Raw genomic sequence first — 233,423 nt, 5'->3', positions numbered from 1 at the left:
GGTGATGTGTGGCTTGGCTGCAGCTGCTCGGCCATGGAAACCCATTCCATGAAGCTCTCTGCGTACTGTACTTGGGCTAATCTGAAGGTCACATGAAGTTTGTAGCTCTGTAGCAATTGACTGTGCAGAAAGTCGGCGACCTCTTTGCACTATGCGCTTCAGCATCCGCTGACCCCTCTCCGTCACTTTACGTGGCCTACCACTTCGTGGCTGAGTTGCTGTTTTTCCCAAACGCTTCCATTTTGTTATAATAGAGCTGACAGTTGACTGTGGAATATTTAGGAGCGAGGAAATTTCACGACTGGATTTGTTGCACAAGTGGCATCCTATGACAGTTCCACGCTGGAATTCACTGAGCTCCTGAGAGCGGCCCATTCTTTCACAAATGTCTTGTTTCACAGTCTGCATGCCTGAGTGCTTGAATTTATACACCTGGGGCCAGGCCAAGTGATTAGAACACCTGATTCTGATCATTTGAATGGGTGAGCGAATACTTTTGGTAATATAGTGTATGTCAAGCAAAAGCAAAACACAGGCAATTCTTTTACCTGCAACACATCTGCAGGAAGCTAAGACCGCCACAGTCCACCCCTACGGCTTCCTTCCGTTTATTTAGATTTCATACTGCAAGCGCTGACATCGAAATGAAGACACTGTGTCTGATTTTGCTTTTTCACGGTGAGTAAACTCTGACTTCTATTAATAATCCTTTTGGTTAATATAGACGTTTGACAAACTCCTTATTTTTAGGACATTAAAATAATGGCATGTCCATTTTTTCTTATATCATTTTCGGTCTATATGTCAATAATGACTGGGAAAAATGGTTACAACTTTTTGGATGTATTTACTGTAGAACAGCATATCCTTATCTGGCATGACATTTTTTTATACACAAATTACCAAACGTTTTTACATTCTAATATACCTGATCTGCAAATGTTTCTACATAATGTTACTACTGACATGGCTGTTTCTCAAGTTGTACATATAATTTGCATGTAGCCCCAGCTCAGAAGCACTTGACACTGGGTTGTTTGCATGACTCCTGTTGCTTGTTTGTTCATCTATTTATTAAACTATGACTTGAAATCTCTTGTTGAAAGTTGAATATACAATGATCTAGCCAGAACTAAGAGCATTCTTTATAATTAAACTTGGCCTGTCTTTCAGCAAGTCTTCAGCTTCAGTGTGATAAAACAAGGATCACTTCACATATTGGAGGTGAATTCACTCTTGTGTGCAAGTATGACACAGACCGCTATATGTTCAGTAATAAGTACTGGTGCCGAGGAGACTCTAGAAACACTTGTGAGGTGCTGGTGGATACAGATGGAGTTGCTAAAACTAAATACGGACACAGATCTTTCATAGTAGATGAAAAAACACAGGGTCTGACTGTGAAAGTCACCCATCTCCAGTCTGATGACGCTGGAGTGTACTGGGTGGGAATTGACAAAATCTACACTGACATCATGACATCAGTCCGTGTGGTTATCACTGAAGGTAAGAATAAGACTTTTAGTGATTAGCTTGGATAAAATATCACCCTTTATGAGCATTTGAAGATTCTATCCATGCCATCAAGCTTAGTAGATTCAACTATATAACCTGCTTATTTTGGGCCAGTTCCAGTATCTAAACCCACACCTTGGCCCTTGAGCTCTCTGGAGGACAGGCTGACATGCTGGGGAGAGCCAGTGACTGTGCGCTGCAGCTGTGCAAAGGGCACCGCCATTCACTACGCCTGGTATCAGCGCACCCACCATGAACACTTACTGCTTCACCGCTCCTCCGACTTGTTCCTGCAGTGTGGGACAGTGGGAGAAGGCAGCGAATACTACTGCACCGCCAGTAACGACATAAGCAGCGAGGAGAGTGGAATCGTCTCTGTTCAGGTTCTGGTGCCTGCAAACAGCAGCTGTATCTATGCTGTCCGTATTCAGGGTAAGGACGGATGTGACATTGTGTTGTTTGAACGGCACTGCAAAAAGTCATAAAGTACGGTGGCCAGGAGAGCTTCGAGCGCCGCAACCAAAAAAAGAAAAAGATAATGCAAACGCACAAAACACAAGCAGAGCAAGCAAACGTCCTGATCAGTACTCACAAATAGCAGCTGCAGAAATGCTCTGCAAGAAAGGCAAACAAGAACAGAAAGGTTTGCAGGGGATCCCAAAAAGTGATCAACTGGCTATTCAAATCTTTATGACTTTTGCAGTTGTTGCTACTTGTCAGTGGTGTTGGAAACATCTTTGCTTGTATATTTGTTTTTGATTGCATCCTGATTGCATGATTCCTTATTTGCTTTTTATTAACCTGTCAGTGAAAAAAAAAAAAAAAAGGATTTTTTTTCATCACTTTTTAGGGTGCCCTGGATAGATTTCTGATATTGTTTGTGCTACTTGCAGCATGATTTTGATTTATAAGTATCTGCAACGGACATGTTGTCAGACTGATGAAGATGTTTTCTAGATTTGCTTGTGTTTTGTGTTCTTGCCTATGTTTTATTTAGTTGCAGCGTATTAATGCTTTCTATGAGGCGTGTGTTTGTAATGCTTTACTAATACGTCTCCATAACTCTTCATAATACGTGCACAATGAATTACAAAAATGCTACAATACAAAGCGACATGATGTGGTAACGATACAGTACATTTTCACAGATGAGGAATATTCATAAAAACACAACACGTCAAGTCAGCACAGACAGAGACATTTCCAGAAACAGAAATCAGTGTGTATACACTGATCAGGCATAACATAATGACTACCTTCTGTACAATAGCGTACAATAGCGTGTAGGTCTCCCTTGTGCAGTTATGACTCATCGGAGAATGGACATGGGCAGACAGAGAGGTTACAGAATTACTCAATTACTTTGAGCTTCTATTTTTCCATTATGCATCATGAGTTCATAAAGATGGAGGTACTTTCTACCAGAATAGGTGTGAATGTGGTCATGGCAGTACATCATGCCTATGCGATAGCTCACACACTGTGGTTTTCAGCTGAAGTCAAGCTGTAATGGTGCAAAGATTTTCCATGCAGGTGCTTTCGTACAGTAGGTGTAGTGTGTTTTAATCTTTTATGAAGTCTGTGCCACTGTGAACGGTTGTTTTCCCAACGGAGAACGTGTTACAGTAAGTTTTAAGGTACAGTATGTGTAGATGACAGGAGTAAACAGGAAGGGAAACCACAAGACGTTTTGTAACTGGGTAGTACTTATTTATGGGTCTTTTCATGCGTGAGTGCTGCAGTGACTGATATTTCCCAGCCAGATTTATTCTTTTAGCATGGGTGTTGTTTGGGTGCCAACGCACTTCTTTTTTTTTTTTTGTCACTAACTTGTCTAGTGTAAGACTCCACATACTGTGTCCCTGCATTTTATAGTAATCTCACTCCATCTATTAGCAGCAGAAAAAGACCTCATAAACCTTCTGTGCAAATTGTGATGTTATAAAAGAATGATAATGATACTCATTATAGTTTTATTAATATTGTTATAATTGTTGTTTACAGTATATTGCTTATAATGATCGAAGTCCTTGCATGTAAGTTTTGACTTTGGGGACTCCTTGTGGTCGTTTTAAAAAAGGCACTAAATACTCGCCCTTTAAAATCATCTACAAACACAAAGCGTCATTTTTCAGTTTCAGGTATAAAAGTAATAAATTCAAAATGTTGCCAAAAAGAGGTTTGAAATACAAATATAAAACGATATGTTATAAATGTGGGCTTCTGTGTACTGTAAGGATGGATTTCGGTTTATTTTTTTTCGTCTTTTGCGAAATCTTTGTGTCCCCTGTACAAGTTCATACAAGACTGCTATTGTAAAAGTCTTCCTGTTTATTCATTAGGCCAACCCAGTTATGACTGTGCGGACAGAATCAGCACAACCACACCCCCACCAGTGACTTCCTGCCAAGTTACCACGGAAGTCCACTCTGCCACAAGAAACCAATCTTTGCAGATCAGTCAAACTGATCAAGATGGGTTTTTCAACAGGTTAGACTTTACGCTGCTTTTCACTATCAAATGCTAAAATTAGATCAAAGGAGGAGACTGAAGATGATTACATACATTTTGCTTTAAAAAAGGGGCTTGAAAACTCGTCTTGTTTGTTTTTCAGGGCCTGGACTGGAGTGCCTTTCTGGTATACACTGCTGCGTTGGGGCTCTTTTGCATCCTTACTGATAATTCTTTGCGTAATTCAACAATGTACAAAGTCACGGCTCAAAAGATATGCTAAGAGGAGGAAGAAGGCTCCTTTCAGACCAGTTCCCCATTGTGCTCAGTGACCTGTATTTTCCTGTGGTTGTTCTTTGGAAGTTGCCGGCCTCTGTGATGCTCGTTTTGTGGTTTGACATTCACCTGTTCGTTGATTATGTGGTACCATATGAAATGTGCTTCCTGAAATGTATTGTGTAATTGTTACGTAATCTATTGAAATAAACGCAACAAAAATGTGCATCCATCATACACACCATTAGCCTCAGTGTTTCTTTTCATGCCATAAACACATCATACATTCTTTATAAAACTGGAAGTGTGTTTTAGGATCCAGCCTCCAGCAGTAGAAAGCCAAACCCACAACACGACCCTCATATTCAGGCCAATCATTTTTGCATTATTAAACCGAATACAGGTACAAGTCTGGAAAGTTTATGGTGAGTGATTCAGAATATTATGGCAGAGTATAAAGAAATGCAAATGCCTCACCCACATATTTGGAAACTAATCTGCTGTACAAACAGTGACTCAATAGTGTGGTGTTTTATGACAAAAATGCTGTTACGTTTGTTTGATTCAAATGTCAAGGGTTGGCAGGAGAAGCGCCAGCTCCGAGATAAGCCATTGGCAGCGAAAAAGCAGGAATGTTAATTCTGAATATAAAAGTGACGAAATGGTCTTGGGCCTCAACCCAAGCAAGTTGTACGTTCAGATTCAATCAGATTGTGTGTCTAAAAACCAGACATTGCAAGTCACACCCTGCGTTTTCTACACTGCTGTGACCTACATGACGTACAAACTTAGAAGTTGGGTAGAACAGTGAAAGAGTTAACCCTAACCCATAACCTAATGTTTCTCATTGGTTTAGTTTGGCATATTTGTCTATTTCTGTCTGATTCCTGTTATTCATGTGCCTATGATTTAATGTTTAGCTGGAAATCATGATTTAGAATCATTCATCAGAATTGAAAATACAAAAAAAAAAAAAAGGAAGATTCTGGTTCATCCTGTCGATATTAAAGTTTTGTGGTCGGAGCTTGTGTGCTGTGACTTGGGGACTTTCAGCTGTTTGGACAAGATGCGTCACCAGTTGGCATCACCTTTTTTTCCAGACTAGAAGTCCACGTACATCAGAGAGCAGCCCACTGTGCTTCTGTGTGAGTAAAACTATCCAGTGCTTTGACTAATTGCACATCCAAAACTAACACACGAGACTTAAACCGTGTATGGGCTCACTTTGGTGTGGGAATGTTAGTCAGGTCTGATCCGTTTTCTTGAATGACTTGCCTAATTTATTTCTTATCAGCAAGTGCGAGCACTAATTTGTTTATACGCACCACGCCCTGAGGAGATGTTTTCCAGTGAACTATATAAAATTTAAACTATATTACCGCAATGCGTCACTGACTGCAGAGCGTTCCTGTGAAATAGAGCAGCAATAACGCACTTTGGACTGTTGACCCCAGGTGCTATTAACGGTGTTGGGCTTGTTTGTCTCAACTCGTGATGTCTGGGTCTAAGTCCATCATGAAGTGATAACTGCAACCGTGGCTTAGTCTGTAGTTCATGACCTCTGTAGCAATGATCTCTGCAGGGAGGGGAAAATGTGATTCACTGGTGGAACTTAATTCATTATTAATGTGTCATCAGGTCTTTGTCAGTGAGGACAATAGTCCTGTACATAACATCACTCTTGGTGTAATGAGATACTAAAATCTGAACAACAGTGAAAATGTGGCAGAGAACAGAGCAGATCACTGTTACACCAATCACGATGCATCACAGATAAATACCTAGGCACAACAATGATTTCCTTATCGCAGTGCCTGCTGTATTAAGACATACTCTCTACGTGCCACATTACACTGAAGCTTTCTGATTCACCTGCATTTAATGACTCACTCACCACAGATCTGGGCCCGTATTCCTAAAGATTCTAAGAATCCTCTAAGAGAGCTCCTAACTTAGCCTAAAAATTCCTAGCTAGGAGTCTTAGCTTAGGAGTGATTCCAGAAAATTCTCAGAGAACTCTTAGCAAGGAATGGACAGAAACTCTTATCTTAGTGAGGAGGTGTGGTTGACCCCGTTGCTAGGTATGAGTCATCATTTCAAGAGGTGTGATTGGTTGATCCTAAAACTAGATAAAAATACAGTTTTGGTGATAATTGGCCTAGAATGGACTGTCAAATTAATAGACTTAATAACAGAATCTAATCTCTATGAAGACTGTGGAATTATAAATAATACTTTACATAAAAATAAATAAATAGTAAGCTATACTTTAAAAATTATCCTATAAAATGTGTGATTAAACTCAGGCCCACTTGCACAGTATTCACATGCTGATAGTTCTATTTATTTGCTTTCATTCATTTACCACGCTGGTAACATTTTGCACTTCATCCATTTGGTATTAACAAGGGTAAAATGGCTCAGCTTTCATCAATTTCTGTGATTGCTAACCGGCCTAGAAGAAGCAGTGTTGGTTGGTTCAAATCTTCCAAAAACCAAACAGCAATGGAGAAGAAATGAAGTAGGAAACCCAACTGGACAGAGGAACAGTGTTTGCTTCTGGATCAACTGGTCAATGAGAATAAAAGTGTTTAGAGAGGTAGATTTGCCCCCAAGTCATCACTGCTGCATTGTTGCATTTTTGCATTTTTCCTGTTGCTAAATACCTCAGTGTTGTGATGACTTTCATTTCCGGTGATATTGCGATTGTAACAAGCTTGATTGTCATTCAGTGTTTGGAGAATATCTCTCCTGACTCTTCTTTCAGCCATTTTCTCCTCTGCTTAAGAAATTCCTAAGGCTCCTAAAAGTCCTCCTCCCTGCTCTTAACAGATCTCACCTTAGGAGCACTCTTAAGAGCTAAGATTCTTTAGGAATACCTTTTATCTTTATTGGGAGCTTCTCCTAACTTTGAGAGGAAATTCTTTGAAAACGTCATGATTCTAAGAATTTTCTTAGAATTTGGCCACTAGAAGCAACTCTTAGCGCTAAGAATCTTTAGGAATACGGGCCCAGATCTTCTGACCCTGTGACTACTTAAAGTGTTTGAATCTAGTTTAGGACACAACTGCATTTTAGCTCCTGGAAACTTCCAATTCTAAACTACATCTAAACCTGTCAGATGCTAAGTACTTTTTAATGCTACACTGTTATCCTTGCATATACAGCCTATACACTGATCAGGCATAGCATTATGACCACTTTCCTAATATTGTGTAGGTCTCCCTTGTACCTCCAAAAGACGTCTGACTCATCAGAGAATGGACATGGGCCTTCTGAGGGTTTCCTGTGGTGTCTGGCAACTGAAAGTTGTCAGTGGGGGCCTTTGGGTCCTATGGGTTGAGGGGAGGGGTCTCTGTGGATCATCCCACAGATACTTGATCAGTTTAGGATCTTGTGAAGTTGAAGGCCAGGTCAACACCTTGTGCTGTTCTTCATGCACTTTTAAGTTGTTCATAAACTGTTTTTGTGTGTGCGCCTGTGTCAGGCTGCATCCTACTGGGGATGGCTGATGCCATCAAGAAGTGTCATTGCTATGGGGTGAGGGTGCCTGGTCTGGTCTGGTCTAGGTGGGTGCTACATGTCAAAGTAACATCCACATGAATGCCAGATCCACATGTTTCCCAGCAGAACATTTTATTGTCACAAGATGGACATTGTTATTTACTTCTTCTGTCAGCATGTTTTAATGATGTGGCTGATCAGTGTATTTTCCCATATAGACCTCTGCTTACATTTGAGATTAAATATTCAATGTAACTGCATTAATCTAAATGAGTGTGTTCTGCAGAGACAACCCTGGTCTAATGGATATCATATCAACCCTGTGATCTGAGTTAATATTCATTGTATTTGTCTCTGGTTGCCTTGCTTTTGTTTGCTTTTGTATTACTAGAAAGGGCTCACTGGCGTATAGGTCCCACTGACAAGTTTCAGTCATGGGTATCATTGTCTTCCTTCTGCTGAGCAGTACTGGCCTCGCCATTACAGTCCAAGGTGAGTGCAGGATGGATATGCTTGTGACATACAGTATGTGTCATTATAAGCAGTTTTTTTTGTCAGAGTTAGAACTCCTATAGATGGATGGATGGATGGATGGATGGATGGGTGTTTTGTCTTTGGTTAGTCTGCCCTCTCTCAACCATGCACCCTCTACTCAGTCACTACTACTCATCTTTCTCTCTTTTTTTTTTATTTTTCATTAAGGTCAAGACTGTTCCAGACCTGTTGGAGGACCAAACATGGGTTTGAAGGGCAATGACATTCTTTTACAAACCTTCCCTGATGGGACCCGAGTTTCCTTTGCTTGTGATGTTGGCTATACACGTGCAGGAGGGTCCCCAGACATTACTTGTACTGCTGGCAGTTGGAGTCCTGTGAAGCTCATCTGCGAGAGTGAATATTATCTCTTGATTGTACATTCAAATTCATAATAGTAGCAGTTGTATTCTCAAATTTAGACCCTTTTAGTTAATAATGTATATAAAATGAGATAATCCTTCAATTTATCTCACAGTGGGGAATATATAAACTTGAAGATGTTAATATAGATAGATGACTAATTATCAGGTGACTAGTGTCTTGACTAATTTGCACATAATATTAGTTAATTAGTTAATTTGTGTATAAAGTACTTAGTCTTCAGTGTTGTTTTATTTTATTTCAGGGAAGAGCTGTGGCACTGCTGGAGAAGTGCCAAATGGAGTTGTTGACTATCCTGAAGGGAATCAGTTTGGTGATAAAGCTGTGATCACTTGTAACGAGGGGTTAGTAATAAAGTCATTGTGTGTGAAATCAGTGATTGTTAATGGTTATCAATTTACACATTTTCTTTAAGCATCATCACCTAAAAATGAAAATTATTTCCAATGTAAGTGGGTGATCTATTGTTGTCATGTGATATTCATGTTAATTTATGTTTTTACCTCCCCACTTAGTCTCACATTGGTTGGCAGAAAAGAAATCACTTGTGGAGATCAAGGGTGGGACGGCAGGTTGCCTACATGTGAAGGTCGGTTCACTCACCTCCCATATCTGATTTTGAACTTGGTGTCTGTTTTCCTTCTAATAAATTACATTTTTATTTTGCAGAGATGGCTTGTGATCCACCACCTGTGGTTACAAATGCTACGTTCAGTCCAAACAAAAAAATCTCTGGCTATTGTGAAGTTGTAGATTACAGTTGTAAAAGGGGTTATACACTCAATGAGACAAAACGATCATTTTGTTCAGATGGTGGAAGATTCACACCTGATCCTCCTACATGTGTTAATAAATGTTTGAAGTTATTTTGTACTATGTTTCACAGACTTTTCCAGGTTTGGACAACTGTGTTAATTATGATTTTCCAATTCCTTTGATTGCAGAGGTTCAGTGTTACGAACCCAATATTGCTAATGCTAACTGGGTGCATGGTTCCCGACCTCCATATGGGTACTTGTCTACTGTGACGTTCCAGTGCAGAGCTGGATACGAGATGAACGGAGAGTCTACCCTGACATGTGGAACAAATAGTCAGTGGTCACCAAAAATTCCAACATGTGTTAGTAAGTGTTTCAAGTTATTTTGTACTATGTTTCACAGAATTTTCCAAGGTTTGGGCAACTGTGTTAATTATTATTTTCTAATTAATTTGCTGCAGAGGTTCAATGTGATGAACCCAATATTGCTAATGCTGAATGGGTGCATGGTTCCCGACCGCCATATGGGTACTTGTCTACTTTGACATTCCAGTGAAGAGCTGGATACAAGATGAACCGACAGTCTATCCATTAACGGCTTCTAATAAATTACATTTTTATTTTGCAGAGGTGACTTGTGATCCACCACCTGTGGTTACAGATGCTACATTCAGTCCAGACAAAGAAATCTATGACTATCGTGAAGTTGTAGATTACAGTTGTAAAAGTGGTTATACGCTCAATGGGACAAAACGATCATTTTGTTCATATGGTGGAATTTTTGCACCTGATCCTCCTACATGTGTTAGTAAGTGTTTGAAGTTATTTTGACTGTGTTTCACAGAATTTTCCAAGGTTCGGTTCGGACAACTGTGTTAATTACTATTTTCCAATTCCTTTGCCTGCAGAGGTTCAATGTGATGAACCCAATATTGCTAATGCTAACTGGGTGCGTGGTTCCCGACCTCCATATGGGTACTTGTCTGCTGTGACGTACCAGTGCAAAACTGGATACAAGATGAACGGAGAGTCTACCCTGACATGTGGAATAAATAGTCAGTGGTTGCCAAAACTTCCAACATGTGTTAGTAAGTGTTTGAAGTTATTTTGTACTATGTTTCACAGGATTTTCCAAGGTTTGGACAACTGTGTTAATTATGATTTTTTTTTCCCAATTCATTTGCCTGCAGAGGTTCAATGTTACGAACCCGATATTGCTAATGCTGAACGGGTGGGTGGTTCCCGACCTCCATATTGGTACTCGTCTACTTTGACGTACCAGTGCAAAACTGGATACAAGATGAACGGAGGGTCTACCCTGACATGTGGAATAGATGGTCAGTGGTCACCAAAACTTCCAACATGCGAAAGTAAGTCATAAAGTAACTGCTTATTTGTTGATATGTATGATATAAGTATCTGTGGTGAAGATTCCCTTTAAGTAGAACAAATCATTAATAAAAAGTTTAGTTAGAATTAGTCAGGGAACTATCAGTGGTTGCTGCTGCGCACACACACACAAAAAAACGACTACTTATTTTTCATTAAGGTCAAGACTGTTCCAGACCTGTCGGAGGACCAAACATGGGTTTAATTATCCCTCATTGCTTATTGTATGTTTTTGCAGAAATTGAAGCCCCACCTGAATTTACCGCCATCGTCACTGCCACCACTACCAGCCCTGTCTAGACCTTTTTATCTACCTTGTGTGTGTGTGTGTGGGGGGGGGGGGGGGGGGGGGGGGGCCTCAGTAGGTAGTGGGGGCCTCCACGAACCAGAGAGTTAGCGGTTCGATCCCTGGAAATTGCCAATTGATCAAGACACTGAACCTCCAGTTGCTCCAAATGCAGGGGCACTAGTGTGTGAATGTGTGTGTGCTTGTGGGAGCGAATGGGTAGATGTGTCTGTGACTGTAAATGCACATAAAGCACATTTACATAATTCAACTGTATCATCATTCTGTTGCTGTTATGCTGTACTGAATTAAACACAGGAGTGCTTCTGTTATTTAGGCTTGCCCGCTCACTAAAAGGATGTTGCCAAAATAACAGAAACATGTGCTGGCACAACATAGTTCAATGGTACTATAAACTACAGCCTCCAAAATAAAAACACAGCGGAAGCATTGAACAGCTCTCTTTGTTACTTTAGACCAAAGCTGAACTGAGAATTAGGGCAGGGCTGTTATATTAGGATGCATTCGTTTTCACTAGTGCATCTAATGACCTAGAAAGTGAGTGTCCAGGGGCACACACACGCACAAATATCCTTTTACAAAAGGAAGCATGAATCTTTTCTCTGTACAACAAATATATGTTTCTCTCATAAAAAAAAAAAAGTAAAATGTAATTATTTTGTGTGTGTTTGACAAATTCAAAGGAGGACACTTGCATTTGGGATATGCACGTTATGGATGCCTTATGGATGGTTGGATTCAATTTCAGTTGGTAATAGTTAAATAAATGAGACCAATAGCTTTAAACAACAGAGTAATAAAAATTTTCATTGCAGACATTCCAAAACCATTTCTACATTTTTACGTAAAAGTGAAATAAAAAGGGAAAAGAAATTTGGGCATTTTTGAATTACGGCAAAACTGGCTGATGAACTTATTCTATCATGAGGGCAGGTTAGAAAAACAGTGAAACGGTAACAATCCTTACAAAGGCAATGACTGTTGCTCAGCAGGAACTTCCATTTCCTCGTATTGACCAAGCCTGGGTTGGGCGTATTACAACATTCTCTATGAATGCACTGTGGGAAATTGTGAACCATCATAGAACTGGATGTTTTAGAGAAGAGGGCAAAGTTCAAATGAATTTTTTTTTTTTTTTTTTTTTAAATAGCCATGTTCACCATAAGGATGTCACAGTAGTGACATTCATTAAAATGTCTTAGTCAAGTTTTGGATAGTATGTGTACTTCTAGGGAATGCAGAATATGTAGAGGAGGCCTATGGGAACGGAGGGTGACCACTTACCCTATACTACTTTACAATGGTATAATACAGAATGGCTTTATACAGCAGATGGGTTGAAATGAAATTATTTAGTTTTGACTAATAATTACATTTTTTATAATTTATAGAATTATTATTTTTTTTTTTTTTAAGAACCTTATTTGTTTGTTTGTGTATATAAACGTTTCATGGTTAGGGCTTGTCTAGTGTCAACACAGAGTTTGCGGCATGTGACTTTCGGCTGAGGACAACACATACGTCACACGGCCACGCCTACTTCCGAGAAGCCAAAGCCGTCAACCATAAACATTAACTCAACATTCAGATAGGACTGCCACCATCGTGACATTTCGCATTTGCGCGATACGTTTGGGTAAGTTAAAGTCTATCCTTTATTTCTTTTACAAACCGCGCTACTGAACTTAGTCGGAAATCGGAGCGGCCATGTCGCAACCAACATGACTTAACGTATTATTAACGCCCGTTGGTGTTACGTTAGCTAACCACCAGCTAGCTAACCCAGCCTTGACGCGATTTTTTTTTTCTGAATTTATAGTTCACCGGTGAATTTGGACGCTCGCATGAAGATGCCAAAACGTATCCACCCGCCTCCAATATCTAGCAACTTCGGCATATATCGTCTCTGTACAATAAAGACTTGCTGCCCACATTTTTATTTTTTTTTTTGATACAGGAAGAAAGCGATCGACATGCGTGGCCTACTAGCTTTAAGTACATGACTTGCTGTGTTTGTATCTTTAGAAGTCTGTGTTTTAAGTGGTTTAATGTGTTTTAATTAAAGCTTTCAATTTTATGAAGGAGCTCGGAAAGATTAGCAAGCTAAGTAATGTCTCGTTAGTTTACGAATACAGCCAGATTTGAAATGGGGCTTGGCATGCTATTTACCGAGAATACGAGGAAAGACTACAACAACGCCAAGCTCGTTTCCTCATAACAATTAGGCAATACCGAGACGTTTTTTTCTGATTATTTTGGTTGTGTGGTGTCTTAATCGAAACCAAATTTGGTTAACATTGTGTTTTCAGTTGAGAAACTTAACTGATGTCGACTCAGTTTAATCAGGAGCTACATGTGTTGTGTTCCGCAGTGACTGTCCTGTTTGAATGGAGTCGTCGCTACTACCACCCATGTTACCCACGTTAAATCTAAGATTGTCTTGCCTTACCTTTGCTTTTGTCTTGACCAGAAAGCGTTTATTGGCTTCAGCCAGACGGGCCACATTCAATCATGGGCGCCGCTGCTCTCTTTTTAGTAGGCAGTCTTTGTCTTGCCATTACTGTCCAAGGTGAGTGCAGTGCTGATAAGCTTGTCACATAATCACAGCTGGTGTTTTGGCTTAGGTGAACTTGTCCTCACTTTACCATGCACTCTCTTCTCCTTAAAGCCCAAGACTGTTCCAGACCTGTTGGAGGACCAAACATGGGTTTGAAGGGCAATGACATTCTTTTACAAACCTTCCCTGATGGGACCCGAGTTTCCTTTGCTTGTGATGTTGGCTATACACGTGCAGGAGGGTCCCCAGCCGTTACTTGTACTGCTGGCAGTTGGAGTCGTGTGACGCTCATCTGCGAGAGTGAATATTATCTCTTGATTGTACATTCAAATTCATAATAGTAGCAGTTGTATTCTCAAATTTAGACCCTTTTAGTTAATAATGTATATAAGATGAGATAATCCTTCAAATTATCTCACAGTGGGGAATATATAAACTTGAAGATGTTAATATAGATAGGTGACTAATTATCAGGTGACTAGTGTCTTGACTAATTTGCACATAATATTAGTTAGTTAATTTGTGTGTAAAGTACTTAGTCTTCAGAGTTGTTTTATTTTATTTCAGGGAAGAACTGTGGCTCTGCTGGAGAAGTGCCACATGGAGTTGTTGACTATCCTCAAGGGACTGAGTTTGGTGATAAAGCTGTGATCAATTGTAACGATGGGTTAGTAATAAAGTCATTGTGTGTGAAATCACTGATTGTTAATGGTAATCAGTTTTCACAGTTTTCAAATTTTCTTTAAGCGTCATCACCTAAAAATGAAAATTATTTCCAATGTAAGTGGGTGATCTAGTGTTGTTATGTGATATTCATGTTTTTACCTCTCCACTTAGTTACGCTTTGGTTGGCAGAAAAGAAATCACTTGTTTAGATCAAGGGTGGGACAGCAGGTTGCCTACATGTGAAGGTCGGTTCACTCACCTCCCATATCTGATTTTGAACTTGGTGTCTGTTTTCCTTCTAATAAATGTCGTTTTTATTTTGCAGAGATGACTTGTGATCCACCACCTGTGGTTACAAATGCTACGTTCAGTCCAGACAAAGATTCGTATGGCTATCGTGAAGTTGTACAGTACAGTTGTAAAAGTGGTTATACGCTCAATGGGACAAAACAATTATCGTGTTCAGATGGTGGAAAATTCACACCTGATCCTCCTACATGTGTTAGTAAGTGTTTGAAGTTATTTTGTTTCACAGAATTTTCCAAGGTTTGGACAACTGTGTTAATTATGATTTTTTTCCCCCAATTCATTTGCCTGCAGAGGTTCAATGTTACGAACCCGATATTGCTAATGGTGAATGGGTGCGTGGTTCCCGACCTCCATATGGGTACTTGTCTGTTGTGACGTTCCAGTGCAAAACTGGATACAAGATGAACGGAGAGTCTACCCTGACATGTGGAATAAATAGTCAGTGGTTGCCAAAACTTCCAACATGTGTTAGTAAGTGTTTGAAGTTATTTTGTACTATGTTTCACAGGATTTTCCAAGGTTTGGACAACTGTGTTAATTATGATTTTTTTTTTTTTTTCCCCAATTCATTTGCCTGCAGAGGTTCAATGTTACGAACCCGATATTGCTAATGCTGAACAGGTGGGTGGTTCCCGACCTCCATATTGGTACTCGTCTACTGTGACGTACCAGTGCAAAACTGGATACAAGATGAACGGAGAGTCTACCCTGACATGTGGAATAGATGGTCAGTGGTCACCAAAACTTCCAACATGCGAAAGTAAGTCATAAAGTAACTGCTTATTTGTTGATATGTATGATATAAGTATCTGTGGTGAAGATTCCCTTTAAGTAGAACAAATCATTAATAAAAAGTTTAGTTAGAATTAGTCAGGGAACTATCAGTGGTTGCTGCTGCGCACACACACAAAAAAATATTTTTTAATACTTTGCCATTCATACATCCATTCATATCTTGAAAGGCCACCATTTAAAATAAATAAATAAATAAATAAATAATGCATATTGCAAGGTGCATCTATAAACTAAATGTAAACATTGCAAGTTACTGAAAAGATGTAATCAGGACAGGGAATCAGTTTTATTTTGAAGTGCAATTCATTTTTAAATATAAAGTTAAGTGAAAAACTTTATGAATAGACTGTGCCTGTTGGTACATAACACATCCCTGATTGCTTATTTTATATTACTGCAGAAATTGAAGTCCCCAAAACTACTACCACCACCACCACTACTACTACCACTCCTGTCACCCCAAAGAAACCAACAGGTACAGTCCATGTTAGCGTTTAAGAACAACCCAAAGCTGTACAGTGTGTTTTCCAGATAATAATACAAAAGCCTATCCCATTTTACTGTGGCAAGCTAATGTTTTGGATCAAACAGCTTTCACATGTGTGTTCAGTTCAGTTTCTTTAAAGTGCGGGCTGTCGTTGCGTTACTGACGCTGGTTTTCACGACCTCACTTTGGAAAAGCAGAGGCGCCAAGCAATGAGCTGCTGTGAATGTGTATTTTGACCACCTATAACAAGGCACACACAAAGTAAGGTATCATTTTAGGTATACGCCATGTCTGGAGTGTTGCCTGTCTGACAGGGAACTGAAGCTGTTGTATACGGTATACATACCTACCCATATACATGAGTTAATGGAAGACGGTGATATATTAGCTTCAGTCTTCGGTCGGAAAAGGCTCTTTAGCAGCAAGGTACAGCCGTGATAATATTCTAAATATAGTGTACGCTTAAACTGAGTCGAAACTGAACAATCTCTTTAAGCCTGTGATGTGACATTGTTACACAAAAGCCTTTTACAGTTTTATGTTCTGCTCATATTAAGGCAACATCGACTTAGTCAATAAGACAGCTTACAACCACCAACAATAGTTTAACGATGTGTGTGTCACATTACCTTCATCATCATTATTTTTTTTATAGACTTTTTGTGATATGGTGTTAAGTTTTAACAGATTTAACACTGAGCCCAGTCAGTTCTAAGCATTTTACCACATCACACTGTTTGCCTCACAACTTTGCTCAGCTATTGTTGATATGTCTATAGAAGATACAGTCTAGATGGATTTGATTGTTAATGTTTTTGCTGTACTGCTGCAGGTACTACTAACCCAACACCTCCAGATATCACTAACTCAACTGTTCCAGATATCACTAACCCAACACCTCCAGATATCACTAACTCAACTGATCCAGATATCACTAACTCAACTGATCCAGATATCACTAACCCAACCGATCCAGATATCACTAACCCAACCCATCCAGATATTACCAAGCCTACTGTTCCAGATATTTCTTACTCAACTGATCCAGATATTTCTAACCCAACTCCTCTAGATATTGACGACCCAACGACTCCACATGGTAACTTCTAAAAATTGTTTTTGCTTCATGATTTCCACTCCTCTTTTTTGTTCTTCTTTATTTATGTATTTACTTATTTTATTTGCAGGCAAAGGAAATACCCTTGTTGTGTTGGGGATTGTTATTCCTTTAGGTAAGTGTCAATTTAATCTTTGAACAAGAAATCAAGCATTTCATGTGAAAATGTTGTACTAAATAGCTTCATGACAACCTCAGAGGAACAGAAGGCTCATACTGCAGGGCCTATGGAGTATGGGAAAGCTGTCATGTTTTTATATGTATTAACAAAGAAGAGCAAAGGGACACATTGCATTCACACATTCCAATATACCAGTGAAGTAATGGTTGGATGTGACACTTTGCCACATCAGTCTTTTGTCTTTTTTTGCTGTGAAATGTACATGGTAGTTTCTGAATAGAAAAAAACCATTACGTGTTTTAAATGACAGGATGGTGTCAGGATTTACCTTTGGTGATCTCAGCTTTTTTTTCCCACCATTATCATCTCCAAACACCTCAATTATGTTTTTCATCAAAGTAATCATAGGTTTACTCATCGCCGCTTACGTGGTCTGGAAAAAAAAAGGGTAACATGTTTTATTAATCTATGCAGACTAACCCTTACGGCTTTATCCGTTTTGTTGCTCCTTTGTTTGTTGTTTGCCTATCAGAGCAGACATTAACAGTGTTGGACCCATGTCATTTATTTTCTGACTTTGTGTTTTTCTTCAGCATTATCAGTCTGTCTGAGCTTTCTCTCTATTAAGTGTTGCATGTTAAAAGTCCGTGCTTTTCTAAAGCTTCCTGGCTTGTGTCTGTTTCCGCCACAGTGTCAACGACTCTATAAGCACTGAAAGCACTCTCCTACACAGAGCTGTAAAATGTAATATTGCGCTAACAAGGAAAAAACAAAACTATACTGTTTTATGTAATTGTAACTTACAACCTCCCCACCACCGCATTACCGTATTATAATAATAACTCATAAGAATTAAACATAAATGTACAAACCCTCCCTGCAAACTAATAAATTTAACTAATGTCAGTATAAACAGTAAAGCACATATTGGGTATTAATAATTAAGTATGCAGTGCTAAGATGACCGTCAAGTGTGCCTGGGAAATTTGTGTCATGGCCTCTGGTTCGACACGTTTCCGTCTGTTCCTGTTGGGTCAGAGCTGTTATTTTGTAACAGCGCTGTATAGGAGGGTGTCTTCTGTGTTTTTCTTTTAATACTTGCTGTCGCACACACTCCTACAAAGTTGTGAAATTAAAACATTTTAAGTTTAATTAATTAAAATGTACAGCTGCTAACGGCTGATAAGGTGATTAATGAAAAATGATAAATATGTGACAACAGAGCAATCGGTGGTGTGACAGACACATACAGTATTTCTTCCTGCAGAAGACTCTCCAAATTATTATCGGAAATAAAATATGCCATGGGTATAACAAGACTTGTTTGGAGTGTAACAAAATCCTGATGCAACAAAAAAATCTTTGATGTTGCAGTGACCTGTTCATTTCTGCTACCAAGGATGAACAGGTAGTATTTTTATATCGGCCTCCACTACCACACAAATTTGGATTCTTAGGCTGTAAGAGAAGGATAGACGGCTGCAGGCAGGGCTAGTGTGTGTGTGTGTGTGTGTGTGTGGTGAGGTGAGGTGTTTCCTGATCGAGGTAGATGTGTTTGTGTGTGGTGGGGGCTTCGCTGGACTTCCTTTAAATCGTCCAATGTTTTTTCCTGACAAAACAAATTACCAAGTAATATTTACCGGTCATTACTGGATTACAGCTCTCGGAGAGACAAAACTATCAAAGTACCTACAAATGATGGGGAGGATGTAGCACTCTCGGTAAGGAGACAGATTCTCAAGCACTCTCATTTACGTCAAATGATGAGAGGCAGACACCTTTTATTGTTAATGCTCTGCTTGCCTTTTCTTCTCTCTTCCATGTTATTTTCAGCTTCCAAAGAAGGACTGTTGCCTGCGTTAAATTAATTAATATTTTCTCCCTTTACAGGAAGGTGCATTTACACTTTCTTAAATTAATTTGCTTTCTTTGCCTCCTTTTTTTTTTTATATATAGTAAGCATCACGCTCCTGTTCGCCCAACATTACTGAATGTAAAACCATCGCCTAAAGAAGAGGATATCGGGATCGATCTTTGAATGTAAATGCATTTCATTTTGCATTTGGATGGCAGGAACCAAGGAACTAAGGAACGTGTGTTTCTGAATGCCAGCCTGACACTCCAAAACATCAGAAAACTTGGCTCATATCATTAGTCTATGCTTTGAATGGCTTGTTTGAATAGTTGAAGTTACATCTTTGATGGGCCACACGTAACTACTTCCTGCTCACCACATTTGGATTTATTTTTGGGGGATTTTTTTGAGCTTTTCCATTTTGGACATTGTGAAGGAACGAGATTTCATCTTTATCAGAAAATCTTAAACTCTGCATTGATTTTCAACTTTTGCACTGTAGCTCAGCCTTGCCATTGTTGCTTACTTAAACAGGTGATTTAAAGAACGCAAAATTAGTATAGTAGTGCAGTATTTGGAACCAAGTTTAAACAGTTTGTGCCATTCTTAACACCACAGTTGATACCCTAATGCTATTGAATTATTTCAGAAGTTTCCCAATGGGTGTAGCTTTAATGGCAAAGCCAGAATTTAAAAACTGGTTTAAACGTAACATTTTCATTTTCCCTGACCCAGGAAAAAAAAGAATGAACTGATCCTTGTATATATTATGTGTTGTATAGATTGGTTTTGACTACTGTGAGTGAATGTCCTCTCAGAGGTTCTTAGTCACTCAAACATCTGCACTGCTACACTGACAAGGAACTGGAAAGAAAACCACATGAGCTGGTTCACCAGCTTCCTCAGATGGTGTCCAGAACTGAGTGTTGTATCCATGTCAACGACCCAGAATGGCAGTAACCAAGAGTCCCTAACCTTTCTGGGGATTCATACATTGAAAATGGTTGTTGCCCCGGAGACATTTTGTATGTATTGAGGACAGGCTCCTAGCCGACAAACCAGTCCTGTAAAACCACTATAAAATAGCACCCAGTGGTAGTGCCTGAGCGTAAGGCATATTTCACGTGCCTTTAAGCAAAAAGCCAATTGTTTTGGCTTGTTGTGTGTTAATTGTATGTTTGTCTGTGTATCACATGTTGACCAACTTGCTGGGCTCAGTTAAAGGATTCAGTAGTAAGCCTACTTTAGCTCAAGGTTTATGCTAAAGTATTACACATTCTTAAAGTGTCTGCCTACTACTCATTTCATGTACTACTACTACTACAATCTAAACCATAGCCACTTGAAATCATGTGTTGTTCTCCAGTCACTGGCCAAGCGGAATACTTTGAGATTTTGTAGGTGGTTAATTAAAGATGTATATAGGATGTGATCTCTGTAAAAAAATTTTGCACTCGCTTGGCTTTATTTATTAAAATAAAAATGGAACAATCACCACAATAAGTCTTCGCATGGTTTTGAGGACATTATAAATCTGTTGATATTGGCACTGCCTTTTCTAATCAATGAAATAAAAGAAAAACAAGACTGCAGTGAATTTAAAATGTGCTCTTAATGGGCATGTATGCACATGAACACACACATGCACAAAAACTTGTTTGACCCAGGTGTTGAAATTTACTAAGAAGAAATTAAACAATGAAATACAAGTAGTACTCAATGTAATAAGCAGGTTCTAGCACAGTGAGAGGGCAAGTGATAAATGGAGACACAACATAAAAACACTTAGTACGGCACTTATGAGAAAAACATTTAATGTTTGCCAAGATAATTTGGTATACAGTGTTTAGATGTGATGGCATGTAAATAAAACACAAAGCAGTAATTCAAGCCCACTTCTGTACATTTAAATTGATGAATATGCACATGACTTACCAGAGTTCAGAGCAAAATAGAAATAAAACATATTTAAACAATCATTGAAAGTAATTATGGGTCGTGACACATCCAAATATAATACCTCAAATATAATGGTCTATATTACAGTGCCACCTTGTGGATGCAACACTGACGATATTTTTCAGATCATACCTTGATCAGGTTGGCAGACAAAAATACAGAAGGACATGTACAGTACCTAAACACAGTCTTAAGGAGTTTGGATTGACATGATCATTTAAAACTTGAAATAAGAAATATTGAACTTTTTTGTTGAGTTCAACTTTTGCACTTTCATGTAAAGGAAGTCGTAGAGCGCGGCTTAGCTGCAACATACTCAAGGGGAGACGAGATCTGTCCTTCATTGTAACCGATTTCAAATGGTGCTAGAAACAGAAGCAGACTCTGAACACCAAAAGAAATCGGTCAACCTTGGAAAGAGGACGAAGAGCTTGAGCTGTCAAAACATCGGTTGTGTGGTGCTTCGGGGAAATGACATTTCTTTTTTTCCTCCCCCCACATTTATCCCTGGGGACCTCACAGCTGCACAGCGCTGGCTGGTGAAACACACTTCCCGCCCCAAGAACACTGATTTCAAATGGTGCTAGATGGATGACAGTACTCTAAGCCACCATCTGAAACCAGCTTCCAAGGGGGGCATGTCTGAGAAGAAGGTATTCTTCTGCACTGTAAAGCGGGACCTAGAAAATGCTGGGAAATAAATATTAGCAGAAGAATATATGTAGAATTAGAATTAGCTTATAAAAAGAAATGAGCAGGAAGTCTGCAATGACTCAGATCAATAGGTTATATGTGTTCCAGACAAGGTGGGATGCTCCAACCAAACTCGCATCCATTCTCCAAAGTAGGAAAGGCTCTTACGTGTTCACGCTGAACAAAATACTACACGTCAGAAAGTTATTTCTCGTTTGCTTTTACCACTGATCACCTAAAATCGGGTGAGAACAGGAGCAGTAGTCAGACTCTTTACTTGTGGAACAGTTAGTCATTGTACAACAATGTACAAACCTCCCATTGCATGCTGTGCTTGCAGATATGAATTATGCATTGACCACCCACAATAATGTGACATAAACATGCATGGCATTTAATCACAATGCAGATTTGCACTGGTTGGTTAAGTGGGGAAAGTTGACCGCGGTTAGATGTGCAGAGAGAATTAAGGGCATTGTCGTATTCAATCTCGGTTCATCTGGTGGCTTTAGCTTGTGCAAACAGTTCATTTTTTTTAACAATGCGTCACCTTCCTCCATTACACTAATCTGTGCCAGTAACTTAGTACGAGGATCAGTAGGCTTGAAATTGCGTTATAAGGTTTTTAAAAGGGCCTAGATGAGGGTACAAGGCAGCCTGACAGAGGTCCGGAGTGCATTCTGAGTTGATTTAGACTCAGGTTTGTGCCAACAAAGGAAGTTTGATTCAGTGGCCTGGTTCAGAAAGCAGATGAAGGCAGAGCAAGAGAGGGAGAGAGAGAGATGAAATGGAAAACCACTGCGAAATCGCCAGAACACCTCTACGTCTCAGTCTATTTGTCTCTAGCACGCCCACACGACTAAACCGATACTTGATCCAAGCGTTGTGGATGTGTGAAGGGCCGAGCGAGAACAGATACGCACAAAAGGCTGCCACTGTACTGCGCGTCTTTAACATACCGGCTCACCTGCAGCGCTGCGTAGACACACCAAGGTTGAGTCGCCTTCTTTCTGTTGCCCGGTAGAATAGAGAGGATGATGGTGCGCTTATCTCCAGCCACTACGAGGGAAAAGAAGGGAAGTGGCAGTCAATAGCTGGCAATGAGAGCCATGACGCAGAAACGCAGCTACAATGCACTGAGAGGGTGGGGCAAGGACAGGTAGTGGCCAGTTCACTGACTTGTTGCCAAGTGCTTCAAGAAAGTACAAAACTACCCAACCATTTCTAATACCCTTGTTTTTCCTCGCTCCCTGCTTTTGCTCTAGATTGCAGGTGAACGGGCCGCTGACAATTCATTGTCCTGCTCCAAAACCTTGGAGAGCACACCCACACACCGTCTGCCTTTATTAATTCATGTTTACAGTGACAACTCCCACAAATAACACTGTAATAAAACTGATTACAGCCAAATCAGGGAAGCCTAGCCCCAGCCTGAAAACATCAGATATGATTTACTTTGATTTTCACAATAAGAGGAAGAGCAAAACCCCCACGGCATTTACCATCAGGCTTCAGATGGACCATTTGAAGCCACTTTTGATTATTTTTATTTATTTTTTTTTATGGCCGTGGTTGTGTGTGAGGGAGTCTCAGGCTACGTGTGCGCGTGTGTTTGCATGGCAGCCACGGTGACGGCTCTGATCGGAGGCCCTGTCTGTCCGTAGGTGTCTGGTTCCTTAGCCTGGCTGGCTCAACCCAGCCCTGTCAGTTTTCTTTTTCGGGTTGTTTGTTGCTTGTGTGCCACTGGACCTGTTGTGTAATGCTTATAAAAGATTTAAAGGGACAGGCAGCCTTCAGAGAGTGGTCAACAACAGATTCGCAACGGGACTGCGAAGCACCCCGGGGAAAACCCTAGGCATGTGGGTCAGGGTTATCGGTCCTTATTTATGGAGAAATAGGAATAAAGCACCTACAGGAAACTGCTGACAGTAAACCACAGTGAAATATGCATGAAAGGCTATTTGACAGCATGGAGTTGTAGTTTTCAGCGGGATGACAAAATACTACCAAGTTAAAATTGAGCTTACTGTCAAAAAATTAAATAAATCAGTTGTCTGCATGCACCTAAAATAGTTCACCTTTGTGTCATTTCACGCCTCGTGTTGATGCGTAGCCTGCACTCGCATAGAAGCGTTAACCCCGCCCCCCCCATGGTTACGAGGTGACTGACGGTGTGCAAGCTGCAGTGTGTACACGCTGCGATCATCTTTACGATAATCTTTGAAGAGGGAAAAATAAAATAAAAAAGGCAAGGTATAAAGTATGTTATACCGTCAGCACATTTAGCAGAGAGAGAGAGAGAGAGAGAGAGAGAGAGAGAGAGGCAGAGAGGTGCTGACTGTAGAAGCAGGAGCTGCATTGCAGACCACAGGAAGCCACACATGGTCTTGCATCATCTCACAAATGTAGCATCTTTTAGCCAGAAGAACGAGAAAACTTGTCTCCTTTAGGGATGCGAATCAGTATCAGGCAGGGACGCCACGCAGGCGATGCTGCGATTCCTTTGGTTCAAAGTGAACAGGAAGGCCCAGAGTTTATTTTATGGACCTCAGAGTTTCCTGTGATTTTCTTAAAAGGAACTGATATGTCACTCTATTTTCGAAGGAAGATTCCAGGAAGTGGCTACGTAATTTGGTATAAATAACTAGAAAAACTGACTCATAGTTCTACTGAAGCACAAGTTCATTAATACAGATTGAACGCTCTTCTGGCCTGTGCACAGCAGGTCAGACGCAAAGCATGGTATTACAGGCAAGCATTTACTACTATGGATCTCTCAGTCATCAAGACTTTAGCATGTCTTTCACTGGAATCCCCCTGAACGTCTTAAAAACGCACGTGCGTGAACAGCTCGTACAACTAATCGAAATTCACAGCTCCTTTAAAACACTGCGTCATCAAGCACTGAGATCAGTCCACTGCGTCATAAGAGGCAGGGTTAGTCAGAAACTGGCTCGACAGCGACTGTGATGATTACGTCTCAGAATAACAACAGATGTCTTTTCCTCTAAAACATACCTGAAAATTCACATTCACTTCGCAGCTTTCTGGAGAACTCACTCAGAAAACGCACTTCTATTTATACAAAAAGAAAAAAGAAAAATCCACATTTAACTTAAGAACGGTAAACAAGTCGACCCGTGTAAACATACATGTATCCGCGGATGTGTTTCTGCGACCTTAGTATAAGAGAACGGTGCTTCCCGGCCAATCAGATGATGAACTGCAGCTGCTCGCTTGCTTGCTTTCAGCCAATGAAGTGCCGCTGTGCAGCTTGTGGAGCTGGGGAGGCTCCTCCCATCCAATGAGAATCCAGTTTTGGCACGATGGCCTGTGATGCAGCAGCTTTAGGAAGTCCAGTTCATGTGAACTGGAGAGAAGCCAAGGCAGAGTCACCAAGAGAACAAGGTAAACAACTTCCCTCTCTCTCTGTCCATCCCTCTTTCTTCTGTCTCAGGTTCGCTGTCCTCTCTTTCTCGCTCTCTCTCTCTCTGATCCTGAGCCATGACATTTAGCCCCTTCGGCCTGTCCCTTCTGCAGGGGAGGGAGAGATAGACAGATAAACAGAACGAGAGAGAGAGAGAGAGAGAGAAAGAGAAAGATACAAGCTGTGTACTGGTTGAAGAGAAGTCCAGCCCAGAAATGACTGCGTCACCATCTCTGTCTCTCCTAACTACGCAGAAACAAATGTGTCTTGGGAAAGGTTTTGCCAAATCCCAGTGGCCCTGGAGGGTGAAAACAAATCACATGACAAAAGTGCCACTAGCCACAGACATCTGATGGCAAAATACAGCTGGATCCCAAGTAGTCTCTACCTTCATACATGCCTGCGTTTCCCCCTAGATGCTCACTCTTTACTCCAACAGGAGCCAACCCAAAAAAAGTAGGCCATTCAACAGTTTGAACACAGATACATGTACACACATATGCCGTGACACAACAATTGTCTGAATCGAATAACAAACTTACTCTGCGATTTCATTTGATTTGCTGCACTGTCCACCTGACACACACGCTCCCATATAATGGTGCTTTAAACGTACGAATCTGTTTCAGAATACGCCTCGCGGCACCGCGCATGGTCGTATACGCCTGTGTGCGCAAATGCAATCGTCTGTATTCCTTGAGATGCTGGTGGCAAAAAAAAAAAAAAGAAGCGATGTGCGAATACCTCGGTAATTCTTGGCCACACATTCCGGACTGAGCTTCGCTGTGATATTAAGAGCCCTCCAGAATATTCTTTTGTTAACCCCTTTGTCGCACCTCTGCCCACTCAACACACGCCTTTACCATGCTATCAAAACAAGACCTAGTGGAACTGTGTCACATCTTCAGCATCCATGTTGAAACTCGGGCAGCAGCTCACAGGAACTGAACAGCACACGCACACATATAGCAGCGACAGGCACAGCACATCAAAACTACCAAAGAGGAAGAGGAAGAGGAGGAGGAGGAAGCCGAGCTTGTCCGAAACCAGTGTGTCCACTCCAGGTGGAGGACGACTGACGATGACTCTGGGCTTCTGTTATCTCAGCTTCTGTTTCTCCCGACATGAAAAAGTGACGTAGCAACTAATCCAAAACCTCTCTCTCTCTCTCTCTGTCTCACACACTCTCTGACTTGCTCTCCCTCCCTTTCTGTATCTCCCTTTCTCTTCCTTTCTGCTTGACTCTCAAACACGCGCACTCTTTATTCCCATCTTGTTGCAACAGCAGAACTGCTATTAGATTGCTACTTCCAACTGACACATACACACAGATCAGACCCCACACCGGTGCACGTGGACGTGCGCGTTCCCGCACACTACACGCACAGCTGTGCACGGGCGCGCATGATCACGCTATTCCCCTTCCTGAGTGTGACGCAGCACTTAATTCTCTGTGCTTTTATGCCACTGTTGTGGCTACACAACGCAGCTCCTTGATCAAGCTGAGGCAGAAACACACTTGCTAGCTGCCACAGAAGGCAAGTGAGCATGAGCAGACTGCAGTTAAAGGGACCCTACCACCACGGCAGCATGTCCCCAACTTTGTGACGTTGCTGTGTCCCCATTTTCCCCTATGTCCCCTTATAATTGGGTCTCTCCCTCTCCACTGCCCTCCTCTCTGGCGCTCTCCTCTCTGCTCTCGGCTAGAGGCACACTCCGGCTCCTCTGTTTGTGAGGCTGAGCTGACTGAGACTCCTCGATCACCTGACAACCCACTGGTTTTAAAGGCACATCACCAGCGTGCGTATCAGTTGCATAAGCCCTCCTATGGCGTTTTAATGCCGCCTAATGAGGAAATCTACTTATTTCTGAATCTGAACCAAGTGGATTATGTACACGGTACAATGTTTTGCGCCGGTGTTTGATTCTTTTGTAATACGCTCACACTGATACAGTGATTTATGACGCAGAAATCACGCTGCTCCAGATTCAGCACCACTGCATTTTACCTCCAGAGTGGAGCAAGATAAAAATGGATATACTGTGAGGTTATTAACCATCGCAGCCCCTCTCTTGAATATCATGTACAGGCCTACCTCATGTACTTCCCTTTTTTAATTTGGCCTGCCACATCTCTGCCCTAAAGGAAACGCAGAACACTGCCTTATCCAGCGTTTCTATTCAAATTCATATTTCTGCCTAGTTAAGATAATGAACGCTACTGTGAAAAGAAAGAAACACTGTGAAAATAATGCAGCATGATTTAACGCCTATGCAAAGCTGCTGTGTTCGATGCAAACCAGGAGCGTAGCTGTATCTTTAAAAGGGCCGTCTTATAAATAGTCTGTTTTGATTCAGTCAAACATTAGCGGAGTTTATTTTAAGAATCCGGGTTACTGTTTATCTGATTATTCACATACCTTGATCAGGTGTTTCTTCAATTCTAATGGAAATGAGGCGCTGCGGGAAGATAAGAGGACAAAAAGAGTCATTAAAAAGATACGACCTAGCTTCGGATTGAAAGCAAATGGTAGACGCTGCAGCTGAGCCCTTAAATAATAGTAGAAACTTATACCCCATGGGCTGTGGCAAGACAACAGAATTTCTCAGAATCGATGTGTGTAATTACTCTGGGGAAAGGTTTGTCTAATAAAAAACAGTGTCCAACAGGGCCACAAGCAGAACAAGCTCGGTTCTGTCTCTTTGATGAGCTCGTCTGTTCTCAACAAAGCTGTCCCTATTAGGTCTGTCTACACGTCCGAAGCATAAAGTCTTCTTTATGTGCTACGCTCAAACCAAAGCTTTGTCTCAGTCGACAAAAGGTAAACAAGGTTTCTGTCTGTGTCAGTCCACCACCACACCTATTTATTAGAAAGATATACGGCAATGTTCTCATACTCCAACGGACTTTATGAATAATTAATCATTTCTATTAATTGGTAGAATACTTCCACAAGGGACAGGCTTTAATCCTAATATCCTGCAGTCGGGTTTGAGAACATTCTCTGTGTTGCAGTGTGGTCTCGCTTATCGCCTCATAAAACTCATAATTTCACAGTGTTTTTTTTTAACGCCTGGTAACGTCCCTTGTTTTGACATCTTGAAATTTCCATTATCCCCCAGTTAAAAGGCTAGGATTTCATCCCATATTTCATGTGGCTGTGAATCTTTCTCCCCTAAAGCACTTGTAGCTCGTGATGTCCTAATTCCCCAGCGGAGCCCGAGAACATGAAGCCCACAGCTTCACCTTACGTGACTGAGAAAGGAGAGCGTTGTGAGAAGAATCCGCCTTCAGCCTCGAGCTGTATGGGAAATGTAAAGGGATCTGAGGGATCAGAGCATGTTTGCTCTGCGCAGACTGCTAGATGACGAGGGTATTGATCTGAGGATTCGAGGTCTATCTGCTCCTCTCGGATAAAGACGTCCTCAGTCTATCGGTGCAGCCTATGCGCGATAACTTAAGGAATATGAACGCGAGCTGAGCTCTTGGCTGTATTCAGTGCTGCACTTTCTGCTAAGGAGATCTGATAATAATATTTTAAGATTAATTTGACGTGTCCGGTTTGGTAATTGGTTCCATTTTTGGTCCAAATATCTGAATTTGTTAAGCTCACAAACTCCTAAATCGCTCCCCTTTGCTGTGGTGTTCAAAGAATGCAGATAAAAATTATATTTTAAGTGATTACAGATCCAAACACAGTCGTTAAGCTAATGAAATAAATAAGGGATTCCAAAGGATTTGTATTTTGATTTGATAACAGATCTGGAGTCGACAAAATGCTATCGAGCTACAACCCTAGTCTTTCACGTTAAATGCTTTGACAGTCTGTGCTGATTTTATTAACTACGTATCCAGTCATTTCAAATACTCCAGCGTTGTTGATAACTGGGGAATTCCCAATGGCTCCCTACGGACTGCAACCTGTAGCCTTTGAGATTATGTAGTTTTACTGTGACCGTGGTTTGTGTTTGTGGTGACAGAGACATGCTGCAGCTTTAAAGATACATCCTTCCTGTCTTCTATTTATGCCCCTCATCCAGTGGGCAGTGTGTTAATTTTAGCCATGTCATCTATCAGCCATGCCTGTTCCACTTCCTAAACCTTAATCTCTCCTTTGGAAAGGCGCCCAGTCAGCTCCATTGATATTGTTTTTGGCTGTAATGGGAACAATGGGTGGAGATCCTTAATGCCCCCAAGCATACACTTTGTTCTTATGCAGCAAATGTCTTCACAGTGTTCTATTAACAATAAGCAGTGTAATGTTTTTCAGTTGTTACCTGGTTTGCGGTTACCACTCACACGCATTATTCAAGCATCACGCACTGTGTGGTGAAGGAGAAGTCCGGCAGAGCTTTACCTGCGGAAGGTCCTGAGGAAATCACAAATCATTTCTCGACGAGCACACCGCAGTGAATTCAAACGAAGCATCTTTTGGCAAAACAGTGTTGAAGAAGTCAGAGGAAAATTAAGTGTGCTGAAAAAAAACATGGCATTCTGATACAGTGAAACTACGGGCTTTCAGAATTATTTGATTACGACTGCCAAACACTGGCATGCCCTGCATTTAAACACTGCCAACTGTTACTCAGCTATGTATTTTTTACAACAACTGCTAGAAACAATGCGCCGCTGCACCTTGGTACCGTTTGTTCCACAGCAGATACTGCTGACTGTTTGTGTGTTATGGTTCTTACCTTTCATGGGAACTTGAAATCGATGCCTACTGTAATTTCCCTCTGTTGAAAGAAGAATAGCAATATTCATTTCAAAGGCAAGTGATTTTTATTTCTAAAGTTAGCTCTGCTGTCTTCTTGAATCCTCTTACACATCTTCTTCCGAGGCCATTCTATCCAAACACTGGATATTTTTCCTCTAACTATTGCCCTGTATGAGTCATGAAATTAAATGGCAACCCGACTGCAGGACATGTTGTTCTTGCACGCACCGGTTTTTCTGTCAATAAAAGGACTGAGCGCACAAAACGCACATTCACCTGCTCTTGTTTATACAAGTAGGCCGATGTTTCACCCTCTCTCTCACACAAACTCCACATCAAGACAATAAGTCTCCAACTTCCTCGGTCGTGCTCAAGCTCTTGTGTGAGCCTGCACAAACGCGCCATCCTGTGTTAAAGGAGAGTATTGCTTGCTGAGGGTTTGTTTACATCAGGAATAAAAAGTGCGTATGACATAGAAACCTCTGGATGGATGGAGCTGAGTCAAGGTGCTGGCACAACAGGCACGCACTCTAGATATACACAAAGAAAAATCATTAATATTAAATAATAATAATTAACTGACTGAAAGACCCATTTTTGTAAATCAACAATTGACTTAGACGGTTTCAACTTTAAGCAAAGAAATATAAAAAGACTAATTTTACGTTTTTTCCCCCAGAAACAGTTCCAGTTTAAATACAATCTGTTCAGCTGGAAATTGAACAATACACACATAATGACACACTCTGACAGGTGCAATAGTAACAAAATCCAAAGTGAGTAAAATACCACATTCAGTTTTTGAAAAAGTAGCAACTATATAGCTTTCCTTTTATGGTTTAAACATTATGACAGTATACTAGTTTTGCAAATGAATTAACTTTATTTTAAACTTGCAACTAAATCACGCACTTGACACTACAAACCAGATTAACCAGATTAAATCCTGTGCATCTAATCACAAAGTAAAAAAACGTATGTTGCCACAGACAATAACAACATCTAAGCCATAAGTGAAATGACTACGCAGTACCGCATGGATGCACACTCACTCCTGGGGTAAATTGAAGTGCGCAACATCCTCCTGCAGCAAGCATCCAGCGCACCTCTCCATCCCACCCAGCTCCTCTGCCCTCTCGCTGCCACAATTGCGCACAGACATGTTTTATAAGGAAACAGCTGTGCGCAGAGGCTGTGCTTATTTCCGGGTAACGTTGGGAAGCAACGTTGGAAACTGCGCACTGCATTAATAAAATCGCCGTCATGCGTAATTTTAAAGGGCTTTAATAACAGGCATGTGAACTGTTTATTACATTATTTTTTTTCATTTATTAAACATTATATAAAGATCCTACAGAGGGAAAAAAATACAAATGGAGGACGTTACTTAACATCACTAAAACAGCGTACCGCCCACCATAGACGCACTATAACCTATATCCTTACGTGATGATCCTAGATTAAGTCAGTGGATGTAAATAAGCTGTTTCTCTTGGACGATGAGCTTCCTTACCAACAGCGGCTCCTTCGCAACACCTCCAGACCTTCACTCTTACTTCTCCGTCACCGCTGCTGCACTCTCCCATCACCCTCCTGGTTGTTATTGAATCCAGAGTGGTCCCCTGCCCTAATGAAAACCCGTGCCCCGCGACATTTTCGCAGCAACACAGTTGGGCCACGCCCACTAGCACACACCCCCGTTTCCTGATTGGACGGCGATACGAAGTGCGTCGACGGGATCACGTGCTTTTGACGCATGTTTACAAACAGGCACAGAGCGGGAGAGAGAGAGAGTCCAGGCCAAGCGGGAGGAGTCACGTCGGATCGAAACTTCCAGGTTGAGTATAAATATAAAGTTGAGTGTATTGTCTTTTGTCGCTGCAGACCCGCAGAAATGGGGAAATCACACGAAATCAAAAACGATAGGCAATTTATTTTTAGTGTTTTAAAGTTTTTTGGGGGGTGAATTTGTCTAACAGCGCTCATAGGGTAAGACTCGCCTGCGTTCTAGAAAATTCTAACTTCACGATCAGTTATTAATTTGTTAGGCGGTCGGTTGGAAGATCAATAACAACACAGTTGCTGTTGATTTTGTGATCCACGGACGTTTCCATACATACACAGTTCTAATCAAAGTTATTCAACCCCCACTGCAAATTAGGTTTATTTATTCATCTGAATAGTATTCCTCATAAGAGCACACTTTTGCAAATCAGGTGTGGTCTCCACTCAAAAGCACACCCAATCAGGAGCTTTATTCATTATTTGCATCATGTGTGCTTGAGAGAGAACACCTCAAATGCCTGAACTGTTGACAGTGACATTTGATTGCATGTAAGAAATTTGGCTAAGTGAAGAGAATTGTCCAGAAAGCTCAGAGAAGAGATTATTTCCTTGCACAAACAAGGAAAAGGACACAAAATGCTAGCAAGGGCACTAGGTGATCCTAGAGATAGAGTCGGAAGCATATAGTTCGCAAGTTTAAAGTTAAAGGAACAGTGGCTACACTACCTGGGTGCGGCAGAAAGAGGAAGCTATCAACGGGTTCTGAGGAGGCAGGTGGCCAAAAACCCTCGACTGTCAGGAAAAGACCTGCAGCAAGACTTGGTGACAGCAGGCACTGAGGTTTCACTTTCCACGGTAAGGCACATACCTAATGCTGAAGGGCTTCATGCCCGAACTCCACGACGTATGCCACTAATGACCAAAAGCACAAGAAAAGTCAGCTCTAATTTTCTCAGAACTATATAAATAACCCAAACAGGTTTTGGGATTCTGTTTAATGGAGCGATTAAACAAAACTGGAACTTTTCGGGCATATGGATCAGCAGTATGTCTGGACGAGGAAGAATGAAACATACATTGAAAGGCCTTGATTGAATCCATCTTTCCCTCCAGCGTGTGGAGGGCAAGATGGATTCAATCAAGTATCAGGAAATCCTGGGAGAAAATGTCATGCCGTCTTTAAAGAAGCTGAAACTTGGGCAACAGGACCGTGATCCCAAGCATACCTCAAAGTCCACCAATGCTTGGTTTCAGAAGAAGCCCTGGGAGATATTAGAGTGGCTATCACAGTTGCCTGACTCGAAAATCTCTAGTGGGATTTGAAAAAGGTGGTTGCAGCATCCAAAACCAAGAATATTAGTGAACTGGAGGCCTTTGCCAATGAGGAATGGGCTAAGATTTGTCCCCAGGAATGCTGCCAGAAGCTGTTGTCTGGCTACGTATCACGCAACAGCAAAAGGGTACTTTACTAAGTACTAAAGATGACTGTCATGATTCATTTTGAGGCTGCAGTAGTGTTTAGAGTTGGCATTTTATGTTGAATTTGGTGAATCCTCTTATAATGTTAGTTGTGTTGAGCTGTTTAAATAGTTTGAGATGTTTTTTGCAACCAGCTACTAGTTTGTACATTTTGGGGGTTGAATAATTTTGACTGCAATTGCATATATACTAATATGTCATTGTAATATGTGGTATTTATTATTTAAAAGCAATAATCCAAATCATTACTGTCTGTAGGACCAGTGACATGTGGACAGTCTGTAATTTGAACAAAATATCTGTTAAAGGGGAACTATCATTTTTTATAACCTGAACCTGGATCTTATTTCTGGCATATGGTGTCCTTTGGAGTCGTTCGGACGATATTTAGCTCCAGCAGAGCGCCGCGTATATCCATATAGTGGGAGTAATCGGGGCACCAAAACGCAGCCTCTAAATAATGGCTGAATATTTTTTTCCGATTCTGAGGTTGTGGACGACGACTTTGTTTATGATGGACGTCCTTAACATTTTGAGCCAGAGTATACGGATGAGGAGCTTGTTGAAAGGAGGATGCGGAGGCAGAGAGAGGAACAGCTGGTCAAAGAACAACAAACCGCTGCACGTCCCCAAATAGATAACAGGTAACTCCAGACTGAACGGGGAATAGCACTAGCGTATCATAACAAAATATTGGTGAAATGAACGAGTTTCGTGGCAAATAATGTGTTATATAGAGACTGCCTTTCGGTGCCCCAATCACTGGAGCTAAATATCTTCCGAAGGACTCCAAATAACACCAAAGTTATAAAGGTGAGTAAACAATCGTATTATATGCCAGAAATAAGGTCCAGGTTGTAAAAAACGGTAGTTCCCCTTTAATGGAAATGTGTCATTATAAGCATTATAGCACCACGCCTAATAGTCTTAAAATAAGTATTTACTTATTAAGTACAAGTCTCCTAATTGATGATTATTTCTTTGAAGTAACTATTTACACCGATCAGCCACAACATTGTGACCACTGACAGGAGAAGTAAATAACACTGACCATCTTGTAGACATTTACCAGACCAGGCACCCCCACCCAATAGCAATGACACTCCCTGATGACGGCAGCCATCCCCAGCAGGATGCAGCCTGACACACAAACACACACACAAAAATGATTTAGGAACAACTCAAAAAACCTGAAAAACAGATCTATGAAGACTAATTTTAACGTTATCCTGCCTCTTTTTTTTGAAGTGCAATTTTATTACTGCCTATTTTGTTTAGCAAAAATAACTCAGGGTCATTTGGTTCAAGTAGCTGGGCCGCATCGACACAGAACATTTCTGCCAGCACACAAGGCTTGGCACATGGTGTCCTCTACGAATGAACAGAGCATACATTTTTGTAAATCTTGCTCATCAGGTTGCAAGTATTTTCATGCTCAGTGCTGAAAAAACATTTTAACAGATGCAAACAACCTTGATGACTTGCAGCAACAGAATTTAGCGACTTTAGTAGTGTTGGTCAGACTATTTCACATAATGTTTATGAGAAACGTGGAATACATTAGAATTTTTGTTGGAACATGAAAATGAGAACTTACTTCTAAAATTGTACTATATTATGTGCTTTGCTCTTTGTTTCATTTCAGTTTGACTTTGCCCCTAAGGCCACAGCAGGGGGCATCCTAACCCTACAATATCACACTCACCTCACTCTCTTCTGCTTCACTCCATCCGTAGTATACATTGAGGACCAATAAATCTCCTGTAAAGTGTTTTGCATTTGCTTATTTGAAATTGGTTACATTTTAGTTGCAAATAATTTGAAAACTACTCTCAGACATTTTAACTAGCTTGGTAACTTAGACCAATGATGGAGTGTTATTGTGCAGTTTGTCTGAGAGCTGATGTCAGATCTGGTAAATAGCAATTAGACTACAATCAGCTGTGTGCATGTTTACAACATTGCATTGAAGGGTGTGATGTGCCTTCTGTGATGCATCACTGGAAACAAGTGGAGTCGATGCTTTCCAGATTATTTCCTACAGCAGATGTTGGTAATAGGCAGCAACGGCACGGAGAAATGTGCAGGAAACAGACGGCATATCGATCCAAGTTTCCATTGTTAGTTGTTGTCCGAGTATCTATGGAGACACAATGTGAGTTTTTGCCGTTTTAATTATTCATACGTAAGTGTTGCCATTACTTTTATAATGCGGCACAGTCCCTCAGTTAACTCAATAGTAATATAATATAATTTAAACCCGCATTTTAGGAATAGTATTGTCATGAACGAACTGATTAAATGCTGATTGGCCTTTGACATGGCCATCTGGTTGGATAATACCAATCAGTGAGTGAGTCTGGTCATTGATTCTCTGATATGTGCACATTAGCTAGCTAGCAGAACCCAATGTTTGTCTTGCAAAGGACACCTCCCTTAATATGGATCCCAGCTTTAAAACTGCATGCTGTATTTCTAATGATGCACATTTTTTTGTTTTTATTAAACAAAAAAAGTATATTAGATTTCCCTCCTGTTGCCATGCATCATCCATCCTACAGAGGTGCATACTGTTGCATTCATGCAGAAGTTCCCAGTGAGAGAAAAACTCTACTGCTGCTGCTTTGACTTCACAAACATATTTCATTTTAACAAGTTCTAAAATTTCGGAAACTTTGTCTTTTCACATTTAGGCACCCATTCATACCGTCCACAGGAGAATTTGCTCATTAACAGATGCAACAGCTTATATAGCCCTGTTGATTTGATTTACGGTCCGTATATTATCCATTTTGATCACACATCGTGTAAGGGATCTGTTTTGGCTGTTTGCATGGATTCCGATTCCTGTCCAAGTCAAATGTAGCTGTGCAGTGTGTGACTCAGCCGGTGTAAAAATCAAGGTAAGGTATGCAAGGCCATCTACTTTGTTGATTTCGCCGAACTCTTTTAGTCAGATTAAACTGTCCAATGCATTTAGTTGTGAAAAGATGTTTGTTTGCACTCATCCATAGTTACAGGAAATTTATAGCTTTGTGTACTCAAAATTCCTTTCCATGTCCAGATCTGTAAATGCAGTCAGTTCAGCACAGAACCTTTATATAATTTATCAGCACACATGTTTTTACTCTGAGTTTAAGTTGACATAACCACCTGTAAGTTTATTACCTTTTCCCGTGAGTATACGATCTCTTCTTCTTTTTTTGAAATGTCCCTAAATTACAGCCGTCCTTTTACAAACATTTATGTAGACGTGGCTACAATAACTATATTATATAATAAATATTATGTGAAAGTGTTTCCCTGTGAGGAACACCAGCAGAGTTTTAGTGTCTTTTAGAACAGTGTTTCGGCTTTTATCAGTCTAACCTTATGCTCACTCTTACTGCTCTCATCAGTTTGGGCAACTTTATCCAAATCTCTGCTAAACCTGCACCTAATAGCAGACAGGCAAAGTATTAGCATTTAGTTTTTGTTTAAGATAAAGGCTGCCTCTGTGCTCCAGGAAATACAAAAAGGCTATTTTCCCTGGTTAATATTTCCATCAGCGGCGGCACAGTGGCATGGTGGTTAGCACCGATGCCTCACAGCAAGAAGGTTCCGGGAATGGTTGTCTGTCTCTCTGTGTTAGCCCTGCGAATGACTGGCGACCTGTCCAGGGTGTACCCCGCCTCTCGCCCGATGACAGCTGGGATAGACGATCCAGCGCCTCCGCGACCCTTCACAGGACAAGCGGTTACAGAAGATGAATGAATGAATGAATATTTCCATCAGGAGTTAGTGGAGACCAAAAATAGAGGCAAAAGAGTTGTCAATGTTCAACTTACGTTCCCCTAATGGCTGTTAACACGAGTGAAGACTAATTGTCCATATGAAGACATGTTACGGCTCAAGAATTTGCCAAATCTAAGGAAAATAAGAGAAGTTTGCAGGTAGTGCTGTGTTTACAGCCTGTTTCTGCTGCCTCCAAGTGGCCACAAATCTTTAAAGGTCTCTCTGAAGGTCTTTAGTGATGAGTGTCATGATAATGTCATGAACTTGCAGCAGGTGGGATGATGTTTACCTTATATGTAAGATTTCACTGCACATAATGATCACTTGACTGAATCATTTTTTTACAGCAGGAAGATAAGAGTTTATGTTGCTGTTGCTAAAACATTGCACAGATGGTTGAAGTCGCTGTCATGTCGTAATGTGAATTCTCCTAATGAAGGAAACTTTAGAAGGAGAAAATTGTGTTGCGACTGAACATTGTGAAGGAGTAGCACAAAAAAAAAAGATTCGAAGGTTTATATGTTGTTTATATGGGAGAGTTCCACATAACATTTTGCCCTAATCTTTCAAAACATATTTTAAGTGCTAATGAACTCTAATAGCTCTCTGGTATTTTTGTAACCTCTTCATGAACCTGAGCGTCTATCAGTCTTTAATTTTCATTATGTGCTCAATATGCAGACCACACCTTTTGACCTCCGGATTTCGCTCGGTCCCTTGTGAGCTCTCCCACTCTCCCATTCCACCCAATATTATCTCACCATCAATGAGTTTAGAAGGGGTGGGCTTTGGCACGGAGAGGGAAAGCATGACGTATCTGGCAGCTGTAGCTACGCTGAGGGGGGAGCCTCCCCACTATAAAAACAACCAGCTGAGTTTTGTTCACAATCCCAGATTCCACTGCTCGTACACTGCTCTTGGCTGGATGGAGGAGTAGAAGGGTGGAGGAACAAAGGTCTGGATGGGATGAAGGATGGGAGGGGAGTGGGATGGAGTTAGTGGACTCATGTGGCACTGAAGAAAAGCTGCGGAAGAGGTGTTGTATTGCAGGGCTTCAGGGGCCGATGGGTGGAAAATTTACAGTGTCGGTTAAGCCAAATGATAAAGTGAATATTTGTATTCACTTAGACTAATTGCATATGATCATTCGGGCAGCATTGGTTTTATTTTTTTTTCCAGAATTTGAGATAACGCCCTTTAAAAAAACGGTGTCTGTTGTTATATCTTTCATATACAAAAGTTCAAATGAAAAGTGTTCAAAACACAATCGAGACCTTGCTGTGAACAGAGAAAGATATATAACCTGTTGATTTCTTTTTGCAAAGAACACAGATTAAGTACATATTCATAATACGTGGTCAATGGCGGCAGAAAAAATAGATCTACTACATCTCATAACCTGGACAAATATTATCTGCATGCTTACATACTGTTATGGGCTTTATGAATATGCCATATGATTGAACCAAAGTGTTTGACAGAAGGAATGGCCAGAGGAATGGGTAAGTGAGAAGCTGACAAAAGAGAATTTAACTTGATATTATCACATGGGTGGAGTCTGTTACTCTCTTTAAACTAAATACTGTATAAAATGCAATGATCTCAGCAAGTCAAACAAGGTGCACATGACAGGGATGCATGTCTGTACATACATACATAAAGCAATCTTTTCGTCCTCTGAGATTTACACCTTCTAAATCTGCACTGAGCAGCAGTTGGCCAGTCTCAGGTTGTACGTGACCACATTTGACCCAGTGTATTTATGTGCCCGGTTTGTGCTTCTTGCACTGGCTTTAAGTTGTGACTTTACTGCGACAACAGCGCTGCTAAACGGCCTTGAGGAAATATTTCCCATGTCGGGCGTGGAGGGTAAGAATTCACTCGGGACCTGATCTTGTGATGAGAGAAGGGCGTGAATGGATGGGAAACAAACAGGTCACACAGTCGCATATGGTGGAGAGGGACAGCATAGGAATTAAAGACGTATATATGAACACGATGATGGATAGTGGGTTGACGCCAGGCCGGCTTTTGACTTCATGAACACGTCCTAAGCCATTTACGAAAGACAGCTGGGGGATGTTTTCACTGCCCCACCCAAGCTGCAAAGACAAAACAGTGTGAAGTGATGTCATTACTACTGCTTATGTAAACCAGCTGTGTGACCTTATGGGCTGTATGGGATTTAAATTCCGTGTGTTAGAGCACACATGTATGGACTGTGTGAGCACGCATGTTTCTGTGGTTAAAAAACCACAATTTCCTCTCCCCATCACAATGTTTTGTTGAATAAAATGAGGCTGAATGCAAGTTATTTCATTTTGACTTTTTATTTTTTTTTCATGTTAAATCCAATTTAAACTACAGGATCATAGTAAAATGAAAATGTCACATTGGAATGTTAGCAATGAAAGGATACAAAATGGATCAAAAGAAATCAATGTGAGACATCCCATTTGTATACCAGAACAGTTTTTTTTTTTGTCCTTTTAATGATCTAAAAACTGTTGCACTTTCCATATGTGTTAAATCCATGTCAGTACAAACAAATGCCATCCGTATTTACAGAACAAAAAAAAAAGAAAGAAAAGCCCAATAGATGCTCGTTTCCCAGTCATAGCCCTTAAATATATATCTTATTGCTATATGGCCAAGATCGAATATTGTGAGTGTGCCACAAAGTATAAACTGTAGTACAACATGAGCTATGACATGAAAATCTTTAGCAAATACAATGAACATAGCAAGTGTGGATACAGAGAATAAAAGCGAGACAAGCATATACAGTATATCGCAATGAGAGTAACGGATGACAATGGACGGCCGGAGCCGACGGGAAGAGGCTCTGCGTGCAAAGACTTCATGAATTTGCTGCTCGAGCAGTCAGTGAAAAGGCTTTGTGATAGATCACAACAGAATATGTTGCGGCAGATGTCTCTTCTGGAAAAAGCGCAATTAGAACTTCAGTTCTTCTTCCTCCACCCCAACACGGGGACTGACTTCAACTCGGTGAGCCATCGTTTTGAACAACTGTACACTTTTACATGGCTAATGTCACATGCACATTCATTCACTCACATCTAGCGCACATACAGTACATACCATACAGTAAGCAAGGGGAGCTCAGTTGCACACACACACACACCGACACACATATATATACATACCATGCACAATACAGATGCAAGTATATGTTAACACACACAGGATTTGCACATGCAGAATTTACACACACACACAGAATTTGACGTACAAGATGAGAGCCCAATGTATTTTCTCTCTGAGAAGATTGTAAACAGATCTCAAGGCAGTGTGGTTTATTTCTTCTTTGTCTGCTATGGCTTTACATTAAAATGAGGAACACTTTCATTCATGTGCTTATTTACTAGTGGAGGGTTTGGTGGGAGCTTTAAACCAGATGACGTGCTGGGTTTGACAGCACATTACTCTGACTCCAGAGGCTGCAGTCATCATGGGAGCCAGTGCTGATTAATGCTAAAATACACTCTCTCTTCACACCCAAAAAGGCCCGTCCCTCCAGCCTAGCTGCCGTCAACAATCCAGGGACTGAGCCTTCGTCATCACCAACGTCATTCCTTTCTGCCACTACTGAGATCATCAGACTAGTTTTCCTGATGTTTGTTGAGGCGCACAGCCAAGGGAGGAGGCAGGAAGATTGGAATATGTAGGAGATCGTTCGAGTCCCTGATGTCCACTTTGCTGTGGCCTCTGTGTGGTTATGGCAGGGGTGGATTCAGAAGAGGAGGTGCGTTTGCATAGATGTGTGTGAATTTGTGTGTGTGTGTATGGTAGGCAGCGTTTGTGGGGGGTAGTTCCTGGGATGCAATTATTTTTGGACTATTTCACAGCTCGGTGTCTGCCGTCTTGGTGGTGGAGTGACCGTTGGTGGGAGGGGGAGCAGGCTCGGTCTTGGGCGCCTCAGGGGACTCTCCGTTTACACTGGGTTTCTCCTCGGTTTCAGGAGGGGGGTTGAGAGGTGCCACAGATACGAGAGTGTTGCCCTGATTCTCCTGATCTACCGGATAGGCTTCCTCTGCCTGCAAACACAGCACGAATGAACAGCTTATTATGAAAAGGCAAAAGGGGATATTTCTGCCAGGTATCAGGATGCTTGTTACAATTTTTACTCGAACTTGTATTTTTCTCTGTCTCGATCTGCCGCTGTTGACACTTTGTGTTCAAATTTCTCAATGAGACATAGCAGTGCACAGAAAGACACACAGACACATCCTTACTCTCACGTCTTCCCACCATTACTTACAAACACACCCTGCCATGTGGTTTCGATTATGTGATGTTGCTAGTGGTACAGACAGACAGACACCTTTCCAGCTTCTAAACACACACACACAAACACGCCCTCTTATGTGGTCCCTGTCATGTGATATCGTGAGTGCTACAGTGATACAGCTGTGTCTGGCCAGTAGACGAAACAGTGTGCGCTCTGCAGACGAGCGAGGCAACATAGAGCAGGGCGTGGGTCTCTGGATGAGATGCACTCTTTCTTTCTCTGAGTATTCTCTCTGATGGCTGGCCAGCAGCATTCCCTAATTAAAACACTGGCAGGCATCGATTCCAAAGGAAAGAGTGCTGTTTTGATGTCAGATGTTGCACATAGTGAACCTTAAATCCGTTCATAATGTCAGTGAACCCATAATGAGGACTGCGGTTGCAAACACTGACCAACACACGTTGGAAAAATTTTGTTGTGTATTATATTTATGATAATACTCAACTGCAAAATTACTTGCTATGATAAAAAAAAATTCATTTTACATGAACAAATTACCGCAATGATTTTTGATCATTGTTTAGAGAGAGTGTGAAACCTACCAGCCTTGCTCCTTTGGTTTCAGTCTTACGCTGGCACTTGAAGTAACCCACGGTGATTGCAAGAGCGCATAGCAGACCAGTGACCAGTATCCCCACGAACACAGAGGAACTGGATGATGATGGGGTCTCGGTCTTTGTCACACCCAGCTACAAAGAAGTACAAGAGATGAGTTTGTGGTCAAAAGAAGTGTGTTTGAATTTGAGAGAAGACAAAATCTAGATACGTGTAAAGCCATCCTTCCACACCATCAAATCACTTACCTTGTCTTTCAAGTGTTCACTCTGGAGGGCTGAAGCCAAAGTGCTGTGCGAAGCTGCAGGGAAAAATACATTTTAGACAAACTGTCAATGTTTCCACAAAAGAATATATGATAAGCTTAGGGGTCACACATAAATAAAACTGTAGATGTTATTATATATCATCAGTACTCACCATCACTGCTAGCTAGTGACACTGTGTTATCCTCTTGGAAGATTTTTAGATTACAGTTTTCCTTTTCGCACCAGGGTGCAGCATTGTCCATAATAATGCGCTTAGTTGCCTCCTATAAGAAAGGAGTCGTATGTAAAGGAGAATTGCACAGTACATATTTGAAGAGCAGTTATGTGAAGTATGTATGTAACATGAACTAAACGTGCAAAGGTCTCATCAGTTTCCACATCCTCTGTGTACGGTTTACATACACAGAATTATCAAATCAAGTTTTTAAATTTTCCACACAGACTTTTGCCTCGAAGGCAAAAAGCAGCTGAATGGAAAACTTGCTGACCACACCCTGTTTTTTTCCCCCTCTTAACCCTTAATAATGATATCACCTCCTTGCACAACCCCAGGGTTTGTAACTTGGGAGCGCTCTTCGTTCTCTCATAATGTGATCCAGACAGCTCTCAGTAATCTCAGAGGACCCCTATGAGCAAACCCCGAATCCTCAGTTCGTTGGGAGTGGGCCCACAGCTGGACGGGGCTGTAACGCTCAAGATCTTTGAGGCAAGAAGCAAGAGACTCAAACAGCTAAATCACTCCCAGGGAGTTCATTCTGTTCTCCATCTGCTACTCGTGAGCAGTCGCATCCTGCATTGTCCCACAGCCGGCCTCATTTCACCTTGCATGGCCTCCTACACCCATGACTGAGGCTCAGATGAGCTAGCAGTAGATTTGCATATAATGCATTTTAACAACACAAAAGATTAATTTGATACCACAGTGGTGCATGAAGAAAGAGAACACCATATGTGATGGATTTACTGAGGTATGAAACTCTTATTTCCCCACTACTTCTGAGCATTTTTGTGATCTTAAAATTGCACCATTCATACTGACTTCTATTGGTTTATCAAGGTCTTTCCTAGCATTCATTTATTCCCTGAACAGTACACGCAGTTTGAGATAATCAGTTTGAGATGGCCATGGCTTTTGGCAGTGTATTACATGTTTAGCTTCAGGTTGGGTTTTACAGATTACTTCTGCAGATGGTCCTGGCTCTACAGATGTTACATTACAGACCCAGACCCAGATAACTAATACATAGGACTGGGATCAGACCTGCTGCTTCGTCTCTTTACACCTTGGCTGACATGCTGTGCAGTGGAACTATGAGTAGGATAGCTGTTTGTCAGACACACAGTACAGTACATATGTATTAATGTCTATCTGAAATATGAAAAACCTAGGTAATGAAGCCACACCCATTGGTCTAGAGGACCCCAGAGCAAGAGAGGAAACATCAGCCCTCCACTCCATTTGTCTCCCGCCAGGGACACAGTCTCAAGATTTACAACTGTTGAGGAATGTCTCAGAAAAGATCTGCCTTTATCAGGGCCATATTTCCAACTGTAGCTGTTAAAACACATATTCATCTACTTCCTCCACCCGAGAAGCTGCTTCCTCTGGGTGCAAGGTGTAGGGGGTCAGATAAGGGTCTTCGCAAAAGGCATGTGTCACTCAAAGGTAACTGGGATCTCTCTCCTCTCATTTCACTGCAGTCTCAAATGTTACATGACAAAAATTGCAGCTATTGGTAGATGCATACCAGTAGTTACCAACAACTATTGGTAGTTGCATAAAAAAAGCATGGGTGGGCTATTATAACATCACAATTATACAAAGATGGATGTAGAATTGCTGGTGGATGGATCTCTTGCACTACTATTGTAAAGTACAAACTTGTACTCACACAGTCTGTTGTATGTACTACAGCCTTGACAGCATCACTTTCTGGCAAGTCCTCCTTTCCAACACACACCACGTCAGGCTGTGGAGACATTATGGCAGACGAGACAAATGAGGGTCAGGAGAGAATACTGCTGCTTTGCACATATTGCTTGTCTCCTTCAGTATAAACACATATCGCTTCAAAACAAAGTTGGCGTCTTTCACAAAAATATCTGTCAAAATGCCACACAGCATACCATGCTTTATTTGTGTCGTGTGACGTTATTATCACCAGACACCAGACACTTACCACAACAACTTTAACAGTGTTGGACACATCTGGGATGCCACTGATTTCAGATCCTTTATTGTCACCGCCAACAACAGGGGGACCAGTTGGCACCAAGATGTCTACTCTGGTCTCAAGGATGGTGCCATCTCCAGGAGCAGCAGAAGCAGCAGCACCAGCAGCAGCAGCACCAGCGGCAGCAGCAGTGGCGGCAGCAGCAGCAGCAGCAGCATCAGGAACATCAACAGCAGCGTGAGTGACCACATCCAGGGCAGAAGTGACGACGGAAGTGACAGTCGAGACCGCAGCGCCTGTCCCACCATCAGTGGTGGCTGCAACTGTTGCAGTTATCGTTGTGCCATCTTGACACATCACCTCACCTACAATGGAGATAGACGAAGAGAAACAGAGACAAAGGGAGAGAAAAATCAGCGTATAAACTCTTTGATCCCTGCATAGATAACGGCATCTGCTCCACATGCGTTGTCACAATTTGAGCAGTCCGACAAACTTCAGACAGCCGTGCCACCCACAATGTGAAGGCTCTGTCTTTATGCAGGTGAGAAGTATAATGATTCCATCGGTGAAGCTGGTTAGCTTCCTGTTACAAATTGAGTCACGGATTGAGCCTACATTTGTTTAGATGTGCTTCAAACTTGAGACTTGTGAACTATAATGATACTTATGCATGGAAACATTTTCTGAAAGTTTCTGCAGATTTATTTGACATTTGATTGATTTGTTATCATCAGTAAACATACGTCAACCTGGTGAGTATAGCTTACAAGCGAGCAAAAGAGCTAAACCCCGTAGAATAACATTTGAACACTCTGGAATAAGTGGTCTTTTTTTCACTCTGTCAACGTTGGATAAATTCATCCTGCAGGGCTGAGTGTAGGAGCATTTCGCAGCCTGAACAACTTCTGTTATAGTATGCACACTTGCTGTGATCTGGATTCTGAATTATCAGTTAATCCCATTTCTTCCATTGTTCTTATGTGAAAATGTATGGTTTCTTGGGAGGAAACGTAAAGTCAGTGCTCAGTGATGAATATTTGTGGGAATAGGGTCAGGGCAGCGAGCTCGTTGGAACAGCTTGTCCTCGTGATTCAAACCTCATGCCCAGCCTGAAGATGCCAAATCAATTTGGCACGAGTTCTCAAGGGCACTTACTAATTAGTAATCACATATGGGCAGATTTGCACTGTCTGCAATCTATGCAAATGAACCACTCAGTCAAAAGTTCATGACCTCCTGACCACACATCTTCCGGGAGAGATCCTGTTGCGGTAATAATCTTAGGATTAAGTTCAGTGGAGCAAATACTTTTCATACAAATGAAGGTTTTAAAAAAATAAACTTCACGTGAGGTAAATGGAAGGATGAATGACTAGCCTTGGTTTAATCACCTTTTGAGGATGAGATCCAAATGATGACAGAACCATTAATACATTGATTTATACGTACAGATAACTGCAAACTTGAACTCAGTTATCTAACCAAGAGGATAATGTTATTAAACTTTCCTTTTCAGTTAGAGGGCCCCTTGTTTTACTACAGCCACACACAGACATGCAGACATCTTATCAGTTTAAAGCTAGCACCCACCTGGCCTTGGCCATGAAGTAAAACTGAAGCAACAACCCTATCAGAGATCACCCTGCTTATAAAAACACTGTAGTCCAGTTCATCCTGCGCCGTCATTTCTAAACACTCCCCATCCACATGGAAGATGTAGTGTGTAAACAGTTTAACATCTAACCAAAACTATGTTGCAATCAGAGGAACATGTGTTCGGTGCACCACGAGCACTATTTAGTAAATCACCACATACATTTTGAAGTGGATTCAGTTTTAGTGTGTGTTTGCAGTGCTATAAACATATTTGACTTTAACACACTGCGGACTAACCGCCAAGCTCGTTTTGGCATGTTATCAGCCCAAACAAAAGGTAGAGTTACATCATTTTCTGCCCAGCTGGCACAAGGCCACCTTGCTGTATCCAGGGCTGTAGAGCAAGCTTTGCAACATATGGTTGCCACCCGCTGTGTGTTATATCTTGACGATGGCGTCAACTGGCTGAACATCGTCCAAAGCCAGTCACACGGTGTGTGTGTGTGTTGCACTTTAACTGGGAGAGGTGGGTACGAGAGCCTTCAGCTAATTGCATGTTGAGCTGCTATGTCTAATAGTGCAATAATGTGGGATGAAAATACACCGCCTGGCCAAAAAAACCCTATTGGATAATTACTGCATGGGTGATTATCTTTCAGCTGTCAACAAGTTATTTAACCCCAACTGATGCAATGAGTAGCTTCTCATTTCTTAAACAACCATGTCGAAAGATACATCCTGTGGTTGAGGAAAAGATGTTATTCTTTTTGAGAAGGGTCAAATCATTGGCATGCATCAAGCAGAGAAAACATCTAAGGAGATTGAAGAAACTACTAAAATTGGGTTAAGAACAGTCTCAGGCATTACTAAATACTGGAAGGATAGTGGGGAACCAACATCTTTGAGGAAGAAATGTGGTTGGAAAAAAATCCTGATTGATCATGATCAGTGATCACTTACACGTTTGGTGAAATCAAATCAAAGAAAAACAACAGTAAAACTCAGGGCTATGTTTAATAGTGAAAGTAGGAGCATTTCCAGACATACAATGAGAAGGGAACTCAAGGGATTGGGACTGAACAGCTGAGTAGCCTAAAGAAAACCACTAATCAGTGAGGCTCACTGGAAAAAAGGCTTCAACTTGGTAGGGAGCATGAAAATTGGATTCTGGAGCAATGGAAGAAGGTCATGTGGTCTGATGAGTCCAGATCTACCCTGTTCCAGAGTGATGGGGGCATCTGGGTAAGAAGAGAGGCAGATGAAACAATGCACCCATCATGCCTAGTGTCTACTGTACAAGCCTGTGGGGGCAGTGCTATGATCTGGGGTTGCTGCAGTTGCTCAGATCTAGGTTCAGCAACATCATGTGCCCAAAGAATGAGGTCAGCTGACTACCTGAATATACTGAATGACCAGGTTATTCCATCAATGGATTTTTTCTTCCCTGATGGCACAGGCATATTCCAAGATGACAATGCCAGGATTCATGGGGCTCAAATTGTGAAAGAGTGGTTCAGGAGTATGAAGCATAATTTTCACACATGGATTGGCCACCACAGAGTCCAGACCTTAACCCCATTGAGAATCTTTGGGATGTGCTGGAGAAGGCTTTGTGCAGTGGTCAGACTCTCCCATCATCAATACAAGATCTTGGTGAAAAATTAATGCAACACTGGATGAAACAATGCCACAGCGAATGCATGCTGTAATCAAAGCTAAAGGCGATCCAACGAAGTGTGTGACCTTTTTTTTCAATGGCAACTTATTTGAGGCGTTGAGCTTTGACCCAACGACCAGTAGGTGCGATTGACGGAGTTGACTGGGATGACGGTGCAAGCACAGAGTTACTCAAATAATTTAGTGAGAGGAAACACTGTCCATGGAGAGAGGTGACGGAAAGAACATTTTTAGGAAATTAGCGATGGACGAAGAGCGAATCATTTTACATGTGGACGGGGGACCGATGTATTATTTATGATTTTTGGATTATGATTAAAAAACAGTCACCACATTCATGTAAAACGTCATGCAGTGTGTCGTACCTTTATACGTAACGACACTCCGCCACTGTGGACACAGACTCCACAGACAGCCGTGTGAAAAATCTCACTGTATTTCCAGCCAGGCCCCCCAGCATCAACATGAAGCCTTAGAACCTCCAGTCTCAACACAAACACGGATAAACATAAATAACAGTTCCACTCCGTAAACACAGATCTCTCTAGAGAGTTTCAGATGGGTTCACAGAGCAGAAGGCCAGGGCTGCACATTTTGTACCCTATGGGTTCAAGTAAATCTTGCTCTTCACTACACATTTCACCACTGGGCTGCCACAAGTGAACTTCCTGCCCTGGATGTCCTCCTTAAAGCTCTTCAGCCTGGGTGTTCCAGCATTTGAAGAGGTGTGCAGCCATGCCGGAAGAACAAAATCATAGGTTAAAGAGTAAGGGCCCGGGATGGTGAGCGACATTTCAAAGACTGCATTTTTCCCCCCTGTGGTCGGACAAATCAACTGCAATTATAAGACACGACAAAGGCACAAACTTAACCGGGAAATGACAAACGCAGTTTGGCAGACGCTTCAGGCACCTTCCAGCTCCATGCCCGCCTACATATTTAAAGCTACTGAAAAGCGCTTTGTTCTGTTTAGAAAGATTTACAAGACCCCAGCAGTCATTGTTTACATGCTACTGCTGGTGTGTGTTACAGCTACCGAGCTGGTGGTATCTAAGATGACCCAACTGCTGCTACTTCACTGCCAGCATTTTAGATGTCAGGTCCAAAAATACAGCAGCCACAATCCATTGGCAATGAATTGAATTTCACAACTGACTGCAGTGAATTATAGGGACAAACAATTAGCCTTAAGAGTGGACGTTAGTGCAAACTGACAACCATGTATTGAACATCCTCTTCACTTATTTTGGATTGCCTCTATCTCAGGCGGTGAATGACTTATTTCCATATTTCTACAGAGGCTACAGAGGACTCAAGGGTGAGAAGGGAGGTGAGATGATGAAGTGGAAGGAGGAGGCCCTGTATTACCATCCATTTACACACTCAAATTGTTATGAACACAATCCTGTGTTTTTGGTTGTTTCCTTCCAGACAACCTCTTTCCAAACCTCCTCCTCACCAGGTGAAAAAAAACTTCCCCAACTCAGATACAACAACATAATTCCTTGAGCACGGTCCTGCAACTACACATCTAGAGAACTCATAGCTTTGTCTACAGGGAATACAGTCATCAGTCTAAAAGGCTGCAATTACTAGGGTAAGACAAAGAGGAACACACACAAATTCTACCAGTTATTTCAACGGACGTTAGTTGGTTTTAAATGTTTGTTTCATGTCCTTATTAGCTGGTGCACACGTGTTGACTCCAGCAATATTTGAATTTAGTATTAACTAATAGAACTAATGCTCGGAAAAACAGCGAAACCTGTATCCTTTCCGTGTTAATCATCTGGATATGCAGGTTTTGAGCAGGTCTTTTAAACTGTGCTATCTGGTCTCATTCTCAGAAACGTATCATGTCCCGTATCCTCACAGCTCTTCCTATTCTCGTCCTAAAACATCTCTGCTATTCCTGCTTCTCAATTTAGGGTGGGACAGAATGAGGAAATTACAGCGAAAACAAACACTGTCACACCTGATTAAGTGGCCGCAGTCAGAGAGCATGAGCAGGGGACAGCAGTCCTTTACTTATGGTATTTGAGGATGAGGCCTGCTTCCTCCCCGGAGACATTGGGGAGGAGGCCTGAAGGGGGGGGAGTGGTGCAGCTGCAGTACGTCTCCTTAGGGAGATCCTACCCTCCCTGCATATGCACTGCACTGTGAAATCGGTATCATCATGCAAAATAGCCTCAGCCCTAAATCTTGGGACTTGGGTTTGACCTCCACCCAGACTGCAGGGACAACACCTTGGATGTAATAATGAGCCACACCCACCTTCTATTACTTATCCAGATGTCCACAAAAGACCCCAAAGTCTCCCCTCACTCTACTTTCTACCCCTCCTAGAAACATACGACTTCAGCATAGTCCCATATTTCTTTGGAGTGAATTTGGGAGCTCAATCGCAGGGACTCGAACATCAAATGGTGAATTCTTACATTTATGTTTTAAACTTATTTTCTGTGATTTAGTTCAATAGTTGGACTTGTTGGCTGGTTGTACACAGAGCAGTAGCAGGACTTCCTGCAATCAAATTATCCTCTCATTAACAGTGTGGTTGCATGGCGTAACGTAAATGTTACATTCTCTGGCTTCTGGGGTTACGTAAATAAAAATAAATACAATGCCGTTCTTGTGTATAGCACCAAATGAAGCCATAAAACCACTCACTTTTCTACTATTAACCGTCTCGAAAAAAAAAAAAAAAAAGAAATCCCTGGAGTACACCAGCCACAACCCTGAACGTGAGAACTATTTTTGTTTCTGCACAGGCGGGTGGCAAAAGTTGACTTTTCCCTCCCTACCTACGCCCCTGGTGTTTTTAAACAAAACACGCAATAGTTTTGAGGTGAAAAAAGAAAAGAAAAAAAATTAACAACAGGTTTGGAATGTAATCCATGCACATCCTATGGCAGGATGTGGCTGTCACAGCACACGGCACGCGGTGAGCTCTCCGGACTACAGAGGCAAACATGCTGGGGACTGCAGATAGCACACACCACCAAGCGCAAGTGCAACAACTGCCTGGGTATTTAGCACAGGCGCTGTAGTGTGTTGGTGAAAGTATTAAAATTAGTTTTCTGTATCCTTATGCCTACTACAAGGCTTGGGCAGGCCTTGAGGAAGAAAGAAGAGAATGACACCCCCCACCCACCCACCCACCACCATTATGATTGATAGTAGCCAGTGTTTTTATATGACTTCTAATTTACTCATTAAAATAGCTTCAGCAGGGCAATGAAACTCAAAACCTGTGTTTCCAAAACGGTCTGTCCATTTTCTTACTGGATAAGAAACGAGAGACGCCAGCTGCATCGAGAGGCTGCTAGCGGCTCTCGTCTCCGTGTCAGAATCAGCGTCAGCAGATGTGCACCATGGACTGATTCCAGCTGCTGTTTGAAGAAACTGTGAAGCGAAAGAGGCTGTAAAAGGACATCGAAGTCTATGGTCCTGAACAATCTGGCTTCGACAGGACTGAGGCTAAGGAGACGAAGTGGGAGAGGAAGATGGAGAAATCATAGCGAGATAAAGTCTGCAGTTTCTCTGATCAAATAAAAACTTGCACGGCTACATCCCAAACTGATCTAGGGATCAGTTTGGGATCCCTAGATCAGTTTGGGATGTAGGGAATTTGGAGGCCAGGTCAACACCTTGTGCTGTTTTTCATGTTTTTTGAGTTAAACTGTTTTTGTGTGTGTGTCCCTGTGTCAGGCTGCATCCTGCTGGGGATGGCTGCTGCCATCAAGGAGTGTCATTGCTATGGGGTGGGGGTGCCTGGTCTGGTCTCGGTGGGTGGTACATGTCTAAGTAACATCCACATGAATGTCAGGTCCAGAGGTTTCCCAGCACAACACTGTATTGCAAAATGGTCAATGCTATTCACTTCTCCCGTCAGTGGAGAAGTGAATAGCATAAGAACTTAAGAGCTTCAAAAACAGCAAAAAGGGCACAGTCTTGTGTTTTCAATTAGGATGTTTAAAGTATGCCTTCAACAACATGCCATTTACTGAACATTAATTACCAGGAGCCATTATTTTGGCAGTCATAAAGCCCCGGTGAAGGCTCATTAAGAGCTTTTATTCCCCCTGGTTAAACAGTACACCCCTTCTTAAGGACAGCCCAGCCTGGTTATCCAGCATAGATTATGTGCTTTATGCGCATATGGGTTTCTGCTGGTGATTGACCTGACATCATAACCGTAGTGTGAAAGCGATCACAAAGCTGTTTTTCAAGTTTCAGTTTTAGCTTGACACAAGACGAGGATGGTGTTTCCAAGTTCATGTTTTGGACTTCACACTAATCTCTGGGCTGTTCATTAGCCGAACATGAGGGCGATTTTGATCTGAGTTTTTCTGCCTCAGTGCAGAGCTTGTAGCGCCAAATATTCAGAGCTGAAAATGAAGGAGAAACAGAAGGAGAGCCCCCCCCCCCCCCTTCTTTATGCTGGTAAAACCCAACAGCTGTAAAATTGCAGCAGGGTGCCAGGGGAACAAGGAACAATACGCTCACCAGAACAGCAGTAATTGGAAAAGGAAGATTTTCAATGCTAGCACAGCTCCTGCTTTTCATTAAGACTGTTTCACTACGTAAATATTGTTGCTAGACGATCTGTTTCTCCAAGTCAGCCTCCTTTCCTGGATGATCATTTAGTTTGTGGCGACGGTGGTTCTGTTTTCTTATCATTAATATGTTTTCTTTGGAACAGAGTTGACTAAAAAAGGAAAAAAAAAAAAATCAGAGAAAAGAAACGCATTTTAAAACGCACCCCACTTGTTATGGGGTTGGCGCTGATGAGGGCGAGCGGACGAGGAGGAGCGGAACAGACACTGATGACAGGCGGTGTTTGTTTGAATCTTTTAATGATTTCAGCTGTAGCCCGACTTGGCTTCCGCACGCAGAGATCACTGAAGCAGACTGGCAGTTTGACAGAACCCAGGCTCCAGGTTTAATTACTCCGCGAGCTCACGTGGCTCCTCCGCCGTGACTTCGGGCCCAAGTGGACGCACACCCTAGCCTGACATAAGGCCGCTATCTGCCAAGGTTTATATAAACGACCCACACCCTCCAGCAGATGACGTGACTCAAACTTCACCATCACAACTTGAGACCGAAAGAATGCTGGTCAATAACTGAGGGCCATGAGAAACAGAGTGGCAATATTCCGCCGATGTTTGCGTTGGCAGGGCAAAGCTTGCTGTCTGAGAAACAAAGCTTTGAGAATTTGTGTGCATGGGCACATCAATAAAGACTTTTACGCTCTCTCGCCCATTTTCCTCAGAATAAAGAAATCTCTGAGTTTTTTTTTTTTTTTATCTTCTTCTGTCTTGAATCACCCGTTACAATCGATGTCATTTTGAATTAGTATTAGTGAGGGCCATAAGCGTGTGATATAAAGGATATCGTCTGAACTTTGATGGTTTTGCACCTGTGCACACAAGCATATGCCGATCAAATCTCCCAGCTAAGAGTGAAGATCCTGGTTTAATGCTTGGTATTCTCTAACAGCAATTGTCACGCCGTGTCCTTCCCTGCCTGAGGCCCTGACTTAGCAACAGAAAGAGTCATTGTAGATGACAAGCTGAAATAAGCAAGACAAGATGTTTTTCCCTTCCTCCTCCTACTCCTCCAGAGCAGATTTAAAGCTTGGGTTTTCCCCTGAAATCTTGAGAGAGAGAGAGAGAGAGAAACAGAGAGAGAGGGAGAGCTTATAACATACTCCAAGAGGCGTGGAATGACATCATTGAACATTGCAGTCCATGGCCATTTCAGCACTACATATTTGCACGCCTGCATAACTACTGAATGACAACCATGGGAAGTGTAAGTAGAGACTAAAAGTGCCAGAGAGTTGGAATGACTGGATTGTTTATATGTGACAACCATGTTTCTAATTACCATATTCACTAATCAATGAATCGACAGAATTTGACGATCGACATTATTCATTTATTGCAGCCAGTGTCATGAGGCTACATGGATGCTCACTTATGCCCAGTGCAGAACATTTTTCCGCCACCATAAGCAACACTGCATAGTACCTGGCTTCATAAATGTGCCTGTTTGGGTGGTAAGTCCAAGGTCTTTGGAAAATGAGTTTCCATGGTTTCCACATCAGAGAGAAAAGAAGAGTTTAATGGTCCGCTTCTTCTCTTGTCATGTTTTTAAGAAAAGCTTGAGATCAGCGGCCTCTCTCATTTGCCTTTGATAAATCAGATGCAGCATTGATTAAACCTCCCGAATCCACAACAATTTCATACTGAGAACCAGACATGTGCAGTGGAGCACAATCTGCACGTTCATCTGGATAGAGTGGATGGAAAAAAGGATTCTTAAATATCAACACGACTGGAATGAAGCATGAAACATTAAATCTGTCTTTGAAGGAGTACTGACGTCAGAGCCAGACTTCTGACCCGCATACCACTTCAGCTGTATAGGCCTTTATAGTGAAACGAAGTCAATGAAACCACAGATTGTGTCTTGTGACTTGGCTGGTGATGGTGGTGGTTGTTGGGCTGTGAAGGGGCATTAAGGGGGTGGAACTGCAAATGATATCAAAACAAAAACAGGAAGAATCACAAAAGTACACAAATGAACAACACACAATATTCCTATTGGAAAGATGCTTTGAAAATTCAGTAATTCATTGTATTCATTTAAATGAGTTAAAGCATGTCCCTTTTTTTTTTCCTGAGCAATATGCAACCATGCCTCTGGAGATTCACACCACAGTGCCAGTTGGACATGAGTGGCAATGTATCAGGTCTGTGTGAGGGCAGGGCTGCTGTTGCATGTGGTAAAGAACTGAAGAGGGGTCAGAGGACTTGAAACAACACCCTTGTGATATTTAAAGTGGCAACAAGAAGCTTTCAACTAAAAACCTAAAATCAAAAAGTTTGCACTCATTGTCACTGATTATGGTAATCACTGTATTGTTTGTACACATTTAAAACAGGAGATCTCTATGGAACTTAGACATCAAAGTTAAACAGTGCCTGGTAGGCAAATGGCAAGATGGTCATAGCTGTTGTCACACTTAGTTGAGGCTAAAACCAATTATTGGAATGAGTCCTAAATACAAATATAACAAGATGAGTTGTTTTTTTTCCACAAAACTAATAAACTAGGACTATCTGGTTGATTATTAGTTCTCAGTCATTACATTTTGAGAGTATTAGGGGGTACATAGAGATGCATGCTGAATGAAAAACAAAGCACCTTGAGGCCAGTTTGTGATTAGTAATACTGGGCTATGTAAACAAAAAAGTGTCTTGACTTCATTTGACGGGGAGTGCCCAGAGTAATTAGATTTTCATGTAAATCTAATTACCATCTGTTAAGCTGCTGACGCAGTCAGTATGTGGTAGAGTTTGCCGTTTTATTGCACAAACTGCGAACATGCTCAGCCATCTCATGATCTTTTCCCTTTTAAAGTAATCCCTTAGTTATTTCCATCAGTCTGGAATCCTCCTCCTAGTCTTCTCAAGGTCACACCAAAACGTTTACCGCTGCTGTGCCCATAGATGGGCCCTAAGGGCTCTGCAGAAGTCGTTACATTGGGCTGAACTAGAACTAGTCCTGCTTTACAACCGGCGAGGCAGCAGCACCATCCAAGCCATACATCACCCTGCAATTAGCATCAGGCCTCAGACTGATTTTGGAGTGGACTGCCCAGAGAGTCCACACACGTCCACGGAATTGCACGCACGCACAGCCACACACACGTACTGCAAATCTGTAGGGAGCGCTGCTGAGGGGACTATTTTTACTCTGTGTTGGATTCACATGTGTTATGTGGTCACTTTACTCACATGTAGCCCACATGCAGCTCACATACACTCATTTGTTTTCAAGCTAACTGGAAATACTTTTGAAAAGCAACAAGCACAAGTGATGTTATATTTTACTGTGATGTGTGTGATTCTAATCACCTTATATACATTCAAACACATATTAGCTCCACCCAAATGTGCTGCAGAGTATAAGCCATAATGATTCTCAACCGCAACTTTCCGCTCCTGAGCAGACCCTTTGTGTCTGCAGCTACCCCACTGTTAACGTGCCTCTTTGCATATATGTGCAACCTCATGGTAGAACAGATTACACCAAATCCAAACTACTACTATGTTGGTACAATGTTTGAGACAAAAGAAATAGTAAAAACCATTCCTCTCCATACACAGCATTAAATCTTGAGTGGAGTGAATAAAAGTTGCAAAAGAAGACACTATTATTAATAATGAAAAGAGTACTCACTGCTAATCAACAGAGTGCAGAGAACCAGAATTCCCGCCATCCTCCTGCAGATCCCATTCATTCTCCACACGGATGTCGCCATCCTCTCTGGTCAGACTCAGCGAAGTTGGCGGGACTGTGTGCGAAGGTAAAAAGTGTGGGAAGTGAAGGTGAGTGTGAGGGGAGTTGGAGGTTTCCTGTGAGGTCTGAGTGAGCAGGACAGACAAGAAGGATAAAGCCTGGTTTGTGTTCTGTTTCTCTTTATATGGCTCCACTCCTCTGGCCCCTCTCTCTCTCTCTCTCTCTCTCTCTCTCTGCGCTTTCCACTCCCCTTTTCTAACTGCCCACTTCCCCCAAAGCAACAGCCCCCGTTTCCTCCCCGGTCTGCGTGTGTGTGCACATGTACACCATGCACCAGAATGAGATAATGAGATGTCAGTTAAAGCTGGCAGCAGGTTAACTTTGCAATGGTTTTGGTTCCTTCAAAAACTCGTGCAGCTCGTGCACTAGTGGCACCATTTCTGCAGTGTGGTTGAGGAAGGTTTCAGGTGATGCGGTTGTTGAGTACAAACACAACAAGGGATTTCGGCCCTGTTTACGCAAGTCAGATGCATTTTTGCATACGAATACCGTGTCTCACTTAGAAGTAAGGTTTTAGAGGACCTGAGTGTCTCGTTTTCTGAAGATGCACCTGGCTGAGAGGAAGCACTCCTCCTTCGCCCAACATGTTGAGCACGTATGTAGCTGAGAGGCCTGTAAAAGCACATGGCGTCACACACAGCGCCTGGCGGCAGTTTTTGTGCGTCCCTGGACACTTGACTAGCAGCCAGCAGTGAGTCACCCACCGAACTGCACATGCTTGCATGTTCTCTTCATGGCGTCTGTCAAATGCCGTAACGCACTGACGTGATAGCCGCAACACACGTTATTTCGTAATCACATCACATCAGCAGGAAAAATGACAAACTGTTGCAAACTGTGATGTGTGGTGTGTTGCGGGAGTGTGGCGAGGGGTGTTCACCGTTCATGTTCACACAGACATGTGTTGTTCCAGAGATCCAGGCGGGCCACATCTGGAAGCACTGCAGTCCCTCTGCTGGGTTTTTGAGGACTGCCTGGAGACTTTCTTGTCAAACAATGCAACCATGTGAGGATGAATGCAGCCAAGATCAGGCTAATGTTCGGGAAAGAGGCGCCCCCGCTGGTCGCTTTCGGACCACATGCTTTCTATAGCGCCACTTGGAGTCACGTGTTCAATTAATAAAACTAAAGTTATTGTTTAAAAAGTTCATCATGAGACTGTTTAAATTGTGATAGAAAAAAAAGATTTTAGTTTACCTCCTTTTACTCAATGTTCACACAGTAAAAGATGTGTCATTGTGAGATACTTCCTTCCTGCAGTTGTCAGATTTATGTGCTGGGATGACAGCTCAAAAAGCTCAACAGCATAGATTAATTTGCTAGGATAAAATATTTCACTCATTTGCCAGTAATATGTGGGGGTCATAGAGTTTGGACAGTCATATATATTATAGATTTAAATGATTGAAACACAAATGATGAATTTTAGTGTGCTTTAAAGGTTACTTTGGATTATGATAAAGAAATATCTGTATATTCTTTCTCAACAAATGTTACAATGACAGCTGATGTAATAGTATTCAAACCATCTGCCTTGTGTGAATCAGGTCCAAAGAATCTCTTCATTTTTATAACATTATTCAAAAATCAGTATGAACAGTCGTAACAGTGGGATAAAACTTAAATATAAATATATATTATTTAGTCAGATGATATGTTCTTTCTTGGTCTGGTCGTATGTATTCCTGTGCAGTTAAGTTAAGAGCATTGAATGTAAAGCTCTTTACAGCTGAAAATCTTGATATCTCTGTGGGATTTGTCTCCTATCTTCATCCTTCCGCCTCCCCTTCTCCCTGTCTTACCCTTTGACTTATTTTGGTTCAAGTGCACAAAGAATCTCTGTGTACTGAGGGGGGCAATGCCAGAATATCACGAGGATCAGCACATGGTAGCAGAGAATTTGGCCCTCAGGGATCTGTTTGGATTTCTCCTAATGAGGTTTTTGGTGTTGTTTGTTTTAGAGCCACTGTCATAAGGACCTAACTGACATGAGTTGTCAGACCATAGCTATATATATATATACACACACACACACACACTGCCTGGCCATAAAAAAGGTCACACACTCACATTTTGTTGGACCACCTTTACCTTTGATTACAGCACGCATTCTCTGTGACATTGTTTCAGTAATCTGCAATGTCACAAGATTTATTTCCATCCAGTGTTGCATTCATTTTCCACCAAGATCTTGTATTGATGATGGGAGAGTCTGACCACTGAGCAAAGCCTTCTCCAGCACATCCCAAAGATTCAGGTCTGTGGTGGCCAATCTATGTGTGAATTTTCTTCTTTTCCATTCTTTGGACACATAATGTTGCTGAACCTAGACCTGACCAACTGCAGCAACCCCAGATCATATCACTGCCCCCACAGGCTTGTACAGTAGGCGCTCGACATGATGGGTGCATCACTTAAGGCTACACAGTTGTTCAGTCCCAGTCCCTTGAGTTCCCTTCTCATTGTATGTGTGGAAATGCTCCTACTTTCAGTATTAAACATAGCCCTGAGTTCTACTGTTGTTTTTCTTCGATTTGATTTCACCAAACGTTTAAGTGATCACCGATCACGATCAATCAGGATTTTTTTCCGACTACAATGCTTCCTCGAAGACGCTGGTTCCCCACTATCCTTCCAGTATTTAATAATGCTTTGGACAGTTCTTAACCCAATTTTAGTAGTTTCTGCAATCTCCTTAGAAGTTTTCTCTGCTTGATGCATGCCAATGATTTGACCCTTCTCAAACAGACTAACATCTTTTCCATGACCATGGGATGTGTCTTTCGACATGGTTGTTTAAGAAATGAGAAGCTACTTATTGCATCAGTTGGGGTTAAGTGGGCAAAGTTATTTCTGTTCCCAATGACAGTCTTGGTGGTGGCCTTATTCTCCCTCTTCTTTCTTCTAATTTATTCAACTTTCTTCTGTGTCATATCATGACACCATATATGCTGAGTACAGGGAGGATGTTTTTCACATGGACCGAAGTACAATTTCTGCAAACACTGTCTTTATTGATTTGTTTTCATTTTGCTTTAAACCTGTTTGCAACCAAAATATTCACAGTTTTGTTAATGTCTTCTGATTTTCAAAGTAGGGTCAATAATTTATTTTACACCACTAATTAGAAAGTTTGTTCAGTTTGTTTTGCTAGTTTTCTTTCCTCATTATTTTTTTATTTAAGGCATTTTATCAATGTTTTCCCCACCTGTAATTTCAAAGGTCAGTTGTAATGGTGGTGTTACTGTTTTTTGTTTTTTTGTTTGGGTTAAATTAAGAAATCGGTGAGAACATAATCACATCAGCAGAACTTAAGCTGAGGTCAAACTGAGGTACAGCGTAGGATGGGTCTTTCCGATACAAATAAAGCTGTCAGCAAACATTCCTTGGAGATGAGAGGTTTTCCTGCTTTCCTTTTCGTTCATGAGGCCAGGGTGGGATTTAGGAATCTGAGTCACTCTGCTGGAGAGGTTTTCCCTGCAAGGACATCCGTGATGGTCTCACTAACAGAGTTGAGGAAACAAAGACTAGTCTTCCATCTCTGTGTGATGACACTTTCGATGCTTTTCTGTTCAGTCCATCTGTCACCACTAATTCATGCGTCTTCTGTTTCCTGCCATTATCCCTGCACATGGCGTGTCCCAACATCCAGGCATCCAACCTGCCGTGTGTGTCCAGAAGAGCGCTGACAGACCCAGTGATGACCAAATACCCATGAAAGAGCAAAAATAGAGAAGTAATTATATTTATCCTTAACCCTGTGGCTCATGCTACCTTGATGCCCTGAATTCCATGTCCGTTGTACAAGGCCGTGAGAAACGCTACAGACCTGGCCAAGTGTTTCCACAGTGTGATGGCAATGTACCGCTGGAATCCAGTTTCTCACTGAGGGAGCTGTGCAAAACGACAAACACAGGAAGTCATCATGAAGCCAGCAGTATATGTAATACAACAGCTGGCACTCTGAGGACCTGATAAATATGCAGCCCATATCCCACATTCTCAGCAACATTGTAGAAATACCAGAGTCACTAAACCATCAAATGAAACAAATATTTACTTCACATGATGTGGTATATACTTCCCTCATTACATACTACATGAAAATCTTATAATGTATATACACCGATCAGGCATAACATTATGGCCACCTTCCTAATATTGTGTTGGTCTCCTTTGTGCTTCCAAAATAGTTGTGACTCATCAGAGAATGGACATGGGTCTTCTGAGGGTGTCCTGTGGTGTCTGGCAACAGAATGTTGTTAGTGAGGGCCTTTGGGTCCTATGGGTTGAAGGGAGGGGCCTCTGTGGATCATCCCACAGATACTTGATCAGTTTGGGATCTAGTGAATTTGGAGGCCAGGTCAACACCTTGTACTATTCTTCATGTTTTATTAGTTGTTCCTAAAGCATTTTTGTGTGTGCCTGTGTCAGGCTGCGTCCTGCTGGGGATGGCTGCTGCCATCAAGGAGTGTCATTGCTATGGGGTGGGGGTGCCTGGTCTGGTCTGGGTGGGTGGTACATGTCTAAGTAACATCCACATGAATGCCAGGTCCAAAAGTTTCCCAGCAGAACATTGTGTTGTCACAAGATGGTCAATGTTATTTACTTCTCCTGATGGGGCTGATTGGTATATATAAGAATAAAAAAAACAAACAAAAAAAACCTGCTTTGTGGACATGATGGAAGGGTCAGGGTTATCTTGACACCAGTGCAGTGACATATCCTATCGAGGAAAACAGAATGGAGACAGAGATACAAACAGGAAATAAATCACTGCCCCCCTTTGTTATTACATAATGATCTGATAGGGACAAAAATGTTTCTTTGTAAACACAATTTTAACATGAATACACACAGCAGGAAAAATAAAGTAAATATCCGATACACAGTCTTGATAATGTTGTGTGTGTGACGTGAATTTATTGACTGCGAGGTCTGCGTTGTTGTCGTGCATTGAAAAACACAGTTCTGACTGCGAAGCCAAAATCCTCCTTTTCTTTCTCCTCCCACCTTTAACTTTCCTTCATTCTCTCCATTGCCTTGATCCCATGCAGATGTTCTTTTTTAGCACTCCCCTCTGAAAGAAACCTCCTCCCATTGTTCATAAAAACCAGTCCCATGGCCCCTGCCGACCCAACCCAATGCACATAGCATGCATCATGTTCCGTGTGCAAATGTTTCACGAGCTGACAGCCTTGCACACTCAGTTTTGGGTGCATATAGTGAGAAAATCAACGCCGCAACTATTGCAATGCTCTGAGATGAGAGTGGCGAGCTCTTTCTGCCTAATTTTCCTTCTCTCTGAAACCTCTATTTTGAGTATGCTCTTTGTCCTCAGCTTTCTCATGTCTTTTCCCTCTCTCTCACTTTTTTTTGGTTTTTTTTTTTGAAAAGGGCAAACTCTACAGGCCTGTAACTAGCCCTAATTGGCTCTGATTGGGTGGCGCGGCAGACATCTTGAAGTGATTTACGCTCAAGGTTGAGAGGGTCGTGAAGGTTGCAAGTGCTTTGGGTCTCTGAGATTCTGCATCACAACCCCAAGAGTTTTAAACCTCTGATCCAGATTTTCTTTGACAACATCTATGCATACTGATGCATACAAAAGCACTTAGAGAAAGGACACTAAAGCCTTTAATACTTCAAAAGAAAGATTTCACAACTCATATTTTTTCTATTTGTGATTCCAGTTTGTGTTGTCATATTGAGCAATGGTTTATTAGTCCAAGTTATATAACTATACTGGAGCTGTATTAGTCACAATAGCAAAAAAAGAAGATCAGTGTCAAGAAATGCAAAAAATAAGACTGGAGACAACGGACCAGCACACCACTGTATTACTGGCATCCCTTAAGGACATAATAAACTGTGTGTGTTCTGGCAGCACATGGTCAGATAGGGCCTGTGGTATTAATTCGTTAGAGAACTGGCAGCTCAGATGGCTCTCATTACATGTATCTCTTTGATTTATTCACATAAATCAAATTGTCAGCAGTAACAGTGGTCGCTCAGTATAAAGCTAAATAATTCAAGCCGGCCGTAGTGTTTTTGCCAAAGTTTGACGCTGGCTGATATTACGGTCCTGAAAAATTTACATAAAGTTCAAATACAACTTGAAACAGATGCTCGGTATTTAATTAAAAATCTTCATTTCCACAAGAATAAAATCATAATAAGATAAATGTGTCTCTTAATGAACTGCTGAATGAGGGCATGCTCTTACGGTGCTTTAGTCACAGCTTCGGCTTAGACTGCTGACTGTTGACTGGCGTGCTTCATTTTACAAGAGAAACACCATTTCACGCAGCAAACCATGAGATGGCACTATAAGACCAAGCTTTTAAAAACATCTCCCGCCTGCCACAAGGAGAAAGGACACTTCCGACACAAGTCTGCACTCTTGTGGCAACAGGAAAAACTAAAGATCTCGTGTCCGGCCATTAAAAAATAAAGCAAACAGCTGGAGTTGCCATACCATTAACAGGCCAACATATCACACATACAGGTATTTATCTGTGCAATGGATGCCAAAAAGAAAATTGTGTTTTGAAGAAAACCTTAAAGCCTTAAAAACAAACGGGAAAAATTGCAAATAAAATAAGTCTCAGACAACATCCAAGTTCAGATGGGATCGCCTCCGGACTTAACGATGCAGACCTTTTCATTCAATAACCCACCATAAAACGTCTGGTGTATTTCCTAGGTATGGTAATGAGTGGACGAGGTGGTGTGTGTGTGAGTGTGTGCGTGGATGCCTGCTTGCACGTGTGTGTTTTGAAGCGGGGAGCTATACACCTCACCCCAGTCGTTCTCTGAAGTGTTGCTCTGGGCTCGTCGGGAGACGCTCAGGTCCTCCACATCAAATATTCATTTCACAGAAACTCCTAAGCCTTAAATAATTCTCAAAGAAGTGTGCCGAAAGCAAGGCCTTGCTATCCGAGGCACGTTTCTATCCGGACAATGGATTCAAGGGAGCAAGGGGAGGGAGACAGACAGAAAAGAGGGGGGTGGCAGAGACAGAGAGAGAGAGAGAGAGAGACAGAGAGAGAGCAAGAGACACACTGAGTGGGAATTGGATCTATTGTATGGCCCGTAACAGATGGCTTGATTTAAGAGGCATCAACTGGATATACAGTGGAACAACAACAGGTTTAAAGACAACAGATTATGGCTAAAGAAGATTAAGAGTAGAGTAAAAAATCTAAACATGTTGCCTTTGCCTTTTTAACACAAACACAGATGATGAAAGTCTGTGTTACATGTGCTGATTCGTCACCTTTAACTATCACGAAGGGCTCAGAATAAACCAATCAAAAACATCTGACGGATACGATCTATTGATTTAGTGGACTGAGTCTTATTTTCAAGGTTTCTGAAATCCTGCTTTCGTCCTAACTGCACAGGCCGGGATCATCCCTGTCAGTCTATGTGATAACAACCATCAAAGGATCTCATCTGATCTGACCCTGCTCTCATCCAGGCTTTTATTCCAGCCACAATTACACCATACCGGATGGATGATCTCGCACTCATACCCAACCATATCTGAGACCCTGACTGAACAAATCTGTCCCCTCTGGTGAGCGTGTGGCAGGTGGTTCATCGACTTGGCCCCCCGCCCCGATCCTCGGCCTTGGCGTGCAGATAAGAGCTCGGCGTGGAGAATCAGACAGCGGCGCTCTGGCCTTTCAGAAGCGAGTAGGAGAAAATGAGCCATGAAGGAAATCGGAGGTGATTATCTTTATTATCAGCCAGGGGAGTAACCGTGGAAACAGCGACCTGTGGGGGGAGAGAGAGATGCACAAGCTGTTCCAGCAAGCCTACCGATTGGCCCGTACAAGCTCCAGTGGTAATTAACATCTGCATATGCAAACGAGTGGTCCAGCTAGGGAAATTTGGCAAGCGTTTCTCACCTGCACCCTGTGCCTGAAATCAGCAAGGTAGCTGAGCTAGTGTCACTGTGTGTATGTATGTGTGCGCGTAGGTGTGTGTGTGGTTACACAGGGTGCACAGACACAAGCATACAAAATCAAATTATGTATGTTCCACGACTTTATATTCAAAACACAGCCCTGCTTCTAGGTGCACTTGTGTATTTTAATGTCCCCGTGTATTTGCATAGCTGAAAAATACTTACGCCGGCACTTTTTGGAAGCACAGTCGGTACGGGTGGACCGGGGGCATTGGGTCGAATGGACGCCACCCACCCACCTCTTTGTTTTTGCTGTGCAGTGCTAAAAGAGATGAGGCCACACAACAGGAGGCTGTCAGCGGGCCTGCTGGGAGAGCCTCATTATCATCTCAGGGAGCAGGGACGAGTCGCGTCCAGAGGAACACACTGATCGCAAGCCTCGCCTGCTAAAAGGGACAGTCGCAGAACTCAGAAAAGAGGAGGAAATTGCTGTCAGCGAATGTCATTGGGAAAGTTTCGATCCGCCCATGCATGAGTGAAACACTGAATTAATAGTTGTGCCGTTTTCCTCTTTATGTGAACATAACTCTCGGGTCTCTTCCCGCTGATTGTGCACCTGCTTTCAAGGCATACATACAGTAAATAGTATGCCACACGCTGCTGAATGAGCCTCTGACCTGTGAATCACGCAGAGCGCCCACATGCGTGTGTTTTGCTGTGGAGTTCTAATGAGAGAGAGACAAAGGCTAGCAAGTGGCAGGTGAGATGGGCTGCAGAGCACACTGAAAATGACAGCTCCAGCAGCGGGAAGCCAGACTATTAATAGAGGCTGTGCTGAGTACTTATGACACCTGGATTCACATTCGTTCACAATTTCCCTCCAATCCACTTCCACCACTTCTCTTCTTTCTGTTATGTTCAGCCTCTGCTGCTTCTTCTCTCTCTCTCTGTTTGTGTCTCACTTTACTCTCCCCTGGTCAGGTGGGTATGTCTCTTCTGATCAGTCTCTTCTCTGTCTTCCTCCTATTTCTAGTAACTCATTTTATCCAAAGCTTCAGTCAGTGCAATTAATAAACTACCATATTTTTTTTATGAATTAGGTTTGCATGATATTTTTAACTGCATTGATCATCACAATCAGCACTCCAGCATTATAACAGCAGTGATGTAAGTCAACAATATTGTATCTTTCTAAGTAGGAAGTGCTCCTACACAGCTGCTGATGTGGTCATTTCCTACTACATATTACTTATTGTTATATTTGGGTGTAGTTTGCAATTTTCATCCACAGTGTTGTGTGACATGTTTCTTCACCATGCAAACTGTAATGTATTTTGAGTCAATCCTACTTATTACTGTTCGCATGCTAGAAATACAGTGACAAGATGTTTTAGGAAACTACTGAGGCTAGTTTAAATATTAAACTACATATCTCTTTTTCTAAGCTTCAGCTAACTTGGACTGAGTGCCATATACAAGCTAGGAAGATAGAAACTATTGAGAGACAGGCTAATACATCACTCTGTTAGTCTTTTAACAGGATCTGTTGGAAATAAATAAATAAATCTAAACTGTCGCCACCCTAATCTAAAATGACCGCCTCAGAGTATTGCCTCCGCCAACCAGTCAGGATAGTAGATTTCTCAGTAAAGCTGATTCTGATAGAACATAAAGTCGTAGCCATGACAACACTTAAAACATGGGCGTTGCTGCTAAAAGATTTTATAAATTCTTTAATATGGACATCTTCAACATAGCAGCACAGAAGATCTATACCATAGACTGTATAAATATGGACAAAGCGTATCCTTGCATTGGCCAAACAGACGCTATTTTCTCTGGGATACGGGCGACGCCATCTTGCGACTTTGGAGCCGCAGATTCTGGCCCCAGTGGAGCCACACTTCCTTCAGACTCACTGCGCTACCTCCACCAGTTACAAAGAAATGTTGGATTATACACTGTACTTACTTGCTATTATTATTTATTTTTTTCTAACTCTCACGGTCCTATGGGCCGCTTCACGGCGCAGTTGGCATGGCAACTTGTAGTGACCATGATGTCACATCCTTTTTGTACAGTGCCAAAATAACTAAAACGAAAAATTAAAACATTATGTTAACTACCTAAAATGACAGAAATCATCCTTGGAAAAAATAAAAATAAATATATATATATATATTTATACCATGGTCTGGGTGAATACTCGATTCTGATTGGCTGGAGGGTGTGGGTTAAAAAGTGATAATGTACACCTAGGAAAGACGTTCCGTCAAATTGCCTGATGACAGTTCTAAATTATTGCGCTGGCTCAAACGCTAGATGGTAACCATGGCAACGGAGACTCAACGTTATTTCACAGTTTATTCATCGCAAAACAGACAAAACATGAGTGATTTTATCATTTCTTTTTACTTATTTGGTGAGTTTGACAACTTTGAAGACTGGAATGCAGCAGAAGGAAAAGACAGAAGAGAATATGAAAAGAAAAAGGGGAAGCGACACAAGGAGGTGACACCGGAGGAATTGAACGAATTAGAGGATGACAAGGACGAGATAAACACAAAGAAAACGATTTAGGAAACTATCTGTGAACTTTGATTCTTTGAAACAAAATTTCGCATCATTCTCTGGACACACACAAGTAGCACTGGCCTTCTGAAATGATACTTCGTATCACATAACGTAAGGTTAAGCCATCATCTCACTTCCCATCACTGATCAACTGCTGCGGTCGGGTCGCTATGGCCAACGCCTGCATACGGGAGATATTAAATAGTGCGCTCGACTTGTAAAAATAAAAAAACGCTCACGATTTTAACTCTAAAACACGTTAAAGTATTATCAATTGATTAAATATTTATTTCTTTCGTAAGTGACCATGGTATAAGCGGGATAATGCCCTTCGAGGTGTCCATTAACAGAAATTAATGGACTTCGCGGAAGCAACCGTCCTCCGCTTCGCGTCGGACGGTTCACGCCTCCGCGTCGTCCATTAATTTCTGTTAATGGACACCTCGTCGGGCATTATCCCTTACATATTTGACATGTACTTTCATGTTTTATATTGGCCCAAGTCCCATACCACTCAAATGGAGGGGGTGGAGCGTATGACTTCTACTGCAGCCAGTCACTAGGGGGAGCTCTACTTGCTTTGGTTTCTCTTTTGAGTAGCTGCTCCATGTCTTTATACTGCCTATGATCTAAACAATCACAGTAGTTTGAAGTGGGCGTCACCAGTAAATTAGTGTTACCAAATGCAAACTATGACCACAAACTCCCTATCAGTTCCTGAGTTATGTGCTTTATTTGACAAAGAAATTTTTTTTCAGTAAAGTGAAGCTTTTGGATCTTTTGGATGTAAAATGTCATCACTTCATCATCATTTGTAATAGTGAGTGTGGATTCTCAAGTTACAGCCAGAATCTATTTTATGACTTCACACTGACTTTGCTCTTTAAAACTTCAAACTCTAATCAGTCCATCCTTGAGTTCAGGTGAAAGGCAAATTACAGAACATCACCTTCATAATAACAGGAAGGACATACTGACAAGATGAAAAACCCACTGTCTACAGCCGAAGGCATAAAAGATGGTCTCAGCTGTCTTGAACATATGACCTTGGACTTACAGTACAAGCATACTGTATATCTAAATGATAAAGTGAATGCAGATATACAATATGTGCAATAAATGATGACTCAGTAGAATGGATTGATAAATAGTACTGATGAAGTAGTTTGGTTCACCTTGCCTTGACAAGGAGGCAAACACAAAACAAAGAAATCTGACAACCATCAGGATGCCAATGGGGAGCATGGAGGTCCAACAAAATGCCAGAGATTGTCTCATTGTGCAATTAATACCCAGCCATTCTTTAAAAAAAAGGGTCCGAAATCAACCCTGGCATTCACTCTTTTGCCAACCAACATTAATTATTTCAGAATTTGCCTTGTAATCCAGGCTGAGAATCCTACCCAGAACGAATGGGATGTCAGCTCTATGCAACTACTTGTAAAGGCATTACAGGGCGTTAAGTCCCGCATGGATTTGAATTGGTCTCAGCAGTACAGGATTAGAAGCTGCAGGGATTAGACCTTCCCTAGAGAAAAAAAAAAACAGGGTGGCTAAAGGATTGAAGATATAGAATACATATTTCTCGATACACTAAGTGCACCAGGAAGTTGAGCATCATAGTTTACCACTCCAGCACATCAGATTCCAACTGTGCCTTAGTATCATCCAGAATCAACCTTTTTTACAGAAGACATTTTGACTTGTCACAGTAGGGGATGCACAGGTGTCTTGGGTGGATTCAACATAGTTAGGACTATTGTGCATTCTACTTCACTGTCATGGCCACTGTACTGAGCAACAGTGCCTGTCCACAGTCTCAGGTATGACACTTTTGGGCATTTTCGTGGTACAAAATGTTAAAAAAAAATTCAAGAATTTCATGCTCTGGGAGAAGTTGAAAAGAGTCAAAAATCACAATGAAAATCTAATATTGTTTCAAAATAAGCTCTTCAGTGACTGGCAACAATGGACACAGCCGACAAACATTTCTCTCCGGATCCTCTCACCTGCGTCTTTCAACAGTTTACCCTCTGTCTAATAAAAGACAAGTGCATCGAAAGAGCGGACGGATATAAAAAGTTATGAGCCGATGCTTCAGTGGTCATTCACGGCCGTCCTCTGCGGAATCACTGACCTCGGGGCCGTTTCGTTCCGGCTAAACACACTGACCCACACCTCCATTAGCAACCTAATGCGATTGCAGCCCCCGTGGAGGTGCAGAGTGTCGGAGCCCAGTCTAAGCAAACAGACTTGCACGAAGACAAATGGCCGCAATTCAGCATGTTATAGCTGTTGGTTATTCTGTTAGCCTGCCAGGCGGCAAGGGAGTGGGAAAAGCAGACTATTAGGATGAACCCAGATGGCCTGTGTCTGCCTGTGGAGTGGTGGAGACAGTGGTCAGAATTGGCATCACCTTATGGGAGTGGTAATACCTTTCAGAAAGATTTGAAGAGGAGATGCAGAGGAAGAGAGACAGGAGGCAAATACAGACACAACACTAAAACCATTGCCGACGCAATGTTCTGCTGGGAAACTTTTGCCCCTGGCATTCATGTGGTTTCACCAGGCACCCGCACCCCATAGCAATGACACTCCTTGATGGCAGCAGCCATCCCCAGCAGGATGCAGCCTGACACAGACACACACACAAAAACGGTTTAGGAACAACTCAAAAAACATGAAGAACAGCACAAGGTGTTGACCTGGCCTCCAAATTCACTAGATCCCAAACTGATCAAGTATCTGTGGGATGATCCACAGAGGCCCCTACCCTCTACCTATAGGACCCAAAGGCCCCCACTAAGAACATTCAGTTGCCAGACACCACAGGACACCCTCAGAGGGCCCATGTCCATTCTCTGATGGGTCACAACTGTTTTGGAGACCTACACAATATTAGGAAGGTGGTCATAATGTTTCGCCTGTTTGGTGTATATTCACCAAGAGGTGCAAGGGTTAGTCACAGTCATGTAAATGACTGAAATTACACTTCCTGTTTACATCCTGCAAAGCAGTATGGGAGCTGTAGTTCTGGGGGGAGAGGAAGGTGGTGCTAACCCTTGTCTTGCTCGTTTGAGCATGTGCAAGTCTTTTCTCTCTTTCTTTTTCATTTGCCCAGAAAACAAAAAAGACCAAGAAGAGGAAGAGACATGAACGCAGATTTTGGTTCTATGCAATTTTTTAACCAGCAAAGTTTATTTATATATAACAACAGTACAAAGTGAGTCCTTGGCTTGCAAAATAGGTGTGCTTCATATTTACAATAGGTACACAATAATATATTATCATAACAAAATCAAAGCAAATAAAAAAAACAAGAGAACAACCTTTTTTTTAAATACTTTAAGTTTCTTACAATTTTCACAACACTTTTATAAAACAAGAAGAACAGACAGCCATTATTATTATTGTCATCGTCATCATTGCCAGTAATTACTATATTACAGAACTCCAGTGTCTACAAAGGGCTTTGTTTACAATGTGTTTAAAATGGAAGGATATTCATTTTATACTTGGTGATATTCTGACTTTGAGAGTAATACATTGATCTGGATTTCAGTTCCTCTGCCCGATTCCGTAGAGCAAACAAATGAAAAAAACAAACAAACTAATGAAATGCTTAGTTTGGATAAGGAATGACGAACGACATGTGCCAGTCAGAACCACAACACCACCACCTCTTCGGCAGCATCGTTTCACCGAGAATGAAAAAAGAAAAAAAAAAGTGCACAAAGCATCTTCAATTAGTAATCGGCTTCATCTGAAATGAGGCTGTGTTCGTGAGCGTCTCTCCATATCTCGACACAACTGGCAGTCAAATGGGATTCTGCGCTGCAGAAAGAGTAAACAAACTTTCCTCTTCTAGGTTTAAACTGAATTAAAAAAAAAAAGATTCCTAGAAATGAGTGTACAGCATGGAAGCAAGGTATCGATTAGTAACAAAAAAAAATCTCTTTCACAAAAAAAAAGGTGCATTCAGCTGTGATTAAGACATTTACGGATGGAAGAACTGCCATAAGACTAACAATGGCGCGGATCGATATGGAATACCAGGCAGAACTAAACCCTGTATTAAAATGCATGCAAAACTCTCTCAAAACAACAGAAAAAACAAAACAACATCCTGATATAAATGATCTCTGAGAGAAAAATCAAAGCCATTCTTAACCAATTTGTGTGCCTGATTTTCGTTCGTCACGAGTGGAGCTCATCTAAGAGTTGGAAGGACTCTAATAAACATACATTTTTCTTTTTTTTTTTTATCCCTCGGAGAAGGAAAAGGCATTTAGGTCCTGTTAAAATGATAAAAAGCATTACTCCATACAAGCAATGTGAGGTATGAGGAGGATACAATTCTATTTGCTGAAATTGGGAAGACACCTTAATTAAAAGGAGGAAGCTTTATGTTTTGTGTGTGTGCACTGTGTTTGAGCGCCATTGTGTACCTTTAGATGTCCATTAGAAGATTAAGGAGCAAGGAGAAGTTCAGAAGCACGGTGCATTCACGAAAGACAAAAAAAAAAAAAAAAAAAAGGGGTCATATCTCATAGTCGTGACCTCAGTAGCCTGTCACAAATTTATAGCACTATTATATTATTACAGGAACAAGATCCAGATATTATAATGACAAGAAAAGTCATGATCAAGAGAAGATCTCATGTCTACAAGATCCAAAGTTTGACAAATCTCATATTTAGGAGATCTGGATCTTCTATTGTGTCTAATGGTAATGTAATTATGACTAAACTATGTCGGGATTTTAACATAATAATAATAATAATACATAATAATTAGGAGATATGTGGCCTCTTTTTATTCTTTTGTGTTTGCAATGCGCGTTTGTGCGAAGGTGCTTTGGTCAGATGAGGGAATTCATTTACAAAATCCTCTTTCTCACTTCTGCCCCCACTGGCCGGACACAGTAACAGCATGTCAATCATCACCTCATCCTACATTTCTCCTTGCCTGTTAGTTTGATGTTTTTTTTTTTTCTCTTTCCATCTCCTGATCACACTGTGCACACAACTGGCTCAGATCAAAGAGCAGCTTCAAAGCCGGAGCAGGAAACTAGAGCTAAAGGGGTTCTCTCTCTTTCTACCTCTCCATCGCTCCTCATTTCTCGACACTTCTCTTCAAACAGTTCAGGCGAGCCGAGTGCTGCGGGAGGCAATGTCTGCCTGATCCGGGCCGTACCCTCTTCACCTTTTCCTTTTTCTTCATTTCGCTAAGACAGTTCTCAGCTGAGTGCCAGGTATCACTGGAAAAAAAAAAACACTGAAGCACTGAGAGGACTGTGCCCTAGTCCTAATAAGATCAGGAACACTAAGCAGGTGGGTATCTAAGGCCACGGAGAAAAGAAGCACCTTTCACCCACCTGTATCATGCTCTCAACACACACAGTTGCAGTATACTGTACAAACCTACCTATTTTCAAGTACTTGATGTAAACAACAAGCAAACATACACTATATCTTGGAAGAAAACTAAATCACCTATCCAGAGGACGGAATCTACAGTTTGCTGTAATCCAGCTAAAGTCTGGAAGGTTACATCAGCTTTTTAGCTTGGGACTGTTTGGTTTAGGCCAGGAGACGCATCCACATAACATAAAGCGTGTTGTTTTTTTTTTTGTTTTTTTATGTCTGTTTCTATGTTTCCCTCTCAACCTGACGTCTCTTTTCTCCAGCTCATGTTTCGTACCTTTCATGAGTTTCAAAACTCACCGTTCCAGTTACACGAGCTTCGGCGTTTACCGGCTCCACACTCGACAGCGAGAGCTTCGCTTCCTCTGTAAAGCATAAACCGACTTTGACACATTAGTGAGCGATTTGAAACACCAGAATTATTTTTTTTTTTTTGGCACTTAGTCAAACTAGGCCCACGCAGACTCCTTATCATCCGTGCAAAAACATGGGCGGTGGTCGGGTAAGATCTGCCATTGACCAACATCTCAACTGGCCAACTAAAGCGGGCATGGCTCATTGGCACTTGATAAAAATCAAAGGTGGACTCCCGATGTTTGTTACCGTGCATGTAAAGTACACATAAGGTTCCTTAAATGGTACAAGTGGTGGACATGTAACGGGAGTTTCAGCGTACTGCAACCAACTGCTTTCACCTGTCTGCCACGGCGGCTGTCCACACTGCGTACTTTATAGGCTGGCTAGCTACATGAGTGACAGCCACAGTGCAGAAACACACTTTCCTCTAGCAGAAAAGCAATAAAGTGATTTTAAATAAATAATGTTGGGGAAACGGTCGGATGGACTCAGGCCACGGTGGACGAAGAGGGAGTTCTTCACATGACAAGCTACTGCGAACATCTACGGAGCTCAGTTCAACTGAGACGACTTCTGCTGCACAACTCAAATAGACAAACAAAAAAAAAGAAAAGAAAAAAAGAGAAAAAGAAAAAAACATTTGTACATTCACATACACTGATTGGCAAATATCAACCGGTACATACGCAGATGACCAAACTGCTGAAGAAAGCCTTTTTGACACCAGAGTGATGCTGATCACATCCTAAATACGTATGCTATAGACGCCACCGCCGTCGTCCTCAGTCCAGGTGCAAGCATGCCGGATGTCCTGTGACCGCCGCTAGCGGAGTTCCATTGACTCCCAGATGATGAGCACAAGTTTTAATGATGTCCTGTACACGTCCGATTAAATAAGGAGCAGAGGTTTCGTCCGTGTTGCGCGAAGCATCCGTCCGATGAGGGGAAGAGTGAGAGAAGACACGGACCATGGCCTGTTTTACATCGCCCACGCTACTCTGATGCAGTGTTACGATCTTTATATCTTTATACAACAACAACACTTCTGGGACCCTCGGTAGATATTTTTGACTGCAACGGATAATATTCAAATGTACAAAGTACAAAAATAAAATCTGAGAAATCTGAACGCAATCTCAGCTGTCCAACGTGAGAGCTGCTCCTCCGTCTTCTCGCCTCTCTTCTCTCCACTTCACACTCAGACGCGAGTTCTGAGTTAGCAAGGGGATAAATCTGTTTTCTCCACTTGCTCTCACAGGCTTGCAGGAGTCTTCCTCAACGTGACACAAACACACACTCATGCACACACCCGCACTACACACAGTTTCCTGCCAAACGGAGAAAATGTCCTTTGAGAGAAAGGAAAATAAATAAATACAAGCCATGTCGTTTTTTTTCTTCTTTGCTGATACTGGTGCCATTATCAGCTCCAGGTGCAAGGCCTGTGTCTGAGCCTGCGGGCCCTTTAGGTGGCACCATCATGGAAGGAGGTGGGAGGATTACAAACTAAAGCAGCTGTATGTTTGTCCGGCTGTAGATACAGAGGTCCCAGGTCTGGTTCGCGGGTGCGGCTCCCGCGATGAGAGGTAAGTAATGCGAGACCTTTTCACGAGGTCCTGCGGAGACTGTGGTCCTCACTCTCTCTCTCTCTCTCTTTCAGTAGGGGTCACTCTCAGCTCTCAAAGGACATGGCAGCGATGAGCTGGTCCACCTTGTAGGACAACCTCTGCTTTCTTGCCTGTTCATCCTGCTCCAGGGCCGCTGTGATCTGTAAAGAACAAAAGGAAAAGCAGTCAAATATAAGCCACAAGGATACACGCTGTGATTGCATGCTTGCTGGTTATAGAATGAGACCTGATAACGTTTAATAGAGAATAATAGGTATCTGGAGTAGAGCATGTACTTATAGGTTTCTATATGGACATCACATGAAAGGAAAAGAAAAGAATTACATCACTGCCTTTTGTCTTTGACAGCACAGAGAAATATTTGTGCATTAGCCTTTCCCGTTTTATCTTCTGAGCCCCATCTTTTAAATTTGGCATTTGTCAAGTCAGGTTCAAAAGGCATTCAGACAGGCTCTCCTCTTCGTTCTCTCATCTGGCGTCTGCCTTGTCAGGGCGGATCAGCGTCAGAGCGACACAAACATGCACAGCAAGGGCCTTTCATAGGAATAGAAAACCGCAACATGACTACAATATAGGAAATGTCTTCATTACCTTTGATATGCATCCCCATATTCAAATGCTTCAGCCCATTTTATTCCATTTTCTGGTTTGTCTCTGTGTGTCTGTTTGCTGCGACACTAGGATGCAGCGGTTTACTCAATAATTGATATTTCAAACAAAATAATTCATCGGCCCAACTTATGCAATATGTAATTTCAAATATTCTGCAGTAGCAGATAAATAAAACATGAATATGAGAAAAAAACGTGTCAACCACAATGTAGCATTTAGCCACGCTGAGTATGATTTGAGATGAAAAACACTCCCTTAACTTGTCTTCGGCAATTTACTCATATTCAGACTCGCTCTGAGACAATTTCTGCAGAATATGTTGTACATTTCAGAAATATTAAATATAAGATATTCTCTCCCGCACGAAACAGGGTGCTTATTATCACCATATTAGAAGACTTTTCACGTGTCAAGCGATGACAGTGCCAAGCCGTTCCATTCTCCAAACAAAGCAAACCGAACATTAACGTTTAATGTTAAAAGACGCGGTCGCAAAACTTTACAAAATCTGGTGTCCGTGGCGACGTGGTATTCCTAAACGCCCAGAGACAGAATATTCAACAGCAGCAAAAACTTAGAAAGTGCCAAAAAGAAATTTCCACCACACTCAGACGCACTGAGAGGCCAATTTACGGTCAACGAAAGAAAGTGGTTGCGAGGACAAGCGCGGGTTCCCCTTGGTACGTCATGAGCTTACGTCAGCTGTGTTTGTGTAATTAATCTCACCGCAAGAGGGGGGCGATAAAGGTTCCACACTGCAAGTTAGTTTATGATTAAAAGATTCGACTGTGTTTGCACATAGGTGTGGCCCGAGTGCTGAGTAAGGACCACTCATGGATTGGAATGTCAGCGGCTGGTGTAACCCCACTTCAAGATCATCTCTAGTTAAGATAGAGCTACCACCCTGTATGCTGGAAGAGCTGCTTCTCTGTAAAACATGTCAGGAAGATTCTTTTTTTACGTAACATGGCATGACGTTTATTTGCTGCCTGCCCTGATGAGGAGAACAGTATCTCTCTGCCCACCTACCATCTTCCTCTCATCTGTCTGAGTGCTCTAAAAGGCTGGCAGCGACAGGCACAGCGTTTCCTCCTCCTCATTGGGCCCGATAGCAATCTATTATTAATCTGTAGCCCTGTATGCAGGTGCCCTTCCATCTCCCAAATCCATTTAAGTAGTCTGCAGATCTGGCCTGGCTAGCCCGACACACAGCCTGAGCCGAGTAAGAATGAACAACCTTTGATGGCGCTAGATGAGGTTCTGCTCATTGCACCCCGCTGGATAGTGCGGTAGCGAGGGCACACGCGTCTAGTGTATTTGCATACGTCTCTGTGCGTGTGCGCATCAGACAACTGCAGAGGCAGCAGAAGTGAGTGTATGAGATTCATGGTGGAGCAAAGGTGGAGCTGACTGGATAATGGGTGAAAACGGAGGGAATGTACAGGAAGGAAGAAGACAGACAGTATGAGATAGAAAGAGAAAAAGAGGGAGAGATACTGTGGTCCAACATAAAGGTCAGGCTAAAGCTTCCCAAAGGAGGAGCTGACATTAGAAGCAGAATGTCTCCATAAATGCTCTCTCTTTCTTCCCTATCGTCCTCCCTCCTTTCTTATGCTTCCTGTGATCTGAGAGCATGTGTGCGCGCGTGTGTGTGTGTTGCCTACGATTTCGCTCACGAGAGCCCCACGTAGCAGATAGCCCACTCTAACTGAGCATAGGAGAAAGGACAAGCGCAGCATGCTGGGAGCTTGTAGACATTCACTTTCTTCTCTCCAGATCAGACACACTGCCTTGTTAAGCTCAGGTCTCACTAGACCTCTGGGCTTCGGGGGAGTCTACTGAACACTCTGAGCTGACCTCACTAACCTTTTGCCCGTCGTGAACAATCTCCGGGAACTCCAAGGGCAACGTGCACGTGTGTAAAAAAAGTACAAGGGGAAAATTTGAGGCACGCCTTTCGCTCAAATTACGCTCGCAATCTGCCTGTAATTAGCAGCTGATTTACTCAGGCTCGTTACGCAATCAGCGCCTGGGAACGCCCTCCACGTGAAATCTGAAAGTGAAGGAGCTCGATATGTAGCTCAGAGTACAGATTTGTCTGAGGTCACCAAGCTTATAAAAAAAATAAAATAAATAATGCTGCATAGAGATTGGAAATATAATAATATGATAGGTCATGCACCTATTTGTAGGAATTCACACAATTAATGCAGTGTAAACTTGAATAAAAACGGGAGAGAGGGGGAGAAATAGAGAGAAGCAGATAAAACTGCAGAAGCTCGGTGCAGTGCAGGTTGAGGATGAAGATGAAGATGCTGTAATTGAATCACCAAACCCCTCAATTTCTCATCCTGTCTTTTGTCAGTGTTACAAAATAATCATGATTAGTATTAATTTATAATTACAGCTCTTATTTTCTTTCTTTCTATCGGTTCTATTGGTTCGTTGCAGCTACTAAGACGATCACTTAATTTCAACGAACCGGTGCTGCTTGTGCGTGCTCAGGATTGTTATTATTATTTCTTTTACAAACCTTGTCTACATAATATGCAATCAACCACACTAATCTCAACAGCGCGCGCGTGAAATCAACGCTCACCTCCTCGCTGTATTTGCTGACGTAAGAGTAGATCTCATTGAGCGCGCTGAGCATGTTGAACTCCGTGGAGTGGAGTCTGGCCTGTTCTGCCAAATAGGCATTCATGTCCTGGTCGCTAATGGCTGGCAGCCGGTTGATGTCAGCGTAGTACCTGGGGATGCAGACAAGGGGGCAACACTTGGCATCACCTTTAGAGACTCTCTGATTCAGTGAAATAGTACAAATGAGGTCTAAAATCGAGTCAAATTTCAAAGGCATAATAGCACATTCCCAAACAATGGATGCCTGCTAACAGAAAAATGCTTTTACAGAATCTGCTCGGAGAAATGCATGCAAGACGAAAGGGAATTATGAATCAATTTTCCCGAAGATCCAAGTTTTTAGTGTGATGGAGGGGGATCTGGATGGAATATAAAGTGGCTGCATCGGCTCCTACCTCTCTACCCAGCTCTTGTAATTGGGGATATCTTTAGCGTAGAGCAGCTTATTCGATGGGGAGTCTTTGCCCAGACGGTGCTCTGAAGTGGAGCAAGAATCCATAAATGTCTGAGCTACTACAGACAGACAAGCGTCCGTGATGCTGCTCTTATGGATGTCAAACACAAACTGCGGGTTCTTGATCACGTTTACCCAGAAACGCAATGGAAGGCTGGAAGATGGAGACAAGAAGGATAAGCGAGAGATTATTTTATAAACAGGTATACCATGTTTCATCTGAGAACATATGTCACGATGCAGAGACCTATCAATCGCAATAATACGTGTGCGTCTTTTAAAGGAAGACTCTCACCAGTTGCTTTTCCATGTGTGACGTACGTCCGTGTCATGAATGCCGTGCTTGTCCGCCTGCTCATCCAGGAAGTCAAACATGTACTTGATGGCCAGGGGAAGAGTACTCCCTCGGTGGACTGTGCTGAACAACGTCTCGAATAGATCATCGACAAATTTTTGTAGCGTACCCTAGAAGGAGCCGAGGAATGCGCACAGATTAGGAACGCACGGGCAACAAGAGACAACGATCGACCAGGAAAAATCAGCTTGGATGCAGCAACGTCGTGAAAAACTGATAAGGGAGCATGTGTAATAATAAGTATATTGATGTACCTTGGTGGCTAGCAGCCTGGTCAGATAAATCTCCGAGACCATCTTGCTACCGCGATCGCCTTCTTTCTGGTCCCCGTGCTCGTGGTTTTTCACTAGGTGCCACACTTTCACGCCACTTTCTAGATCGGGGGTGATCATGGGAGCACGGGAGCGGAGGCTGTCTGGACTTCCCGTGTAGCGGAATGAAGAGTCTGTCCAGGAGAAAAAAATAAAACAGAGAATTATCAGTAAAACTAAACTAAATGAATGTGACTGGATAAGCAGCGCTGTGTAAATTTAGCAAACACTCTGTACAGCTACTGTACACAGCACACAAATTTAGAGCACACACACGCGGCCCCTTTCTCATTTTCATCCCTCCTTTGTAAGTCATTACAAAGCCAGATCCTCCGTGCTCCTCCTGCTCTGAGCCACGCTGTAAAGGAAATTGCAGTGATGGATAATTTCTTAGTACAGCAAAGTAATGAAAGGGAGGGGAAGTTGTGGTCCCTGGCAATGCGTTGATTAATAGTAGCCATCTTGAATCCCAGATGACACTGAAGACGGCTGGAAATGGGACTTTAACAGAATCACGTGTGCAGGCACAGAATAGATGCTCCACATGTTTTCCTTTATTTATTTGCTGCCTTAACTCTTCTCTCTCTGCCATGAACTGTTTGATCATTATTTGACTTTAATATCTCATGTCATCGCTGATTCCCTCTTCCTTATCTTACCCCTGCCTCCCAGACAGAGGCACGGTTGCGCCTGGCTCCACTTAAAAGCACTCATAATTGGCTCTTCCCTGCCACTTTGTGCCAGCGTCATGTAGAAAACATCCCTGTCACACTCTAATCAACGCATCAAAAGAGCCCTAATTTGTTAAGCACTGTAGCCACCGTCGTTCATCCATACATCCCCCCTCGTCTTCGCACTTGTGTTCCTGCCTCCTTGCAAGTGAAGCGGGGCTTCAGGTTCCCTAATTAGTCGCCATCTACTCATGACGGCTGTCTCTCCAGAGATTCAGAATCCCAATGAGGATCTCTCTCTCACCTGGCTTCAAAGGCCGAGCTGAACAACAAAGCATTTGCCGCCACATACACCTTTCAAGCAGGACCAAATTGTGCCTCTGGAGTGGCCACGAGGGACGCTGGGGGTTGAATATATGTGCCTGTGCGCGGGGTGGATTGAGATCCCAAATCCCATCTTAATCCAGTCACCGGTTTGTTCTGCACTACAATTCCGTCATGCCCTCCACCTCTCTGCACCCCCAACCTCATCCTAACTCCCCTAACAGTGGGTAGCCACCCGGACTCCCTCCCTCTTCTGCTGCAGTCCCCAGCCTCTGGACACAGCGAGCCAGTAGGGGTGTGTTTGGGCTGATTTTAAAGCGAGAGCGGGGTGCCGGTGGTGCAAATTGAGTCAAGATGCTAAGCGTTGAACGTGAAATTGTTATGAATCCATCAGCAGGTGTCGAGGAGCAGCTGTGCCTACTGTGCCAGCCCGTGATTGATGAGGGCCGGAGCCCATGCCAGCAGGGCCTCGGCTTTCTGTGCCACGCACATACCATCCCAGTGGCCGGGCAGCCGCGGCAGTAAGAGAATACAGCATCCCCACAGTTCCACATGAGCACTATCAATATCTCAAATTAACCTTTTGATGTGAAACTGAGCACACAACACGGCAAATGCTTCTTTCCTTTTGTTACACTGGTAAAAATGCTCGTTCACATTGCTTTGGTCATCCATTATCTTGCACCAACCTCTCTGGTGTTTTGTGTAAAAGAAAGTAATGACTGAGTGCTCCGCAATCTTCTAAAGGTCGCAATAGATAATCTTGATCAGTTCTGTTGAAAATGTCACTCCACTTTATTTTACGGCACATATACTGAGGATAAAAGTCTTTTTTTTTTGACAGCATATCCACAGTCACACACTGTTTCCAACATTTTTAAATAGGTATAATTGCTTGGAGGAATAAGGATGCTATTAGCTCTTTTTTTGTGCGAGGCAGTTTAAAGGCAGTGTTCACCTCCTATTCCCGATCCTGATAATTGGCCACGCTCACTTATCTTTTTCTGTTTGTGTGAAGTATCATTCACACAGAATAATTAGCAATCACAAGCCGCCTAGTGCTGCTGCGCGTGTCTGGCAAAGGACCAAGTTTGGCAGCAAACTATAAGCAAATCCGAAGTGTGTGTTTGCTTAGCATGCGTGGGCGCAAGTGTGCACGCAACTAGAAACCCGAAAGTGTCACGCGCAGAATGTATGTTTATCGTGAAAATATATGCTCTCAAAGCGAACGGAGGCTTTCTCGTTCTCATTGTCTCGTCGCCACCTCTTTCCCTATTCTTTCCGCTCTTGAAGCATGCAGAGCTTGCGCCTGAAATGTAAGCCATACTGCAGCACGTACAGTTGCAGCACAAAACAGAGCAGGCCATTGCTTTGGGGAGGGTGGATTTGGCTTTGTTCATATCTGAAATGACTGACATGAAAAACATTTTTATGTGTCCGTGAGCCAGCACGAGCGATAAGTGCTGAATAAGTCTGCTAATGCATTTATAATTGCATAATACACCAATCAGCCACAACATTAAAACCATTCACAGGAGAAGTAAATAACATTGACCATCTTGTGACAAAACAATGTTCTGTTGGAAAACTTTTGGACCTGGCATTCATATGGGTGTTACTTAGACATGTAGCACCCACCTAGACCAGACCAGGCACCCCCACCCCATAGCAATGACACTCCTTGATGGCCCATAGGACCCAAAGATTCCCACTAACAACATCGTGTTGCCAGACACCACAGGACACCCTCAGAAGGCCCACGTCCATTCTCTGATGAGTCAGAACTGTTTTGGAGGAACAAGGGAGACCTACACAATATTAGGAAGGTGGTCATAATGTTATGGCTGATGTGCATATATTTCAATATTGAAGTCAGTGTAATAAATGCCAAAGCCACAACAAGGGTATATAATGAGCTATCTGGTCTGTCGACTCACCATATCTGCTGATGGAGGTGCGTGATATGCTGGCTGAGGAAGGGATGTTGTACGATGAGGTCTGCTTGGGCACCAAGGCCACCACACAGCGGTCCGACACCTGTGTGAAGAGAAACATGTTAAACAAAAGTACGTATCATCATGAGTTGGTCGATTCCACATTTTAATTAGGAAAGAAGCCTTTAATGTATCTCTGCGTGAAGTATTTCAGCATCCCCTGCTTAAAATCACTTCTAAGGAAAGTTCATCACATGCCATCACGAGCCGCCTGATGTATTTATGTATAAGACGCTTTTACAAATAGTTTACACCAAAGAGAAGACTACAAGAGGGAGTTTAAGGCCCCGAAATGATAATCCCATGAGCGAAACACATCCCAAGCCCCTACATCCCTTCCTGTCATATCTGTGCTCCCTGCTGTTCAGTACCACAGCCCCGTGGCTTTTTTTTTTTGCAGCAGAGTGCTATGGCTTCATGATGGCTCTACCCAACATGACTGTCACTGTCATCCCCTTCACAGACCTCAGAGATATGATGTAAGCTTTGGAACTGGGATAAGATACTAAAAGAGTGAAAGAGAGAGGGGGAGAGAGAGAGAGAGAGAGGAATAAGAGACTGTCAGAAGGAGAGAGACAGAGACTAGAATGCAGAATGTGTCTCATCTCGTGCACTTCACACCTTTAAAAAAAAGAGGGGGGTACGCAGGTATAATAATAGCAATAGAGCAGCACTGAGTCAAAGAGAAAGACAAAAACAAGTGGCTGTGTAAAAGATGTTGTGTCATGAATAAGACACAGACACTGAGGTTTATCCTTTCCCCCCCTCTGCGGTTTATATTTACAAAAGGCTCTTGGACCTGTGTGTTCTGCTCCAGACATTACAGAGAGAAAAAAACTGCTGCTACCCAAATAAGAAACGATGTGCTTAAGCTACATCTGACAAGGTGCTTTTTCGTCAGTGCAGCAGTGCAATTAATGAATTATGAAATGAAAGTTTAATTCCGATTAATCTTTTAAAATGCTACTGCTGTTAGTACACTAAAACATCCCGCACTGGAAAAATACAGAACACAGCAAACAAAACTTGTGCTTCTTTTGTGAAAACCAAAACAACAAACAGCTTGTTGGCTGGCATTTACAGCTCACCCCGAGGAGGGATTTCTGCTTCAGACCCAGCAAAGAAAAACTGATGAGACTCCAGTGGAGAAATAAACAAAAGGCAAATGCCAGGCTCCAAAAGGAATACCTCAAAGAATCTATGGAAAAACAGAAAATTCTTCTTTTCATTTCCTTTTGCAGGACTGGGCTCGTTTCCATCCCTTGTTGAGAAATAAGCCACTGGATGTTGGGATGGGCATTTACAGAGTCTGTGCTTTCTCTCGAGAGCCAGCCCCCTCTCATCTTCCCCCTATTCTTGTCCTCAAACCTTTCTCAGACTCTTCACAAACTAATCTCGGCCGTGCTATTAGTTGGAGTTGCCATCTGGCCTCTACTGGCCGTGCTGGAGAGACACTTGAAACTGGGGATGAAATCTGGAGGAATCCTCTAAAAGGCGCGGCTCGGGGCCGGAGCCTCTTGGAGGGAAATGAAAAACGGTCTTCCTAACCCCCAGCCACGACTAACATCTTTGACCTACGTCTCCTCACCTTTTTCTCATTTGCCTCTGCTTCCCTAAACCTATTTTCTGCGGCCTCTCCATCCCATAGCCTCCTCTCGGCTGACGATGCATGGTCCAACTCAAACACACCTACAGCGCGGACTTCCGTGAAGCTTCCGCCGCTATTCCTGTGATACATTTTCTCTTGAGAGCATGAAATAGCTTCTCTGCCCCCCTCCTCCCATTGCGTCTCCCTCCATCTCTCTCTTTCTCTCTGCTTTTTATGGCTGACAGAGAGGCTAAAGCAGAGATGGGTCCTTGTGATAGTCGTAAATGATTGAAGGTGCGCTGATTCGCCCTTCAGGGATAATCCAGTGTGGGGCTGATAGTGGGCAGGTGTGATAAGGGCTGTGGGCTCCGCCTGTGATAAGACCTTCCATTAGACAGTGCAGAGGCGACCAGACGGGAGAGTGTGGTCACCCTCTATCTTTCTTTTTTCAGCCAATCCCCACACAACCCACTGCTCTGGTCCTGGCCTGTTTCCCCGCGGTATCCCATCTCTCCTGCACTCATGCCCTTAGATCGCGATGCTTATCATACCGTCTGACTATTCCCAGCAGCCTGGAAACACACACTCTGTGTATATATACAATATAAACAGAACTGTCAAAATGTAAAATAAAATAAAACAATTCATAACATGTGAATATGATTTTCAGGGTTATGAAGAGTTTAAAGCCAACGTGCATGGATTTATAATCAAATTTAAGGTGAGTTTGAACAATCATTGCAGAGACACAGACACAGTCTCTTCCTAATAGACCTTCTTATTCTAACCTGCACCGAGTTCAGAATTACCATGGAGCCCAGCGAGCCAAGACAGGCGCAGCATTAGATTAATGAACACACGGCAACAAAGTAGTATCCGTTGTGTCTGGGGCTGTTGAAAATAGCCCAAAATGCCTCAAGTGATGTCTGCGAGGTGGGTAACAGGATCTAGCTGGCAGGCTCTCCTGGTGTGGTCATCAGTGTCTGCTCTCCCTGTTCCATCACCGCAGAGGAGAGGACACACAGAGGTCACTAGGCAGGGAATGAAAGTTTCCAAACTTACTTTGCTTCCCCTTCTCTCGGACAAAGTGGGCAGCCCTTTCATTGCTTGAATGCAGCACGTTAAGAACTATATTCCAGAAAAATGACTGATGGATGTGGCATACAAATAATAACAATAGAAAAACCACGCTTAATGAATAACACGATTAGAGTAATTGCTGTGCAAATGTGCGTATAGGTGTGCTTATAATGCAAGCCATGATAAAAACTAAAACGGGCTAACTTCAGTTTATTTACTACAATGGTGCCCTCGAGTGACTCAAGTCTGCAGGATGTCTGATTCATGTAGCTGTGGGACTCCTTCCTTTCCCGGTTTACAATCCAGCAGCAGCAATGTTAATACAAACATGTCTCAAGACAAAAGAGGCAAGGGAGGTTGAGATGAAAAGCTTCACTTTGACAGGGAGGAAGATTCGTCAACAAAGAAAGATCAAAATCAGCAATCAGCCAAAAACTCACCCAATCTCCAAAAATCTTTGATCGCAGCTCTTGTGTTTATCCGAGTACAAGCATATAAAACGGGGCTATATGCATGTGCGTGCGTGCACATGCTTTGTGTGTACATTCGAGCGTGCTTCTGCGCGTTTTTATCTTAATCTGAGCAAGGAAATAAAAAGTATAAAAATAGAGAGAAAGCAATGGGGGTTCAGTCCCCTGACTGTGAATGCAAAGATGATAAATCAAGATTCTGAAGTCATTTTCAAGGTCTGCATTTATGTTTTTAATTTTAGTAGCAGGGAGCTGGGAAAAATGTGCATTTCCATATCCAGGTTGTGTAAACCATTATTTCCCATGTGGCAGGGTAAATAGCCAATGGGATTTCTTGGGTTTCTGTGAGCCCTATGAATTTTAATGCCTCTGTCTAGTCCCCGTGTCTGTGATATGGGAGAATTAGTAAATACTCAAGGTGATGCTCAGTCTCACTCTGCATATTTCACGTCCCCTTTTCACAATTTCCTCTTTACCTCTTCCCATTTTTATTTTTTATTTCGCCTCACTCTGGGGCCTAATGAGCTGTGCTTGCTTGTTGTGATGTACAGCCAGATGTGCTGTCGCAGCTGCCAATGCGGTGCCACGGTGTGTGACACAAAGACACATAAACTCACGCATAGGGGCTGGTGCCAGCTCATCAAAACAGTAATGATGCAAAAAGTGTCTACGTTGTTGGATACGGCATATAGCTCTGATCCCTCCCACCACCGACTGCCCTATTCCACCGCGCTCTTTCTCCCTCTCTTCCTCTTCCTCCTCTTTCCCCCACATTGCCCTGAAGCCTGCCGCTATCGTCTCTGAAGTTGCACAGTGTTGGACCTTACGTTCTGAGCAGGGGCCTTCACATCCATGATCAATAGCGGTTCCCGGGCCTGCCATTGTGCGAGTGGAAAGGTAAAGTGGCCGCGCACATGTTGCCGTTTGTCGTGTGGCATCTCCCTGGCTAACGATGACAGACAGAGTGTGACGCAAAGAATTGTGAAAAAAAACAACAGAGGGCTCCTTTCAAGTGTGGAAGCAAACATGCTGAAGCGCTTCATCGAGGATAAAAGGACTGCAGGGACCACGAAGAGGTGGTCAGAGCATAAGAAGAAGAAAGGGAGAAGGGAAAAAAAGAGGGGACGTGGACAAGAGAAAACGAAAATATAAACCAGGCAAAAATGTGAAAGGGAAAACGTGAGAAAGTGATGAAAGAAAGCTGACAAAGGAGAAAGAAGCCGCAAGGTGCCAGGTTATGTGGCCCTTCTTCTATTGACTCCTACATCTGTTAATTCACTCTGTTTGTCCGTCTGGGGCAAAAGTTCTGACTAGCCACCTCATCCCCATTTTCTGCTTCTAGATGGCGCTGCATCTCGTGGTCCCATGGTCCCACTATTCAGCACCAACTAAACCTGCAGCCCCAGCATCTGCTCTGAACCAGGTAGCCCTCAATCAAATCGCACAGTCTTTAAGGAGACGGTCCCCCTCGGCTGACTAATGAGAGCTGGGCTAGGCGCTCACTGCGAAAGATTCACGACCTGCAGAGACGACTGCCTTCTCATTCTGCCTCGCCTGTGTCTTTCGTTGTTCCTTTTATTCCACTTTTTTATTTCTCTCTGCCTTCCATGAACCCCCTCTTGGCCTTCTTGTCTTCATTTACAACCTCAACAGCCATAAATTCGAATGGAAAATGCAGAACTCCTCTTGTTCTCCGTTTTCCTCCTCTTCAGCTGTAAAACGGGGGGTTTTACAGCTGAAGAGGCTGGTGCAGGAAGTTACAGCGGGGACTAATTGTCACCGTTGCAGAAGAAGTCAGCGGGCCAGGGAGGAAGAGGGAGAAGGAGAAAGAGGCCTTCCCCCTGACTGGAGCAGCCTCATCTCTCCAGGGAGGAGGGCGAAGTGTCGGCTTGCGATGTCGAGAGTTCATCTCTCCTGCCACCTGTACCGTAATTGCCCTCTATTCTGTAAGTCACTCGGATTACACCACACATGCAAATGAGGAGCTGAAAATTGGCCACGTAAAAGTCAAGAGCAGGAAACATCAAAGTTCGCCGTGCTGTGTGGTGCAATTTCCGCACTGAAAGCAGCGGGAACCTGATCCGAAATGAGACTTTTCATGATTTCAAAAAAGGAAAAAATGGAGAAGTTCGAGAGCTAATTAGGGGAAACTTTATGTGTATTTACCTGGTAGTGCATGAGAGTGTTGAGTCTCTTCCAGTCATTTTCGATCTTAGTCGTGATGTCTTCATCCTGCAGCACCACACGAGCCATTCGCCCCTGGCGCCACTCTGAAGACACAAACGCACACACAGAATTGTAAACAAGCGCCTATAGCGAGAATAACATTTCTACTGGTTTCACTGGAGAGGTTCGGTGCCGTTACTATTAAACCCATACCTATTAAATCCTTGTGGCTCACAAAGACAACTCTCCGCGCGCACAAATGAACAGATATCGGCAGCCAGCATTCGCCTGCAGCTCGCCATGTGTCCTCCTCTCGCAGACTTGGATTGACATGCATCTTAATTAAACATTACACGCGAACAATTGCAAGACGTATATGCGGGCAGACTGCACGCTTTAATTGGTACTTGTGTCACATTCGCAGCAGTTGGCCCATCAGGGTCAGAAAGAAGAGAAAAGCGGAGCAGACAAGTGGATGAAAAAGCGAGCTATGAGAAAATCACATCCTTTCAAAAAAGCAGGAGGCACATGTAACAGGTAGAGGATATAAGCAGCGCCGGCTGAGGGCAGCGAGCTGACAGGTCGTTGTGAGGTAATGAAATGATAATAAGAGCGCTAACAGGGAAGTTGATAGCCATTGTGGACCTCATGCTGGGAGTGATCATTGATTTTCTCCTTGTTGACTGGGTTTTATTACTTTGTGCCTCTGCCAGGTGACCACACGATACCCATGCCTGGCACAACATCCTCTCAAAACCGACTAACCTTGACTCAAAGGATGCATGGAGGAAAAAAAAAAAAAAAAAAAAGAGGCGAAAAACACAAACACAATCACATGTGCGCGCACACACGTAGGCAGGAAGACACTCTCGCTCAGACGCAATTATTTTCAAGAGAGAGACAGTAGATGGAGAGGGCGACATATTGCGGAGCGATGGATGGTGCGCTGATTTGCAGGAAGCGGAGGGGAGCTTTTGTACTCTTCCCGTATGTGAAGTGAGAGGGGATGAGAGGGACAGGGCAACGAGAGGCAAGGTACGGACGGGCGAGGATGGAAGCGGCAGACTGCGTGGGAGTGGGAGCCTGGCGAGAGGCTGGAGAGCCAGTCTGTCAGGTTTAACCCGGGTCAGCCACGTCACAGACCCAGAAACACACACATACGCAGGCACGCACACATAAAGGCAAACCCACTCCTCTATCTTAATCTCCTGTGTCTTATTGGTACCACCAGGCAGTGAAAACAGCCAGATGGAGGGATGCGCCACACACTGTCAGTCAGTTTGATAGAAGGCCTGGCAGCAGCATGCTGAGGCTGGTTGGACTGGCTGTGCTACTTGAACACAGCTTTTATCACATTAATGCACTGATAATCTCTACACATGGCTACGCTTTCTCCACTGCTACATTAATCTATGGGTGTGAAGGACTTCACACCTGCCAGCTGTATCCGTGAGTGTCTGGAACGTGTGTGCATAGGTGCGTGTTCGTGCCATACCTAGGTCCATGTCGACAGCACGCGGCCGCTGAGAATAGGGCATGTTCTTGTAAACAGCGTCCAGGATCTTCTCCTTCACTTGGGTGATAGTGTCACAGTTCAGCACCTTCACTGGAATCTCTGGGCTGTTTTCATTGTCTGGATTCACACAGTTTAGGATCTGGATTGGAAAGATTGAAAGTACAGGAGGGAGAAAAATCAGAGAGGGGAAATGAGGGATATCTTGAGGAGCCCTGTTACCGCCTGGACTTGTGTCCAGCTTCAGGCTTCGCCCTCATTAGAGTCTCCTTGGAGCATGGCAGGAGCTTTAAGAAACCATTTCCGCTCTTGCTGGCATCCAGAAATCTAATTTCACACCTTCGGCGGGACACCAATTTCCAGCTCTGCCGGGGTATTAGCACGTAATGAGCCAAATTCCCAGTCAGAGCAATCAGAGCATTGTCATGTCACACGCTGGCAGTGTGACTACTATACGCGTGTGTGTGTGTGTGCGCGGAGAGGGTACTGTTTGGTGTGCTCCCATCTCCACAGCCACCTACCCTGATGTTGGACCAACACTGGGGCCTGTGGGATCATTAGTTGATTTTCTTCCAACAGTGGAAGGAAAAAAGCCAACACAGCAAACACAGTTATGTCATCTTAAAATGGTTTGAGGTTAAATGACAAAGGGAAGTTTAAAAATTCCACGTGAGTTTGTCATAACTTTGTCTGGTCTAGTATTTAAATTTGTGTATCTCAGCTTGCCGCAGTTTAAGTGAAAGCAAGCAAAATCAAAACCCGTGTTTGTGAATGTCTGTGAGCCCATGTGCAGACTTCACGCGCGCCCGGCGGAGTGTGACGTACCAGGGTTTTGTACTCGATCTGCTGGCGGATGAGCTTGTCTTCACTCAGGGAGTAACGGGCCTCCCCGGTGATGGCGTCGATGGGCCCCTTTTCCATCTGCTGCTTGATGGCGCAGTACAGCATGAACAGAGGCTCCCCTGCACACTCCTGTGGACACACACAAAGGCGGGCGAACACACAGATTCGCACATGAGGGAACATCACAGCATCGACACAAAAATCCACTAGACGGAAAAGAACTCCAAGTCCACGTACAGTGCGATCGCACTTTTAATTTCAAACAACAGATTTATTAATCACACACTATATGTGCTGACTGGTGCACTAACCTTGAGGAATTTGTGAAGGAGGAAGGCAAACCAGTTGGTAAGCATCTTCTCTGCAACCGACTCTGTTCTGAAATTACATTAAAAAAACAGGAGAAGAAATAAAAGTTGATTCTTTTGCTTGATGCTCCAAAACTTTTAGACGATGAAAGTGTTCCAAAATTCATGAGGCTTTCGGGGAAGAACTCAGGGAGGTTATCTTGACATTTTATCTTGACATCCTGGGTTGTCGTGTTTTGCCTTCGGTTTTGCTCGTCTGCAACATTGTGGTCACAGTGAGTGAACAGAGCGGGGAGAGGGCATCTGTGTGTGCACGCCCCGTGTGTGTGCTCGGATGCGAGTGTGAGCCGATGCGCGCGCCTGGTTGATTATTCACGTGTGGTTCAACACAGCGGGGCATCAGCAGCTGTGACAAGCCTCAGCTGTTGAGAGAGACGAGTGCTGTCACAGCCAGGTAACGCGTGATCACAGCCAAAACGATCTCCTCTCCTCTCATTTCCTCTCTCCTTCCTCCCCCACCTCCCCCCTTCCCTTCGCAGTCAATCACACATGGAGGTACAGCTCGCTGCTGGGCTTGATTGGGCATGAAAAAACACAAGTGTGCAATGACCTCTCCACTATTTCTACCACAGAGCACACGGGAGGACCGAGTCTTTCATGATTTCTGCTCATATCTTTCTCGGAATTCCAGAGAAAAACATCATTCCTATGCCTCATTAGCACCATCATGGAACACCAGAGAAACAGAAGTTAGACTATAAAAAAAAAAAGAGAGAATACCAAACAACCAGGTGGGAATGGTTAATGAGCATAGAAGCGTAGATGAAAGGGTTAGTTCTGTGCGGACAAGCACCTGACTTGAATAGCAACAACAAGCTCCAACCTCATGTTGGAGAAACGCTACTGCCTCGCTTTTTTGTCTCCATTTGATTACTGCACAAGCTCATGTGCCTCCCGACGAACACTAATACCAAGCTACTTTTGATAAAAAAATGATTTTTCTACCAGAAAGCTTTTGGTGCATAGTATTATCCATGTCATTACACCTGCTGGCTTTAACGTAGCTGCTACACGGCACTAATCACAAGTTAACACGCCATGCTAAAGTGCCCCGTAGTCTGAGCTGCTGTTTGCAAGCCCGTGACAGCTCGTGATTGTCACCTGGCCGCGAATGATCTCAGTCGGCTTGTGTATGAGCGTTGCCAGTTTAAATGGCAATGCATTGAAAAAAAAAAATGACCCCCTTAATGTAGCAGGAAATGACTGTGATTACCCTGGTGGATATGATGCAGGGGCCTTACAGCGCACTGTGCTGAACCGGGGGATTAGCCGGAATCTAAGCAGCCAGGTATTCAAGACGAGCGAGAAGGCTTCCGTCTCCTTAATAGTGCCGGGATGATTATACCTATTCAGGCTCTGAATGGACCTGAAGGGAGATTATGACTATTATGGAGATAATTGCGTTAAGTCGTGTTTGAGGGCTATAAGCAAGAGTGTGCGACCGAATCAGAGTCCCAGAAGGATTGTCTGAGCGAGGGAGGTTACATTTAAGTCACTGAGTCAAGAAAAGGTGTCAGTCATTCTTTCCATCTCACTCATGTGAGATAGAATGAGGCTTCTCTCTTTTTTTTTTTCTTCCCCCGCTTGCAAACACAGAACTCTTCCTCCGCAGCAGGACAGTGGAGCAGAGGTTGTATTTTGCTTTGGATGATGTGTGGTTTAGTTGTGATGCTGTCTCCCACGCCTGGAGGCTATTCCCCTGCGAACGAGACTGCTGGCCAGCCTATTGGCAGCTCGTTGAGAGGATGGAGAGCTGGGTGACAGCCTATTTGAAGTGTGATGTGCCAGCGGGGGGTGAGGGGGTGGGGGGGATGTAGATTAGTTCACCCAGTTTCAGATTCAAGATGAGAGCGTAAACATTGCCGAAAAGCAGCAAGCAGCGGCGCACACACACACTAGCCCTGCGCTCCTCTCCTCTCTGTCTACATATGAATAGACAGGTTGAGGGTATACATACACAAAAAAACGCAGTGTTCACGAGCTCCATGTTGCAGTGCTGCACAATAAAAAAGAAAAAAAGAAAAACTGTCTTCATTTGGAAGCATAATACGGAGACATGAGAGCCTGAAGCTGCATTTTCACGCTGAATAAACCTAAATATATTGTGGATTTTTTGGACAATACCCCAAATCCCTCTGTAATTGCCCTCCTTCCTACAAGAATCCACCCCCTCCTCGTGCTTACCGTGTTCCCCTCCCTGCTTGCAAGAGACTTGAGTGTGTTAGAAGTTAATGGAACCTATTAAGCATTTTAATAAGCTCAGCAAGTCCCGAAGAAGGAAGTCAAATAAAGCCTTTTGTGCGGGGGCTGTGCTGAGTCCCCCTTAATATCTCTCCTCTCGAACGTCAAGGGGGGGAGAAGCACTTTGTTCTCCTCCTTCTCCTTTCCTTCTTGTCCTCCTCCTCATCTGCCTCCACTTCCTCCTTTCTATTAATTGAGTTTCATTAATGAACATCAGGATTTCATTATCCCACATAGTGTTTAAGAGGAGCCCCATCTCTGGTCTCCTAATGGCAGCTGTGGTGGAGGGAGGGGGGGGGGGGGCAGTGGAATGTCTTTCAATGAAACTAATGCCAAACACAATGCTCGCTCTCTTAATAATGCTGTACTCCATTGCTCTGCATGGGCGGAAATCTCATTACAAAAACGCTGAGGAGAAAAATAATACAAGATTGAATAGTCTCAAGGTGATAGAAGCAATGTTCTGTGATTCCATTAAAAGAACATTATGAGGAGGAGAAAGCGTGTGGGAGCTAGTGGCTTCGGCAAAACTTAAGGAGAAGATGGAGAGAATGGAGAATAGAATTTAATGCGGAAAAAGAAGTGTCTATTATAGGATGCTTTAGCGGGGGCCATCCAACCATAAAGGGAGTCCAGCGACAACAAACACAAGTAGAGAGTGAATAAAGGAGAGTTCAAGAACACGTTTCACTAATGTTTCTAAACACAACCCAGACATTATGGGGTGCTGCATCAGTTCCACTTAGCGTACAGACGAGCAGGGAAATCAAACACAAAGCTCAGATATTGCTTTCAAAAAGCTTTTAGGAGAATGAAAGTGTCTGTGAGCTTAAAATCTTTCCCTATCAAGACAAAGACACCAGAAGGCATCTGAAATCCTTAAATACCAAAGAGAGCTTCTCTCTAAAAAAAAAAAACATGCCTCAGAGGAGCACGAGTGCACCGTTCAAACATGATTCCAGGAACTTAACTGACTGGGGAGATTCTATCTCTGCTACATAAATGTAAGATACAGTTCATGCTACGATTTGTTTTCACTGGTCTTTTATGGCAGATGGTAAAATGGGACATAGCACTTAGCTGAGGATGATGAAAGAAAGAGTATGAAGCACATAACCACTTCAGTGTGCTGCATAGCATAGTATAACATTTACAAACTGCCCTCTGGCATTCAGACACAATCAACCCTCCATCGTGTTTAGCCAGTGACGTGAGCCATGTTGTGTTCTCTGTAAACGGTTGTGCACTACATCAAGTAAATAGCAATAATTTGTTAATTTCCAGACTGCAGAGGGGCAGCGGAGCTCATTCTCCAGCAGACTCATCCAGCTCCACTCCACAGTGAACTCTGTGGGACTTCATTCACACTGTTCTCAATCAGCTATGCAACAACTAACCTTTCTGTAGCAGATAACTCCATTTTATTCATGTTAATGCTCCTCCATCCATACTATTGCACATTCCTATGTGTTTAGAATGTGCAACTGAGCCACTGTGACCAAGCAGTTTCCCTTGTGGATCAATACAGCCTATCTAAATCTAAGTCTAAAGTCTAAGTCTAAGTTTCCATCCCACTGTCTCACATGCAGTAATTTCAGTACTACTTCAGCCAATTGTACTTCTGCTATAAAGTCCAATATATCTTGCCAGTAAATCTACCTACTGGATCTCAGTAGGCACTTAACATGACTGAAGAAGAGGGATGCTGACTTAACAGCTATTCTATTTAACCCAACGTACTCTACTGAGAGCCACATTCCTCTTTGGTCTTGATCAAAAATCAAATCATAAACGATCTTCGTCACATCCGCAGTCAGGACTTTGTGTTGGGAACGGATGCAGAGCTGCAAACCGACTGGCGTAATATTATCGTTCGCCAGAAAGAGCAGATAGTACATCAGCAATTAAACACTCAATTTTGGAAAATAAATAAATAAACGCTATCTGGAGTTAATCTTCACAGGCGAGAGCCATACAATGAAAACAAAGATCCGTTGGAGGCAGAGCTGGTGAGAAGCAAGAAGAGATGCGGCGTTAATGTTAATCAGCGGATGAGCCTTGAACATGCGGCCCACGTACTGTATCTCCGAAAATTTATCCATGGGAAGCATTTAGAAAATCTGTTTAATCTGCTCAATTAATATGTTTATTAGTTGTAATTCCATTGTTGAATCCCACTCATCCCCATCCTTCCTCTCATCTTCCCCATAGGCCTCCCCTTCTTTCGCTTATTATTCTGTGCCAGTGACGGCGTGGCACTCCATCTTCTCACTGAAACTCACCACAGAGAAAGGGCCTCAATAATTAATGGTGCCTTGCTTTGCCGGAGAAGTGACATTAAACCACTCTGCTGTGTCATAGCTTCCCCATGCGACATGTCCGCATACTTTACTTACACTGCCGTACATGCTGCTCATACTCTGCATACATCACACTGTACTGTGCGTCTCTAAACAGTGAGTACAATCTGTAAATAAATGCGGTATATTTGTTGTCTTTTTTCTAACACCTCAGTCCCAGAGAGAGAGGAGCAAAAACTGACAAAAACATCAGAATCCATTCAAATCTTGATATTGCCTTTTCCAATAAAGCCACACAAATTAGCACCGCTGTTGTGCCAGGTGGCATGTTGCGTCATTGTGATGGGCACAACAGAATGGACCCAGTGTCCTGTGGCTAAAATAGTCCTTTTAGACAGTTCACTCACACAAGAATTAGTTGGTGACCTATTTTCTATTTAAAGAGGCACATCTTCAGTATTTTTTGGGGTTGAGTGCCACAAGCTGCATGGAAAGGACTGAGAAATGGGCTTTGTTGGTTTTGGTCTTCTCACAGCATTTGATGGGAGAAATATGCAAATACGCTGCTGTTCACACAGAGTTCATCCCCCAGTAATTTTACATATCTAAACCTTTTCACAATAGTATTCACGGTTACAGACTGGCGACACAAATAACACAAACAAAAAGATATTAATAGATCCGGCAAAGTTAGCTAATAGTTTCTCTCAAAATATTCCAAAAAGTAGCACTAGCAACCTTTAAACAATTTGTGGATTTATCATGAAATCCTATCAGAAGCCACTTTTTCAAGGGAAAGCACTCTTGTCGCATCACCTGCATGTGACACAGGCAAAGAATGAGCGCGGAGAAAGCACATACTGTATATACTGAAAATAACAGCTGACGCAATATCACCACTACGCGCGTTGATCTTATCTGATGCAATCCGTAAGAAATATTTCCATAAATCCAGGGAATTTGGATGACAATTAAATTTTTAGGAGGTGACGTAACTCCTTTGAACGCCAGTGTAGAATGCGGGACACCGAATCGTCCAATAAACAACAACGTGCATGCATTGTGTTGATTAAACTTTGATTACTGTTGCCGATGTGCAGGAGCGTGAAGATAACCCGCCGCAGCACATGACAGATGGAGCTATTTTTGCATCTTTGTGTGATTATGGCTTCCTTTTAAAAGGTCGAACGCGCTTGCTTGTGGACACGTTCGCCTCTAGAGAACAGATGACAGCTGAGCGAAGAGAGGAGCTCTTTGCTACGATCACACGTGTCTTGGGATGCACTTTCAACCCACTGTAATATAAATGAGAAAAGGAAGTGGGTTGGTTTGACCCGGGGTCCTTCCCGAATGTTGGAGCCGTGTAAACTTTACCCAGGAAATGTGAGTTCACCAATATTTTATGTGGTGCAACATTCAGAGTGACCACCACTGCTATATATGTACTAAGGTCACGGGATTCCATTATAGTCGACACTGCTTTATTTGTTGCTCCAACATGTTGGTGTAACATGCGCCAGAACCACATGACATGCACATAAACACAAAAGGTACCCAGACGGACACGTTTGACCGTTACGACTATAAAACAGATGGGAGTCTTAGCTGGAATAATGGAGAGTATTTCACTATTCTATAACTCTATATGTGGAGGAGACCTGACAGAAAAGACAACTGAATGGGAAAATGGCAACAAAGCAGAGCCCAGCAGCCTCGCTCTACGCCTTGCACAAACACAATTACCTCTTGGAGACATGTTCAATTTGACTATCATCACAGATGTGTGCGCTTGTGTTTGTACGCGCACGTGTGAGTCGGCTGGCTGCCTCGACTGTCGGCTTTTCTCGAAATGAGCGATGAGGAAGACAACAACAGCAAAGAGCCATATCAAATCGATAATCCTTTAAATTCTTTGCAAAAAAAAAAAAAAAAAAAAAGAAATGGGAGTGAAATGTAAAAACTGTAGGACATTTAGCCCTCCAGGCTGCAACCGCAGGACCTGAGGATTATGCACCACTGTGTTCATAATAAGAGAGGATAATGAAAACTTAGAGGTGACGTGGGGCCCTGCTGTCATGTGCAGTAACAGCTTAATCCAGCTCCATTTGATGCTGTGCTGCTTTAGTCCACTCCTCTGTGTATATGCACGGCCTTTTCTCTGTGGAAGCTATTTACTCTGACTATTAATGTGGGGTTTTCAAATAGGGACACAAAAGGAACATTAACATCAGAATGAAGGTGTTTTTTTTTTTGATAGTCTAGCAGCTGCCTGCTCTCACTACCTCGGCTTATTAGCCATGTAGACATAATCAAAATCATGCACGTAGCGGTCAGGCTCGCAGGAAGAGCCGGGCTTTTCATACCTTTTGAGCTAACTATTGTTTGTCAGTCCTTTGACCAGTTTCTAAACCTGCAGAGCAAAAAGCTGCTGAGGACACTCGGGCCAGGACTTGGTACTGTAGGTGTTTAAAGTTTTAACACATTCTCCCAGCTCCCCAGGAAAACAATGTACACTGGATACACAGAGAGGAAAAAAAAGTTAAGCTGAACCGCCTCTGAATGTTTTATAAGGAGCCTGAGCCTGGAGGATAAGTGAGACTGACATCGGCATTAAGAGAGAGCAGTGGGAGAGGCAGAGCGCCAGAGAGAATGTGGAATTGAGCAGAGAATTCATATGTTGTGAATAGTGCATGCCGTCTATTTCGGCTTTCTGGGGTTGTTCTATGGCACTCATTACAAGACTTAAAGCGCCTATGTGGAACACGGGAAAATCAGAACGCCTGCTCACGCGTGAGAAAAACAAATCAATTCTCATCCATCTGTCTACGGACGTCAGCATCCTCCTACAGCCCTGCACTTGTTGGCTGTTTAATTAGAATAAACATCAGAAATAGTTATGTAAAGCAAACAATATTACTAAGGATTAAAGCCTTTTTTTTTTCCTCTTCGCGACCACGTATTATATTAGAGGCTTTTGTTTGTTTATAATACTTCATCTTGATTCATTTCTTTTTTGTCTTTTAAAAGTTTAAACAAAACCATAAAATAAGTTTTTCTTTGTTGACTTTGCTGGATGCCTTTGAGGATGTTATTTACTGTAAATCTGGTCTAATTAATGAATTACTTTCAGACTCAGTTGAACACAACCGAAGCAAGGCCTTGTATGACTAGCAAGCATCGTCGCCACGTTACCTGCGCAGCAGCAGTTTGGGGTGGTTCTTGCTCTCCAGGTTGCGGTCGATCAGGTCTGACAGCAGGTGTTTGAGGACATCAGTGGCGTACTCCAGTCGCCCCTGCAGGGCGGTCATGATAAGTGAGGCCACGTTGCCGCGGTCCCTCATGGAGAAAGAGCGCTGCATTTCCAGAGTTCGGATGAAGGTGAGCAGGAACACTTTGTTGTTGATGAGCTGGCCAAACAGCTTCAGGGCCTTCTCCACGTACTGCTGGCCATTGCCTGACACCTGAACAGAAAAGGGAAGTGTGTTAAGGCTAATGAGTATCCAGCGTTAATTTGTCCAGTAATAATTTAAATGGTAATGAGCTGGACTGAAAGATTTTTTTTTTTTTTTGCTCCTCAGCTTTCATGGTGACCTTGTCTCACACGCGGAAAACAAGATTTCTCCAAAGGCACCGAAACCCTCGCTCACATTTCACTCCAGGCAGATAGGAGCTCCCACTTATGATGAGTAACTGAGAAGATCTTAATCAATTATTGACCAGAGTTCTGATAAGGAGCATTGTTCTCCGAGTTAGCCGCCATTTCACTTTCAAGCAAAATGTCAAATAACTTTCCAGGGTAAGACAATCCAAGTAACAAACCTCGCTATTTTTTTTTTTTTTTCTGAACTGAATTGGGGCTTTCGGCAGAAAAGCCTGTCACATGCAATACCAAGGTTACGCAGTGATATGCCTTTGACCTCTGGCATACATGGCTAACCCTATCTGTTTAACCGACCCCATTCCAGCTCACACAGCCACATGCACACTCGCGCAAGCCACACATGAGAAGGTGTACCTCTATCACAACGCATCTCTCTATCCCTGATAGTTTCATCCTCCGGACACCACGCTATGAGTTCCACATAAAATAAACTCATTTCCCAGCACTGCCCTGGCCCCGTGAAGACGAGCAAAAAGTGTTAACCAGCCAGTTTTCCCCCCGTCGGAGGAACCCACAGTCCTGCCTGAGGATTGGGAATTACTCACTTCATTACCTCTCATACTGCAGCCACTGGTGGATGAAATAGCCATGTGCTGGGACCCTGTTTTCCATGAGAGAGCTTACATGTGAGGTGCATGTATGTGTGCTTATGCTTCCCAGTGTGATTGACTATGCATGTGTATGAGAAAAGGATAAGTGGCACGATGGTATCCTTTTCCCCACGAGCAATTTCCCACTACACGGGGAGTGGTAAGATCAGATACATACTTTGACTTTCTGCCCATCTTTTTCTCTATCTGTCTTCAGTCTGACTTTTCCTTGCCCTTTCCTGATGTATTTGCTGCTTATTTGCCCTGGTCATCTTCTTTCCAATTTCTCTTTCTTTGCCTTTCCTTCTTGTACTCTGTATCTAGTTACCTCCAATTCTCTGAGGACAGGATGATCCTCGATGCCGGGGAAGAGGACCCTCATGGCGTAGGTCCTGTAGTCCAGATGCGGGATACCAGCTCTGTCGAGGTCGCTGGTCAACTCATTGATGTCTGTCTGCAACTCGGCAAAGGCTGGGAGAGAAGGGGAGACAGGGAAGAGTCAGAGGAAATATTTGAGAAATGCATCATGAAAGTAAAACCCTTCTTTAATCCCCCAAGGACCAAGTCTGTGAATCCTTCTTATCGTCATGGTGTTTACTGCCGTTATGATGAAGATGACAGAAAGCTCAAGATAGTGTTCATGTCAGAGGAACTCAATATTTCACATCTCTCACTTAAAAGAATACTGAGCTCACTCTCTCTCCCTTAGAAGGACACACACACACACACACACATATGCCTTCTTTTCTCACTCATTTTATCTACCAAGCAGTAAATTGGCTGTAGCAAAGGCCCCAAAGAGTGTGTCATCTCAGTGTGAGGCTGCAGGTGAGCACTAGTTAATTGGCTCCATCCTGACTGGCTCTCGTTGAGGCCCACGGCTCCCTTGCTCTGCTTTGTCACCCTTGGGGAGGCTCCCTGTCTGCGGCCTATCACAGGAGCAGCAGCAGTCCCCTAACACCCTCCTCAAAACTCAGCCGACTCCAACCAGACTTAGCGCTCACCTACTGGCCCAACAGCCCCGTGCAACTCTAGGGTATACGCCCCAGCACATGAACTCACGGTGTAAAAGGAGGAGCCCGGGTACCTAGCCAAATCCAGCCCGCAGGGTAGTGCTCTCCTGGCCACAGCTAATGGTTAAAACATTCATTTTATCCTTTCCCAAGGCTGCCTGTGTGATTCCCCCTGTTTGCCTACTCCATTTGCCCATCTGTCTGTATGTCTGACTATTCTTTGCGGCATTCGGATGTATTTTTACTGCATAATAACAGCAGGAGAGCTGATAAGGAGGTGGCTGGAGGCGATACGTAATAAAGTCTCTCTGGCTAATGAAATCGCCTAGCACTGTCAACTTCTGCCATCTTGGTGATTGGCTATAACGACCCCGATGATGACATTAGGGGAGAATCAGCAGAGCTTATTTGAAAGCACTGACGTGGAGCCGGATGTTGCAAGACAGAGCGCTCTTCTGATCTGCCGTTAAACGTGGTAGCTGAATGTTGAATGATGGGTAGAAGTTCAAAGGTCAGACTAGATATAAAGCCCTCTCTGAGCCACAACAAAGGAAGGAGCATGTCTTATACAATCTGTGTGTCTCATAAGAATAACGCCTGAACAACTTGGAGACACTTGAGAGCAGTCATTCCTGCATTTAAGAGAATGTAAAGTAAAGTGCCTCATATATTATGTGTCTCGCTCTGGGTAAGATTACTCCGTGTCCATGATATATCTGAAAACAAAGCTAAAACAAAAGCAACTGGACGTGCTTGAGTTTTCTTAAAGGCTTTTTACCACTCATCCAAATGGCTTCTCAAATTCTACATTGAAGAAACTCATGCAAGTCCGGCTGCCTCTGTCTTTGGTATACCATGACCTGGATGACTGAGAATCTCCACAGGCTCTGTATTCATAAATCAGTTTGTGTGCAAGCCTGTATCCAGCCTACAAACTAGAAAGCAGAAAGAACTGTAAGTTGTTATTTCTTTTAACGTGACGTTAAGGGTCACACGCAGGGCTATTTTGCTGAATCTGTTGTAATAAATAACCAGGATGACTCACTGACCCAGATTTGGAGAAATCTTCTCTGCATTATTTAACACACACAGACCACCAGCAGTTTACTTACTCACTGTACTATATGCACTACTACATATTTATGCTTCTTGTGTGATTACAGTCTGCTCAAGTGAAATGCATTCAGTGACATGAGTGATAGAACAGCCTCTAAAATGACTGGCTGTAAACGGATACTCCAAGCGAAGTGCACCCACAATCACTCGTTCGGCAATTCAACATTTGGGCTGCATGCACACTCGACAGCTCTGATGCTAACCTTCCTTGCACTCTAGGGCAACTCTCGACTCCAGGTTGTCCATTTGCATCTGCAAGCGCTTAAGAGTGAGGTCGTTTTCCCGCGACTTCCTCTTGTAGGCGATGAGCACGAGGATGACGATGATGAGCAGGAGGCCTCCACCTGCTGCGATGCTAACAATGGCCGGAAGGGTCAGCAGGCTGTCGGACATGATGTGCACCACACCCGGAGAGACGTGGAGACCACCAACTTGAACCTGCCAAGAGATGATAACACACAAATTAAGATGTATTTTCTGAATCTAAACCGTATAAAGAGAAGCATCCTCCCCCTTAGGAAACTCAGCGTAGCGTAAGGTTCTCTCTTTTGAAATCTGTATCTCTTGATAATTGATACACGGCAATGCTTCAGCCACATCTCACGAATTCTATATAAATATTGTCAGCAGAAATTGATACCGAGTGTAAACACATGGCCACCTTCTACACGCTGACGTTGAGAGGGATATAGTCTTGCACTTGCACTCAATAAGCGAGCAACTAAAAATAATTGCAGTGGAATCTGGCAGAACCTTTTGACGGCAAGAGCACACTCATGCTGCTCTCCGTTTGACCCCTTTCCCTCAGCTGAATGAACAATGATGAGAAAAGAAATAATTGAGTTTAGAGGCCACAGAGGAAATCACAAATACAGGGATGGGTGGGAAGTGAGAGGGAAGGAGAGTCAGAAACACACAAAGGGAGGCAGACCGACACTGACCATGACTTTGTATTGTCCGGTGAGGTTGGGTGGCTCACACAGCAGCTGGTTCTCGGACACAGTGACGGAGCAGGGAGTCTCTCCTATCAGTACCGTGTAGTTAAGCTTCACCCCTCCTGCTGCTGGGGGAACCAGGTTTCTGCCCTGTGGGCATGTAGCCACAGACAGCAGGGTGTGAAATTAGCAGTTAAACTCAGACACACAAACACACGGTTCAATGAAAATCTGATATTTTTAAAAATGCACAAAGCCAACATGTCGCCTAAATAGATTCTAAATTAAATCCCTATGTTTGGGCACAGCTGCCACTGAATATAATTCCATACTGAGATCAAACAAGATGGTATACTGTATTTCATAGTGGTGGTAATTGGGACCAGCTGGTTATCAGAAGAAAAGAATATAATATATCCCTCAGTATATTCCCATTCTCACTGTTTCTTATCGCCAAATAATGACAGAAAAACATCACATACGGTAAATTAGTTATTAGATATTACAATCCAAAGAGAAATAATATGGATTGAAATCTGCCCACCATCAAATGCATGCTACTATACCTTAAGAATGATGGGTGAGCCTGGTTTTTGCTCCAGGACACCAGAGGTGCTGAGGGGTTCAAAGTAAGGGTTTGGATAGTAGAGGAGGTTGGTGTTGTTGAAGACCAGCAGCGCCTGGACATTGTTGAAGATGAACCCGAACTCATCTGCATGCTTGACTGTGTCCAAACCCGGATGGTACTCTGCCATCAGGGAGGGAGCAAAGCAGCTCATACTGGTGGTGTTCAACACTTTACACACCTGAGGGGGAATAAACAGACAAAGACAAATGTTACAGAGAAAATGCACTTTTTGTGATGCTGCCGGGGATGTGTTGCACCGAAACAGCCATCACGCTATGATAGCCTGAGCAACTTGAAATGAACTGTGATTCCAGCACGGCTGAGACTTTTCTTTATTTTTCTGGCTGCAAAAATAAAACCGCAAGTTCCAAACTGTTCCATTGTAAACGTCTCTGTTTGTTATAAACCAAACTGCGATCTTAACATGTACCCTGCAGGCAGCTCACCGGCCTAATAATTGACATATAAAATCCCAATTCTATTCGGAGAAAAGGATTTATTTTCCGTCATTAAATCCATCCTCACTGTCGGGGAAACCTCCATAAAATCGACAATAAATTGCTGCTACTACCTAGCTGAAAAACACTGGAGGACAACAACCACAAAGGATGGAGGCATTGCTGCTCTTTCTCCTCGGGTAGAGCCTGAGCTATGGCTCTTTTATTACTTCTCTCCAGTTTGCCCAGATGAGAAACCTGTCTTCCATCCATTCTCCCCGGCTCAGCTCTAGAGGGAAGGAGAGGGAGGATTGATCGCTGCACAGCACTCTGCTTAGAGAGGTTTTTATCTCCTCTCACTGCCTCCCAGCTCCCTCTCTCTCTAGGGAAGAAACTTAATTAGAGGTAAATATCATCAAAGGTGGTGAACGCTAGTGACTACCACGCCTCCTACCTGTTGTCTGCTGCTGCTGCTGCTGCAGAGAAAGCCAGGGAGATCGATGCAAACTCACTCTGTGTAAGGTACACAATTGGATTTAGCCAGCGTGGCACAAGGTGAGCTGCAGGAGTGCAAATGCAGAGGTGGAAGGCAGGACTGGCATCTTTATTTACTTTGCTCTTGGATATAAACCACACAATGTTTCAGTGTTGTCATCGTGTAGCGCTCCAGATCTTTACCATATGTTGTGTAGCGTGCTGCTTAAATCAGAAAACACTATAAATGCCTGTTACAACTCCTTTAATCCAATGACCAGTAGTTAAAACCAAAGATATAGAGGAGATTATCAAAACCTTTTGTAGTTTATACAGGAAATATTTTTAATATTAGGTTATTTTCTTCAAAAAATGACAATAAATGATCATTATTTCTCTGTCAGTCAAGTAAATTATTAAATGAGTAAACTCTCCAGCTGCCTTGAAGTCAGCCCCTTTATGCATTCTGGCTTATAGCTAAATAAAAGCCATGAGTGACAGCTCTGAATGCTCGGGAGCACCATTTTCTGGTCTTGACAATTTCTTTCTTTTTTAGAGTTCCTTCTTTACGAGCTACAGCCGCGGCGCGTGATGAGAGCGAGAAGATAAGCCTTTATAAAAATAGATAACACAGCCAGATAGGACTCCTGACATACTTTCACCAAGTCTGGTGCCTGTGAAATCACATTAACGACGAAAAAGTTATAAGAGGGGATGGGAGTTACAAAGGCTGCATCGTGCCTGGATGCCACTTCGCAGCGAACCAGAAGTAACTAACAACGTCTGAGTAGCCTCGTTCCAAAGCCACAAATAAAAGCCACGCTCGAAACAGGATAACTGGAAGAACAATGTGTGATAACAGTGCGTTTTTAAAATCTAACACAGACTCACTGCTTTGCAGAATACGATTGTGAAATACTATAAATTACTTACTTATGTTTTACTGACATAATTTAACTAAATAGAGCATCTGAATTATTTTTATCCACTCGCTGGGATAATTTGACATCCTGGTTGCTGTTGCTGTCTAATGTCTGAGCCCATATGGTCTGGGCACTACACGGTGCAGGACACGCAGAAAGGACCACTAAGCCAATCAAACAGTATGTGCTTTTCATCAGTATGTGGACATTATAGGTTTAATGGATAAAAGAGTTCAAGCTAAGTTTGATATGCACAGCTTTCTTACAGTTGGCATGGTGACATGTTATACAGACAGGCCCAGATGCTCCGGCAGCATGCTCGTGACTGTCACATTGGAACAGCAAGGCATTTGCAAGTCAACTAGCGCTCTGACTACCATCTGCTCTGCCGGAGATGGATACTGTTGGGGTTTTTTTTTTCTGCACTGTCCTCAGTTTTTTTTTTTTTTCTTTTTTTTTTTCTTCAAATACATCTTCTCTTTTGCTGAATCCTGTCAGGACGGAAAACTGCTCCTATCATGTTGTTGGAGTGTGTAAATCCAAAGCAGTGAGTGAGTAAATAGTGACGGCTAAATGGAGCATTGTGCGATTTGATAAAGGAAATGGGACATTTGGGTTCCTCTCTGGGTGGAGCAGTAAACGGCTGCAAGCACCATGACACCTTTGCACGACTTCTGCCTTTCAACAGGTGGATATTAAGTGTGTTTTATTACTGTCTGCATCCTGTTTACACCACAGAAGGATTTACAAGGATTATTGCATTTCCAAATGCTCTACTGAATTACAAGATTATTTTCTGCCAATCCATCTCAGCGGAGTGCCACACTGTGTAGTCATAACATTACACCGTACAGCCTCCAAACAACATTTATTCCCTCACTCTGTCTCCAGCACATCACACTTTTTTAAAAAAATAAATACGTATATTGTCAAATTTAGAGTATGCACTGGTGCATCTATTCCTTTAGGCCATGTGACGAAAGGAGCTACACCTTATACAGCATTGATAAAGTGAATTGAGGTCAGCGGAAAAAGAAAATAATTGGAACGTCGGCCTCATCCGTCTTCTTTCTCTACTGTTGGATAGAGCCAGGGTGTTTTAAGGCAGTAACACTCCAACCCTTCTGGCTGAATGCATTACCATGATCTACTGTGAGGCTGCAGCCCACTCAATCATTCAAAGGTCTCTGGCCAGGGTGGCGGTGAGAGAGAGAGAGACTAAGGGAGACAGTGAGGGGAGATAAGATGGGCCGGCTGTGAAGATGCGTGTAGGAAAAATGTGAGGGGTTCACCGTGTCAAAGGTCACCTGGAAGCTAATATGTGATAGCTAGTCACTGGCTCTTCTGCTTCTGCTGTTATACTTGGTTACTCCTACACTAAGTCTATTTTTCTGCCTGCCCGCTGTTCCGGCCAACTGCTAACAGTGCCATTAAGTCCGACTTCAGCAGTGGTCCATCCGGTCAAGCTCTGAGTGGTATTTAAACCACAGCAGAGTAGAGTTTAATTATTAATTGTAATTAATTCTAATTGGGATTGCTTTACTTTTATCATTAGTGACAAATGTTCCATGTTCAATTGTTCTAAAACTATTATTAAAATGTTGTAAATGCAATTCATATATTTCGAAAGCAAACTGGAGACAACGTTATTTCTTGAGATGAGGGTGTGACTCATATCGAATCTGTAAGCACTGTTTCGTGCATTAACAAGTATCTTTTCCTTATCTCAGAAAAGATGTCACAGAGGAAACAGTGCTCGCCATCCAGACTATGATCAATCAAGACGCCACGATGAACCACTTGATACTGATGATAGGTTCAGATGAGATGTACAGTATGATATTATAAGACACATTTATTCGGCTTCCAAAATCCTAATAAACATGCCCACAGGACCATTATCATTACTTATGGCATTGACCGGCACCCTCCTCGCGTGACAAGACAGCCTGATTGGCCTAGAAGTGATAGGTACACCCATGCTGAGCACTTTCTATCATCATCAGCAGCTGTAAATGCACCTCATGTGCCAAGCCTGACACCCAGTCCGGGCATCTTAACTGTGGCAAATGCGGTGGATCAAATCTTTCTGGGACAGGGAAATGTTCTGGAGCTGGAAAATAACCCTTTTAGCTTTAATCAAGATCATGATAAATGTTTCAATTGTGAATCCGGTGACAGATACAGAGCATTTCACAAAGAAAATTGTCTTTTTCTCTCTCTCCCGGTTTCTTTGTAAATCTGTGCAGGTGACACAAGGGAGGGAGAGAAGAGAAGCAATTTAGTGGGAGACAGGTGATCATTTGAAGGCTGGCTGACAGACAGCAGCTCTTATTGCTATAGGCTGCTCTGCTGTTTGCCTTCCTCCAGTGACAAAAGGGGAAAGGGGGGAAAGGGGGGAAAGGGGGTTGGGGGGGGTGGGATGAAGGATAGGTAATTGTAACCTTAGCATTTAATAGAAATTCATTCTCCGTGGCTGTGGGGGCAATCAAGACAGTGACACAGTCTTCTTTTTGCGACGTGCTAGGTGGGGAGTCGGATGAGACGAGGCAGGGCGGAGATGAACAACTCTCTTTCAAAGCTTCGGGAAACTGACAAATCAGACAGCACGGCACCCACACATGAGTCACATCGCATTTTGCCAGGTCTCTCTCTCGCTCTCTCGTTCATCTAGTGTTTTTTTCTCTCCTCTGAAAACATAAAACAGATCTACCTTAGACTTCTAATTACTACTTTTATAACTCAAAGGTCTTTTAAGGATATTGCGCCCTTACATGGGGAAACAGTGTAGCAGAGAAATCCTTGGGCTTAGTTATTTATCAAAGAAACGCTCACCAAGAAAGACTACTAACGCCAACAATAGGGAGCTGGAAATGCAGACAGACCTGATATGGCAGAGCTGTGACGATGTTCTTGTGTATGTTTGTATGTGGCGTACAGACGCGTGAGATTGGCTTTACGCTAATGTGTGCCAGCCTGTGTGTTTCTCAATTTTCTATGCTACAGCAAACATGTTTGCATAGCATGTGAAAGAGTGTGTATATTCTGGCTGTCTCGTGTATTGTCGTAAAAGTAGAGCTCATATTATATATTAAAGCAGTTGTTCCCAGTTGGAAATATTGGTCCAAAGATTATAAGTCTGTGTTGTGTTACTGGACACAGAGCACTGTTTGTACCTGATTCTTTTTCCCTTTATTCCCCGTACTCCCCTTCCGACTTCTTGCCTGCCCTCTCTTCCTCACCTCAGACCACAAAGAGGAAATCCCATCCTCTTAATTAAACAAGGACCCCCAGGACAGGGGCTCAAATGTAATTTGTAACGATTTCCTGCAGCCAACTCTTTGATTATACAAGGGCTCTTTATGCTGACCAAAGGCTTCTGACTGCAGTTAATCTTCCGTTGAAAGCCATTAGGAGTCTCCTTGCCCCCGATCATGCACACCTCCAATATTCTCCCCACTGACACGCCTACATCCTTCTGCAAAAATCTACTGTCCCCAAGCTGGCTCCACTACTGCAGAGCGTGTATATAGCTTGAATATATCATCTTTCCTCAAACAACGTCTAAACTGTTAGTCAGAAGTCAGGAGGCTAGTGTAACTAAAAATACAGACATGAATAGTAAAACTTAGCGTAAACTCTTCATCAAACACAGCATGCAGATCACTCCCGCTGCCAGCTCTATTATTCGCATGCTTTTTGGTTGAGAAGGCAAGCGGAAGTCAGAGAAGCACAGAGAGCTAGAAGGGCTATTAACATGTTTTACTCAGGCTTCATTTAGCTGGCTTGTAAAGCAGCATTTAGCGTTCCAAGCTGACATACTTAGCATATATCATCCCACACAGGCTACTGTATGTGTGTACAGTCGCCGCGCTCAGCGTTTTCTGATCCACTAGCTCAACGCTATTGTGGCTCTTACATCGACAGACTCCCGGCCGGCGTATTTCACTCGGATCCTGGGCTCCTGAACCACATCCAGATTGGTTCCCGTCACCATCAGAGGGGTGTGGCCGCTGAAAAAAAAAAAAAGACAAGCAGAAAAAAAATGACTTCAAAACAGAACGAGAAGAAAAAGACGGAAAAAGAGAGAGCAGAAAAACACGTGAAAGCAGTCCAAGGCAACTAAACTTTCTAACCCTGACGTACCTTCTGAAAATATGCACCTTCACTTGAAAATAAATGCATCAAATCGAACCTCATCCTCATTTTCTTTTGGGAGGTAATAGCCTCTGGAGCGGAGGACGATTAGACATGAATTTTAACCACGAATCCACTAGCTGAAATCAACTGGTGCGCGTTTGTGTTTGAAATACAGAGACAGCTCGGGCGTATTAAGATGCGGCGGTGGTCCTGAGCCTCGAGACACAGCGGCACAAACAAAGCAGTTGTTGCGCCTGTCAGTGTAGCATGCTCAATAAAGATTCAGGAGTTGCTGCAATGAGAAACATCAGATGGGTCTATGCACTTAAGCCACGTTTACTGTACAGCACTGTGGGAGGTGAGTTACTGTAGACGGACCTTGTGCTGTCAATAGGCTCAATAAAATATAAACTCGGCTACTGCCGAGACTTGTGCACCAACTGCTCTGTGCCATCTATTTATTTTAGATGGTACGGGTCAGTGAGCATTATTGCTGTCGGGTGAAAGTGAATTAGTTGGGAATTCAATTTATTCTCTCCTCCTACATACAAAAAAATAAAAAAATACATGAAAGAAAGCCAAGTAAGATGATATGATGTCCTTCCCTGCCTGTGTTTCCCCTCTTTTTTCCCCTCTATTCCCTGTGTAGCCTGCACTCCTTCTCCAAGCCCACGCCATCTGCTGTGGACTCACACCTCCGATAGCACATTGTTCCAGTAAGCCGTTATTTCATCGTCATCCCTCCTCCTTTTAATTAGTAGTGTACAGTGCATGTGTATCTGGTATCTGCCAAAGACGTTCAACAGATGGATCAACACGGCATTCGATAGGAGGATCTCAGTCTCAGCAGTGCCCATCGTCTCCAATCTGTGAGCTGTGGCTCTTCTATCAGATCCAGACTAATTGGAAGGGAACCCAACAGTAATTGAAAGTGCAATATTGACTTGTGTCTGCTCACTGCTGCTGGCTTGGATTGACTGGCTCTAAGGCTCTGGATGGTGGCAAATCTTTGTCTGGTTGTTAGAACCTCAGGATTTATTGTGAGTGTTACACATTCAGGGTCTAAGTAGTACAGTGTACGGCGTATATAGTTACCTTGCGATGCTCCAGTCTGGTTCAATGCGCTGGACAGTTGGGTCCTCTATGTAGTCGAAGGTTAGGCTCTCCCTGATTTGAGCGTGATCCACGCTCACACTGATCTGAACTGGGCCCACCCCAGACAGAGATGGGGCGGAGTAGCACACTATCTCCGTCATAGTCCGTCTACATGTGAAGAAAAATTGGAATTATCATTACCAGTATTATGGAGTAAACAGGTTTGACAATCTACATGAGCGCAGAAAATAGAGGCGTATTCTGAAAACTCAATCTAACCTCAAAGTATAGAATTATGCACAACATATTTTCTCAATTTACACGAGCAGCAAACACCACCTATAAGAACAGAACAGATTATGCAATTTGTACTTTCCCCTCCCTCTACGAGACTCCGTAATCTACCTGCACACCCTCTGTATTTGTCCCAATTCATTAGAAGAGGAGAGCATGTAGTAGAACAGCCCCCCATAGTCCTCTTCCTCCCATGCCAGGAATACAGTAGAGAGACACAAACCAGTAATTAGCCCCATATCTCATTAAAGCTGGCTTGACTCCTCAACCTTACAACATTTCAGTCAGTCAGACTACTTTGGTAGGGCTTAAAATAGGTGCCTTCAGGAGCGTAAAGCAGAGAGAAGACGTGCGGGAGAAGCTGAGACACAAAAGGAGGGATGAGAGGAAAGAGATGGAAGCAAACTGTGAGAATGAGATAATAATAATGGGGGGTGAGATAAACAGATAAACAGAATGATGGAAGGAGAATGGGAAGGATGGAACTGGATGATGAAGGAGAAGAAAGGTTTTTCTTGGAGCTATTATTACGAGGTTCCACGCAGTAGGTCATCAAATCCTTATTAAGATTTACACAAGTTTCACACAGAGTGGGGGGAGATAGGCTTTTCCTCTGGGGGATTCTCAGTAATATCAAGGGAAAAAATACAAGAAAGCTGGGAAATATAGGAGCTTATGTAATGGGAATAATCCACATCATCTTGAGAACGAGAGCGGCTTTTTTTTTTTTTTGCTCAAGGCGTGCCACATATCCAACATTTTCTGACAGTGACGCATGTAGCAAGGCCGGAAACTTAAAGAAAGTCTGAGTTACCGTGAACCATTGTTATACAATCAGTATATATTGAAGGCATAAATATAGGAGCTGCAAAATAACAATGCAAAAACAAGTGCACATTAACAGAACAAGCCTGACAGATGACAAATGGGCTATAAAATGTTGCTGTCACTTTTTGTTTTTAAACCCACTATGATGCTGTCACCACTCACGGTGAGAGGACTAGTTTAACTTCTCAGTGTTAACTGTTTGCACTCCATTGAATAGGACCATTCCCCATTTCTCACCACTCTGTGCAACTAAAATAAAAACGACAAATCTGCGTTAAACAGAAGCATGATCATCGCAGTCAAATTAAAACGTTTGTGCCTCCAACGGCGCGTTTACAGAATAAACGGGTGCAAGGGGAAAGTCTCACCCGAAGAACTCGCACGTCTGGTTTCCAAACTGAACGTTGACACTGCTGCCGGCGCCGAGGTTCTCTCCCATTATGGTTACTTTAGTGCCTCCAGACTCTGGACCTCTGCTAGGGGACAGGCCTGTGACTGTTGGAGTCTACGAAAATGAACAGATGCAGAGAGACGAGTTTAAGTTTAAGACAGACTGTGAGATCAATTGAAAATGGACAGGAATAAAAGGACAATGCAAGAGACCCAAAGGAAGAAAGATGGATTGTGTCTACAGTAAACGGAGTCTGTAGCAACGCTCGAATGTTATCACAGATCCCCGGCAAATTACAGTTATTCATATTGCCAGGCTGATGGCAGCAGAGTGCATTGCTGGTGCGAGGAAAGAGGATAAAACCAGGAGCTCTTTGAGTCCCTGAGAGATCCTACTACTGCATGTTGCGCATTGCTGGGTTGTGTCTGAGTGAAGCTTTTTAAAGTCTCAAAATAGCTAGCGTTTAGAGCGGCAGGCAGACAGATGGAGAAATATCCAAGCAGACAAGCCGTCATATGGAGAAACACACATGCAGTCGGGCACGCATACACAGGAGCACACAAACATAAATCAAGCACTTAAGAACAACAAAAGGCAAACTCTGTCATTCACACTGCCCCTTTGCCTACGTGGCCACACCGGGGGTGCGTTTCGTCAGGAAAACTGAAGGTGGTGTATTCTTTTTTTAGCTGGCCTGCAATACAGGGGAATCGCAAGTGGTGCCAAATTTAGGATCTGTGAAGCAATCTCAGAGGAGTTCCGCTGCTACCATGTGTTTCATCACAGGTGAGGAAAAGTGGCCAAAGATACACTACGAACCCAAGAGCATCGCACCGACTAAACTCTGTCAGAGCTGTCGGAAACGCGTGACTTGCAGGACGCAGGGAAAAGCAGGTAGTCTGAAAACAGTAGTAATTACTGACTGCTGTTAATTGTTCAGGGAGTTCTAATTGCGAAGGTGTGAGAGAGCGCAAACGGGAAGGCTGATTATGTGTCAGCTGCAGGTTGGTAGGCAGTTGACGACAGAGACGAGGAAATGTGTGTGTGAATGTGCAAGCATGGGGAGAGGATCGTGTTTTCCTTCATTTTAGCATGTTCACTAGTCTCCCTGTCGGTTCCTCCCACTCAGCCATCCGACCGCATTACACTCACGTTGATATACTCTATCCGTTTATTTCACTTTTCGAATTTTAATGGTAACAAAATACTGCAGTCGGTCTCGGTAATACAAAAACAAACACTTCCGAGAAATTTTAGATTGTAGCTTTGCCAGTGAGTTATATATAAAACGTGTGATTTGCAGCACCGGAGAACACGGAAAACACAAGCGAAATTAGTATATGAGGCGAGACAAACTTGTAATCATGAACTTATCATAGCGAAAGACAAACAGCATCTGCACCGAGACCTGCAGAAATAATTAATGAGCACCCCTTGAAAACCTTGTGCTGTCAATGGAAGAATGCTATTTTCAAAAATACGTATGCGCGTGTGAGTTTTTTAATTACAGCACATTGTTTGTAGGCATGGCAACTCGAGCATAATTATTTGCCTGAAGCCCATAAACAATTAATTTCAAAGAACAAGTCACTATATAGAGCGTACTTTGTTTTATGTGCGGCTCTTGTGTTTGGCTCAGTCGACTACAGCACACTTCATAAGTGATATACAGTGTTGTATCAAAATACAAAACAGTGTGACGGTGTAACTGCGGCCGTACCACAAATGAGTAGAGCTGCGAGGAGCGAGCCCTGAGTTCTGGTCTGCACTCTCCGACACACAGCTGGACTTGGCCCGGTCTACTGTCTGCAGGAGCCGCGTCCATCTCACACACGATCCTATGAAGGGAGGAAATTAGTTAAAATCACTTCATGTGCAAAACAAAGATTAAAATGAATGCTGAAATAAAATATAAATACTCAGAATTTTCCTTAAAAATGATTTCAAACTCAGAAGTTGTCTTTATTTTTGAGTGCTGGAGTGAAGTTTTGACAAAGTAAGCAAAACTCTTGCAGTCTTCTTCTTCAGTTGTGTGTCTCATTTCATTACGGGACATATCTAGACCCCCCCCCACCCCCTAGTTGGCCGTCTTTAAATGAGACCAACGCTTCTCCTCCCTTGGTGCTCCAACACACCAGACCTGGGTGCAGTAAATACCCTGCCAACAACCAGGCCCCCGACAGCGCTGTTGCTGAGCCGGCATGGTGAGTCTAATGTAAATCGTGCAGCAGGATCAATACAGCCCTATGTGTACCATGTGATCAGGTGTCACCCAGCGCTGCAGGTGACTAGATCAAATGACATAATAAAATGAGGACACCCATTGATCGGAGTCAGGGCGTAATAGAGTACAAGAAGCAATCACAGTGTGGAAAGTGAGACAGAATATGTGGTGAGGCAGATGGCAGGGGCAGGTAGGAGTGGAGCTGATGAAGCAGAGCAGATGTATTGTTTCTCCAGCAATGATCGTCTGAATTACAACAAATGACTCTGGGAGCTTTGTTGGATGAACTGTGTGGAAGAGAGAGGCTAAGGGAGGATTTAGTCGCTGACAGAACGGATTTGATCCTCTCACTAGTACTTAGAGGAACAGAGACTCACTCTCCTCCCCACCTGTAGGCCTACTGTACAGCTCCTTCGTAAAGCTGCAGATTTATGGAAATATGTTTCGAGAGTGAACATTCATCTCTGCAGATCTTCGTAAAAGGGAAGTCTGCTTCTCTAGTAAAACCTGAGGTTTACCTTTAAACTGAATTCTCAGTAATGAGGACTCAATTTGGCCACTACGCACAAAATCTGCAGAATAGCATGAGCCCTCAGAAAAAAATATACTTTCTGGCTGCTGAAAAACACAAAAGTTGAGACTTTTTCCTTCAAAGCAGGAGTGGCTTTCACACACACTCCTCTGAAGTGGCAACATAAAAGACACATAAATATGGATGTCTTTTTTTTTTTTGTCTGGTCCAGTCCATCACAGGAGGCCTGGTGGCTGAATTAAGTCTTAAAGCACACACCAACGGTCACATAAGGACATGAATATAATGAACCTGGAACCAATATGACCCCCAGGGACTGGATAAAAGTCCAGCTCGGAACATCATCAGGAAGACTCCTTCCAACTTAGACTAGAGGTCAGAGGTTAGTTTTTTAATTTTGCTCCTTTAGTTTTTTTTTTTCATGTGCTGCATAAATGAATTTCCTTAGCTTGTTCCCAAGTGGATTAAAGTGCTGTCAGATCAGTGTGCGACTGACAAATTGTCCCCTACAAGCCAAGTGGCACACGGTGAATTCTAATTACATGTGCCCAGTACAGCGCTAATAGTCTTATACACTAGACATGATCAGAAACTTACCACTATTAAAATAACCAGCAAGGTAGCTGCAAATGCGCAAGAACATGTGTGTCAGTGTGACATTTTAACAGCACTATAAGACGCGAGTCGGAGCAGCGGTGCAGCGCTTAGATGTTCTCTTTCGGAGGGCAGAAGTAGGCCAAGGAAAGAATTAGGGTTAAAGGCTCCTCTGAGAGGCATGGCTGTGATAGCCTGCGTGTGTGTGTTCGCGTGGTGCACTGTATGTGTGTCATCTCCCCCTCTCACTAGACCGCTATACATCGAAAAACTTTACACTATTTTCTAACTCATTAAAAATCAGCACAGAGAGGATTTCACTGAATGAACAAGAGGCCGTTTATTTCAGAACATTATGAAAGTATTCCCGTAATATTTCCAGGGAGATGTGATGTCTGTGGTTCCCAGTAATGAGTTTACAATGGCCGTGTTGTACTTCGTTTTTAATATGTTTTTTTTTTGTTCATATTATATTGATTTTCCATGTTATAATTATTTAATCTATAATAGTTGGATAATGAGTATTTTTCTGCCTTCCGGAAAGCATCCATCACAAATTATAATAGGATTAGTTTTTTTATTCAGAACTGCATTTCCTCCACCAACAAAGCTCAATACCCGAAGGCAATCCAGGGCAAATCCTAATCCAAATATGTTAATATATATTTAGGGTAAATTAATGCAGTGTCTGTGTGTACATCCTTGTCTATCTCACGTGAGGCTGGCGTCACCTGAGGAGTCTAAACAACCACAAGGCACTGTGTTTCTAAGTCTACACGTGTCTGCGTTTCTAGCCGAGGGGGAGATGGGAAGGTTGCGAAGCCCCGGCCACGTTTCATTAGTTCAGGGTGAACGGGATGGGCTTTAACGTGATGTACACACAGCATGGGACAATTAAGGAGGTAAACACAAGTAAATACACACAGCTGTTGTGGGATCGTTGCTGGACTAGATGAGCGACTTAGAGAGAGAGAGAGGGAGAGGGAGAAGAGGGCTGCAGGGGGAGAGCAGTGACGTCAGGACCAGACTGTCTGGACCTTCTCCAGTCTACATTAGAGCAGAGGTGGAGGGGGGAGCAGATTTTTGTCGCAACGCATATTTGTTGATTAGGGTTTGTCAGCTGTTACACCCCATAAATAATGTATCAAAACCCCGGGCTAGATGCACACTTTTATGAGTGTTAATAGCTGGTTTAACGCATGCTTATTACTTTATAGCTCCGTATTATGGGATCCCACAATGTTCAACATTAAATAAATAAAAAAGCATATGAAAGAAATTATCGTTTGTATAAACAAGCCATTGAGAATCATTTATTTATTACAATTTTTTGAGCTCTCCTATCAGGACAGCTGGTTAGAAAATTGTGTTGTTTACAAACTGGATAATTAGCTGATTAAAGAAATGATCATGTTACACTGTGAGCAATATATTGCAAACCTTTTTTCCCAGCTGCTTTCATATGTTAAGTATCCCATCAGTAGCAATAATTGAATTTTGTGCAGTTTACAATCCACAAATGACAAAAAAAAAGTTGAATAATAATGCAATAACGTGTTTGCGCGACTTACTGCTCGGCAATGATGTAGCCATCCTCTACGGGGGTACACCTCACTCCTGCCACCTCGACGTTGCCCACCATGTCAGAGAAAGCCAGACCCAGGTTTGTGCCGTAGATGGTCACCCGCGTGCCTCCCTCTGGCGGTCCCGCGACCGGGGTCACCTGCAGGAATCAACAAATCGGAGTGAGCGAGAAAACTGGCATCAAATGGTGTTTTTGTCTTCAGCAACGCGCCTGTCCTACGGAGGCATATAAATGAGCGCAGGTTTCTGTATATGCTCAAGGGTAAATAAGCTCTTTCGTTCCAGGTGGCTGTAAAAGCAATTAAGAGCGCTCCAAACTCTGACACCCACAGAATGTCAGACCATGCTATGAGTCATTTTGCCCAGAGCGTGTTCTAATCACAATGGTAGCTAATGGCAATTGTTTTGTAGCTCTTTCTGTCTAATTAAAGCATTGCATCGATACACACATGAATGAAGAACGCAGTTTTAAACTCCTACAATCCCTCCCCATAGGCTGTGCAACAGTAAATTGAATAAAATAACTTAACAATCAAAACAAAATATGGTGGATTATTAACACTCTGGACAGAGGCCTGCTCAGAGTCTTCTGCTGCCAAAATGGATGGTAAACCTAACAAGGGGCGTTATTAATGTTTAGTGCGGACCACCTACTCATAAAATGCAATATGGCTGCCCAGCATGACCTTGGCACAGGGTGGCACAGTGCCTTCTGTGCTGCAGAGCCCTGTTGAGGCTCCAAGCTGGCCATCATCCAGCTCTTTAAACAAGAGAGGTGAAGACGAGGAGGTAGAAACAGGAGTCAGAGCAGTGAGGGAGATAGAGAGAGAGAGAAGAGAAAGAAAGAAAGAAAAAATGAAGACAGACCAAGAGAGTAGATGTTTGGTGGAAGTAAACGGACATAGAGAAGACTAAGAAAGAGGAGGGCAGCAGGGAGGAGATGACTGTCACTTTGCTGTGTGGAGCTGCTAGTGCTATGTAAACAATCAATATGCTATTACTGGGCATGCAAGCAGAAGGGAAGAAACCCACAGTCAGTTGTACCTGCTCACTGAGCTGCAAAGCACAATGTGATGGCGACCCTTTAAGAGGTGCCGTGCACCTCCCCTCCGCACCCCCAACACCCACTAGGGCATTGCGCCTACCCTGTGGGATGCCGGCATTGTAATCTAGATTCAGTGGACATTAATTGCTCTGGATGTAAAGTAAGTGTGTCACTGCACCGCCTGAGGGGTCTGAATACATGAATCTTTTAGCACTGCTTGGGCATGCAGGGTATAGAGGGGGGGAAAACATAATGGCTAAATATATCCATGTCAGGCGATGGCAGCAGCTATTCGAGTAGACTTAGTGATGGTTACATAAGCAATGGAAGGGCCTGAGAGAACAAGAGAGAGAAAGGGGAGAGAGAGAATAGGGGACTATAAGAGAGAGAAATGAGAGAGCGCAGAAACGACAAAAGGGGCTGGAAGAAAGAAGGGCGCGGGGGAAATGGGATGAGCAGAAGGGCGAAAGTGGATGCCACTCTGTTTAGCCCTAACAGCCACCGTGGGTGACAGGTGAGGCAGGGACAGTGACAGGACAGCGGTGCAGTTTCACAGATGGACATGCTAAAAGCTTGGGAGACCTCCTCCTTCTACCCTTGAGGCTGAAATGGAGTCCCTGCCATGGTGGACCAAGCGCAGGAAGACACTCTAATCCATGCATGAAACCCATTTGACTGAGCTCCCTATTGGCAGATAGAGGCTTGATTCATCAGGATCATAGAAAAACCACCACTTCAAAGAGGCACGCCACCAATGTCTCCGGGCTGAGGGGAGCGAGAACAGTGCTGCTCTTTGTGTCTGTCTGCATTTCTTATACAAACAAAAGGAATAAATCTATAATGGATCCTCTTTGTACATGGGGCTGTGGTGTGACTGCCTTTAAATTCGATTCCATTGACCTTTACAGAAACGTGTGAATGTAGTCGTGCAGAGCTATAGCCTCCTGTAGATATTCTTCAGAAAGGCGGCGCAACATCCTCTATTTCGCATCTTTTTTTCCCTTTCTGTCTTTCATCATCTCGTCTCCCTCGGGCTAGGTGACACATCTTCCTCCTCTAAGCACCAGCCTGCTTGTTTGTCTTATCATTCAGAGTTTCAGGGGAGGAAGAGGAAGAGGAAGAGGAAGAGGAAGAGGAAGAGGAAGCCTCATTGGACATGCATGCACAGTCTGCTGCCCTTACTCCCCCTTCCCCACCCAGTGCCGCCATGCCACGCTCCCTGTGTAATCCTTTTAGCAGCAGTGCTGTTGCCCGTCTGGCATTGTCACACTGTCAATAGAGGGTAATTCCCAGCAAACAGCCAGTCACTCTCCGTTCTCCAACTCATCCACTTTCTCTGGCATAATCCATCTCTCTCCAGCTCAAGAGCATTGGCTATTCACCAGTTGTTCCTAAGACATTTCCTTGGATTTAGCTAAAAAAACAAAGACTAAAAAGCAATGAGAGGAGCTAAATTGAAAAGAGAGACATTTTAATCCACAAGAAAGAAGCTTCCAGAAAAGTCTTTCGAGTGAAAACCCAAACTACGGAGACCGGGAGCAACGGCCTTCAGTGCGAATAACCTCAGGTTGTCTGTCAGTGCGGTGTTGACATATTCAGCTGAGGTAATGGTGGGGAAAGATGTGCTGATGCAGCCACGGCTGAACTCAATACACGCAGCAGAAAGCAATACACCAAGCCAGCTGCCTCCAGGCAATGCAAGCCTAGCATGCCACTGTAACTACAGCAGTTGACCGAGCCTAATGGAATTCTCCAAGACAATTCAGCAATAATAATATTTAATCACTCTATCGGCCAATAAAATGTACGACGTCAGCAATTTCGCTATTCCTCGCCATTATCTTTCAACGCCGCCTAGACATGTATTAAAACAGTATTTCATCTCCTTGAAGCTCTAAGGCAAATCTCACACACTACCCAGCAGTCGATGCATGTCCGTTCCTGCCATAGCTGTATATTGTGATTTGAAATGAAGTAGCCCTTCATAGAATTTAGAAGCTTGCAGCTAATCTCTTTGTCTTTGGACTCGGCTCAGGCTAATTTGAACATGTCACATTTAATTGTGAGCCGCATTTTAATGGGCTTGATAAAAACCGCCATGATCACTTGTTCCCGAACAAACTACATCCTAAATACTTTATGTGGTCTTAAATGTCTCGCAGCGAAGAGCGAAGAGCTATGGACTGTGATGAACAGGGGCACTGAGTATGCAAAGAGGAGAAAACAAGAGACAAAACGACCACACGAGGGGAGTGTTCGCGGACGAGTATACTGATACCATGTGATTCTTTATGGGTGTGTGGGGTATGAGGGACGGAGACTCATTTTACTGTGCAATAACTCCAATTGTCGGGTTTAATGGAGGTGCGCACCCATATAATACAAAGGCATTTTCAGGGTTTACAGCAGCTTTAGTTGGAGTTTGATACTGACTGACAGGCCCACTATTTCTGGAGTGTCCAAAATATCAACAATAAGCTTGCATACACAGTGTGAGAGGAAGACAGAATCCTACATTTTCACTCTCCCAAGGCCACAGATATTTATACATACTGTCACTCTGAGACAGGGGAGCCTCCCCACTATACAGCAAACTTGTACAAAAGCCGCGGCCAAAGCCTGTTGAGGGGATTCCTTTCATATGCCCATCTAAGTCCCAGCTTCATTTGATGTTGTTCCCTCTGCTGTTAGCAGGGGCTTACATCTCTTCAATATTAATGGCCCATGGTGGGAGGCACCATGGCACTTAATAGAAACATTAATTATTCAAAAGCTCTATCTTGTGGTAGGCACATCTACTAATGTGCGAGTATGTATACAAATCAGCTCATGATGGGGGCTTTGGTGCATACAATCAAAACCAAATTTATTAATAAATTCAGCCCACCAGGGGGATGTCGGCTTCTTAAAGAAACTGTAATCACTGAGAGACGAGGGGGGTAGGGTGAAGCACAAACGAACGCCGCCTTCACTGCCAATAAAGAGGAGAAAATAGGTGTCTGTGTGTATCCGACGCACACGCTCACGCAGGGTTGGTTTTCGACACCTACAGCTGTAAACAGATCTGAGTTCAGATAGCCCAAAGGTATCCCCCCCACACCCAACACACAAACACACACTTTTGCTGTTCCACCCTTTCAAGGTTCAGTTTCTCTGTCTTTTGTTCTCTAGGTTGACTCACTACAGCTCATTCAAACTCATATACTGACGATTTTAACATCCCCAGAACTTAAAGGGAAGACAAAACCCTGAGACAGTATCTTTACATTTCTTCAGCTTGATTGAAATCATTCTGATCTTGGCATGGACACTGAATTATCTGATAAGATGATATATACCCCCAAAATATCAGTTTCGATCACTCTGAAGCATCGAAACTACCAGCTGTAAAACAGATGAAGACATTTTTTTGTAATCTAACACTTGTCTGAACAACTCTCTCTTTTGCTGCCACAGTGTTTCTATAGAGACGGGTCTCTAGGAGGGATCTCGACTCTTTATCTCTGATATTATAGTTGATTTTGGAATGATTGTTGAGTGTGTCTGGGAGCCCTTGCTATGATTTTCACCAACTGTCACATACACTGGATGTTCTTTCTGCATATTTGAGATCACGCAATGAGAAAATGTGTATTGCTATTGTATATTGGTACATTGGTCAACAGATGGAACACCAAAAACTGCTTCACGCCTATGCAAACATTTCTTTTCATAGTGTGTTTAATACTTCTGCGTTGCCTCACAGTATGTGATTGGGCCAAAACCCCTGCCTCATAGATGAACTATGAGCATTTTGCTAACTGTAAGAAGTATTAACATAGAATATTTCCCTCTCAAAAGAAAGTGCAAATCGCCCAAAACATCTACAGTTTCTCACTTAATGCTTGATGACAGATGAAGATATGGGCTGGAGGTGTTTGAATTCAAAGACCACCAACTGTGATCATATTACTAAGATAAACAGGGGATGTAATGTGTCCCACTGGGCGCCTATGGAATGAAAAACCACCGGGATGAGTCAGAGCTCGTGCTGCACAGAAACACACAAGGAGAAGAAGAGTAGAGTCAACGGAAGGCAGAAAAAGGAAGCGACAGAAACAGATAGTCAGAGAAATAATGAAGAAACCGGATTAAAAAGAAGCAGGGATCGGCTTCTTCTTCTTCAGCTTGTCCCTTTTTTTCCCCTGAATTATCAGAGTATAGCGAATCAATTAACCAAGTTGTTAACTTCACTTTTTAATTGGCTGGAGTTGGATGGGTATGTGGTGGAGGAATGAAAAGCCAAATGAATCAATGTGGAGGCAGAGAGGTCTAGTGGGTTAACCACAATGCACTGGTGTGTTACCAAGCCTAATTAAATAGCATGTCCCTCCTGGTCTGACTCCTCTGTGACAGCAAACCCACCAGGGGGGATGACGACGTGGCCTGAGCAAGCAATGTCCCACTTATGGAAAACAAATAAGCACTTCCAGGGCATGACCCAGTGTTGTTGAGATGGAGGGTGTCCAGCGAAAGGGTGTTTTTTTTTTGCAATGTCTGGGAAGGCTCAGCAAGTTAGCAGGAAAACTAAAGAGGTGCCATACGTACACTTGCCTGCTTATCTGTATGAGATGCATTATATTAAAAAGAATTATAATTTCTGTCTAGCAACAACAAAAACAGATAGTTATGCAGAGTTTTGTTTGTGGCGTTCCCTTTTTTGCATTTCTTGGTGTCAAAGTTACTTTCAAAGAGCGGGAATAACCTTGTGTGCAGACAAAAGACATCTAAAATCTAGGAGCAGGCATCTGTGCACACTGCAGAAAGAGAAGGCAGATGTCAAAAAGACAGCCCTTTAAAACTGTATATCTCAGGCGCTGTGTGTGCGTGTGGGTGTGTGTGTGGGTGTGTGTGTGAGAGAGCCCCCGCCCTTGGATAAGTCCTGAAGGTGAAATGAACTCTCAAATGAATATGCAAGCACAACACATATTGCCACACAAGTACATAAATGATCATACACGTAATAATTTTTTGCCCTTAAGCAAATCAACATTTTCTAACCTAATTAGAAAACGAATTACGGAAAGAAAAAGACAAGATAAAAGACTGTGTGGGGCAAGCACTTTAGGGAGGCTGTTTGTTTTTGTTCTTTCAGGGTCCAGACTAAAACAGAGTAGAGCAGAAGAGCTGCCTCTCAATACAAATCAGCCATTTTACTGAAAAGAGTGTTACATGTATCTTAATAACTACAATCAGTTAAAGTTTTGCATAAATGTTTCAAACAACAGAACAGAATCTGAGGTAAATTTACTTTAGTGACCATGTTGTGAGAGAGAGCACAGTCTTTAACTATGTAATAGCATTGTCATTGTCGCAAATGGCAGCATGTTATCAAGCTGCCACAAGCTGTGGCCTCGCGGTCTTATATGAAAAACTGTGACAAGGCACCACATACTCCTTTCCGTTGTGGCTGATTATCACATATTGACTGGAGCTTGGCAGGTGTGGGCCGGCAGGAAGGACAAACAGATGATTACGCGAACTGACCTCAGTGATGCGTGGGTTGGTGCACTTCACGTTCTTGCTGGAGAGGTTGAGCCAGCGGGTGGTGTAAGGGTTGATAGGGGGGCAGTGGTGCCGCAGTGTGCACTTTCCCTCTCCGCTGCACCAGCCGCACTGGAACTTCCTCTCTGCCTTCAGACACATGCCGCAGCTGTCACGCTGGGCTGCACACTTGTACAAGTGCACTGTTGGGATGCAAGAAGCGGCACAATGAACACACAGGAAGCTTTTTATTTATATAAGCAAAGTGACAGCAAGGCTGCCGCGAGTGAAACATCTCTTTCTTTAATGTGACGCATTTGTTACGATATTGTAACTCAGATTTACGTAATGAAAAACAATACACAAATGTTGTCTTGAGTTTTTGTTTAGAACAGATAGCCCAGTGTTACATTTCTCCATCTTCATTCTGTGTGCCAGCACATATTTTGGTCTTACCTTGAATATTCTCTGGATTATCAATAATGAAGTTGCCGTTCCACACCACTGAGAAATCCACCGGCAGCTCACTGATTTTCATCCCCTCGTATATATACTAGGGGCCAAGGACGACGAGGAAGAGGGAGGATGAGAAGGGAGACAAAAAAAAAAAAAGAGGAGGATTTCAATTGGAGGTTTGGGAATCTGAGTTCCCATGAGACTTCACAGATGCAGCACTGTGTCATTCCAGTGTTACCACAAACTTACATCACTTCAACATCTGAGACCTGACTAAGCGAGGCCGAAGCTTGAGATTCTCTTCTGGCCTTTATAGATGATGTCCTTAACTGCCTTCTGTGCCGTAAATTCTAGCCTGGCTTCTATCGTGCGAATGTGTGTGTGTGTTTGAGAGAGGCAAATCAAAAGAATAGGGTAAAATGTCTGTGTTTCCTCTGGGAATATACTGCAGTATGCGCTCGAATGGCAGAGTCATGCTGAAGGCTCGTCTAGAGTAATTACCTAGGTTCCACTGACTCTATCTCCACCGACTAAATGATATACACACACTAACATCTACAAACAAACTACATTGCAGGCTGGTTTCACACTCATTTTCTAATATAACCGCTTCCTGTTTCTGTTTATTCTGTTTGCAACGTGTGCCCAAAGTCTGGCCAAGCGTCTCCCAACCTACCGAGCTGTTCTGACACTGCACACTGGAGCTGTTGAAGCGGAGGGCGGTGACTCGATGGCTGACCCCCTGGATGTGGAGGACACACTCATAGCCTCGCTGGCCAGACTGGGGCTGTGGCAGGTTCTTGGCCTTCAGGGTAATAGGCTTCACCTCCCCTGCGGGGATCAGAATCTCCTCGGAGCGCACCAGCTGGGGACAGTCCTGGAGGGAACAAAGCACAAGGGCAGAGAAGACAGCAGTGTCAACAAAACAGAAAAATACAATTTTGGTGCTTAGCTCACTAACAGGATGACAGAAATCAACAAAGGGTGATGAAAGATAATAAGTAGCAGCAAATACAAAGTGCATTCGAGTTAGAATTTAAAAGTGACTCCTTTGTCTCTGGCACAAAGAAAACTGGCGTTGCAGCTTTACAGGCTGAAGCTTAAATTCGGTTCATAAACATGAGATCATATGGTGCTTGTATCTACTCTTTAAAAGTTTTATATTGTGGGATCGTCTTATCAGAAAACAACTGCCATTGTTGCAAGACAAAAAAAAGGGATTTATTCCTAATGCTGACTGATCTAATTAATGAATTAAACAACATGTGATTCACAGAGGAACTGAAACCCTGTAAGAGGGGTACAGAGTACATCCATATGAGCAGTTACTAAACCAGTTCTTCATCCTTTAGCCCGAGTAAATGAGTTTAGAGAAACAAACCCACACAAACAAATCTCCAAGTAGTGTGTGCGTGTGTGCGCACAGCCATGGAAAATTTCAAGCACTTTGTTTCTACTTCACATGACTGACGTGGTCAGAGTGATCTGGTATCATTGTTAAGACATGCTGAGCTCAATAACTCCAGGGATAATAGACTGTTAATTGCTACTGCAGAGAACAAGAGCCCCGAACGAGCAGCGCCATTTCAGAAATAGAAGAGCTTAGATGGCTGTCTTTCTGAAGACATGCCCCGAGGCTGACACAGAGCTGCAACACGGAGCAAGATGCAGGCAGAAAGGAAAACTCAGAGACATGAGAAGGAGGAAGGCATGAGGAGATATATGCTGGCTTATACGCACGTGTGTTTGTGCATGCGTGTGTTCCACTAACCTCAGAAGCGTTGACTCGTCCCTCCTGGAAGGAACAGCTGGAGGGGTCATGGGTGCATAAGTTGCGGTACTTGCACCAGTGGCAGCGGAAGGCGCTGTTCACACATGACAGACACCTGCGCGAAGACACAAACACACACATGTCATTTGGGTGGAAAAAAAGCAGTGGAGTCAAGGAGGGGCAGCGAGTTTGCCAAAAGTGGGGGAAGTGCCATATAGGAAATGAGTTCAGATCCCAAGTGGGCACCTGCTGTTGTTGTGCCCTTGCGGCTGGCACAGTACCTAATAGCTGCTGGGCCAAGTTCACCCTGCATATATCTTCTACTGCCATACATTAATACTGCGTGTCATATGTGAACAGGAGGCTGAATATTAGCCCTCAAAACCACAATCAGATGGAGGAAGAGAGAGAGAGAGAGTGTGGCGGTACGTTGAGTAATGAGGACAAATAAGACATTGGAACAGCTTGATCCTGCAATTACCATTAGCCCTGCATTGTTGGAGTGGCGATGTAATTACTAGCTGTTAGGTGTGTGTTTGCATGTGAGCATTTTTGCATGTACAATACGTAAGTATGTGCGTCTGTGTCGCTACAGGGATGCGAACTGTACCGCCGGCGGCAATTCTTTGGTTTGGAAGTGTGGATAGAGTGCTGATGAGGGGACGGAGAGATGAGCGAATACAAGAATGGACAAGGAAACAGGAACATGATACTCTCTGGATGTTGCCATAGCAAAGACACGACTCACTTTTAATTGATTGTGATGGCATTTACTACACTATGTATTCATGAACAGTTGTTCAGAGAGTGCATTTCAGTCTCAGTTGGCTCGCCTTCTCCCTTTCTCTCTCTGATACAAGCTTGCTGTACACTTGCTTATTGTGAAATATTCATCGGTGCAAAAGCATGGGAGGTATCTCTGGCAAGCGCACTAAATCAGATGAATAACGCTGATACACCTTCAGGCAAATACGGTGTACAGTATGCGTGGAGGTGGGAAGGGAAGAGAGATCAGGAGCTGGCGTCAGAGCATACAAGGAAGGGTGTCTGCCCTTTTCAAGTGTATGCATCTTTCTTTGTGCATTTGAGTGCGTGCGTGGCTGCGAGCAGAAGAATGTCTGTCGTCGCCGATTAACTGAGCTGATGTGAGAGCTGGTAATTTCATTCTGTGCAACTCAGACAGCAGACAGCCATACGAAGCGGGAGGCGAAGAGGGAGAAATGCAGAGCAACGCTGCCTTTATCTGGTAAATGAGACCACGGCTAAAACATTTTGTTTTAATGTCAGGGGTACAGTCAAAGGATAACACGGCATGCCACGATTCCTGCGTCCCTGCTCGTGCCACTTGCTGTGACACCCTCGCACTGCTGCACTCCATTCAGTAATGCTCCCAAGTCAGGCCTTTGGATCTCGCACAAACAGAATCTGCCACACCGGAATGAAGCGAGCAATTGCAAAGGCAGCGCAGACGCTGAGATCTCCAATCCAGGGATTCATTTCAACATCACTCAATCAGGGACAGACATGGCATGAAAATGGGTATGAAATCCCCACTGAAGACCTGTTAGTCAGAAAGCAGAGTGTTTTGTAGTGCGGGGTGTGCAGCAAGGAGGCTCCGTTAGCGCAGACACTTCCTGTTAGGGGGCACAGGGAGCGGCCAGCGATCAGATTACATTAGTTTTTACATGGGATATTTTTAGGGGACTGGGGCAGACTAAGGTTGAGGACAAATTGTAACTAATTCCCAGAGCATTGATTCACTGGTTTCGGGCAGTCGGTTTTGGCCACTGTTTTTGTAAATGAATAGAGAAATAATGGATCCAGATACTGATACTCACAGTTGGTGGACGCTGCAGTTGTAAAACTTGACCTCTGTGCTAATAAGCATCTGACCCGTCTCCTTAGAATTGAGCCTCAGCTCAACGCCTGACCAGTCTGAAAGAGAGGAGACAGGAAATCAACATTTACTGAAATTTAATGCGACTTAATTCAATCTTGGTTAGGTTCCTAGTTTCACTGGCAAAGAATACACACACAAAAAAATAAAACCAAACGAAAATCAGCATTTCTTTTGTGGGATTATATGTGCAAGATAAAGGAACATTGCTTGTGAAACGATACAAAGTATGTAAATGAGGTGCAAATCTCTATTTTATACAGAACCATTTAATTTGTTTACCTGCATTTTGCTGAACAGAGTTCTGGCTCTGTAAAAACAACCCCCCCACCCCCATGAGAATACAGGCTCCATAAATATGTGCGTGTGTTTGTATATGCGTACAGCAGCCTGAATTTCAGATGACATTCAGCGTGTAGGAGGCTCGACTGACCCCCGGGTGCTCTGTTCTCTCACGCAGCACCTGTTGGGAATCAGGGTTTGTTTCACACGAGTCTTTGCGGCGGGCTCGTAGCAGACATGTGCGGCTGCACATTTGTCTCGCAGGATCTGACAAAGAGGTGCAGGAGTCCCGTCTAGTCTACACAAACCTCCTCTGCGACCCTTTTCCTTAGTGCGAAACAGTGCCAGCTATTTTCTTTAACAAGTCCGCTGTCGTCACGGTTGAATCCTCACACGCCGTCAGATTTTGTTATTTTAATTTCTCCTCCATCCTGCATTTCCTATGTTTCTCATTCTTCTGATCTCATTTCCTGTTCTCTCCTCCTCTCTTATTTTCTATCCCCCTTTCTCCCCTGGTCATCACCACTGCACAAACACTACTGATGTGCAACAGATAGGAATACTTGCTACGGGGACAGGAGATGGAGGATGATAGCGGGGAGGTCGGGAGGGGTGGCCTCGGGGGAATGAACGCGGCGCAGAAATGGAGGTATAAACAGCTGGACGGACGGCTAGATGGATGGATGGATGGATAGATGGATGGATGGATGTATGGAGGGCTTACAGGGAGGATAGGCTGACATTTACCTGGGGGAGAACATTCATATTAGTGCCTGATGCACCACTCCCCATGGGATCTCTGGGCAAACAGGGCTGTCATTTACTCACAGGGAGGAGGATTACCAAACCCCCAAAACACACAGCACCTGATATATTATTCAAGGTGTTTAGTTTTCTCACCCCGCAGCCATCTTGGCTTGCAAACAAGAGGCGTTATAACAGCAGATGTTAATATTCATAATGATATATATATATATGTGTGTGTGTGTGTGTGTGTCTAAAAATAAATGGAGACCAGAGATCCTGTTGTTGTTTACCATGCCGGAGGAATGCCAGAAAGGTCATGAGATTTGTGAGTATACTGTAATCGAGGTGATTAGCATGTCTTTATGCTTGGACCTAAAAGCTGTCTCTGTGTTCGTGGCTTCATGTTATGTCCTTGATTTTTTTGAGATGAGGAAAAAAGGGCTGATTTGATCTGTTGGTCTCTGCTGAAAAACAATCTCTAACTATACATAAATGGATTTATTATTTATTATATGAATGTCACTTGCATATTTACCAGGTGCCACTCTCAGAAGTAAACAGCAGACCAGCTGCCGGTGCCTCAGCTATGCAAAGACAGTAATCTATCTTGTGATTCCCTCTAATCGTCCCCTGACTGAGTGGAGCTGCCTGTTAGACCGTCTCCTATTAGTCAAATCTGAGGGCGGTAATTTGGTGTTCTGCAGTTCGACCACAGACCAGGGGCGCTCAGTCTGTTCCTCCGTCAGATCTAATGTGGGCAGGTCTCATATGCAGCACACTTCACAACAAGACAACCTATCCCGAACCAGTGGGTGTCTGTTACATAGGCAGCCCCCGGTGTTGGATCGCTACAGATGTTACAGTGTCTGATGTGTCTGCAGATGAGCAATTAGCTCAGCATAAATGAGCATAAATTGACATCCTACAAAGGCGGCGTTTACACGGGTCTCATCTAGTCAGCATGACCGGACAACTGCGGCGTTGGCTACACAGGAAAGTGGAAGCAGACTGCTCATCGGCTTGCGGTAAATGCACGGGAGTGTCTAAGTGTCCGTTCGCTATATCTACCTTGGTCGGTGGGGATGAGTGGGACATCCTTGGCGGCAGGAGACACGCAGAGTATCTGGTTGCCGTTGACCTGCCCCTCCACCTCTGTCAGGTTTCCAAAGGAGCAGGTGATGCCTGCAGAAAGGTCTGGAACGTCGCTCACCTTCACCAGCAGCTGCACATGGGGCAACATGACAATGTTTTTGGTGAAAAAGCAGGTTTTAGACAGTCAAACTTTCATACACCGGCAACGAGATGAAAACAAGCTGATGTGTGATGCATCTTATTAGCAAAAAACAAAACAAAAAAAAAAAAACACACAAAGATCCTTTTGCACGACACTAACACTAACAGTTGCATTTCTGGAAGAGACATGACAATCTGGGAAGAAATTGTGGCTTGAATGCAGCAGCATAATAAGCTCCAAGCAAGAACACACTGCTGTTGGCAAAGCTGTCCATCCACTTTGCCAAGAATTGTTTCACTGCCTTAGCATTATAAGGGAAATAAGGCTGTATTTAAATCTGAAATTACAGTTTGACAGTGGAAGGTATCATTTCAGAGCAGCATGAAGGAATGTGGAAAAATAGCCACTTGGCAAATTACATTTGGGCCTCCGTCTTTCTCCAGAATATACAGGGAGCGACAGATGCGGGAAAAACCTGAACCCATGCTGTGGACGCGTACAACTGGACGTACACATGCAATATACGACGCACGCGCAGATGCACATAAAGGCGTTTGAAGTCATTCTCTGGAGAGCAGTGACACTGGGGCTGGAACATTCAGCTGCTCTCCCTATAAATAAACGTATTCTGCACAGGGTGTGTGATCTGGCTCTCCAGCCAAGAGAGGCAGTCTGGATAATTATCACCATGGCATTTCACAGCCTTGTTCCATTAGCTGTTATTTTTGGGCCATATCGTTTGAAGTTTCTCTTTGTTTTATCTGCCTCTCACTAAACACCACAGGGCTACTGGGACAGGCAAGGCAGCTGAGCAGCTTAACTGTAGGTCTTTCAAGAGATGCTGACTGTCTCAGTAGCTGACTACACTTCCTCCCTCGTTAACCGGCTCACTCTGGCACTCATTGAGAGGACGGATGATTTCTTTGCTTTCTTTTTTTTTTTTTCTGAGGACCTCTTGTCTTCCTCCGTTTTACTTTCACTGTGTTTGTGTTGCTTCACTCAGAGGTGTCAGAGATCCTTGATTACAGCAATCAAAGCAATCAATGTCTTTTGTTCAACGCAGAATTCCCAGAGTAACCTCTCACATTAATTAGCTCTCATCGTTCTCAGACACATATATACAGATAAACAAGAATTTGCTCACGCACACATCCTCGCGAAAAAAAAAAACAAAAAAAAAACAGCAAAGAAGCTTGTCTCTGAGTGTTAAGCTTTTGCTCTTTTTGTTTTCCTGCCTTCTGTGATGATGGTGGAGGTGGGTGTTTTTGCAACTTGGCAGCAACCAACCCTAATTGGTGGCAGATTTTTAGTAAAGGTAATTTGATTGTTTTCTCCGTCTCGGTGCCCACGTGAAGAGGCAGGGTTGTCATGGAGATAGCTGTATGCCCCTGAGGAATGTGTAAACTGTGTGAATTTGTGAATGGTCGTGTGAATGACCCTGTTGCCAATTTGGCTGACGTGGGAAAAGAAATATATATATATATAAATATATATATATATACACAACTGCAAACCTGTAATAAAATTGTGTTTTAGAGTGGACAAGAGGGCAGAGGGTGAGCTTGGGAGTGACGTATCATGACGTGCAGGGTGAGTCACTGCCAGAACAACTGGCACACTGATCTGAATTTGTTATTCTGAACCAAAATTTGCAAAAAAAAACTGACGTCCTTTTTATTAATCCAGGTTGTTGCTGTGAAATTTGAGGCGGTCTACTGCAGAGATGTTTCTATGGAGCCTGGTTGTGATGAAAGGGGAAAGAAACCACTCTTGGGAGAAAGCTTTACATTTTAATCCACGTAATTTGCAGTGAGCAGCGCAAAAGTATGCTGCATTTCTTTATACATCTATGGGTCTGTAACTCTTACACCATCTCAAACCTAAGCAGATTCATTTGGATGGTTTGAAAAAAAATAAAAATAAAAATTTGGATGAAATGACCCTTTAGAAGTCTGGGTATTTAAAGCCCAAGTGTCAGTGAGTGTAGATGCACAGCATCCACCAGAACCTGGACTGTCAGTGCCAAGTTCACTTATGATCTCTGCCTGTTTTCACTCAGTCCATGTGGAAAAGCAGTACTGTGCTCAGCTGCACTCGGACAACTTTAACACCTACACACCCACCCACACAAACATGTCTTGGCACACATATTGACTGCTCTGTAACAAGTGAGCATATGCACGCTGTAACGCCCACGCGGAGCTCTTACGAACCTTCCCATCTAATGTTTATGCATCAGCCACAATCAAGACGAGGCGAACAGCTATGCGGGACCGTTTAAAACGCTCTGCCTCTGTTACGTGGGCAGGAAATATGTAGATGGGAGCAGATTTTTCATTGTCGAGTATGCAAGCAGCGGGCCGAGATTGCGGGTATTTTGTGTACCGTGTGTAGGTGTGCGCTGTGTGTGAACTTACAGGTACGCTAGGCTCTGACACAGCAATGCTGTCTGGGTACACGGTGGCCTTCACACACTGGTTGAGAGACGCGGCGAAACGGTATGGCTCGTCCGCGCGCTCGCACCGGTTCCTCTGAGAGCACCTGAATAGAAAAGAGGAGAGGTGACACAGAGGGAAAGGAGTTACTGATATTTGCTTTTCAACGGCGCCAGTGACATTATAGCATCGAGAAAAAGGAAATGAAACGTGGTAGTTACAATAGGAAGTAAAACACAAGCTCCCATATGAATGAATACATTACAGGAAAAAAGAGGCGCTGCCAAAGTTGTAATAAAACGCAGCGGCAACAACAACAGTGACAGAAATGAATTCTGATGTTGAAATAAATGCTTCAATGAAAACACTAAGCGGCAATTTCAGGCGGGGGTGAAGAAGACTAATTGTGGCAGGAATTAGAAACCTATCCAAAAACAGAACGAAGGGGAGGAAGAGAAGAGGATTAAATGTCAAAAACACTAACAGTAAACACTGTCCAAGAAATGGAATACTAAAGAACGATGTAGTGCTGTGGGGAGGAAATAACGCTGTCACTGCCTCCTCAACATGATGTTAATGGTTCACTTTTGTGACAGGAAACGAGTACCCATGTCTGAATGTCGTCTTTTACAAGACACTGTATTGGCAGTTGTATTTGCAGCCGGTCTGCGACAGGCTCCATCAACAACACCCAGGGCCCTGCAGACTCTTTTCCTGCTCCGTCAACACGACACGTCACATTGACATAAAGTCTCCGACACATTCTCTGGACTACTAGCCTTGTACGTTTTCTTCGACTCCATGCCGTAAACATTGCACGCTCGCAATTTACACATCCACGCGCAAACTGAACAACATCTCAAATAGAAATCTTGCTTGTGCGCTGTCATTGGTATGCACTAAACAAACCGAGACAAAGTATGTTTTCTTAGCAATACAGTCGGATTTACACAAATGTATGTATCTCATGCCATTTTCTCTTGGAGCATCTGAACTGGTAAATTGCAGCATCACATAGATGTACAGCAGATGCTTAAAGCTCGTGTGCCCGCTTTGTCTTGTTTCGTGCTGTCTGTGTTAGTCGTGTTTTTCTAAATGCTCTAGAGCCTGAATGCAAGTTAATTTGTTGTTACCGGGCTGTTTTATTCTTCTCTTAATTTGCAAAGCAGGTGGTACGTTAAAATGTAATTTGCCGTTTTTCTGAATTGGTTTAAAATGTCTGTTAGAAAATACCGTCATAAAGATGTGCATTTAAAGAGACTCGGACCGCCAATGACAACTGGCTATCTCTGATGGCTTAGCATCTTTGGACGGTCTTTCAGGGATTCCAGCGTAGCCAGCAGACGGCGGAAAACCGAGCCAAGACTGCCTGTTCCCTGTGCGCGTCTTTGTTTTTTTATTGGCCGACTAGCGACTTGAGATATGAAAGTAGAGTTACAAGAGGAGAGTTTTTCAGTCACTTAACAAACGCAGAGTTGGCTTGCTCGCCGACAAGGTGAGACGGGGTGGAACTACTCGGACTACAAATGGAAATCAGAAAACGTCCAGTGTTAAAATCTTGACTGCGGATTCTGCATATTCATACACAGAGATCTGTAGGCGGCACAGCAGTGGATCCACCTTATTAACTAACTATAGCGCCACAGTACAATGGACTACACACAGAGATTATATCCTTCAATCAAGCTTTGCTTTGGACACGTAACTAGTGCAAATTACAAGGGGCTTACTCATAAGAGATCTTAATGGTCAGACAGTGTTTCAAGTACCACACGGCACTGCCACATCCCTCATTAAAACTCTGCCGCCTCCAACTTCTTATTAAAACTATGTGTTCCCTCCACCCTATTACACGAAAGGCTCTCTATTCTCACCTAAAACGGCAGTCTTATGTCTGGCTAACTGGCTGACTGGTCACAGCAGCTCTAATTGGACTCTGATGGGCCAGCCGCTGTCCATGGTGCTGACGTGCCACTACAAGCTCTGCCTATTCCCCACTAGCTGTGTGTGTGTGTGTGTGTGTGTGTGTGTGTAGCAGTGTGTGTTAGGGTCTATATCATGCTTCTTAAGCACATACTCTCACATATACTGACTCTTGCTACATCTTCATCCACAGCCTCTGTGTGTAATTATGTTGTCAGAAGTTCAAGCCATACCAGCAGACTCACATGAACAAGCGCAAGCGCGCCGACGCTCTCGCACACGCATACAAACACTCATATTCAAAGTACCCCCTGGGGGTTTTAGAGAGCAGAAAAGTGCAGAATTAGTGTAGTAGTGTGAGTCTCCCACCGGGAAAGGGGGGCCATTGCAGTGGGATTTATTTTTTATCCTTAAAATTATTACCTGGCTTCTACCTTCACTGCTTTGGTAACTTTATTTCTCAGTTTTAAATGTGACATTTTTATTCTCCTGCCGCTTCATTTTACAAATTCTACTCCACCAGTGTTACATTTGCCACATTTCTCCCTCTCTTTCTCTCTCCAATATCTGCCCAGGTCTCTCCCTTTTTGTCTCACTCTTTCACGAGTTGAAGTTAGTACTCCTTTCTTGGGCAAGGTGTTACTGTCTGCAATTTGGCGCTTTTTTTTTACATTCACAATGGCAGCAGAAAATGATACTTAATGTGCTTTCAGGTGTGGGCTGCGCCAGAATGTTTTATGCATGTCTCCAACCTGTATGGGTAGAGATGCAAAAACCTAGACGGTCATTAACTGACAAAAAGCTCTGCATTGATTTTCCTCAGTGCGATTTAAAAAAAAATAAAAAAAAATAAAATAATCCTCTTGGTGGGGTGAAGGAAGATGAGAGCGCAACAAGGGGGTGAGGCTGCGGGGGTGGAAGGCATGCAGGATGGCTGCTGTTGCCATGGTTTCAGGAGATGGCCATTATCGCTGTGTAGTTAGAAGCTGACCCCTTGCCTCTCTCATTAGCTGAAGTGCATGCCACTGAGTGTTGACTAGAATCCTGCCTTCCTCATATTGGCCCTGACCCTCTCCCTGTAGATCTTCCTGTCTGGCCACGGCCTGTCACTCAGCAGCTTCACTGATGCTCGGCGTTTCATCACATATGTGTGTGCCCAAACACACGTCTCCGTGTACGCACAGATGGAAGTTCAAGCATGCAAGCATGCATGCGGTTATTTTCAGTCCATCCCCTGTAACAAGGAGCTCGTAACAGTTTCCCCTCCAGCACAATCTACAGGCAGTCGACCTGGGCGTTATGCTGTCTAAGCCTTGTCCATGGTGCTGAAGTTGCAGCTCGCACTTCCATCATTACTCCTATCTGGCGTCTGCAACTCCACCGCAGCATACGAAGGCGGCTGTGGGTAGGAGCCACATTCCATGCAGAAATGTAAGGTGAGTCACCAAAAAATAAAAATAAATAAAATAAAACAAAACAGTGAATATTGTTTACTCCTGTGGCAGTCTGTGCGAGCTCCACTGATTATTGGAGTTGGAGCCCTAGGGTCCAAATGAAGCTTATGCACCGTGGGTGTAAACAAGTAAACTTTATCTAAGTTTAATTGTACTGTCCGTCTGCAGAAGTAGATTGTACGGTAGGAAGGGTGAAGCTAGCTGAGGCTGGACCTTGGGGTCCACTCGACTACTGCCTGTCCCTTATTCTATTTCCCTAGACAGGAAATTACACTGTTGTCTCTTCTGCAAGCTTAGATAGACACACAGACATATGAAACACAAACACAGCCACTCACACATCCAAACTAAAACCTCAAGACGCATTCAAACTGGACAATGGAGAAATAAAAAAAAAAAAACAAAAAAAAAACCAATGTGCACATTCGTGTATTCTGACATTCACGTGTGCACTTGTACTTCCCACATTTACACACACACACACACACACACACACACACACACACACACACACACCCTGGCCTTGAGAGCGGAGCCAGAGTGGCAGGCAACGGGGACAGATTTCTGTTCATCTCTCCCTCCTCCCCTTCCTTTACGACATCTAAGGACTTGAGCGAAAGTGTGAAGGCCTGTCTGATTGCAGCTCTCGCTGTGAGCACCATGTTTAAAAACAGGAGGAGAGAACAGAGGGGGAGCCATTTTAAAAATCCCCTTCCTTCCCTCGCAGGAGCCTGACCACGGAACGCCACGGGGAGAGGAAAATAGGGGAACAACAGAATGGCATTGTTGGCGGGGTAAGAGGGCCGGTGGGAGACGTACAGTGGGAAGATGCGGCGGATGAACAGAAAGGATGAACGAGATGTATTTTACATTGAATATTTGATGGGCTTAACAGAGCTTTACTAGTTTAAAGTGGTAGCCTGTTATGTTTGAAAATCACTGGCATGATTTGATTTGGTTGAATGGGGGAGTAGGCTTCCTCAGGAACACGTTAATGTAAACATGTATGAAGTTTGACTGAGCTTTTGGCTCCCCGACATGAATCATTAGATTGCTCATTAGATGAGCAGTGATGTGAAGGGCTGTCCTGCAACGGGCTGCTTATCCACACAGACAGACTCACACACAGATCATTTATCCTTCAGTGTTTTATCCTCGTTCTTAGTGATTCAGGTCATTTGTTTCTCACTGCCGCATCCCTAAAATGTGAGAATAACCATTTGGATGCAGAGGAGCGCAGTGAAGAAAGAATAAAACAGAGGAAAAAGCAGGGTTTTCAGTTTCAAACCACCACAGAGATGCTAAGCTCCTCAAGTTGCGCTGCGGGCTCCGGCTGACACAAGAAGGGGTGCGGTTTGAAACCCAACGTTCGAGTCGGGGGTCAAACACAAGCGCTGCAGCTCGCGCTCTGCCTCCCGCGGCGACCGATAATGTCACGGCAGGACAGCGCCCACAGGACACCGAACACAGCAAGACCGCGGCACATCCACTTCATGTTAAAGATCCTGAAACGAGTGCTGTGTAAACTGAGTTAGATTAAACACAAACATAACCAAGTGCACACACATATCAGGTTTATGAAAAGCCGTCAATCTCTGTCAGACATACTGGGCGAAGGAGAGACAAATGATTTAAAAAGAGACCGTTGCTCGGTACTCTGCACCAGGCTGTGGTTTTACCCGTGTGGGCCGAGCAGAGAGAAAAAGTCAAAGGAAGCAGAGCAGCCGTGGAAGCCTCTCAGCATGCAAGCAGGGCGTAAGGACACACTTGGGCTTTAGCATCATTAACTGCAATATATGTTGCCTGCCCACACGTACTGTACACACTGGTGCAGTATTTCAGCACGAAGCCAACCTGTACAACCTCCACGTGCCTATATTGATAGACCTGCGTGTTTGTGATCGATATCTCATTAGGCGCAATTGGGAAGATGGATGCGGCTTCCCTCTGACTGCTAACTGAGGCTGTGCTTGATGGGCTGGCCATTAGACACGCAGTCCGACATCCACAATGGACTTAAGCAGCCATTTCCATCGCTAGCCTAATTGTTGTTGCCAGTGGTAAATGAGAGGGTATTTTATGGTCGTTGTTTGACATCATTTGCAACACAGGGATGGACGTGATGCAACAGGCAAAAACTAGTTCCTGCCTTAAAGCGGGTTCCTAGATAGGTGCATGTGTATAAGACTACCCAGGAAGAGAACTGTCCAAAACACTGACTCTTCCCGCGGACAGCTACTGTATATATTGTTCTCCAACTAGGATGCAGAACCAGTCATTTGGCACCTTTTAAGCTCATAGTGCCAACTTGTAAAAATTGGACAGCTACGCCAATCAGCCCGCTGTGTGGGTTGCTGCCGAAACCGATCTGAGCGGTTTAGCCACATACGATCTGACAGTATAATACAATACAGTATTAGAGTGTAGTAGTTGAGATGTTGTTCTGCTCTGAGCAGCCCTCAGATGCTGACTCACTCTCTGCTGGGGCTGGCTACACCAATAGCCCTAAGCTGTCATTCTAACAACAAACTACCGCTGATTTTGACACGCACAGCGCAGAATGTGTTATGGACATAACAGGTAGCAGCGACAGATCTTCGCAATGTTGGTTTAAAAAAAAAAAACAGTTATAAAAAGCAGTATAAACTAAACTGGTCACTGTCGCTGCTGATGTTGGCCCGAGATCACTCTTGGACAGAAGTCAGACTTGCGACTAATCCTGACAAATCTCAACAAAATCACTCGTCCTCTCCTGGAATGTGGGAGCGAGTTTTAGAGGATGGCGAGGGAACAGAGCGATGCGGGGCATTTTGAGATGGAAAAGCCTCTTTTGGGCATGATTAGAGAGCTAATCTAACAGCGACAAGATGCAGGCTAAGGGGGAGAGAGGGAGAGGGAAAGCAGCACCATAACGCCATGTTTTTGGATTGTGGTCATTCGAAGGCTGAACTACCCATTCACGGGACTGCGACTGAAGAGCGCTCGAGATGATGAGCTCCCTTTGAGCCGCAATCAAAATGCTGCTCGGTTTTGTGGGCCGATGAGTGTGCAGCATCAAACACTCTCTCCCTCTCTCATTCTTTCCCCGTCGTTCTTATCCTCACCCTTTTTTCCTTCTCATTCTTCATGCATTCAGTGGGTGCCTAGCAGCTGCTGGTAATTAAAGGACTTTAGAGTCTCACTCCACACTGAATCAGAGGAAGAAGAAAGCAAGTGGAGAGACAGGGAAGACAGAGACGCCACTCCTGGTCAGCTCAGCGCCTCACTCTCCTGCAACATTCTCTCTTCCTCATCACTGCAAACCAAACTAATGTCCTTCCATGTTCCTAATTAGCCACCTTAGAATGCCGCACTTCAATGAGCGCGCACCCGCAAACATAAAGCGAAGAGAAGAGGGACACAGGGTTTGGGGGAGAAGAAACGAAGATGGATATTGTGGATGGCAGCTGCAGGGGGAAGGAGGAGGGTGATCAAAGCGAGAGGTGTTTATGTGTGGCGAGCCAGCCATCTCTGTGTGGAGTGTGGAAGAGCTGATTCCAGAGGGGAGAGTGTCTAAATGGGAGACGGCGCAGTAGTGAGCCGCGCAGAGCTGGGAGGGGATGAGATGAGTGGCGTGGTTTAGATGCTAGCTTTGCTGTGAGGGGGAGCGAGGGAGGTGCAAACACGGGGAAGGGGGAAAGATAATTTTATAAAATCAACAATGGCTTGGGGATGGATGATGGAAAATTGGGGAAATGGATGGGAAAGGGGGCTGGAGGAAGCGGCAGTGATCACAGCTGTGGATGGCACAACGGCTGGCAAGAAATGTGATTTTGGGTGTGTGGGATGAGGGGAGCTCTTCACCCGAAGGATGCAGCTGCTGTTTCTGCAGCAGTATTTGACAGATACTTCCTTCTATTCTATTGGTTATAGTGTAAATTCTTGCGGTCCTGATGCTAAAGAAAGCAACGTTGGAGATGTTTCTATAGAACTGTAATCGAAATATAAGTGAGGCTTGTGTGATTACTTACGTTACTTACAAAATCCTGCACAGATGTCTGAACTTCCAGGTAATACAGTGATGTGTTTCCATCAGCTGCTTTAGGAGGACTTGATAAGACTGCATTACCAGCTGAGACCTCAAGCAACTCATATATTCAATGCAGCTTCCAATACATGTTGGTGTAAGGGTGATTTTTCTATATATTTTTTTTTTTAAATGAATGAATTCTTCCTTTTCTGATTTTCCGATGAGGTGTTTTTCTATCAGGATATGGCAGCTTGACATCATGAATGCTTTTTTGAAATGTGAAAGAGGCTGAGTCAGTCACGGCTCTGTCAAGATGTATTCAGATAATCTCCTTTCGTCACTGTTTGCCGCATCTGTTCTTTTTGATATGTCAACTTTTCCACCTTTTGTCAAATGCAGAAACTTGTCTTTGACAGTGTTTCAGTTACTTTTTCTGGCGTTTAAACTCTGTTTATTATGCTCAAACAAGAAATGCACATCGAAACCGTTGCTGAAATCGTAGGGTTACGGTGCCTGGTCTGGTCTGGGTGGGTGGTACGTGTCTAAGTAGCATCCACACGAGTGCCAGGTCCAAACGTTTCCTAGCAGAACATTGTGTTGAGCCAGGGTGGTTAATGTTATTTACTTCTGCTGTCGGTGGTCATAATGTTGTAGCTGACCAGCCTGAGCGTCTGAATCCATATGTAGGCCCAAGAAGAGATAACTATTCTTCCAGTAACTTCTTTTGTTCTCTGCACTAACTCAGCGAGAGCTGACAGGGGTCCTGCCACGCTCATTGTGGGTTCAGGATACAGAAAGGGGTATTAGGGCCAGAGACAGGTGGCACAAGGGTTCACAGTGTTGAGAGAACAGATGGCTGGTCTAATGTAATTCAGGGTGCTGACCTTTTCTCCCCACAGTACAGTGGTCCACACAAGCCTCGGTGCACGTACACAAAAATGGGACGCACGCGTACCCACACGTGCATTCACACATTCAGCCCCAAAGCCTCACACACTCACTCGAGAAGGTATTTACACACCTAACAGCTGTTTGCTCGTCACAGCTGCTTTTACCATAACACCACCAAAACCCATTCCCCTTTTAACATGCTGTGGATTTGAGTTCCTACCAACCTGAATTATTCCATTCCCCGCCACACCTACACAAAAGCATATGATTAACAGCCTAGCACGGGAGGCTTACGTTGTGGCAAATGATCCCTGTGTGAAGGCACGCAGACTGCAGAGAATACAGCGGTTTAGTCAGCCCCTCCTGTTCCTTTGCAAGCACATGCTGAATTACCTTGTCGCTAGGCAATTATTTGTCCTGTCCCAGCTTTGGAGTGATGTAAATTACTTTAAGTGCACTTTGCAGGGGCCGCCATCACGATAATGATGATTGCTGCGGCGCTCTGACACACACAAATATTCAGCCATACCTTTAAAAAGAAGGTTTGCATTTAGGAGGGGCCATAAGTGGGGTATTCAAAAAGTAGATACTAAGAAAAAGCTCAGACTGATGACAGCATGTGTATACTTAAGAAACACAGAGGGAGACGGACACAGGGCAAAATGTATTTCAGCTTTTAGTTTTGCGCTGTGCTCATCCTTTGCAGCCAATACACTCCCGCCATCATGGCATCCAGTACAGCCATGCCAGTTCAATTTACAGATGAATAATGCAAGGAATGAGTTTTTAAATGCACATGTTTTTTCAAGCGTGTGCCATTATTTTGTATACGTTCCTCCCTCCTGTCTGGTTTTTCTACAAGTTAGTTCTGTTGCAGTAATTATTCAGCTCCAGCAGGTGTCACTCATGGCTTCTACGCTCATTCTGAGGGTTGGAGACAAAACTCCCCGAACTTCCTCATAGCTCAGCCTCACCAAGTTTAGGCCACGTTTATTAAATATACTAAGTCAGAAAAATGCATATATGATCATGCTATGGAGAACAAATTGTTTTAAATTCCAACAGGTCACGCACAGTCTGAACGTTTCTGTAAATATCAAGTCACCTCTGAAACAAGAAGCAATCAATATGACTACAACAAGAAGCTCTAAACCAGATCTGCACTTCTAAGACACAACTAGCCTACACCGACTCCTCTTCTGTAACTCTGTTTCATCTGAGATAACACATTGGGAAAATGTGTGTATGGACGTAACCAAAGACTATTTAGGGAGACGCCGAGCATAATCTGCGTGAAAAGGGTCCTACAAGTCAACATGATGGTGAATGAGGGATACTCACATATTATGCAGGACACACCAGCCACAGTGTGGGTCCCCAGAGCTCAGACACTCTCCACAGGTCCCGTACTGATCGCATGACTCGATGGGAACTTGGGTGACCTGCAAACACATTAAAAAGGGTCTCGTCACAGCGCAGCCTGACCAACATCACAAGATGCACAGCAAGCCTCTGAGTATGTAATGCATATGTTTGTGTGTGAGAGCCTTAGCCACATGCCCGTTCAGTCACACACAGACAGATGATTTACTTTTCAGAATATCAAGAAAACTACAGACAATAAAACTCATATTTCACTGGCAACACTTTGATATGATTCATCTACTTTGATATGTGATAATGTGTTAAGTGTCATCTTTCCTACTCCTTCAAAATCAAAACAAAGTTAATGTTTTTTTTTCTTTTAAATTGACCTGTTGCACAGATTGATGTGTCTCAAAACATTTAGGGGAATTAGGCCCCTGTATGTGTGAGACATCAGCTGCACAGGCAACTGTTGCCTTCATCTTAAGCCATGAAAAACAGCTGTGAGCAGCTGGGATCAGTTGGCCAGAGAAAGCTGTTTCTCTGCCATCAATGGGCTTTTGTGTGCAACAGGGCATCTGTCCGTGTAGGTAGAGCCTGTACAAACACACCTACACATGGAGGAGAAGTGACAGACGTTTTTTTTTTTTTTTCCTGCAGGAGAAAGTCCAGCCTGATTACAAAGAATTGTCAAATGTCTGAGGAGCATGCATCAGGTAGATGACTGCAGCATAATTGTGAAAATGGAAAGCAATTATTACTCTTGTTGTTGAAAAAAAAAAAATGAATGAGCAGAGAATGAAATCTGTATTTCAATCTTGAAAATGTCAACAGCAATACATTTGAATAAGCACTTTCAGCAAAACAAATACAAAACTCCACAAGCCCCTTTCACATTAATCCACATGGGTCCGTTGGACAACAACAATCACATGAATAAAGAACAAACAGCCTCATGCCAACTGTTTAAACTGGTGACTGGCATTCGACTTACACAAACACAGGGCTGAGAATGTACATGTACTGCATGTGAACACAGCGCAACAGAGACGCACAAGACTCAAACGTGCTTATCCTCAGCCTGCCTAAAACTGAGAGTGTGAGTCAGCTGAGTTGTTGCCTTTTTTAGCCGCTACATAACATGCGCTCATCTGTAGGCTGCTTTCTATACGGACATACAGTATATGAATCTCACTGTGTGTGTCTCTCTCTGCGAGATACGGTTCGCCTCACTCTCAAGGGCCTCGGTCTGTGTGTTCAGTCTGTGGATCCAGAGGTCAGAGCATGCGTGTGTGTGTTTGTCTGACTTCCCGGCGTCCCATGGGGCTGCCCTACTCGCGCCTCTGCATCTCAGCGTGTCGGCAGGTAAAGGTACGCGCACTGACACACAAAGCAACAGAAACACCAGCCGATGAACAGAGACACGAGAAAAAAAAATAAAAAATGAAAAAGTGAATTTGCGAGTCCGCGTGTCTTCCAATTTCCTGACAATTGCCTCGTTGGGTAATGACAACAGACACTGACAGTGTGTGCCCTGTTCAGCTCCAAGCCTCGGGCTCAGATCAATGTCTAATAAGTGGCTCCTCTGTAAAATGTGTGGGAGTGAATGAAGGGTGCAAGTAACACCTTTTAAGTGTTTTTCTGACCCTGTGCATATCGCACACAATTGGGTGATATTAATTGCTGTAAGCACCGTAGAAGGAAATTAACTGCCAGCTAGGAAGAAGCAACAGCTGGATGTCCATCTAACGTTTTTCTATACATCTGTGGTATATAAAAAAAAAAAAAACTGATCATGTATCCGCTACTGCACGGCCTCTGAAACATCACAGCTGGCAAAGCTGTCAGCTGCTGTGAGCAGCTAGCTATATACTGTATACTGTTGCAGCCTATATATCTTTTTTTTTTTCTCTCTCTTTGCTCTTCAAAAGCTCAATAACCATCCACCTGTCTGCCTGATCCTCAACCCTGCGGCAACAGAGAGAAGGGCCCTGAGGACAAAGAAAGCCATTGACACGGCGCAGTTGACAGTCTGTGTGGCAGTTCCACCATGGACACTCCTGTTAGATTAACCCCCTGTCACCTCAACAAACCCTGTTTGTGTGCGCGTCTTGCCTAGCTTCGGGACAAACAGGTGGCATGCTGTAATGAGCTGCAGACGGGGTCACATCAGCAGCAGAAGCTGAAACTGATGACAAACAAGCCCACCAGGAGTGGGACTTGGCTCTGGAAACAGCAACTCAGTCTGCGTGTGTGTGTGTGTGTGTGTGCTTTTAAGTCTCTGAATCTTTCTTAACCTAAAAACAAAGTCTTCAGATCCTTTGCAAAGCACGCATGAAGCTGGTGAAACTTTATAGTATAACTTTCACAGAGGCCCAGCTCCATGAAAGGGTTAGAGTGTGGAGACAGCTGTCAGTGGGGAAAGTCGGGAGAGTAAAGGGGGGAGCTCAGGGTGTCCCTCATGGAGCAGACACAGTACGCTGTCAGCTGATACAGTACAGACCGAAACACAAAAGAAAGGTAAGGAGGGTAATACTGAAGCAGGAGAGCATCAGGAACAAAAACTGAGAAGTGAAATAGCTCAGAATAAAGTGGGAAGTGTGCTTGTGTGCTGTACATTGTGTGTCTATGTCTCTGTGAGTGTATTGATGTTCAGGCCAGCATGGGCCAGTAGTGGAGGTGCAGAGGGGGGGGCGGGGTGAGGGAGGGTAGAGGGGGGGGATCACAGCAGCTGTTGCCCAGCACACGCTACAGTCACTCAACACAGCAGGGCTGCACAATGAAGCCCCTTCTCCCACTGCGTATGCGCGCGCCCGTGTGTGTGTGTGTGTGTGTGCGCGTTTGTACACACACATGCACAGCGCCACAACGGATGTGCAGATTGTTGTTCCTGGGTTTTCAAAGAAGACAAAAAAAAAAAAAGCCCCACGTGTGATCTGATAATTCCTCCGACTTTCTCCGTCTCCCCAGAACACATTCACACCCACAGCTGACCCGAGGTAGGACGAGCACTGTCAGTAAGGAGCACTGTGCTCTGCTTAAATGAATGCTAATAAAATTCCAGCTCAGGATGACCTTAGCGGGGGGTTATTCAACCAGAGAGGCTACAGTGGAGTCGCATACAGGAGCAACCTGGGTGACTGACTGACAGCCGGGGGTTAAAACAGCTTCCTCTCTTTCAGTCTCAAGCTGAATAGGCCGAAGCTTTCATTATTATAGCCGAGGCTTCACTAATGCAAGGGTATTCTTCCTTTTATTGAAATGTATAGCTAGGGATTTGGGCAGCGGTATTAATGTTCAGCCTTCACACATCAGTAAGCAAGAGATTTATGCATGGCGTAATTCTTACCTAAATCACTAAATTAAACAACAGCCGCAGTCTGAAAAGAGTATTCTTTTTTTAATGTCACATTTTTGTATAATTAATTACTCTAACCTTCACCTAGTGCCTGTAGCTGCCATTCAGGGAAACAAACGTTGAGAACTTTCAATGCACGATGATAAATGATGAAGTAGACAGTTTTGTTGCAGTTGAATCTCAGGGAAACACGAAAACACTGAGTTGATAGCATTGTCACAGAGAGATCCCATAATACATGTGTTGCTTCCTTTCTCGTGTCTGCCCCCCCCCCGCCCCCATTTTTAATTTCTTTGGGAGCGAAGAGGAGGCACGGCAGAAGATAGAGGTGTTTGGCTGTGGCACCCAAGAGAGACTGACAATGTATGTGCATTAGAGATCAGCAGGAACACTTTCATCTGTTCCACTGTCTCCGCGGCTGAGAATGAATGGTGGCTCCATTTCAGCTCTCCTCTGCCCCGCTGCCCAGAGACCCAGCCATGCTCACTGCACCTCTGTGATGGATGAGGGCACAGGGGCAGAATTGGAAGAGAAGACAGAAAAAGAGAGAATGGAAAAAAAAGGGGATAAAAGAGGACCAAAGAGTGGAAACGGACCATTGCCCTGTGTTCTGATAGGACTGGATAGTCTGTGTGTAGCCAGATGTGTCTCGGTGGGCTGTGCAAAGAGGCAACGACAGAAAGAGAAAAATCCCACCGTTACCAGTAATGGAGAGGAAGCTATTTGGTAAGCTGTTGCCAAGGCAACAGCCCTGACTCTGACCTCAGGAACACCCCTCCATCCACCACCGCCACCACCACTCTGTCCAACCTTCGAAACCTTGAGCAGTGCACGGTAAACAGCTGGCACCTCTGGGACTTCCTGCCACCTACACCTCCTTTTAAACATGTATAGAGACACACACACACACATGCGCGCACACACACGCGCACATGCTGGCGGCTCCTCTACACCCTATCCATTTTTAATGAGAGTTAGCCAGGCTACCACGTCACTGGAATGAGGCACATCGATCATGAACACAATACCCATTCCAGCAGAGAGAAAGAGGGAGAGCATGGGAGGGGTGTATCTGACTGTGTGTGTGTGTGTTTGAGCGGGCCTAATGACAAAGGCACAAAAGCAGAGCAAATACTTGCGGCTGAATGAATGAAAACCAATGAAATCTACAGGCCCATGAGTCTCTTACTCCCACAGTGACCCTGCAGCCAGTGTTTCTTGCATTAAGGCTACCTACACAAGGGCGCCTGAGCCACTTCCCTGACAGGCCACCCTTTAATCTGCTCAAGTAATCCAAGCGAGGCTACATCTCCTGTGTCTCTTTTCTCCCTCTCTCCTCCTCCTACTGGTCCTCTTATCCTCAACTCACAAAAAATCCATCCACTATACTCTTTAAGACCCGAACAAATCCGCTCTGTAGTGTTGTGGCAGAGCCATCTCCTTGTTGACTCCAGCTTGTTGACATCCACCCACAAGGAATGGCATTCTCTCATGGTAATATAAACAACAAAAAACACAAAGTCCTCATCTAAAGCACAATCCTTTCCTGTCTGAATCTGTTTAATTTGTGTTTGTTTTTAAGGCTGAAAATGAGAATACTCTTTCCTATGTGTGTTTGCCGTCTCAGACTACAATCAGTAAGTTGTTCAGCCCGATCATCAATATCCATCCTCGCCCTGAAGAGAAGAGAAAGTGAGATGTTCTGCTGAAGTCTTGTGGCTAGTCAAAGAATAATCAGGCCCCAAGACACCAATCAACACCCAGCCTGATTAAGGACAGGGCATGGACGTGACTGTCTGGGGTGTGTGGGTGGTGACCCTTTGCAGTGCCTTGAGTTGAATGTGCAAAGATACCACAACAGCTGGGAGCTCTGATGACGGCTTACAGCCCACGTTCAAGAGCAAATGCGTTTAAGTAATTGCGGCATAATGGCAACACATAAAAATCCTCCTCATCGTGCACATATAAAATAAACCTACAACCTTTATCCCCTGGAGACACGCCGTTGCTATCTGCTGCTCTGTTCCGTGGTGAAAGGAACTGCTCGTAGACCGCTTGTTTTTGTCGCTTTTCTTGTTACAGATGTCAGAGGGCTCGCTGACGAGTCATTTGAAAGAGACAAGTTTTGTGTGGAAATGCCCAATATTGATTTTCTGCTCCCGTATTACCATTTATTAAAGCACGGTGTACAACGCTAATGCACAATAGGTTGTGGATCCACTGAAGTAAGGAGAATTCAATGGGAGTTATGGGAGTAACATTGTGTATTAGCACTATTTCCGAAGGCCAGACCCTTTCATGCTGGGTGGTTTTCAGACTAACTGATTTCGAAGTAGAAGAGATAGCATTCAGAGTAGATATTACTCATTGATTTTAAGAGGCTAAACACGAGAGAGAAAAGGCAGATGTAAAATTAAACAATACAGCTTGCCTCGTCTACAAACGGCCATCTCCCATACAGCAGAAATGATCAGGTGTGAAAATGGGAGCTTTTATCCTTTATTATCACAGCCAGGTCTCTTAGTGCGTCTGTTTCCTTATTTCTTTCTATACACCCGCTCAAAGACAAAACACTTGCACACAAACACATGCGTGCGCACATTTTGTTTATTGGATTTGGCCTGAGCTCCCAGATTTGGGTCAATTGAAAACATCAAGACACTGGAGCACCATAAGGCCGGGTTTAAAGACAGAATGAAAGGGTGAGAAAAGCTGGGAGCTAGTTGGAGGGAGGGATTGTAAAGCACGCACGACAACCAAGGCGGGCCCACCAACTCGCTCTCAATTGATACTAGGCTAAGGTGGATATAAAAGGAAAAACGGTACGGTTTTTCCCCCAATCCCCCATATGAAGCAGCACTGAATGCACCCAAACACGCCCGCCTCCACCCCGTATTAGGGCTTTAACCCCCTCCACACCTCTCGGTCCTAGCCAGGACTGGTCCCTGGCAGCTCATCAGAAGTAACAGACTGGCAGGAGACAAACTGCCATGCAGGGAAAAAGGGGAGGAACAGGTCAAGCATGAGCTTTCTGACCGCAGTTTGAACTCTGAAGCTGTGGCCGTTAAGTGTTAATGTTAACGCAGGAACAATAACTACTTATTCCAAGTGGTAAAAATACAGTTCAGTGCTTTCTTCAGGACATCTCTGACAAAGACTAGTAAATGTTGTGGAGGAATGCATGTGGCCCAGAGTGTGGCTTCTTTGTGTAAGTCCAGTGGCACAAAGTATATAAAACCAAGCTATTTATCAATGTAAAAATGGAATGGACTTGGAATACAATAGATGACTACTGTGTGACAATTAGTGGAAACAAGGATACCATTTCTAGATGGATGTTTGTAAGTCAAAGACTCAAACATTCATTTTGGGAAATAACACAAAAATTATACATGGTTCCTCTAACTGGTCATCACATTTTAGCAGCGATTCCTGTTACAGAGAACTCAAAAAGCATTTTATTAGTCTTCTCTGGCCTGGGTAGGTGGTACACCCTCCCTCTCATACAGTGCCTGTGCACAAAAAGAAAAAAGGGAAGTCCCTTTTCATACAAACAATGCACACAATTCAATTGCAGCACATGTCCCCTGCACTAATAGCCAACCGCACGAATTAAAGACGAAAAATTACAGCGGGCAATAACAAAGCAATAATCTTTGTTTGTGTGTGTCTGTGCACTGCAGACTAGACGACTTGAGGGAGGAGTCACGGGGGCGCGTGAGTCAGTGGAGGGAGTGCAAGCGTAGAAATAATGGACTGAGGGCATCGACCAGTGAGGAGGATGAAAAATCCAGCCAGTCAATACAGAAAGGAGTGTATTAATTATGTATGACTTCAATCCTCTTTTTGGGCAAGGAGAGAAGGGGAATAGGTCAGGCCGAAAAGTGTGTGCGTTTTGATCGTGCCTCACCTCCGCGTTTTCTATACGTTGCAGATCACTGAAGCCCTCGGTGCCAGGAGCTTTAAAGGTCCCACGACACTCAAGTTCAATAACTTTAATCAAAAATGATGTTCAGATAATAAACAAAGGAGTAACATGGAGTAACATCAGGTTTTCAACCGCAGCTCGACATTTTGTCTGTCCATTGCAGCTTTTTTCGCTGCAAATAAAGCGCTGTGCCAAGTAACAACCATAGAAAAACACTTGCAAAGAAAAAAAAAACATTAATTTACTCATGCATGACTTAACAGCTTCACTTAAAAGCACAATGTCAAGTCCTGTTAATGATACCTCCACAGCCTTTAGTTACGTGCGCCTTCTTATACAAGATTTTAAGATGGATACGGTTGATATGATCTAAAAGTCCCCGGCTCCTTTTCCCGAGCCTTTCTCGCCTTTCTTTTCCACTTATCTCCCCATCTCTTCTCCTACTCTTTTCCCCCTCCTGAACCCACTCTTCTGCGCTACCGGGTTCGCTCTCCTTCACAGCTCCCAGTCGAGGTGGCCTCTTTGCGCAGTAATTCAGTCAGGAGGCTAAAAGGAGGAAATTACATCCACGCTGTCTGACCACTTTGAACTCTCAGCCCCCCCCCTTCCCCCCGCCCTCTCTACCACACTTGCTCACTGGCAACTGGTTTAAAGGCCCACACTGACATTTAAGAGACAGGGACAGGGGGCTGTGAAAGTGCCCAAGAGTGTTCGTGAACGTGTGTGTGTGAGCGTGTGCAGTCGTGTAGACATAAGAAGTGACGCACTGACACACGACAGTGACACATGCTGGATTTACTTAAATTGGATTCAAATCAGATGGAACCTTAATTTAGTAACTCTTTCGGAACATAAGAAATGTCTTTTTATTCGCAAGCGAAAGCAATGCATCTCATCACTCTGCATATGTACATCACATGGGCTCGAGGAGTTCTGCAGCAGACTGCAAATGAAGCCTGTGAATTAGGGGTTTTGTTTGCCTAATGAAAGTCTACTTTTCTGCCATGCTGATTTCATAAAAGGCAAGATTCCTCCACTTAGCCACCGTCAGACATCATGATAAACTGGGCATGAATGCTAATGGGACAGGGTGTCTGGAAAGAGCCGCCACTTCATCTCTTAATATGATATGAAATTAGCAGTGGATTGGAAAACCGTCTGGTTGAAAAGTTGAAGTTGAGGAAAAATGGAGCGTCAAGTGTGCTTAACCTGCGGTAGAAGGAAATGAATGTACGGCAGATATAGTCAGCGAATTTGTTTCTATGAGTGATGCTTAATGTCTACATTAACAACTTGTTACTTTTCATTTAACGCCAGCCTTCTCCTGCAACCCCCTCTCTCTGTATATCTCATGGTCAGTCCATATGTATGACAGTGAAAGTCAAAAATGTCTGTCAATATATCTGCCTCCCTCATTATTATGTTTATTTATGTCCCTTTCCTTTCTGCCTGCGTTCAGCTGAGCCTTTTTGACTGATTTTCTTGTCCGTCAAAATACCTGCCTTAACCTATTTTTACCCACCCGTCTGGACAGCTCGTCTCCGTGACATTCTGCATGTCTGTCGCGTCACTGTACCTCTTTCGATCCATCTCTGGCCTGTCTGTCTTGGTCCGACTAGTCTGGGTGTCTCTCAGTGGGATCCCAGACTGTCAATGCAGCCAGTAATGAGGTGTATGCTTCAGTCAGCATGTGAGGAGTTAATAAGGAAGCAGCAGAGGCCATCACACATCAACAGGCATGGGTGTGTGTGTGTGACTGTGTGTGTGTCTGTATGGGGAGAGCACTAAGGCTAGGGAGCCTCCCTGGCACACTTACGGCTGTCTGTCGACCAACGGGGGTATTGATTTGGAAGGGAAAAGCAGACAGAAATGAATTCTGATCCACAGAGGGACTCCACAGTGCATGTCTGAGTGTGTTAATTTTTATTTTTTTTTTTTTATTTTTTGTGCACACATACATGCTGCCTTATGTGCACGTGAGCATGTTTGTTCTCTTTGTCTCAGCATCTCTCCTTGTGCACATGATGTACATACAAATGAAGGGTTTGGTTACACCCCACTGCTCTCAGGGCTGTTGCTTGTGCATAAGTGCAAGCTTGTGTGTTTGTGCCAAGATGAATGTTAGTCTGTGATGAATGAGAAGAGGGGACAGATAGGAGGGGAGGCATTGATAACTAGGCTCAGGTGGTAAGGGACACTTCATCTAAACTGCGGCTGTCTGTGTGCGTGCATATGTGTGTCTGCATCTGGTTACACGTGGTCGGCAGGTCTGCAAAGATGCACGCATGCACATACAGTATGTGTGTATGCTTGCAATTGAAAAATGCACATAATACTCCTCAGCTGGTGTTCAGAACGGAAATGTTAATGAGAGTCTCAAGTATTACTGAGGCTAGAAACCCTTCTCAGACCCTATAATAGAGCCTATGATTGAATCCATAATTTGATTCCCTAAGAAAAATATAGAAACAAAGGCTATGGGAAAAACACGCTTATTCAGAGGAGAGGACATTATTAGATTTGCCTATAAAGAAGCTCAGTGGGGCGAGAAGGAGAAGGAAAGCAGTGAGTGATCTTCACTGGTGTGTCTAAAAGTGCCTGGGTGTCTTTGTTTGGCAGTGGAGGAAAAAAAATCAACATAATGAGCCCAAACTGCCTTTGTGTCTCACTCTCTTCGTCTCTCTCCTCTCTCCACCCTCCGTCTCTTTCTCCCTCTCATCCCACAATTCTCAGACAGCTGCTTCGGTGCAGCCAAATTAACTACTCCCCGGTTGCTTTTGGAAAGTGTGAAATAAATAAACGTTTTGCCTCTGAGGTGTATTGCTTTTTTTTTGTTTTTTTGTTGGTTCCCCGTGTGAACTTTGAACAGCTCTGGATGCTGCATCCATTGTGAGTGGTCCCTCAAAAATCTCTAGTGTAGGATTTCCATCCCAAATCCACCACCACCCCCATCCGCCGCTCTGTGGCCCTATCCGTTACCACCATGTGATCCTTGTGGCTCCAAATATCCGATTTACAAGTTGGCAAGAAGGGTAATATTTCAACAGGCTGTCAGCAGACACGCTGTTTAAATCACAGCCCTTATCTAGCCGGTGCTCTTTCTAATATTTTTCCTCAAATATTGAACTGGAGATATGTTATCCATCCGTGCACATTCATCTTCCGGCCTTAGCAGAATGTGTGTGCCTGCATATGTACAAGTAGGCATAAATAAATGTTTGTCTGCGACGGTGTCAGTCTGTGTGTGTTCCAACACTTTCGATATTTGATATTTGACACACACAATATAGAGGCATACGTCATGTTATCACCTCCTTAGCACTGACCATAGTCAGTGTTCAGATGCAGAAATGTAAATACAGAGCATGATCTGCGGCACATTCACTAGTAAAAGGTAGATGCACTAATTCACTTCCATGCACACAGAAATAATCCATGTGCCCAGTAAGAATCTAAAATATAGTATTAAACCTATTTTAACATCACGAGACACACATTTGCAGTAACTCATAAACACATACACAGATGTAGACCCACACTTATGCACAGTGTACAATACTACATCCATCATCAGGGCTCAGCCTGACAGTTTTGTCAAAGTGAGCCGCAGGGGATAGGAGAATGGCATTGTGGGATTGAGTCTTCCCGTCGGACGCTTCTCTGACAGGAGAGAATAAAGGGGGAAAAGAGAAGGGAACGGGGGGAAAGAAGTGTTGAAAATCGGGGTATGTGTATTGCACAACCCCAGCAAATGGAGGGAAAGGAAGAAGAAAGGGCTGAGCTGTCACGGGTAGCCCATCAAAATACAGAAGCTCTCCTGCTGTAGCCTGTTTACCAAGGCTGGCCGTGTGAAGGACGGACAAAGAGCATATTGCAGCCCTGGCAGCATGACCACATCACAGAGAGAAAAACTCACACACTCACACACACAAACACAAAAGATCTCCAGAGTATCTGCCAAACTGTGGCAAATGAACCTAGGAGCCGGTGCACTCAAATTCACTCAATGACAAACGCATGTAAGATGCATGTGTGCACACACCTTCATCCCCCCTTTAGAAGGCAGCTGGCGGTGCAGGAAAATCAGCTGCCAGTCCCTCTCAACTGTCTTCACAGTCAACCATAGACCTGTAAATAAACACCTTTACCACCAGAAGTCTGCTGCTGCTCCAGTCACGTGTGGGCCCAGCTTCAAAACCATATACACTGCACTGCACTTGGTGATTGGAGTCCCATCTCAACACCAGGGAAGAAGGAAACCAACAGATGCAAAAAGAGACAGCAAGTGTGAGAGAGGCAGAGAGACTTGCAGACGTGGCCTCCCCCAATTATAGACAAAACACTGCCACCACATTCACTTTACTCTTTGCCTAGCTCCTGACAAACCCTGTCGCGATTCTTTCAACTGGCACTCGTGTTTCTCCCTGACACTCTCTAGGCTCTAATTAGGCTTGTAAATAATTATTGCAATTAAAGCCTACAATTAGGAGGACTGAAGCACTGCCATTAGTTTCACAATAAATGTCATGAACATTCTGCATAGGCTCAGGGAGGAAACAGTGAAATGCTGTGCCATTATAGAGGCAGACAGACAGAGTGAAAGAAACAGAAAGGGGTGGGGGGGGTGGTATGAAGGCAGTTGACATACTCACAGCTCTTAATTATAGAGCTGATTATTCTGGCAGGATGGCCCCTGGACTGTTCCTTTGGCTCACATTCACAAAGTGACAAAGTCTGCATGCACATATGCATACATACACTACACACGACAATATACACACCGGTTCACGCACATACTGTATATAGACACATAAGACAGATAAGATTTAAGTAATTCTGAATTTCAGAAAAAAACAAAAAATAATAATAATACTAACGTGACTGAAACTGGAGACTAACCAGAGATGAATAACATGTTTCCACAACTTTAAACAATTTCAAATACAAGTTTACCACTCAGGTTGCTTTTAGCTTGTGTCTAAACTGGCCCCGCCATCTATTGAGTTTTTATTTTTAAATATTTGCAACAAAATCCTTCTGTAAATCACAGCTTCGAGTCCCTACTTAAACATGCATTTGTCTTGTGGAGAATTTTGGAGAAATTGTGCATGGTAGATAAAATGCACATACATACATAAATTTTTTAGAGGCGTTAAATCAGCAACTGTCATCTCGCTAATAGTAAAAGACTAGAGAGGCGTCAGAGTCACTAAAGATCAAGTATCCTTATTATCTCATATTATGTCAAGGGGCCAGCATACAGTAAGACACCAGCAGAAGAGCTGTGGAGGGAGAAAGCCGTGATGTTTAAGCTGGTATTGAGAGACGTGTCGACGTGCAAGATGATAACCTGAGACATAAATCTGCCATTTCTCTCATGTGGCTTCAGAAATTAATTCATTTGGAGGCCATTTTACCTGAAAGCAAACCACCACGTGTAATAACAGCTGTGTGGTTTCCTAATACAGTCCCATGGTCTGGTCGCTAACTCACAGCTTGTACACTGAGTTACTTTGTATTGACCTGGGTCTTGGTTTCGAGTCAGGGAGGGGAGAAATGAGGGATGAGGGGCAAATGGGAGGTAAGAAGGGGTCCGGGCTGGGACTCTAGTGTGCACAGGCTTCTATTAATTAACAGCTTGATGGGGGCTGACAGGACGTGTGCTGCTATCAAATAATGAGGTTAGGATTGGCCAATGGTTCCAGGGCACAAAACCTGATTAACACTAATCCTGGCTTAAGTCAATTAACAATGCCTGTTCAGGGACTCATGCAAATGAGGTGCCTTTGTTAGGTGGGCTAGCGCAGAGGGGGCAAACAGAGCTCAACATTCAGACATGTAAAACATCGCTAGAACACGGCTGGAAGGTGGAAGGACACATATCGGTCATCATGAGAACGAAATGGCTGAGTAGCAGCGGCCCAGCAGATGGATGATGTAAAAACATATAGTTCAGAGAAGGGGCATCTTTGACTGACCCGCTGAGTGACCCCTTCAGTTTGATGAACACTCTCAGTGAACCCTTGAACTTCACATAACCCCTGACCTCACAATGGTGAGAGACAGCACTGTGTAAACACTGATGCATATAAACCTTCTAACATTTCTGAATCAGTCAGGAAATGAGGCACATGTGTGGTTGGTGGGATTTCTGAGAAGGAAAAAAAAGTAGTCTGCGCCACACATCTTTCCATTCAACACATGTAGTGTCACATGATACACAGTCCTATGACTGAAAACCCCCTAATCGACCGACATTGAGATTATTGTTGAGAGAAATGGGACTAGAGACAGAGTGAGTATTTATGTGGTCAAAGCAAAAAATCGCTACATTGGTTTTAGAAGCTTGCCAAGAGGCCAGCACCTCAACATGAGCTATCCGGCTAACAGCGGCGCATTTTCAGTTGATTAATGAACACTTTTCCTATAAATAAAGAAAATGTTGAATGAAAATTTAATCAGGAAGGCAGTCAAGCAGAGTTCAAGACATGAGCGGCAGCAAGGAACAGAGACAAATATAAAGAACGAATATAAGAATGGCACACATTAAAATAAATATGCTTTAAACGTTCAAGATGCTATAAAATGCTGAAATACATGCAAAGCACACAACTTAAAGTCAATTACCACTAAGCTAGGACTACTTGTCAGACAAGTTTATTTACTTCAAACACATAATTGCACGTTTACACGCGCAGACACACACACACAAAGCTCCCGATTAAGGGAGCCTAACAAGCGGGACAGCGTTGAAAGCGGTTTCTTCAGAATGAAAAGCTAAATGGCATCATCAATAACATTGGATGTGGGTATTGACAGGGGAATTTATCCTAATTTGTCCCGGTGTCAATATCAAGTGAAGCCGTCAGAGAAGCAGCGAAGAATCTAAGCCCAAGGTTCCAAGCTGCACCCCAGGCCCCTCTTCCAACTGCAGAACACCTGGGTAAGGAGAAAGCCGTGCAATTGATTTGCTGGCCCTCGACCCTACAGCTCCCAGGCTGACCCCCCCCCCCTGCACAGCGCTTACATCCCAGATAAAACGTGATGGCCGATCTATCAAGGCCGGCACCTGCTCTCTGACAGACAGGAGGCTCTCGCGGAGATGTTTGTCTGTTGTCAAGGTTTATCAAAGAAAACTGAAAAACAGGCCGAGGTTCCCCACTTGTAATCAGCTCAGTTGAAAATCAGATGCGGATGCGTGGTCCACATGTTGGCACAAGTCTTTTCATGCATGTCGGAAAACATTTGCTCAGGTCACTTCTCTCATATAAACAGGGTGGCGGGCTTTATAGTTACCAGGCATATATGGCACCTCGGGTGTGCAATCTAAAGCGAACCTCATTTGACCTCAGTTGAAGGTCTACGTTGTACAATACGTCCTTTCAAATCCATATTCATGGGACTAAAAAGGCAACCACGGATACAGCTGGGGAATCAGGCAACATTCAGGAACGTATGAGAAGATAGAAGATATTCTTACACCCGGTGGGATGCATTTCACATTCAGAAGTAGCAGAGGAGAATATTTAGCATTCTGATGTTCAAACTTGAATTGTGTTAAAAATGGGACTGAAGAAAAAGACTTGAGAGGGAGAGAGACAGACTGGGGGACTTGACAGAGTCGCTAACTAAATTCAGTACATTCGACTGATTGCTCTTCCTCATGAAAGCTGCCTCCTGATTGTCCTTTGTGCTGTAATGGTGGGTAGTCAGGATATTGGGACTCTTTGTCTGAATGTCACAGATAGACAGACTGGTGAGAAACGCAGAGATTGGGGTCAATGGTCAAACTACTAGTTCAGTCCCTGGCAGCTGCGGGCTAACCAGACTGCCCCGGGGGCCAGCACAGGGTCAAGGGACGGCAGGAAAACACTTGTTGGGGTAGTTGCCAGAAACCCCTTTGTATCTGAGTCCTGACAGTAAACACACAAACAGTTTAAAGGACGATCTGAGAAGAGGACGAAACTGAACGTGGCATTTGACGAACTTCTTCTGTTCGCGTCAGATTATTGTTTCTCATCAGGAGATACAGAAGAATCCTCTACCAGGAAGGTTTTTAATAAAGGGTAGAAATAAGAGTTGAGCTTTTAGAAAATAACACAAAAGAGTATACACAAATACATATAATGATTAGGGTTTATTTCAACCTGGTGTATTTCTCATTAGCGTTGCTACTGCCGGTCTATGAGTCATGCTAACATTGATCTCCCCACCTCCGTGGTAGAGACTCTGTGAAACAAGGAGTTGTGTATAACGTGGGGTGGGGTGGGGGTGGGTGGAAAAAAAGCTTTCTGAGATATAATAGTTTATACATTAATCATTTTGAAGATTTTAGGTCCAAGGTCCTTCATTTTAATGAGCTGGTAGCATGTCAGCTAATCTAAGCCTGGACGAGGTGTGAATGAATCCTATTTCCTCCGCGTTGATAACCACCGAGCCCATTTCCTCGCAATCTAACTACACCAGCCAAACAAAGGTTCTGGAGGATACGGAGAAGAAAACTCTGCTGGAGGAGAGTGGGGGCGATTGGAGGGAGGGCAGGTTGAGAGGACACTCTCACACACAAAAAAAAAAAAAAAGAGAGAGAGAAAGAATTCATGCATGGATTTCAAATTTCACAGCTGAGCACCTGGAAGAAATTGCCAGGCCAGGTCTTTTCTTTTTGATAATCTGTGAGCTGTAATGTTGCTGTTCCATACATGAAGCTGGCTAAGGGAGGCAGGATGGCATACAAGGATTGGAAGCCGAGGGGGTTTAATGTTTGCTAAAGAGCCATGGGTGTACTGGAGAGTGACAGTGGCACATGGCTGAACGCCTCTATAGGGGGAGGACTGTGTGTCTGTCCATGAAAGACGAGTCTGTTTTACAAGCCAGCTCAGTATCCCTCAGTTGGTCATGCTAGCAGGAATTTCACACTTATCCGTATAAAGCGCTGGCAATTAGAGGGCCACTATTTCACTGAGAACACTATTAAGTCTGTTAAGGTCCATTATGTACTCTTGTGTGGCACAACTATAAAACATTACAAAAACCATTGAGCTCCATTACTAAGTCAACACCTGCCTGTTTTCTTGGGAATTAATTACGACATGATAAAACGTAATCGCCTTCATGTTATTTGTGCGTTTACATTTTCTTTCTTTACGTCGAGGTGTTTTCAAAAAACCCTTTCAGGCGGCGACTAAGGCCGCGCCACAGGTATCACTTCAGAACCCTTTCAGATGTTAAGTCTTGATTGTTCCCCATGAATAATACATTACGGCCTGGTCTCTGTGTACTGGCCGCTGACCAAAGCAGCTGAAATAATGCAGTTACTGCTTCTCGACTGTGCGCGTGTGATGAGTGCTCGCCCCGCTGCTGAGTGCCAACGGCCATAACAGAACAATTCACCGCGAAGGGGATGAAAAGCCCCTATAAGACCTCAAATGACACTGTAGAAGTTGTCACTGTTTATCCCAGCATGCTGCATTGTGTTGATAGACTAGCAACTAAAAGACTGAATGCTGCTTTGGTTGTTCTCTGGGTCAAAGAGTCAGGCATGCTTGAATCACTTTGGCTTGAACTCCCATAATGCCGTACAGTGCATGCAAACAAATGCAAATACAGACCTGGTCACTATGTTAAAACAGCTAAGGGGATATGGGGAAAAAGACAAAAGAGGAGAGGTGAGTAATGATTGAAAGGAAGACAGAGGAAGAGACAGACAGGCTGTAGCCGGTGGGGATGAGGCCAGACCAAACACTCATGCAAATTCAGTACATTGCATCTGCATGAGCTGGAAAAAAGCACCAGTGGATTAGCTGTGCTCCAGCTGCCATTCATCCATGAATACTCTTTCTACCTGTTTGATTAAAGCATCTGCTGGAATTGTTATCGCACCGGAGGATTACTGTAGACACGGTGTATCTGACTGTATGTAAAGTAGGGACCACTAGATAAATCCCCCTGCGCGTTACCACGTGAAACTTGCAGATGTTTCTGTATGTAGTACATACCCGGGTGGGCTTTGTTACATCAGCGGAAGATGTGGTATCCAGTTTGAAATCCAGAGCTTTTGATGTAATATTAACTGCAGCGAGGTGCTTCTGGAATTTAAGTTATTTCATGGGGCATTTTCTATGACGCAGGCCGAGGAAAAAGACAGAAATAGAGAAGTAGGAAGGAGACGAGGATGTGTCTAGAAGGCAGCGCAGCTCCTAAATCAGCTCTGACCTTTTCATCTTCATCACTCCGTTTGCCGGTGGCACTGCTACACAGCCAAGAACCAAAATCGCTGGATTATCGGTCTAAATATAGAAGCAGTCGCACACATTTGCTCAGGCAGCATGACTCAAACATGGGATCTGGCAGAGATCCACATGAAGGATCTGCACAATCACAGGATGCACGAGGACAGTCGGTGAGTCCTGTGAAAACCCAGAGATGATGCAAGCAGCAAGGACTTTTTCTCAACAGAGGCACCGTCGTGGATACACATAGATCCCTGAAGATAAATCTCGAGATGAAAACCTGCTGTTATGTATTTCAAGACTGTCAGTAATGATACAGCACCCTACAGGAAGGCACACGCGCGCGCACGCAAACACTCACGCTGCTCACGGAGAAGAGAAAGTCAGCGAGCCAGGTCTTTTCATCAGTTCCACTGCGCTGCTTCGCATTGGGCCAATCTCACCACATCATTAATATGGTGAACGCTATTGTCATTACATCTACAAAACAGAAGCACAGTTTAACACGGCAGCGCCATGGATCAAATATGAAACGGAAATCTATGAAATGCATTTGAAAGGAGAGTGAATGATGGTGCCTCGAGTGTGTGAAATAAGGAAGGGAGAGCAAGGCATAGAAGTACGCTCACTGAAATGTAACTTGGTGGAGGTTATGAATGTGTCAGGCTGAAGAAGATATATACATATGCAGTAGGTGCAATTTATATATATACGCGACTAAAAAAAGGCGAGATGGAAAGCCTTATGGGAGCCATATTAGAATACTGAATGGGGGACGGGTGCTTGAATGTGTCTGTAATTATAGTTTTGTTGTGCACGTGTGATTGCAAGACCAGCGCATTATGTCGGTGCCTATGCAAATGAATACTGGGGAAGCATGTGCATTGTGTGTTTGTGCGTCCCCGCGGGCGCCAGCCTGCATCTTTGTGTTTACAAAAGCCTGCACATCACACAATTCTCAGCCCCAACCACGGGCAGACAGGTGTGAGGACCGGCGAGAGTGAGAGGCCAGATTCGGGAGCATGGCCCTCGCTGAGCAAATATTGCTCTCCCTCCCAATATCTGTCTGCCTCCCTCTCTAATTCAACGTCTGTCTCTCTCCTGCATTCTCTGTTCTCTCTCTTTCCCACTGTGCCAAACACAGAGGACTTCTTTGTTATTCAGAGTAGGAAATGCAACTGGAGCCAAATCTGCCTTGGTTTTTCTGTTTGATATTATCCCTCCTTTGTTCTTGCCGTCTCCCATCGCCATGTGCTTGGCCTCAGACGGCATCGCTAACACACACGGGAACAAGCAGAGCTCAGACAAGATTTATCCCGTGATGTCCGGGATGTGTGACTTCAAGTATAGCTCGGGGTGACATTTAAGCTTATGACGAGATAAAGGTCAAATGGATGTTTTCACACACATGCTAGTGTGAAAGGGCTTATTCAAAAGCGGCTTCTGTGTATTATACAAGGACAACAGCGCTCATGGATTCCTTGAAAAATGGATTCAGATCCTTAACACATCCCTCTGAGCAGAAAGGCGTTAATTTAGACAAAACACACGCGCATACAGGTTTTGAAAGAGCGCAGATTGCGTAAAACCTTTTAAATCATTCATATGAAACAATTAAATGCTGATTTTATTTTCTTCTAAATGAATGGGCATTGGAACAAGAATGAGCAGCTACAGTGAGCTGTTAGATGAGGAGCTGCATGCGACAGGCTGCACACCTGCGACCTCTCAGTGAAGGAACCGACTCCTTTCTCTGCGGCCAGCTGTTTGTACGCCGTGTGTAGCATGAAATCAGATAACAGCTGGTTACAAAATAATGGAAAATGCCCAGTCATTGCGTGATTTCTTTTTTTAAAAGTCTTGTTTGTTTTCCTGCACACAGAATTCTGTGAGCAACATTTGTAACTACAAGTGTAGGGCTACAAAGTTACAGAGTGCACCTGAACTAGCCAGAATCACTCCACACACACACACACAGTCCAGTTACTCCGTCAGGTGTGACTATCGAGTGGCATCCTTGAACATGTAGGGCAACGTCCCCAAAGTAGTGTACGTGTCGGTACGCGTGCGTGCGCGTCTGTCTGCTTCGATCCTCCCCACACCCCGGAGAGAAAGACAGAAGAGTCTACAAGCCGAATGCTAATAGTATTCACCAGCGTCCCTTCTCATTCAGATGACTAACAGTTATGAGCGCAACATCAAAAGCTCGTTTCATCTGAGGAATAAGTGGAAATAAAGGATTTGGTAAATATAGGAAAGATACTTTGGATTCAGTACGAACTCTTTCTGACGTGTGGAATCTGTGTCTGTGCTAGAGAGACATAAGTTGAATGTCAAATACATATACCCACATATTGGGTTTGTGCAGGAAAAGTAACTTATTCCTACTGTAGATAGGTAGAAACACACAGGAAAAACACAATAAAATACTCTTGTGCGTGTACTGTATAAATTCTAATAGGAGAGATTTGACATTTGAAATAAAAATAATTTGGCCTTCACTGCTGTAAGCCTTACCACCGATCTCAGGAGTATTAGTGGTCTAAATACAGCGCTATTACTGTTTTTATTATATTGTTTTCTTTTCACAGCAAGTGAAGTGTCTGGCAAAAACTGAGCAATCAATTTTTCAATCCCCCTTTTTGTTTTATACGTTAGCGTGGAATCAGACAAACCCTACACACAGCACGGGGACGTGTCAGTCACGTGCCGAAGAAAACAACGTGGCGCGCAGTAAAATGTGCGCCGCCTCTATTTTCCACGCTCTCCCCGCAATGGACTCCATTGTCTAAATTACTCCTTCACACCACATCCGCCCACCATGTATCCTGACTCGTAAGCTCCGGCTAGCCGGTTGTTGAGTGTGTTAAAAGAAGAGATAAGGAGCGAGCATGGCAATCTATCACCTCGCACTGACAGCCTCGCACGTTGTCTGTCTCCAGGGCTGCTGCGCTGCCACGCTCCCCTGCAGCTGCTCCTCTTCCCCCGTCTCCTGTCACTTCTCCTCCTCTTGTCATCTCTTTTTTTTTTTTTTTTTTTTTTCCTATTCGACCATGTTTTCCTCTCCTTCCACCTCCTTGTCTCGGCTCTGTCCTTGCGTCCCCTTCTACCCTCGTCCGCCCTTCACCTCTTCTACCTGCTTAGTATGTCAGCTGCATTGATGGCTATCGGCTCCTTCCCACCCGCCCCGCAGTGCTGTGTCACTTCATTAGGGGTGTGAAAGGATGACCTTGCACTCTGTCTCTCTCTCTTTTTTTTTTTTTTTTTAAACTTACTCTAAGTCATGCACTCCTCCAGCTGTCCCTCTTTCCCTCATCACTCTTTCTCTCATCCTCTCTCCTCAACCAACCAGCCGGCAAGTGCCCTTCATCTCTCTTTCTATTTTTCTCTCTCGTTCTGCCTTATCTTCTCCTTGTCTCTCTATTTCTTGCTTTGTCCCTGCCCTCATTGTTCTCCTTCATTATCAAACGCTGTCACAGTGCTCCCCGCTGTGCCTCCCAGGTTATTTATAGCTAACAGTAGGTGGTGGATTTGGTAATGTTGAGAGGTGAGCCATCTTGGGCCCTACTGGAGCATTCACACACTTTTCCTGACATTTTAACATATGCACACACACCAAGACGCATTAAAAGCCACCCACTCTCCTGCACGGGCACTCGTATTATTAGAAACCATAGGTTTTCGACGGTCCGTCTTTCCAACACCTACCTGTCTCTCAGACATGACGTAGAGGTAGCTGCGGTCGTGAGAGAAGGCCATGTCTCTGAGGATGGGGCTGCCGTCCTTGATCACAGATATTGTTTCGTACTGGACACCGCCGTGAGGAGGTCCATCAACGCGAATCTGAGAAAAACAGAACACAAAACAGGTCAGGGGCTGCTATTTATATCAGAACGACAGCGGAAATGGGAAAACAGGCAAAGAGTGATTGACAGGAATGACAGGCGTGGGTCACACTGCATTTGAAAAACAAGGTTATTATTTAGCTACATGGAAATACTGTTAGATGGAGATTATACACGAGGACTGGTTGGATAGTAAAATACTTAAGAATTAAAAGAAAAGAAAGAAAGAAAAGTGATTAATTGAATTTTCAAGTGTTTTTAAATTTGCCAAGAATCTATGGCAATCAGTAATTTCGTGGTATGAGGTAAATCTCCTAGGCTTCTCACAGGATGGGGTTACAAAAACTGTGAAGAATTATATGCTGATATTATTAGACCTTTGTGAAACCTTAGCTCTGTTTTCCTTTCCTCTCTCTCTTGATGAATGATGTATTCCCTCAGTAAGGCTTTGAACTTGAAGCCAAGACCACCTAACTGCAAAAACAGGGGAACAGAATTCAAATGAGCTCGACGAGCCACCTAACCCCCCCACCGCCCCGACCTAAATGGGCCTGTGAGATCCCCGTTTTTTTCTCTGTCTTCACCCGATCCTGTTGGCCAAATATATCAACAAGACGGCAAATCTAGAGGGGCAGTATGATTCTTTTTTGGGATGTCTCTGTGATGTCACATGCCACTAGGCCCTCCTCCAACCATGAAAGCTGACGGCTCTATCATCCGTCCACCCCCGCCTGCCTCCCTCCACCCAAACATGCATCTATCTATTCAGATTGTGACAGCACCAAAGAGCAGCCGTAAAACATCACAGAAGGGAAAGTCAAGGTCATATGTCTGTCAAAAAGGGGATCTGCTGGGAAAGAGGGAGGGTAAATGAGCAAATGTGCGCACACAAAAGTCGTCGTGCATGTATGTACGAGTATGTGAATGTGTGTCAAACTGTCAGACGGTCAAATAGGAGAAATGTGATCCCCCCCCCGTGCTTTCTCTTCAAAGCTTGAGGGTGAGTTGGGTACTCAACAGCAGGCACCACAGTCAAGGAGCAGAGCTCAAAGTGGTTGAGCTTTCACGGCTGACCTACATCTGACCTTGGCAGACTAATCCAAACACCGAAAACAGCGCATATGTGGAAACCATATGTAGGAGGAGAAAAAGCAGGATGTGGGGGCCGTGCCAGTCTTCATCTGGTTACTGACACTGCAGTGTGTGGAGGGAGACCTCAGCAAATATGCTCATCCATAAAGTGAGTCGGCGCGCGGCCAGACCGGCGCTGTTCTCTTCACCGCCGTTTCAGTGTGGGCGCCGGGCACGGGCACGTTTCGTGTGTGTGCGCCCGTAGGAGCAGTCTGTCATGCTGTGATATGTGTCCTAGCAGGCTGCCACTAGGGATCACAAGATAACCCGACCTTCCCGCTGCACGCCTGCAGTTCATCTGAATCAGATCGCTATCGCACAGTCTCTCGCCGCCGTCCAGGGGCCGCTAAATTCACATTTGGCCAGAAACACACTCGCACACGTGCAGTTGTCTTTGAGTGTGTCATGAACAAAACCTCTTCTCTCTATAACATTTTGTTATAAAAAACGCTAACATACCAGGACTTGCAATTAGCAGACACTCAACTAAATAATAAATGTCCTTCCCCTTACCCTGTCACCATTATTGTCTCCTTTGCCCATTTTTTGCTTTTTGGGTATACAAATTTCCCCCCCATCAGCTAAGGCTTATGTCTCCCACACCAAAATAAACTGGAACCAACACTCAAACACTCTCACCATCCCACTGTGTACGCATAAACACACCCACATCCAGACTGTATTCACATTAAAGAGCAGCTTTTCTATAGAGGCTGTAAATCTTCTAAAAAGTGTTACATTCACACATATGTAGACACAAACACACACCCACGACATTGTAAGAACGTGAAGAAATGTGTGCATGTGTGCGAAGTGGGTTAGTTAGACGTGACTTTGCAGGGCAGGCTCACCTCTGGGTGGGCGAATGAGGAAGAAAAAAAAAAGGGCAAAGAAAATCCTGGGCAAGTAAACGAAGAAACCCAGTGCTTAGTGGACCAAAAATAATTCTGTCAAAAACACCATCTCTTTACCGCACTCCCACGCTACCAGTCTACAGTATTTACCACCTGAGTAAGCAACTCTCGGGCCCAAAACACCCATTTCCTCTGCGTCACTTTACTCCAGCATTTAGCCTGCTCTCTCAGGTACTTAAAAGTATCCCATCCTTGCCGCGTTCTGACCCCGCATTATTTATCAGTCTGGGTGAAAAGGCTGCAAACAGGTTGGATTCATACCCTCAAGCCCCTGTGAAAATATTACTGCCCCTCTATTTTAGGAGAGTCCATCGACTAAAACAAGCCCTTGTGCCCCAGAGAGGTGTCCTTTGGTTTGGCCTGGTCTTACACAGTCCCCCATTTCAACACCGCAGCCATTATCCAGTCTCTCTCTGTCATTAGTGTCGGAGAGCTGCAACTGAGTAAAGTGTGTGTGTGTGGGGGGAGGGGGGGGGGGGGGGGGGGGGGGTGAAGACGGATGAGAGTGCTGAAAAACATTCTACATGTACCCGTGGGGCACCATGGGCTGTGGTTAAAGATTTTTATTTTTTTTTTAAAATAAGAACTGCAGTCTTGAATGACAATAAAATACAATCATCAACCGGTCTGAAAGGATCCCATTCCTCACGGTATTCATGAGGCATTTAATATCCTTAATATACACACATAAATACACAAAATGACGATGAAAGACGCCTGGATAACAGAAATAACTGTCCTCGGGGATCACAGTGTAGGTGGACTTCTCGGCAAATCCTGGACCGCACACAGGGTTTCCGCATTTAGCTTTCAAAATCCCAAACCACTTTCATCGGCTTCAGATGGTTTTGGACTGCATTCTCTTGACTACAGTAGAAATCAACATTTCAAATACGAGTGGGTGACACAATTTTTCCAATTATCAAACTAACAAGCCCCAACTATCGCCTCATTTGTTGCACATAACAAACAGTTCCAGGTTTAATGAAGAAAATTGGCAATTGGTGTTTAAGTTCAATTGTTGTGTATTAATTTAATATTAAGTTTTCTTTGAATAAATGCTAGTGTTATTGGTCAAGCCACCAAATCAAACACTGGTATTTATGCTCATGCTTACATTGTATGCTTACATTACAAGCAATGACATGACTGAACCTAGTAGGAGGGAATTGATGTTTAGTCTCCTTTCTTCTAATGTTTAAAGTACAATGACAGTTTACCATTACCAAAGACACAAAATAAACTGCTTAAATTGATGCAGAGGATTGGATGACCTGGGAGGTTATGTTTATTTTAGCTGAGTTGTTTTTTGGATATCCACATGCACCACATTTGCACAGTGTAATCAAACTTTTAGTCAGCCCATTCTCACCAGAAAAACAACAGTAGATGTTGAAATGTTAACGCAACCGAAGCAAGTCGTCGTTATTCTTTTAACCCAAACCGGAATCTTTATCTAAACCTCACCAGATAGTTTAGTTTCCTAAACCTAACCACAGGGTAAAAGAAATAATCCAAAAACGGAATAATAAAAATCAACTACATGATGTAAAAATGTAATGGTTTAACACGGGACATGCCTTGACTTGCACCACCACCCACAACCACCTACCGCCCACCCCTTCCTCCTCCACCTCTAAAAGCTGACTCGTTATCTATTTTTCCTCAAAACCCTGTAAATTTGTAAATGGGTAAACATGCAGTTTCTGCTCATATGTGTAATTTTGGGAGCTGCTTTTAGTCCGACGACGTGTCGGTGTCTGCCCCCTCTGCTTCAGTAATGCCCCCCCCCTCATTACAGCACAGATAAAAGGTTTTACTGCGCACTATGATGCGTTAAATGACACAGAAAAGTACTGTGTTGTCACCAAAAAGTGATGTCTTTATTCGTTAAACCGAGTACTTCTGTAGCCAGCCAAATAGCAAATGAAGGATTCAGCTTTCAATCAGATTGTGGCATTATAATTTTATAGTCAAAGTGACGCTAGGCTGACGGTTATTATGTACATGTACATTTTAGAGCATTACCCAAGGGTTGTATATTTTGAATATTGAATACTGAATATTTATCACAGGAGGCACAAGCTGTAATATACTGCAAAAGGATTACAATAGCAACATTTGTTTTTATGGACAAACTTTACATCACAGTTTGGGGGCATTGGCCATCAGCCTAGCCACGGTATAGGCATCAGAGGCCTCCTCTTGAGGCTACAAGGGCCTGTGCCAGCGGGGGGCTTTTGATCAGATCATGTAAGCATCCTGGAAAAACGTTTGAAGATTGACCAAACTCCAATTCAAATTGCCCTTCTCTCCCTCTCTCTCCCTCTCTCTCTCTTCTTATCCCTCTTTCTCTCCGTTGGTCTCAATGGTTTTGAAAACTGTGCCAGAAACCGGATCCCCGACCGCGAGAGTCTGTGTGAAGCGATTTGCTTGAATGAAAAATGCTGAATAAATCCTGGGCAAAAGTGCATCAAATGTACGTTTGTAGTACACTGTGGATAACGGGAAGGAAAGGGCAAAACTGCAGTTCCCTCTACAGACGATGCTACGCCACACACGCGCAATGAAGAAATGCTTTCTGTTTCCCGTATAAAAAATAACTAAAATGGCAGTGCCCAAATTTAGTTCACCTTTTTTTTTTTCTTTTAAAAACCAAAATGTAACAAAACACACTGAGGGACAATTTGACGGTTTACTGGTTTGATCTGTTTTACAGCTTGTCCCCAAGTGTTTGTTCAGGATTAGCTGCTTTATAAAGAATGTTTCTCCTTTAATAGTCCAGCTGTTAACTATTACCTGAGAGCTGTTTTCTTTTCAGATTTGTATAGAAATCCTATTTCGAGGCCTTGAGGGAGGTTCGTGCTCTGAAATAGGATACGCATGTGTACAGGTGGCTGCCAAGACCAATACAGCTCCATCTGAGGGTATTCGTTATTTTGCCACCATACAGTATTTCAGCTGGCAGAGCAGATCCCAACCCACGCATGGGAACCTTTACCAAACCACAGTGTAAAGCACACTGCACACTAACACCTTGTATCCGGGACAGGATTAAGTCAAATGGTAGGTCTTCCACCTACACCTAGTACCACAGAAGTATTAAAAGTAGATTTTTGGGAGATTACGATTTTATGGCTGCAACGTGCGTGCACAAAGAGAGAGAAAGAGAACGGAGAGCGAAAGTTGTAGTCCCTAAGTAACCTATCTGGCAGCTATCGCCTGCATCTGCACTAATCCAGTTCAGCAGTCTTGAGAGTTGAAGTGATAGGCATTGCCTTTATCTGCCTGATCCCACACACTGGATTAGATTCTGCAAAAGCACACCACCAGCAAACACATTCACAGTCTGTCTCAATGCACTGACCCGTCTGAGAGACACCGCGGCAGAGACACCGCTTAGGAAAAGGGAATGCAGCCAGTCATGCGGATTGAGAAAAAAAAAAAAAAAAAAAAAGACACAGGTCAGAAGAATCCAGAAATGACCACGATAAACCTCACGCAATCAAATTCAATTCATCTGATGGAACCATTCTCAGTGTCAGTAAATGGCCTTGAATTTGATGTTGAGATTGCTGGACACCTTGGATCAGATGACAGGTGACAGACTGCCGACACCATTTTAAGAGCCAGTGAAGCTTGTCAGGAGGCATCCATGACTTGAGAGGCTATCTGAAAGGCTTTTGTGACAAGCGGGCGCTCTCACCACGTCAGGTTTTGCATTGCAACTAGAACTTCTAGAAAGAAAAGGAATTTTTTTTTTCAAATGTTCTCCAGCATTTAAGGGCAAAGACAGGAAAATGGCCATAGTGGTTTAGTGGTAACCCCTTCATTTATCTAAACACTAGGAAAATATACAAACTCTATACACTGAAGCTCCATCTTTATTTAAATCTTAGGTCTCATTGCTGCGAGCCACTGTGTGCATGTAGTGCGTATGTATGCAACGGCCTTCGTATTCATGTTGCGAGTGAGTGCGAGTATGGCGTGCCACATACAAGCGCGAAAGATGGGTGGCACTGGGGTGTGAGGTGTGCTGACAGACCCACTGTCCATCCCCCTGGATACAGTCACATAATGGATCAAGTCAGCCGCCTTAGGCGTGAGCTGGGGGTGCATCAGTGTGAGCTGACTGGTAGTATGAGTCACGCTGGAGGAAAATTTATCACCCACACACCAGAAGTCAAGTACCAGCCAGACATAAATTCGTCCACATTTTCTCAGTTTAACAAGAAAACAGAAGCGCATGCAGAGCTGCTGTCACAATCATGGAATGATGATGACAATGACTTAATTGATTTCATCAAAACCTTTGCAGCATCTCTTTGAATGCTTCATTTACATGTGAATGGTTGCATTTCTCTGGCTTTATACTGTACATCACCGCATTAGAAGCTGACCGCCCTTCAGACAAACAGATTGCGGCCATTAAACCGTAGCAGTGATATCACTGAAAGAGTGCAAGTAAAACCGCAGATAGTGGAAAATAGGTTGGAAGCATGATATTTCTGTTGCTTTTATGGAGATGTTTTAACACAGATCAGGATCAACTGGGACATGCCTGGGCACATGCACATGAACGTATGTCTATATTGCTATACTGCTATACTAATATACAACTATATATAGATGCATATAGGAGAACACAACTCTAATGATAACAAATGAGCAGTCTCTCTCTCTCACACACACACACACAACACCAGCTCTAATCAACTGGTTGTCTTAGACAGCTTTCAGAACAATGTGTACCAAAGAGGCTCACTATATCTTTTTTCATGTCCGTCCTGGAAACCTGGCTTGAAATGCAGCAGACTGCTATTGTATTTCTTTACTTCAGGTGGAATGGGTACAGGCTATTCAGCCGCCTGCGTGTGTGCATGTGTGTGTGTGTCTCTCTCTTTCCCCTCTTTCTCTCGCTTTCTCTCTCTCCGAGCACCGGGAGAAAACACAGAGCCTCTCTCCGCCTCGATAACGCATCTAATCCATCACCGGTGTCAGGCTGAAGAATTCTGGTGTCAGTAGCAAGCAGCAAGTAGAATTGTGCTGTGTATATGTGTGTGAGATGTCTCCCACCAGCCCAGCACGCTGGCCCTTTTGTTCCTGTTCCTGTTGTACAATACAAGCTCCCATAAGGCTTATGTTAGCCGGCTTGCCCATATGCGCTATGTGTCACTTCCCATTGGGCAGCTGTAGGCTGGAGAGGCCACGCTGAGGTGATTGAGGACAAACATGAGGGAGGGCAGGAAGAGGATGGTGAAAGGAGAAGGAAAGAAATGGACACATATGGAGTTTGGAGGAAAGTCTTGGGGAAACAGATTAACACAGGGATGGAATGGCAGGAGAGGAGTACATGAGAGTAAGAGATGCAGGCATAGAGGGAGAGACGCCACTCTTACTGTAACTGTACTTCTCTCCCTAACCTGCTCATACAATGTCATTATATCTGCTAAAATGATCCGAGACCTTAGTCAATACAAGGAGCAATTACTCCATATTTTTGGCTCGGCACCATCAAGCCTATTGATTCACCTCTCTGCTCCATGAACGAAACAGTTAACCCTCTCCCTCTCCTCCACAACATCTCTTCTCACTTCCTTGAAATGTATAAATGCACGAGACTGCATCCGACAAATTGGACATGATAACCATTGAAGTGTCCAATTTTTTACAATCATTGATTTTTAGTGAATATCTAAAGCAAACATTCCATTAAATTGATTTCCAGCGAGTCTTAACAACCAATCTTTCAAAAGCCGCCTCTGTAATGGCTATTTCCAGCACTCGTTCAATTCCACTTTAGCTCAGTAATATTGCCATCTCACTCGGTCACATAACTTACAACCCTAAACATGATTATATCAGCACTTTCCCCTGCTTGCCCCCCGACTCCAAATAGAAACCAGAGACTGGGGCATGCATTAGAGGGTCTGTGGCGTGATGAGATCAGGCCTCAGCTCTAATCAGCCCAAACACACATATTAAGCACAGCAGCACAATGCGGGGCCTATATTTAGCTCCACATAAAAACACTGAAGAGAGACCAGCATGCCGCTGATGGACGCAGGCCAGGAAGGTTCAGAGAGAGCAAAAACAGAGGGATGTGGTGGGAGGGAGTTTCTGCTTAGCCCTCGAAAATGGAGTACGGAGAAGCCACATTTTCTAGTCGGATGACGCTCAAACATTGAGAGAAAAATGGTTTGTGTACCCAACTAAATAGCTGACGCCACAATAAGTTTTCCTTTATTAGCTGACTCGACTGGAGAAAGGAGGATTAAACAAATTCAGAACGGAAAAGTAAGAATGAAAACTGGCTAAGTGTAAAGGGAGGAGCAGAAAAAGACGAAGTGCTGATAGAGATATACAGTAGCTGCATTCACACTTCAGCCGTGGTGATGACAGCTACTTAGCCCCATAGCTTAAGCTTAATATATAGACAGCATGCTCCTAGTTAGACCCAGATAAAATCAATGTTTACACACGTAAGCTTACACAGATCTATGATAGCTCAGATACATTTAACCAGTTCCCTGTTATGGGAGAAAATATCAAATACAAAAGCCTGACTTCTCGTAAAGGAACCTTCTCTCCAGGGGAAATTAGCTTTCAAAGCTGGGTCTCTGACTGCTGCGATGTACGTGTCAAAGGAAGAAAGAGGAGCTACTGTATACTCATTTCATGTGAGCAAATAAGCAAAGGGACAAAACAACCACACAAGTAATACATGCAGCGCGCACAGCCACTGATGGTTCAGACAAAAGTTATTACGGGAATGTCAAACAGCCTGAACCAGAAGAAAAATATCGCACCTTCTGTTTTCTCCCTCGCTGTACTTCAAAGTAGATCACAAAGATACGCGATATCAAAACGCAGCTCGGAAAAGGTTCAGGTGAGGGGCAAATTAGCTGAAATCGTTCCAATTTCTCCCACCGGATTTGTGAGGTTTAAATGTGGGACAAGACTGGCAGGTAGAAGTTAGATACTAGGAAATTATAGCCAGCGGGATCCGCGCAGCAAATGAGAAAATAAAAGCACTTCAATCAAGCCTACCTTTTACACACGTAATGTGTGTGAGCTTGAATAATCTCCCTTTACACTTCATGCCACCGTTGATATCACTGAGATATAAGTGAGAATGCTTTTGATGAATGCATTATTTTGCGTTGAGGCTTTGACACTCAATGAAGTCTTCATCAAAGCCACATTAATGTGGGCCCTCTTTGACATGAGCTGGACCTATTATGGACAGGCATGTTGCATGTAATGAGATGTGTGTGAAGGGGCCTTGGGAGATGTGAAGACCGTGAAAAAGGGGAGAAAGAGGGAGGTAGCAGACAGAGACATAAATAACATAGACAGAGGGATATGGAGAAGACTAGGGAAAGATTAGACCAAGAAATAGGATAATGTTGAAGTAGTAATGTGCAAGATCCATATTTTGTTTATTTTTGGCAACATCATTTGGTCAATAAGTCATTGCTGAGGAATTTTCGCACTGCGCTTGCATGCCTGCATGGATTTCCTGTTAAATTCAGTGACTACAAAAGCTGATGTTTTTCTGTAGGTTACTGATTTCGTATAACCCCCATAATGTACACACTACAACATTCATCGATCTGCCACAACATTAAAACCACTGACAGGAGAAGTAAATAACATTGACCATCACGTGACAACACAATGTTCTGCTGGGAAACCTTTGGACCTGGCATTCACGTGGATGTTACTTAGACATGTACCACCCACCTAGACCAGACCAGACCAGGCACCCCCACCCCATAGCGATGACACTCCTTGATGGCAGCAGCCATCCCCAGCAGGATGCAGCCCGCTTTAGGAATAAACAACTCAAAAAGACATGAAAAACAGCACAACTAACATTCTGTTGCCAGACACCACAGGACACCCTCAGAAGGCCCATGTCCATTCTCTGATGAGTTACAACAGTTTTGGAGGCACAAGGGAGACCTACACAATATTAGGAAGGTGGTTTTAATGTTATGCCTTTCTGGTGTTTGTACAACAGGATTTTTCTCAGAAAACACCTACGTGCCCAAGGCACATATGGGCAATGACTGAGTTAATCAGAAAACAAAATAGACAATTATAATGCTATATTAGTTTAAATTAATGAGACAGGATACTAGGCTGAAAAGCTAGTATTGACAACTGGGTGGGTAATATGAGAAGGCTTATCGCTCCTTTCTATCACACCCTAGCACCCTAAAACAAACCCATACCACATGTATCTCCATAGAGACTGATGTCACAACCTTTAACCTCAAACCTCCCAAGTTCCCAGCAGCTCTTGGATAATTAGAGGTACTCCTGAAAGTGGAGAGGGAGGAGACAGGGATAGCTGGACACCACATTGCGAACCTTTAGCCTTTGCTGGCCAACAGAAACAAAGTAAGTGGGGGAAGGGATAAGAAAGTGGGATGAACTATGAGGGACAGGGGTTATCCAATCAGTCCTTTGTACGGACACAGTGATGCTACTGATGAGCTGAAGGGGGGTCTGGATTGTCTGACCCCATTCAAAATGCTCAAAAGAAAAGCAGGCCAAAACCTGTGTGCCGGACAAGGGTTGCCATGGTAACCCCTCTCCCTTTGGGCACGAGATCAGCAGGGAGTCAACTGAAAGCGTGTGGATATGTGCGTGTATGTGTACAGATATGCCCGGAGCTACAAAACAACTGTTATGTCATCACTATTGTTTCGGCCATCTTTGGCTCGGGCTGAGCTGATGAAGAGAGCGTGTTGAATGTTTTTAGTCTCCCGTCCTATGAGGGGCTTTTGGTTATTTCGGAGTTGGTGTTCCCCAGTGAGAACACGCCGTAACATCAGCTTGCCAGGAAACAACGGCATTCCAGCGCAAACACCCTGTGAGGCTGAAAACAGGATACGGCAAAACAGCAACAGGCCGGAGTCTTCCTGTAGACCAGGGGATCAGAGATACTCATCATCTTTGTAGGTTTATAGCTTATTGGTTTAGAAACAACATCTGCATTGTGACTTTGGTATCAGTAGACACACACTAGTTTTCACTGAAATATGCAGTGTCATAATATTCTGTGCATTCCTTCCTCCGTCTGTAAAATAAGGGTGACATCGGAAATGTTCAGGTGATGAAACAGTCTCTTAAATAATGCAACCTGTGCAACACAATATTTTACATTCAATAATCAGACAAATAATACACATTTTATTACCACATTACTCCTATACTGCGCACATTTATGACAATGCGTGCACATATTTGTATGCGTGTCTGCGTGGCTTAATTATCCAACCAATGAGATCAATGCACTTAGCATTCAAGAGTAATGCACATCACTAATTGAATTAAAAAATAGCTTTGCTTAACATAAATAACACAACTGAGCCTGGAGTCTAGACGACATTTATACTTCCACTCTGTAAAGTACGTTCAAACAAGCATGTGTAATGCTGTCCGCACATAAAACAAGCTAATGACTTTCAGGCATATTTCTTGTGTGCGAGAGCAGCAAACGGACCCTTGATTCATTAGTCTGCTAATTAGAGAACACTGGAAGAATGACTTATGGGCTTGAGCGTTCTCACTGCAAGCCACCCAGACGCATGATCAGACAGGCACATGGTTAAAAAGACTCCGCTGACTCCGACGCACACAGTGCGGCCGCGCGTCTCTGTTTGCACATTACGCATGCAAAACAGCAACAGGCCGGAGTCTTCCTGTAGACCAGGGGATCAGAGATACTCATCAGCAGAGACATGTGTCGGTGACAGAGTATCTTCCCCAAACACTCATACAGGAAAACCCCCCACACACGCACTCCCCCATCGCCTCTTACACCCTCATAACTCATACACAAGCTCTGAAGTGGCAGGAGAGGAAAACGCTGCGTATGCAGAATAGAAGAGCGGCGTACACTCAGGTCAAAGTATAAAAAAAAAAAAAAAAAAGAGACAGAGAAGGTACAGTGAGGAATCTGTGTGTGTGCGTTTTTGTGTGTGACGCCAGCACATTTTGTAGTCTATGAATCTTCTCTAAAGCTCTTTAAAAATGCCCACCAATCTTGCGTCGGGATTTAATGCCCGCTTCTCTCCAGAAGGAATAGGACAGCCAGTTAAAGTATGCTAATTCAATGGCACTAAATACACTGCTTTAAATGTCAACCTTCCATTATTACACACGGTCTGTCTGCCGTAAGACCAGCGCAGAATCATAAACACACACACACCCATACACACGCTTTCACAAATCAGGCATCTGCAAGGACACAAGGAATATATGGACTTATAGATCACAACCACTTTATACAATCAATAACTGAATGAACAACGGGCATTTTGACGAAGGAGAGTTATTAAAGCAGCCTTTATCCATTTCAAGGAAGGATGAGTGAGGAGTAAGAAAACACAGCACAGAAGGGAAGATGAAACACGAGACAAAGACGCATCGAGACAAAACATAAGAATGAGAGTAAAAGACAGAGAAATACAAGTCAGAGGAAAAGTCAAGCTACAGCAAGCAGAGAGTAAGCAGCTTGCAAGCAGCCAACGAATAGGCTGACACTCCTCCACATTGAAGGGTGACAGCACCATTAATTCTATTAACCCTATTAGTATGCCATCCTCATCTCCTCGCTGGGTCAATACACACCTCCATCACGCCGCAAAGCTTCTGTTCTATATGCACAGAGAGTGGGGACGGATAATGGAGGGTTCAGGGATGGATGGATAAATAGGAGCTCAGACAGTGGCACTTCCCCTTGCTCAGGGTGTGGACTGTGATAACCAGCCAGGCCTGTCAGACCATCACCACTGTCTACGGCACGCTGGCAGATATACAGTGACATGTGGCAGCCAGGTAGGAAGTGAGGAAGAGGAGAGGCGGCTACAAGCTCTGCAATTTGTCTGTAGGTCACGCGCTTTATTAGTTAAGTGAAAATGTTTATTCAGTGAACCCAGAGGTCACAGAATGACTTATTCGCACAGAGTGTAGTTGTTCTACGCTGTATGGAGGGATCATTACAGCAACCCATTACTCTGGAAACTGTATGAAATACTGTGTATGAAAAAAATAAATCCTTGAAACTGAAAGACATTCTTGGGATATGTACACCAGAAATCCAATATGCCATTTCCGTATAATTGCAAAAACAGTTTCCTCTGTTCACAGAAAACACAGGTAGTGACAACTCCAATTAATGATCCTAATTTTAAAAGCAGAACAACAAATGGCATTGCTTGACTGCTGGTTTGAGCTATATTGACGTAAAGTTCTGTTGTGATAATTGTGCTTAAGAAATGCTGGTGTTAATAAATTACTTTAAAAGAAAACAAAAAGGTGAAAAGACAGCAGACTAGCCTTAAGGCTGCTTCTGTGAGGCAAACCACAGACGCAGGGCTTGGGAAATAAGTTGAAGAGAATGGGACAGCCTTAACACAACACTCTCCTCCCATCTTGTTCCCCTCTCCTCCCCATCCGCCTCCAGCTCAGGGTGGGTGAGGGAAGTTGCCAACAGACACTAGCGTACCAAATATGTAGGACAGCGCCATTAGGGCATTAGTGCCGGTCAGCAGCCAGCCACTTTGTGTGTGTGTGTTAGGAAGAAATTGGGAATGTGCAATAAGACCCTTAAGGAGGAGACACACTATGATGCTGTGGCTGATCGGTGCATATTTGGAGGATTTCAAAATTAGGCAGGAAGCAGCAAGGTGCCTCCAACTTATCAGTTACTGTACCTTGGGGTATATTAAAGTGTCTATATGTGAAAAGTTTAAATGTGGGGAGTGAGTCGACCACGTGTGCATAAATGGTCTGTCTTCATCCAGCAAGCGATGTAACTAGGAGGAATTAAACCAACACCCCCCTAACACACACACCCTATAGTCCTTCCTGCTCAAACAGCACTGCTACCACACTCACATACTGTAGATACAGCATATAGCCTTGAGCTAGAATGAGAGTGAAAGTATAAAGGGTTGTGACAGTTCTTCCTCTCCCTCTCCTCCACGTACACAGCACCGCTACAGCACTAACGGGCTTTCTCTGCTGCGCTCGGAGCCGAGCGAGAGGGAGCGAGCATGATCTTTCCTGCTGTCTGGCCTGACTGATTCATGCCCATATTACCTGAGGGATTAGCTATTTCCTCCGTATAAATCCACTTTTGTGAGGTAATGTCTAGCATTAGCAGCGGGGGCCGTAGAGGGTTTTGTTACACCGAGAATCTCCTGCCAAAAAGCACGCAAGACTAGCGTGAAATCCAAAAAGGAAGCATGCTACACAATACTGTCATTTGCTCTTACTTTTGCTCTATCACCACTGAGTCAGATTCGGGATGAGATGATTCACGGGGATGATTTTGTGTGGTTAAGCTTTTAAATTGAAAGTATAAAATAAAATACGAGCTATTCTGGCATATCAGCTACAATCCCTGTGTTCTGGTTTTAGTAAGCAAAAGAAACAAAGCTGGAAGACCCACATGAAACAATACCCTTGTCTTTTTTTCTCTCTTTTTCATGACTTGACCACAGACTCCGGCCAGACGGCTCCATGTTTGGCTACCTCGGTCCAGATCCCCCCATAACTCTTTGGCTTCCTGTTATCCCACAACTAGGCTTTCTGCCTCTTTCTGGAAAACAAAGTACATTTTTTTCTTCCCCCTTTCTCACCATGTCTCCCCTGCTTGCTCTAGCTGTAAAAACCACATAAATGTTTGGGACAACACTAACCTAGCGGACAGTTTTTTTCCAGGGGAGGAACAGAGGGAAGAGTGGCAGCCTTGTGGGAAGGATTCACAGCACAATGATATAATGCGTCTACAGTTCTGCCCCCTCCCCGACCGCTGCTTACTCTCTCTTTGTTCCCCTGAAAACAAGAGACTAAATAACTGTGTCCATATGTGGGAAGTAAGTGCAAGGAGAATAAGGAGAATGAGGGGGAGGAGGGAGGAGGAGGAGGATGGGGTGTTTGGTTGGTTAACGGTTTTTGGTACACCCGGGGGGGTATTTTCTCTGTTGTACATAGGGCAGACAGTGAATGCTCGATTGAGACAGGCATAGACACACACACACACACACCCTCCCAGGAGGAACTGCTAAAAAGAAAAGGTCAGAGTGCAATCAAAAAGAGGCATGCTACGAACACGATTTACTGTCCCTTCACATGTGGAGCGGGAGTGGAGAAAAAGAGAGACAGAAAAACAGATGGAAGGGTGCACTCATCCCACGCTGTTATGGTGCAACATACAAGCTAGAATAAACAGAGTTAGGATCAGTTACAGCTGGGGGCTGAATATCCTACTGTACCTGAGAAGGATAAGACAAACAATGTGGGTTCTTTTCCGTCTGAACTTCTGAAACTGTTGGCCAAGAGTACATCAACTCTCAAATTTAAGGGTTTATGTACGCAAGTAAAGAGTTCACCATGTAAACAGTAAACCCCAAAAATGACTAAAGCTTTGTTAACAGAATTCCCTAATCATATGGTGTCCCAAGAGGATCATTTGTGCGTATGCAAAGTGCCGCGTGTTAAAGCAGAGCCGCAGATGTCATATGTTCTTTCATGCAGGTGTAAATCCACAAGGGTTAAGGGGGGGGGGCGCTTGAGGTCAAAGGTCACTAAATCCCTTTATAAGCTATCTCACGTGAAAATGGAATGCCGTTTGTGGGGGGGGGGGTCGAGAGGAAACATAAATAGGACAGCCACAGTATCATGAACAATTTCCTAGTGGATATAAAGTTAATCCCTCAGATTTATCCAACAGTGTGTCTTTAACCAGATTACCTCTCAATAATCGACTGAACATCAGCGCAAAGAATTCTGCAAAGAATTCCATTTGGTGTCTAGCCATGATAGTTTCATGACATCAACCAATCCTGTCATTCTTTAGAAATTACAGTGTCTAATCTACTGTATATACCTAGGTCCCAGACATCAGCAAAGCCAGGATCACCCACTGTAATCCTTTGGGTGTAGCACAATGGGGAATCATAATCTCAATTCCTTACAAAGGCATGGAGCTGGTGCTGAGCAGATGACAAGTAACTCTGTGCGTGTGTGTGTTTGTGTGTGTGTGAGAGAGAGAGAGACGGAGAGAGAAGAAAGAATGCAAGTGTGTGTGTGCATTAACGTTCATACATGCATAAAGGTTTGGGGTCTCTTGGGGGTGTCTTGGTCTGTGCCCCTCCACTGAACACATGTGTGAGGGTTGAGGTGGAGGGGTGTAGAGGCCAGTCAACAGTAGGGGGACTCGGGAGTGTGTGTGAGGAATGCAGAGTCCTGAGGGCAATGACGGTGTTTGACTGTGCACAGACAGGCACCGATATTGAAAGATGGGAACCCGCCCTCCCCCATCCCCACCCAGAGCACTTCACATATGATCCCCTTCATACACCTCATCTGTCAGCCACACACTCTCCATTTATTTATTCACCCTTTCTCTTGATGCTTGGGTTGTGCCAGCCCAGAGGCAAATGACTATAAATGGTGCATTCCTTTGCCATCTGAATGAGAGAGTCTGACTGTGTACACCTGCATGTGACTGCACTTGTGTCTGCGTGTGCGTGTAAGGGATCCAAACGGCGTGTGATGCTAACTGGGGCTGGCTGGAAGTATGTAGCTGGAGGACATGTGGAGGAGTGGGAGGGTTTAGGGGGTGAGGAGGGCGGGAAAGAGGGTCACACATCAGCAGTTGTGTGAAGGCCTGCCGTCCCTACTTCCTGCCAGAGATTGGTCTGGAGGGAGGCCCTCCATAATTCAATAACAATAATCCCCAATGAAGGCCCAATAAAGAAGGCTGCCGTGGGGTGGAACTAACTGGCCGTTCGCCTCCTCCTTCTCCAAACCATCCGTCCATCACTGATTGGGGAGAGAGACTGGGATGGGGAAATAAGGGGTGGTAGGGTGGGGGTCTGGGGAACAGGCCCAGCTGACACGCCGCCTGCAGTCAGCAGCCACGCAGACAGACAGAGAAGAGGGAGGGATAGAGAGGATCTCTGTCTCTAACGTGCGCACCCTCCCTCTCGCCGATCCCCAGCTCACCTCACCCCGGTTTGCCCCCACCCTCCCCTGCTGAGCTGGAGACAGAGCAGAGGAGAGCAGCTGCCTTCCATAGTTCCCTGGATGAGTGAGTGGTCATGACCGCTAGCTTGGCCTGCAACCCAACTGAAAGGAACATAAAATCATATACACATACACAACTGACACCTAAGCAGACTGCAAACAGAGAAGGGTGTCCCAGCAGGGGTCACATATCGATCATTTTTTGGTCAAATCAATCACCTGACTTTTAATAAGGTGAGACGGCTGATTGACCTCTGGAGTCCATACCATTATTATTTATGACCGCCATATCCCAAACATGACCATGACCCTTGTCTTTATAGTCTGCAATACATCAACTAAAGTGATGAACTCTCAGTAGAAAAAAAAAGCAGATTATATTTAGAGCACACTGAGAATCATTTAGTTATAGGGTCACAAACTGTGTTATTACGGTTAAAAGGTGGAGTGCATTAGTGCCTTCACGGATGATGTGCACATGTTTGCATGTTAAGCCCGTCTGTCTGTGTCTGTAAATTACTTGATTAAGAGCTTATCTCGGGTTTAAACTCGCATTAAGATAATCAGAGCCATTTTGGTGTGTGCTGCACTCTATTGCTTGGCTGTCATTTTGGTTGCTGGGTCAACCAGTGCGGGGGCAAGCTCTCCAGAGTTACTCATTTATGACAACACAAACAATACAGCTGTTGCGAGCAGCTTAGATGAGACCGAATAGTCCCCGGTGCTTCCACGAGGCCAAGAGATGTGCTACAGCTGACAACAAACAGTAACTGAGGTGTAAGAATGTGATAATTAAAGTGAATTAAAGCATGGGGCTTTCTCATTTGTGTTATGCCTTTGATCACTGCGAGAGAGTAAATTAGTTGTATCATGCACAGTGTGTGTGGTAAGACAACTCACCGATGGGATCAAAATGTAATAACTTCCAGGAATGGAAATGTCTGATGAAAATTTAAACCAATGTCTCGATAGCAGCCATCCGGTTTCGTGGATTTAGTTCAGTTCAGTTTATTTGAGGAATTCCGACACATTAAATCAGATTATTAAACATCAAACTTTCTCACAAGCTTATTGCCAGAGACCCTCTACAACCATGGACAGCTGTCTTTAATAAATTAAACAAGAACTTTGGTATTTCTATCTGCGGCTGTGGTTTACTCTGGTCATCATAGGAAATGAAGGCATAATTTTATGTCCCACATGTTTAAAAAATTCATACAATCAAATAAAAACTTCAGCTACAGTGCTCGAGGCTACTTCGACTGGTATATGCATGTGACTTTAAAGTCTTTCTTGAATGTGCGGTGTGCGAGCCCTTCTTAATGTGTGTGTGTCAGCAGGGCGCTCCTTGTTGACGGATGAGAGCTCGACGGAGAGGGGTCTCCGAAAGGCCTGACAGATCTGTGACAGAGTGCGCCAGAGGAGAGAGGCCTCCGTGTTAATCCACACACGTACATGTTAACTACACATGGATAGCCCCATGCTGGGCCGCCTTAAAACAGCCTGGTACGGTTCAACACGGCCCCTGGACCTTCTTGAGGGCCCCCCAAAAAAACAAGCCGGCGAGACCTCTTCGTCGCATAACGCACGCAAACATTTGCAAACACAGACATGCACACAACCAGCGCGCGCACCCTCCCGCAATAACTTACGCACAGTGGAAGTCAAAGCAAGGCTGTCATTAAGCAAGCAGACTGAAAATACAAGCAGACGCTGAGCTAACAAAGCATTTGGGAAAAGAGGAGGCAGCTCACTTAAGCTGTCTGAGCTAAGCAGATGTTTTAATGATGAGAGGGCCATGATCTAAGACTATGTGAAAAAAGTCACTTTGTTTTTGTTTTGGCATGAAAGATCATAAAAAAGACCCTAGTCATCAGGCCAGCACTGATCCAGACCAGTTAGTGCAGAATATAACCGCTGTGCATAGTGATGGGGGGAGTTTTGTGAATGGTCACAGCTGGCATATTTGCTTGCTGAGGACACTTCCCCTCTTGAGGGTTTTAGTAGAGAATGGAGTCAACTTTAAGCTACTGGCCAAACAGGCACCTCACTTAACACCAAAACCAATTTTGATTAAATGTAGCCTTGTGCCAGAAGTTATAAAGAGGCCTAAACATCTTCATACAACTGGTCTCTGAGCAGGGTTTTAGTGATGCTTCATTACTTTGGTCTTGCTTCATAAATATGGAGGACGGGGGCCGGCCAACTAGGATTCTGCAGCGCAAGGTTAAAAGAACAGAGACTGAGATACTTCTTAAACAAAACCGACAGCACATGAGATTTTAAAGCACAGTCATCCAGAGCACTTCATATTCCCGGTGATCCTCGGCGAAGTTTGAACCACGGCGCGCCGGACTGATGTTGACGTGGATAGAAGGGGAAGGTGTGTTTACTTTGAGGAGCTGAGTATGTGCTGTCTAATCCTCTTCTTGTGGGAACCTGTAATGCTGTCTGATACCTGTTAAGAGTGCAGACACACAGAGGCATCTGCCTTTTGCCTCCGGTCATGCCTCTGTATGGCTCTTCCAGGAGCCTTACAATAACTCATTATGAGTCACAGACAGCCTAACCTGCTACATTAACGTTGTAAACACAGGATATGGTCGTGGTGGTGAAGCGCTCTCGCACACAGTCAATTAGTGAAGGCAAGGGGGGGATCAGACAGTAAGAACGGGCCTTAGGCTGTTTTTAGTCAGACAGGGAGTGCTGACCAACGCTAGAGCCACTAGATAACTGACTTTAGGAAACAGACGCAAGACCATGAACTATAGAGGGTAGTGCCCACATGGCCATGCAAAGCTTTTTGGCAAATATTCTGTGTATTTTGGAAATGTACTCTTATGTGCTGTATTTTGAGTCTGTCCTGTCTTGTAGTGTTTTTGTCTGTTAGTCCCTACAGGCCTTATCAATAAGAAAACACAGCCAGAACAAAGGCCTTGGGATGTGCCCAGGCCTGGGGCATTCCACTAGCCTGACTGGAGACACAGTGCTCTCCACGTTGGTCGCTGTTCAGTGCGAGTGTTTTTGTGTGTGTCAGTGTAAAGCCAGTGTACTCACACGCCTTCTAAACAAACACATCTCAACGAGCTGGTGCTCATGTCAGTCATCAGGAGCTGAGAGCTGAACGCAGCTCCCACAGTAAAGGGGGCCTGGCTGGTAGGTCGGATGTTGATGTTTTAATTACGTCTTTTCTATTTGCATATCATTTCACCGCCATTACTTCTGCGGCTCTCTCCTTCAATCCCTCCGTCCCTAATGAAGAACGGCGAAATGTCGGGCAGCCAGAGAGGAGAGGAAGGATTATATTGAGCCTGTCCCACATCAACATCAAACAACAACCCTCCAATCACCCGAAGAAGTGGCATAATGAAGATGTGAGTTTGCGTAACGTTGTGCAAAGGTGTGTGTGTGTGTGTGTGCGTCTCCGCCTGCGCGAATAAATACAAATGTGTGTTTGTCTATGAAAGGCTGATTTCAATAGCCTGTACAGTGAACAATAGGGCCAATCAGTCTTCCGGATCAGGCCTGATTAAAAGATGAGCTCACTGTAGGTGAGTGTGCAGCAGTGGCATCTCACTAAGTGCACAATGAAACGCAATCATATGAAGATTCAACACTATCATCAACTCTTTCTTAAAAGACAGACTGAGTGAATCCTTGTGCTAAAACAGCGTCGAGAGCAAGAGAACGAGAAGCCATTTCCCAAAACAATCTGAGTGTTCCATCTCGATAGCCTTGAAAGGCATGAGCAGAATAACAACTGGCAGTGTAAAACAGTGCTATTCTCATTACCCTCTGTGGAGTGAATAGAGAGAAAGACTGTGAAGCAGGCTAATGAGCTAGTTAAGGTGGCAGTAAATGTCACTCCTCCTCTGGCAGGCCCCGGGCTGCAGTACTGCTACAGGCTATTACCTGGACAGGGACGCTTAGCGCTTGCATCAGCAGTTACTCTTCTGAATTTGCACAAACACGCAGAGGAAGAGAGAGAGACACAGAGAGAGAGAGAGAGAGAGAGAGAGAAAGCGGATTGTATACACGCCATAACACTACAGCCCCGCTATATAACATGCATTACATTAAAAGCCTAAGTGGATCATGCTGAAGAAAAAGTTTGTGAGATGGGGAGACAGGGTCTTTAGCCTTTTTTAATCTTCTTTCCATCGACAGAAACTGTAATGAGCAAAGAGCTTTTCTGGCTGCTTTCCACTCAGGTGTTGACTGTGGTCCGCTGGCTTGTTAGCCGCATTGCCAGTTAGACTGACCTTTAGTAATTTATTCTCAGGTCCACCTAGAAGGATTCGATTTCCAAACCGGACCGATTTGAGTTTACTGTGGAGGGCACAGTAAGGACAAAATCTGAAGGAGTTTTTTGTCACATGGATACACAGTGGACAGTGGAGCCACTAAAGCATTTGCATTAGTTTGATTTTAAATATCCCTACAGGCGTGTTCAACGATGTTAAAGCTTGCACTACTTTGCATAATGATTGACGTCTGATAGGGTTTTTCCATAAAAAGTTGGTTCTTAAAACTCCTTCATCCTTGAAAAAGAGAATCAGTAGCTGTGCAAAAAAAGTTTTCACTTCAAATGTTTAATTACCAGATACAAGCTGTCTCTTAAATCAGTCATGTGATCAGGTCTCAGTGTTGTGTGCAGTACAAGCTTCACGTTTCACACCAAACTCGTGTAAAGATGAGTCCATGATGAGTGTCACAAATTATGCAGGTAGGCCCAGAGAGATGGATGCAATAGAAAACATTCCCCAAGAGAGTTCAGGAACAGATGTGACATTTGATACATTTAGATGCAAAAAACTAAAAATCTACTAATATCATGGGTCCTGTAACAAACATATTTCAACTGGATATTCCAAATATCGGGTCTAGGAGGTATTCTTTGGACGTGCACACAGCACATCTGAAATGTTCATCTCGGCTGAGCCTCTTGCCTGTTAACGCTCAGGAACACACTGTGCAGGAACCAAGTAGCTCACGCTTGGCAAAGCTGCGGTGGAGATGCATGTCTCGAGGAAAAGCCCACATATTATGCGCACAAATGTCATCAACCTCTCTAGATGACAGCTGGGGATGTGTTCACACTCCAAAATCTCCAAGTTTCCAAGTCTGCCACCGGTGGAAAACTTTTAATAAACCCTATATTAATACACAAAGGGCTGTGTGAAAACTGCAATATTAGTTGAATATCTCCGTAGGAATATTCTGGGTCTTATTCTGAAAATAAAAGCAGAAACCAGAATATTTGGTGCATGTGTCACTAACCAAAATAAATTTATGAATGGAAGAAGGCTTTAACCAAGTGACTGATTCTCCTCCCGTGGGAACAGACGTCCATGATAAGTGAATAAACCACGATCTACCACGGAGTTTACTTGAGGCACTTTAGTCCAAACAGACGGCAACCCCTAAACCTACAACATAGACACTTTCCTTTTTGGGGCAAGATGGGCGCTTGACTATAAACACAATATGTAAAAATAAATCCTTGTGGGTTTAAATGTGCCAACACTGTCAGTGTGTCAAGTGTCGTGTTTATTTTACTCTGCTGATGTTTCAGATCAAGCCAGCACCTCACATGGATGAGGCAGTCGGCAGCGTTGGTGGTCTCTTGAGTGTGTTTTAAAAGAGACAAGATGCAAGTTTTGCGCTCACCTTGGCTTGAACGCAGAGACACACAAAATCCACACTGGAACAAAGGTGATGAAAAATAAACAGCGTCCGTGCACCAAATATACACACACTCACACACATTTCACACCTTAAGCACAAGCGGACAAGAGCCCTCCTGCACTCTCTCCGGTCTCTGAGGTATTTGCTCAAACAAATAAACTCTCTTTGGTTTTAAATAAAGCCCTGAGCTTTTCTGTTTTAAATGCACTCTGGCTCTGGTTCCCCACTGGTCTGAATACACCTCTGGGTCCAGCGTATTGAGTCTGGCTGCTGCCCATATGGTCCCCACTGGATTAGGCTAAGAAGCCCAGCCACATAATGGTGAGGCCCAAGGAACCATTAAAAAAACATTAATTGTGAAGTCCGAAGCTCCTTACGGCAATGATATGCTAATATTTCTCAGCTCTGGAAGTGGAATGGATGAATGAGAGGCAGCCAGATGCAATAGGAGAGAAATAGACTGTGTGAAGAGGAGGGCAAGGAGGAGATAAAAATGCGAAAATGGTGCAAAGAGAATCTGAAGACTGTTCCAGGTCGCTGTAACTCCCTAACATCCACTTGTCTGCCAAACGCAAGCGCACACATGCACACACAACACTGAGGGGGAGTACTGAAGAATAAAGAAAAGGGGAGAGGACAGAGAAACTGCAGGCAGCAGAAGACAAAGAGGTCAGTGTTGTGGAAAACATGGAGTCTGACATTAAAGTGATGCAGTTCAACTTACACGCTGTAGTGCCATAAATGCATGCTTGAGAGATTTACATGAACAGAGGAAGAAAAAAACGGAGACAATAGGACAGATGAGGAGAGGAAAAAGTAAATATGAGTGGAATAGAAAGTCCAATAAATTAAAGATAAATAGCAAAACCTGCTATCTGCATATCTTTTCATTTGTTGTTTTGTGACCCGATTTGTGAAAATTCTGCTTATCTCTGGAATCCCCTGTATTGCAGAGTGGACAGGAGGAACATTAGAAAGGCTAAGTCCCCACAAAACAGATTACCCAGAGCTAGCCATGGGACCAGAACACAGATTTAGGATGCATTGCCCAAATACGATTTAGGCTTTTCACTGGCAATTACTTGGAGTATACATTTCAATGCGTAACCGGAATGCAGCTGATGCCGCCCTGGCTCTGAAAAGGACTTCAGCTAATCTGAGAATTGCCACTGTACTAGAAGCTTACAGTCTCTTTCCAGCTGAACAGAGCTGCTGTGTGCAAGGGCTGGAGCTGTTCATTTCGGCTGTTTACATTCAACACTCCCACGATTTCCTTCAAAGCGAGGAGCGGTGCTACTTGCTATTCACTCACTGGAAAACCACTTGTGTAAATTGTGGATGTCATTATTTCAATGTGTATTATACATGTCACATTACAGCACAGCTGACATGACACAGAAATCAACACATCAGCATCAATAACCGCTGGAGACACAATAAAGGAAGTACCATGAGAGTACAAAGGCCAGGCAGTCTTGCATGTTTAGCTCTCCTGTGTAATGAGTCCGTTCTCTGTGTGTGTCCAGGACGCTGATGAAGGGAAGGGAGACTGGGCATATCATTTCCCTGCCGGGCCCTTGGGAACCAGGTGTCTCTCTTTAATGGAGGCATGTGGAGACTAACATAGGTTAATGAGCTATACAGGCCCCGGAGGAGATATAGCATTATAGGCTATATGAGATCCCCTCTCATCCCTACATCCCTCCATTTGTGTCAGACCCTAGGAGAGCACTGAGGACAAAAGGAAACCGTGGTGGAATGGAAGTGGAAATACAAGAGAGGCCGGGAGAGAACAGAGACGGCGAAGGATAAAGACACAACCGAGCCAAAGAGAAAGCCAGGTCTGCCAGCCTTTTAAAACAATTAAGGCCTGGATGAGGCTCACTCTAAAGGTTCCGCTGCCAAGCAAGACCCAAATGTGGCCGTAAAGGGAAAGCTTAGCGAGAGCCGACCTAATCAGAAACAGACTCTCTAGGACAACAAACCAAACCACACACGCACACACACACACACACACACACACACACACAGGAAAGTCGACACTTTACATATTAAAGCTCGGCAGGGAGGGAAAAAGGCCTGTGGTAACATCAAATTGTAATGAGGAACAGACTCAGGGAGTGCATAAGGCATGTAAAGGAAGAGACAGAAAGACAGAAAAGGAAGGAAAGAAAGCTTTAAAATATAATGGACGGATGAGCTGAAACCGCAGATGTCCTATAAGTCCGTTCTAAGAGTGTTTGTTGTGGACTTGTACAGTGCGGCTTTAGTGCATTCCTTCTTTTGTCTCGCTCTCAGATGTGGCTTGGTCTCTTGTTTAACTGTCTGCGGCTCCATTGCTGTTTAAGCTATGAACTTAGAGCAAGCAACCATCTGAGCACGCCGCGTTTCTTTCCCCAAACATGTGTGCTTTGCTAAGATGCTGCCAAGAGACGAGGGAAGTGTGTGTACTTGTGTGTTTGGTGTAAAGGTGGTTGAAAATAGAAGATACCGACAGATGAGAGAGGCACGGCCGAGAAAAGGAGGAAGGGAAGGAGAAACGCGAGGAAAAGAGGAAGGGCACAGGAAAGAGGCGGGGAAGATGGGTTGAGGGGAAATAGAGGTGAGGGGAGATAAAGCTGGAAGAAGAGCAGATTGTGAGGGAGAGGGAGGTTTGACCAGGTTTGCGCTCAGGGGCGGAGAGCAGAGCAGGGTTTGTGGCACAGGCGATGGAGAGGCAGCTTCACATTCCAGGCCTGATCCTCTATAAACCCTGTCTGTTACTACAGATCTGATATGGAAATAAGAGGCCAGATGGGGGCTTCCACTGGCCTTATAAGGGATTGTGGCTTGGCCTGGGTGGATCACGGGTGAAGAGCCATGGTGAATGAAAAACACAGAGAGAGAAGGGCAGAGACAGGAACAAAGACCGGGCATTTGAGAAAAACAACATCAGACAAACAGTGACAAAGATGCTGAAAAGTAGATACACAAGAAGAGAGAGGAGGAGATCCGAGAGAATAGCCGTACACCGCGGCCGAGCATGAAAAGAAAGAAAGAGAAAAGAAACGGAGAATGAAGATGCCGCCTTCCTTGCGATATTCCTGTTTTCTCCCTCCTCTGATATTGCTTCAATAATCTCTGGTCTTTGAAGGAGGGATTCATCAGGGCCCAAAAACAGAAACAATTTCCTCCTTGTCACACAACAGCAAATGTAACAATAGAGCCCAGCACAAGTTGAATGGTACAATTCATCCTGCTACCATTGTTTCAGATAGTCCCATAGGTCCACTTCATTGTAGGATTTTTCACTGCTGTCAGAAAGAATAACTTAACCCTTGAGAAAGACTGCAGATGCAGAAAAGCGAAGCGCAGTGAACAAAAGGAAATATGTTTACCATGTTAAGAGCCTAGGCTGCACTGATCACACACAAATTTCCAACTAACAACAACTGTTGGTACATCCCTTCACTCCGCTCCCTTTGTTCTTCTGTGTGTTTAGTACTAACAGCATTTCTTAGTCAAGATGTTCAGACAGTGGGAGCCAACAACCTGCTGAGAAATCTGATCAGCCACGCTAATCTGATCAGCTGCACTTTGTTCGAGTGTGTCTTATTTAAAGAGGACAGAACTCCCAGCGTGGCGTAACCCAAACACCGTCCTATCCCCTTTCAACCGAGGATCCCGCGGAGCCGACGCGGTCATCGGATCCACCGCACCTTCCGACGCGAGCGGCCCCCGCTAATCCGGCAGCCGCAGCCCAAACACGGCATACCTGCACCCGAATGTTCACCCACCCGCAACAGTCTGGGCTTATTACGCTGAAAACTCATGACATAAGTGTTTCTCATTTCCTAATCAGTTAGGAGGCAATAGCCCCCTCTTCCCCAGTGTATGAACGTGTGTGTGCGCATGCATTTGTGTGTGATGAAACACTCTTGAAATAGAGTGAAATATGAAGTGTCTTTTGAATGTATGATCAAGGGAGGTTTCGCACACCTCCCTCATACAAATAAGTGGATAAAATTTCTATGTGTGCCACACCAAAGAATCTTGTCCCAATGTGTACATGAACTAAAACACACAAACCCTGAGCCGCACGTGATTACGTGTCGGAATAATTATACACTAAAGGCACAATACCTTAGAGAGGGACTATGCAAATGGTGGAGACACAATATGTTTGCCCTCCAATCATCACATTTGACAAACCTAAAGCTGGTGTGTCTGTTAAACTGCTAATTCCTTACCCCAGTAAGCTAATATAGACCAAACAAGACCCACCTCTTCTATCCATACACCCCGCTGAGCAAACAGCTGCTCCCGGCAGAACCAAACTGTGGCTGCCAAACACACCAAAACACTCAACTATGACTGACAGCAACATGCTATTCCCCACAGAAATGTTAAACTGCTCTTTAAAACACAGTCGAAAGCAGCAATGTTAATGGCTTGCCGTTGCGGCGCGATTCCGTCAAATTATCATGTCTGTGCTCCCGGCGGATAATCCAGTCTGACACAGTGGGCCTATGTCACAAAGCATGGGGATGTCTCACCCCTGGCTCTGGCCCTGACCTTTACTTTTAGTCAGGTTACCAGAGGCCCAGATAATGTTTTCCCAACCGCTAACCATCAGGGTTTAATGAATAACAGCGGTGGTGGAGCTGACCTATGACAGGAGGTGGCCTCTGGCTCCTGCTCGGTTCTTTGATATCATGACCTTGTTCGTGCTCTCTCAGTGGCCTGGCATGGGTTTTCTGGTGATGCAGGTGCTTTTGCATGTCACACATAGCCCCTGCTATTTTCTCTGAACCGTAGCTGTTAATAAGCACTTTCTTCTTTCCTATTGCAATGTTTCTGTCGAGCAATAAATTCACCCAAACATTTTACAAGAAATGCAGTTTCTACTTACTCTAATCTAGAGTGTATCTTCCGCCAAACAATATATCTGGTATTTGTGACCGCTTATACTCTATATTCTACTATCATTTAATTTGAGTCAGTATGTCACATATAATGGCATATGCACCAATCAGGCATAACATGACCACCTCCCTAACATTGTGGAGGTCTCCCTTGTGCCTCCAGAGCAGTTGTGACTCATCAGAGAATGGACATGGGCCTTCTGAGGGTGTCCTGTGGTGTCTGGCAACAGAGTGTTGTTAGTGGGGGTTTTTGGGTCCTATGGGTTAAGGGGAGGGGCCTCTGTGGATCATCCCACAGATACTCGATCAGTTGGGGATCTAGGAAATTTGGAGGCCAGGTCAACACCTTGTGCTGTTTTTCCTGTTTTTCGAGTTAAAGCATTTTTGTGTGTGTGCCTGTGTCCGGCTGCATCATTGCTATGGGGTGGGGGTGCCTGGTCTGGTCTAGGTGGGGTGTACATGTCTAAGTAGCATCCACACCAACGCCACGTCCAAAAGCTGAACATTGTATTGTCACAAGATGATCAGTGTTATTTACTTCACCTCCGTGGTTTTAATGTTGTGGCTGATCGGTGTATCTGCAATATGTTCTTGTTCTGTCATTGCTCTTGGAGCGGCACAGTGGACCGCTCTTTCTTTGAAAACAACATGAATATAGGTTAAACGAATAAAGAGGTAAACGGAGACACTGAGACTCTTCAGACCGCTGAACTCCGTGTTACCAGCTATGCAGAAGGAACTGTCCCCTCCCATTAAGACTGTAGCCATCTTTGCCGGATAGATGGACTATTAAGAGGGAGTCCAGGCTGACAGCTCTCTTTCATGACAGCATGAGGCCAAGACCTGACATACAGCTGTCAAGAGGAAGAGATGCTCCGCGTGTGAGTGTGTGTGTACGTGCGGGTTAAAGGAGCAGAAGTGACGAGCAGGTAAAGGCTGAGTGAGCGGAGATTACCAGTGGCTTGAAATATTATCACATGCTATTAGCACTGTATCACTGCTCATTAGGCTGATGGCTGGCTAGAGTTGCTTGACAGCCCTGCAGTAAGGAAGAGAGATGAAGGGAGTGAGAAAAGAGAGAGGGAGAAATGGGGAGACAGTGCACAGAACAAATGTAGAAAAGAAACTGGAGCAAGAGGAAAATCAGGGAAAGTGATAAAGGCCTGCTTGCCTCGATCCTTCACTGTCACAGCTTTGCCACCGAGGTTTCAGACGTAACCAGTAATCGTAAAGGGAAACGGGAAAGCTCTGATATTTAATAAGAAGGAATTAGACGTATTTCTGCAATCCCTAATTCATATTGTCATAACAGCCGTAATAAATGATAACCAGACGACTCTGCAATCACACAAGGCATGTATCAAAGAAATGATTTGTGCAGATCCCATAAAAGCTTCTTGTAAACACTGTGCGATCATAGAAACGCATTAAACAATGCTGTCAACGAGACAACCTTAACTCCAAGGGAACTGATAGCTTCTACTGTCTTGTATGAAGTAGGCGACAGAGGAGCAGTAAAGCTACGCCACTATCAGACAGAAACATTAGTCGCTGTCACACTCAGTTTGCCTTAGCATAGACAACAGTTTAGTGTATCATCAAAGCCAAAACGCGTCGAATTTCTGAGATCTGTTGGTGCTGTGCAACTTGAAAAGACGCTTGAAAGGGAAGCGCGCATTTGCAAAGTAGATGAGAGGATCTCTGTTTTGGTTGCTTGAGTAAACTAGAATTATTATGCATGCTATCTAACACATAAACAATGCAAGCTTTTCTTTTTTCTTTCCATTTTGTAACCGCTTCTAATGAGGATGATCATTGCAGTTCGTGTAAAATATGGATAATTCATAAAGGACTTCAAACAGATTCCTCTATTGTGGGTCACCGCTCGAGTTTCAGCGCAAATTTACAAAGTAATAGTTTGCTCTCACTCCGCCTGTGTCCTTCCTAGTCCCCGTTTTATCTAATTTTGGACCACTCTAAGAGCCAGCAGTAATGAATTGGCTAATCACAGTTATCTGGCCCATTCAAGTGCTTTGTAAAGCAAATCAATAAATGCTGGCACTAAGCCAGCCATCCACTTTGACAGATGTTGCCCACTAATCTATTTTTTTCTTATTTTTTTCATTGTGTCCTAAAGATATTTAGTCTTCCTCTGTCTGTCCATTTTCTCTCTGTGTATCTGAGCAAGGTCAACAGAGAAACTGAAGAGAAAGAAAACTCCTACTTCTTGCCAGCTGGCAACTCAGGGGGCAAAAGCCAAACTCTAAATACTCTAAGTTCATTTAACAGAGAGAAGTTTTCTTTTTGATTGGTTGTGAACTGTTGGAAGTCATTGGAGCTCTGAGACGGATACCTTAGGCAAGAAAATATGACAAGACCAACACCCATGCAATACTGTTTCCACAGTAACGGATCAATAACAGCAACGCAACAACTGATAAGAATTTCTATGAATTTCAAATGATCTCCCTGTGGTGCCTACATTGGCTGCAGACTAAACAGGAATACTAATATGCTGCGAGGGCCTGCCTCCCAACGCAGCTAGCTTACATAATGTTTTGGATATACAGTATTTTTGCTGTGATTTCATTGCACATAAAACATTTGCAAGGATGTGTGGGCTAGAAATAACATATTCATGAGAATTAGAAATACCACATCCTACTAAGAGAAACATTTGGAAATGCTCAGCCTTGCTTTTACTTGTTTAATTGCGTATCCAGGAAGACATGAATCTGGGTAGCGACGTAGTTTGATGTGGCCACACAATCCTAAAGACACTATTGCTCCCAACATTAGCAAAACCCGCACGATCCACTGCCACAGACTTAGTATGAAGGAGTTCTGTGTGTGGGAAGAAGTGTAAAAGCAGATGTGTCTTTGCTTTTTTAAGGACTTTTAAACATGAGGAAATGTTCGTGGGCAGGCAAATAATGTTCATTTCTAGCTCAATCAACAAGAAAATATGCTGGAGAAAACTGGATTACAGCAAAGCTCCTTCTACAGGCAGCCTCTGGTGTAAAGCAGCTCTAATCAACAATGGGTTAATTAATCTCACTCATGAAGTTAAGTTTAATTATGGGAGGCACTCAACAGGGTAATTTGTTTCCTAAACTAAATAAAAGGCACTGCCAATAAGAAATCTTGCAAATAAAATCAAGTGCTCTGCACGGACAAAAAAATAAATAAAACAACAACAAACAAATGACAAATTAATGGATAAGCAGTGCACGACATGTTTACGGACATACGTGATTCGAGTTTCGTGTCTTTTGGGATTTGTCTCCATTGGCATAGATACACGCAAGTGCATATCTTCCAGCTAAATTAAGCCTACATGTATAAAATCCATCTGTAATAAAATGCCTGCACTGTATGAGTATTTGTCTCTTGTTGTTAGATAATGAAAAACGCTTCCTTCGAGACACTGGCAGAGAAAAGAGCAAGCAATTAGAGGCAGCGAACGGAGAGCGAGGCACATAGAAGGAGAGAAAGCAACAGAGAGCTGTTTGAATGTGATTAATGAGATCACTGCAGGGTAGGCTGTGTCACTGAAATAGTCTGCGCCGGGAAGAGAAGGAAAAATAGAGTGGCAGAAGTTAGAGTTAGAGACTCGGGCAGAGTAAGGGATGGAAAGAAAGAGAGAAATCAGAGGGAAGGGAGGGACACACGGATGACTGACCAGGATACACTTAACTCACTGCTGTGAAGAGAAACAGGGAATGACACAGAACGACAGACAGAAAGAAAGTGAATCATGGAGACTAAGAAGAAAAAAGCAGATATAAAGCTTAGATGAATGGAACAGCAGGGGCTCTCAGTCCACCGGCCTTTTAACTGTGAAGGTTTTAGAGAAGCCTGGACCAGGTCTAGCAGATAGAGAGGTTTGTGCTCTAAACACAACCATGAAAGGGACAGCCTGCTCCTAGAGCCTGGGGCTGCCGCTGGCCACCTCTTTATCTGGCTTAGGGTTAGGGTTAAATGCAGGCCAAGTTCCAAAAGGTCACACAAATATCCTACCAGTCCTCAATCCATGAACAAGCTAGTTATTAGCTCGACTAGAGAGATGGTTATGGTAATCGAGCAGCTACGGAAACCACTTCCACGCACAAAGATCCACACCTTGTACCCATATGTGCACATTTAAATAACCACACAGCCTAAACACTGACATTCTTCTAGAAGTGAAAGGTCACAGAAGTCAGAAGGGCAAGATGCATCGCCTCAAAAAGCACAATTTCTTTTGAAAATAACAATAACTTCTATAGATACAACAGAAGACTTAAATCGTCTGGCTCCATTACAGTTGTTTATGGATGTTCAGAAGAACTCAGACCACCGGTTGATCAGAGGGTAAACCCGACAAGTGAAGGCTTCAAAGAGCTCTTCACAATATTTATTGGTCGTCCCTTTTTTCCTGTAGAGGTTGAAAAGAAGCTTTTCAGAGGCCTCTTCCTTAATTTGCAGTATCCAAATAGTGCTGGTTTGATTTAGCCTCGGTACAGATTTTCTGCAAGCTGTGTTGTGAGGGAAAACGTTGTTTCGCGAGCAGAAGCAATTTCTGCAGGCTACGCCAGACTCCCAGCTGTTGCCGGTGGGCGAACTGAGGCTGGATTTCTAGTTTAACATGATTAGAAAGATTGCCGGCAATCAAGGAGGGAAATTCCTGAACATGGCTGTAACTGATGCACATTGGCAGCTGTTATTTCAGCTAAAATCGTCTTTTCTGTTCCAATCTGCAATGTTGCTCGCGTTCTGAACAGGTGTATTTAGTATGTGGCGTTCCGTTTAATATTGAACAAGTCAGACTAAACAAAGACAACGCTTTAACAATAGAGTGCAATTATTTGTTCTGTGCGGGATTAATTAGACCACACCATTCAATCTGAAACAATGTGATGCGAGTTATTACAGGAGGCATTCAGTGAGAGACGACTGTGATGATTGGAAACAAATTCCACCTGGTGGCAATTGTGACAGTTCTCTTCACGTGTAATTGTGTTTCTTTTTCTGTCAGCTCAAGGTTAATGCAAGCCAGGCGATGACAATGGATATGTTTAATAAAGTCATTAAAACGATGAATCCTTTGTGCTTTTAGCTTGTTTATTGTGAATCAGTGAGAGAGCTGTAAACAACTACATGAAGTTGTTTATAGCGAACAGGTGATGGAACCCCTCGGTTGTGTTTTCAGAGAAATTTGTACCCCTGGGAGAGCGAGATGGGCTTCCATTCAGTTGTTGCCATGGGCCTCAGCTGTTGCTAGGGACATCACCCCCAACGATAGTTAGAGCCTCTCTTCTTCTCTCTCTCTAATTTTCTATACACGTGTCGTTCTGCAATTTAGTCTTCCCGTCTCTCTCCTCTCACGCCTGTTTCCTCCTCTCTCTTCCTGTTTCGTTTCTATTCCAACGTGCGCCCCTATTCCCGGCTAGACGACCTAGCTGGGCCACAGCAAACACAGAACTCAAGGGCCGGACAACAGAGGGGCAATAAATCCGCTTGGCTGATCCCTCGCTTCCACACAGAAATCCAGGGCAGGCCACACCAAAGCAGGTGAGCAGCCTCTAGGCTAACAGGCCAGACAGGCAAGGCTCTCAGATCCCATTCCCTCTGAGGGAGATGAATCCAAGGACTAATTCTCTGAGGCTCACAGTGGGGTTGAACAGAGCAGAGAGGGGTGAGAGCGGGGCGGGTGGGGGGGTTTGACCGCTTGTCCACAAGGGCTCTGTAGTAGCAGCTGCCTGCGTTTACGAGCCTTTCAAGTCTGCAATACTTCATGGCCTATGATCAGCTGCTACCCTCGGTGACACTCCAGCACCGTCTGCACAACACACACACAACCCTGCTGTTATTCAGGTCGCTGCGACTTAGCCACGCACCCTCTGCTACGTTAACCAGTTCCACAGGACATTTGTCCGGTTAAACACCTGAACCTCCCTTTTAAGTTGTTCATTTCAGCTACAGGACACATCTTCCAAACTAATTCCTGATTGTCCATCAGGGCATGATGAAAAGAAAAGCCATACATCATGACAATTTTTTTGTAAATTACTGCTTATACAGAAATACTGAAAGGGATTTATGTTTATAGAATGGATATACAGTATGTTCACACTTCCACATAACATGTTTTAACAAATAAACCTATAGAGCTGTTAGTAGGTACGTTTTATGTAGGAGAGAATGCCACCAGGGAACGGATCCTTTGGTCTAAGGTTCAAAAGCTCTTAACTTCTGTTGCTCTTGTGGGAGAACTGGGATGAAAGATGTTCATTCTCACTGTCTGTAAATTGATTCTGATCAACAGGGGAATCCTGAATGTGCCTCTGCTGAGTTTGCTTTAACCTCCCCGTTCATTTATGGCCGTGCTCCCTTTCAACACCCAATCTTACATATGCAGCCGTGGCCTCCATCTCTAGCCTTATCAAAGGCAATGATCCCCACAGCTACTCTTCTCCTTAACGCCGTTGGTGATTCCAAGCAATCCCAGTCCCTATGTGGGATATGTCTGTGCTTAAGCACAAAGTCAACCACACACAGCCAATTTCAATTTAGATGATGCAATTCTTGGGTAATGCGTATCCAGAATAAGCAGATCGCCTATCTTTATAATTTGACCCACAGAGCCCTGCAGCAGTCTTCTGGTCTCTGGGTACATAAGCGTGATATCATAGACGGCGGGGCCTAATGTGTATAATATACAGTGTGGTGAGTACGAATGTAAATCTTAGTTTAGAATTTAAATAAGACATTAACGCAGCAGCAGGACAACATGCTCACTGGGAGATCTTCTAAATCATAGGTCACTAACAGGCGGAACGCGGTCTGCGTCCGGACCCAGTAGCCATGCAATACGGACTCGGATCTAGAGCCAAACCAGAAGGTTATGATTAAAAATATGATGGTGCGCTTCTATTTTAAGCAGTGCAGCTTTTGGTAGGGGTTTATTGGATGAGGAAACACACAGACCAATTGCATGAGAGTTAAGCCAGCCCGCGTGATAACACTGAGCCAATCAAGCTTGTTTATTCCAAGCAGTAAACATCGCGACTCTACAGCGCAGACCATAGATTGTCTACGATGCAGACAGACAGAGGAGGGAGTCAAAGGCAAGTTACACATGAAAAGATGGTAGGAAGGAAAAAGAAAGAGCGATACATGTAGAAAAAACAAAGGGAGAGAAACAGACGAGTGAGCCGGAGAAAGGGAAAGAAAAAGACGAGTGTTAAAAAGAGAGTTGAGATTTATCATTCACAATTTTCACATTTAATTTATTTTATTTTACTTATTTTGACATGAAGCTCACTTTTATCAGTTAATGAGAGAACATATTATTCAGTGTGTGTAATGGTGTGTGTGTGTGTGTGTGTGTGTGTGTGTGTGTATATATATTATGATCTTTTGGACCTTTTCTCCAACTCCACCTTTTTAAAATGTAGTTGAATACCCCTGTTCTAGATGGTTGCTCACAGTGGGGTAAAGGTCAAGCTTTGGTCCCGTCTGGAGCTCAAAAAGTTCATAAATACTTGGAATATTGACTGTCTGCTAGCGCCTTTTTGCTGAGGTGAACATCTACTGCCTTATACCATCAATCACTGCCTCCAGAGGAGAGACCCCGAAGTCCACAACCAAATTGTGAAAGCCTCATGACACTTGGACTGCCGATTTAACACAGAATTGCTGTATGACAGTACGATGAGTCACTCTATGCTGGGATACTTAATCTTGATCATACATAGATTTGTGCATTTGATCCAATGTCAGATAATAAAATGTGATTACTTCACACCCTGTGTACATCATCACAGAATGAGAGTGCTTTTACACTGGATGCGGCTCACAAATGTGCTGTTATTGTTTCCTGCAGTCTATCACTCTATATATGCATTCTCCTCACCTTAGTGTCCGCCTGCTCCCCCACGCTCTTAACCCCTCTTCCTCAATCAATCCCTACAAAAGCCTGCCACAGGCAGTGATATCCGCCAACACCATCCCTCATGCTTTGCCATGCACCAGCAAAGCCCAGGAAACAGCAGCGTATACAGGAGCCGGTCTGCAGGGAAAACGGGAGGGAGGTGGAGGGAGGGAGGGAGAAGCGGGATTGAATGGGGAAGCGGTAAATGGAGGGCTGGGGAGGGGGGGTCTTCTTTGGGAAGGAGCCAATCCAATTACAAGCAGCGGTGCAGTCCTGGTTTCTTTGGCGGCACTAAATTCACATTTCAACGGTCTCTTCCTCCCTCCCCCAATACCTTCTTCCTTTTCCTTCTATCTCTGAACGTTACTGCTACTCTGTTTTCTTATTTTTTCTCATCATGCCTCACACCTCTTAACCATGCATCCATGCACACCACACCCCTCCCTTTCCCCATCTGTCTGTCTCTCTTGGTTGCATGAAGGCGACAAAGGTATAGACTTATATCACCAGCAACGCATCAAGTCTTGTCACCATAGCTGTGTCATGTTCAGATCTGCAGAAAGCCTACAGCATCCTACTCCATCTATGTGTCTCATATAGCTCTGTAGGATCTTATCATCGCTGTGCAGAGAAGCTGCAGCCAGGCCATCAGGTCACCCTATCCCTTTGGCCTCCCTGTGACACCTGAGAGGGTCAATAGATCTCACTGTAAACAATGCGTATGCCAGACACACTGGAATATATGCACACACTTTTATGACATAATGACATTTGTCAAAGCAGTCCTCTTCCACACACTGCTGTCACATAGCAGTATTGATAATTCACACTGCGGCAGACTGCCACAGGAGGTAGGCTAATTGTGGTCATTCAGTTTTTCACACACAATACGTGAACAGTCTGACCTTGCTCAGTCTTGTGCTTCCATGCAAATCACGTCTTTACCTTTTTTCAAAAAACGTAGCTGCATGCAAATGTTTTGCAAAGCAGAGGCAGTGCCTTGTCCACACACGCGACCCCAAACAAATTGAGTTCAAATCAAGCGCAGAAAACTCGCCTGACCAAATGGAGAAGTCAAAACTTCAAAAGAGTTCATAGGAAGTCAGAATGATAAGAATGTTTTATTACACTCACACAGCTTGAAAATACTGAATTTTGACTCTAAACGTCTTTCATTTCCTCATCTAGACTACCCCATAGTGAGAATGATCATTACCTTTATTAAGGCAATAATTCAAATCAAAAGAATACTGATTGCTGGGCAATATACTAGTGTGTATTGTGAGCAGAACTGGCACAACCGCCTTATTCTGTTTGCCTTGGGATCACTCTCTGGGATAGTTCTTTACTATTTTTTTTCTGCTCTGGCCACTAGACCGTGTTACCTTCTCTCTAGGTGCTCTTCTCATATCCTGGTTAATTCCTCCCCCCATGTTAGCGTTACTGTGGTTACAGTCAGGCCCCGGGTCTAAGTACAAAGCAGCACACAAGGCTATTTTGCATGGATTCTCAAACAGGGAGCAGGAGATAGAAGAGAGAGGAATGGGAGTAGGCAAGTGGCAGCTACAGATGGGAGCGAGGAAGGAAGCAATGAGGTAAAAACTATACGCAAGCCACAGCAACGCAGTGGGGAAAACATTCTTTCCTGTCTCATCTAATTTAACCAAGTAGAAAAAGGTGTTAAATTATTAAACACCTCAAACGGGGGATTACATCAAATAAATACTCTCTCCACCACAGCCTGATTGGCGAATTGATTTAATAATGAATAGACGGAGACCAAAATAACCCAAGCCAGCACCATTTGTGTTGCATTGGCAAACATAAAATAACAAAGAACATGCCAAAAGGGGCATCATCCTGGTTTTAGCAGCTCTCTTTCCCTTTCAAGCTCCTTCGCTGAGCTTTGTGCAGCTGTTTCACGGCCCTGTGACGCACTGTTTCTGCCATTCAAAACTGGCCCCGTGGGAGGAGGAGCCAGGTGAATACTGACATCCTTCAACCATTTGTCTAAATGCAAACTAGAAAGCAAGACAAACAACTATTGTGACACAGTGTACCCCCCGCACAACTGTGTTTGTTCTACGATCAAACATTTTCTCATACGCAGTCAAAGCATCAGCTGTCTGGGGTGATGTCAGCGCCAAAACAGTGAAACATCTGTTCTAAATTAATCAGCAAAAACATTGCACCATTTCTGATTGCCACTCCTCATCCCAGGACCCAGAGCATTTAATCCTGTCAGAGAGGAATCTGATCTAATACCTTTTTTTTTTCTGTGACTGGGGTGTGAAATCTATCATTATTAACAGGCCAGGAGCCGTTAACCCTCTGTGGCATCTCACCAAGACTGGGAGGTTTAGGGCATGGGCCCGCTCTTTCTTTTGGCTCTCAGTGGGCCAAAGGCAGAAAGGTGCCTATTAAAAGTAATGGGTCAGTGCAGGTTATTCAACACTGCAACACTGGATCTCACTTAACAAGGACCTGGTAATGACCACTGCAGTGGGCTAGCCATTGCCATTACCCTTCCCTGACTCTTTGACAGCAGGTATTAAATATTAAGGAGATAAGTTTCTCTGTGACAATGATCCATGTGCACGGAAATGGGACCACTTGACAGTGTCTGTGCCCCACGGACCACTGGACAGACCTCTGTCAGCATGAGAGCCCCTGTGTGTCGCAGTAATGAACTGAGCGGAAATATTCCCCAAAAGCCCTTTAACTGACTGCTGGAATGAGAATACAAAAAGGAATCTGAACTCACCTTCTTCAGGCGTCCACTCTTTGTGCCCACAAAAGCTACACAGTAGCCGTTGTAGACGTAGGAGGTCACAGAAGTCATGCGGTCTCGCGTCTCAGTGTAGAGAGTGTGGCCGGTCACTAGCTGAGAACCGCCAAGGGGCTGGTTGATGTCCAGACCACAGAAAGAGTCATCTATGGGCACCGGCTACAGACAGAGAAAAAAACAAAGTACAAATGAACGACAGGAGAAAACATGCAAACTGAAACAGAGAGATCATGGCAATCTTGAGACAAATGTCACATTAAACACAGAAACCCCTGAATTTAAACCTACTGCAGTGACGTGGAGGGTACAAATACGCGTCAGAGAGACACGGACTCCGAAAATAACACAGCAGAGAGGAGAGGCAGGCATACAGACCCTTATAAAAGAAGACAGCTCAGTAAGGAGCAAAGATGAAGGTGAAAGCCTGAGACATAAGGACGGAGTGATGGCCAAAGTTGTGAAAACAGTGGCGGTGTCAGAGAGTGTCTGGATGGAAATGAGGGGGTGAGAAAGGGTGAGTCTGAGAGGGAAGAAGAAGGTCAGTGTGTGGTGGAGGTGCGCAAATGAGTCTTCCAGCCAGACAAAGGTTTGTCTTTCTATTCCGCTTGACAGATAAGTATCAGCTCCACCTGACTGAGCTCCAACTTGCTCTCACTGTGGCTCATTACCCTGGCCTATCATCACACCTCTGCAGGAAGACACATACTGCATGATAACTATGTCCACTGGCGAACACACTGAGTCATAACAATGGAAGAATGAAGCATGCATGCAACCGAAGAGGCTGCAATGAACTGTATTTACTCATTCATTAATCATTTATCGCCACCCTGAACTCTCATTCAGTTCTTAGGAAAATCTGGACATAATTACATATCTTATAATAGGTGCTTGTGATGAGGACTTGCTCTATGCTGCAGTCTCTTAAAAGATAAGTGGGGAATATGGATAGGGGGAAGATGATAAAGGAAAAGAGGAGGAAGTGAATGAGAGGGAAGACAGTAATCTTTCTGGTGTTGAATGAGGTCATCTGACATTGTCTGACTGGCAGTGGCCTCAATGTGCCATGAGGAGTAAAGTGAGATGGCCCGGCGAGCCTCCCATGTAGTGCTCACAAATTCCATTTTATTCACCCTTCTAATTTACATCCCCTTTCTCCAAGCCCAACTCATTAGTTCTCTTTCTGTCACTATATCTATCTCTCATCTGTCTCCTCTCTTTGTCTGTCTTTGTCCCTGTCAGAATACAGACTACGCTGAGTGACACTTCCCACTCTGGGAGGCGGCTCAGCCTCACACCGCACACCGTGGCTGTAAAACCTTCCTACACAGATTTTCATGAGCAGAGTAAGAGCAATAATGCTGACGGGGAATAATCGCCTCCGCTCGTATAGTCACGCCCCTCACTTTATGGCATTTCCTTTTATGTCCTTTGCCCAAAATAGCACACAGTGCTATGGGCTACTCCACTGCAGTATTTAAATTAGAAAGAAAAAAAAAATGTGGTGCACATAAATTATTCTTTTCTCCTTTGGTTATAAAATCAAATGTACTGTATGAAACTGTTTAAAGCTTGTTTTAACCACTGAGCAGACACAAAGAATGAATCTGATGGGACATGCTAGCACCTAACCAGAGGAACAGCCGTGAGTTCCAGACTTTGGCTTATCAATTGCTACTCCACCGAAATCATGCAGCTACTCCACATATGGTCTGCTGGGCTCCAGACCATTTGGTTCTGATTATATCTAGATTGTTCAGATGATGTACGCTTAGCAGCCCTGGCAACTCAAATCCCCCCGGAGTCTGTGTGGTTGAGCTTTCTTGATCACCTTCTTGCAGACATTTTTGTTTTGCTTTCCCTCTGCCTTGTCATAAATTTAAAAGGAACTCGTAGCTGCCGTAACTCAAACTGTTTCACGTCATACAAATAACATTACCTTCAGAAGAGCTGAGTTGGGGTGAGGCTAAATATAGACCCGGCAACCCAGTGTGGTTAATCCTCATTTAACAACATTTAAGCTATGCTGAGAAAAATGAATAAAGAAGATTTTAACAATGACAGCAATGTTTCCATTTGTGTGTAATTTGAATGAAGGATGAATTAGATGTGACAGGATATGCAGTCTCAGGATGCTATCAATACTAGATGGCCATTGCTCTCATGAGTGCTTAATTATTTTATGGAGCTTGAGTACAAAGGAAGATAGAAAGCTGGTATTAGTGAAAGAAAACACACACAGGCAGCCTGATACAAAAAAAAAAAATCCCATCATGGCTCTGCTCCATAGGATTGACTACAGCGTTGGTGTGATTCTCCAGATGGCAGAAGGCTGGACGGCTGGGTGATAAATCTTTGATTGGCTGCTGTGTCTGAATCCCCTGGCTCAGCCTCAGTTCCATTTCCAGCCGTAGCCTTGGCCTGCGTGTGAGCGTACACACAGCAAAATGTTTGCAAGAATGAGAGCTGGGGGTATAATTAAGTTTCTCGCCGGCTACCTGCTGTTAGAAACGGGCCACAGGAAAGGCGCCGGGACTGCATGTGTAATTTCCTCAGAAACAAAGCAAGGCACACTTAACAGTTAACAAACAATACAGTCTCTGGGGTTGGTCTAACACCGATTGACCTCGTATTCTGATGGATCCCAGACAAAATACCACACACAGACACTCCAGAACATATTTATGTAAGACAGGATGTGAAACATATGTGTACTTGAAACGCCGGCACATTGCTTGAGTTGGGGATTTAACGTCAAGCAGACAATGTCAACATGGTTGAGTGCTAATTGTAATTTGTACAGAGTTCCTCATCCATTGACATCTATCTGCATAATCCTTATTATACTTTGGATGTACAAGCTGCTCATTGAGCTCGAGGACATGGTCTTAGGGGCTGTATTTTACATTTCCTTATTGCTATGGCTAAACATTTAAAGTATTCTTGGTGTGTAATGTGAAAGGAAAGCAGCCCATTATTGGCAGCACATGACTCAAGAATGGAGTGCAGCTTCGCAGGTAACAGCTGGCAACCTTCAGTGCACACTGAGATGATTGTGAATTCTTCTGGGAAACTGGAAAACGCTCTAATTTGAGTCTCCACAGTTAAAACGGCTACGCACCATCGAACTGTCATCGCTATATATCACCATTTCTCCTTCTTCCGCCTACTCCGCGTCTTATCCCGCCTTCTCAGCGGGCTAATAAAAGCCAACACCTAGCTCCAGATAATGTCTCCCTCCTCCTGACAATCACCTCTGACACTGTGCTAATGGGGAATTTACTGATTTTAATAAGAGTGGTCAATGGAGTTCCCTGGGGGGATTAGCAACAAAAGAAGCTGATCAGTAGGTCTCATTATAGTGAGACTACACATACAGTACTGATAAGCCATTCCTATGTACATGTAGACGTACAGCACACATGCTCACAGTCACTTCCTACTTAGCTAGTTATTAATTTTTAATATTCTTAAATTCCTATCCGCAATTACAGAATGAAAGCACAGAGGACTAGAGCCTCCTGGGAATAAGGGAAAATCAAGGACTCAATTCTGCTTGACAACACGTAACCGATATGTGGCCTCGTATTACAGAATAATTAGGGATTTCAGAAGGAACGGATCGGAGTGTGATCTATCAGAAGATGAGCAACTTCAGCGCCGTGCCCAGACACAGACACACTTTTTTTAAATTCCAAAGGGGAGAGTGTTTATATGTGTCTTGCTCAAGGAGAATGTTATCACTTTGATGGTTGCCAAGAAAAATAAATGTATTAATATCTCTCATTGAAATATACTTGAAAGAGGATGTTCTCTGATATCAAAGAAACACAACAATTTGACATAATTGCATGTAGTGTGAGAGTCTTTTGGTGATATCAGAGATAGGCAGTCAAAAGCATTTCTGGATGATTGCTGTATTTATTGTTTCTAGTTTCAGTGGGACGCTTTGGTCATTCCCTTACCGTTTACTATCATAATTTAGGGATGGAAACTAGTTGTAAAGGTTGGTGGGCCTGAATTTGGAGAAGCTTTTGTTTTTTTTACCTTTTGTTTTCTTATATCTTTTATGGTTATGAGCTAGCTTGTATGTGTCTACATAACAAAGCTGTTTTGATGTGATTTAAGTAAGGGGGTAGAGAATGGACAGCACATCTGTACATGTGTGCATATATAGTATGAATGTGCTTTAATAAACATTTTCCAAGCATAACTCACCGCTTTGGTGCACTGCACGTCCTTCCCAAGGAGCCAGTTGAGTTCCAGGTTTCCTTCTCCCTGATAGCAGGACTGCAGGCGCTCCTTAATTCGTGCATTGATGTCTCGAATGGTGAAGACGCAGAGAGCTGAGTCATCTGGCGGCCGATGGAATTGCTTCTGGCCCTTGGAGAAGATGGTGAAGAGCACGTCATCCTGGGCGCTGATGTTGAGTGAGGCAGCAAGAACGCGGCCAGGCTTGCCGAGGTAGGCAGCCTGCAGCAGCCGGTACTCGACACCGTGCTTCACGCAGCCAATAGGAAGAGAGACATAGGAGTGAAACTTGCGGTCGTCTTTGCAGAGGCGGACAATGCGGGAAGTGTAGAAGAGATCACTGCCGGATCCACTTGATGACATGCTGTTCTCTGGCGTCTCGGGCTGAACAGTCAGGAAGTAAACAAAGCTGCCACTGGCGAAGCCGTATACGTAGTAGATGTCAAAGTGGGAGACCAGAGCCAGAGTGTCTGATGGTATTTTGATGAGAGACGACACAAAATCAGTGTGCAATTCATAGTCAAGCATAGCAGAAGATTCTGGGTCACGGGGCAACTTTCGGCTGGAGATAGTAGGAAAGTAGTCCTGCTTGCCATCTACTGCTGTGCCAATGAACAATGTTCCATCCTGGCCCTGTGAAGGCACAATGACCCCATACATGGTCCCAGTCTGGTTGACACTGGAGAGGTAGTGCTCTTTCTTGTGGGAGGGTTCCACCAAAATAAAGAGGTCATCTAATCTGAGGAGTTTACAGACACCCTGGTAGAGGCTGCCACAGGCCAGCAACCGATTTTGGGAATAATCAATGAGGAGAAGCTTGTTGACATTGTTGGTGGAGACAAGGGGCTCAGAACAGGGCTGGACAATCAGAGGGGGGTAGCAGGCCTTGTTGTCATCCTCTGGGCCTGTGTCATGGGAAACAAGGAGGGTCAGGTTGCCTGAAAGCTTGTACACACGGTTGACCGCTCCAATATACAATGCGCCCGTGGTTTTGTGAACCGTCAGGTGGTTGAATACCCAGTCCCGACGTTCAGGGTGGAAACTAGTGAAAGTCTGCCCATTGCTTGGAACTGCTATGAGCCAGAGGCCAAGTAGAGTAGCTATTGTTGCTAATGTAGTATTAGGTAATAAAGTTCTGCGTGTAGCCTGCCGGCCCTCCATGTTTAAGGAAACTGCAGAGGGAGCAGATAGAATGGATGAGAGGATGAAGGGAGAAGACCTTCGCCTTTTTGTTGTCGAAGGCTAACTTGCAGGTCAAAGATTCTCAAGGCCCTTCACATGTTTCTGGAAGAGAAAACAAGAAACAGACATAAAATATGTTAGAGATCACAGTATGACTCACATATCACATGGACGAAACATATTTGACCAAAAGGAAAGGGCTGTTGCTAAGTGAATAGGTTTAAAAGGTTAGATTTCAATAAGGCGATGAGCTGTGGAGAAGGGGAGTGGAGATTTAAGGACACAATGAGCGGAAACCATTATGGTGCACATTCCAAAGCAGTTGCTGGACAGGGCAAGACAATGCAGGAAAAAGAGGCAGGTTGCAGCGGAACGGAAATTAGCCTGACCTGACTCATACTTGCGCTGCTGCTGTCACACACTGAGCAAGCGGTTTCTAAGAACGAAAACGCCAAGACAGACATTGCTCACAGAAAACCTTGGACACTTGGCAATGACTCATTGCATCAGAACTGCTGGTCTTCAAACCTGAATCACAGTTTTATAGCTAATGTGTATCTAAACTACATTATCATATTATCACAACTTAAAACCAGGCTTCTATCTTCAAAACATTTTAATGGAAATATTAATATTAGTGACCATACCATAACCATACATCAGCATTAACCCCATTCCTTTTACACTGACTACAGCCCATCAGCTGACACCCATATGAATTGTTCCTTTTCCATATCTACAGCAAAACCACATATCTGGCAAAGTCTGCAATTTATTCTGCCGGCATGAGACTGGGCTGTGAGATCGCTCTCCGTGTGGCATAGACCAAAAGATGGAGCTCTGTGCAGTCTGTCCCCAGGAGTTAATTATCTTGTCCACTGGAAAAGAAGGACTGGATCTTATTACTGGAACAAACTGAGAACAAATTGGAAGCCTCTTCCACACACCCCTCCCCCTTGCTCCCTGCTCTTCAAGAAGCCCATTTTACAGAATCTATTAATTATTCTTTTCTAAACACTGTTTTGTTTTTTAACCTTTTATACTATTCATCTCCTTCTAATGTGATCAGATCACAGAGGGGATTAAGCACTGGCGGCACAACAATCATCTGTAAATGAATCAGCCGCCGTATTAGATCCGTACATAACTCCCCTCATAAAAACACCAGCCAGCAGTATCTACAGCATGTGTATGTGTGCGCCTCATTCCCTCAGTGTTATCAGTGTACTCTATCAGAACCAAGCAGTGTGAGGGGCTAACAAGTGGAGAGAATGGCGGTGCATCCCAAAATCAAGTATGATTAGGCGTAGCAATCCAACAAGGGTAATTACTGTGGAGCTGGAGGAGGTAAGCTGGGGAGCGACATGGGGACACCAGGGGCTTGAACGTGTCAGAAACGGCCCTACATCGTTTGTCACGCTCCAGATTTGCATTTCCAGCAGTGAGGGCACAGAGAATCAAGGGTGAAAGATGTGGCTGGAATAATCAGCGACTGCGCCTCGAATTAACAAGCGCCAGCAATTCAAAACAGGAAAGGAGCGTTGGATGGTGAGATGCTGAACACCCAGGATGCCACAGCGACCGTGTTCAAGGCAGGTTTGATTTGCAAAGCTGGTTTGGGATTCCCTGTGAACCGTGTCAGCCCTTTCATAGCCCTCACTCCAAATCCGGTAATGGCCATCTTGAGGTCCCTCCCCCTGTGATCAACGGGCGCGCTACACAGCACTGTCTTAAATATAGACCCCGAGGAAGTGTATTGATCCATGTGTCCATAAACACAGGTCCTAAAGCCCTGTCAAGCTGTTCTTGGCGTGCGTATAGGCGGAGGTGTGGGAGGTGCTCTGTCCCAGAAGCACTTTATTAGCATGGTCATAAAAGTGCCATTGCCTCTAAAGAAGCAGTGAGGGCCGGACCCCCACCTTCACTTTCAGCTGCCTCCACGCTGCTTTTCTCCTTTGTTTGAGTTTGTACATGCTAGATGTGCAAAGTGGATCCCTTTGGTGGTATAATCAGCCGCCTGCTGAGCTAGCTTTTTGCTCAAGCCCCACAGCCTTTTGCCCTTTAGAGCCTTTCCTACCCCCCCACCTCTTAATCGTATATGTCTATACAACGTTTACTCCAATCCATCTTTCTTCCTTTCCTTTTTATTTCTCCTTCCCCAGTGGTTGGGAGAAACGTATGCATCGCTCCCTCATGTTGTGGCAACAGCTGCAGAGGCAAAGAATGAGAGTGACTGAATGGTGTAAATAAAAGGCTCCACAAAGGTTATCCATTCATATTGGTTACGGTAAGACGGGGAATGAAATCTTTGTTTAAGCTGATTGCATGACCACCTCTTTGTTGCACTTGACATGGACGTCTCAGTACTATGAAGCCGAGGAGCAGGCTTAAAAAGAATAAGAACAACACCCCTCTTGTGCTCCTTAGTTCAAAGCCACATCTTTCTTTTGTTTACCAGGAGTCAGAATTACAGATAAGGAAATTAACATATAAATGCAATGAGGAGTGATTCATGCTTAAACATAGCCACCTACTGACCTAGAATAAGAAGAGACTGCAATGGCAGTGAATAGAACTATAGGTAAGGTAGAACAATGGCAGTCGTTTCAGCTATTAATTGCAAAAATGAGTCAGAAGGCTGCCAAATACAAAGTATTCAACCAATGGTGACATGGCTCTAACAATAACTGACACTTTGCAGCATCAGCAGCATTTTAACACAGGATGAACAGTTGTCTGTCACGGACCACATCCAGTGCAACAAGTCCTGGTTCTGAAATAAGTTCAGTTAGTGGACGCATCACAGCAGTGGACGTGGCACTGAGGCAGAAAGATGAATCGACATGATGACAAACTGTCAACTGCTTCAGCGTTTAACATCACATATGAATATAAAATACCATGGTCACTGTCAGTAGATTTCCATTCAAACACACATCTGACAGCCGTTTTGTCAGACACGGAAGAGAGAAGAAGAGGAAAAGAAGAAGAGCATCAAGTCAAGAGAGACAGAAAATAACTCGCATTCCAGCTCACAGGAAAGCTGTGATCATGGTTTGGAGAAAAGACGGTTATTGCAAAACTTCCTATTCATAATGAATAGTCAGGCACACAAAACACTGTGCTGGCACACTCAGGCAGGCTGCTTCTGAATGCTTGTTAAACAAACTGGTCCCACTGGCTGCCTGTTGTCTGTCACTGTGTCTGGTTGCGGGTCCCTTGCTGAAATACTGGTGATTTCCCCGGCTGCTGGGCCTGGTGCTTTGACAATACCAACCGTGGTCAATGGAGCCGCATTGTGGTGAATTAAAAAGATGCCGTGGAGCAGCAGAAGGGATAGGCAAGGGATGAATAAATGAAAAAAGAAAAAAAAATGGATAAGCTATGCAAACCATCACTGGGTTGTGGACACAACAGCCCGAGGGCAGTCCAGCAGCCAGCAAACTGACTCAAGAGAGAACGAGCTTTAGGAAGTGGCCTCTGAGGCAGCTCCAAACGTCTATCACCCTAGAATAGGCAGCAGGTCTTCTGCCTTTGTGCATTTTATTTATTTATTTATTTTATTTTTTTGCAGCGTACTAAGCTTCTTAACAATGCTGCCAAATTTGCTTCATCTCCTAAATTCATATTTACAGCAATTGTATTGCAGAAGATAAAGAACATAAACCAAATCCGTTTACAGCGCTAACTCCATTGTTGCTGGATAAAAAAGGAAATGGGAGATTGTAATTTCATGCTTTGGATTAATGTGTTATTCACTGAATGATTAATGCAAAGCGTGAAATCTTAAGTAAAAGTGATACACTACATATCAAAGAGGCAATTTGGAGCTAAAACCAACAAACTAACTAAAGCAAAAGGTTTCAAAATGTTTAACATTTTGCTTTTTTTTGCGTGGTAAGCATTTCAGATGACGTGGCCATTTGCACAGTAAAAATACAAAGTTTAATCTTGCCTAAAGGGAAATCTACTTCTATAGGAACCTCTAAAAAGGCATTAGCAGCAGAGGTGAGTCCATTAGTCTTCTCTCTTTGCCGCTATCAAGAGCCGATAATAAGAGGGCTCACTGGCATCTTGTGTTGTTGAGCTGGAGTTACATTTTCCCATTCTTTTGTCTCAATAGGAGATGGATTTCTCTGCTCCAGTGCCAGTACTATCCGTCCGCTTCCAGAAAACTATTCTGCATCCATCCATCTTTCCAGCCACCACAAGAAAATGACACAATAGGGAGGCAGAGGGATAACAGCCTCGGAAACCACAAGCCCTCCAGTAACTGCTGTCGTTTCAGCCTGTCTGGTTTCCTGTGCTGTGTGTTGGAGGTAGTTGATTATGTCTAATACTTCCTTCTGCAACAATTCAAAATTCCATCACAATGATGGACCCTAATAACCAAAGAGGAGGAAACTGCTGTGACATTAGTGTCACAAAGGCTCACTCATGACAAACACAGATGCCGATCCTTCACTGTGCACATTTTTAACTTAACCTTTTTTTGCTGTTATCTTTTGACATGGCATGCGTGAGGCTCTGAGCTATGGCTTAAAGGGTAGCAATTTAGTGGTGCATTGTAAATTAACGCACACTTGTCCACAATTAAGCATCTGCTTTAAGGGCACTCTAGCAGAGAATTCTGCATTCAGTGTAATAGTGCTATCTTTGTTAGTGACCCATATCAGTGCACTTGCTCATGACCATCTGAGTTTAGAGGCCTGCAGCGAGGCCTTCAATTGCCTTTCACTGAATTGCATCCATTGAAAGCAGCCACAGTGCTTCATTCTGCCTCAGCCTCTTTGAGTTATTATCGCAGTGAAAGCATATAAAAGATTGCTAAAAGAACCATATGCACATTTTGAGATGCTCCACAAAAAAAAAGCATGTCAACATGACACAGGAATAATGGAGTCTAAGCTTATCCCTGAATGCAAACAAAAGCACGTGTATCTAATCTTACCCATTAACCCTGTCGCTGCTCAGCCCCCCCGCCTTCTTCACACACTTCAAACTCCATTTGAGAAAACATGTGCTGGTATTATGCCTAAAACCTATGACATACACCGAGAGCGATTACAGTGATTGTTGCTCTAATCATTTTTGTTTCCCCTCCCACAGCTGCCACCTTCTCCAAACGTACAGGCATGCACAAATTCATGCTTACACTCTTTTACAAGCTCATCTCCACACCCACAATAAAAGGCACGTTCACAAATAGGCAGGGGCACGCAGACACACATTCAGCACAGACGTACATAAATTATTTGCCCTTTTTCCACAATCCTCGCTTCCGCTGACGCCCCTAACAATCTCTATGTACTTTTCCTGTTAAACTGGAGGTTGAATCCTCAGGCACGATCTTCTCAGGCAGCCCCACTACTAGCAGCATAATAGTACAGTATGCAGCGTACACCTCATCATTGCTGTCTGTCATCCTGTGAGAGCAGATTTCTATTAGGAGGCATTTCCATAAATCTAAATTGTAAAAGGCCTCAGCAAGAGAGGAGGGAATCCTCAGCGGGCAAAGAATGCAAACAGAGCGGGATGTCACTGGAGACCACGGGATCAGATATCTCACCTAAGCTCAAATACGGATTGGAACTGAATCAGTCTCTTTGACTGACACCATACACATTTTATTAAATCGCGGGGTCTTAACCATTCTTGAAGCATGTTGCCGATGCTGCACTATCCTGTCACTTTGAAAGTCAATATGGTGCTATAATGAAAGCTGCACAGTTAAAGTAAAGCACCTGCGGTGGGTTTTGGTGGTTTGTGAATCTGAAAATGAATCATGTCTGTATGAATTATTTAATACACACAATAGAACAGCTGTGGCATCTGAGTATTTTGTCCCATCATGTGTACATGGAGGGTTGAGTACGAAACGAAACCGATTCCGACTGATCTCCCAAATGAAAACATACATTTCATGCAGTTTGGTAACGCTGTTTTAACTCGCATTTCCCGTATCTGTGGCTACGCCTTTCTGGCCAAATCTTATGGCACATTTAAGAGTTGCTGAAGCAGGCAAATGGACTTGGCAAAATGAAGAACTTGGCTGGTGCATCAGGTAGCAGGTGCAAGGGACAGCCAGAGGGGCATTGGTCTGAATGAGCAGGCAATTGTGCATCTTATGTGGAGTAGAGTGTAATGAAACAAATGAATGGCTCAGTTCGCCTGGCCTTGTTGCAGTCACATTACATAAGTCATTAATGTGCTGTAGCATTGAACATGACGAGAGAGGACTAGCTGTACTGAGGGCAGCCGAGCCGAAGATAGAGACGACATTAACCCAAACAAGGTCAGGCCGCAGCATGACCTGTGTTTCCCTGAGTGCATGCAAGCACCGGCATTATCACAGCATGTGTCTATGTGCACTGGTTTGTGTTGATGTATTTGCTTTCTTTATCAACAGACTCTCCCTGCAGAGGTGTTATCTGCCTGCAGTATGCTGAACAAAGCCTGGACTCTGACCTTTGGTGTGCAGCTGCCCAATCAGAACGAGGCTCAGATGGACAGAACCTTCTGTCCAATAATCGTGCCAAATCTGCAGCTAAGCGCCACCAAACTGCTCTGCGAGCGAGCTGAAATGTGTGAGATTAGGTACTCGTTCCATGGAGGGTGTGTGAAACACTGCAGGCAGACCGATGGAGATCGCATTTATAGATCGCTGGAGTTTCAGTAGCCAAATACAGTATATCCCACCATTTGTCTCACCAAGATCATACTGCTGAAGCATGGCGCAGTGGAAAGAGGACTACTGCTGGGGAACTCAGGGAAAATGGGAAGGCGAGCAATAAAATACTGTGAGATAGGCATTAGATAAGGGGACGGAGACAGTGAATGACGACGCGGAAACGTAAGTGAGAGTAGCCAAATAAAAAAGTGCTACTGGTTTGAGTGCAAGGAAGGAAGGAAGGAAGGAAGGAAGGAGGGAAGGAAGGAAGGAGCCATGCAATCATTACTCCAGCTGGGTAACAAGCCGTTACAGCCACAGCAGCAGCCACAACTCCAGAAGCTGGCTCTGTAAGTCCACTATTATCTGGAGCAAATTTGCACAGCCTGGCTGGCACACTCGGCTGAGGCAGGAGCCAGCGAGAGAGCAGGAGGAGTGAAGACAGCAGGGACACGTCGAGAAAAGGAGGTGAACAGAAATCTAGATAGGACTATTCTTTTGGTCTAAATGCACACCGCATCTACTCATTAGACAATGAGACCTGTTATTTCGCTCGGCAGACGGCAGCCAAAATCCAGAATGGTTATATAAGAGCTTCTGGGGCGAGGGAAAAATGACGGGAATCCTGTCAGTCAAAGTAATCCCTTCAATTTCTCCTGCTACTGTTTCATCTAAGGACTGTATGATACAGCCTGCAGCTCTGTAATCACACGCTGGCTGAAAGGATGAGGCTACTCTGGGCTGGCTAACAACCAGGCACTGGAAACTCAGCAGGAAACACGCGCTTCCACTGAACTCCTCTATCACAGACATGGTAAAAGATCCCCATGAGTTCTTATGCGGCTTATAGAGAATAAGGCTGCACAGGGAAAGAAGTGCATGGGGTTAATTTCGAGGACGGTGGCAAACATCACGCAAGGGCCAGGGCTGTGATCTAGTAACTCAGAATAGTGAAAACAACACCTGTGATGTAACAGAAACGCGTAACTGAGGACACTTGCTGGGCCAGCTGTAGCTCTGTCCATGCTAAAATCAATTATCTGCCAATGCAATTAAAACGACTGTAGAGCATGTGTGACCTCCATTTCTCTTGTTGATCCGAATCGTGGAACGGTTAGCTGGCAGCGCGCTCCGCACAAATATGGGAAAAATGTATACATACAAGGCACCAAGACATAAAAACACCCATTGCTTTTCCATGAACCCTTTTTTTTTTTTTTGCTCTAATGATAAAGCGTGAGTCAGTCAATTGTTCGTCTCAGCTGTCATGGGACTGACAGATGATGCCCACAGCTGAAGCTAGTGTGTACATGTTCGCACAGGTTGCTGCTGCTGCTGCTGTGCTGCACATGGCTGGTTTAATTCCTTACACTCATCCAGGACTGCAGACACGATCCTTTTGGGACGCTTTAGTACAGGTTGCTGTTCTCTCACGATCCCACTCTCCTTATCTCACACGCTGTGAGCCACTGCAGTGGAAGAACTCGCGAGGGGTTCGGCCGCCCAGCCTCGGCGCTCAGCGGCCGCCCTCTCCCCTTCTTCCTTCAGCATGAAGGCAAAAACGTCATGCCTCGTCCTCGCGCCGCCTCTTCCACTGTCTTCCCAGCAAACTCGATTAAAGATCAAACGAGGCTAAACATTAGAGCCTGACCAAAGAAAATCAGCCTCCGTCAAAGAAGTAGCACAGATAAGGCCTCGTGTGAAAAAAAAAATAAAAATGAAGAAAGAACGAGCTGTTAGGGAAGTTTGTGTCTGCAGCAAAGCTTACAACATGTGACCTGGACATTGAAAGATTCTTAAGACATTTCACTCATCATTTATTAGATTATGTTATCATTACTGTGGCGAAGTAACAGAGAGTTTCAGTTAATGTAGTGATTGTATCATTATGTAAACGTCTACAGGAGGAAGGAAACCTTTACTCATTGTGTTCAAGGCCTGCTCTGACCCCATAATGTTGCCCGCCTCTCAAACACACACCACTGTCTGAGGACCATTAAAGCCTGTTTCCGGGATCTCTATGCTGGGGCACATACAGCAGACGCATTATCACACAGACGCAAAGGGTTCAATCTCTCTCTCGTTCTCTCAGCCTGTCTCTCTCTCTCCAGCTCAGCCCGGTCGAGGCCCCTCTAATTTCATCAGAGGTGATAAAACACCACAAAATCAAGTCTGCGGCTGGTTACTTAGCCCAGTCTCCCTTTGGATGAGAGGCAATAACAGCATGTGGTGAGGAAATTGGGTGCTTACTCACACAGAAAGATACATGCCCAGCAAGCAGAATGTACTGGTTACTGTGAAGACACTGCGCGCAACAGACCACAGAACAATGGTGCTCATGTCTCCATGTGTATACAGCAGACTTTATGGTTAGTTTAAAGGGCACCGAGGGGATAAATGGGGACTCGTGTGTGCCACAGTTGCCACAGCAAAATTGAAAGCAGCCTGCAAAGTAAATCCTGTTAAATAATCTGGACTTCTCGTAAACAAATCGAGGAATTCTGTGGCTCTGCTGGCCGGGGTAGACGTACAGAATGTTATGAAGTGCCTACGCGTTCTCTAAATGACCAATTCATGACCAATAGAGCGAGGAAAGGCGAAATTGTGCTTGGCAGGTTTTGAAAGCTTTCTGAAAAAAAAAAAATCTAGAAGCGATCTAAGTCCGGCACATAGGAAAGGAGAGGAAAGTTGCAAAACTGCTGCCACAGACCGCAGCCCAGAGAAAAGCTTACACTACATTTGTATGCAAGTCCAACAAGGACTCGCAATGAATATGAATAATAAAACAGTAGTGAGCGCTGCAGTAAGCATTAACTCAGTCTTGCGCATGCTGGGGGTATAAAAATCCACCTGATCGCTCCCTTGAGTGAGGGAGCTGCCGCCAGGCGATGCCAGGACGGGACTGAAAAGGATGGGACAGAGCTTAGAGAGCAGGCTGGCAGGCTGGCTGGCTGACCGAGTGACTTGCCGGATCAGTGTCGTAACGCACACGCATGCCTTCCGGCTAGTTCCATGTGAACCCCGTACAGGATGCGACGCTGGCCGGGATGCGGTGGAAAATCAGCACTGGCTGGTTTCCTGTGAGCCACTGTCCTGAGAGAGAGAGAGAAGCAGGCGGATCACCACAGTAAGCACTTTCTACACACACGCATGAAAATGTTTTAAGACTTTACCAGACATATCCTGTGTGTGTGTGTTTAATCAAACAACTGCACTCCACTGCAAAATCATCATACAGCACAAGTGCAAGCTACTTTGATAAGGGTGCTTTAAATGGCCTGTAGTTTATCTTTATTAAAAAAAAAAAAAAAACAACAGAAAGGACGTTTTTGAAACTCAGCAAAATTTTATAGAGCGGCTAGCGGTGACATATAGCATGTGCCCTGGAGTGCAGGTATGTGCAGCTCATTTATTACACACATGGCACAACTGTTCCTCACCTGCTTATAGTAAGATGGGTGAGCAGTGGGAAAAGGGAGGTGGAGGGAAGGGACGTCACGGTGACCTAGAAGGTCTGTGATGAAAATAGTGCGTCGGCGGAGTAAGCGTAACTCACGGTATTATTCACTTTCGCTGCGAAGGTTGAGTATTGCACTGTATTGTACGCAAGAGATGGATGAATCCTTTGTATGAGCATTATCATCCACCACGGTGATGAAGCACAGAGACAAGCACAAGGGAAGAGGTCCAATACTCATTATGTTCAAAGTCAGGAGGGAAAAGAGAAATGTCTCCGGGGACTTTCTCCCACCGCCACTCTCCTTCCTTCCTTTCCTTCAGTCATTACACGTGCGGAGGCTCTGCCCTTTCTCGGCGAACTGAGGAAAATCTAGCAGCCCGAAATGAGATAGAGGTCACCACGGCCACCCCTGCAAAGCGCACATGTGAGACGCCTATACTGCGCGAGATCCCTGGCTGCCAGAGCCGCTCCGAGTGTGTCAGAGCCGTATGAAGAGCTACAGCCAGCCCACCACATCAGTGAACCTGGGAATAAGTGCTTCACACTCATTTTCACAGGCCAGAGATTCCTGAGTCTGTCCCCTGTCCCTCTGCTGTAGATATAACATGGCCACAGACAGGCCATCCATATTCCTCACACAGACACTGGAGAGCACATTTTACATGTGGCCGCTGAGCCTCATACAAGTGTCTGTCAGAATTCTGCTTGTACTACATCTTGATGTAGTCACCCATCCAAGGGGCTTGGATCTCTGGAAAGCACATCATGGATGTAATCACAGAAAAAAAAAAGAAAAAAGAAAAAAAAGATTGACATTCAGAGCAGGAATTTTCTAAATCCAGAATGAAATGGGCAGTAATTCTTAATAATAATGTTTGCGGGCATGTGATATGTTGTGCAAGGGAAAAACTTGAATAAAGGGCTCAAGTGTAACAGCTCTCTAGTAGACCGCCCTGCCTTCCGTTAGTCATCAAATCACATTTCTAAACACAGTCTCGCTCTCTCTCTCTCTCTCTTCTTCTCAGACTGGATGCAGCAGTTACTTTTTGGGCATTCAGTTTGATCAAAGACTAATCTCTCCTGGTAAGATGATTAAAATTACCATCTGTTTCTTTGTTAAGGAAGTAAGACACGCTGGAACCAGATCCCGCAGTGCAAGACAGAGAGACGGAGACAAAAAGGCAGTCAAAAAAATACAGAACATGAACAGACAGAGCAATAATAACTAAAAAAAAAATAAATCAAAGGAAAGAGCATTCCCATGCTTGGTCAATATGACCAGTGCCAAACCCAGGCAATCTGAACTCCTCTGTGGCAGCTTCTACCTAACATTAACTTTTTCCTTCGACCGCACACATAGATGAAGCTGACACACAGGCGCTGCGGCTTGACTGCTTTAAAAGCGATCATACTGGTCTACGGGTTTAGCGAAGCAGTAAAATGAGGTTTGGAAGGGCAAGCCAGCCCCTCTCCCATCTAGCTGGGAGATGTAACTGAAGATTTTCAACGATTAGAGTGCTGTAGCACGATTTGATGCAACTGATGCCAGCGCCGGAGTCAGCATAAACACAGCAGTGGGCAGCCCGAGCATTTCCCTCTATCACCAAATTCTGTCGTTTCTTAGCTGGGGGAGACGGGGAGGCAAAAACATGGGGTAGGGTACTTGGCAGTCAGCCTTTCAGTCAAACAAAACAGCCCTGCTGCTCCCTATAAACTACATCAGCAGCAGGGAAAACATATAATCATACTCCAGCGAAAAACTGCAATAACAGGAAAGAGAAAAACGATAAAAATCGACTGTTTGCTACCCTCGAGAAAATGTAACCAAGGGGAAAAAAAAGCCCCATTCAGCATTTCATCAGTAACATAAATAGGAGCAGCTGGGGCAGACTAACATGCTGAAGTGGGCTAATTAGGACACTTGGTGGTTGGTTCACTGCTGTTTCAGTCTGGCTAGGACCGACTAGGAGTGAATGAGAGTTTTCCCATTAGCCTGGAGTATTGCACTTCCATACACACCTTCATCATCTACCAACCTATACTGCATCCCCCTGTGAGACCACTGAAGCACAGCCAGTTACTCAGCTATTCCCAAGCCTTGTTTTTTCCTTAGCTAACCCGGTGCGAACGGTGTTACTTAGTTATACGTCTGTCTGGCACACAGCGCCCTTCACTTCTGCGAAAACAGTTTTGCCTTCCTGTTCCGTCCCTCCCTTCCAGCAGCTTCCTCTCCTCTTCCTGTCTGACTCAGTATCACAAGTCAAAATCCCACACCTCCCTGTTTCCTCCTTTGTTTTGTACCAGAGGCTGGGAATATTTCAGCGCGCGGGTGCTGAGACCCCTGACCTTGAATCAGGCATGGACGAGGTGTTGCCCAATGAGAGCAACGTGCCGGTTTGTTCTTTACAGCCATTTACGGTTAAGACGTGCAATCTCATTGTGATTTGACACAGAAGTAAACTGTCTCTTGCCAATCTCACTGGGATGAATTATGAATGGCAATGTCTTCCTGCAGAGAAAATGTGTGAATGACACCTCTCAGGGTTGCTCAGTGTTTCAGCCAAATTAATCATACATCTAAGCACTAATCCATTTAAATAGCGCAGCAATTCTGTAGCTAATTCCCCTCCACTCCCCTTCATTAAAAAACTTTTGCCAAATGTTACGAGCAGCTCGGATGTCATATGATTTGGAGTGCAGTCGTTGTTTTATAAGAATGGCTCTAAAATAAGGTGACAGTGACTCCTGCATTTAAATGAGCCTGGCTATCGTTCTGTCTACAGTCTAAGTCTGTTTTCTTTGCTTTCCCTTTTTCTGATTGGCTGCGTCAAGTAGCAGTATGCAAAGACAGGTGGGGCTGTTTACCTTGACACAGAGCTACTGTACATGCTGAGCGCCTCAGGGACTCAGGCGAGCAGACACACTACATTTCAGCTTTTCAGACCTTAAGCCATTGAAGCTACGGAAGCTTTGTACAACACAACCCACAAACACTGTAGCCTTGGCAAAATAAACAAATGCAACGTGTCCTTTATCAGGCTTGTCAATGCCTGCACACAAGCAGTGCATGAGCAATTTACATTGTGGTAAGGAGTAAGAGTGCATTTGAATGGTGCTTAAGTGTACTTTCGATCTATTCAACAGTGAATCTTGCCCAGCAGCCCTTCCCTGTTGCAAAACTCTAATTTCTAATTTCCTTTTTTGTTTGAGGATGCAAAGCAGAAGGCAGGCCTCGGTCCCAAAGCACAGGTGAATACAAAAGTGTGCTCCTATTTCCCAGCATCTAAGCCATATGCCAGTCCCCTCTGGCATGCCTCCACCCTGCTCACTGTTTGTCTCTCTTCCACCTCCCAAACAGACAGGAAAGAACGAAGAGAGGAGGCAGAAGAAAGGGTGGAGTGAGGACACAGAGAGAGAGAGGAAAAGATACTGAAAGCTGTTAATCACCCGCTTTGAATACACTAAGAATGTTGTCAACTGCAGTCCTCGAAAAGAGAAGCCCAAAAATGTTGATCAAACCCTCCTCGTTAGTGATCCGTGAATGAAAACGTTCATTAAAGGGACTCAAAGCCACGCAAAAGCAAATGGTTTATATTCAACAGTATGTATGCACAAAAGCCAATGCCTGAAACACTGTGCATGCTTTGTAATAAAATGCAAATTCACCTCACCTATTCACCCCTGTCAGGTTGAACATGTTTCCTGAGAAATGTGGGGAAGGGCTTGCGGCAGCAAAGGCAATGAGGCTTGTGCAAAGTGCTTAACGGTAAACATTGTACCTACAAGCTCACAGATACCTTCTGCAATGAGGGAAAAAAATAGTCTTAATTCCCAGCTACGCTCTCAGTGGGATGAATGAAGAGACAAGGGTGTGTCTGGTGAAACTGAGTGTGTAGTGACAGTGACAAGTCAAATACCCTTTGAATGCACCTTCTGTGTGAATATCGGTTAACGGCATTAGCTCCCATAGTGTAAATCCCTAACTGTTGCAGATTAAGACAAGAAAGGATGCTCGCTCAGTGCTTTCAAGTACAAACCTGCCCGGTCCCCTGCTTCTCTCGCTCTCTCTCTCCACTCACTCCTCCGCTCCCTTTCTCTACCTCCTCTTCCTCCCTCAGGTAGGCGAACGTTTCAGAGCAGTCATATTTAATCAACATCTTCACGGACAACACAGGGATTTCAAGTCATCTGCTGCAAATAGGCTTGACTGTCACACTCAGAATAATTGTCTCAGATACCCTGACTCATTCCCCTTAAACGCTACAGAAGAGACAATGCTTCTGAGTCACACGGCAGCTGATGTGTGAAAATGTTGTGCATTTTGATTATGTGTTTTCTCGCACGACATTACACCACGTCGTGTAGTTTGCTCAAAGTTAATCATTTTCTTCGCAGGCTACGTGAAGACGCCGCTGTCACGTTTCACGTTTCATTGGTTGTGACAGAGGAAGAATAATGTGTCTGTCTGGACGAACTCCTGCTGGTCCACTGAGTGCATGCAGTGTTTCCCTTTGATAGCAAAGAGCACTAGGAAGTAAGAGTGGTGAAACAACAACATCCAACTTCCCCTACGATAGATTCACCCTGATAACATAAATACCCCACCGCTCGACTCACAATGGCTATTTTATTGATTTCATTTGATAAGACAGGCTCACAGAAAAGCGATGAGGAGAAAACAGGATTTATTTTTCCACAGTAGCCCACACATTCCACAAAGCCCCACACTTATTGTGCGGGGCTATAATCTTAAAGGTCGAGCTGAGGTTAAAAAGAACAACAAACGCAGTTACATTCACGAAGCATTATTAACCGTTTTGCCTCAAGCGAGCCAGGGAAGTAACTACATGTCCTGACAGACTTTATGTGGGCTCAGTGACAAGCTGCCTCATTTTTAAGTACCTTTCATCCCCTTTCTCCCGCTGGCTTCAGTGTGTGGATCAGAGTCATGTGTTCATGCATAAACATTAACGCTATCCCAGAGGAGAATTCATTTCCCCTGGCCTGGACACTATAAATCACCTTGGGCCAAAGTAAAGAGTCTGGAGTTGCAGGACTGGCGGCAGTAGCTTCGGCCCAAGCTTTTTTCACAATACATCCAAGATACTTCTTTATAGTACCTTCCCAGCCTGATCAAAAAAAAATATGGTCCCTTTGTGTCTTGTGTGCAGCTCTGCAAGGAGACTCATTCTGAAAAACTGTTTGTCTTTAAGCCTCTATCGACATCGCAGGGAAATAAGACGCCACAGTGGGACACATTCTGTGTTTTGAAGTTGGGGAGTTTCAAGGTCTTTCATCATCAATTTAGCACAATTTACTTTGGTCTACAACAGTGGAAAAAGTTAATCAGGAGGAAGTGCGTGCACGCAAGAGAAGGAACAAGATAGCACAGGAAAGGGGAGGACTTTTCCAGACAGCAGCGCTTTCTGTTTGCTGTCTGACTGGCTTCGAAAGCCCCCCCACCCCCCCACCTCGTCCCACCATCTTCTTTCCCCCTCTCTGCTGAGGCATGAGGATGAGTTAAGGCTGCTGTCTCGAGCTAAGAGAAGCTATCCACCCAGATAACGCCACGGCTGGCTGCAAAATAGTAACAATGAAGGGAGCACAAGTGCAGGTATCTACATGTCACTGAGCCTCGGAGGCCAATGAGGAAAGTGTTTGTCAAGCATGCAAATCCATAGGACGATAATAGATGATACAATAAGCACAGAGAAGAATGAAGTTAGTGTAATAGTTTCTAGTTCCTGAGTAACGCTGACATGAGCAATCCTGTAAGAAAATTACACATGGCTTTGACATAGCTGAGAGAGCTAATAGGCATAATAGGCCCCTTTGAGATGAAAGTGGTTCTAGCTGTAATGGGGCTGCAGTTTATATAGTCCAGGGACAAAGCTGCCGTTGGCCCGGGGTTCCCCTATGGCACAGGAACATACCAAACAAGCAGTGTCTGCACCCCTTTTCCTGGAGTAACCATGGCGACAGTGGCAGGCAGGGGCATCCTCATCACCAGGGGGCAGTGTGGGCAGCGCAGCCCCTGCCGCCTACGCCGGTGTCTCAAAGTCCACACACACAAACAGGCACCCGGCGCTCTCGCAAAGGACACATGTGCCACGCAGTCAGGCAAAATAAATGAAATGGCCACAAACACACGCAGCCAAGCACAAACTACACACACACACACACACACACACTGTCATCTGCTCCTGACAGCTGCCCCTTGGCGTCTAACACAAGCCCCCTCCCACTCTGCCTCTCGCTCCCTCTCTCTTTTGTTGCTCACTTATTGTTGAGTTTTCACCAAACAAAAACGCACATCCTCCCGTGACACCAGCTAATTGATTATTGATGGTGCCAGGCTAAATTGACTTATATTCAAACTGATGCGAAAAGAGAAAATGGTAGAGACAATGCCTTCAGCGGCTTTTCAAAATGAAGTCAGGGTATTTGTATGTAAAGCTTGGGGTCTTTTTTGTCTCTCTTTTTTTGTTGTTGTTGTTGTTGTTGTTTGATAAGCTCCTCAGGCAGCACAGAGCAACCTTGGGAGCAGTTTGAGGACTAAGGCGGCTGAGGGGGAAGGAACGCAGGTAGTGATCTGGAAACGAGGTACCAGCTGACAAGTGAGAGAGAATTCATAAGAGCCCTTGTGGCTTGCTGGGGTGACAGTCTGACTTCCAGCCGGTGTGAAGATCAGTGACAAACAAACCGGCAGACTTGTTATTCTACGGCTCCCCGTGCCGGGATTCCTGCCCTTATCACTGGTATCGCGTAATTTTGTTACACGTGGTAAACGTAGGATGGCTTGTGACAGCAGAGATCAGATAAAGAGTGAGAGTGGCCCGGGCAGGGGAATGTGGAGATCGGGCTGAATGCCTAAACAGGCTGTGGAGTTAAGGCGAGAGACTGATGATTGTGGCAGAAAGATTGAGGCACTAAAGAATGGCAGAGGAGAGAGATCCCGTCCCGTGGAAATGTGTCATGAAGGCAGTTCTATTAACATCTTAATAAAGGTTTCCCAGGCCCTGGAGAGCCCTCGTGAGCAGGCTGCCTTCTCCACTCACACGGGGGCCCAAAGCCGCCCTCGCAGCATGTCAACGAGAGAACATTTAAGTTCTGCCAGTATTGCATTGTGAGGGTGTTAGGCTCCCCAAAGGAGCAGCCTAAATGCCTACCCGCAAACATGCTCCACTAAATTCCTTTATTCCCCTTACCCTCTACTTTCATTTACTGTCCATTTCTCCATCTGCTGGATTTAGTGGCCCTACAAAAGGCTTTGTTTCAGCAAGCTGGCAAGCCTTCGGGACAGCAGAACGCACACTGGGGTTCATTGCTAACTTGCTGCCATCAATAGAAAGAGCAGGATCTGGACTGGCCACGGTTTGCACCAGGCAGAGGGACGACTGTTAACCGTTCCCTCTCGGTCCTCTGATGAGACTGGCTGGAGCCTGTCTGGGAACTGTGGACACACACACACACACACATAGTTTTCTCCTTGCAAAAACAGCCAGCAGTCTGAGAGGGATGGGGAAGCAAATTCTGCCACCAGGTCAAGGTCGCAGGTCGCAGGGAAAAAAAAAAAAAAAAAGCAGAGTAAACACTGTAGCAAACATGTGACTTTTTTTCTTTCAAGTATTTAAAAAAAAAAAAAAAAACACAGTCTCAGTGTGTACCGTGAAAAATGAAATGCAGAGTGGCATTGATTTTTGCACTCTGTGCTATGTGTTGCTCATACTGGGCAAGCTGCTACTTAACAATGTAGTGGCCTGTAGTCATCAATTTAAAATGGTTTCAACGATTCAATAAGTCACTGAAGGCTGCACACGCACAACTACTCAAGATGATGAAAACGGCTACAGCAGCATGACTAGACCATTAAATGTAGCCCTGTGGTGTTCTCAAACATCTGCTATATAGTGTGGGAATTATCAAAGAGTAATGCCGTATCTAAGATCTATGGCATCTATATGTTTAAAATAACAAGGGATCTTCACGAGGGGACATGCAACACCAGAATGAATTGATTCTTTGGCACAAAGCGGGTGGACAGATTGAGTGTTGTGCGATGCTTCCGTGCAACACTGTGTGTATTTTAATCCACGCAGAGGCTGTTAGCGAGGGCTTTTTTTGGGAGTAAGTAAATGAAAAATTGTGTATTTTCAAAGATAGTGATCTAACATTCGTTTATGCAATGAAGAGAGACTGGAAATCAATTTGCTTTGCCTTCTAACATCACTTCTGTTGCTATCAAGTTGTAGCAGAGTGGAAACTCTCCAATCTCAGTTCCCAATTTCAGCCTGATACCCGCCCCAGTATCTGAGCATCAGAATCGTTGCATTCAAGTACACTGTCATCTAATACCACGCGCAGAGAGCCAGACTTTTTAGATCCACCATCCCTGAATCAACACACATAAGGCTTACATGAATGTTTGCTGGGATAATCATCGCCTAGAGAGATCTTCTCTACTGCGGGACCTGGTACTTGAAGCGTCGGAGACAGGTAGAAAATTCGTGGTGTTTACATTCAGAGATGAGAGATAGCAAGCACGGAAGATGTTAATTGAGCAGCCTGGAGGGAGCTGATGAAGGCAAGAGGCGGTTGTGATCCTCTCCTTTTCACCCAAGCCAAACCCTTCTCAGACTCCCTGGCTGCACTCCACTTGATCACTGTCAGCACAGATCCAGATCTCTCTTATGTCAATTCTCTCTCTCTCTCTCTCTCTCACAAACACGCACACACACACACACACTCTCCATAAATACAGATTCCAGACACAAACATGTGCATAACAAGGCTGAGTGAGTGGAGCGTGTGTGTGGGTCAAGGAGATTGAGATCTCTGTTGTGACAGCTGGACAGTTGAGAGGTTCAGATAAACAGCCCACAGTGAGGGAAGACAGGGGGGCAATTGCATTAAAACAAACACTCAGTATTTGTACACTCCAGCAGATAGGAAAGGGAGGACCTATATCTATGGGAGGATGAGTCAGTGAACTCACAAAAGCACCATTATCTGCATGTGTTCGCGTGTTTGAGGGTGCATGGAGGCAAAAGACAGTTGGGGTGGTGGGGGTTACTGTGTGTGTGTGTGTGTGTGTGTGGAGGGAGGGTGGTATTCACAACACACGGCCGCTGAGCACATTTGCACTATTCACTCATTAAGAAATAGGTCAAGGATTCTGCCTGCATGCGTAGCGACTTGTCAAAATCTCTCAAGCTAAACTGTGGCGAGTCTGGCTGCCTTAAGGGGAGAATCTGAAGAGGAGCGTGCCTGCGTGTAGGCTGGTGGTGACACAGCACACAGAAAAGCACTAACGACTCATTCAGCGGCAAATCATGCACTTAAAAAATTAGTTGCTAATGTCAACAGAGCTGTTGAGCAGAATTCACTGTGGAAGGGCCTGAGTGGAGAGAGGAAGGGCGCTCGCGTCGCGGCCCGGTAATTAACTTCAGCTCGTTTGGGCTCCTTGCTCTTCATCAACAGAGGACGCTCTTGAGCCAGCTGAGTTTGTCGCGGATGCTGATAAGATGCTGACGGTGGCAGAGGTAGCTGTGGCGACGGGCATCCTTGTGCAGAACATTACGATGCTTTAGACCCTCTTCAGACAATCTAGAAAGTGCACTGAAGGAGCGACGTCTAATCAAAACAAAGCAATTAGAATTCCTCGAGTCAAGATGAAGTGTTTGGGATGAAGAAAAGAGTTTGAGCAATCTCACTGAAACAGATCTATCTTGTGCTGTTAGTTCAGATCAAAGCTTCACCAATAAAGAACGCAGGGCTCAATGTTCTCCGAGGGGAAGTCTCGTAATCCTGAACAGACTCAACGAAATCATTACAGCATCAAAAATACTAAACACAGAACTCCATGCTGACCATTAGCGCCACTGTAAATCCAATCAAATATCGCAGTCCCCTGCAGAGCAGTGGAGTGGAGAAGCAGCGGCCGAGAAACATCAGCAAAGCCCGGTCTAAGTTTGTACAGTCAAAGCAATTTCTCTCCAGCTTGGTGGGGTTAACCTTATCGATTGTATGAACGTGTGATGTTGTGGTTCTCGAAAAGGGCTTTCTTGGACAGCGTGCCTTCAAAGGCACCACTTTAAAGTGGTCCATCGAGCAGAATTCTTAACATCTCTGCTTATATTCTCCATTATTTACAAAGAGAGCTAACTGGCTGCAATTCACTGCTTTCAGAACAAATTACAAAGCTCAACAACAGCAGAAATATTTTTCAAGAAAGAAACGGCAGCAGTAAATTTAAGTCAATTTGGGTAACAGCATGTTGATAATAAAAAAAAATAGATATGTTGTAATAATAGATCTGTCTAAAATGATCACAAACAGCTGCTGAAAAGCCGACCGGTCAGAGAGACAGAGGCAGCACCACACTACCCGGCTAAGGTCTCTCTTTTCTTCATTAGATTGGAGTTAATTAAGTGAATATAATCAGCCTGTGATAATCAAACCAATGCTGAGTGCTGGTTCGCTCTTCCAAAGGCAGAAATTTCCACCCCGGTGGTTGCTTTGGGGGTCAAACTGCTGTTTCACTTTGAGATGGATATTTAAATAATGATGTGAAGCGGGGTCACACTTCAGACGCACAAAAAAAAAAAAAAAAGAAAAAAAAAGAAAAATGTGATCTCACCAAGAAGAAACGTGTTTTGATTGCACGGGCAGAGGGATTAATATGCTGCCCGTCAGCCGTGGCAGATGTAAGTTATTCTCATGCAAATGTGAGGCAATTTTCAACTTAAGGCAACATTTATTCTCTTTAGAGTCATTGTCATGGGCGGTCGCCGGCGCGCTGGCAGTCCGACAGAGGATGAAGATTTGTAGCTGCATCTGCTGAATTGGGCAGATGAGGTCTAGTGTCGGGCTGGAAGCCTACACCGATGCCATTTGGCAAGAATATATTACAGCGCTGTTTTTGCTGTTTTCTTTGTTGTGTTACAGTTTTGTGTCATGTCACTTGAGAAAGGGGGCAACAAATGCAACAGGAAACACAGAGAATTTAGATATTTCGAGGCAGATCAGTGACCTTGTGTGCTCCAAACATCCAAAAGTGTGACATTTACCATTCCTAAAACCACTCTGACTACGGACTCGTGGTTCACTTGTTGCAGGTTCAGGTCTGTAGCCTGCTAGCTCTCAGCATATTACACTATATAAATATATCCTTTGGACTCGGCGTGGTGGAGCATGTTTGTGTCCCTTTGAGCTCACAATCAAGGTCAGCAAATGAAAATCATTAGACATCATTAGTGCTGTGATGATTGCAAGCAACAGGACACAGGGACTCTAAAAATAAACTCTCCCAGTCAAGTAATTTCATTAAACACTGAAGGACACACACACACACCAGAAGAAGCTCGTGAGCGAGAGTAACGCCACCCTGAAGTATCATCTCTGTAGCACGGGTTGTAACTCACTCTTGCTGGTGTATTACGAGGCAGCTGAATCGCAGTGAATAAAGAGTGTACATGGTAGTAAAGGATTTAGACCAACCACCGTGCGTGAAGCCTGCTGTAATGCTTCCATATGCACAAACAGTGCATGGTATTTATAATCACACCTCGTCATTTAGTGGTTTGGCGTCCAAGTGTGAGATGTGGCAACCACACAATGTGATACTGAGACAGGCTGCTGCCTTATCTGAGCCTGCAGCCTAAAATGAAAAATGCCTCTATTCAGTTGGCTCTCCGCAGTGTCGGAAATTAGCCCTTTGAGAAACAGAGTGCCTGTTTTTTTTTTTCTTTCTTTTGTTTTGGTTGCCTGACAGTCGTGTTGTATTAAAGCAAATATGTGCATAAAGCAGATGCAGAGTAAACGAGCCCGCTATCATCACTCACCTCTTCACTGGAACTAGATCTCCCGGTTATCCTGTACCTTCCAGCGCGGCTGCCGTCTTCTGGGTCTTAACTGATGCGCTAGACTCACATCCACAGAAAAAAATAAAATAAAATAAAAAATGTTTCCAAATGCGCTATCAGGACAAAGTCTCCCTTTTAGGAGAATTCTACATTCAGTACTTCTTCCAGTTCCTTAAATGTAGCCTATCTGCCTGTGGAAGCTGTCAAAGCGGCGGCGTCATTCATTCAAGCCTTCATCATCGCGAGTAATTGCGAATTCAGCGCGTAAACTTCGCAGCAGAGCCTCCACCATCTGATCTGACCTCCTAATGTTACTTTACTAGACCGTGTCAGTGAAACGGCCGCATTCCTTCAGTTCTGCGTTCCGGGCTGCTCCGCGGCGCACACACGAAGGTTACGCACGAGCTGTGGCCAGGCTTGCCATCATCCTCCGACGGTGTAATTTCGCAGCGTCGGTTCAGACCCGCAGCGCGTCTCTCTCACTACGGGGCTCTGCCGGGCTCACGGAGACTGGCGGCTCCATCAATGTACAGTAGTGTGTGTATGCCGCCACTGGCACACTGCGCGTTTAAACCCAGCCCCCTCACACTCCGGCTCATTACGGTGTTAACCGTTTCCGCCCAAAGAAAAACATTAATAATGCATAGAAGAAAGAAATATTTACCTACATAGACCAAGAATTCGCGATTTTTGCGACATTTAGAAGTAGGATATGCAAAAATATTTGGAACTGTTACTTTTTTTTTTGTGAATACAACGTTGTAGCCTGTTTCCAATCCACAGCTGCCCCACCTGCCAAAATTATAATGCTATATTTTAAAAAAAAAAAAAAGAAAAAAAAGAAAAAAGATCTCACTGTGAAATGATACTTGTAAGTGTTCTAAAGTTATGATTCACAGCCTGAGCAATTCTCCAAGGAAATGGCCTGTAAAGTTTCAAATTTCCTATTATTATCTTTAACTGTATTATTATCTGCAACCGGCTAAAATGATAACATTTTGATATAATAGCACTTCACATTTAGGAGAAGAAAATGTTCTTACCCATCACAGAATTATTGTCTTCGTTGCAGCACACTAAAGCCAGGCAGTGACAGGCTCTCATCCAGCTCTGTTCCTGTAAGAATAGTGCCATCTATAGGCCAAACTGTGAACTACCTCTGCTCGGATACCCCTCTCTCTCTTTCTCTCTGTCACTCTGTCTGTCTGTCTGTCTGTCTGTCTCTGTCTCTGTCTCTGTCTCTCTCTCACACACACACACACACTTGCAGTGATTTCTCAGTTTTTGCGTTTCTGGTTTTCTTTTTTTTCTTTTTTTTCAGAAGTTTGAGATTTCCTTTTGGATTTGATCTCCCACCGTCTCTGTAGTTATTGCATCACTCACCAGTGAAGTTGTGCAGCTCTGGAATGAACTTTTGAAATTCTTAAATCATTTCCTAAAATGCTAAAATGTACCCCAGCATTAGAGACAAAGTCGAGGGTAAGGCCATCAATTACGTAACAAATATTCCGTTAAATAATTGTCCATGTGAGGAACCTAATTTGATGCATACATAAAATAGCACATAGAAATCATCATCACTCACTTTCAAGTCTAAGAAAAGAATGTTACTTGGGATGCACGCCAATCCATACGACAACACTAAACAAGTTTTAGTGTCTTCATATGCATATTTTGTTCATAGGTAACATTAGTGATCAGTCTTCTCATTACTGGCTGTCAAATATGTTGGATTTTAGTTTCTCCCCTTCAGAACCATCACCTCAATCCACATAACGACATAATGTAATTATAACATTTCTATCATAACATACTTACTTTGAAACAGTTATAAAACACACAAACCTTCCTGCATCTGTGCCCTTGGAGGGTTATGACAAAAAGTAGGCAATCCACATTCTCTGATGCATCAATAATGCAGAGTCGGGAAAAGGGAGCCAGTGCCTGCCATCAAAAGTATTGCAAAACTGCCAGGAGGAAGAAGATGTGGAACAACCAGTGTAAGTACACTAAAAGCACAGCACCCACTTAAAGACAGGGTCAATAGCTGGAGGGTGTCCATATTGGAATTTCACCGCACTGCCTCTCAAATGGATCTTAGTCAACCCTGGGCGGCAGGGGTAATCAAATACAGACTTTTTTCAATCCATTACTCACAGCCCTGTTTGGAACAAGCCGTGATTTGTTTGATTGGAACATAACTCAATTCATATCGAAAGAACGGGCTGCACGGAACTGTCTGGAAGACGTTTTGCCTGTTTTGTGCAGAGAAAAATGATAGATTAACCCATTTTGCGAGGTGAAGCTTGGTTATAGCGTACAGTACGATTCTATCAGTCATGTTTCACTTTAGGACACATATCGACACGCTGAGGCAGGCCGAGGATTCTGCAAAAGTGGAAAGAAAAAGAACGTGTAGCTCAAATTATTAACGCAGATGGGGCTGTAGCTGGACTGATTTATTATATATAATATTCTTATCAATTTAAGTTCTTCAACTGCCTTAAACTACAATTTACTCCCAGTCAATATGCAAGAAAAAATAATGTGGAAGAAAATTCTACAGGAAAATATCAATACTTGTTTATGTGTGCATCATGCTCAGCTTTGGCTTTGTTCCTCCAAGCACCTTACTGCATTTCAATGCAAATACACAACAAATGCTTATCTGTGGTCTCATTACTCACAGATGTTCTTGTCATACAGTTGAATTAAACCCCTGGGTCTCTTACACAGCACAAGTCAGTAGATGATCCAGCCTCTCAGTGCTATCAGCTACTTTCACTCTTGGCACCTTTCCACCCTACATCTGAAATCAAAGCACACATTATTGGTCATTAGGGAGGAAGGCCAACCACTGGTCTCTTTATATTTATTTTTACATTTAGAACTTGCTTGCTAGACTTGCGACTTGAGAACCCCAGCAGATTCGAAACCCACACTGGGTGACGAGGTTAATTGCTGGAATTATGTTGTGTGTGATATGCAGTATCCACTACTTATCTCTGAAACGTACGGGGCGGATGGCCGCATGCGAGGAGGGGGAGTGAGGTTGCAAGGCACGTGTCATGGGAAATAGAAAGGGCCAACTGGTGGCAAAGCATAAAGCTTAATTGTTGCGAGATCAGTTCAGTGAGCAAATCAAATAGTGGTCAGGTGGTGGTGGTGGTGGTGGTGGTGGTAGGGGGGCTCATTTCTGGAAATGAGGCGCCCAGTGGTTATGAGGAGAGAAGGCCTGCTGCAGGGCTGCCGCTTGACCGTTTGTTGATCAAAGTGATCACACGCGGTGATTTCATACTAAGTTGGAAGATTTCAAAGGGTCCTCTTGTGATGCCTGTAATTCTTCCTCCCTGCGGCCATATTTGAAGATATCACGAGGGAATGTGGCGAACTGTCTACTCTACTGAAGCTCCATTCCCTCTCTTCTCTCACCCGTGTAAGCAACCAGCCTGACTGGAGATGAAAAACAAATACCAGGAAACGGGTCGATGAAAAGTTAAACTGTCTGACATGTGCATATAATGCCAATTAATGTTGTTCCAAGGTTAAATGTCATATTACCATTTTTTTCTTACATTTGTGATTTACACCATTGAACAGCTAAAAAATAATATAGTTAGTGTTATACCTAATGAAAAACAACAACAAGAAGACAACATCATTTTAAACAAAAATTAAAGCTGCAATAGAAAACTTTAACTCCCCCTGCTGGTAGTAAGATTGATTACAGTTTGCTGTCAACACAAGGGTGCAATGAATGTAGGTGAACTCACGTCTGATAGGTCACAGAATGTGGTGGGACACTGGGATAGTCCATGACTGAAAGATTTGCTGTTGGTCCATTTTGATTGTGCACACATCCACATCAATGCCATCTGGGTTTTTGGGTAGTCAGAAAGTCCCACCTATCATGATGGCCATTACTGTGGATTTTGCACATTGGCGGAATAGCTGAAAGTAGAGCAGTGACTGGATGCAGACACAGATGTCCCATTAATGTTCCTGGACTGGTTTATATTTGGAAAATGGTTGGAATAGACTTGCGATGAGGCTCTATTATTATTGTCTTTAAATTTCAGGAAATTCTCTGTATTTTTGTTGCAACACAAGCCTGGGACTTTCCAGAGCGAGCGGCGTTGTGTCCTTGTTCGTCCATTATTTATTAAAATGCAAACCTCCCTCCAAATGTTGAGTTTGTTTCTTATCTGGAGCATGACAAACCCTTCTTGGAAGCTCCCTTGGTTTATCTACCAGTGGTCTGTCACAGTCCTAGTTCCATCTAGTTGCTACGATAAATGCATCGCCACCACTTCGCCGCCAATTTAAAACTCCTTTCCTTGGATCTAATGGACATTCATTTATGTGTAAAAGCGTTCACCCATAAAAGTATAAACCTGCAATATCTTTCCATTTTATCTTGCAGATATAGACCAGAGATGTATTTTTACTCTTCACTGCAGAACTGTGAGAAGAAATATAAAATGTGTGGTGGGCGTCTTGGGACTCATGTCTGCCATTTGAACTCGATCCATTATGGAAGTCCACCCCCGCTGCTTACTTCCCACCATCCACCTGTTAGCGAGTACCAGATACATACTCAGGAGGCTCCAGGGACTACTGCAGTGCCATCAGCAAAATATGTAATACACACTATTATACACAACAACCGCATTCATACAGGTGGCCGATTACATCAGTAATGGTCCACTGTTAGAGCCCCGGCTACCATGTGGTGATGATGGGCCAGTTCTCCTGCTTTACGCTGAGGAGAAATATTTCACACAGGAAGCGAGAAGAAGAAGAAAAAATGAAAATTAAATTGAATAAAATCACGCCCAGTTCAAGTCTTAGTCAACAAATTGCAGCTATATGGTGGCCATCAGCGCGATGCACTCAATGAATGTTGTTTGAGGAGGTTTCATAGCTGTGATTACGTTTTCTGTCTCCTCACCAGGGAACACCCACCCTGAAGTTCAGCTAAAGACAATGTCCCCAAACTGTGTCTCAAACGTGTGGTTTACATTGGAGGATTCTTTTTTTTTAAGCTTGTCAGGATTTGTCAATGGAAAAACAAAATTAAAACAGCAATTAATTTCCACAGAGATGCGATCACAGGAGACATGATAATTTGCGAGCAGCTCTGATGTGTTAGCAGAGCGAGGCATTGTACGAAAATGTTTTTTTTTATTTATTATTTTAGTTTATGTTTTTATGTATTATTAGTTTGTCCTTGCTTGGAGGCATTCCATGAGCTGCAGCCTTGTGCAGCAATCTCACACATCAGACGTCAACAAATCACGGACTCTGATGCCATCAGTGTGGAAACATGCCTCTTCAAAAATAGCAACAGAGCGAGAGGAAGTGGCAAAAGTACAGATGGTCCATCTTTCAACACATCAGTGCCACAACTGAGCTGTCAGAGAAGATGAATAATGATGATGTTAAAAAAAAAAACAACAATTAAGTACTTTGCACCCAGTAATGTATGCTCCCACTTAAATGCAAGGTGAGCCAAATCTAAAACGGCAAAAACAGGCAGACTTCCAGGTTGTTTATTTCTTACGCCTACGCACAACCACCAACATACACATGTTTGTTTGCGACTACATGCGCGCACACAGCATAGGGGCTGGGAAGAGGACGAGAGAGAGAGTAAAAAGACAGAGCGTGGAAAATAGCCAAAGTCCTTTTCACACTGCAAAGCATTTCCATTAGATAGTGGACTGTTTTAATAAGATGCTTATCAGAATTTGAATCTCAGGAAATTGCTGGCTATTTATTTTACTCGCGCTGCTCACTTTGCCGCGGCTCTTGATAAAGCATTTTGTTTTAATTAGACACATTTCCACACTCCAGCAGGGATGACCTCTTATTATTGTGAAGTGGGCCTGCTTAGCAGAGCAAGCAGTCAGGAACAAGCTCCTCTGTGCATCTCAATCATTCCTCATCCACACTCATCTCAGGGGCCTGGGACCAAATCAAAGCAGCCACTATTAAGCAGAACCAAATTGTTTAACGAAGTAATCTCCCGCATATTTTTCATTCCTTTCCCCATTTGCAATTGGAAATGAGACATGGGGAAAAATATGATGCATTGTTTTG

General features: G+C 43.9%; 4 protein-coding genes across 8 annotated transcripts; 2 read left to right on the top strand and 2 right to left on the bottom strand.

Moving 5' to 3' along the window:
- Positions 1 to 8,180: 8,180 nt before the first annotated feature.
- Positions 8,181 to 9,756, top strand: LOC311493820 (complement decay-accelerating factor-like; the record flags this gene model as incomplete). Its single annotated transcript, XM_084552604.1, has 5 exons — positions 8,181 to 8,238; positions 8,449 to 8,568; positions 8,909 to 9,008; positions 9,180 to 9,253; positions 9,701 to 9,756. 5 exons carry the CDS (start codon positions 8,181 to 8,183, stop codon positions 9,754 to 9,756), a joined length of 408 nt encoding a protein of 135 aa, XP_084408730.1.
- A 2,876-nt stretch (positions 9,757 to 12,632) lies between these two features.
- On the top strand, positions 12,633 to 23,027 carry LOC311494858 (C4b-binding protein alpha chain-like). Of its 5 annotated transcripts, XM_084554116.1 has the most exons (14): positions 12,633 to 12,754; positions 13,589 to 13,687; positions 13,787 to 13,975; positions 14,243 to 14,342; positions 14,513 to 14,586; positions 14,667 to 14,846; positions 14,942 to 15,121; positions 15,231 to 15,410; positions 15,846 to 15,920; positions 17,005 to 17,031; positions 17,120 to 17,164; positions 17,570 to 17,618; positions 18,831 to 18,891; positions 19,127 to 23,027. In XM_084554116.1, the coding sequence occupies exons 2-14, from the start codon at positions 13,630 to 13,632 to the stop codon at positions 19,127 to 19,129; spliced, it is 1,221 nt and encodes a 406-aa protein (XP_084410242.1). In that variant the 5' UTR covers positions 12,633 to 12,754; positions 13,589 to 13,629; the 3' UTR covers positions 19,130 to 23,027. The 5 variants fall into 5 exon arrangements, with proteins under 5 accessions (XP_084410242.1, XP_084410239.1, XP_084410241.1 ...); XM_084554113.1 differs by having other exon boundaries at positions 18,831 to 23,027; XM_084554115.1 differs by lacking the exon at positions 18,831 to 18,891 and having other exon boundaries at positions 19,127 to 23,026.
- An 8,650-nt stretch (positions 23,028 to 31,677) lies between these two features.
- Positions 31,678 to 55,926, bottom strand: cd34 (CD34 molecule). Its single transcript, XM_084553853.1, has 7 exons — positions 55,703 to 55,926; positions 44,177 to 44,535; positions 43,889 to 43,966; positions 42,148 to 42,259; positions 41,976 to 42,028; positions 41,715 to 41,861; positions 31,678 to 40,918 (listed from the first exon to the last, which is right to left on the bottom strand). Exons 1-7 carry the CDS (start codon positions 55,782 to 55,784, stop codon positions 40,724 to 40,726), a joined length of 1,026 nt encoding a protein of 341 aa, XP_084409979.1. The 5' UTR covers positions 55,785 to 55,926; the 3' UTR covers positions 31,678 to 40,723.
- A 14,925-nt stretch (positions 55,927 to 70,851) lies between these two features.
- plxna2 (plexin A2) lies at positions 70,852 to 205,330 on the bottom strand. The gene is made up of 31 exons (XM_084553578.1): positions 204,113 to 205,330; positions 199,871 to 200,053; positions 161,364 to 161,498; positions 140,117 to 140,217; positions 130,481 to 130,604; positions 127,898 to 128,051; positions 125,742 to 125,838; positions 123,904 to 124,018; positions 122,809 to 123,009; positions 122,133 to 122,229; positions 121,680 to 121,879; positions 115,096 to 115,247; positions 111,895 to 112,012; positions 110,152 to 110,288; positions 108,662 to 108,829; positions 107,346 to 107,439; positions 101,531 to 101,770; positions 100,971 to 101,114; positions 100,233 to 100,467; positions 98,229 to 98,371; positions 96,842 to 97,110; positions 89,052 to 89,118; positions 88,723 to 88,869; positions 87,880 to 88,039; positions 86,385 to 86,488; positions 81,024 to 81,123; positions 78,035 to 78,225; positions 77,721 to 77,890; positions 77,367 to 77,579; positions 76,931 to 77,081; positions 70,852 to 73,859 (listed from the first exon to the last, which is right to left on the bottom strand). The coding sequence occupies exons 1-31, from the start codon at positions 205,304 to 205,306 to the stop codon at positions 73,764 to 73,766; spliced, it is 5,700 nt and encodes a 1,899-aa protein (XP_084409704.1). The 5' UTR covers positions 205,307 to 205,330; the 3' UTR covers positions 70,852 to 73,763.
- Positions 205,331 to 233,423: the final 28,093 nt, after the last annotated feature.

The sequence above is a fragment of the Chelon labrosus genome (assembly GCF_963514085.1).
Source record: "Chelon labrosus genome assembly, chromosome: 10".
NCBI lineage: Eukaryota > Metazoa > Chordata > Actinopteri > Mugiliformes > Mugilidae > Chelon > Chelon labrosus.
The sequence above is the reverse complement of the archived record's forward strand: the minus strand, read 5'-3'. Positions and strand labels throughout refer to the sequence as shown.

Bases quoted from the DNA above. Each gene is read 5' to 3' on its own strand.
- plxna2 (XM_084553578.1), bottom strand. From the start codon at position 205,306: ATGGAGGGCCGGCAGGCTACACGCAGAACTTTATTACCTAATACTACA. The intron at 125,839-127,897 runs GTAGATATAGCG...CCTCTCTTTCAG, and splicing joins ACTCATCCCCACCGACCAAG to ACTGGTCAGGCGTTGAGCTG. The intron at 77,082-77,366 runs GTAGGAGCCGAT...CTGCATCCCCAG, and splicing joins TACAAGAGCTGGGTAGAGAG to GTACTACGCTGACATCAACC.
- cd34 (XM_084553853.1), bottom strand. From the start codon at position 55,784: ATGGCGACATCCGTGTGGAGAATGAATGGGATCTGCAGGAGGATGGCG. The intron at 43,967-44,176 runs GTAAGTGTCTGG...ATGTCTCCACAG, and splicing joins ACACTGTTAAAGTTGTTGTG to CCTGACGTGGTGTGTGTTGG. The intron at 41,862-41,975 runs GTAAGTGATTTG...ACTTCTTTGTAG, and splicing joins GTGAACACTTGAAAGACAAG to CTGGGTGTGACAAAGACCGA.
- LOC311494858 (XM_084554113.1), top strand. From the start codon at position 13,630: ATGGGCGCCGCTGCTCTCTTTTTAGTAGGCAGTCTTTGTCTTGCCATT. The intron at 14,847-14,941 runs GTAAGTGTTTGA...ATTTGCCTGCAG, and splicing joins TGATCCTCCTACATGTGTTA to AGGTTCAATGTTACGAACCC. The intron at 15,411-15,845 runs GTAAGTCATAAA...ATATTACTGCAG, and splicing joins AAAACTTCCAACATGCGAAA to AAATTGAAGTCCCCAAAACT.